General features: G+C 35.1%; 1 protein-coding gene across 3 annotated transcripts; it reads left to right on the top strand.

The window, feature by feature from the left end:
• Window positions 1-96,701: 96,701 nt before the first annotated feature.
• On the top strand, window positions 96,702-258,850 carry LOC149566238 (Nucleotide/sugar transporter family protein). 3 transcript variants are annotated; one of them, XM_089819656.1, is made up of 14 exons: window positions 96,840-97,218; window positions 99,271-100,252; window positions 120,731-120,927; window positions 165,422-165,507; window positions 165,658-165,707; window positions 207,498-207,565; window positions 208,822-208,922; window positions 209,259-209,271; window positions 209,552-209,736; window positions 210,000-210,086; window positions 220,663-220,757; window positions 257,600-257,746; window positions 257,902-257,990; window positions 258,201-258,850. In XM_089819656.1, exons 2-12 carry the CDS (start codon window positions 99,720-99,722, stop codon window positions 257,736-257,738), a joined length of 1,554 nt encoding a protein of 517 aa, XP_089675782.1. In that variant the 5' UTR covers window positions 96,840-97,218; window positions 99,271-99,719; the 3' UTR covers window positions 257,739-257,746; window positions 257,902-257,990; window positions 258,201-258,850. The 3 variants fall into 3 exon arrangements, with proteins under 3 accessions (XP_089675780.1, XP_089675781.1, XP_089675782.1); XM_089819654.1 differs by lacking the exon at window positions 209,259-209,271 and having other exon boundaries at window positions 96,702-97,218; window positions 208,822-208,938; XM_089819655.1 differs by lacking the exon at window positions 209,259-209,271 and having other exon boundaries at window positions 96,839-97,218; window positions 99,373-100,252; window positions 208,822-208,938.
• Window positions 258,851-288,358: the final 29,508 nt, after the last annotated feature.

Genomic DNA, 288,358 nt, shown 5'->3' with positions numbered 1-288,358 from the left:
CAAGTTACTAAAAATTCAACATGTAGGAATAAGACATGAAAGATCAACACATAACACAGTGATTTATGTGAAAACCCAATTTGGGAAAAACCACCACTAACATGCTACTCCTTTCTCACTCTTCTGAAGTGATGCCTTGTGAAAGGCATGCCTGTTAGAGGCTACAAAACACACTGTTAAATGTGACCTAGTTAAAGGATTTCCATCACCCTATTAGAATTGGGCCTGGTTAAAGGACTTTAGAACATTCACTTGGAATGTCACCCTATTAAAGGATTTACAAAATGGCTATTAAACCAACCTAAGTCCATAGGATTTTTCCTTAACTGATACAATTATTAGAGAGTAACAATAAGGGCTTTTGATCTAATATAACTCACAACATAACTTGTAGATTTTAGATCTCAATTCAACTCTCAAAATTTTCCTAGCCTTTAGTCTTTGCAACTCTAATAGCTTGTCCTCCTTTCAATCTTTGTCTCCTTGAGTCACCATGCTCATTGTGCCAGTGAAACCACCTTTGTGGTTACCTATCAAAGCAGAGTCTTTGTACTCTATTCCTCCCTCTTGATGCCTTCTCCTTGACACCACATACTCTAACCAACTAACAAATCTTACTTCTTGACTTGTAACTCCTTAAATAGAAGTCTGGAATACTTTTCTTGCTCTTATTTTTGGTTCAAATGGATTAAGTAAGATTCAATGAATCTACCCTTAACTTTTTTCTTCTAGAAACATCATGAAGAATCCACCTGTATTAGCCTAAAAATAGTTTACCTAAAATTTTGTGCCACCAGCTCATCATCCTTATCCTCTATCTGGTTCACAAAATTCAAGGTAACAAACTTATCATCTCAGAAATGGAAAATCTTTGACTTTTCAAATAATGTAGCGACTTGGCACTATTGACTTTTTGATGCTCAACACATACTGTGTTACTTAGCACCTACTATGGATTCAGTCAGCATCAATTAAGTTTTACTGATGCTCAACACCTATTACATTCTGTCTAGCTCGACACCTGAACTTGCTCCACACCTTTTGTTTCACTCAACACACACTAGATTTTGCATTTTCTCGACACTTGTTGATAATCTGCTCAGCGTGAACTAACTTGCTCAGCAACCACTAATGAATTTAGTCAAGTTTTGCAAACAATTTTGTTACAACTTATTCTTCTAGAGTTTCTACGTGTAGCCAACCTTTTATCTTCAAGTGTATTATCAATACATCATTTTACCATTGTCTTAACTGATCCTTGTACTTCATTACAAAACCATAACTCAACCTTTCCCTTAGGTGCTTTTGTTACATCTTATTGATTAAATCCTCTTCATCAATCAACTAAGTAATAATGCTTGGATCTTATAATAAATTGTCATTCCAGCAAATAGCATCTTTGACATCAGTGACAAAACAATGATTGAAAACATTCTTTATCAACAATATCCCTTCTTCTCAACAATCTCCCTCTTTAATAGTGATCTTTTCAATCAGATTTCAACATGTCAAACCTGCTACCTGCTAATGAGATAATTGATTTTTGGTTTGAAAGCTATCATTTAATTGACTAATGAAGAGGACTTGAAAAGAGGAGATAAATGCAGTAGTAAATTGTACAAATGTTCTATGGATCAAATAGCTACTCAAAGGTATGAAGGAGGAAATCACTGAACCTATGGTACTTTATTGGGATAATACAAGTGATATAAACATATCAAAGTGATGCACACAAAGACAAAGCACATTGCAATCAAGTATCATTATTTGAGATAGTTAGTTCAAGACAAAGAAGTGAGGATAGAATATGTGAATACAAAATAACAGATAGTTGATATATTCACAAAAGCTTTACCTAAGGATGCACATGAATATCTTAGAGGTAAACTAGGGATGATAGCCCTATTGAAAGCTACTTAAGAAGCATGAGTAGTGCCCTACATCAACTAGGTTGAATGTTGTATCTTACAACTTGATGTAGTGGATCTCACTTTAGGAGCTACCTAAAGTAATGAAGGAGCTAAATTAGAAGACGTGTAGTCACATGAAAGGTGAAAGAGGGAGAACCTAAATTGATTATATCTGCATGCAGAGATGACAAGTCTTTGGCATTGTTGTCAAAGAGGGAGATATAAGAAAGAGGGAGATAAGTACCTGAATATCAGAAAGAGGGAGATAGAGAAAGAGAAAAATAACCTATAAAAGGAGATATAAGAGAGATACATTGAAGGAGATTGATAAAATTCACATTACCCTATATAGAGGAAGGACATATACTGATAGAGGGAGAAATTTCAAGGATATTATTTTCTTTTTGGTATTGGTTTACCATTAATGCCGAAGAGGGAGATTGTTTTGAAGTGAATAACCTGTAATGGAACAATCATTATTTTTTCAATGATGTCAAACCTACTACCTAATGTTGAGACAATTACTTTTTGGTTTTAAAGCTATCATTTAGTTGATTGATGAAGAGGATTTGAAAAGAGGTGATTACAAGATAACCTAGAGAAAGGTTGAGTTATTTGGTATATAAAAGAATCACTAAGACCAAGTAAGACATTGATACTATAGTGTATTGTTTATCTAATTAAAGTTTGAAATGAAAGATTACCAAAGTTAAGACTCGAAGAAGATCAAGTAAGAAAAATGTCTACCAAGCCTTGTCGAGCAGTCAATGCAAGCTAAGTAGAAAATAGTAGAAGCTGAGTGAAAATCAAGAGTGTCAAGCAAAGATAAAAAATAGTGCAAGCTGAGTGAATGTTAGTATATGCCAAGTAAAGTTTAGTTGGTGTCCAGCATCAATAAAATTTAGTGTTTGTCGAGTGGACTAGTGTTGGTCAAGTGACAAAATAGTGTAGATGTCGAGTGACAACAAACAGTGTTAAATCAAAGATTTGACAAATCTAAGCTGACTAATTTGATTTCTTGAATTTTGTGAAGCATGTGGAAGATAACTATGATGATTTGGTGGCACAAAATTTAAGGTAAACTATTTTGAGGTGAATTCAAGGAAGATTATAGAGGAATTTTTTAGAGGAATCAAAATGAAAAAGTGGGTAGATTCATTGAATCCTACCTAACCCTAGAATGGACGATTGTGGTTAAGTAGAAAAAGATCTAAATTCTCTATATATAGAGATAGTTGGTTCGAAGCAAAGGTTTTCATGTGCGAGAACCTAAGGAAGACAAGGAGTCTAGGGTACTGCTTCATCTAGTGGCCAAATAGAAGAGACTATAGTTCACATACAAAGCAAGAAGGTTGAAGGGTGAACAACCTATCAAAGCTTAAGTGTATGAATGCCAAGTAGAATGGATGACTAAAACAAAGATCTATAATCTACAAGTGAGTTGTAATTTTTTATCAGATCAAGTCCTATTGTTACTTTCTAACAACTGTACCAATGTGGATAAAATTACAGTCATTTGTAAATCCTTTAACTGGGTGACATTCTAATGGAATGGTCTAAAGTCCTCTAACAAGGCTCACTCCTAATAGGGTGATTAAAATCCTTTAACCAAGTCACATTTAACAATGTGTATTGTTATCTTTAACAAGGTTGACCATTCATAGGGCATCACTTCAGAAGAGTGAGAATTAGTTGCATGTTACTAGTGGTTTTTCCCAAATTTAATTTCCATGTAAAATCCTTGTGTCAAATTGTGTGAATATTCTTATGATATTTCATGTATACATTTCTATAAAGTTGTTTTGGACTAAGATAGTAACCTAAATATTTAAAGTATTGTATAATCTAATGGATGCATGCATGTTAAGGTCTTATGGATGTAGATCTTATTAGTATTGAAAAAATTTATTCGTACATCTAGACCTTGGATAACTGATTCATGCCCCCCCCTTCCCCCCCTGTCAGTTATTCTAAAGAATTCTAACAATTGGTATCAAAGTTATAGTGCTTGAGAGGAAATAGTTTGAAGGTACTAAGAGCTAAAGATCAAGATGTATAAAAAGGAGGTGCTCAAACTAAACAAGGAAAACTTTTTTGAATGGCAAAGTTTGATGAAGCTACACCTAGGAGGTCTTGGTGACCATGCATAATCTACCATCACTACTGAGCATGTTGATCATGTTGGAGCCCTAACTATTGATAATCTAAAAAAGAAGAAAGAACATAATCAGGCAATGTTGGAGATTGTCTCTACCCTAAGTTACTCAGAGTTTGATGACATCAAGGATTGCAACACTACAAAGAAGATGTAGGATTCTATACAAACAATTTACAGAGGAGATACAAATATTTTGAGAGCCAAATTTGAAATTCTAAGAGGGAAGTTTGCTGACATGAGAATGCAAGAAGGTGAGAACATTATTCAATATTACACAAGAATTAAAGATGTTGTGAATTCTATTAGAGGAGCTAATGGTGTCATTGATGATGAGACTATAATCAGCAAAGTACTAAGAACACTACTACCTATCTATGTTATTAGAGTTTTTTCCATATAAGAACTAAGGTGTATACTTGGTAGTAATCTGGGCCCTGAAGGTTTGATGGCTAGACTTGTTGCCTTTGAACTTCTTAATTTTGATAATTTTAAAACTAAAAATGTTGAATCTACTTTCCAAGCTAAATTGTCATTAAAGGTACCTAAAGAGTAAAAGAAAAAGGTCAAATATGTTTCTAGCAACAGTGATATAGATGAGGAGGATGTAGAAAAGCTTGAAGCATTACTGCAAAGGAAATTTCACAGAGGCAAAGGGAAATTAAAAGGTAAGCTACCTATCATGTGCTTTAATTGTAATGAGGCTGGTCATATTGTTGCTAGATGTCTAGAGCAGAAGAACAATAGAGGTGGAGACAAATACAGAAGTAAAAAGTATGAGGACAACAAATATTATAAAGATAAAGGAAAGAAGTCTCGCTACATTTCTGAAGAGGAAACAAAAAATGAATCTGATGACCATGATGATGAAGTGGTGTGTGTTGTAATGAAAGTTGATTTTAATGAGGATGAGGCAACTACACTTGTATCTTATGTGGACAAGAGTGACAGATGGATCATTGATAGTGGGTGTTCACATAACATGACTAGAGATAAAAAAATAGTTCATTACCCTTGATTATTATAATGGAAATAGTGTAAGATTTGGTAATGATGCACTATGTCTAATAAAAGGAAAAGGATCAATCAAACTGATACAAAAGATCATGTGTGAGAATGCTTATTATGTAGAAGGACTTAACTATAACTTGTCGAGTGTGTCACAAATGAATAGTTTAGGTTGCAAAGTTGAGTTTGAGAACAAGAGAGAAAATATCTATGACACTGACGGGAAACTAATTGGAAAAGGTGATCAAACAAGAGTTAATCTATTTTATTTTGAAATGAATGATGTTACTTGTCTTGTTGTAGAATTTGATGATGTGTGGCTATGGTACAAGAGGCTATGTCATGTTAACATTGATAACTTAGTTAGTATCAGTAACATGAAAAGAGTCAAAGGTTTTCCTAAATCAAAGAAACCTAACAATATAATTTGCAAACAATGTTAGTTAGGTAAGATGACAAAATCTACTTTTAAAAGTAAGACTCGCACCTCTAAAGAAATTCTAGAATTAGTTCATGTTGATTTGTGTGGACCAATTGATGTGAAAAGCTACAAAGGTGACAAGTGTGTTATCCTATTTTTTGATGATTATTCTAGGATGATGACAGTTTTGTTTCTTAAACAAAAATTTGATGCTTTCCAAATGTTTAAGTGGTACTTAGCTATAGTTGAAAAGGAGATAGGAAAAAGCTTGAAATGTCTAAGATTTGACAGAGGTGGAGAATTTACATCAAATGAGTTTGAGATATTCTGTAATGATAGAGGAATCAAGAGACGGACTTCTGCACCTAGGACCCCTCCACAAAATTGGATTTTTGAAAGGAGGAACAAAACTATAATGGATTGTGCTAGAATACTCATAATGGAGAAGAAAGTTGCTTTGAAATACTAGAGAGAAGTTGTAAGTATAGTTGTCTATACCCTGAACCAAGTACAAGTCAAGAAGGTTACTCATTCAACACCTTTTGAACTATGGTATGGATACCCACCCAATGTAAAATATTTTAAGGTATTTAGAAGCAAGTGCTATATTCGTAAGGATTTCAAGAATGGTAAATTATATGCTAAAAGTGAATAAGGTATATTCCTTGGCTATTCCACAAGTAGTAAAGCTTATAAGTGTTTGAATACTAATACTAACAAAGTTGTGGAAAGTGAAAATATGAAGTTTGATGAATATACAGAGGTACATGAAGCTAAACCTATAAAGGAACCTGAAGAGTACAAATATTTTATATACTTTTATGAAGGTATGCTTGCTAATGAAGGTGTTATAAACCAAGTTGTAAATCAACATCAAGTTTCAGTGACTATTGAGTTACATACAATGAATGTTGAGTTATATTCAAGAATTGAGTTACAATTAGGAGTCGGGTTGTAGACAAAATTTGGGGTACATTCTAATTTTGAGATATGAAAGGAATGTTGATCTACCTGATAGAGAAGTACATAGTGATTCTAAAGTCGGAAGACCTATTGAAGAAAGAAGAGCAAAACCAAGATTGTCAAAGTATGTCAAAAGACATCACCCTGATGAAAAAACTATTGGAGATAAAGAAGCTAGATCAATGATAAGGAATACACTAAGAAGTGATACATGTTTGTTGAGCATGCATGAGCCTAAGATAGTGAAAGATGCCTTAAAGAATGAAGAATGGAGTAAAGCCATGAAAGAAGAGATTGATCAAATTGAGAGGAACAAAACATGGACTCTAGTACCTAGACCTAAGAACAAGAATGTGATTGGAACCAAGTGGGTGTATAGCAAAAAGTTAGATGAGAATGGTGAAGTCATAAGGAATAAGACAAGATTATTTTGCAAGGGGTATGCACGAATAAGGAATTAAGTATGGAGAAACATTTTCCCTAGTTGCAAGATTCGAAGGAGTAAGAACTCTAATTTCTTACTCTACATACAAAGGTTTCAAAGTTTATCAAATGTATGTAAAGTTAATAATTTTGAATGGTATATTAGAAGAAGAGGTTTACATAGAATACCCTGAAGGATTTGTTTATCCAAATAACAAGAACATGGTATGTAGAGTACACAAAGCTTTATATGGTTTAAAGAAATCCCCAAGAGCATGGTATGAAAGGCTTCACAATTATCTTGTGAAGATTGGTTTTGAGAAGACTGATGATAATAGCAATCTATACTTGAAGATAGAAGGAGGTAAAGATATTTTACTAGCTAAAATTTTTGTTGATGATATCATATTTGGAGGTCAAAATGAATTATGTAAGTCATTTGCAAATGAAATGAAGAAAGAACTTGAGATGTCTATGTTTGGAGAGGTCAAGTTCTTTGTTGGTTTGCAAGTATATCAGATGAAGTATGGTATATACATCACTTAGTCTAAGTATGTGAAGGAAATGTTGAAAATTTTTGGTTTGGAATATTCAAAACTAGTTAGCACTCCTATGGTGATAGGACAAAAGCTTTCAAATACTGATGATTATGCTTATGTGAATCAAGCATTGTATAGGTCTATGATTGGCAAGTTACAATATGTAGCATATAGCAAACTAGACATAACATTAGTTGTTAGAATTTTTGCAAGATTTTTTGCAAATCCTAAGGAGAGTCATTTGATGGTTGTTAAGAGAATTATGATATATCTAAAAGGAAGAGAAGATGGTGGTATATACTACAAGAAAAATGAAAAATTTGAGTTAAGAGCCTATACAAATGTTGATTGGGCTAGAAAAATTAATGACATAAAGAGCACAAGTAGTGGAGCATTTTTCTTAGGAAATAGACTGGTCACCTGGACCAGTAAAAAACAAAATTGTATATCCCAATCTACTATCGAGACTAAATATGTGGTTGTTGTAGTAAATTGTACAAATGTGCTATGGATCAAATAGCTACTCAAAGGTATGAAGGAGGAAATCACTGAACCTATGGTACTTTATTGTGATAATACAAGTGCTATAAACATATCAAAGTGATGCACACAAAGACAAAGCACATTGCAATCAACTATCATTACTTGAGACAATTAGTTCAAGACAAAGAAGTGAGGATGGAATATGTGAATACAAAATAATAGATAGTTGATATATTCACAAAAGCTTTGCCTAAGGATGCACATGAATATCTTAGAGGTAAACTAGGGGTGATACCCCTATCCAAAGCTACTTGAGAAGCATGAGTAGTGCCTTGCATTAACTGGGCTAAATGTTGTATCTTACAACTTGATGCAGTGGATCTCACTTTATGAGTTGCCTAAAGTAATTAAGGAGCTAAATTAGAAGACTTACAGTCACATGTAAGATGAAAGAGGGAGAATATGAATTGGTTATTCTTCATTTAGAGATGAGAAGTCTTTGGCATTGTTGTCAAAAAGGGAGATATAAGAAAGAGGGAGATAAGTACCTGAATATCAAAAAGAGGGAGATAGAGAAAGAGAAAAATAACATATAGAGGGAGATATAAGAGAGATACATTGAAGGAGATTGATAAAGTTCACATTACGCTATACAGAGGAAGGACATATATTGATAGAGGGAGAAATTTCAAAGATTTTTTTTTTTGGTATTGTTGTTGGTATTGGTTTGCCATTAATGCCAAAGAGGGAGATTGTTTTGAACTGAATAACCTGTAATGGAACAATCATTATTTTTTCAATGATATCAAACCTGCTACCTGCTAGTGAGACAATTGCTTTTTGGTGTAAAAGTTATCATTCAGTTGATTGATGAAGAGGATTTTAAAAGAGGAGATAACAAGATAACCTAGAAAAAGGTTGAGTTATTTGGTATATAAAAGAATCACTAAGACCAAGAAAGACATTGATACTATAGTATATTACTTATCTACTTAAAGTATGAAATGAAAGATTACTCAAGTTAAAATTGGAAGAAGATCAAGTAAGAAAAGTGTCTACCAAGTGTTGTCGAGTAGCCAATGCAAATCGAGTAGAAAACAGTAGAAGCCGAGTGAAAATCAAGAGTGTCGAGAAAAGATGAAAATTATTGCAAGCCAAGTGAATGTTAGTATATGCTAAGTAAAGTTTCATTGGTGTCGAGCATCAATAAACTTTAGTGTTTGCTGAGTAGACTAGTGTTGGTCGAGTGACAGAACAGTGTAGATGTCGAGTGACAACAAATAGTGTAAAATCAAAGATTTGATGAATTTGAGCTGACTAATTTGATTTCTTAAATTGTGTGAAGTGTATGGAAGATAACTATGATGAGCTGGTGGCACAAAATTCAAGGTAAACCATTTTGAGGTGAATTCAAGGAAGATTGTTAGAGGAACCAAAATGGAAAAATAGGTAGATTCATTAAATCCTACCTAACCCTAAAATGGACAATTATGGTTAAGTGTAAAAAGATCTAAATTCTCTATTTATAGAGATAGTTTGTTACAAGCAAAGGTTGGCATGTGTGAGAATCTAAGGAAAACAAGGATTCTAGAGTATTGCTTCATCCGAACAGAAGAGACTGCAGTTCGCATACAAAGCAAGAACGATGAAGGATATGAATGCTTAAAGGGTGAACAAGCTATCAGAGCTTAAGTGTATGAATGCTAAGAAGAATGGATGACTAAAATAGAGATCATCATTACAGCTTCCATAAGATCATCTGCCAGATCTTCCACTGTGACTTCTTCCACTATTATTTTTGTCAAACTTCTTGCTTAATTTCTCCTCAACTCTTACAGCAAATTGGTATACCTCCTCAATATTGTTCATTCGAACCAAACTCGGCTCATCCTAAATACTTGATCTTAACCCATTAATAATAGGCCACTTTCTTCTTATCAGCTTTTGCATGACTAGTTCTAATTAGAACTTGATGGAGCTCTTTAGTATACTCTTAAACTTATTTTTCCACTTGCTTCAATCCTTACATATTCTTCAACAGATCAAGCTCATGATCCATGGGAAGGAATTGTCTCTTCAGTCTAGCTATCATCTGATCCCATCTAGAGATTTTGTCCTTTCCCTTTCTATTTTGCTCCAACTAAGCCTCCTACCACCAAATCTTTGCATGTCCCTTCAGTTTTGCCTTCACAAACTTGACCCTATCAAGATCCTCAATATCTTCACACTCAAAGTACTCTAGTTCATTGATCCAATCGATCAACTCCTCTAGGTTAAGATTTTCCAAAAATGTGGAAACTTAAAACTTAGGTCTTTTTCCAATCTTGGAGATGGCCTTAAAAAGCCTATCTTCCTCTGGGTTTAGAACTACCTCTACTTTGGCATTTTCTTCTACTTCAGCCTCATCCTCAATTTCATCGCTTATGGTAAGATTTATTCCTCTGTGCATTTTTTCTTCCAATGCTTGTGTTTTTCTTTTGAGGGTTTGGAAACCCTCAAATGTAACACCTATAGCTCTTCTACCATGCTCTCTTTGTGGAGACATTTTTCATGCTTCCACTGAATCCCTAGTGCAAATTGCCTCAAAATTGGTTATCTGTCTACATGCTCAACCCAAACCATAGTCTTGGTATGAACTGCCTCATAGTCGGCAATCTATCCACACACTCAAGAACTCTAGCTCTAATACCACTTTATGAAGGTGTTCCCCTTAATACCATAAACACATAACAGAAACAAAGAAACAACAGCAAATGCTAGAACAAAATATGGACTTCTTATTTTCACCACAAATGCAAAATTACAGAATTCACAAGAACAATATGCTAACCCACATGGATGCCTTAAGACTAAGTTGGGAACTACCACCTAGAGATGTCCTAGCCAATGTTTGGGCCTTTCTTAAATAGGCAATTTTATGTTGTCTGAGAAAGTTCTAGATGCTCAAACTTAATACTTAGGGCCGACAGACCCTAACAATCTATATAAAGTTGGCTAAATACATCTTTGACAAATTATTGTAGAAATTTTAAGTAGCCTGACTTCAGAAGGCCATAACTCTTGAATCATTGCTCTAACTAGCTATTATAATCACGTTTTAGAAATATTAGCTCCTAATCTATAGGCTCAAAACTGCATCAACACCCTTCCATCAAGTTTTTAGACCTCATTCAAGCACTCTAAGGCCTCCAACAGTGAGCCTAAAGATCTTTCTCCTAAATTTTCCATCAAAAATCCACAATAACTTCTCTAATACTTATGCTGGAGGAATGAGATTTTTATAGTAGGCTTATAATTCTGCAATGAACCTTCATGTAGAAAATGAGAACATTCTGAGCTTGTATGAAAAACTTACTAAAAATAGCAAGCTCCCAGAAATAGTAACCACCCTGTCTACTAGTCCTTATTAAAATACAAAAGACTGAAAATAAAATATTTTTGGGTGATGCAAGATTGCTCTTACACCCAGGATGCTCTTGCATCAAACACCTGGGGTAATTTGAGAAGTGGCTCCATCATGTCTTAGGTGTTTAGAGGAAAACTAAAATGGTTAACCTCCTCCTTTGCTAGTCATGATGAATCCTCTATTGGTTTCCCTTTCCATTTGACTAGGTATTCCTCATAAGTTATGTTCCTTGTACTTTTGCCAACATGACTATCCAGTATCTCCTCAATTTCCTTTACATAGCCGAACTAGTTGTTGGAATACTCTACTGTGCTTCTACAACTTCATCTCCATCACCTCCTTCATAATACTCTATTAAATTTGAAATATTAAATACTAGTAAAATGGTCAATTCAGTAGGCAACAACACTTCATAAGCATTTCCAAAATCATGCCTTTTCACTATCTTGCATGGTCCAAACTTCTTCATCTTCAACTTATTACAGGTACCCATTGGAAAATGCTCTTTTCTCAAATGAACCATGACTTCATCTTCAATTTAAAATTTCTTATACCTCCTTTTCACATCTTCCTTAGCCTTATACTTTGTATTCATCTTTATAATGTGTTTCCTCACCTCCTCATGAATATTCTTCAAATGTTTAGCAAAATCTTTGGCTTCAGCACTACTTTTCTCTCATGTATCCAACTACCTCAAAATAGAAGTATTTCTAGAACTACTCCCATATAAAATTTAGAATGGTGATTTACCAGTACTTCTATTGAAAAAATCATTATATGTGAATTCTACCTGTGGTAAAATCATATCCCATCCTTTTGGCTTGCCCCCAACCAAACATCTCAGTAAATTTTCCAAACTCCTATTCACCACTTTTGTTTGTCCATCAGTCTGTGGATGATGTGATGAACTAAACTTCAAATCTATCTTTAACTTCTTCCATAATGTATGCCAAAAATACCCAAAAAATTTGGTATCTTGATCTAAAACTATACTCTTGGCATACCATGTAGTCTCATCACTTTTCTGAAAAACAACTCTATCACATGAACAATATCACTACTCTTCTTGCAAGGAATAAAATGTGTCATCTTTGAAAACCTATCAACCACCACAAAAATATAATCATGCCCACATTATGTCTTCAATAATCCAAGATCAAAATCCATGTTGACATCCTCCCATGGCTTCTCTGGTATAGGTAATGGTTGATACAACCCTGTATTTTGCTTCACTCCTTTCGCCATCTAACATACTCTGTGACTTTGCACAAACTTCTTCACATCTTGCTACAAATGTGGCCAGTAATAATTCTCAGCAACCAAATAAATGGTCTTATCTCTACCAAAATGTCTAGCCAATCCTCCACTATGCTTCTCCTTGATGAGATTCTCTCTCACTGAACTTCTGGGAATGCACAACTAGCTTCCTTTGAACAATATACTATCCTGGATCATGAAATCCAACCACTTTGTCCTATCAAGTGTAACAATTTTTGTACAAGCCTTCCATGCTTCACCAATTTTAGGATCATCTAGATACAAAGTACTGAGTTCCTTGAACCCAACCACCTCTATTTGCATTTCTATCAACAAAAGTTGTCTTCTACTAAGAGTATCTGCAACTGTGTTAGACTTCCCACTCCTATGTTTCAAAACAAATGTATAACTCTGCAAGAACTCAACCCATTTCAAATGCCTTTGGTTTAAATTTCCTTGACTATTCAAATATTTTAAATCTTGATGATCAATATACAAAACAAACTCCTTAGGAAGAAGATAGTGTCTCCACTTCTTCAATGCTTGAACTATAGCATAAAATTCCTGATCATGAACAGAATATTTTCTTTTTGCATCATTCAACTTCTCACTAAAATAAGAAATAGGTCTACCTTCTTGGCTCAAAATAACTCCTATTGCATTTAGAGGTTTGCATTGTCACGAAGGTTATTAAGGAAATTCTATGTTTTTAAAGTTTTTTAGCTTTAATTGTTTTGATTTTTAATTTTTGGTAGCTTTGCCATAGATGAATTCCTATTACTAGAAATAGCATGTTTTCATTTGGGTCAATTCAAGTTTTAACTAGGTTGGTTGGCTATTTACCCTAATCAATTATTCACTCTAAAAGTGAATAAGTATTGAAAGAGGAAATTAATTTCTCACTTCTCACTTTTGGAAATTGAGAATTTGAGAGCTTTTACCAAATCCTTTTCTGGAGGATTACATTTCTACTCATTGTGAAAGTTGTGGGCATGGGATCTTCATGAGGTTAGTTTCATTGAATCTATCTTGGGGAGACCTTATTATGTCATGATTTTTGGTAGCTTTAGTGGGTTATTTATTTTATTGTGTTGTTTCTTATTTTTGCCCCTTTTGTTATCAGGTAGGGCTCTCCCATTTTCATGTTTCAACTCAGTTTCTGGTTATGTTTCTGGTAGCTATTTTTTAGGAGGCTAAAAACTAGTGTTCCCCTCCATTTTTATTTATTGGTTCTCCCCAGTTGATCGGGTATGAATGTTTTCCCTATTTTGGGGATGAGGGTTTGGGGTTTTGCACCATTATACTGGCTTTTTTTGCATATGGACTCCAAACCCAAATTTTATTGGATTTTCATGGCTTTTGTGCCCTAAGACCAAATGAGTTTTACTTTCAAATTTTTCTAGTCTTGGGGTTTTTACCTCAATTTGAGTGTCACCCTATTTTCTAAAGTTTTCTTGGCATGTTGTTGATTGTGGACTTGCATTATCCGTAGGATGTCAGTCAGATCATTATTACACTTTTATGTTGTATTGGGATGTGTGTTTCATCCATTCTCCTAAGTCTATTTTTAGTTGAGTGTTATTCTGCATATTATTCACATCCAGCCCTTGTGTTTGATCTTCGTGATGGTGGTGCGCCATACACAAGTATGCTTGTGCATTTTTCAAGTGACTTGTGAGGCCCGATCTCTCATTTGTATTTTGGTAGAGTTATGTTCATTTGGGTTTGGGTTGGGAATATGCATGCCTATGGAAACTCATCATGTGATGAGCATTAGTATGTAGGGTAAGGCAGTGGAGGGGCTTCTCTCGTAACCTATGCAGTGATCCCGACATGGTGTATGTGTAGAAGTTTCTAATAAGTGATAACTTAATTAATTGATATAAAATTAAATAAAATAATAAACTTAAATTTGGCCTCCAAAGGCTGGTGTTGAGGGGAATAATCAGTGATTCATAGTCCTTGTGATTTAGTCAAGGACACAGCATGTTAGCCTCTTGAGGGTGTACTGAGGGGAAGGTTTGTTAGCAGGTTCACCAACTCTCCACCAAAGTCCCTACATAGTTCCCCATAGAGTAACTGACCAGGACCTATTGTACTTGCATTATCTCATGTTCTTGGTTTCAGTCATCATTACTGTCTAGCATGGGTGTTAGCCATGGATGTTTTCTTTTTATGTGTTTGTGGTTGGATCATTATCTCCATCGGCATGAGAGTAGTGGACCTATGGGTTCCATGTGGTTGGGATGTATAGCTACCTTCACCACTGCTAGGGACTGGTGTATAGAGATAGTCTATTATCCTAGTGCAACCGTTGCTATATATTTTCACTTTGTACTTCAGGTTCCAGAGTATGTTATCTTGCGATTTATGTTTTCCTTGGAATACTTGGATATCATGTTTAGATGATGTTAGTTTATTTGACGCATTCTAGTATTATTATGTTTAGCATGTGATTTGATGATGAGTTTGATTATTTGAAATATCTATTTCTTATTGTTGTAGTACGATTAGATGTTCTTATTCTTATGTTGTGATTATGTTTTAATAGTGACATCCTCGTAGGACAACTCTGACCATCTGGTCAGTAGTTTGGGATGTTATGCATAGGGGATGGCTAGGACCTTTGAGCTCTCATGATGATATTATGGTTGGGAGGAACCGCACACTTAGTTTTGTTGTTTCAACTCATTATGATGTTGTTTTTTGTACTTTTCCCTCACTGCTTTGGTTAGATGGTTAGATGTAGTTTATGTCTTTCAGATATTATAGTTCGAGTGTCTATGCCTCGATTATGGATTTGGTACTCCCTAGTGTGAAGGAACTATCTTTTCTTGCTTTATGTTTATTATTTTCTTGGTATGTTGTTATGGTTCCTCGTGCATGATTTTACTTCCTCGTACAAGATTGTGGAAGTTTCATGCGGTTCTCTCTGGTTCCTCACATGGCTCATTGCACTTCCTTGTGCGAACCTCAACAATAGTGCATTACTTTTTGGTTGTTGGAACCAGTTCTTCCTTGCACGAATGGGCATTTTCTTGTGTGGTTCAGTGTACTTTCTTGCATGAAGAGGTACTTCCTCTCGTGAGACTGTCAGTTGTAATTTCTCTCCCGTAAAAAATAGGGAGCATCTCCACTATTTTTTAGAGAATGCAATTTGGACTTTTGAGTACCCTTTTGGAATGCTAATGTTTCCTTGCTTTGATAGATCCAAGATTATTTGTTCTAATGTTGTCTTTGGTTTTCATTATTCTGTTTGGTTTTGTCAATTTGGTAGTGGCATTTGGAGATCTATTGGTGTTTGGATGTTGGGTTAAGTCTTCCATTGCAATCTTTGTGTTCCTTGTATGTTGAGTGTTGTATACATCCATACTTGTTTTTTTTTTTAAATTATCTTGGCTTATATTGATTCCTTGTTCCAAGGATCTTCAGGCGGGGCATTACAAGTTGACATTACCTTTGTGGTTTTATTCCTTGTAGAAGGTAGCAACTGAACATAGGATCAATGCTAGGTGCTGAAAATAAGATTGTTAGAGCATAAAAAATCAAGATTGTTAGAGCTATTGAAAAAAATATTGCTTGAGAAAAACACAAGCGTAGGATAGAACATGTGATGTACTTGAACCACCTAAAGTATCCACATCTAGGGCATGACCCTTTAAACTATTCAGCATTCTCTATAAAAATAGCACTTATGCATTTTATTTAATGACATAAATAAAAGAGCATACTATAAAAACCATTATTGAACTTTTTTTATAATTAAAAACTATTTTAATACTTACTTTATAAGTCTAAACTAGGTGCATCAACTCATCCTCTCATCTATATTTGAGGAGTATGAGGTCGACTTGATGCTAATCAAGTTAACTCTCTTAAAAGTGCATAAAGGACCTTTTGTAGTGCAACCCTAGAATAAATGGCTGAGACAAAATCAATAATGAATGGATCCTGCTCATCATGTAGCTCCTCGTGGACTACTTGTTCCTTTCTCTTTTCCTAATGAGTACTCTCTTGTGAGAACAATATTATTAGTGTTATAATTAAAATCAATCCAAATTTGTAGTGAAGAATAAAAAATAATAAATATGTATTAACATATTTCTTGTATCTAATTTGTACAACAACAATGAGTTTTACCTATCGGGAAGAAGTGCAATGAGAACTATCATCGTCATGTATATCGTGTGGTTGTTGATCCATACTATAGCCCTGTATTTCAAAAAAAAATCATTGAGACATGTTAAAACACATGTGTTATTATTCTAAGTTAGCAACAACAACAAAAAATAATCAATGTGTGTTGGATTCATTCGTTGGAGTTAATTTTAAATGTGCATAGTACATACCATCTCGCCCATGATAGTGACTGTTTGTATCTATGTGATTCAAATTTTAATCAATAAGAAGCTCTTTGTCTCCACGTATTGATTTTATCATGCATACAAATACACAATTTCCCTCGTGTGCCTCAAATATGCAATTGGGTCGCTTCTTAGTTGACTCAAGTCATGTACTATTTATAAAACCTGCAATAGTCCCTAATGCTTTTGGCCTTCCATCAATGTATATAGCTACTATTTTACTTTTTTCACTAACTTTTTTGTTGTATATAATTTTTTATGAGTGCATACCTACACATACTTTTTTTATATCTAACAATCTGCATCCAACTATTATAATCATAGCAAGGTCTAACATACTCCATCAATTCAACAACCTTGTTGTAAGAGACCTTTATTACATCCATGGAAAATAGTCCCAAAAAATTTAATGAGGATGGTTCTATTGAATCTATCCTCTCTCTAACATAAAAAATTAGTGTTTATTGGAGGAATTTCATCGGGGACACATTATTTTTGTAGATGTGTGTACCTCAAGGGCACATCAAAGTCACCTTCACTCTCATCATCATAAGAACATGAACCCCCTTGAGCAAGGAAAAAGTGCATGTGCTTATTGAATTTCTTTATGATATTTTGACCTCAAGTCGATCTCCTTGATTTAGACGTACTAAATCTCTCACTTTCATCTTCCATTCCTACATTTTCCTCACTCAAGGAAGAAAAATTTGACAAATACCTATTTCCTAGTACCTGTATTCCATGAAAAAGGAGAAATAGGTGGAAATGATAGAGATACTTTACAAATGGTAAAAGATATTAATCTCTATGGAGTGTACCGACTTATACCTGATGATCCATGAGATTGTGTGGGATGCTCGTGAAAGGGTTCCAAATTTTTGCAGATGTAAATCAATAGTCTTATGTTAGCTAAAAATTCATGATACATATACTCAAAATTACATCAAATATTAGAATTACATATAAATTATAAACATTAAAAGGTACATGAAAAGTTAATCAAATTAATTGTTGCTCTATCAAGAACTCAATATTGAATAGCATAGGCATTGATCACATAACTGTACATTTTATTCATGTCATTGATAATAAAACCCCCCTTCAATTTTATCTAATCAACCCCCCCTTTCATTAATATTATTATTCTTCATCCATCTCATCATCAGGATTGTCGTCATCATCGACATTATCACCACAACTATCATGGTCATCGTCATCGTCGTCATCGTCGTCATCGTCATCATCATCATCATAATCCTCATCATCATCATGATTAGTAGAAGCATCATCATTGTGATTAGTAGTAGCATCATTTGCATCAGGAGCGTCATCAACTAACTCTCAATCATGGTCCACTTCTTCCTCTTCCTTAGTATCTTCTTCTTCCATCACATTATACTTTATCGACCTTCCTCTTAGATCATGTCTAACAACAAATGAACAACCTAATTTACATATAATCTCTAAGTAAAATACATGCTCACATTGGCTTGGAAGAACATAGGGTTTATCCCCAACTGGCTCAAACAACCTTGTATTAATCATTGGAAATCCATTCTCATGCTCAATAATAGTTCTATCAAGATCCTTTTGATTGAGTCGTAGACTATACCATTTGACAATGAAGAGAACTTATTTGAAGGAATTAAAGCCACAATCAAGCATATCAACCAAAATGCCATAGTATTGATTTTGAGATTCTTGAGGACGTAAGTCATTTCTAGATGAAATATTGGTCACTTGGAAGACTGCACTTATCCCAGAACCACAAGTTCTCTTTGTGTCATCAAACTTTTTGATGCAAAATTTATAACCATTGTATAACATATCGTTGTGGTGTTTTACCTAAAATAATGTCAAAAATTTCTAAGTCATTATAACACAAGTTCAAAAGCATATGATTGATTAACAAACTTATAAGTACCTAGAGATCTCTTAAATCATATGTTAAATCTTTTTTTTTTTGTGTAACATTGGTATCTCCATTACAATGAGTTTGTATAAACAATGAAGATATAGATTCCCATTTTAATCTATGACCATAATATTGACATCATTCAATCTTGATTTTTTGCAATAAATAAATGTATTGCATCCCACTCTTTAGCAACTGTACAAAAGTAAATAGATGACTAACAACAAATTTATTTTGAAGATTAAGAATTAATTAACTACAATAACAACTCATAATTTATTACCTTTCACTTTCCTAAATCTACCATTCCCCACCAAGTACTCCCCTTTGAATTTTTTAACGGAGTCGAGGTCCCAAATGTATTCTATATGGGTCTTTGATGCAAGATTAGGAATATATTTAGTAACATAGACCATCATCTGGTATATTAGATATCCCTCAACCATAGAACCCTCAAGACGTGCTCTTTGTTAAACCAAACCCTTCAAAAATTTCAAGTGTCTCTCAACCATCCACATTGACCTAGGTTGTATAGATCCACATAATTCAATCTCCTCAAATTGGTGTATGAGGTAGTGTTCTTATGCATTGAAAAAAGTTGAAGGTAACGTAAATACTTTTGCATTTTAGATATTAGTTGATGAATTCTTTTCTTCCAATATTTTATATCTTATTTATGGATTTTTTTTAGATGACAACCACCTACAAAGGATTCAAGACACAAAAATATATAAATACAAGACTTTACAATATACGACTTGTTTGATATATTGTTTGATATATTGAACAAATATCATTGCTTACCTCATGTATTTTCCAAGATCATATATCACTTGTTTGATATTATTGTCGAAGTTGTTTGGGATCAATAGGGGTAGCATATACTACAATAATTTTCAATTGATCATTTCATTCTTTTCTAACGTAATGAAATGAAAATTGAAAGCAATTTCACAAATATATTGTAAATACAAAAGACTACGACTTACCTTGATGAAGGTATGTCAATCATGCATTTTCAGCCCTAGCCCAAATTCACTTTTCTTTGATATGAGATTGCTTATATTCGCAGCAAATCTTGTAGGAAATCAAATTTTTCATACGACTTCTTTTATGGCATTACTTTGTTTCTCTATTAATAACCAAGGAAGCGCACTTGTATTAATCTGGTCTCCATTGCTATTTGATCTAATGATATTTATCATAGCATGATTGGAATCACGAATGTCACTACAAATTTTGGCAAGTTTTTCTTTGTCTCTATGTTACATTCTTCCCAATATGCATGGTATCAAACAAATGCACAATTTGTAGATGCTCATAGTAGGGCAGCCTACTAAATTCTCTAAGATAACATTTTAGTCCCTTTGGAAGGTGGTCATGTTGGAAATATAAGAAGAGTAGTTGAGAGGGGAGGGGTGAATCAGTTACTACAAAAATAAATCTCAGATCCCTTAGATGTCTACAAATAAAAATATGAACTTTGATTAAATTATATTCTATTGTTACTCAACAAACATACATGCACTCAGTTTACACTAGCAAATGTTGTAACTCAGCAAATACTGAGAATCAACTTTAACTTGGTAATAACTAAATATTTTGATCTCAATGTGATTAACCTTAAATTTAAATTTTTTGCATACATATAAAAGAAACAGCATGAACACAAGTGACACCAAGATTTAACATGGAAACTCAATTTGGGAAAAACCACCAATTGCAACTAGTTACTAATTTTCACTCTTCTGAAGTGAGCCCTGTTAGGATCCAACCCTATTAAAGGTTACAAAAAATACCATTAGGTGTGATCCTATTAGAGGATTTTATCACCCTATTATGAGTGGCCTTGTTAATGGTCTTTAAGATAGTTCAAATAGAAATGCCACCTTGTTAGAGGATTTACAGATAGTTATTAAGCCAAATCTATTAAGAGATTTAGACACTGCTAAAATGGTTAGAAAGTAACAATGAGATGACCTAATTTCTGATGCAACTAAATTACTTATTATAGATCTCAATTCGGGCTTATATACTTGATCCTTCTTGATCAAATGTAGCTCAATAAGGATAATCTGCTTATCTTTCTAATTTGCTTCCTCTAAGCATCCTCAAATATTCTTGTATGTTCCACACTTTCAATTATCAACTTGACCTTAAATTTATATCTTACACATTGTCAAGTTAGCTTAAATACAACTTAGAATACTTAATATTCATTTCCTCAATTAGCTAGAACTAATAATTAAATCAATTTAACTCAATTGCCAAAACAAGAAAATCCTTTGCTAGTCGACCCTTTTCAGTAGATACTAACTTAGAAATGATTTTCGAATGTTAACCAAGTGAACTCGGTTAACATTGCATACTCACAAAGTTCCTTTGGTAATTGAGTAAGCTCGATTAACACTGGTTCCATCCAACATTTCCTTCATTAACCGAGTGAGCTCGGTTAACACTCAACTTCTAGAAACTTTGCTTTGATGCTCGAGTGAACTCGGTATGCATTGTCTTCTAAACTTGGAAAACTCTAGAATGCTCAGCAAACATAGAAAATTGTCTTCATCGCCTGAGTGAGCTTGGTATACACTATCTACCAATATATGACATTTTATGTAACATCAAAGACAATACACAATTAATCAGTTGTTTTCAATAGGTCAGTGATGCCTTAACAATCTTCACACTCATCAATTACATAATTAGCCAACAAAACACAATCAGCATATATAATTTCCAAACATAAACCATTAGGTGGAGCGATACTACCTCAAATTCTATTATATTCCAACTACCATAAGTGAGGTGTCATTCTTCGTGACTTTTATGTAGTCTCTTCTTTCCCATTGAAAAGATATTTTTCAGCACTTTGATACTTATGATTTCTGTGGAGGAAGTGCCTATACTCATCAAACACTTACTTTCTTAAACTTTTGGAATGATAAGATTCCATCTTTGGACCACACATTGGACATGCAAATTTTCACTTTGTTTGAAGACCTTCAAGATAACGATACAGTTGGATTAAATATGTTAATTTTTAGAATTAGTATTACCACTTACAACTAGATTTCAACATAACATACCACAGAAATGTGTCAACCCTAGGGCATCATGAATTGTCCACACAAGCATTGCATGGAATTGAAATTTTTTTTGTCCAGTTGGTCTAGAGATATCATATATAGTGAAACCATTCCGTAACACCAACAACTCGTCGATGAAAAGTGCAATATATACATTCATATCTTGCACTTGGTACTAACCTAGTTGAATGAACAACATCAGATAATTATTGTGGTCATTTCACTCCAAGACTTATAATTACATGTAGATAATAATAAAATAATAAAAATCTTGGAACAATAATTTCCAACATAATGTGCTCCCTCTTTATTGACATCCATGGAGGAAGGTTATTGTTGATAACAAAAATGAGCCACACTAAGTAAACAGATCTCATCTCTCCAAATGGATTGACACCATCTATTGCCAGAGAAAGCTTGAGATTTTGAGGTTCTTCTTTAAAGTGTGGCCATTTTTCCTCTATGTCCATAAATGTTGAACCATCTATAGGCATTCAAATAATGTCATTCAACTTCTATTACATGCATGGTAATCCATAAATTGTGCCAAGCTACTGCACCTAAATAATTGTTTAAGATGTGGAATAATGCGGATGTAACAAAGAACCTTGCAAGGCACCTTTTTTTGTCACTTTATCATCTTGATATCTGCTCAGATGACATTTGGGGCATTTTGTTGCATTTTTGTGTTCTTTATGATAAATAACATGATCTTCAGGATACACATCTATTTCTTGATACTCCATTCCAATATTTTTCATAGTGGCACATAATTCTCAGTATAAATGAGGGAGAAGATTTTATGGTGGTAAAAAAAATTCACCTATCAATCTACAGGAAAAAAATAATTCATTAGTATAAACAATCTTAATGGTACATGTTTCACCTTTTATAGACTATAATGACATATATGACAAACTTTAGCATACATGACATTGTTATGTGGGATAAACAATTCATAACCTTCAAATTCACCAACAATAATACAATAGAGAGAAGAGTTGATTGGGATCCTTCGTAAAGGGTCATGTTTGCCTTCTCAAGTAGAGGTATATCATGGATGCCCTCAATGTCATCCTCATCATAATCATCATCACTATTGGCAACAACAACACCAATACCAAATGTTTCATGTATCAATGCATTTGTACCATCATCTTCAAATGTGTTTTCTAGTGCATGATCATCATCTTTCATGGGATCATGATCTTCAACTTCATTGCTCACACCTCTATGTTCCTCCATATTCACACCTCCATGTTCCTCTAAGATGCAGTGGTCCATATCACGTACTACCTTAGGGAGATCAACCTATATAGAAAATGATGATAATCAAATCCCCTCCCATGGTTCATATGTATGTTAATTGTGAAAATAATATAATAAACTTACCAGTGGATGATAATCAAACCCCCCTTCAATGTGACCATTCTCCATACAATGTCTCTTAGTTTTTATGATTTTGATTCTTCTTATCTTTAATTTGTTACAACTCTTGTAAGGATAATAACATTTTTCATTGCCTCCTTTTTTAAAGTTAGACAAGAATCTAATGATTGTCTCCCTATTTTGATCAAATTCCCTTGTATTATATGACATGATCCTTCTTCATGGGAATAAATTTTTCTTGTACCCTTATTGAATTGGTTGTACTTGTTAGATCTATCATTGATAACCATTTCAACATACACACTGACATTAGAGAGAAAACCTTGAAAAAAAATTGGACATGTTGTTCATAATGTTTTTATCTGTACACATGGTTTTGAAAGAAAAAAATTGGTGTACTTAATGTGTATATCTGCAAAACGGGACATATTGTACTTAATGTTTATATATGCACATATGATTTTGAAAGAAAAAATTGGTGTAATGAACGTGTATATCTAAAAATTGGTGTAATGAATGTGTATATCTACAAAAATATTGGACATGTTGTACTTAATGTTTATATCTACGCATATGGTTTTGAAGATTGTAGAATTATTGAACAAGTTAGTCTTTTATAACCTACATTGCATATAGTAATTAAATTCGAACTGTCTAGATTTTATGATCTATCATTTGTGATTCAAATCCAAAAACCCATATGAAACTAATAGTTGTTTTGAGTTTAGCAAGACTTAAATATGGTGGTTGATTAAAGTCATAAGTGGTTGGAAACTCAAAATAATTTTGGGAAAATGCATTTCACCTCACCTCGTTCAAATTCACCATTATTACTTTTCAACATCCCACCTTTGCATTTCATCCCTATTCAGGTTAACTAAAATTTTGCATGCTAAAAGAACACAAACTTTTACAAAAATCATATGAAAAAATCAAGCCCCTTAGATTTTTTCCAAAATAGGAATCTTGTCAAAGATTTATCAATGAAAGGAGGAGATTGCTTAAGAACAAAGAATATATCTATATCAACAACAATGTTTGATTTAACAAAAGATAGAATTATCACGAATAATTTCCTAATGTCAAATATCATTAAATAGATTTAACATTAACAGAGCAGGGAATGAAGCAGTTGGGTCCATTAAGACACAAACATTAATGAACAATGCATCATGAAAACTAAACAATCAAAATTAAGAAATGTCCTCAAAATTTCTCCTATTTTAAAAAGGATCCTCGTATCTAATAGCTCAAAAATAAAATTGGAAGATGAAACTACCTATTATAACCCAATGGGATAAAATGTGAATTTAGAGATATAATATGCTTACCATTTGGGTTATAATTCCTTTTTTGATTACCTCAAAAGCAAGGAGGTCCAATCACCTGTCTAACCCTAGATGTCCTCTTTGAACTATTTGATCACATAGGTTTGCAAGCTTCTTATTATGTTGCTTCAAAATTGGAATTAATAAGATAAAAGGTAAAAGAAATAACAAAGATAAGACAACAATAATGCATTATTGTCTAACACAACTATCATTAAACACCTTACTTTGTAGCAACCCCATATCTTCCATATTAGATGCCTCTAAAATAGGCATATTATGCCATTTTTGGTTAAGTCAAACATCTTCAATACCTATTTGGAAAATATGATTTGTTCCTTGATCTTGTGATTTGTGAGAATGTGTGTTTGGGGCCATATTTAGATGTAAATCCTTTTATTTTTTATTCTTTTCATAAGAAATTTTTGTCAATTCTGATAAAGCTCTAATTTTAGAGGCTCCTTTCTCTGCATGAGAGCATAAAGTATCAAAAGCTTAGGTCCAAAAGAAGAGTGACTATAAGATCATGGCTTACAAATAATTATAGGGATGATCAATAACTAAATTTTCATCATTAAGACTGTGAAGATATTAGGTCTCTTCATACCAATATTTTATAAATCATCAAACTTCTATATAGAACTAAGAATTCTTGTCCCTACAACTAATCAAATTTCCGTATCAAACTTAGGATTCTTGTTGTTACAACTCACCAAGTTTCTATATCAAACTAAAAATTATTTTTGTTACAACTCATCAAATTTTCTATAGGAAAGCTTGACAAACAAACATTCTTTGCTCACAACACAAATTCTTGCAATGGATCTTATTTCTTCTACATTTTATTCTACTTTGAGCTTGGCCCTCAAATATGAGCCTTCCATGTCCATTAATGGTGCTCGACTATCTAGCAAAGCATTTCCATTGACACAGAGAAAAAGGTTGAATGCATATGTAAATCAGCCTTGACTGCCAAAGTTGAAATCTCATTTCTGGAGACTCACAATTATCACCTAAACTTGTGGGAGGATGATTTTTTGCAGTTCATTCCAAAGAATCTTCACAAAGCAAGCTAATTTCTCACTTTTTTGTTTATGTGATTTGTTTATTTTCAATAAATTTAGGAGTTGGTGCTATTTTTTATGTTAATGTGACAATATTTTAAGAGAATAATTATAATCAAGTTAGTGGTGACTGTAAGGCCTAAATTTGACAGTGGTATAGTTTTATTTTTCTTGTTGTTATGATATTGGTATTAGAATTCAATTGTGTATTTTTAAATCAAATTCACTAATCTATATTTCATAAATAGTTTTGTTTATCAAAATATTCATCTTTTATTACGATTATTTAAATTCAATTCAAATCAAATATTTCTACAATATTTTAGTACTAAACTAAATTGTTCTTGAAATTAAAACATCCTTCCAATGTTGAACATTTTGGGAGACTTATTAGCGAGATGAAAGACATGTTTTTTGTTGCTAAAAACAATGTTTCTCAACCCTAGTTGATAATATTGAATGCCTTGGAATAGATTGACATTTTCAAAAGGAAATAAAACAAGCCCTTGATTTGGTTTATAGGTTTTTTTCTATTTCTTCTCATAATAGCATGCCATCCATAAGATTATTATTACAAGTCAATAACATTTTATAATGCAATGCAATAGGCATTTGGGGTGAATACAAAACATATCTCAATACCATGACCTTGGGCTTTCAGATTCTCAGGCTCCATAGATACTTTGTTTCTTCAAGTATTTACTAAAAACAAATACCTATCTTTTTATGTTTATGTTTGATCTAAATAAATTTAAAAAATTTACTAATAACATGTGTTTTGAAATTATTTGTTTTACAGTTTGATTGGAGCATAATTAGCGTAGCATGGGCAGAGACGTCAAGATCAGACTAGGAAAGGTAGGGAAATTGTTCTTCTGATTTCCTATCATTGTTGCTTCCAATGAACAACATTAAACTTAGAATTTAGAAGAAAAATCATATTTCTTTCTATCTTATAGAAATCCCTTTAAATAGTATTAAGAATTCAACATAATGCACATAAAATGCCATTGATGGTGGCTTTATTTCCATCCTCCAAATATGACATACAAAAAAGAATAGTTTTTATTTTTTCTTGTATAAAATGTTGAAGCATGTGCACTTATGTCAGTGTCCACTCTTGAGAGTTTCGTTTGCAAAGCATGCCAAAGAAATTGTTTAACTATCATGCCATGATTTGCAATGAGGCTCAAGAATCTCAACATAATTTGGTCAGGACGAATAGGAATATCATTAATATTAAGAAACAATTAGTTCCAATACCTAGATTTCTTGCACATCACATGCTTAACTCAAGTCCCTAGTATCATAAGGGTTTCAAGCTGTAGATTATAAAGCTTGGTTATAGGGGAAAAAAATCTAAGTTTTCTTTATAAACTTCATTATACCATTTATCTTCATTACCAATATGCACTATGGAAATGGTATAGTCTGATAACTATGTGCAATAGTAAGTTAAATAATAACCTTTATGGTGAGTTATCAGCACATATCTTACTAATTTAATATGTGAGGCCTCGCCCTGACCCATCCTAGCATCGATGATACATTATTATTTTGATACTCATGACTTGATATGTCAGAACATTATTTGGTGCACTGAACATTATTATGCTATTTTATGTTGTGTGAAGCTTTACTTTAGTTATTTGATTTCATCATTTAATGCTTTATGAACATGTGTAATGATGAAGTAAATGAATGCAAAACTAACACTTTGATTATGCAAGTCTAATGGTTAGAAATATGAGTAGAATTAGATAAACAATTGATTATTAGAAAATGGATGCTTTAATTTATATGATTTTTCTAATACATAATTTACATAATGCATGTGATTTTTTGATCTACTGATGTGTGCAATGAGTGTGCAGGAAAAATTAGCCAAGAAAACTCAATGGAAAGATGGAACTAAACCACTTGTTAATTTTGTGCTATCTTTGTATTGTAATTCTTTAAAGGTTGTTATTTGGTCTTACTATTCTCCTAGCTTTTAATTGTTCCTATTAAGTCTTTAAGGCCTAAAAACATTAAATTTAAGTACCCTAGGGGTAAGGGTATGGGTGGAGAGTACTTTCCACCCCTTTATCCTCCTTGTTGACTTTTAGGGTCACTCAAAAATCCTACTTTTGGTTGATTGCGAAAATGGATTATCTCTTTACTTGAGTTGGTGACCCAAAACTCCATCTTGAGGTTACTTGAAGTCCAATTGAGTTAAGGATCATACTTAGAGGCATTTTGGAGGAGTTTTGGTGTTGTTACCCAATCTCTAGTTTTGGAGAAAGTTTGAAAATTGAAGGAAGAAAAGGAAAAGCTCTTCTCAAACCACCATTTTTGCAATAACTCTTTTGGTGAAGGTAGGAGTTCTTCACTTCTTTGAATTGTTTTCTTCATTTTTCATGCTTGAATCATGCATAAGGAATTGTGTTGTTTTTGTATTGCTTTCTTGTGTGTTGGGGTTGATTTGGAGGGATCTTAACTTTTTTTCTTTTGATGTTATTCTCATGCTTGCTTTGATGTTTTGTGTTTTGAGGGGATTTCATGGGGATTGTTTTGGCATCACTCACGCTTGGATAGGGAAGAAGTGACCATGTATGGGGGAAGGGCCTTAGTTGGACCTCAATAGTGTAGAGTTTCCTCTCATGGTGAGAGGAGGGAAAGAGGGTAGGGTGTATGGGCCCCTACTTGTCATCCCATACCTTGTATGAAAATTTGAATTCTTGAAGGGAAGGAATGAATACTCTTGTTATATTGTTCCCGAAAGGGCATTTGTAGAAGAACGAAAGTTCTTGAATTATTAGCCCCGAAAAGGCTATGTTATGGTATGGTGATTGACATCTCCTATTGAAAAAATCCACCTCCACCCTATCTTGGTTCAATGTTGAATATATTGTGCAAAATCGGGGTGGAAATGCATGCTTGAATTGTTCATCATTTTATGTTGTTTTACCTCCATGTTGGTTCTTGTCTCTCCATGGTTTCCCTTGGTGCATTGAAGGTATTGGAAAAGACCCCTTGTGAAGGACCTAGAAGATATTTCATTTGAATTGTAACCTTATGTAAAAATGTATTTTAAATTTTGATGTATTTTGGCAAAGACGTCAGGTTTTCTTACTGGTTCTTTCCCGATGGAGCCTTGAACCAGGTTAAATAATAGAGAAAAGAAAAGATTGTGAAAACCTCCTTGCATTGCTCTTATGTGTTTTCAAACTATGCATATGTATGTGAGAAAATAAATTAATTGATAATGTTATTGAATTATGAATTTCAAGTTTTCAAATATGTTAAGGATGAGTAAATTGGATATGTTGAAGTTTTCAATTCAATGTTATATGTATTAAGAGGAAATGAACAATCCTACATTGTGAACAACATATTCATTCCTCTCCTTGTTAAATTATATAATTGACAAAATCAAATTTGGTTAAGAATTATGCATCTCCTTGTATTCTAAATAAAAAGGAACATACACCTTGTTATATGATGATTGATAAAACATGAATGGTAGGAGAAAGGAAAGAAATAACCCTATTCAAATCCTTGTATTAGTATATTGTTCATAGGAAAATCTATGTTGTCATTGGGTTAGAATTCACTCTTAAGAAAAAAAAATTGTAGCAAGAAAATATATCCACACTTAGAAAATTGGCTTCAAAAACAAAATGTGCATCTCCAGGAATAAAAACCTCTCTAGAAAATGTATGGGGAAAATTTTAAATCCCCCAAGTTTACAGAGAATATTCTCTGAATTATTCTTTTGAATTTCAACCAAAAATCATTATTAAATCGTTTCAAAAAAGAATATAAATTAAACACATTTAAAACTAAAACATTTAAATGCATATCTTGTTGACATATCTCACCTATAAAACTTTTGCATTAAACTCCATGTTGCATTGAAGGGGGCGAGGTACTTAAGTCACTATATCTATTCATTTAATAAATCAAAAAAAATCAAAAGCCCACCCACTTAATTATTCTATCCCCCATTCTCTTACTTAATTTCTATCTTTCCATGACTAGGCGTGGGCATCCCAACCACCTACCAGCATGAGCTCCCATGTAACTTATGACATGTCATGTCAATGAAGGAAAGCAAGGTAATTTTTTTTTTAAAAACATAAGTTTTATTAGCTCTAGTAACCGCCCCCCCCCCCCCCCCCCCATATCTTATTTCCCCTAGGCACTGGAACTCACACATGATGTCTCACACACGCAAGGGATAAAGGGCAGGATTGCACTAACAGACCTGTGTCAGTGCAAGGACATTGGGGGCAACGTGAGTTAAGGGGTGGGGAAGCCAAGTGGTGGCTAGGCCACTTGGCTAGGTTGTTATATAGGTTAGTTTAGGTAGTATTATATTATAATTGTTACTTGATTTTTTATTTGTGAAGTGTAGTTGCTAGTTGGTAGGTAGAATAGGTTAGTATAGGATTTGATTGTTGTTATTAGATCATTTTATTAATAGTTGTTAAATGAGTTTAAGCATTAAATTGTTAATTAGATTAGTAAGTAGATTTCAATAAAGTCTTTTTGAAATTTAGTTTAGTATTATATGTTGCATAAGTGTAGTATATTAGTATGCAATCTAGGTAGTAAAGATGTTTAGTTAGTTTTAGATTGCTAATATTTTAAATTAAGAATGGCATTAATCTATAATTAGATTAGGAGTCTTGATAATATTAGAAAGTAATATAACATTTGTATGTTATTTTAGATGTTAGTATAAAATAGTGTCTTAGTTGTTAGATTATTTATTAGTTCTAATTTAAAAGTTTTCAAATTTGAAATTTGCATATTGTAATTAAAATAATTTTAGTGTTCTATTAACTAGTTTTATAATATTGTGAGTTAAATTAGATTAATCTCAATAATTGCATTTTAATGTTGAACCTACGTTTTATAATGGATTAGGATAAAGTTTAGATTTACTTAACAATTGAATTGAAATAAGTCTAGTCTTCAATCTTTATTATAAATGATAGTTCAATAAATTGGATTGATATAAGTATGTTAGAGAAGATTTTAAAGTTAGTTTAAACTTGGGAATTCAAGTTTAAAAACATAGTTAGCATGCGTGGAATAGTTAGATTTAAATTAATCTTCTAAAGTATCAAATTCTCTTAATGTTAAATGATTAAAATTGTAATGGCGTTCAAATTATCAAGTTAATAAAAGGGACTAGTTAATTAGTTCCATTTTAGTTATACATCTAAACCTTAGTCGACCACATTATCTTAAGTATTAGTTTATTTAAATAAAAAAATTGTGTGTGTTTTGCCCATATATTTTGGGCATGACATAATAGCATCATTGACTACATAGAGAGTTTGATATGCACAAAGAGTTTATTGGCAATGATATAGAAATTTAAGAGCAAAGTGTGCTTTATCTACAAGCAACAAACAATTCACAAGATTACATCATTACTCGAGATATGATAGGCCACAAGTATTTGTGAAAAGAAGAGCATTGTTTGTGCCTTTGTAAGGAGTGCCTATGAGTTGAAGTTATGAAGGTTAAATGGCATTGAGAATTATGAAAACCAGGAATTTCCCTCATATTGAAATAATGAATTCTGAGTTCTAGCCTGATATCCTATTGATCATCGTAATATGCATTTGGTTGAAGATTCATTCTTGTCTAAATAGGATCAATATCGATATTGTGTTTTGAGAACACCCAGCCCACAATAATACTAGTTTGGAGATAATACAATAACATGATAATGAGGATTCAAAATGAAACAATCAAAGAGGGAGAGAATGCATCCAAAATGCAAAAAGTTGGTGCAAGAATAGTATGTGTACCATTTGTAACCAGAATAATGCAAAACACCATTAATAATGCCCTAAGTAAACTATAACGCACTTCTTTGAGCATCACAATTTCTTGTAGCACATATGCATCTTCACAACACTAAGTTGTAGCACAAATGCATCATCTTGGCTCAAGTTTACCCTAGCTACACTTCACCCTAGCTTCTCTTATTGCGTAATTGCATTTGGGGATCATAAAATGATAAATGCAGAGAAAGGGCACAATGTAATGATATGGACATGGAAAACTTGGCATCTCTAGCTAGTACTAGCATCTTTCAACTCCCTCCAACTCTCCCTCTACACTCTTTCAAATCCTTTACAAGTGTCCACATGAGAATGATCAATGTCAACCAAATGGGGAATGTATTTTCTTTTTTCTTTTTGTTTATAATCATGCAAGCATCACAAGTACGACACCAAAGTTAGTATTACGATAGCATTAGGGGCACTTGCAAAAAAACATAAAAATCAAACACAAATAATATTGTCATCACAATAATTGTAGCATTCAGAACAAGAAAATTGAGGAAAAGGATATGGAAAACAAAGTGGAGGAAGTGAAGAGTAGAGTTTAGACCATGCAGGGAACTCTGCAGAGAATTGCTAAGAAAAGCTATAACACTCTTAAAGCACCTAATGACAATAGAAAGGTTCTCATAAAAAAAATTGAAGAACACAAGGTTAGTAAGGAGGATGACCAATCTCCCAATAGTGGCAAAGATAAGTCTCCTAAGGAGGGATCGAGGAAGAGAACCAGGTCCAACACAAAGAAAAAGGACATCCAAGAACCTGATAAAGATCTTTCAAACCTAAAAGAGGAGGCTAGAAGAATGTCTGAGCTAGAGATTCCAATTGCAAAAATCCTCAAAGAAATTGCCTGAGTTGTTCTCCTAGCTTTTGGGCCTTTCTTGGTTTTTTCTTGTACTTCCCTATTTTTTCTAGTTTTATCTTATTTTTCTATGGGGGGTTGTTGTTCAGGCTATGGATTTTATGTTTTTGATACTTTAAGCACTTTATCTATGTTAGTCTTTTAGTCTTGTAGGGTTTTAGGGCCCCATCAAAACCTATTTTCCTTAATCAAAATCATTGTCATCACAATTTGATCCAAAATATTGTAGTGAACAATCATTATAGAAGGCTTCTAACCATTACACACAATTTGAGCAATCATTGATGAATGAGAAGGAAATCAAGATGGGCTATTACTAAAGTTGACATTTTGAATACAAGTACAATAATCTGCAAAATACATTTTCTATAGGCATTTGAATCTCTACAACACAAAAACTCACAATTGGCAATCGAGTGGGGTTTGTTATAGTAGCATGGGTATCCTTTATTTGGCATCAAACTAAATTGATAAGAGATGAGTTATCAAAAATAAATCACCCTCAATCCAAAAATGGAAAATGGCATAGCAATTTGAAAGTGCAAATTTTTTTGTGATATCATCTAGATCTTTTAATAAAATGAAATATACTAAACCTCACCTTGTCAAACAAATTTAAAGTTCTCCAAACAATTGATGATGTTGACCAGAACATTAAAATCAAAAGACTTCTTCATCCCTCCATCTATAAAATTGCCCTAGCCCAAAAGGAAGTGGAAGACAATGCAATAAAGAAGCAAATTGATTTCTTTGCCAAAACAAGATATTCAAAGCAAGACTAGGGCAAAAATCCAAAGGATAATCCTCCAAGATCTCTAATTAGCTGAAATAAAATATAGGAATCATGTCACATAAACAATAAATTTAATGATCCTTGAATCTCCTAATCATTAACAATATACACAACAAAGAATGTTGGTTCGAGTGAGAGGACCGAGGTATTTTTGTGTTCTAGAATAAGCCTAAAATGAAGCATCCTAAACTTAAAAAATGGCTAGAAAGCTTTTGCAGGTAATAGGTAAGTATATCTTCCATGTCCGGTCATCTGGTGTATTTGTATTGTAGTAGTACAGATGTCAAAGACAAATTTCTTTCAAGTCCTCTTTGCTTTTATAAAGGGTTTAGTGTTAATTTTATAAAATGGTCCCCTAATTTTGATGAGGATTCTATCAAAAACTATAACATACCAACCTGGGTGTTAATTAAATGCATACCAATAGAACTACTAAAATTCCAAATTCTTAAACGTATAGGATCTGTAATAGGAGAATTATGTGGCGTTGATGCTGATTATAGAAAGGAAAATGATCTTAAGATTTTAGTTTATACTAAACTAGATCATCATGATTTTAAACCCATAAAAATAACTACTAACATATCCATGTATAACATTCAAATAATGAAATTTGAAGGTCATATACAAGACATAGTGCTAATAGAAAGGAATGACGATAATGCAAGATTCTAATATATTGACAAAACATAAAATAGTAAATTAGATCTCCCAAATCCTTCCAGGAAAAATTAGAATAAGATACACATATCCAAGGAAGTATGTAATTTTAGCCTTTAGATAATCCTACAATACCAAATCAGAATAACATACTCAAGAGAATATCAAGATTAGCAAATAAAACATGTCACCCAAAAGAAGTTCTTGAAGAAGGAGAAATAGTGGAAGAAATAGAGGAAGAGAACTATGATAACTTACTCAACCCTAATAATCTAAAGACCAAATCCCAAGAGATCTCAAAAATGTCACAACAACAAAAACAAAGGAAAATCCTAGTGAAAATGGATTTGAGAAAGATGGAATAATTGGTTTGGAAGAAAATATCCATAGACTTCAACAATGTGATCAATGCAAAAGTCAACAATTGTTTATTGAAGATATTAAAGGAAATCTAAACATTTATAAAAGCCTAACTAAGGAGTTAATTCTCAATCAAAATAGCTCTATGGGAGGAAGCACACAAAGAGCTTGTATTAGATCAAACCCATACAACATCCATGGAGGACGTGCCCATTCAAAGGAGATTGTCTAACAATAAACATTTTCAATCCATAGATAGATATAGTGGATAAAAATAGTTCAATAGTGTGATACTTCAAGATAAACACAACATAGTGTAATAGAGACCAAAGAATATAGTGTATCAATGTCAGATAAAAACATAGTCTTGGACATTCAATTAGGAGGAGGGGAAGATAAACATCTAGATATAATAACAATAATAAAATATATATTCTACCATTTCGAGAAAAATAAGAAAAATAGAGGGAGCTTGCAAATATATTCCTATTGAGGTAGAGATATTTTTAAGAGAATATGAATTGATAGATCAAGAAGAGTTTCTAGATAATTGGAATTTGGATGATCTACATGGGAATAAAGTAGGAAAAATCCAAAATTGTGAGAATTCTAGGATCCCAAAAAGTGAATTTTTTCAATAAGATAAAGAAAAATAAATGGAGTAATTAATCAAATTAAGAAAATATTAGGTAGAGATACAGACGAGGGTGATAGAGGAATCAATAACAAAATTATGAAAGAACTAGAAAAAGAGTTTTCATATAAAGAGGAAGATGAATTGATTGCTACAAGTGTGCAAAATGATATTAAAAATCTAGATAAACTTGGTATCTTAGAAAATTTGCAAGGCTTAGAACATCCAAAATGTAGAAAACAAAGCAAAAAAAAGAGGTAGGAAATCCTTAGATGAGCTTCAAGCAACTACAGGTCTGGTCGGTAATCAGAAAAAGATTAATGATCTTCTAAATGCAGGGAAGAGGAAGTTTCTTCGCATAGAGCCATGAAGCTAACAACATGGAATATTAGGAGCCAAAATACCCCTAACAAGAATCATATTTTAACATTATTTAAATTAGATATAGTATTATTACAAGAAGTAAAACTTGACAAAGAAGGAGGAGAAAAATTTAGAAAAAAATTAGGTTCTTGGAAAACGGAACTAGTTGATTCAGTAGGGGCCTTTAGCGATATTGGTATTATATGGGATCCAAGGAGGGTAAATTTCACTCTACTAGTATCCAATAATAATTGGATGGGAGGGAGAGTAAAAAATTTCAAAAGAAAAATTCAATTCCTACTTATTAATGGGTATGGACCAACTCCAACAACGAATAAGAAATAAATTTGGAATGAGATTAGCAATTATTTAGAGTTCAACACAAGTATATATTTTCATTAGGGGAAATTTTAATACAATTCTAGATTTGGGAGAAAAAGCAAGTGGATCCATGACCATAAACCATGTTATGTTAGATTTCAAAATATTGTTTGTAAAAGATAACCTCGTTAACATTCCAACATCTAACGAGGTCTTCACATGGAATAATAGACAAGTTGGCTTCCATAATATAGAAGAAAGATTGGACAAATTTATATTTAAAGGAAATTTAATATTGTTTAATCATCATTTCAATAAAATCATTCTTCTAAATGCAAGATCTAATCACTATCTAGTTAGACTAGAAATAGGTGAATTACAAAAAAAAATCAAGAAATTCATTTTTAAGTATGAAAAATATGGTATCTAGATAGATAATTTCTTGATAACATATATAAATGGTCACATGAAGAGGAATTTGAAGGATCAAGGATGTTTTGTTTCATAGACAAATTGATATCATTTAAAGTAAAAATAAACATATGGAATAAATATCATTTTAATAACATATTTTAAGAAAAAATAGAGAATGAAGAAGAATTTAAAAAATTAAATGAAGAAATCATTAGGGTAGGAATGGATAGTGAAAAATATATCAAAGAAAAAGAGCTCCTAGCTAAATAGGGAAATATCCTAGCCAAAGAAAACATATTCTAAAAACAAAAATCAAGAGAAACATGGTTGTTATAAGGTGATAGAAATACAATTGTTTACATATTAATACTATTAATACGAGAAATATTAATAGAATAACAAAAATCAAGGATAATTCAAGAAGGGTACTTGAAAACCCAAACAAAATAGCAAAAACCTTTGTTAATTATTATATAAATATCCTTAATAATTTTGAATCATCAAATTAATAAAGGACATTTTCCTTGAAAATACCTAGGAGTACCGATAAACAAAAACTCTAAAGATAACAAGACTTGAGAATCCATACTAAATAAATTGGATAAAATTATTAAAATTTGGAAAGGGAAATGACTTACAAAAGCTGGAAGAGTAACTAAAATCAAATCAATACTTTCGACCATTCTGACCTACCAAATGTCATGTTTGCCCTTACCAAAAGGGGTTAAACAAAAAATAGATCGCAAATCCAAAAACATTTTCTCGAATGGAACTGATGATAGTAAAAAGTAAGCACTCATTAAATGGAAAATATTTGTAGACCAAAATAATTGGGGGGTTTAGGCATCAAAAACCTCAAGGCACCAAATTAGTTTCGAGGATGTATACTAAGAAGGAAAGTAAATGAGCTTAACTTCTCTACCAAAACTATCTTAATTATCTAGATCCTCTTTCTCTCTTTAGAACTGTTAACCCCACACCTCCCCCACCCTTCAAATCTAGAACTTCATGATGCAATGTAGCCCTCTAATTCATAAAAATATTACTTGGGACACAGAGAATGAAAAGAAGCCCATTTTTGGGAAGACTTCTAGTAGGGACTACCTACTCCATATTCTAGTGATCCTCCCCTCAATATTAAAATTACACTTACAAACTTATGGGGTGAAAAGGTTATAGACTATAAACTAAATGTTCAGGATGAGTGGAAATCAAAATCAATAGAAGATACAAACCTCACAACTCAAGAAAATAAATTATATTCTAAATTTATAAATCAAAGACCATCCAAACATATTGATAGACAAGAAAAATTGATTTGGGGTGCATCTAAGATAGGGTGCTACAACGTAAAGAAAGGTTATGAATTAATTATTCATTCAAAAAATTGGGACAATATTTCTCTTCCATTAGATATTTTTTGGGATCCAATATTCCTACCAAAGGCAGGAATTTTTTATGGGTTGCCCTTGAGAAGAGAATTTTAATTGTAGATAGATTTACTAAAATGGGATTTGAAGGCCCAACTAGATGCCCCCTATGTAAAAAGTACTTGGAAACAACAAATCACTTATTGTTCTAATGTGACTTCACCAAGGAATGATGGCAATGGATAACTCATAAACTTAATGAGTTTTTGGCTTTTCCCAACAACTTGCGGGAAAATCTCCAATGCTAGCCTAGGAGAGACCAATCTAAAATATATGATGGACTATGGAAGATATCCCCTGCATTCCTCCTATGGGAGGTTTGGAAAGAGAGAAATAGAAGGATATTTAACAATGAATAAATGAATGTGAAATCTCTCTAAAACAAAATTGAAGAGAGCATTATAGAAGTAATAAATCGTCATCTTAGAAATGTGATCAAAGAAGGTTCTTTCTTAGACTAAATGTAGAAGAACTGGAAAAATCTTATAAATCCATCATTAACATATACAAAAGCTAGTAAGCAAGTGAGATCACTCTAAAAATGCAAACCTCCACCAGAGGGATGGGCAAAGCTTAATTTTGATGGGGCCTCCAGAGGTAATGCTAGTTAGTTTGGTACTAGATGTATTATTCATTTTGGCTTTGGATCCTGTATGGTATTAAGAGCTAAATGCATTGGAGTTAACTCTTACAATGGTGTAGAATTAGAAGCATTGATAGACTCTTTAAACCTAGGATTAGAGCTTAAAATTCCCAAACTTGTGATAGAAGGTGAATCTCAAATCATTCTTAATGCTATAAGAAAATGTTTAACACCAAATTGGAAGATTAATTCAATTTTATAACAAGCCCTACCTCTTATAGACAAATTTGAAGATATGAAAATCATGCATATATATAGAGAAGGAAACACTAAAGCAAACAAACTAGCGAATCTTGGTGTAGAAGGAAATGACATTAAAACCTTCAATATAGAGGATTGAAGATTCCTAGATTATTATCTATTTTCACAACCAGCATTAGAAAGGGGAAATAAAGATTGTTACGTGTCTTAAAATATAAAATATGGCTCCATTCCTAATAATTATTAACCCAAAATTCATCTCCCTCAACTCAAAAATTGGAAGATACATTATGATTAAAGTTTTGCAAATACACATATGTGAAGATCGCTCACACATTAAATCCATCAACCCTATAAATGGAAATAGTGTTGTAAATGCTAAACTGGATATAAAGAAAATAAGATAGAGATTAATTAAGCATAAACCTTCCCTAAGAAATTATTTTCAAAATAACTTCTAATATGGTTGCCATGCAAGATACTAATAATTAATGATCGATCTATATGAATTGTATCAAGGAATTAACTTATTCTAGATAAGGATAGATTGGTAAATAGAGGATTTCAATTTTTTCCACTATTGATTTATAACTATTAACAATTGAAGTTGAGTTGTGTTTAAGACAGGTTTGTTTCGACATCATTTTGATAAGCAAGACATGTTAAAATCATGGTTGAGAAGTTAGGAAGGCTCTCCTCAAAAAGAGGAGAATGTTTCAGTATGATTTTTTTTGAAGCAAATCAAAATTTTCACCATCTGATCAAAATAAATTCAGAATAAGGAAGATGTAAACTAGGGAATACCCCTTTTATATTGTAACTCATTTGATAGGACTACGGTCCTAGGCAAGACTAGAGGTTTTCTTGCTCTATTCTTTCCTACCAGTGCTCGTTTGAATGGAGACATTATAACATTTTTATTTTTAATTTAATATAATACAAGGGCTTAGGCCTTTTACCGAGAAAAAAAATGAATCATCAAATTTAATAGCTCAAAATAAGATGTTAGGATCTATTCCGCAAATAATAATTGTAGAATATAATAAAAATTTAAATAAGAAATTTACTGAAGAAGAAATTAAAGATACTCTTTTTCAACTTAATCATGATAAATCTCCTGGACCTTATGGCTTTTAAGCTTCTTTATTTCAAAAATGTTTTGGATATTATAGGAGATGGTCTTTGCAAAGCTATTGAGGCAACTAAGAATTATAGACCTCGTATAATTGAAATTAATAATACATTCCTAGTTGTAATTCCAACGAAAATTGAACACGCGGATCCGAGAGATTTTAGGTCCATAGCCTTATGTAATACAATCTACAAAATACTCTCAAAAGCACTAGCCAATATACTTAAAAGAATGCTACCAAAAGCTTATTTCAGAGATAGAGAGAGAAAATTCCTAATAGGTCAATTATCGATGGTATTATCAAAATTCAAGAATTAAATCATTTTATACAAATTAACATGGAATCCTATATGAAAATGAAGTTAGATATCCAAAAAGCCTATGATAAAGTGGATTGAAGATTCTTATGCAAAACACTCGAAGCTTTTGGATTCTCTCATCAATGGATCAACTTAATATATAATTACATTTCGACACCTAAAATATCCCTCCTCATAAATGGTACCCTTGAAGGTTTTTTAAGTATATCTAGAGGAATAAGACAAGGGGTTCATATATCGCCTTTTATCTTCATTATTATGGTTGAAGATTTTTGCAAAGATATAATAAAGGCACAAATTTAAAGGAAAATTAGAGGAATCATAATAACTTAGGAGGTCCCTAAAATAACACATCAACAATTTGCAAATGATACAATTCTACTAGGAGAAAGCACTTTGTAAGAAGATCATAATTTTAAGCAAATAATAAATAATTATATGGAAGCATCAGGTCGAAAAGTAAATGCTAACAAAATGAAGATTTTCTTTATGAATACCAAAGAAGGAGTGGAGAGAGAAATTTGTAGAATAATGGTATTCAGAAAATGAATCTTTCCATGCAAATACCTTGGTATTCAATAAGAAAGCGCATCAGAGAAAGTAAAGCTTGGGATAGAATTTTAGAAAAAATTGATTAAAAAATGGGAAGTTGGAAAGGGAAATAGTTGACTAAAGCTGGTAGAATGACTAAGCTCAAAGCAGTTATTTCAATCATCCCCACATATCATGTATCATGTCTTCCCCTACCCAAAGGTGTACAAAGAAAATTAAATTATAAACTTATAAAATTCTTCTATCAAGGTACTGGAGATAAGAAAAAACAAGTTTTGATAAAATGAGAAAAAAATATGTAGGCCTAAAGAATTTGGAGGACTAGGCATAAACAAATTGAGTTGGCAAAATGAGGCGCTAGGGGAAAAATTATTTGGAGAATGTTTTAAATAACATAATAGTAAATGGGCCAAAATTTTATTTCATATATTCAAACAATAATAACCCTATGTCTTTGTTTAGAACTAAAAATCCTCCAAAGACCTCAAGAAATTGGAACTTTATGTTGAACTGTCATCCATTAAGAGTTAATAACTTAACTTGGGATATCGGTTTAGGGTAGGATGCTTTATTTTGGGAAGATTCATGGGATGGGCTCCCTTCTCCAGATAGTATAAATCTACCTATCACTATGAAAAATACTCTTTTAGTTATGTGGGGTAAGAATGTGAGTGATTATAAAATTAAAATTAATGATAATCAATACGGAGGATGGCAATGGAAAAACCTAGATGAAACTCCACTTTCATCATGGGACAAGTATATTTTTAATCATTTTTTACAAAATTGACAGACAAATCATAAAGGTAAGAAAGATAAACTAGTTTGGTGAGCCTCGAAGGACGAAAATTATAAAGTCAAACTAGGGTATGAAAAGATAATAAATCCTCAAGAATGGGAGAAGATTGACATCCCTTTGAATCTATGTTGGGATACAGCTTGCCTTCTGAAAGTAGGTATCTTTCTTTGGGATGCTCTTTAAAAGAGAATTCTAACAATATATAAGTTTACCAAAATGGGTTTTGAAGGACCATCTAGATGCCCACTTTGTGAAAAAGAATCAGAAACTTATGAACACTAGTTTTATGATTGACCCTTTGCTAAGAATTTTTGGAATTGGCTATGTAAGAAATTAAATTGGCAAACTGCATTCCCTAATAGTCTATTAATTTTCTTGAAAAGTTGGTTGAAAATTATTGTTCTAAGATTTTGAGTAATTTATGGAAAATATCCCCTTCCATATTCCTATGGAAATTATGGAAAGAAAGGAATAAAAGATTTTTTTGTAATGAAGAGATGGATCTAGTATCCTTTTTAAATAAATTGGAGTCTTGTATTATTGGGGTAGCTAACAATAATCTATGAAACTCATATAAGGAGGAAGGTTCCTTTTCAGACTAGGATGAAAATATGTGTCAAAATTGGTTTTTAAACTAATTAACCCACCAATGATATACATAAAATCCAACAAAATTTCTAGGAAAGAATGTAAATTGGAACCTCCTTCTACATGATGGTCAAAGTTCAATTTTGAAGGGGCCTTTAGAGGTAACCCAGGACTAGTAGGCTTAGGATGTATTATTTATTCAGATAATAGATCATGGCTAACTAAATGTGCCAAACATTTAAGAGTGATGTCTAATAACCTAGCCAAATTAGAGGCCCAGATAGAAGGCTTAACTCTAAGTAGAGAGATAGGTATTAACAAATTAATTATCGAAGGAGACTCATAAATTATCCTAAATGTGTTAAGAAAAAGAGAAACCCTAAATTGGATCCTTGATTCTAAACTTGAATATGTCTTATCCATTGTTATCAATTTGAAGAAACAATCATAAAATATATTTATAAGGAAGGTTTAGAGAAGTAGATAATCTTGCTAACAAAGGAGTATATGGAGAAGAGATTCTAATAAGAAAAGTTAATATGATAAGTATAAGTTAGACATTTGTTCTTGGAGAAAAATTGGTTTAGACTTTTACTATCAAAATAAACATGTTAGTTTCTTTTGATAGGCTATGTGTGTCCATGAGCAAGTTGTATGATTAACCAGTTTAGTTGCTATCATGGAAGTTTAATGTTAATAAGAGACTTATTTTAGGATATTCAAAACTTTACCTTATATACTATTTCAATCTAAAATTAAAGATAAAAGGAGATAAGTTTCATTTTTTTTTATTATGAATCATACTTCAATTCATTATAACAACTTGATCATAGCCAAGTTTAATTTTCAGGTTATATTCACAAGGAATTATCAAGAGTAAAGCTATAAACTTGGAAATACAAAAATAGGTGTTACAATTGGTTAAATTACTTTGAAATATTTATGTAAGGGCTACACCAAGGATACCTATCCATCTCTAATATTTGGTGCCCAATTGAGATGGTTTTTAATCTAAACACAATCTAGGGCCTCATGGTTTCTTACCTATAAAAAATAAATATAAATAAAAAATAAAATTCATTATTTCAATTAGGCAAGAGTCTACAATATACTCGAGTTGAAGTAATAATCACAATAATTAATCAAATCTAATATAATAATTAACCTTGGCTTCAACCTCTTATTGATCAAAAATAAAATTATTTTTTTATTGTTTCAATAATTTTAAGGCATCTATTATGCCACTATGTCCACTTGTTTTATTTAACATATTCTTTATTCCAATTAAATATTTAAAAAGTATAAATTCTTATTATATTTAAATAAGAAGTTTGTATGAATTAGCTATTAAAAGGGAAGTTTGTATGAATTAGTTTGATTGTCAATTTTTTTTCTAAACATACGGTAGAATTATTTTAATGGATACAAGATCCCATCTCAAGAGTCAAATAGACATAATCCTAGTCAAAACATAACAATAAAAATAAGTTGTTAAGCAGTAAGAGCAAAAACAAGAAGATGGGGTGGAGGGTATTGGTTGAATTCAACTCCCCACATACATTACTAGGGTCTGAAATGATGTTAGAATATATAAATATTCACCAACTCTATCTTTTTCTTTTTCTTTGTCTTCAACACAAGCCAAAGAAATCACCAAGTCTACTCAAAGAAATTGCCTATTGGATTTGGGAGTAGGCTATCTAGAAGCACCATTAATCGACAATCTTTCCCCTCCCCCATCCCCACCTCACCCTCACCTACTCAAATCTAAACCTCCAAAAAGGCATCCCCAAGCAGTGGGAGGTGAGGAAAAGTGTCAGCAAATAAGCAATACTAAGCTTTTGTGACCTTTACTATGAAAAAAAGGCACTTGAACTAGGGACGCATTTAGCCAGAAACTATTATAAAAAAATTCCAGTGCTCTCCATGAGATTAATGACAAGGGTTTAATCACCTCTTATGTACTATAAATTTGAGTGGTTATATCGGGCATTGACAAATCAATCTTTTTGTGCAATGACAACCCTACTCTAACAAGTGGTATCAGAGTGCTATTATTTATCTGGACTGAATATTGATGCTTCCTATATGGGGAGTGTCTGTGATTGAGCAGAGTTATGAAGGACTCTTGGTAGTTGATATGAAACATTGTCTTTGGACACTAGATTTGGTTGAAGACATTGAGTTTCAGATTGACATAATTATACCTTTGTCGTTGATGGCAATAAAGGAGAAGTGATCATATGAAAAAATCTTTTGATATTATGGGCAAGATGTGTAATAATGGAGAAGCACGTTGAGGTATGTTAGTAGGGGAGAAGTGTGAATAATTGATACCATCCATGTAAGCATGAGGAAGCACTGATGAAAAGTTGTTCTTGAGAGTTTCAGATTTGATTGATGAAGAGGATTTGAAAAGATGAGAAATGGGAAAAGTATCACCAAACAAGCAATACTAAGCTATTGTGACCTCTACAATGAAAAAAAGGCACTTGAACTAGGGAAGCATTTAGCTAGTGAGTGCTAGAAATTTGTTCAATGCTCCCCTCGAAATTTGTGACAAGGGCTTAACCACCTCCTATGTAATATAAGTTGATTGGTTGTATCAGGCATTGGTAGATCAATCTTTTGGTACAATGACAAACCCACTCTAACAAGTTGTATCAGAGCAGTATTATTTATCTAGACTAAATTTTGATGCTTCATGTATGGGGGAGTATCCTAAGCATTACAGGAACATTTAAGAGATTGGCATGTTGTATTCATGATTGTGTTTGTCATTGATGTCAACATAGTATTGTTTCTATAAAGACTATGAGAATAGATAGAAAAATAGGTTTGTAATAGAAGCAACAAGAGCTATGATGTTTGAGAATGATGTATCAAAGACATTTTGGAGAGAAGAAATTAATAAAATAGTATATACAATGAAAAAATTATAGATCATAAAACGTATGAACAAGACACCATATAAATTATGGCTTGGATATGCACCATCAATGAAGTATTTCAAAAAAATTGGAAGTAAATGTTATATCAAGAGAGATGATGACTTTTGTAAGTTTGACGCAAGAAGCGATGAAGATATGTTCCTTGGTTATTCATTGAAAATAAAATATTATAGATGTTTTAATCAGAGGACTAAGACTATTTTTGAGAACCCAAATGTAAAAGTGGATGAGAAGTTTGGTGTTAAAGAAAGAATGCTTGACTATAATTCTAACAATGAAGAAGCTAATCCTCAACCTATCCAATAAAATATTGAGAATTTCTATGAGACTAACAATTATTTGTAGAATGACATTAAATTTGTGGAACAAAGAGAAGAACAAAAATGTGAACCTAGAGAAGAAGTAAGAATTGAGTCAATAAAACCTAAACCAAGCAAGAATTTGACAAAGAATCACCCTACTAATTAGATTATTGGAAGAAAAGATACATGATTAATGACAAGAAATAGAGTTCATGAAGAATTGTGTTTTACTTCTCAAGTTGAACCAAAGAGTACAAATCAAGAATGTAAGGATGATAATTGGATTCAAGCAATAAAGGAAGAACTAGATTAGATTGTGAAAAATGAGACACATGAATTGGTCCCTAGACCTAGAGATAAGAATGTTATAGGAACTAAGTGGGTTTTCAGAAACATGGTGAATGAAAAAGGTGAGGTTATAAGAAACAAGGAAAGATTGGTATGTAAAGGATATTTGTAGCAAGAAGTTATAGAGTATGAAGAGACATTTGCATCTATTGACAAAATTGAAGTAGTGAGGATATTCTTGGCTTATGCAGCACATAAGAAATTCAAAGTGTATTAGATAGATATAAAGTCAACATTTCTAAATGGAGAACTTAAATAAGAAGTATACACTAAGAGACCTAAAGGATTTCCTTTGACAAAATAAGGAGACATGGTATGTAAGTTGAAGAAACTAAAGCAAGAACCTAGAAACTGGTATGCGAGGTTACACGAGTATTTGGAAAAGTTGGGATTTTCTAAAGGTACTACATATAGTAACTTGTATTTAAAAGAAATTGAGAATGAATTGTTGATTATTGTGATATTTGTGGATGACATAATATTTGAAGGTAATGATGAAGCAAGTGACAAATTTGTTGATGAAATGAAGAATGAATTTGAGATCAGCATTTTTTAGGTGTACATATTGTGCAAAACAATGATGGTATTTTCCTATCACAGACTAATAATATGAAAGACTTGTTGAAAATATTTGGCTTGGAAAGTTGTAAGCCTATCAATACACCTATGGTAACTTGTCACAAGTTATCTAGCAAAGATGAGACACCTGTAGTTAAACAAAAGAAGTACAAATACATAATTGGAGGTTTGCAATATCTAACTCACACGAGACCAAATATTAAAAAAAATACATTTGGTATGGTAGCAATATTTAAAGTAGACGCTAAGGAATCATGTTATGCAATGGTAAAAAGAATATTTAGATATTGAAGAGTACACCTGATTTTGGGTTATGGTATGATAGATAAAATGACTTTACTCTATGTGCATATACTGATGTGGACTGGGAAAGTAGTATGGATGATAGAAAGAGTACAAGTGGTTGAGTATTTTTCCTTAGACAAATATTGGTCTGTTGGCTGAGAAAGAGACAATATTTTATTTCACAAAGTACAACAAAAGAAAAGTATGTAGTGGCATCAAACATTGCAATCTGATCATGTGGATCAAAAGGATGCTGAAGGATATTGGGATATATTTTTCAAAACTTGTTATTATACATTGTGATAACACAATTACAATGAGTATTTCTAAGAATCATGTGTTACATTCTAAGACTAAGCATATATCAATTGAGTATCATATTCTAAGAGAGAAAGTTGTAGAGAAAGAGAGCAAATTAGAGTATGTTAATACAAAAGAGTAGATTGCAGATATTTTTATGAAGTATTTTCCTAAGGATACATTTGATTATTTGTGAGGTATGCTTGGGGTTATGCCCCTGCCTATTTAAAAATAGATGATGCAGAGATTGCATCAGTCTAGTGGTACAGAGCACTATTGTTTATCTGGAACTAATGTTGATGCTTCCTATATGGGGGAGTATATGTGATTGAGTAGAGTCATTTCAAGACTCTTGATAGATAGTATGAAATAATTTCTTTGGAAACTTGATTCGGTTATGTAATGCCTCACCTGAAGATCCCTGGAACACATGGATAATTTTCTTAAGATAAGTTACTTAACAACAACATAAAATAACCAAGTGCAAGAATTAAACATCTACTCGAGAGAACAAAGTAGGGAAACATGACTAAACTCACATGTCCACCTACACTAGCAAAAGTCTTACAAACACTTCCAATCATCCCCAAGCACTAAGTCATAACTTATAATCCAAAATCACACTAATCAAGAGAATATACCAAAGAGATGTTCTTTTTAATCCCAAAGTAAAGTTCCTAGCATGGATAAACATACAAGTCTATTCCTAACTAACCATATCATAATCAAGAATTAAAAGCAAAGACCATCAAATGGTCATGCATTAAATGAGGGTTCAAGGTAATAACTACTCATCTACAGGACACCATGCTAAAAGACGAATGTTGAATCTTGAAATTTGGCTATGAAATCCTGAAGCCCTGGAATTTGACTAAGTCTAAAATCCTAAAGCCCTAAAATTTTCTAGAATCTTTATGTTAACTCTTAGAGGACTAGAACCTATCTCAAATGAATCGTCGCATACAGTAAAATATATCTTAAGTATACATCCTATAGCTGGTATATATTTTAATATGGGAAGATGCATGCCCCAAAATGGTAATCAAAACTATAATTCAATACTTCTCAAAGTGAGTGTAAACACCCACTATTTTCCATGCAAGAAAATAGACAAGATGCTCACACAAGTTAGGATTTACTCTTGCACAAGTATTACCAATGAGTCATGCGAGTTTCCCCATTAAACACATGCAAGACTTTGTCCTGTTGCATGAGGGAGTACATAGTTGTGAGAGATAATGCATGCTCACATGAGAGAATGCATACTTGCACGAGAGAATACATACTTGTGTGAGAGACTAATCTTCCCATGCGACAAAAGCTAACAACGCATCAAAAAGGAAAGATGAATATGCTAAAAAACATGAAACCTCCATACTAAGGAGTATCAGATTCATGAAAATTTAGGAAGGATCACTCAAGAGTATAAAATTAAATATAAGAACTTGAATAAATATAAAATACACATTTCAATAACATAAGTCCATCTAATCAACAACATAAATCTATAAAATGAACATAAAACAATCGCAATGGAAAAGGAAGAACACACATGTAAAATAATTGAATAAAATTAATTGTGCTTATTTTCTCCCTACCATAATGGCATCATGAGATCTCAAAGATCCTAACTACACCCCTAAGCATGAATCTCAATTTTCCAACAAGATTGTTGGAGTTGTCTTGTGAGATCTTTCTTACCAATAACCATCAATTAACATCATAATAACAAGTACATCCAACATGCTAATCTACCAATAGCATCACTAATCCAATCTACCAATAGCATGAAATACCATGACCAAAACAAATTCCATGAAATACCCAAGAAAATTGGGTGATACACAAAACAAGGCAATGTGAAAATTGCCCAAACAAATCCACATTGTAAAAATTTGACAAAAATAAAACCCATTATCCAAATGGTTTCCAAACTCCCAAAAACCAAATAAAATTGAGTTCTAAGTTCATATGAAAAAGTGACTAGCATAATGACATTAAACTTCAAATTAAAACCCCCAAAAATAATCAAATGATCATACATGCCAAACTGGGTAGAACTAGCATACCAAAATGAAGGGGAACACTAGTTCTAAACCTCCAATTAAATTAATATTAAAAAAAGGAACAGAAATGAAGCCAAAATAATTAAATGAGAAAGCCGTACCTTGTAGCCAAGTGGGAAAGATGGTAAAAGGTACATTAAAATAAATGAGTCACTGAACCGGACGAAATCATTCGAGAAGTGGAGCAATTCCAACACAAATCCAACAAGCCACTCCACATTCAAATCCACCAAATGGATCGATCATAATGAGCAAATGAAGGAATTTGTCCAAGAGGGTTTGGAGGAAATTCCTCATTTCTCAAAACATGAAAATAGAAAAGTGAGTATAAAAACTCCCTTTTGGCATAATATAAGCACTTTATCAAATGACTTATAAAATAGATTATTAATTTGCTTAATAATCTATTTGCCCCCTTTTCCCAAGTTAAATTAGGCAATTACAATTTAATTTAAATATATCTACGACAAATTAGCTGGGAAAATAATTTAAATAAAATCAAATAAATAAAATCCCTCTAAGCCATTAAAAAGCATTAATTTAATCTTTTCCGTGACAACTGTCGAATCCTAAATGCACAGGCACACTTACAAGTCAAATCACATAATGCATTATGAATCTGGATATACCAATTACCAAATGATTAAAATAATAATAAAAGATAAATCACCCATACAGGGATGATATTAACCCGACATGAAAGGTCTAATCACTAACTCCATGTGTTATTGCCAAGGATTAAGTCCTACACAATAAACAAACACAATCAAGTGTAGATGCACAATATATAATAATTGAAGCAACAATTGTGTGAAATCACATAATTAAAGCATCTAATTAATTTCATTTAAATATCCCATTTTGCATGAATTACTAAAAAGACAAGGTACTTATTCGTGGCACAATAAACCAATGAATCCAACATGTATAAATCATTTCTAATTATTTAATCATTTAATAATATAATTAATAACAGGTGTTCAACAACATAAAAGGCACTAAAAATATATAAGTCAACATGGTCAAACACATGAGTATACACTGCTACAAGAACCTAGTCAGGTGCAACAAGATGAATAATACATAGTGAACCATTATTCACATCTCTGGGTAATCACAGAATAACATCATGATACCACATCAATCCTGGTAACCACTGGCACAAACCTCATTGAAACCATCTAACACATCATATATATAGAAATCAAGTATAAGCACAAATCAATCCAATTGATACAATAACATAATCAAATCACCCCAAGGGCATGAACCACTTACAAGGTAATATCATGGATGACTTACATAAATCAAATGGGAGAGCCACTATAGGTTGAAGACATTGAGTTGTATATTGACACAATGGTACCTTTATCATTGATGTCATTGGGGGAGAAGTGATCACATGAAAAACATATTTTGATATTATGGAGGGGATGTGTAATAATGGAGAAGCACATCGAGGTATATTAATGAGGGAGAAGTGTGAACAATTTATGTCATCCATGTAAGCAACAACAGTAGAATTGGATTTGGTATTCTTGGAACTTAGATATTTTTCATCTATTTTTTCATTAATGAAGGGGGATTGTTAGCATGAATGCTAATGATATTCCTTTGGGGGAGTATCCTAAGCGTTGTTGGAACATTCATGAGATTGACATGTTGCATTCATGACTATGTTTGTCATTGATGTCAACAGAGTCTTATTTGTGTAAGACTGTGAGAGTAGAAGACAAATAACAAGGTCATACAGATTGTGTAATAATGGTGAGGTAAAGAAAAGTTGAGGATATGCTCAACAATATTCCTTGATGGTGTGGACAAGTGTGCATGTAGGAAATTGAAGACAACTTAAAGTTATTTGTGATTTACAAAAGACAATGTGCAAACAAAGCACCTAATAAGTAGTTTTTGGTGTTCGGATTCTATCTCCTAAAAGGGATAGAATCATGATGAGAGAAGTTAGATAAAGACATTAGATAGCTTGATGAAGATGTTAGCAAGTTCACAAGGTCTGAGGTAGTATGTGTGAAAAGTTGTAATTATTGTGAGCCGACAGTGTTTTATAATTGGGAAAAGATGTACAAAATTGTATTATCTTAATGAGGTCCTATTGTAATTAATTGTGAAATCCTCAAGGATGACTCAATGAATTATTTTGAGGACATGGTATAAAGTAAATTTATTTTCCTTGTGATGAAATAGGCAAGTGTATGAGTTGTAAGTGAACTTATATTGGATATGCAAAGTTGGTAAATGTAAGCGATCAAAGGGATGAATATGATGGGAAGTTGAAGATTTGGTTTTGAGATCTAAGAAGTATTTGGTGCAATATTGACATAGTAAGAGGACAAATAAAGAGTTCAAGTTGTTGAGATTAGTTTCATTTCAATTATTTTGAAAGGAATAATACAAAGGCCAGTTGGACAGTGATTTCGGTGGTCTTGCCTCTGAAGCTATTTGGACAATGGGTCCATCTACCTTCTACAACTCCTAAGAGGGTTGAAATATCCTAACAGAGATTCAAAGTCTCCTAATAGGAAATGATATGTACTAAATGTAATTCATTGGCTCCTAACAAAGTCCATCTTCTTACAAAGAACTTATATATTAGTACATCATTTTGTGGGTACCATCCCCACCAGGGTTTTCCCTCTGGTCAAGGATTTCCCTACTTAACATATCTAGTGTTATTGTTGTTAATCTCAAATTGGTTTTGACAAGGCAATGACAAAACACTTAGTCATTATCTATCAAAATTACAGTGCAAGCCTAGTGATCAAAGAGAGACTAGCAATTAGTGTGAGCCAAGTGATCAAAGCATGTCGAGCATTAGTGGTCAAACAATACATGCTGAGTGATATACCTAGGATGTGTTGAGTCACTCATGAGTTGAGCAGACTATACATGCTGAGTGATTCAAGAGCCAAGTAAACAATGTATGCTGAGTCATCTAGAAGTTGAGTTACAATATTGACAATGTAGAGATGGTTGAGCATCAGAGTCTTCAGGTGTTGAGTGAACAGTTTTGGACATAGTTATTTGTAATGGCACAAACTTCTATGTAAACCATTTTTGGGCTGACTTAATGATTGTTGCATGATTCTAGAAGATATGTATGTAGGTATATTATGAATCCCTATGCAGTACATACAACCAATCAAATTTATAGATGTTCTAAGTGGCAATATGGATCAACCTCAATCATTGATTCTCACTTATCCCTAGCCCACCTATATTTACTTAAGCAAGAAAACCCTAAAGAGTTTGTATGAATGAGTGAATGCACAGAAGGAAATGAATGCTAAGTGTAGAGAGAGCATTCATGGTAGCTATGGAGGTCGTGATAATGTTATGAATTACAAAATCAATTAGAGAGAACAGAGGAAAGTAGAGAGAGGATATAGCAGACAAATCTGATCAGAAGGATCAAGGATACATCAGGAAATAGAAGATCTGACATCTAGCAACAAAGTGCTCACTGAAGGATAATGGTGCTAAATAATTTTAACAGATGATGTAGAGTAAATCTCCTAATAGACTAGTTTTAACAAACTTGTGTAAATCTCTTAACCAAGTGCTTGCTTTATTGTAAGTTTAAGTCCTCTAACAAGGCACACTTTTAGCAAGGTGTTGAAATTCTTTAACAGGGTGAGACCTAATAGTCTTTGTAAGCCTTTGATAGGGTAGACCCCTCATAGGATAGATCATAGTTTATGGTCAAACTTTTTGTAACCATAATTAGCTACACTTTACAACTGTAGTAGTGAATATTTGTGGGTGTCATCCCCACCCCGATTTTACCTTCTCATTGGAGGGTTTCTGGGTAACAAATCTATTGTGTTATGTGTTATTTGTTTCATGTTATGGATGAATATTTGTAGATAAGCTATTTCATTTTACATGCTAAATCGTGAGATAAATGTGTGGTGAATGTTTTATGGTTAAAGTTTTGAAGTGTTGATTCTCCCCCCCCCCCCCCCCCCCCACCCCTCTTAGATTTTTCTTTCCAATTGGTATCAAAGCCTTGTTCTTGAGAAATGAAAGCTTTACATCTTTGAGGAAAGATCTTGAAGATGGAAGCGTACAAATTGGGAAATGTTATTGAGAACCAAAAGATTGAAGTACAACTTGCCCTACACCAACTCAATGAAGCAAGAGATGAACTCCAACTCTCATTGAAGAGAAGAAAGGAACTGGCTATTGAGCTAAATGACACTCATTACCAAGATGAAGACACTACTAAATTGTTTGAGAATGGAAACTCAAATGAGTTTGATGCAGTAGTTGCAGATCTGAGAAAAAGAACAATGCCTTAACTAAAGAGGTCTGAAATCTTAAGATAGCACAAGAATGTAATAACCCCAACCGATTATAACTTCATGAAACACCAAATCCTTCTCAAATTCAATTTTTTTGAACACTTTGCAAGCAAGCTCTGATACCACTATAATATCCCTTGTTAATTCGAACCTCAACTTGTTGATTTGTAGGTCAAGGAATATTGTCAAACACTTCCAATACAATCTATATGCTTCTTTTTTTGGGTTTTAGACTAATTATGCTTTATTAAAATGATATCAAAGGGAATCTTAAAACCTATAATTGATTACTACTATATCTAAGAAAAGAACTAAATGCATACACAATTCTCTTATGGTTTTTCAAATGCATATAAATGAATTCTAGATGAAAAATGTGCACTTACAGCCAATTGGTATTTTGTCAAACACTTGGCATGCATACTATTATGTCAATCATTAAAGATATAAATATGCACATTAAATCAATTATACAGACCTAAAACTTATCACTCCTTTAGTGAGATATTTTCTAATTCAATGCTTAACATAATATTCTAAGGCTCTTGGCTTTGCAACCCCAAAAAAAACTAAGTAGAAATGACATTATAAATCTGATATAAAATGTGCATCTATAGCTACTTATGACAACCATGTTTACAGTGCTAAATGACTAATTTAGACCTAAAACTTATAGCCAAAAATGTGCACATGTGAAAAATGTGCGCGTACAGCCAAAATGTATTTTGTCAAACACTTGGCATGCATACTATTATGTCAATCATTAAAGATATAAATATGCACATTAAATAAATTATATAGACCGAAAACTTATCACTCCTTTAGTGAGATATTTTCTAATTCAATGCTTAACATAATATTCTAAGGCTCTTGGCTTTGCAACCCCAAAAAAAACTAAGTAGAAATGACATTATAAATCTGATATAAAATGTGCATCTATAGCTACTTATGACAACCATGTTTACAGTGCCAAATGACTAATTTAAATGATGCAAATTAATTGTAGAACTTGATATACAAATCACCCAATGAAGGAGATGAAATTACAATCATAATCAAGCCAAGTACTGTAGCACAAGTACCGTTCATGATACTGTTCACAACACTGTAGCAACCAAAAATAAATATATTCTCCAATTTAAGCACAAATAGAACTCCAAAATGAAGCTCTCCTAAATGCCAAATTTAGTGGATATTTCACCACCTCAAATGGTTGCAATACTAAAGAATTGACGCTCTCCAATGGCTAACTAAAATCAAAAACCCTTAGTTTCTTCTCCCAAGTTCATAACAAATGCAATTGAAAATAATTGGATGCTTAACAATGAAGATCTCACCTCTATTTATTATTTTCCTTCACCCTTCTAGAAGGAAATAAAATATCATTTAATTGCACTCTCTAGAAGCTTCCCCCTTTCCGATACAATAATTAGTTGTGCTTCTAGAAAATGCACTCTCTAGGAGCTTCCCCCTTTCCCATACAATAATTAATTGTTCTTCTAGAAAATTAAATTAATTAAATATAAAATCACCTTTAGATTTATTTATTTATTGACTATAATTTAATTTATTTCTCCACTTAGTTTGGAGAATGAAAAGCTAAGAACTCCATTGAGGGTCTAAAAGATGGGGAACATTATAGTCCACCCTCCCTAAAATTGCTTGTCCTTAAGCAATCTAGCAACACAATGAACTCCAACCTCCACCTGGACCCCAAATGAAGTAGTATGTGACACCCTTGTTAACATTGAACCAACTGCTTACCACTAACATCATCAGGACCAACAACATAATCTGTAATATAGCAGTCAAAACCTATGCTAATAATGTAGGAGTTAGAATATCACCAAAAGAAAACCCCACAAGAAATATCTTCATCCTAGTTCCCACCCATGTAATATATACTAGACTAGAATCTTAATCAACAATCCCTTGAAGAGACATGGCTACAGGAGAACCATATGCACTCATGCCAATTGTATCAACAATAGGTGTAGCCTCGTCAAAATCTGTGGACACAAGAACGTTACCAACTGCCACAACACAAAACTAAATCTTTACAGATGGTGAAACTAAGCCCAACTCCACTCAAGTGAGTGATCAACATCAACCTCAAACATCAAATTGTCATAAGACAATTTTACATCCATGTCAAACATAGTATTGTCCATGAAGTGAACATCAACACTTTGTTGATTGATAGTATAACATGACTCTATCACTATAACACTCACCTCGTCAACAATAACAAGTGCACTATCACCAGAGCACACATCTACAATTGTATGTATACTGCTAAAATCCTTTTTGGATGGTTCAATTGACACAAAAGTGGCTATTGATATGATAGTATCCTCACATGCTCCTACTCCCACTATTGTTGTATCGCCATCAAATACATGATCTGAGGAACTCATGCCAACAATTGCATCATATGACTTGACCTGACATGAATTCTCATCACATTCCACCTCAATTGTGCCCAACTCATGTAGTGTTTCATAAGAAATGTCCTACAAATATAAAGTCGCAATTGTATCATCACATTTCACTCTTTGGAAAAGTGATATCATGCTCTGCTCAAATCTCATATTTGAAATCAATTGGGTTATCTATTTGTGATTTTGATTCATCTCATTCACTAGCACATCCAACTATTTCCCAATACCCTATATCTTAGAATCTCCATCCCTTGGTAGAGAAGTATTCCCTTTGTAGGTATAATGAATTCCAAGCCTTCTATCACTATCTATAATGCCGAAAACCAAGCCCTCTACCTATAGGTTGAAAGAAAAGTGATGAGCACTCCTCACGGTGTAATGTTGATAAAAACTACCAATCTTTGTCAAGGGCTCATCATCATCAAATTGGGAATTAGAAGATGGCTCTAATCTCTGAATCCAAACTATTGGTTGAGTAGGATCCTAGGCAACCCTCTCAGCAAACCTGACCACAAAATCCCAATTGGGAGGCATTATAGCCAAGCTCTCTACAGTCTTCCTCACTAAGTTTCATATAGTACGAGAGCCCCAAATGAGAGTACCCTTAAATATACTGTATGAAACCTCCTGTAAATCCAAGCTCTCAAGAAAATACTCCATGAATGACTCATTATAGTAGAAATTATATGTGGAAGCATCAATATGCTCCCCCACAATCTACAACTAATCTTTCTGAAAATGTGACAATGTTAATTGTCTAATGCTACTAGTTGTATGAAAAGAAGAAATAGATTCACTTCTAGTAGAAGGAAACAAATCACCATGATACCTTGTCTCCACTGATGCTCTAACCTCCTTTGTACATACTACACTCATATCTTAGAGGAATATGTTCACCACATCATCATGTCCCTCATCATCAATCGTAGAACAAAACTCACCACCAACCACAATATGTAACTAAATAGGGTCTAGGGTTAGTATTGATTGTATCCATTCTAACTCCATGGTAACCTTATCCAACTATGACTGTGACTCCTGAAGAGAGTCCACAGTCACCTCAAGCTCCTGGGTGATCTCAACCACCACCTCCTCTTTCCCTAAAAACATCTCATAGTAGGTGCTACCCCACTACAAAAGGTAATCTCTATCATCAACTAACTGAGAGTAACTATGCTTCAAGATCCTAATAACCTCTCAAAGCATATGAACCTCTGCTAAAGAAAGAGTACTATCACCATGCTCATCAAACATAGGAGCACCCCAACCAGATGTAGCTAGCATATGATGAATAACATCATAATGATCAAGAGATGAAGAAATGTCACTATCACTCATCTTTAGTTGATAAGTCACATGATGCCTTTGTAACCCCTACTCCTATGCAAGCTCTATGTCTCACTAACTATAATATGATAGAAAATTAAATTAGAACTCTCCACCACAAGATTACTCATATGTGTGTTATCTTCCTCACACAATTATGCATCTGACATAGAACTACCATGTACCTCAACCAACTCCTCATCTGAAGAAATGGAAGCCCTTGTTGTATCAATCTTCTTGCATGTCTCATCTTCTACCTCAATAGTAAGATTTTATAAGCATTGATCCTAGGACCCATCCAAAACCTCCTTGGAGAAATCAACTGATACCTGGCAAGGGATATCATACCTGGCGTAACTCATAGCATCATCAAATGTATCATTAGATGTGTCCATACTATATGTATCCACATCTCCCAATAAAGCCTCAACTGCTAACACCTGACTCTACACACATGACTTAATGTCAGGTTGTACATCAATAATGTTGGAGCATGAACCACCATCTACTAACTCCACAATAATGCCCAGAACACCAACGTCATAGTTAGGTAACTCCATACATGCATCAGTCTTATTTGAGGAATCAACTACCTCTTGTACTAGAGCAACACCATTAGATCTCACATATAAATCTCTAATAATAATCCTATCCTTGAGAGAGTCAAAAGTATTAGTAGTAACAACTACATCAACTGTCTCTATAGCAATAGCTTTAGGAGCCTGGAGTTGTTGAAGTTTGGTGTTGCTATCCTCTATTGCCACTAACACAACCACATGTCCCTATGAAATAAGTCCATTGTCAACACTGCAAATAGGACTAGCAAGTGGCATACTAAATATAGGTACATCTACATTAGGGACTCCTATTAGGGAAAACTCAAGCTTCCTTCCTTGCAACCTCGATGTCAGCCTTCTAAAGGAAAAAACCATATGCCTTGTTGCCCTTTCAATTGTCTCTAGATATGACAAGCTATCTGTCAATTTTTGTTGATGCAGCTTAAGTTTCTCCATACTTTCCTGCAAAGCATTCATCTTCACGCTAACTTCTTCATTACTCCACTGACTTCTAGAACTGTCAGTCCTCCTATGTTTTTCCATGGCTAGAAAATGCTAGAGTATTGGTCACTCCAAATGCAATAGAAAATTTGATAATAATTAATATTTTCCTACCCCATCGGATGGCAAGAAATAACTCTGATACCACTGTAATAAACCCAACTAGTTATAACTTCATGAAACACCAAATCTTTCTCAAATTCAATTGTTTGACATTTTGTCAAACACTTTGCAAGTAAGATTTGATACCACTATAATATCCCTTGTCAATTCGAACCTCAACTTGTTGATTTTTAGGTCAAGGAATATTGTCAAACACTTCCAATATGATCTATATGCTTATTGTTTCTAAGTTTCAGATTGACTATGATTGCTTGAAATGATATCAAAAGGAATCTTAAACCTTGTAATTGATTACTACTAAATCTAAGAAAAGAACTAAATGCATAAACAATTCTCTTTTGGCTTTTTAAATTCTTATAGATGAATCCTAAATGAAAAATGTGCACTTATAGCCAATTGGTATTTTGTCAAACACTTGGCATGCATACTACTATGTCAATCATGGAAGATATAAATATGCACATTAAATCAAATATATAGACCTACAACTTATCACTCCTTTAGTGAGATATTTTCTAATTCAATGCTTAACATAATATTCCAAGGTTCTTGGCTTTGCAACCCCAAAAAAAATTGAGTAGAAATGACATTATAAATCTGATATAAAATGTGCATCTATAACTATTTATGACAATCACCTTTACAATGCCAAATGACCAATTTAAATGATGCAAAATGATTGTAGAACCCGATACACAAATTGCTCAATGAAGGAGATGAAATTACAATTATAATCAAGCCAAGTACTATAGTGTGAGTACTATTCACAACACTATTCACGGCTCTATAGCATACAAAAATAAATATATTCTCCAATTTAAGCACAAATAGAACTCCAAAATGAAGCTCTCATAAATGCCAAATTTAGTGGATATTTCACCACCTCAAATGCTTGCAACACTAAAGAATTGACACTCTCCAATGGCTAAATGAAATAAAAAACCCTTAGTTTCTTCTCCCAACTTCATAAAAAATGCAATTGAAAGTAATTGGATGCTTAACAATGAAGCTCTCACCTCTCTTTTTTTTTTTTCCATCACCCTTCTAGAAGGAAATAAAATATTATTTAATTGCACTCGCTCCCCCTTTCCAATACAATAATTAGTTGTTCTTCTAGAAAATGAAATTAATTAAATATAAATTTACCTTTAGATTTATTTATTTATTGACTTTAATTTAATTTATTTCTGCTTATTTCACCAATTAGCCTTCAGAGAATGAAAAGCTAAGAATTCCATTGAGAGTCTAAAAGATGGGGAACATTACAAAGAAGTCCAATCAGTAGTACTATGTGAGGTGAATTAATAGAAAAAGAAATTTGAGGAAGACAAATTCATGATTGAAGATGACAAAAGAACACTGACCAACAAATTGGAAGAGAAGACATTAGATGTGCAAAAGCTTGCAAACATGCAACCAAATACAATGAATTAATTGATGATTATAAATCATGAATTGAATGGAAAGGACATTGAGATCACAACCCTAAAGTTATAGAATGATCAACTAAGGAATGAACTAAGAGCAGAAAAGGAATTTGCTGAAAGTTTCAACAAACCTAGTGAAGCCATCAAATACTTTGAGAAAATAATGAGATCTCCAAGATCTAACAATGATACTATTGGACTGGGGTACACTAGTACTGAGGAAGGAGAATCATCTGAAAGTGGTGAACAAAGAAACAACAAAGGTAAGAACTACAAACCCACTTGTCATACTTGTGGAAAGTTAGGTCATGCAGCTAATGTTTACGGAAGTAACAATTCAAATTAGAGCCCTAAGAAAAAATTCAAGGGTTACTATCATAAGTGCAACAAGCAAGGACATTAGGAACATGAACGCAGGACCAAACCATGAGCACTCAGAGATTTGAAGGATATTGCAACAATCATCATAAATATGGACATAAAGCATATGAATGCAGATCTAATGCCAAGTAGACAATGGTACAACAAAATAGAAAATCCTATGATTGGGATTACAATACAAGGTACAATTATCACTATTGTCAAGTGCATGGACATGTTCCTAACAATTTCATTAGAACACATTTTAGAGGCAACTACAATAGATGGTTGAGTGAGACTACATGCTTTAGTTGTCTCAAGACTAGTCATATTAGCAGAAACTATCCAATTTGATCACCAACGCTAAGTAATGGAAACAATAAAAGCAAAGAAAAGGTCAATGTTGAGAAGGTCAAAGTGCAGATGAACAAGACATGGAGGAAGAAGGAATATTGTAACACATCAAGTTCAAATGAGGTCACTTCATCCAATGGATCAGGTGATCACATCACCCCCAACTAGGTAATCAGGAGGTATGTGGGGGACTGATATTTCAAATGTTATACTATACATCAGTTCCAAGAATCTAAGATCTGAAAAGATTATATATGCATGAGTTAAGATGCAATGCATTTGTTAGAACTTGGAAGAAATCTTTAGTTTTGTTGTTTTCTATGTTGTTGTCGAGCATGGAAAGTTTCATAGTTATTGTCGAGTGATGGAATTGTGATTAATATTGTCTAAGCTTGCTATGTTAGCCAAGCATACTAGAAATCATATATAAGTTGAGTGAGTGGGAAGTCCTATGATAGCTAAGCTTACAACTGTGTAAGCGCTGAGCATTTATTATTGAATATGAAGGGTTATATAGTTGATTTCTAACTCATTTGCATTCATCAGCAATTGAAGAGAGAATGAAGAGCACAAAGGTGAATTGGAAAAGGAGATTCTAGCATTTACGAATTGGATTTGACTGCTACTCAACATAATTCATCAGATTGAAAGGTATTTAACTATTGTTGATTTACGTTGTTTGATTTTTTGTAAACCATAAGTAGTCAATATGGAAGCCAACTCTTCTGTGAATTTTAGAAAAGAGGGAAAGGAGGTATTTAATGTTCAACCAATTAGTAATGATGTAAGACAACCACCTTTCCAAGAAATACCTGAGATAGCATACGAAGGAGACCCATTTGGTGTGTTATCGATGATACCACCAAAAGTTCTAATGATTCAAGATGTTAGGTGTTGCCGCATGAGAAAGATAGGAGAAGTAGGTGACATGGAGATAAGAGATGAATACAATAAATTGTGTGATAATGGAGTCTTGAGGGAAGAATACAAAATTATATAACAAAAAGGATTAAACCATGTCCTAGGTTTTCCCAAAGTATTTAAGATAGAATAGATTAGAATTGTTTTGAGTTGCATACATGACAACTGCATCTAGTTGGAGAATGGACCGATTAAGCTCACTAAGAGGATCATAAACTAGGTATCAAGGTACCCTACCCTTGATATACCTAAGAGTATGAGAAGTGATGCAAAGGAGACCATTGAGAAGAATACATGTGTAGTGTGGAACAAATGAGGGATGTCAATTGACACAATCTCATATCCCCTAATTGCCTTTGCAGTGAGAATTATAGCTCACAAGTTCTTTTAGAACTGAATAGTGTTTCATGTATGGTTGTTGATTTGGGCTACAAGATAGTAAAGAGGGACCATACTTATGACCTTTTTGAGTTGCAACTAAAACAACTATTAGAAAACTTCGAGTTCATAAGGAAGCAAAGAGTGCATCATGAAAATTTGGCTCTTTACTAGTCTGCACATTCTCCTATGTGTAGAACACATTTCCTACCTTTGGTAGAGTTTCTTGGAAGACCAACACATCTATTGCAGTGTATATTTCAGAATTTATAGAGTAGCTAGGTGATAACTTTGATTCATTAATAACAAGTTACTTTGAGGATTTTAAGAAATCCATGAAATAAAGGTTAAGCATCCCTATATCCTTAGTGGAGAAACATTATGATGATGTATGTTTCTTAGTGGATGCCGACCACACATATGTCCAAGAAATTATACCTAGGGTCAGATGGCTAAAGCCCTTGCCATACAAGATAAATGAAGATAAGGCCTCTATAGCTATAACATCTCTATTAGTAGAAGATATTGACAAGAGTACCACCTCATTTGGAAACTATGAGGAAGCCAAATCAAGGATCACAATAGACTTGAAAACAACTATTGTTCTTAGGAAGAAGAAAAAACTTGTGGAAAAGTTGAAAGAAAGATTTGGTGAAGGAAATGAGGAATAAGAAGAAGAAGACATGATGAAGAGGAAGAACTAGGCCAAGCCCCATTAGCATTAACTCAAGGTCAAGGAGAGGATCAAGAAGAAGATGTAGTAGGTGTGAGAGAGAAGAAGCTGAGAAGCACCTCAACCAACTAAAAAGAAGAGAAAGGAAAAAGAACAAACATTGGAGTAACCTAAGAAGCCTATGAAGAAGCCACATCAGAAGCCTACAATACCTGCTACTAGGTCTAGCACAAGAGAAACCACTATTCAAGCAAAAGAAGTTGCAAAGCCTAAAGGAAAGAGGACATCTAGCATAGTAGAGTCGAGTGATCCTGTTAAGAAAACATACAAAAGATTGAAGAAGAAGTCAAAGCCTAAACCAAATTTATATGAGGAGAAAATATAGTCATATCACATGCACCAATTCAAAGTAGTAAGCCATAATCCCTCCTCTGACTTGGACAATTTGTGTGAAAATATTGTTACAGATGTAGATTTGTCTGGGTTCACACGTAAATTTTGATAAGTTAGGGAGTAAAGATAAAAATAAGGTTGAAGAAACCATATATGATATAATGGCTACATTCAAATTCACTCCACTAGAATTTTCCAACTCATTTCATAAAAGTCTATATGACCAAGTTGAGCAAAATTGATGATTTAGTTTGACCACAAAAAGACAAATAAGAGAGGCTCAACTAGCTCGAGTGATGCCTACTTTGAACAAGCAGATGTTGGCTAAAGCCATGAACAAATATAAGGGAAGATTTGCCCCCAAATATAGAGCTTTCAATATTTTGAAGAACAATGTAGAATAAGTGGTAACACAAAGAACATTGCTTTGGAAGACTATCTATGGGATACCTACCACGACAATTGAAAGGAAGGCAGATTGAGGAATCAAGGAACCTAGGGAAGGTGATGCATATAAAGATGTTCAGGATACTCAAGTTCCAGTCAAAGAGGCCAATGTGGAAGTGACTAAGGATTATGGAGAAGAGGCCACATCTAAGGATGAGTAGCAAGATGCACAAGTGTCAAGTAATAGTCTACGACATGTAGCACAAGAGAATCAACAAGATTCAATGATTATAATCAAGGATGTTGCTGATAATTTAGTGCAGAATATCAATCCTTTAACTAAGGAAGATTTGAAGAAGATATTGAAGGATTATGCCATGGAAACACAATTGTGTAATAATCCTATATTAGTGAGAACATATGAGATTAAGAAGGCGAAACTTGCATCTGCAGGGGAGAAACCTAAAGAGAAATCCAATTCCCCCCTCAATATACCAAAGACAAGGAAAAAGAAAATTAGGATCTACAAGCATATCAAAGTACACACCTTAGATAGACAACAGTTACAATAGAGACACAATCTGCAATGCCCACACTTACATTTCAGATCAAATAGGTTGAGGCTCAACAAGTAGATACACTAGTGCCTAGCCTACATAGTTTAGGTATGCCAACAATATTGACAATTGAGAAAGATGGAACTGAAGTTCATATACGTCAAGAAGCAAGTCTTGTACCTACTCCACAAACACAAGGTGAATCAAATCAAGAAGACAATAAAAATGATATCACTAAAGAGTTGAAGGTGACTACTACACTTGAGGAACAAATTTTCATACAGACCCTGGTTACCCTACCAACTTTTGTCACTCCTCCTAGTAGTCAGGCTCTTTAGAGGTTGAGCACACATGCTACACCTTTGCAAATATCAAGACCAAGTGCTAGCACATCAAGGAACACATATAATGCATCTTTTGTGGATGCAACTTTAGATGAGGTGATTGAATTTCCTAAGTTTGATCTGGAAACAATCACAATTGAAGAGACGAGCATTCTACAGGAAGCTTTGCAAAGAAAGAAGACACAAGAAATTATGAGAAGGGAGTATAAGAAAAAATAATTATTGCATGAGATAAAAGACATATTTACAATTGTTTCAGTCTCCCTGAGATGAATGAAGACAAGCTAATCATCAAACAACTTATCACCATTGTTGACAAAATAAAGGATGAAGACCTAGAAACAAATGTTAAACTTTTAGAATGGTCTGAAAGGAAATTTCACTCTAAGGTACTTGAGAAGATATCTAGTGCTCTTGCACTAAGATAATTTGATCTAACAACCAAAATGGAGAGTGTGGAGAAGGTGTTAGAGAATATTTTTTCTCTCTACATCAAGTTATGTGATGTGAATCTTTTCACATAGGATGTTCAAAGTGCTATTGACCAATTGCAAGGAGATAATTTACAAACTACATGTACCACTCTTAAGTTATCTCCTGGTCAAAGCCAAGCTCATTTGTAGAGATTACTGTCCACTCAAGGTACACTTGTCGAGCTAAAAGCACAAGATGCAAACATTCAAGCTACCTTGATCAGTATTCAATCCATGTTGACCTCACACATGGAAGTGTTACATAAGGAACTAGCCGATGCTAAGATATTGATGAAGAAAGATAATCAACTTTCAACTCATAATGGCTTAGTTGACCTTGTTACCCAACTAGATATTCGGTATCAATCTCTAGAGGTAGCATGCAACAATTGGGATGCAAACCTGAAGATTATACTGGAGATCCATAAATCATTCTTGGATAAACACACTATTAGTGTGCCACCCATGACATAAGTGTCAAAAAAGGTTGAAATAGATTATGAAGCTTTTTTTTGATAAAGGGATAGTGAAGTTTTGAGTCAGGGGGAGTAATAATGCATAAAAAAGGTACAACAAATCTACTCAATAGGAGTATCAGATTCAAATACATAAAGGAAATATTTACTTAGGGGAAGTAATGGAGAAATAAGGTATGATAGTTAGTCATCCATTTTGAAAAATTTTGAAGTTTTGAAATTTTGTATGAAGAGTCAAGTCATAGATATATATTGTTTGAGTTATGCTCATAATAAGGATTGTATATGCATGACAACGTGTTTTTTCCACTCATGTCAAAGGGGGAGATTGTTAATCTCATATTGGTTTTGACAAGGCAGTGAAAAAACACTTAGTCATTATCTATCAGTATTACAATGCAAGCCAAGTGATTAGAGTGAGTCAAGCAATCAGATCGAGTCGAGTAATCAAAACATGCCAAGCATTAGTGGTCAGATAATACATGCCGAGTGATATACCTAGTATGTGTCGAGTCACTCACAAGCTGAGTAGACTATATATGCCGACTAATTCAGGAGCCAAGTAAACAGTGTATTCCAAGTCTTTCAGAAGCTGAGTTACAACATTGAGAATGTAGTGATGGTTGAGCATCAGAGTCTTCAAATATGGAGTGAACAATTTTAGACATAGTTGTTTTTAATGACACAAACTTCTATGTAAACCATTTTTTAGGTCAGCTTAATGATTGTTTTATGATTCTAGAAGATATTTATGGAGGTATATTACAAATTCAATTGTAATACATGCAACCAATCAAATTTAGGGATGTTTTAAGTAGCAATATGGATCAACCTCAGTTGTTGATTCTTACCTAACCCTAGCCCACCTATGTTTACTTAAGGAGGAAAACCTTAAGGAGTTTGTATGAATGAGTGAATGCATGGAAGTAGACAAATGCTAAGTGTAGAGAGATCATTCATGATGGCTATGAAGGTTGCGATAATGTTATGAATTGCAGAATCAGTTAGAAAGAATAGAGGAAAGCAGAGAGAGGATAGAGGAGACATATCTGATCAGAAGAATCAAGGATACATCAGAAAATAGAAGATCCTACATCTAGAAACAAAGTGCTAATCGAAGGATCATGGCAATAAATTATTTTAACAAGTGATGTAGAGTAAATCTCCTAATAGAGTAGTCTTAACAAACTTGTGTAAATCTCTTAATCAATTGCTTGCTTTATTGTAAGTTTAAGTCCTCTAACACGACACACTTTTAGCAGGGTGTTGAAATTCTTTAACAAGGTGAGACCTAATAGTCTTTGTAAGCCTTTAACAGGGTAGATCCCTCACAGGATAGATCATAGATTATGGCCAAATATATTGTGACCATAATTGGCTACACTTTACAACTGTAGTAGTGAAGATTTGCGGGTGTCATCCCCACCCCAGTTTTTCCTTCTTATTGGAGGGTTTTTGGGTAACAAATTTATTGTGTTATGTGTTATTTGTTTCATGCAATGGATGAACATGTGTGGTTAAGCTATTTCAATTTACATGCTAAATTGTGAGATGGATGTGTGGTGAATGTTTTATGGTTAAAGTTTTGAAGTGTTGATTCACCACACCCCCCCCCCCTCCCCCCCTCTTAGAGTTTACTTTCCCATTGTTATTTCCAAAAATTGTGTATGTGTATCTTCTTATGATTTCAGATTATATTTCTCACATGTTTAAGGTTTAATAAGCGTGAGAAAAGCTATACTGATTTGATAACTTATTCACCCCCCCCCCCCCCCCCCCCCCCCTCTCCTCTTAATTATCTTGGTGGACTTTACTTTCTAACAAGTAGTATGAAAGCTTGGTTATAGGTTTGAATCCTCAGACCCTTGGGTATCGCTGAGGGGGAGATTTTTAGAAAAAAATTCAACACTCCCCTTGGGATTTGTGATAAGGGCTTAACCATCTCCTATATACTATAATTTGAGTGATTGTATTGGGCATTGACAGATCAATTTTTTGGTGTAACGAAAACTCCACTCTAAAAGTGACAACTTGAGTGACTATTCCCTCTATAGTATTTGTAAGTGGGTGAATAACCATAAGGGGAGGATGAATCCAGATCGACTCTCACAAAAGTGCAGGAGTCATTACCCAAATGGTTGAGAAAATTCTAAAAGGTGAGCTATCTCTAGGGCCACCTTACTTGGCTACATCTAAGTCTATAATAAAACATTTGGGTAAATGATAGTTTTATAGCAAAGTGGAACATTATGGTCCATATTATAATGAGTGAATGTAGTAGAGCTTATATCTTTTCAATATGCTAAAGTGAACCTCCACCCTTAACATGCCAAACTTGTTTATCCTTGGAGGGAATGCAAGGTCAATCCTAGAAAAGAGCCACATGCAAGGAAAAAGGCCCTCACCTAAAAGGAAGGAAGAAGTTTTGAATCACATTATATGTTTGTTGAGCTCTATAATAAAACTAGTGTTTGAAATTTTCCACCTACCCACAAAAAAGGTAGTAAGGGTGATATACATATAATCTATTGACGAATCCATACAAATGCCTCAGAAAAGAATACACCAAGCAAAGTGAGTGGACTCTGGATCTATAATAAATAAAATATTAACAAGCACTCACTTGATGCATGTAGGGAATCAATGGGTGCACATCCATAAGATCCCTACAATTTTAAGACCCTACCATTCACATATAGGCCCCCTTTATGTATGCATACACAATGAGGTAGATTAATTATGATGAAGCATCATTGATCAAGTAAGAATTCAAATCTATCACTCCTCCCCAACTCAAGATAGTTAGGAACTAATAGCCCCCATCATTGCATGTAGGGTAGGTGGTAATATAACACCCCACTCATTCCTACATAACCCCCTAGCTATCTCCACAAATGTAGGTAGAAACTATGGTTCTTCACCAAAAAGGATGAGTAAACAAATGCTCCCAAAACTATATTTTTTTACCTTTCAATAGTAGGGGTTCCTATTCATGATGGGTGGCAGACCCTTACTATTCTAAGGGTTGCAAAATTGTAATTACAGTGGTCAAGTCTTGACATTATCTTCCAATAAACCATATGATATGTACTTGACATCTCTTCCTCCCCTTGACATTTATGCCCTATGTACCTTATAATAGAAAGTGTCATCATATGCATTATTCAACATGCAATAATATAACCCCTCAAGTTTGTTGCCCCAATATAGGGTGGGTGGGAGGCCCCTACAATAATCTATCTCCTTTATACATGCATGTACAAAGAAGGTTTCTATTATATTGCCAGGGCTTCTCATGAACTATAGTGACCTAAAACTATCTACCTCTACATGTATGCATGAACAATAAAATAGAAGCCCACTAAATAAATAAATAAGAACCCTCATAAAAAATATACCATTCCTCTAAATAATAAAAACACCATCTTGAGGTTTTTCCTATTTAGATTTTTCCTTTTAAATTGTCAAGATGATTAAATTATATTGCTTGTGGGACAAGGGAGGAGGGTGGATAGGAAACTATAGTTCTACATGTAGGATGAGTGAACCTTACTATTCTAAGGGGACATGAGAGGGATTTTAGAGTAGGGATGGGATTAATTAGCGTTGGTTGGGGGGGAGGAGGAGAATTGAAGGTTCTTAGACCTAACACATGTTCCTAATTATGACCCCTCCGATTTGTTCGACTTGGAGAATGCAACAACTATGTCTAGTCAGGTCATTGTAATTTATCGCTCCTAATTCAAAAAGTAATAGGAGACCCTTAAATTACTTTGAAGTACACATATCATGCCATTTTAAAATAAAGTACTTACATATTCACATATAAACCTCTAGCCAAATTTATAATTTTATAAAGTATAATCAATATAATTATTGCGGCTCTCTTTAAATGCAAGTAATGATTTACAAATAGAAGATATTTTCTACAAAAAGTCAAATTGTAATATTACTTTTAGGATTGAACTATGTAGTTTTTTAGTCAAACTTAATTGACCTATGTTTCATGAGTAGTGGCTCATACGAAGCCATCTCTCATGAAAATGAGTGGAATACTTTGCTTAAGCATGCTTGAGAAGAAGGACGACATCTCAAGAAGTCTCAATACTTCACCTCAAGGTGAGTATCACCTAGATTTAATGAGTGCTAAGTGTTCCATTTATTCTCACGAGAGGTGGGTTTTTGTGAACCATTATTCATGAAACATGGGTTAATGAGTTTGACGAAAAAATTGCATATTTGAATCCTAATAGCAATATCACAATATTAAATTAATTAATTGACCATAATTGTGAAACTCAAGAGTGGACATATCTTCCTTGGACTCCTCTTAATTTCATATTTCTTTATAAAGAGGAGGTTCAAGTTTTATGAAACAAACTTTATGCCAATTGTTATAGAAGTTCTATAAATGGTATACTGTTACCCACTAAATATTTTTATTCCTCCTTTTTAAGAAAAAAATAATGCTCAATACAAGCATATGACCATCATATATAGACCTCTTGCTAAATTTATGATTATATAAATTACGATTAACATAACAATTGCACCTCCCCGTGATTAACTTATTGACATATAAGTAGAAGATATTTTCCACAAGAAGTCAAATTATGATATTGATTTTAGGATTCAATTGTATAGTTTTTAAGTCAAACTCATTGACCTACATTTCATGAGTAGTGGTTCATGAGAAGTCATCTCTTATGAGAAATAATGAGACACTTAGCTTAAGTGCACTTGAGAAGGAGGGTGACCTCTCTAGAAGTTGCAATGCTTCACCTTTGTGAACATCACCAAGATGTAATTAGTGGTAAGCATTCCATTCATTCTCACAAGCGATGGTTCTTGTGAACCACAACTTATAAAACATGAGTCAATAAGTTTGACTGAAAGATTACACAATTGAATCATGATAATAATATCACAATATTAACTTAATTAATTGATCATAACTAAAAAACTATAAAGTAAATAATATGCTCAAAATCCTCTTATTTTCATATTTCTTCATAGAGAGAAGGTTGAAGTTAAGCAAAAAATGTGCTAATTGTTATAGAACTTCTACAAATGTGTGATTTCTGTTAAACATTTATGCTTCTTACTGCCATGTGGCCATCAAATCCATTCCTCTACGATTCTATCAATATTGAAACCCCAAGGGATATTTAAAATAGAAAACTAGTGCCACATAGTGGCATGTATGTGCCGTAAATTATAATAGTTTAATTAGGTAGGGTAGTAAAGTTTAGAATTTGATAATATTTTAAAATCATTTTATAAATATTTTAATATTTAATTTATTTTTAATATTTTTAGATTGTACTTCTTTTTAGATTGGTAAGAGGCTGAAGCCAAGACTCATTATTATTATGTGATGCGATCAAATTATAGTTAATATTAAGCTTGTGTAGCGTCAAACACAAGACCTCTCAGATAAGAGACTCAAAATTTACCATTTGTGATGTAGGCACTTGCCTATTTTTAAATTGTACTTTTACATTAAAAAAAATAATTTTAAATTTTAAAAGATTAAAAAATCATCATTCTATTTCAAATATTTAAATATATAAAAATTAATGTTTTAAAATATAAAAGTAATAATTAATCAATCATATAATGTTATGCTACTATTATAGCTCACTATGTTATATCTTAGAACATTAATATTTTATTTAAATTAACATAAATATAATAGAGAATATTACTTATTAAAAAAGAGCATGATGGATACATTAAAATTTATAAATTTGGTCCTTCATATTCATAAAAAAATAATTATATGATATTTTAGTAATAAATTATTTTTAAAAAAATATATTATTCATATAATATTTTAAGTATTAAAATAAATTTAAAAAATTATTTCCACAAAGTTAAAATATAGAAATTTTGAGCTTTTGATAAATTTTATTATAATAACAACATATATATGCTTTCACATTATAAATATTAATAATTTTTTAAATTTATTTATTCAATAATTCAAAACTCAAGTAAAATAATTTCATGAATTTTATAAATAAAAAATCTCACAAATAAACACTATGATTTTGATAGAAAAGATTAATAATTAGTTAAGTAATATTGCCTACAAATACAATAAGAGACGCATTGCATCAAAGTTCCTGCCAATAGTTAGGAAAGAAGGAAATTAGAGAGTAAAATATATTAAGAGAGAGTTAAAAGAATATATTTGTCGTAATAGTTAGAAAAGAATGAAAATAGAGATTTATATATATGAAGACAGATTGAAAAGAGAGATAATGATTGTTGGAATTACAAATGGGAAACATATACTTCTGGGGGGGGTGAATCAGAAGTTCAAACTTCAACTACTAAAACTTTAACCAGTCATTAGATGCATGTAACATATGAACTAAAAATGACAAGTGAAGTAAAATGCATCAAACATGTAAGCACATACACACTTGACACTAGATATGATTACCCATAAACCCTCCAAATGAGAAGGTAAAACTAGGGTGGAAATGACACCCACAATTCTTTACTACTACAACAATAAAGTATCACCAATTACGATTACAATAAGTTTGACCATGAAACATGATCTACCCTGTTAAAGGCTTACAAGGATTGTTAGGTCCCTTGTAAGAGGATTTAAGCACCCTATTAGAAGTGTGCTTGTTTAAAGGACTTTAGAACATTCACTTGGAATGTCACCTTGTTAAAGGATTTGATACTGACTGTTAAATCAACCTTAGTCCAAAGGATTTACCCTAACTGATTACAATTGTTAGAGAGTAACAGTAGAGCTTTGATCTAATACAACTTACAACTTTATCTTGTTGATTTTCAAATCACCATTCTATCCTTCTTGATCCTCTTTGATATGATATATTAATGTTTTATCTTCGATCCTTTGTTCTGTAAATTGATTCTATAATTCTTTCACACTACTAAGTCACCTCGAATGCTTTTTTAACAATTCAGTCATTCAACCCTTTTATATCTCTGCTCTCTCAATCCTCTGTATATCTTAAAATGTTGGGGCATCATCTTCCTTATAAAGACTTTGTGGCTTAGGGTTAGGTATGGATCTATGACTGAGAGATTCATCCATTTTGTCGTTTAACTCTTCCTATTTTTTGATTGGCTGCATGTGATTGCATAGGGAATTCAAATAGATTCATCCTTATCTTCAAAGCTTCGAGATCTATCCATAAATTGGCATAAAAATGGTTTACGTAGTTTTTTGTGCCATCACAATCAACTATGTCCAATCTGTGTTACTCGACACTTGATGTTACTAATGTTCGACACATACTGTAATTCTTTTTTCTAGCTCAGCATCTGAACTTCTCGGCATCAACTATCTTGCTCGGCACCTGAATCACTTAGCATGGTCTATCTGCTTGGCACTTGAGTGACTCGACACTCATTGCAACTCGACATAGTCTATATTACATATTATACTCGACATGCATTGCTAGTTCAATATGAACTTAGTGAATGTCTCAAGTGTGTTGACACTCAATTGTCAAAACTAATCTGAGATCAACAATATCCCTTTTTGACATGAGTGTCAAAAACACACAACTATACATAACAAATCTAATCTTCTTGGATATAATATATTCACAACTCAACATATATATAGGACTTCAAAATTTTCAAAATTTTGCAATAGACTATATACCTCAAAATTTTGTAACTCCTCTTGAGTTAATGTGCTTATATTGTATCAAAAAAATTGTTCTCCATTCTGAGTAATTTTGTCTCTTATTGATACTCTTTGACTTCAAATATGTTGATATGCTCTATTTCTGCTCTTTTGCTCTGTATCTCCTATTTGCTCCCTCTGTATTTGCTCCCCCTTTGGTTTATCTCCCTCATTTCTTTATTTATATTTATCTTACCCTTGCTTATTATTTATCTTTATCTCCCCCTTGCTTATTTATCTCCCCCTTTTTGACACTTATGTCAAAGGGTCTATACACTAATTGTGTATTTGTCCAAAAAAAAATTGTGGACTTGCATTATTATTCTCAGAGCAACATCCTAATTGTCACATGCAACATCTAATGACTTTATTTGGATTGCTATCTCTGCTACAAGGAAAACTAGTCCATCTGATATAGAAAGATTAGGATCTTTCTTCAACAAAATTTCTACATATGCTAGTTATTTATGGAGTATCTCCATATGAGGGGTAAGGTAGGCTTGGATGTTAGTCAACTTGGCTCTTATATTAGCCTCTTCTGTTGTTAGCACAACCAGTTGACTCTATGAGTGAAGCAATATGTGGAAATGCTTCTCACTCTGAGCTGGGTTCTGAGGTAGTTGCATACCTAAGACTTTTAGATTTCTCTCTAGACTTAGAATTCTATGGCTTGTTTCTTGTGTGAAGAGTGTAGGATCAAATAGTTTGGTGTACAATGAGAATATTTTCTCAAGTACCTTCTTCACTTTCTCATTTTTGTAGCCAATTCAACTTGTGCTAGTCCTTTGTCACCATGATATATCTTCTCATTGACTTTCCCTTGAAATTTCCTTTCTCACCATTCCAAAAGTTTGGCATTAGTATCTTGGTCTTCATTGTTCACTTGTTCCACAATATCTAATAATTGTTTTAATAGTGGCTTGGATTCTTCAGATGTTAGCAAACTCAAAGCATCTAAAAATATATCTTTTATTTCTTGCAATGCTTGCCTCTGTCTATACTCCTTTCTGAGTATTTCCTGGTTTTTCTTCTTTTCCAAGGCTTGTTGCATTATGCCTATTTGTTATAATGTCATGGTTGCATAATCATACTGAGGTGTCACTATTTTTTCATCTAGAGTTACATCTCCATAGTGGATTACCTTTGCAACCTTGGATGAACTTGAGCCTGGTGCTGAGATCTGCAATGGTACAGCTTCAGCGCTTGGCCTCTGAAGGACATTTGTAGGAGAGCCAGATGTTGTTAATGTTACCAATGCTTGAATGGCCTCTTGCTTCTTCTCCTTTGGTGTGCCCTTGCTTTCTTCAAATCTACCTTGGTCAATCACAATTATTGGAATTGCACCTTGTGTTTGTGCATTAGGTACAGATGTATCTATCTGTCTTGTTTGTTCTTCTACAGTCTTCTCTTCTTCTGCTTGCTTTTGTTCAATTTTATCAATTGTGTCAACCTGCATAGATGTGTCTTCTGATGTTTGTACTAAAGGTTGAGCACTAGTAGTTGAAGGGATGATAGAAGGTGGTTCTTGTGTGTTCACCTTATCCCTTATAATGTCAGCTACTACCTTCTAAAGTTCATCAACATTGACCAACGCTGGATTTTCACTCAATCTAGCTTGTAGTGTGGATTGATCAAGGATATTCTTTAGGGCTTCTATAATTAAGCAGTCAATGTTCTGAGCTGAATTATCAAGAACATCCTTAACAATTATAATTTCTACAAGCATGCTTGTGTCATGTGGAGGGCTCATACTCGGCATTTGTGTGTCTTTCACACTTTGTTCTTCCTGTTGCTCTTTAGTTGTAGCCATTTCATCTATTTTCTTTTGTGTCTCCTCCACAGGTAATATTATCTTTTTCAATTTCTTCCTCATTTTCTTCTTCATCTCCATTGTTTCTTCCTTCAAATGGGTCTTCTTCTCCTTCTTTAACTATTGTCAATCCATAAATCAATTTCCATGTTTGAGTGGATTTCTTCACAACATCTTCAATGTTGTTTTGAAGAATGCTAAATGCCCTATATTTTGGTGCAAACTATCTACCATATTTCTTATTTGCGTTGACAATTTGTCCTTTTGTTAGCTTTGGCATCACCTGTGCTAGAGTGGATTCTCTTATTTTTTTCTCTAGGTTTAGATAATACTACCACTTATTTTGAACAATAGTGTACAGCTCCTTTGACATTGTATTATCTAATTCAAGTGGAGTATTCTTGAATTTTGCCATCATTGCATATATTGATTCTTCTACTTGGTTATGCTCTTCTCTACCAAGCTTTTCAAAGTTAATACTTTTCAAACCAATTAGATCTACATTATTCCTAACATTTTCACAAACATTTTTTAGATCAAATCTAGGTGTATGACTTACCACTCTAAATGAGTAGTAGCCCTTGTACTTACGTTGGTGGTTAGTGTTGTTGGCTTTGCTAGGCTGGGTTTTGCAATTTTCTTTTCCTTTGTTTTTGCCACAAGTTGTGCCTTGGCCTTTCTCTTCTTAGGTGTTGATGGCATTGGTGCTTCTTTGGTTTTCTCTTCCTCGACACCTTCTTCTTCTTCAATATCTTCACCCATGCCTTGGGTCAAAGCTAGAGGTTCTTGAGTTTGTACCTCTTCGTTCTCTTCATCATCTTCTCCTTCCTCATCTCCTGCACCTTCTCCAAATTTTGCCTTCAATTTCCTCACTAATTTGTCTTTCTTTTTCAATGTGGAAGTTGTCTTCAATTCCATTTCAACTTTAGATTTCATGACATTATAGTTTCCAAATATCTTGGCACTTTTATCAATTTCCTTTGCTAGGAGTGTAGTAATGGTAGTTGAGGCTTCATCAACATTGATTTCATAGCCTAAGGGTCTTAGCCATCTAATCCTAGGTACAATAGCCTGAATGTATGTGTAATGAATATCTACAAGAAAACATATGTCATTGTAGTATTGTTCAACTAATGAGACAGGTATCCTTAACCTCTGCTTCATAAACTTCTTAAAGTCTTCAAAATAACTTGTCATAACTGTTTCAAAATTCTCTCCCATCTACTCATTATACTCATTGATCTGTATAGCCACTGATCTATTTGTTCTCCATCTAACTTTACCTATAGATGGGAATTCATTTTGTACATAGAATAATATGCAAATTAGAATTGATCCAAATTTGCATTGGGCACTTTTGTCTTCCTAATTGCTCCAAGATTTTCCATTATTTGTTGTTGCTGAAGCTCTGCAAGATCATAAGTGTGATCTTTCTTGACAATTTTGTGTCCAACATCAATAGACATGCAAGGTTTACTATTTAACCTACTTGACTAATAAAACTTATGAGAAATAACCCTAATTCCAAAGTCAAGTAGTGGGTATGTTATGGTATCAATGGTCATTCCTGGCTTATTTCATTTTGCACCTGTATTCTTCTCAATTACTTCTTTTGAATCACTATGTAGGGTCTTTGGCTGATCTAGGATTGGAAAACTAGTCACCCTATGAATAATTCTTTTTGAAATCTTGATAGGTCCACCCTCTAACCACAAACATCCATCATGTATTCTGCTTAGTACTATCTTGATCCCTCTCTCTATAATCTTAAATTCTTCCTTAAAGACACCGTTTTCACACAACTTATCATAAGCTTGTCTAATTTCCATATCACCTATACCTCCTACTTTATAGTTGTACAAGCACCCAACATTAAATGCAAAGTTTTAAAGGGTATAAGGTCAATTTTCACGTATTTTTTGTCATTATGAATTCAAAGTGAGAACAAGCAGAGCGAAGAGGCGATTCACAATCCAGTTTGAAGCATTTGCAAAGATCCTAACAACGATCTAGCACCAGTTCATCAAATCTTCGAGGTATTCTTCATAAGCCAAGTTGTGCAGTTTAAATTTGTTAAACCCTAGTTTTGGCAAAAATGGCTTCTAGTTGAAAGAGTGTGAAGGAGAAAGAGGTTTTTGATGTACAGTTAGTTAGTAATGAGGTAAAACAACTATCGTTGATCTCAGATTGGTTTTGACAATTGAGTGTCAACAATGATAATAGAGATTTATAGATAGAAATGAAGGATACAAAGGATATGAAGAGATTTAAAAGAGAGAGAATGTCATGTTATTATAGGGACACTAAATAAAGATAGTTGGAAGAGAATTAAAAGAAAAAAGATTAAGGATTATGTTATTTTAAAAAATATTTAAATAATAATTATAAAATTGAGTTAAATTGATGAAGTATCCGTTTCTATCTTTTCCAATATAAATTCAAATATTAAATCTATAAAAAAAAATTGTTGACTACTTATCCAATCCAACAAAAGAGTTGGTAAGTTTGAAGAACAATAATAATTTTACAAATTTTAAAATGTAAAAAAGAATTAAAACAAGATTGAAAAAAATAGCTAGTTAAACATAGTGTAAAAAAAATTAGCATTTTACGATTGACAAAAGTAAGGGACAATGTAAAACTAATAAATATATTTAAAATAGAAAATATAAAACATTAAAAACTAAATTTAATTTTTTTTTGTAAAAAAATTTATAAATATTTTTAGTAAAAATTTATCAAATAATTATATTCTTAAAAATATTTTTTTGTTATTTATTAATTTAATTATAATTTAGAATAAAAATAATTTTAAATTATTGTGAAGAAAAAATTAAATAAATGTATTTTAAAATGATATGATAATTAGTTTTTAAGTAAGATTTTAAATAAACTTAAACTCACAAGATGTTAAAAATAATAGATTGATATATTTACAATCTTTGGTAAGAAAAATGATTTAGCTATTATTGTTGATTAAACATGCATTTATGTCCTAGGTAGTGAGGTGGAAGATAAAATAATTACTTTTTAGAAACTCTAATCAATTTGTCACAATTGTGAAAAATATAAAGCTATCATTAATGCATGACATCATTGTTGTTGGAAAAAATACGTGAATTTTTGTTAAGGAAAATTGATTTTTTTCCTTATAAAAAATAGTATGGACCAATAAAATGAGCACAAAATGTCATTTGTAAAATAAGGAAAAATGAAAAATAGATATACACATTGTAAGTTGCATATAAACTTTTAAATTCTTTGATTTGATTGGTCAAGTTAATGTCATATTAGCTCTAACATGAATGCATAAATATTCCTCGAGGAACTAACAATAATGCCCATTCAAACTCAAATGATGTTGAAAATAAGGTTTTTTTAAAATCTAACTTGATAAGAATATCTATTCATTAAAAAAAATTAAAGTATCATAATTTTTAAATTTTAGAAATTGGTATAATTTTTTAAAATATGATTTAAAATTCAAAACTAAATTAACATGTATGATATTAAAAATTATTTAACACAGATATTAGGTAAGAGCTTACAACACAACGATAAATTGTGAGCCTCTTATCAGAGAGGTCATGGGTTCAAATCTACCCACGCTCACGCTTAATATAAAAAAATTAATCACAACACATAATAATTAATCTTGGCTTCAGCCTCTTACTGATCAAAAATAAATAAAAATTAACACAAATATTAATAATTATTTAATATTTTTATGTATAATTTTTTAAAATATGATTTTAAATTCAAAACTAAATTAACATGTATGATATTAATAATTATTTAACATAAATATTAACAATTATTTAATATTATAATAATAGTAAATTGAAATGGTAGACAGAGCAAACAATTCACAAGATGCGAATTTTGCAAATTCACATAATGCAGGCAGGCAATTACCCAAAAGGTCCTTGAAAAGCAAAAAATTAGGGCTTGTCAAAATGAATCAATCACCATGGTACAATGCGAGCAGCCCTTTTATAAAAAAAAAAGATTTGAAACAAGAAATGGAGGGCAATTCAGGGATGAATTGTCAAATTCTTTCACTCCTCTAGCAAGCTTAAACATTGGGGCTACTAAGAGGTCTGCAAATCAATGACCCAAGCAGCATCCTTTAAGCCAGTCGGTGGTTTCTCAAAGTAAGCATGTATCAGGTATCCATACCTTAGAAAGCTTAGATAGGAAAATCTTCGTTTTCAATGCTACCAAATATGCAAACCAAAATTTGAACCTCTTTTTTCTAAGGCAAAAGGGTTTTGATTTTCATCCACTCGCTGCAACCCCTTTGCATCAACCAGCTTTAGCCAAGTTGCAAACACCTCCTATTTATATTATGTCGCATCGTAGAGAACACCCCACGAACCAGGGAAACCAAACCCCCTCTAAGAATCATCTACTCCACTCTGAAGATTGTGAAGAAAATGTTTTGATTATCAGTAATCAAGAGAGTGAGCAGTGCTAGCAAGATTACCAAGATTTCAATCTTTTCACCTACTAGAACGGCCCCAAAGCAGAACTTCAACATTTGATTAAATGGCTAGAGGATCTTTGTGGCTGCTAGGTAAGTATTTCACTATACTCTGATAGATTGTTTTTTATGCTTTGCAAGAATGGAGAAATTAAAAAAGAATTTTTGAAGATTTCAGACCGTTTGTTTAAGGGACATGCAATTAGTTACTTTGATTGGATACCTAACTGTAGAGAGGATAACTTAGATCTAATAACTCCTACATGATTTGAGCTTAAGTCTTTTCCACCAGAACTTAATCTCATAAGAATCATTAGAAGAATTGGTAGAGCAGTAGGTGAATTAATTGGATTGGATGCTACTTTTGATAGCTGCAACAATTTAAAACTTCTTATTAAATAGAAGGTTAATAATTTAAACCCCAATCATGTAAAGCTAATTACAAACAAATCTACATACAATCTAAAAATTCAAAGGTATGAGGGCAAAATTTTGAAAATCATCAGGTTGGATGATGATAGAAGTTCTTCATTCATATTTCTCCCAGGAACCACCAACTTAGAATACTATTTGGCTGAGGTTGGAGTAAGGCAACAATGCTTGGAATAGGTCAAGCAGAAGTCAGGAAAACCTGGGTCATCCAACACAATAGACGACTCTGCAAATCTAAGGGTAATTGACAAAGAGGATAAGCATGGCAAACAGAACCATAAGGCAGGAATACATGAAAAGGAAGATCAGCAAGTCAGGGGTTCCACTCTAGAAATAAACAAACAAGGGACTCCAAAGAAGGATACAGATAACTTGGCAGATGGAAATGAGACCAAGGATCTCCCCTTGGATCAGATAGATCAAAAGGATTTCTCAAATTCTATAAAAGAGTGTCATGTAGGATCAAATAGACAGAGACTACAGAGCATTATAGTGGATGAAATAAAGCTTAAGAAAAAAGAAAGGAAGTTGAAGAAGAAAAGGGAAATCAAAGGCACTATTAGAAAAGAAGAAATCCAAGCAGAAGGTAACATAAAGGATTATAAGGAGTTAGCAGTCTCTCCAAGGAGTTTAGAGAATAAGGAACAAGATCTATTATTTGATGTTAGAGTAGAGCATGATAGATAACTAAGAGAACAAACTTTAGTAAGTCAAAGGATAGAACCTTCTCAGGTAAAGGACTCTACTGGAATGGTACTTGTCAAAAGGTTGACCAAATTCTGGCAAACCCCATCTCCAAAGAAGGATCATTCAGACATACTCAAAGGTTTATCAAAGGAAACTTACGAAGACATTCCTATTCAAGATTTTCAGAAGTTTCTGAATCAAAAAGAGGACAAGAGAAAAGAAATAGAAACAAATCGGCTAAAAAAGGAGGAGTATAATTATATAGAACAACTGTTAGAAGAACTAAGTAGAGTGTTTGATTCTGATAATAAAGATAAGGACAACATGGCACAAAAAGAGGAGTTTTTGAAGAAAGTTCTACAGTTGGGAGGAGAAAATTATACATTTACAAATCTTAAAAGGGATTTGCAGGTATTTGATCAGGAGGACAAAATGGTTAGTCACTCAGAGATGGAATACATATTTGAAGAGCTTGAAGATATAGATACAGTATTTCAAAAAGATCTATCAGAACAATTACTACTACAACTTGATTCAGAGGCAATCATAGAAAAGAAAGAAAGTTCAAAAAAGGCAATAGTCAAGTGTGCACAAGAAAATATGGAGTAGCTGGGTATCTCAAAGTGCTTGGAAGGAAATAGATTTCCTAACTATGGGAAGACAGCAACAAAGAGAGGCAGGAAATCGCTCAAGGAGCTCAGAGAAGCAAATGCTAAAGCCCGAGAACAATAAAAAATCAGTCATCTATTTAATAAAGGGAAGGGGAAGAGCCTTCCCATGGAGTCATGAAGATCACAACATGGAATTTTAGGGGATTAAATGCCCCTAACAAAAAAAGAATTTTAAAACAAAACTTAAAAAAATTTGAATCTGACATTATCCTAGTATAAGAAACTAAACTAAATAAAATAGAAGGTATTAATTTAGGTAAAAAAATAGGTTTTTGGAGCAATAGCATGCATGAGTTTATAGGAGCATCAGGAGGATTAGGGTTTATATGGAACCATAGGAAAATTTCTTTAGAGATCTTAATGTCTAAAAATAACTGGATTTGTGGAATGGTAAGTAGTGTTAAATTTAATATTAAGTTTATTATGTTTAATATTTATGGTCTAGTTAGTATAGTAGAGAAAAAAATAGTTTGGACAGAGATTAGTTCTTATATGGAAATTTTTCAAAATATCCCAATTATTTTAGGAGGAGATTTTAATACTATTTTAAATCTGAATGAAAAAATTGGGGGAATTGCACGAATCTCTTAGCCCATGAAGGACTTCCGAGAATGGTGCTTAGATCATAATCTAACTAATATCCCTTGTTGTAACGAGATTTTCACATGGAACAATAGGAGGAAGGATTTTGCATATATCACAGAGAAACTAGATAGGTTCTTCATCAAAGGAGATCTAGATATCAACAATCTGAACATCTAGACTAAGATATTGCCTTTTGCAGGTTCCAATCATTTTCCTATCAGACTGGAATTGACCGAACCTCAAAAACCCATTAGAAGTGCATTTAAATGTGAAAAAATGTGGTTTTTGGATGCTAATTTTTTAGAAAACATCAAAGTATGGTGGTCTCAAGGTGACTTTGAGGGTTTAAAAATGTTTGTTTTTGTATCCAAATTGAAGATGTTTAAAGAATACATACTTAGAAGGAACGAAGATAATTTTAAGAACATCTTTAAAGAAAAATTAGAAATTGAAGATAAATTAAAGGAATTAAATATAGAAGTAATTAAATATGGTATGAATAATGAGTGTTATGAATTAGAAAAAGAATTGTTAGCAAAACAATAAGACATTCTGAAGACAAAAGTCCAGAGAAAGGTGGCTGGAAGAAGGAGATCGAAATACACAATATTTTCATAACTCAACTATATATAATAGAACAAAGAATACAATAACTAGGATTAGAGGTAAGGGAGGTTAATTAACTGATAACCCATATGAAATTGTTGAAACTCTCGTTAATCATTTTCAATAACTCTTAAACAACACAAAGGGATCAAATAGAGTAGAGCAAGACAAAATACTGAAAGTAATCGCCAAATTGATATCCCCAGAAGATAATAAAGCTTTAAACCAACCTATAACACCAGAAGAAGTAAGAAGTGTGGTATTTAGCTTGAATCCAAAGAAGTCTCCAGGACCAGATGGATTTTAGGTTTTCTTTTACCAAAAATGTTGGGAAATTCTCGGAAGAGATCTTTGGGAAGCATTAGAAGCCTCAAGGAAGGGTGGATCCCTTCTGTCAGAAATTAATCACTCATTTATCACCCTAATACCCAAAAAATTAGAGCCTAAAAATCCTAGTGATTTTAGGTCAATTGCGCTTTGCAACACTATCTATAAAATCTATTCCAAAATCTTAGCGAATAGACTAAAACTTATCCTACCTAAAATTATATCAGAAGAGCAAACAGGCTTGTACCAGACAGATCCATTTTGGATGGCATTATAATTATACAAGAAGTAATACATTCAACTATTAAGAATAAGAAAGCTTTTATGTTTATGAAATTAGACATACAGAAAGCTTATGACATGGTTGACTAGAGGTTTCTTTGCAAAACTTTAGAAGCCTTTGGTTTCTCCCGTCAATGGATCAATCTCATCTTTAGGTGTATCTCCACCACAAGGATCTGAGTCCTTATAAATGGGTCACCTAAAGGCTATTTCGAAGTCTCAAGGGGAATAAGACACGGGGATCCTTTATCCCCTTTCCTTTTTATTATTATGGCTAAGGCTTTTGGTAGAGCTATTAAAAAAACTTATATGAATAAAGACATCAAAGGGTAATGGTAACTAGGAACATGCCTAATATCACCTGTCAACAATATGTAGATGATACAATCCTTCCAAGAGAAAGTTCATAGAAGGGGGCAACTAATTACAAATTGATCATAGATAGTTACATGAAAGCATAAGGGCAAAAAGTTAATGAAGCTAAATCAGAATTTTTTTCCCTTAATATGGAGGGAAAAATGGAAAATCAAATTTGTCAAATAATGGTATACAAAAAGGCCTCTTTCCATGTAAGTATATTGGCATAGATTTGGAAAGAAGCTCAAAATTAGGGAAGGTATGGCGCAATACCTTGGGAAAAATGGAAGCAAGGATTGACAGTAGGAAAGATAAATGGCTTACAAAAGTAGGCAAGAGTGTTAAGATAAGATTAGTCTTATCAACTATTCTGACCTATCCCCTCTCTTGTCTTCCTCTTTTGAAACATCTGTTCCATAAGTTTGAAGCTAAATTGAGAGATTTTTATGGGAAGATGGTGAAGAATCCAAAAAACTGGCACTTATTAAATGGGATAAAGTATGTAAACCGAAGGAGCTTGGAGGTTTAGGTATCAAGAACCTTTTATGGAAAAATGAAGCTCTAGGAGCTAAATTGGTTTGGCATCTTTATTCTGATAAAGATCAGAAATGGGCTAAGATTCTGTACAATAAGTATCTTAATGCAGATGATCCAAGTTTGATTTTCAGAATGAAGTCTCTCTCAAAGGGTTCAGAAAGCTAGAATTTCATGAGCAAGTGTCAACACTTAATTAGAAAATTTCTAACCTAGGATGTCGAAAATGGAGAAGAAGCTCTTTTCTAGGAAGACTCATGAGATGGACATCCTCTAATAGATAGGGGTCTTAGCTCAGTCAATCTTAAACAAAAATTAATTAATCTTTGGGGAAGAAAAGTTAAAGATTACAAATCTAAGTCCATCATTTATAACAACTACATTGGGAGTTGGAAATCAGTGGATGGATTAGATTTGAATACTTAGGAGGTTCGGGCATATCAAGAGATCATCTCAACTAGGGCAATCAAACAAGTTGAAAGGAAGGACATTTTAATTTGGGCAACATCTAATTATGGCAATTATAATGTTAAGAATGGGTATAAGGCCCTTATTGATTCCAAAAGGTGGGAGGAAGTGGAGATTCCTACTCAGTTGTGTTGGGACCTAGCTTGCTTACCTAAAGCAGGCTTTTTCTTATGGCTTGCATCCCAGAATAGGATTTTGACGGCATATAGACTTAAGAAAATTGGCTTGGTAGGCTCATCTAGATGTTATCTTTGCAAAAGCATCTGTGAAGATGTCAATCATCTGCTCTACAATTTCTCCTTTTCTTATAGATGTTGGGAATGGCTCTTTCATAATTTAGGTTCGTTCGCTGTGCTTCATGAAAGTTTTAAAGATTTTCTCAAGGGTTCGCCAACTAATATTTGTAAGAGCTTATACAGTAAGCTCTAGAACATTAGTCTGTCCATCCTCATGTGGGAAATTTGGAAAGAAAGAAATAGGAGGATCTTTCGCAATGAATATGAATTCCTACCTTAGAAAATTCAGAATGTTAGAAGGCTCCTTTTCTGTTTGGGATGGTACTATTAAGAAGCAGTGGCCCAAATTAATTAATCCTCCATTGCTATACTCTAAGGCAGATAAGGAGGCTAGGAAAAATTGTAAGTGCCCCCCCCCCCCCCGAAGGGTTAGACCAAGCTCAATTTCGATGGTGTTGCTAGAGGCAATCTAGGGGTGGCTAGTATAGGATGCATTGTCAATAATGATTCAGGTAATTGGATAGCTAAAATAGCAAACCCATCAATCCGACCTCAAATAACTTAGCAGAATTCTCAACCTTGGAAGAAGGTTTGAATACTTGCCTTCAACTAGGTGTATGATGTAACCCCAATATCATTAAACAACAAACCTGAATTTGACACAAGATAAGTGTTTTAGAATAACCAAGCTCTTCATTAAAAAATATTCTCCAACTCTACTCTGCCTCTACAATGAAAAAAAATCTAGTTATTACAATTTCAAAAATTACCATATTTGGCAGATTTTCAAGAAAAATAAAAATTTCCATTTTTGGTAATTTTAAAAACTTATCCTATAAATCCTAATTTTTCCCAAGAAAAGCCCCCAACTAAGGCATGATGAATTGCCAACTAATCAACAAAATTAAAGATACGATTTCGGATTTATTACAAAAACAAAATTCTAGAAAAATTGGAAAAACATTAAAAGCTGATTTCAGAGGTCAAGATGAGTTTTCAGGATCCCAAAAAAATGTTGAAATGACCACCTATCGAGCTGAGCTCATTGACAATCCAAATAACTTCTTCTACTGCAACTACTTGTAAAATTTCAGCCAAAACCCACATCAGAGTCAAAAGTTATGACCCTCGAAAGTAAATCCTGATTGAAACCCACATTTGAGTCAACGGCCTTGACCCTTGGATGCCCCTGCATCAGCATCACTAAGTTAATTATTGAGGGCAATTCTCATATTGTTTTGAATGTTATAAGGAAGAGATCAACTCCAAATTGGATTCTTAACTCAAGACTACAAGAAGTCATCCTCTTGCTTGATAGATTCAAAGAGATTAGGATTTGCCATATCTGTAGAGAAGGTAATGTAAAGGTAGATTTATTAGCTAATATAGGGGCTGACAGTCTAGATCAGAGGCTCTTTCTAATTAGGTAATCCTTCATCTCTTAATTTTCATTACCAAATGAGAGTACTAAATTAATTCCTTATGTCTTACTAGTAATGTTTACTTCTATTAGAACTAAGGTTACCTTTCAATAAGGTGTTAAAGGTCCATTTTAATTATATGTTTAAGCATGGCATAAGGAATTTCATGCCTTAAGTTTCTTTCACAAGTTGTCTACTAAACCTGTGAACAAGGACAGAGCACTCATTAGCTAGAGTGATGTATTGCCTTAGTATATAATAGCCTGTTTTCATTATTAGGTAGTGATTTCCTTTATTTTGGCTTTGGGTAAATTCGAGAGACCTTGGTTCAAGATCTGGGTTTCTATTTCTTCGAATTGTCTACAGCAGGAAGGGTTTGCAACAAGAATATGGACACTAACATTTGCATATTTCATACATCCGAAGTGAGAACGATGGCTTTTATGGGGAATGTGAAGCCAGAACGCTGGAACAACATACTTAGATTGGTTGATGGCATGACAAGAATTGTTGTCAGCTGAGCAATAGGAGAAGGAGTGTTCAAGTATGACCATTCTTGGAGGACGAATAACAATTTCATTGGCACTTTTATAGGCTGCATAGCGAGGATTGGATTTAGAAAGTGGGCTATGATTCGTCTATGTCTAAACATATTTCAATCCACTTGGTGTAAAGGCATAGAGGAGGTGATAATGGGTCTTGATGAAAACTTGTGTCTTCTGCTCCTTGAAATGTATACAGAGCACTCTCTAGGGAGCCTGATCATAGCTAATATCCTGAGGCGTCCTACTTTAGTAATCAGAGATAGAGTAGATTTTGAATTGGCATGGCCCAAAATGGAACCTTGTTTCCATTTTCTAATGGGGTGGAGGAAGATAGCACCGGTGATAGGGCACATGTGGCTAGTAAATTACCTTAAAATTCACAAGGCATACATCACCCAAGGGTTTCATTTGAAGACCTTGACAAAGTAAACTTTTGCACTCCAAACATTGAGAAGACTAGTAGGGAGAAGTCCTCGTTCAAGTTCCCTCCATTTTTTGAGGCAAAAAATCCAAATGATGTGGTCGAAGTTATCATGATATATTGGAAAAAGTAACGGAGGCTCTTACAAGCTTAACCTTTTTGTTGTCTTTGTCCTAGTTGTTTAATGCAACTTAGATGGTTCGAGGGGCCTTTTGTTCTATGTAAATCTTAATAGGTATAGCCTGTGTAGCTTAATTCCAGGCTTATATTTATAGCACTTTAGCGCTTATGGTATATATTAGTATCAATCTCAATTGTAATTATAGTCCTCCTGGTAGTATCTTTCGTAAATAGATAGGATGGATAGGGTGCAGAAATTTTGACTATATACTTTGTATAACTCTCAGTATACTATAGGGTCAATTATTTGCAAAACAAGTATGTGGATTTAAAGCTAATATAAAACTGGTTAAATTATGATGTTTTTTATGGGCTCACTCTAGTTCACTTTTTAATGAACTGACAATGAGATGCGAATGATCGATTTGTTTCTCTTTTAGTAAGTAGTTTAGTAGGCTTTGAATCTTTCTGGTTTATATATAGTCTGGATGGAATTTGTGTTTGGTCCCTGATAGTCCATGGAGATTTAAAACTTCTAATGTTCGTTTATCAGCAGATTAGCCCTTCGTTCATATTTTAAATCTATGCTTATTATGGTAATGAAGATTAATTTGACTTCTCTATTTAGGTGTTTCAAGAATGATATTTTAAAGGGTGATTTCAATGCGATGGACATAATGTGTTTTATCGTTTATAGCTTTGGTCTATATCTACTTGCCACTATGGATTTTAATGTCGATTATTTTATCCCTTTGATTTCAAGGTGGCATGTGCCCTCATTTCCATGGAGTAGTAGCTTTGTTTTAATTTACATAGAGGATATCATAAGGTTTCAGTCTAAAAATTCCTTTTTTGGTAGTTTTATTATTGGTGCTAATTTGGGATTTTATCTCTATATTATTAGATGTATGTTCTTTTTATGCATACATTTTTAACTTAGGACCTTTTGGGGCGATGATCCCTATGCTAACAATTGGTTATTTCCTTATAACTTTGAGATCTCTAATGTTGTTAATTGATAAGTATAGTAGATGAAGTATGAATTTAGCATGAAAGGCTTGGACAACTCAAAGGTGGACTTGAGTAGGCATAAAAAAGATATTTTATTCAATATCGATGTAATATAGAGGGGTATGCCCCTATAATCTTTGTAATTTAATATTTGTAAAGATTCCATTGGGGTATGCCCCTTTTAAAATGTAATAATATAGGACTGGTGTCCCAAGCTAGACTAGAGGTTTTCTTCTCCATTCTTTCCTATCAGTGCCCATTTGAACGGAGGACAACTATTGTAATTTTATTTTAATTTAATAAAATTTATGAAGGCCTTGGCCATTTACCGATTTAAAAATAAAAAATAAAAAATTGTTTAATATTTTTTAAGAGATTGTGGAAAATTCAGCTTTTAATTGAGATTGAAGAAAATTCAGCTTTTAGCTGGTTATTCACTCCAGAGGAATTGTGACATAATTAAGAATAAAGCTGCACTAATGTCAATTACAGTTTTGTTCAACTACCTCGATAATTCAAACCAGTGCAATTTAAGGTGGCCACACTAAGGCTTTGTTTATGGAGTTTTCTTCTCTGCTGCAATCTGCCTATCATCTGGTAGTACTTTAGGCAAGAACAAATTATTCTTTTTACTTACAAGTTGGAAGTTTGCATTTCCTAAAGCAAATTGGTCGCTTTATTATTCCCTACTAGGGTTTCTTCGCCAAAAGAGTGAACAAAATAATTTTGGTTGAAATATTTATGGATGATTGACTCTGCAAGGGTTTTCTAGAGGGTGAAATTCAAAAGGTCCAAGAAAGTTTGTGCTTTTACAAACCAATTTCACTATATGTCATAGATTGAATTGATCAATAATCGATAAATCTCCAGAGACACAGATAGGAAAGTCCACAATTTTGTATGTTGAGCTCAAAGATCTGATGACGAGGTTGGTCGTTGGCAAAGAAAAGCACAACTCAAGCATAGATCAGATTTGTGCTCTGATTGCAATGGAAAAGTGAATGCAAAGGTTTGCAAAAATGGCAATCAGAGTAGACTTAAAATCACGATGCCCTAGCAAGGAAGCAAACAAGTATAGGAGACAATTTATTGACCCTTTGTTCCTCAAACTCGCACATTCTACAAATTTACGGTATGTAGTGAAGAAGACAAACCCCTTTTCGGCCCTAATTGAGCACAATGAACTGAAGCACCCTAATATACTGCAAGTGAATTACAAATATCAGATCATTAATAAAAAAAACTAGGTGCTACCATTTGAGAGATATCGATGAAATCAATAGAGAGGTTAGGGTTTCAGCTAGAGGTAAAATACAATGAGAATAACAGAGCCAGAGCTAAATTAGAAATGAATCAAGTCACTTCACTCTAAGTCTCCCTGGCTCATAAAAAAGCAAGTAAGCTTTTGTCAAATCGTCAAACCATTAAAATAGACGATTTCCCCAAATTAGTCTGCACTTCTACCCAGAAAGGCTTTTGACCTAGTATCATCTGCTCCACTTCAAGTTTAGACAAACAAATTCTCTTTTTTAACCATAATAAATATGTAGACCAAGATAGATTACCCTTATACTCTCAACATATAGGATTCCTATATGAACCCCCTGCAATTTCCCTCAATACTCGTAAAGCACATCTCTGGAAGAAGGAGAATTCAAACCTCAAACTACCTCATAACCTTCCTAACACATATATCCCCCCTCACCACATGAATATTATCCCCAAGCTTCCTATACATTCCTCCCTTCAACCTCCCACATCTACTCACCCCAATATTAAACTTTAAAAAAATTTGAGAAAAAGATCCTAATCATCAACAATCAGGACAGCGAAGATCGTTGGCAGGATTGTCAGAATGTCTATGTTTTCACATATTGGAATGGGCCAAAATAAGAGATGATCAATCTCATTAATTGGCTAAAGGAAATTTGTAAAAAATAGGTAACCATATCTCACCATTCTGATAGATTAGCATATATATATATTGAGAAAAAGATCCTAATCATCAACAATCAGGACATCAAAGATTGTTGGCAGGATTATCAAAATGTTTGTGTTTTCACATATTGGAATGGGCCAAAATAAGAGATGATCAATCTCATTAATTGGCTAAAGAAATTCTGTAAAAAATAGGTAAGCATATCTCACCATTCTGATAGATTAGCATATATATATATATATATATATATATATATATATATATATATATATATATATATATATATATATATATATATATATATATATATATATATATATATATATATTACAGCAATGAATATGTTAAAAAAGATTTCCTCTTTGTCTCTGATTGTTATTTTAAAAGTTATGTTGTTAAATTATTTGAATGGACTCTAGATTGTAAGGAAGAACAATTAAACTTCCCCATACCAACCTAGATTTCCATTCAATCTCTACCCCCTAAACTTATGCATGTAGAGATTCTCAGGGAAATAGGTTTTTAAATTGGAAATTTGATAGGAATAGACAGTTCTCATAAATACTACAATAATATTAAAATTATTGATCAACTTCAAAACTAAAAATCCGAAATTCAAACCTATTAAGTTAATAACAAATAGATCAATATATAACTTAAACTACTACATATTTGAAGGTAAAATCTTTGAAATAATCAAGGAAAGATTACATTTAAAACTTATCAATCAACATTGGATCTTAAAGATACCTTCCCTATGATGAATATAAGAAACGAAAAAGGAATATCATGAGTAGTTCTTAAATGAGAAAGATGTTTTGGAGCCTATTCATGATACATCAAGAAAAAAAAATTTGGAATTGGAGGATGGTGAAATAAGAAAAGAAAAAACAACATTTCTAACTTCAACTACAAAGATTAAAAATATTATCACACCAATCTCCAAGAAAGATTAGAAGAAAGAAATAGAGATACTACAAGCTGCAAGGAAAAAAGAAACCCAAAGCAAAGAAAAGGAAAAGTTTTCAATATTAGATAATAATAATAATAAAATTACCCAGTTGTCAAAAATGAAAGAATGTAAAGGCACTAGTTCACTGATGAAAATTGCTCTTATTCGTGAAGATCAAAATTCTAAAGAAAACACTAGGAAAGAAGAAGAATAGAACATAATATTCCTAGCATAAGGATGCAGAGTGTAGTCAACAACAGAAGAAGACTAAACAAGAAACAAAAGAAAGCACAAAAAGAAAATAAAATAAAAGAAGTAACTAGGAAAGAAAAAATGTCAAAGAAGGAATTCAGGTCTTAGGACAAAAAACTCTCGGTAAATAACAATAGTACTCTTGAAGAAATAAAAAACAAACTTTTTTTCTCTGATGAATCTCCAGAGCAAAAACGCTAAGTGTATAAAGGAAATAATAGAAACTCTACTGCAAAAGAAAGAAGAGTCTATGAAGGAGACCATAGAATCCAAAAGAGAGGCAATAAATATGTTCACCAAATTTTGGCAAACACCAACCATAATACAGGACTCCCCTATTAATAATCTTAGTGAATACAATGCAAGTGAGAAGGATCAAAGTAAGATGAAAGGAAATATAACATAAGATTTTCATGATTTTCTGAATAATCACCCAACAAAGAATGAAGATTTGGAAATGTTCAATTCAAATGAGGTAGAGAAAGATAACTTGGAACTATTAACTGATGAATTGATCCAAGTATTTAACTTTGACAATATCGATAAAAGCAGTGACTCATAGAAAGAGGAATTAATACAGCGAGTTCTAAAGCTAGGTGAAGATAACTACACCTTTGATGATTTAAGAAGAGATATGTTAATCATCGAGGAAGAAGATAAGATAAGTAAAGGTCTACAGACAATCGAATCAAGAATAGTAACAGGGCAAAAAGATGGTACAGATATGGACAGAGTATGGAGAATATTAGATTTAGCAGATAATATACAAACAAAAGCTCAAAGAATCCTTGCAGAACAAATCATGAAAGAATTAGAAAAAGAAGAAAAAGCTAAGAAAGAAGGAAAACTATCTGATAGTGCGATAAATGCAAAGGAGAACATAGAGCGATTGGGTATTTTGATGAATTAAGAAGGGATAAATACCCCTAAATATGGCAGACTGAAAGCTAAAAGAGGAAGGAAGTCTCTTAAAGAACTTAGAGAAGCAGATGGGTATGCAAAAGAACAACAAAAGATTAGTCAGTTACTCAAACCAGGGAAGGGGAATAACCTTCTCTAGGAAGCATGAAGATTACTACCTGAAATGCTAGGGGTTTAAATGCTTCTAGCAAGACACGCTTACTAAAGAAAAATTAAAAACAATTTGAATATGAAATTATTATATTACAAGAAACAAAACTAAATAAGGAGAGAAGGAATTAAGCTATAAAAGAAATTAGGTAGTTGGAACATTAACCTACAAGAATCTGGAGGAGCTTCAAGGGGATTAGGTATGATTTGGAATCCTAGGAAAGTACTTCTAAATGTATTAAAATCAAATAATTCATGGATGAGCAACAAAATTAAAAGTATAAAGATTAACTTACGAATAATTTTAATAAACATTTATGGACCTACCCATAACATAGACAAAAACTTTTATGGGAAGAAATAATTCTATTTATTAAAAATCATAGCAATGAACACATTCTAATAGGTGGAGATTTTAATACTATCATGAACATAGATGAAAAATTCAGAGGCATCTAGCGAATCTCCCAAGCATCTATGGACTTTTAAAATTGGATAGACCTTAACAACCTATTCGATTTTCCTATTAATAATGGTAAGTACACATGAAACAATAAAAGGAAAGATTTTTCATTTATCACTGAGAAACTGGATAGATTCTTTCTCAAAGGAGAACTAAGAGAATTAACTTTAGATATACAATCCTCAATTCTACCTATAGCAGGATCAAACCACTACTCTGTTAAAATTGAATTTATTGAACCTACAAAACCTTTCATAAATCTTTTTAAATGTGAAAAATGTGGTTCTTAGACAAATTTTTTATGGAGCTTATTAAATTATGGTGGACTCAAGGCAATATTAAAGGTTCCAAAATGTACATATTTGTCTCTAAGATGAAAATGATTAAAGAAAATATACTTAAATGGAATAGAGAACAATTCAACAATATACTTAAAGAAAAAATAGACAATGAAGCTTAAAAAAATCAAACATAGAAGTAATTAAAGAAGGAATGAATAGCGAGAAATTTTCTCTGGGAAAAGAACTACTCACCAAATAGGAAAATATTCTAGCAAAGGAAGAAGTCTTTTGGAGACAAAAATCAAGAGAAAAATGGCTAGAAGAAGGATATCAAAATACAAATTTTTTTTTCATAACAACACTGTATAATAGAGTTAAAAGAAAAATTATAAAAAACAAAGACTTGATAGGTACTGACATTGAAAATCCATATAACATAGCAAAGATTTTTGTAGGTCATTTCAATTATTTATTAAATAATTTTGGTAGTTTGAATATGATAGCTCAATAAAAAATGTTAGCTATCCCAAAAGTGGTTACTATAGAAGATAATAAAGTATTAAATACAGCCATATCTTTGGAAGAAGTCAGATCTGTGATATTCAACATGAACCCAGACAAATCTCCAGGTCTAGATAGATTCCAAGCTTTCTTCTACCAAAAATGTTGGGATATTATCGAAATTGATTTTAGGAAAGCCATTGAAGCATCAAGAAATGGTGGATCATTACTATAAAAAATCAATAATACCTTTCTTAACTTGATACCCAAAAAAGATGACCTTGAAAATCTAGGGGATTTTAGACCTATAGCTCTTTGCAACACCATTTATAAAATCATATCCAAAATTTTAGCTAACTGAATGAAATCAATTCTCCCTAAGCTCATCTCAAAAAAATAAATAGGTTTTGTACCAGGAAGATCGATTCTAGACGAGATTATTATTATTCAAGAAACATTGCATTAAGCCAATAAGAATAAAATGACAAGCATGTTCATGAAACTGGATATTTAGACAACACATGACATGGTCGATTGGAGGTTTCTATGCAAAACCTTAGAAGCCTTTAGATTCTCACACCAATGGACTAAGCTTATCTTTTCAATGCATCTCAACAACTAAAATATCAATTCTTATTAATGGTACTCCCGAAGGCTTCTTTGACACATCAAGAGGTATAAGACAAGGGGATCCTCTATCACCTTTCCTATACATTATCATGGTAGAAGCCTTTGGTAGAGCAATAACCAAAGCTTAGATTGAAGGCAAAATCAAATGAATTACTGTAACAAAAAATGTCTCTAATATTAATCACCAACAATATGCAGATGATACCATTCTACCAGGAGAAAGTACAATAGAAGAGGACCTAAACCTTAAGTCTATTATTCAACAATATATGGAAGCATCAGGATAAAGAGTGAATGTTGAAAAATCAGATTTTTTTTCATTAATACCAAACTTGAAATAGAAAAATAAATCTATAATATTATGGGATATAGAAGAGGCACATTCTCATGTAAATACTTAGGAATATAGCTAAAAAAATGTAGTAAAACAAACAAGGGATGACATAGCATCCTTGAAAGAATGGATTAAAAGATAAGAGGTTGGAAAGATAAATGGCTCACGAAAGCTGGTAAAGTCACAAAGATCAAAGTAGTCTTATTTGCTCTCCCAACCTATCCTCTTTCTTGCTTACCTCTAACTAAAACTATTAATAAGAAGCTAGAGCAAAAATCATAAGTTTCTTATGGAATGACATAGATGAACAGAAAAAACTGGCACTTATAAAATGGGAAAACATATGTAAACAAAAGGAATTAGGGGGTTTAGGTATCAAAAACTTAAGCTGGCAAAATGAAGCCCCAGGGGCCAAATTGACTTGGTAATTAATCCAGAAAGAGATAAAAATTGGTCAAAGTTTTTATATAACAAATACCTAAATGCAGTTGACCCTTACTCCTTGTTTAGAATGAGGGACCTACCTAAAGGATCTGAAAGCTATAATTTTATAGCAAAAAGCAGATCCCTGATTAGTAAATATTTCACCTAGGATGTTGGTAAAGGTGATGAAGCTCTCTTTTGGGAGGACTCCTGGGATAGCCACCCCCTAGTAGATAGCTTAAGTATCCCAGTAATCCTTAAAGATCAACTAGTCAAACTTTGGGGGCTTAAGGTCAACAATTATAAAATTAAGAAAGATATTCATGGCAACATAAGTTGGGAATGAATTTTTTTTGGATAATATTGACCTGGAACCAACAGTAAAAGAGGTTTATGAAAATATCATTCATAAGAGAAAAATAAAGCAATTAGTGAGAAAAGACAAACTTATACGACCATCATCAAAAGACGGTAGATATAACGGTAAAAAAGGATATAAAATAATCACTCAATCACAAAGGTGGGAATAAGTTATTCTTCCCCTTAAAATTTAATGAGACTCTTCTTGCCTGCCAAAAGCATGCTTCTTTCTGTGGACTGCCTCCCAAAAAAGGATTCTAACAACTTACAGACTCAGAAAGATAGGCATTGAGGGCCCATCAAGATGAGTGTTATGTAAGCATGATAGTGAAGATATTGATCATCTCTTATATAATTGCTCATATACAAAATATTGCTGGGAATGGCTCTAACAAATGCTGGGCTGGATTGCTCCTTTGCCAGAATATCTAGATGATCTTCTTAAGGGTTGGCCATCTAATAGTAATAGTTGCATCTATGGTAAACTCTAGAATATCTACCCATCTATCCTTAAATGATAGTATGGAAAGAAAGAAATATAAGAATATTTCATGATCATGACATGTTTGTATTTGAGCTTACTAACAAAATGGAAGCTTGTATTATTGAAACCTTAAATTCTCACCTTAGGAAAACCCCAAAAGAAGAAGGATCCTTCTCAGATTGGGATGGTCTAATGAAAAAGAGTTGGAAAAATCTAATTAATCCCCCACTTTTGTATAAAAAAAAGAATCAAGATGCTAGGGGCAAGTGTAGATGGATACCCCCCCCACCAAGTGGTTGGACAAAATTAAATTTTGATGGAGCTTTGAGAGGCAACACTAGGATTGCAGGAATATGATGCATCATTAATAATGATTCTAACAATTGGATCTTTAAAAGGGCCAAATCTATAGGCTCCACCAGAAACAACCTAGCAGAATTAGAAGCCCTCCAAGAAGGTCTCCAAATTCGCCTAAACCTAAGAATTTCAAAACTTATTATTGAAGGAGATTCATAGATTGCCGTAAATGCCATTAGAAAAAGGGAGACCCCAAACTGAGTTTTGAATTCTAAATTGGAAGAAGTTCTAAAACTTCTAGACCTCTTCGAAGAAATTCAGATTCAACATATTTTCTAGGAAGGTAACATAATAGCAAATTAGTTAGCAAATAAGGGAGCTGATGGTGAAAATATATTAATCTATAATAATAAGTAGACTAGTAGACTAGATTGATCAAGTGGAGGATGCTCCTGAGTAGGTTTTCCGCTCTTCTTTTCCCTCTTCTCTTTTATCCCCTTGTTAATTCTTAGTAGTGATTAGGAATCTTACTTATTAATGTTCAACACACTAACACTTAATAATGAGTGTGAGACTAAAGGATTGTAAGAATCCCACCTATAGAAGAGTTATTAAATTAAACTAGGCCTGAATAATAGTCATTTACTATAAGGCGTGTTATTAAGAGTTTTATGGATAATGGTTGGTATAAACTCTTCCTTCTTTTCCCTTTCACACGATCCAAATTACTAACCCCTTTTTGGAGGTTAGCAGTTTCTTTTGATGCAGATTCTCAAAAGAGTAATTTTCCCTGATTGGGCTTTAAGCACATATGGGTGGAACTTGCCCTTGCAAGTTCTCAGTGGATCTTTCTCTGCTATAAACAGATTCAATACTTTGTATATTTGATGATTTAGTTTTTATATTCATTGGGGAATGCCCCTTTTAAATATGTATATTATAGGACTATGGTTATGGACAAGACTAGAGGTTTTCTTTCTCTGTTCTTTCCTACCAGTGCCCGTTTGAACGAAACAATCTATAATTTCTTATTTCATATAATATAAATACAAGACTTCGACCGTTTACCAATAAAAAAGAAAAATAAAAAAATTTAATATTTTTATAAAGTATATTTTGATTAAGAAATATTTAGATCAAGCTTTATTATAGGCCATCAAATTAAATACATAACTATCATAAAGTAATATATTTTTTAAATATATAATTTATCATTTAAATTTTAACTATCCACTTAATTGCACAAAAGCATGCAACTCTAGTGCAAATACAATAATGCCCACGCTTGGAATTTGACGATCATCCCTGTCATCTTACTTTTTTATGACGATTTAGTATATTAATGCCTTTCATTTTAAGTTTTCAAATAAATATTGATTATCAAAAATCAATCTAATATACATATAAGTTGATAATATTTTAAAAAATCTCACATCTTAAATCTAAAAATTTATATAAAATTCTAGAAAGTAAAAATATTATCTATTATGAATTTTGACGAATTATTTATAAAGTTAAGTATCATGACATGTAAATCAATGCGGCCAATATGGCCATCAAATTCCAGGCCCGATAATGCCCATTCAAACTCAAAGCTGACCTGAATACCTGCCTTAAATTTTATTGGACATCCGTGCACCGTACATCATGCTGGCATAGAGAAAATAAAACTAATATTCTCTCTCTAAATTCATTTCCTCGAAAACTATCTCAGAAAACCCTTCTTTTCTCTCTCTACATCTGAAGCCATTTGACCCGAGGACGATTCGATCCGCTGACCGACCGGAGGTTGCACAGTCTAAATCTGAACCGAACTAATTTAGCGCCCAAGGAAAACCAGTATGATTTCAATCAAAGTCTAGATCTAGAACAGATTCTAAAACCCTCACAAATCCGGCCACTTGACTTACGATAGCCTCGGAACTGCCAAAACTAGCGGAGTCATCAATGGAAACGCGTCAAAGAAGCAAAACCTTGTATGAATTGTTCATAACCGTGCTTTGCCGATAAGTCCATGCTCTTCTTTTGTTAGTTATAACAGGGGGCGGAGCTGCTCAACCAGCGCATTGAATTTGGTATGTCAAAGGCTATACGAGACGTACTATATATTTATTTTTGGTTTTAGCAGGGGCCGAAATTTTGTATGATAAATTAGGGGTTGATTTAGAATTCTTAGATTGAATGAGAGAGGATAGCACACTGATAATTGGCGATTTGATTCACCTCAGCCTTTCTGATCGTGTTCTTGCATTGAAAGCATTTTCTTGGAGTTTAGATTCTTTGTGTTTGACTTGTAGCTTTTACATTGTGTGTTTGTTCTGTTGTAAAATTGAATTTGCTTGATGTCTGGCATTCTGACCGGCTTTACATTGTAAGAACTTCACTGCAGTTGAATTTGATTGATGTGTGACATTTTTATCGGCTTTACCCTTTAAGAACTTTTGCCGCAGTTCTAAAGCATCCCGTGTTATTTATCATCAGTTTTGCTTGGTGTTTCTTTCGCTTTTATAATTGAATTTTATTGATGTGTGGCATTTTGTTTGGTTTTGTGCTTTAAGAAATTTTGCTGGAGCACTTAAGCTGTCTAATCATTTCTGCATTGTGTTTTGTTGTATTAGATAATTCAATTCATTGATGTATGTGCTTTTGATATTTTTCCCTCTGGTTCTAATAATTTGTGTTTTTTTGGCATTGTTTCTCACAATATTATTTTGCCAATTTTGATTTTGATTGATGTATGGAGTTTTGATTGTTTTTTGCTGCAAGACAATCGCCTGAGCTGTAATGGATTGGGTTTTTCCATGTTTTGTTTGCATTGTGTATTTATTTTGTAATCGAATTTCATTTGTTGATTGCCATTTGATCATTTGTAAGAACTTTGGAGCTCAATATTTTGAACTTTGATGCTTTGTGTTCCCTTTTACGACAGTTTCTGTTTTGACATATGTAACTAAGTTCAAATTCATTTATTTCATTTTGGTTGTTTTTGCACATTAAAGCCTTTCTCGAAGCAATAATGTTTTGTGTTTTTCATTGCAAAGCACTGTTGAATCATGCAGTCAAGTCTTGCTTATTTTGGTTTTGAATATTCTTTCATGCTGAAAACTTTGTTGAAGCTCTAATGCTTTGTGTTCAGTGCAGTATTGTGTTTTCTTTTGCATCATGTAATTAGGTCTGATTCATTCATTTCTGTTTTATCCATTTTTCTTTGAAGATGTAGCACTTTTATGTGTTTCTTTGCGTTATGTACTATTCTATCAAATAATTTTGATTCCGTCATTGCTTTTTTCCTCATTTTTTGCACCACATGAATTTCCATGAAGCTTTATCTGTTGTTTTGTCATCATGGCTGTACTTTCTTTTGAACATTTCTTCACTATTATAATTTTCTTGGAGCTCCAATGCTTCGTGTTCGTGTCTTTGATTTTTTTTACATCCTTCGAGCTTGAATAATTTGTAGTTCTCCTTATTATTTTCCCTTTTTGGGTTTTTATTTCTATACTATAATTGAAGTTGATTTGTTTATTTCCTTTTGATCTTTTTCGTGCCACAGTAGCTTTCTTAGTGCAATGGTTTGTGTTCCCCAATTTTACTTCAGATTTTCTTGGAGCTCTCATGATTTGTGTTTTTCCCTTATATCATTTTTGCATTATACTTCTTGCTGTTATCTAATTGGCTACAGTTAGTTATCTGCAGTTAGTTCTATTGCCTTTTGATCACTTTTCACACTTAAAGAACATTCTTAGAGCTTTAATTGTATGTGTTCATTACTAATAAAATCTATATTTTAATTTGATCAGTTTATTACATTCTGAGCTGATAACTTTCTTTGAGTTTGATTTTTTTTGTATTTTATTTATCGCCCTTACTTTTGTATTCCTTTGTTTTGTCTACTTGAATTGATTCTTTCATCTCTTTTGATCAATTTTTCTTAAAATAACAGACCAATTTACTCTATCAATAACTAAGCCTAATCTCTGCTGTAGAAACTTTCTTAGAGCTTTAATGCTTTTTCCTTTACTTATCCCTCATGGAACTGTATTCTTTTTCCTTCTTAAATGATTCTTCTGAAAGAGGTCACTCTGGAGTTCATCATATGCTTATATAGCTTTGTTATTTTGTATCAGGAGCTGTATTTGATGTCAATAATGGTGTTTGCTTAAGCTTCATGAGATGAGATTGGAAGATGTGATCAATAAAGTTGTCCTTTATGCTAAATTGGTCTGCAGGGGCTATTAAAGTGTATATATAGAAAAAACAAAGAAGATTGATTTTATTTACAGCCATGAGGTGAAAATTCAAAATAGTGTATGGGATTACAAAGCAACAACTACATTCTGATGCAGGTTTATGAAAGGGAAAGCTACACAAAGAATTGTTCAAGGGCAGCTAGGTTAAATTTGAGACATTGCTACTTCTTTCTGAAGAGTGGATCTTCTATTGTTTTATCGAGTTAGAAAGTATCCAGCCTTATGCAAAGATGCAAGAGACAATGCATTGGTGTGCCTGTCAATGATGCTATATGGGCACTCAATTTTAAAGCAATTTTTCCATGCTTTGACTGTTTGTCTTGATTATGGACGGAGGTAGTGAAGAGAAACCTCAAATTCTGTCTTCAGAGAATGGGAATGCGATGCCTACACTGCGTAAGGAGCCTTCATTTTCAAGGTGGTGCTTTGACACCCCTTTGGAAGAGGTCATATTGAATTCACGTCAGTCAGTAGACTTAAATTATGGAGACTCTGGCTTCGAATTGCCCCTTTTGAGGCCCCAGGATGAGGACACTACTGCTGCATCTGAAGATGCCAGTAGGGAAACAGAGAATTTAAATGGTATGAGACAGAGAAGCCTTTCAATGACAGAGAGGGGAGATAATTGTGCAGGTTCTAGAGAGGATCTGAATAGGAGCAAGTCTGGCCCAGGTATTTTTAGCATTGAATCCAAAGAGAATGGGGTTGGATCAATCAAGCTGAGGGATTTTGATGAATTGGAAACAAAGGTTGGCGACATTCCATTGAAGGATTCAAATATTGGTTCTCTGCTATTTTCGATGATTCGGCCATTTGTCTATATTATATTGTGGTATACTTTCAGTACGTGCCTGACACTGTAAGTATAATTGTGGTCTCATGAGATTGGAATGGACAATTTTTTCTGTACTAGTGTGAAATAGCTGGAGCATATTTCTATTTTAAAAATTAGGTATATGTGTATTTTTATCACTGGTAGATTTTTAGTCAATGTTGCCAGCACTTCCACTAGGTTTACTTAGATATTTATAATTAACTTGGCTTTATTATCTTCAGGAATATGAATCTTTGTCTGGACCATGATTGAGTTTCAGACTCAGCTAGATGAAATAAGGTTGAAAAATGCAAAATCATTAAAATATTGGAAAATTGAAGAAATTTTATTTATTTATATTATGCCGAGAGGTGTAACCTACAGTGACAGCATAGGGTGAATGGTGTGAGCATGTTGACAAATAGATGTTAAATAAAACAATTAAATGGCAGACATATGAGGTAATAACCGTAATATCATAATCCTTCAAAACCAAAGAAGTAAAGCAAACAAATACATCACTAATAATACAATGCATATACATATATTGGGTAAAACTATTAGAGGAAAGCAAACAAAAGTAAAAAAAAAGTCATGAATTAATCAGCAGAATTTTCATGAATTATAAAGGAGTAAGCAATAAAAAATCAAAACCAAAGGTACAGATTTAAGACAAAGCACTGTAAAAATAAAGTCAAGATCAGTATTTTATCATTTTTTTATCAACTTGAATATTTTCTATCCACTAGCAAGTTTAAAAACAAAATTTAGTTTTTTTTACCTTTTTATTTTGTAACTCAAATATTTTCTAAAAAATGTATTTGAATTAAATAAGATATCCAAATAAAATTTTAATGATTTAATAAAATTATAAACAATACTCATAAAATGAACATAATATTTATAAAATAAAAATAATAAAAATATTATAAATGTCAATCTTAATAGCTTAAAATTATAAAACTTTTGTGATGTCCGCTTCCTAATTTTCCCTACTATCTATCGTAGAATCAATTGCAACAAATTAGGGTTATAGTTATGTTGTACCAAGTAAATAATCCCTTTAAATATTCTGATGCTGGATTTGATTCCTGCAATCATAACATAAACAAAATATACAAATATATATCTATATTTCTATCCAAGGATTAGGTTTAGAACTTTAGACTATGTTATTAGGTTCCCTCATTTGAGGCCAAGTTTTGTTTACAGTTGTAGTCAAGATGGGTTATGGTTTGTAGGAACTTGGCTGCCTGGACTGTATTTGGGCCGAACCCGGACACAAATGCGGGTGGGTGCCAAAAAATGGGCCCCCACATGCCTTAACAAACTATTTAGCACTAAAACTCCATTAGCAAATACATTTTGAGATACTTGCAAATTATGAATATGATACATGAGGTATTGTTGGGAGCTTGGTGCCTCTGTACTCTCTAGGTAAAGGTACTGTGTAGCATAGACTGATGGATTTGTGACATGTGCTTAATTGCCTCTCACGGATCCTCATCTCTAGTTGTTGTGACATTCATTGAAAGCTCGAGCTTTTAGTGTAACGACAACAGTGATTCCAACAAGTGGTATCAGAGCGTTGGGTTACGAGTTCAAATTTCTCAGGTCATGCTGAGGGGGGGATTGTTGGGAGGTTGGTGCCTCCGTTCCCTCTAGGTGAAGGTACCGTTCAGCATAGACCGATGGATTTGTGACATGTGCTTAACCGCATCCCATGGATCCTCGTCTCTGGTTGTTGTGATGTTCATTGAAAGCTCGAGCTTTTGGTGTAACGACAATGATGATTCCAACAAGTATTTCATAACTATTTTGGCAATTATGGATTTGTGGGTGTCACTCATCTAGCTTATTATTATGGTAACATGGGTATGACCACACTCCATTTATGATAGTGCCTGACATGGAGTGTGGTTCAAATGAAGTTAAACCAAATGCTGACCTTGATGCCAATGATCATGATGAAGATGAATATGAATATGAATATTAAATATAGAGAATGACTTGTTTGAATTTTCATTGTGGAATGACAGTTTGAGACTTTTGGAAATTATGAATATCATGAGGTATTTTATTTGTAATTTTAGAACCATGAACTTGTGTTAGAACCAGGATTGATAACTTAGGGTTTAGATTATATAGCATCATAATCATATACTATCAATAACATTATACAAGCATATTAAAGATTGGAGGAAGAAACATGATAGGTCCGCTTGAAGCCATTTCCACACTAAGCCCATGAGTAGATGTTTGCAAAGCTCTCCTCTTTGCTTGTTTAATGGTTTGATTGTACATACTTTCCCTAATCTCATCCTACCACACGTGTTACCTTGTAGAGTTGGATAGAGGTTGTAAGGTGGTTTCTCAATCCTATGCAAGTTCCCTCTTGGTCTCATTACATGACCTTTCGGTCCTATGTAAGTGCTCTCTTGGCCTTTTTTACTTGACTGTCTTTACTTGACCTTCTTTACCCTCCTCTTACACCTCAGACCTGTTGATGTGAGTTTTAGTCCAATACAACATGCAAAATTGAACACTCAATGTTTCAAAGGGAAATACCAAATATTTAACTCTCTCTAGGTATAAAGTCACTTCTTATACAATGCCTATAAAGTAAGATCACAAGGTGACTTCAAGTTTCTCTCTGTTGTGGACACTTGCTTAGTGGAAATGATGCTATTTGTTGGATCATTAAGGGGACTTACACTAGTTCATTCAATACTTGTCAACTTGACTCTAATAATTTGGCTTTATAATGTGCGTTGAAATTATGCTTTGATTTTCAACTCTTGGATTCAGACTTAGACTTAACTTCTGCTGCTACTTTTGCCTCTAACAATGAATGAAGGAAATATTGATGGACTTGGACACTACTAGATGTAATCTCACCAAAGACTCCACCCGCCTAGTGCAAGCTTCTATGGTAGGTACTAAAGATTTTTAAATCAATATTTCACATTTAGTCCCATTAAGTGAATGCAAATTAAAGATTCCATATCAATTGAAGTTATGGGTTTTGATCATCGAGTACCACACAAGATAATTCTTACAATCCATAAGAAGCTAGTGGCTCGGATTTGTTCGAGTCTAACAAGTGAACATCCACAATTTCTTCCATCCACACAAACTAAGGTACCTAAAGAAAAATCTACTCTTTCAACTTGAAGTGAAATCAAGTCTATGACTTGGAATGAAAATCTATTCTAAATGAGAGATGTAGATAACCATGCAATAATGCAAACTTGATCACAACAATTCACCGTGCAAGACACAATAATGAAAAGTATAGCAAATTTGGCATTACATTAGCAACAATTCTCAAACAATCTCATTTACAAATGAGAGGGGGTGGGGTTTACATAGGAGCCCCAATTACGATGAATGACCAAGATTGATTTAAAACTAAGGGCCTAGATTAACCCATTACAAATCCTAATTAGGGCAACCAAAAGTAGCTAATAGAAAAGAACCACCACAAAATAAGCTAATGCAATTTTTTGAAGGCTTGGGGACCAATAAGAAGCAAGGAAGCCGCCTAGTCATCATACAAGTCATCATCCAAGATGTAGACTCCCTTCCTCTTCTCCCTTCTAGCAAAATCAAGAAACTTATCAAGATTTTACTAAGTTCCTCCATGTCAATACTTTGAAGGTTGCCATGTTGCATCGCCATAACCTCCAATTGCTCCATGCACGCATCTAGTTTGTTATCCCAATTTGAAGAATGCGCCTATAGATCATTAATAGGGAACATGAGAGAGAGAACCATTCAAGTGACTCTCAAGAGATTCCATGCTTGTGAAATAAACTGATTTCAACTTCTCCATTAACTTTTCCAAATCTAACTCACTAGCAACATCAAAATCAAGATCAAGCAACTACTTGATTGCGATACAGCCCTTTGAATGTATCCCCAAGATATGATCCTCAATATCACTGCACTGTGTGCGAGCACGCTCATATGTAGTCTTCTTGGTAACCAATAAGAGATACCAATAACCAAAGTCATAGGTGCTTCCCTTATCAATGACTCCCTCCCACAGAGGATCGATGTGTGGATAGCTCTTAATGCCATGAGACGAGGAATGACTTTCTGCTTGATGAGCTCAAATTCCTTCCATATTTCTTCTAATCCTCGTGCCTTATCTATAATTATGGTGGTCCTTCCATGTGTTCGAACCATTTTGTAAGAAAAGTCTTTGTTTGCTCTCTAATATCTCTGGCCCATTTCTTTCCTATGTTGCAAGCACAATGAGAACCCTGGGAAGTGGGAACAGATAGGATAGGTGTTGTGTCCTCATGCCTTGTTGGATTCACATATTTTCTTATGATCTCTTTCAACATCAAGCTTTCTGTCTCCAGCTCGTCATTCTCTTTGATAGTTACACCACCCTGGGGATGAGGGGATGACGGAACAGGGGGACAAGTTTGTAGGACAGGGGGAGAGAGGGATCTTAATTTGGGGATGATAAGGGGATGGTGGAGGATAGGGGCAGAGGACCAGGGGGGTTGTATATATATACATATGGTACATAAAATGCTAGTTATGAAAAAATGTATTGCAATAGAAGATATAAAGATGTAAAAGATTAAATACTTGAACATTGCATTGAATTGGAACATTGAACATTGAACATTGAAAATAAGTAGTCAAATCAGCAAATAGTCAACATTGGGACTGTTACAAGATTCAAGAATTGGCAGATTAACGGATTTCCGGATGATTGATTGATTAACATAGGAACAAATGTGTTCCGTATAAAGAATTACAAGGACGTTGTTTCTGAAAGAAACAACGTAGACTGAAGACGGAATTAGAAACAAAACTAGAGATGGGATAGGAAACATTCCTATCTAGACTGAAAGACGGACTACAGACAAGTAGTTGACTATTATAGAAAGTATAAGATATTATCTTAATACCCTCCCTTAATGGTCAACGTACGGATAACATTCTGTGATAATTGAGACCCTCCCTGGATATACAGAATGCTGAAACCAAGAAGCTTTGCTAGAAGAGTGCTATGGCTCAAAATAAGTTGCATTTACAAAACTTCGTTTTTGTGGAAAAAACGGAAAAACCCAGAATCTCACGCAACCTTGCGTATTACAGACAACTTGAAATGATTTTTGAGGAGAAAATCAACAAACCCATTAAAAACAGAAACAAATTCAGAAGGCGAAAAATGCAGCTTCGCCTTGATCAGGACCCGGAGAAGTCGGACGCTACGTAACACCCAAAACAAGTTGATTAGTGTTTCGATATTCGAAGATTGCGATGATGCGCTACTTCCAGGTTCCATAATTGCGACCATTGAATTTGGAATTATGTTCGAGCAGAATATTTGTCAGAGATGCCATGGCACGTTTTTCAATGAAAACTGTGAAAATCTTTGAAGGCACGTTCTTCGAGGCAAAAATACGAAAGACCCAGAAGAATCAGAGAATGACCCAGAAGAGAGCTCGAAAAACCTAGAAGGAATTTGCTGTTGTTTTCTGGATCCGCTAGCTCGAAAATTGAGGCACAAAAATTGAGGCACCCAAAAAAAAACGAACGACAACCCAGTTGAGTTCTCGAAAAACCCACCAAGAATTTGCAAACAAAATATTTTTTCGACCCCAAAAATTAGGTTTTCGAGCGAAAATTCAGGCGGTGGCCGTGGAGGTCGAATCTCAAATAATGCAGATTCAGCAAGACCAGAGCCGTCAGCTAAGAACGTTTGCGATTTTTCAAGGAAACAAACGCCAAGGAATATCTGCGAGCTCCTTGCAGATACTTGAAAAAAGGACCACGATTTGTAGCAGAGAAAGCCAAAACGAATGTGGGCACGAGGTTGGACGCGATTTGCAAAGGAGTTCGGCCAAAAAATCGCGATTTGTACTAGTCACGAATCCGTAAAACCCTAGTTTGAGATTTTCAAATTTTCTTTAGGCAGAAAACCCTAGGCGGGTTTCAGAGAAATTAATTGAAATTTTTTTTTTGAAAAAATTTAAACAAATAATTTCAAGAAGAAATTATAAATTTTTCCAAAAAAATTTAATTGTTAGCTCTGATACCATGTTACAAGATTCAAGAAGAGTTGGCAGATTAATGGATTTCCGAATGATTGATTGATTAATAGAGGAACAAATGTGTTCCTTATAAAGAATTACAAGGACGTTGTTTCTAAAAGAAACAACGTAGACTGAAGACGGAATTAGAAACAAAACTAGAGATGGGATAGGAAACATTCCTATCTAGACTGAAAGACGGACTACAGACAAGTAGTTGACTATTATAGAAAGTATAAGATATTATCTTAATAGGGACAGCCCCCCATGCTTGACGAAAGTGGCAAAATTTGGTGGTGTTGTTGGGGACGAGGGAATGAAATCCCCAAGTTCCCAATGCATCTTTGTCTCCGGGATGTGGGTCAAAAGGGGGGGGGGGGTCATGTCCCTGTGCTACTATTGTTCTCTTTTGTCAGTTTACTTATTCTTTCTTCTGTAACATTTGTATCGCCCCTCGATTCCTCAAAATTTTGCTTTGTAGTTGCTGGTCCAACACTAGATAAGGAGGTATGGTAATCATTAGGAGTGATCTCATCCCCATTCTTGTCTCCTATGAATCTTCTTGGTTGTCTCAGGTTCCTTGTCTTTCCAATTTTGCTACAACAATGTGTCGATATCTTCAATAGGAGGAACCTCATTGGCCACCTCTTGAATGCTAAGACTATGCGGTCTCATGCCATCACCCAAATCCACTACCAATTGCATTGTAGTAGAGGATGGCAATATCTCCATATCTTGCTTAATTGAATGCGCGGATGAAGCTGCCTCCTGAATCCCCAAGGTAATATCTCTGTATCTCTGCCTTGTAATGAATCATCATACAAAACATGTGTCTCTATCTCTGTAGTTGATGAAGAACTACTAGGTATGGTGGGCTTATGCCTTTGGCTCCCAGATTCCATAGTGATGGTCTTGTCACTCAATGCTGTGATGCCTCCCCACCTTATCCTTTACCTTTTAAACTTGTCTTGCATCTTGAGTATGTAATCTTGAAGTGCTAACAATTCCCTCATTGCTTTTGGAAGAAGAGTCTTCCTTCTGCATCTTCGCATAGGTGAAGGTGCTATCCTGTCTCATCAACTTACGTACTTTCTTGTCTATCCTTGCCCTTGATTTATTAATTACTTCTCTCACTAGAATCCTCAGATCTGAGGGTTCATCCCGTTGTGACCAAATAGGTGGCTCAATTGCTTTACACTTCTAATATTCATAGCTAGGATGAAGTATGTTCCTATCATCTTTAACTTGACTTGGAATGGGCAATACCTCACATTTCCTCATGAAATCAACTGACATTCTAGACCACCTCTTTCTCCTCGCAACCTCTTTGTCCATAAGATTCACCCAGTAATCCTCTATGTCTACCTTGTGCTTTTACATCAAGCCTTTGTGGGTTTGGATCTTTTGGAATGGATCAAAATCCTTTCTTGCATGATATGTTCCCAACTGATAAAACTGTAGCTCTGCACTTGTTGTCCCTGCGATTTTTCCCAAAGTGATGGATGAAAGCACCCCCTGTTTGTGCTTTTCCTTCTGCATAAGATTGAATTCTGAAAGTTGCCTTACCACCTTCAACAAAACGATTTTGTTGGTAGGATACCTAGGGAGCTTGTATGGCTTGAAGGGAAATCCATGGATCTTGATATAAGTGAAGGTAGGGAATTGGATATACCAATTTCCATATTGCTGAATCAATTCGATTGCCTCCTTAGATAATCTCCTATGTGTTTCCCCTTGAAGTGTACTAGTGATGTTCACGCTGAAGATGCCATTTATCCTTCTGTTACTTGCTCCTCCATGTAACTGTAACTCAGGATGATAGTGATAGATCTTGAGCTGACCCTTTCCATTCCGAGCCTCGCCTCGATATATAAGGCCTGGGTACTTTATATTCTTTGCCGATAGGGAAACTATGTAAGAACTCATGTAGAACTGCCTGGTTTTCCTTAAGTCCTTCAATTGTGCATCTGTGTTGTCACTTATTATCCTCTCCCAATTTATTATTACTTCATCTGTGGCTATCTCCTCTATGAAGTAGAACATCCATCTATCAAAGAAAGCTCCCTGAGGTGATCCCATAATTCTGTTCAGCATGGACACTATGTCACTGTATTCATCTTTGAAGTCTTCACTCACTGACCTCTTTGGTAGGTGGATTGATGCTTCTTTGGTTCACTGACTCACTTCTTATTTATGATATCCTTGCAGGTATCTCTCCTTTCTTCAAATAGCCTCTTAGTCTCTTCCTTGGTCCCGATTTGCATCCCAGTGTGATAGGAGATTCCAAAAGTCTCCCTTATTGCCTCTTCACTCAGGAATGCAATCACCCTTCCTTGAGCCCCAATTGTCCTAGTGTTCGGATCATAGTTTTTCGCACATTCGACCATGAGCTCGCTGCATTGGATGGCTGGAGAAAATCCAGCTGCCTGGTAAAGCCCATTCTTCACTATATTTACTGTCAGCTGTGAAGGCAAGTCTTCTCTGTGTCTTTTCATTCTCTTTTTTAACTTCTTCAAATCAAGGTGTTCTGTGTTTGTGTCAGTGACATTTCCCCACTTGGATATCATTGAGGGCTCTGGATAGAAGCCTTTGGATAGCTTTTTGATTAGCACTGTCCTTGCTGCGAATCCTTTTGGTTCTGCCATTTCTGTATGAAGCTTAAGAAAATAGCGAGTTTTAGATCGTGAGAGTTTTTGCATTTATCCAAGGATTAAAGGATCAATTTTACACTTAGTCTTAATGAACTAACCCAATGAAAGGAAAAAGCAATGTGCTAGTTAGCAAGGATTGAAGACTAAAGAAAATAGCGAGTTTTAGATCGTGCGAGTTTTTGCATTTATCCAAGGATTAAATGATCAATTTTACACTTAGTTTTAATGAACTAACCCAATGAAAGGAAAAAGCAATGTGCTAGCAAGATCATGAAGACACCAAGGATCCTCAATACTTAGACAGAGCTACAATTTTTTAACCAGCCATGATACCATCATCTTCACATCAGTCCTAGTAACTTGTCAAATTAACTCCAAACCATCATATAGACCAGGAATCAGATTGCAAAGCCATCATGACAACAAACTTGCCCTATCATTCTGATGAAATTTAGACATCTGAAACTTGCCTTCTCTGGATGATATTGTTCTTCAAACCTGGTTTTCTTTGCACAAGTGACAAGAATGATCCACAAACACTCAGAAACAATCCTTATAGTGATCTAGCAAGTTGGTGAGTTATGAGGTTTTTTCTCAAAATTGCCCTTGTTCATGGATATTTCTGATTTGGTCTGTAACTTAGGTTTTCAGACCTCTAATGACCTTAGAATAAGCCTCAAATCACCCCAAAATGACCTGCAATGAATTTAAAAAATGCTTGGTATGCCCAAAAAAATCCATGATTTTTCAGAAAAGAATTGCACTGTATAGATGAATTTTCAGATTTGGGTCTGAAAAAACCCATCCAGTCTGTCCATTCAATGCATCAGATCAGTCCAAAAATACTCCCTTTTACGTTGCCAGCACAAAGTAATTCAATCTGGATCAGCTTAAGGGGGTTATTAATTTTCTAGGAATTTCTCAAAATTTACCCCTGTACGTGGATACCTCAGATTTGGTCTGATGGAAAAGGTGTTTCAGACATGCAGATGGCTTAGAATGTGCCACAAGATGTTACCAAAAGCCTGTAACAAGGTTAGGATCAGATTGCAAACAAAAACAAACCCAGATTTTTTGAAAGAAAATTAGAATTTCAGACCCAGTCCTTAGACTTTTGTCCATGGCAGCCTTACCACATCCTCTAATGGCTGAAAATGGTTGGAGATGATTGGTAACTGGCAAGTTAAGACTCAGCAAATGACCTTGGACAGATTCAGTGGTGTTGAGAAAGTAGGATCACTGCAAATGTGTACAAAATAACAATTCAATATTGATTTCGATGTATTTCATTGGGATTGGATCTGCATTATAAAGGATATGAATAGACATATTCCTGAGCCGACATGTCTCCCCAAGGTGGAGACATGCCTGTTCATGGGTACGTGTCAGGAAAAGGTGCCTCGTCATGTCCAATCTCTAATTGGGTTTCAACCCTTAACAACTACAAATGATTTCCTTAATAATAGTATTATATATATGTATGTATGCACATATATATTTATATACCTCACATAATATGTATGTATATATATATACCTCACATAATATATATATATATATATATATATATATATACATATATATATGTACATACATATATGTATGTATACACACACACACACACACACACACACACACACATATATATATACACATACATACATGTATGTATGTATGTATATATATACATACATACATATATGTATGTCTATATATATATATATATCTCACATAATATTTAATATATTATATATTAATCTTCAATATAGAATTTATCTGACTGAATCTACAAAGCATCAACACTCCCTCTTAGCTAGGGAGGATAAACAAATGATATGATATTAGCTCAGCGTAATATGAAGAATGACATGTTTAAGAATATCCTTGATTAGAAGATATTCACCATTAGATATTGTTGATGTTAGTTTTGTACCACTACATAACATATAGCAATTGAACACTTGATATGGGATATCAAACACTCAACCCTCTCTTGAAAAGTAATCACTCATGTAGAATATGAGGATACTCCAAGGTTCCTTACACCTATGGATACTAACTCGGTTTTAATGATGTGATTTTCTAGTTAATCACGTAGACGGGCTTATGTTATTCATTTGAAAATAACTTGGTGGTACTTTGCTTGCTTGACTTGTTCTTTTCTCCTTGATCACTTTCACTTTCAATTACTCCTACCAGTAAATGCTTATTGCTCTACTACTACTCCTATGGATGAAAAATTAGGAAATGGACGGGGATCTAACCAAATGAAAGCTTGCCAGTGACGCTACCTCCATTGGTGCGATGATTCTAAGGGATACTCTTAGGATTTTCACACTGACACCTATCTTCCAACCCAACTTGAAGTACAAGCGGAAAGATGATATGCAAGTAAAACTTAGGAGCGATTGGACTAGATTACCACACAAGGCTTCCTAACAAGCCGCTAGGATGCTAGTGGCCTAGTACATAGGTCCTTATCAATTATTCACTAACATCACCATGCAATTAGCCATCCACTTCTACTCTAACAACATGAAATGAAATCCTACTTTAATTTGAGAGATGAGAAGAACCATGCAATACGCTAAAATGATCATGTATATCCACCATGCAAGCCACAACAATGAATAGAGAACAATTTTGATAGTATTTTGGCAACAATTCTGCAACATAACTCCCTTACAAATGAGAACAAAATGGCCTTATATAGAGGCTCCAAATTACAATAAATGGCCGGGATTAAGAGGTAAAATCAAGGGCCAAGATTATATCTTACAAACCCTAATTAGGGTTACCATTATTCAACCAATTACATGAGGGCACCAACTTTGTGGGCCAATGAGAAAATTACAATAATTTGTCAACCAATGAGAACATAGGATACTTGGCATGTTTTGATTGCATGCACATGAAAGTGCCACCTCATCAACCTTATCTTATAGATTTATTCAATCCTTGAGATAAGGTGAAGCCTTGGATGCTTGAGCTTGTCCTTGGAAACTTTCTCATCACCACTCGAACTTGCTTGTACTTGATGTGCTGACCCTGAAAGGATGAGGTCTTCATGCACTTGGGGTAATCTTGCCTCGGCCTCGATGGCTTCCCTGTATGTGAACTTCTTTGGAACTCGAGAGCCTTGCTCTTTGCCACTACCTTGAAATCAAACTTAACCTCCCCCATTATCCTTGCCTTCCTTAGCCTTCCTCATCTTCCAACCTTCCCATTCGAATCCAACCAAGCTAGCTTGCACGAATAGCCAAGCCTTGCCTAGTCTCAAATATTTTCAAATCTCTTCTACTAATCCGCTCTTTCTTGAAATTGTGGGGCTTCTTGAATCTCAATCTTCAATCAAATTCGCCCTCCACCTAATTTCATTCTTCACCAAAGCTCGCACTTCAACCTTTGTCGGCTTGCAATCAAATAGAAGGGCTAGGACCCCATGTGGAATTGCTTCTAGTTTTGCACTACCCCAAGTTGTAATTCTAGATTTTCACTTATACTTCTAGCCCAATCAAAATTGTCCTTTCCATTTACAATTTCATTAAAGTAATACATCCAATTCTTGAATTGCATACCTTGTGAGACACCCATGACTTAGTTGAGCAGCACAATGAGGTCGCCATGCTCTGATTTGAAGTCTCATCGGGTGAACCTTGATGCCTTGGTCTATTTTAGGAGAGTGAAGTAGGCATCTTGATTATCCTGGCGAAACTTGGCAGCCTGATCCATCATTTGTCTCTTAACTGTATCATGTTTATAGTGCCACTGTTGGTGTCACAGACTTGCTTCAATTTCGAGAAGAAGGCGGTCTTTGACATCATGTCTTCCTTGTCTTTTTTGGTATACGTGCCTCTTGTGTTCTTGCTTGCACTAACATCTACCATCCTAAACACTTATTTCTGCCCCTTCGTTCTAAGTGATATGGACTACCTTTATCAATCTCCAACCTTCTTTCTATCGATGGATTCTAACTTATTTCTGCCTTGCCAAGTCCTATCACCACACTTATCAATCTCCAATCTTCAACCTAGGGGTGGGACTACCACTTATTTTTGCCTCTTCATGCCTTAGGATGGACTACACTTATGACTCCCTCTCCAATACCTAGGGTAGTCTAGCTTATTTCTGCCTCTCCAAATGATCTATCATGAAAATTACACCTATATCTCCCAACATCAACCTATCAATGGGATGATGAAGTGGTGGATGAAAAGTGCAAGCTAGAGAAGAGGAACGAAACCAAGCAAGAACAAGAGAGAGACAACCTTACCCTTAGAGCGGCCTCCAAACAAGGAATGAAGTTCGTCCTTCTACCAACAAAGAACACCTTCGGAAATTTGTCCGGCATGTGAAAATTTAGTCCTCCAAGCAAGAATGTGAAGTCATGGCAAGTGAAATAAGACCTTGGAATTCTGTCCACCTTATGCAAATACTGAAAATACTTATTAAAACTCCTTGTCTAAGGCACCAAAATGTGTGAAAATCTGCCCTTATGTTGTCCAAATTAGACTTGATCAAATTCTGGAAATTGTCTTTGAAATACTTGATCTAGGGCACAAAACAATGTCCTCAAATCTGCCTTAAATATTTAAAAAAAAAAGTTGCCAATAGTAGAAGAAGTCAATGAAAATTGCTAGAGTTTGGTTATGACCCAGCCAGGGCATGAAGTGCTGCAATAAAACTAGTCAAATCAGGCCCTCAAATTTGACATAAATGATATAAATCAGACCTCCCAAACACTATCCAAATTCTGTCCAAAATGCCCTAGAAGTTGCCACCACTAAACCCTAACATGCACATCCAAATTGCCCAAAATGAAGGTGCTCAAATGTGATGGGTTTTGCTGCCTTATGAAGACTGGAATTGACGCCAAAGAATCAGATCTGAAAATGAATCAAATGCTGCCCAAAACAGTCCACAAATGAGGCGCCAAAACCCTAGATGCTTGACCATGAACAGATCTGATATGCCCTTTCAAATGCTGCCACAAACCCTAATTTGCATGAAAAATCACCACTATGGAAGGCTGATAAAAAAATCGCAAGTATGGATGCCAAGAAAGTTGCCTTGAAACCCTAGTTTGCATGCAAAATTGCCAAGGTAGAAGTGCTGCCAAAAATCGCAAGTGCTGCCTTGGAGAAGTTCGCCAACTTTGGAGTGCAATTATGAGAGGAGAGAGGGGGGGGTCTCCTTTATAGGAACTTTTTGCCTCTCACCAAAGAGCCGACCTTCTGCATGACATTAAATAGGGGTTAAACACTCATTAAATGGACCATTTAAGCCTAAATTGTAATTAATTGTTCCATTAGTGGATGAACTTATTGAAAGAAATGGAAATTAAATTGCCTAAAATTGTAAATTGCAAAGGGAAATTGAAATAATTAGCCACTAAGAATTGAAATTTGCCTCTTGATGAATTTTGTAATTAAAATCCCTTTGAAACGAAATTTAGAAGCCTAAAACCACATTTCAATTTCAACTCAATTGTTCTCTAAAAAATTTCGCCAGTCATGTTAGACAATTTTAAATCATTCCAAACGAATTTTTTTTATCAAATCCAATTTTTTTTTTTTACTTGCAATTTCAATCCAAATTTTGCAAAAATAAATTCATCCAGGCAATTTAAAAAATTAAAATTGAAATTAAAATCGAAATCCATTTCATCCAAAAAAATTTGTTTTCACCAAAATTTTCAAGATTTTCAAAACAGTGATATCCAAATTTGATTTTGAAAACGTTTTAAGTTTTTCAATTTTACCAAATTTCCAAAATCCGTTAAGTCCCAAAATTCACAATTTCATCCTGCCAAAGTATCAAAATACAAATTGCCTTTTGGAATTCATTTGGCCTATGGAGGAAATTGCCAGTCCATGAAAATCGAAATTAAGTTGACACTAGGTGAAAACAAAACGAAAATGCCTAAGGGACCTAATGGCGAATTGCCATTCTACTGAATCCGGACAAGGCTAAAATTGTCAACATCACGCAAAAAATTGTCAAGGCAGAGGTCAAAAATGGGGGTCCCCAAAATTTTGGGGCGATGATGTGAAAACCTCACAATAGATATCATCTCATAATATCAAGAGTAATGGCCTTAGAATATCAAGTCACATGATATTCACCAAGTAGTCTGAGTAATGGCCTCTTGAACATCAAGATGCATGATATTCACTAAGTACTTTGAGAAATGGTCTCTTGAACATCAAGTCACATGATATTCACCAAGTACTTTGAGTAAGGGCCTCCTGAACATCAAGTTGCATGACATTCACCAAATACTCAAAATCTTAATAGGGTATGTACTCACATATCCTCAAAAATACTTACCATGGGAACATTCATGGTCTGTTTAAGGAACTTAATCCACCATGCAAGATATAATCTATCATGATCTGCTTAGACAACACAAGATATTCATAATACTAGAAGATTAAGTTGTTGTAAGATCGTTACCTTCCAGTAACTTTAACAATACAATTGAGAATCATGTGGAAGTCATCACTTCCTCATGATGTACACAGGGCCAAAAATAGTCATGAAATAACATTCATGATTCATAGTCCTCTGACTGTTACAACTTCTTGATCGTTGCAGAATCCATTTCACATGGTCTACCCCTCTGAATCAATATGACCAAGAGCATCAAAAGTTAGCTGAAATATATCCTCTATCTGGTCCCTCTCTTTTAAAGGTTGCCTCTAACATCTTTATATTAACAAGATATGAGGTTGAGGCTCTATTTATGAATTCTATAATGGTAGTGTTCATGGATTTTGATTTCCAAGTAATCAGTATGATGACCACGAACTATGATATCCACTCTACTATGAAATGAATGAGCCCCTATGTAATTTCCTTCAACCTTGTATGATGTGTCTAACCTTTTTAGATTATTATAATTTTCTGACATCAATTTGACTTGCTTATCTGCAGATATGTATAATTATGTGACGTCTTCATCTTTCTCTTAAAGTTTACCGTATTTGATGCTTGAACTATATATACAACTGAATTGGATGATATATTGTTATTTCATCGATACTTCTGAAGCCCCCAATTAGATCATTTTAATATTGGCGAAGTGCTTAGTATGGTTTACCCAATTGTAGATTATAGTGTATTATTCAATGAAGCCCATATATAATACGTCGATGGCATTATTTTCCTTAGGCGATCATTATATTTTTCAAAACTTATTATTCATTGATATGCTTCCGAGGTTGAGATCAGGATTTTCTCGCTCGGGTGTGTGTGCTAGATTGATGTCGATCAATCTTGCTCACCAATGGATGCCACCAATGCTCGTGTGCCCAATGTTCGATATCTTTTTGAGAAATGCAATTTAGTGCCGCAAGTCAGTAACTGTCAAATGTGATAAGTCAGATGACACTCAATGGTAGAACCCATGTGCTGGTTGGATCAGATCATTGACACAGATCTTATTAGAGTGTTGTGGAGATGGAGGCACAAAATAGCTTGTAACCCACATATAGGCAACAAGTTGGAAGGGCCCGAGTCAGATCTAAGATCTCAGTTGCTTGAAGATTACAGAGGATCGCAGAGATCAGAGCTCACACTAATCGGATTGTGAGTTGATCGGCTTGTTGTTGCTGGAAAATGGCAGTCTATGGATTCAATCACTGCAATTTGTAAGTATTTGATTTCTCTTTTAATTTTCTCCTTCATATTGTCGATGTTCTTCTCCACCTATGCTGAGAACACTTCTAAATTGCTTGCAGTGTCTTCCAATGATGAATAAAGTAAGTAATGTCTCCACATATATTCGTTCCTCTATATTCCTTTTGACTGGATAGTCAAATTATTCTCAGATTGGATGCTGCGTAACTCTAAGCACATTTGCAGCCTGGCTCTGATACCATGAACATCTACAAATGATTTCCATAATAATTGTATATAATATATATATATATCTCACAAAATATTAAATATCATATATATATATAAATAAAATAAATTAATTTTACTGAAGCTACAAAGCATCAACAAGTGTCAAGAGAACTTTTTATGAATTTTCCAAAAAATCGCTTGGTCATGGAGTTTTGCAAATTTGGGTCTAAAAATCTCCTTGTTTTGGTCCTCTAATGGCTCCACAATCCCAGAGAAAAGCCCCCTTTTGGTCTGCAATCACTAAGGAATGAACTTAGAAGAGGGAGTAGATACTTCAATTTTGGCGAGAAATTGCTTCCATGGAGTTTACCCCCAAATTTCAATCTGCAAGCATTTTCATGGCTTACTACAACATAGTCCTCATTTATACTTGTTTTTTTTGCCACTTATTGCCTCACCTATGCAATGTGGGATAAAAGAGAGTCTCCTCTCTAGAAGCTTCTATTTTTGACTTCATTAAGTTTTTCCCTTTATTTTCAATTAATTAAGAAAATAATGCTTTCATAGAAAAAACAATTCATATTGGGACTCTCAAATTTGTCCAAGTCCACAACTTGTATATGCCGAAAACCATGTCCAAACTTCATCCCCATCCATGCAAGGTGGAGAAAATCGAGCAGGCTTCATCATAATTCATCTTGTACTTTGAAAAAAATTGATCTCACTTTGCCATCACAAAGGGAAAATCGACCCTAGTATGGACAATCTTGGTACTTGGAAAAAATTCACAAAATAGCCCTTGGAGGGAAACACCTAGTCTGAACATTATTAACACTTAGAAAAAAATCCTCATTCCAAAATCCCCCTAAGGGAAAATTGACTCATGTTAGGACAAACATTTGGAAATTTTTGGAGTCCATACTCGCCATTTATGGAAAAATGACCCTAGTCTGGACAATTTTCAGACTTAGAAAAATTTTCACCTTGTCCTTTGGGGATAATCACCTCTTATCTGGATTTTTCAAACACTTAGAAAATTTTGAAGCCAAGATCATCCAAAGTGGTGGAAATTCATGGTAGCTTGGATTTTGACCTCCAACACTTGAAATTTTCTCTGAAAATGTGAAAATAAGAAGGGAAATTTAGCTGAGTCCAGATTTTGATCAAAATATGAAGGGAAACCATTTATAGTCCGGATTTTTTTGTATATTTATAAAGAAAAATTGATTTTCCTTAGGATTTTGGCTGTTTTGAATGCGAAAAATCATTCTTATAAGAATTTCGAGGCCCTTGTATATGAAATATGCCTTTATATTGAATTTTGGACTAATTGACTAGCCAAAGTTTAAATACATGTAGGATTTTACGTTCAAGCCATTATAACATGACCTCGACAAACTTCAATTTTAACATTCCCACTTAATAATCACAACCTTGCCTTTTGGTTTCTAAACTCTCCTCGGTCTTTCAAAGCTATATATTGTGCAGTGCAATGCCAAAATTTGCCAAACGTAACAACTATGAGGAAAAGAGGGATCCCCCATTTGTAATGGGGTGATGGTTTGAAAAGGTAACAACAAGACCGTTCCTACAAGATGGGCTGCAGACGGTCAAGCACATTCTATATTCGACTATGAGCATTCTTTGAAGCATCATCTAGTATTCATATGCACATGGATATGATTATACCACAATTACTTGTAAGAAGGAAAGATGCTGAAAATGGCAGATCTGATATAATATCAGATTGAAACTCTGCAGATTAATCCTTGGGTGTAAATGATGATCTCTCTCTATGAGTCAATCTTAGTCCCTTCGGTGCTTATGCTGTTTTGCTTTTATACTTCTTGATAATTGTATTTGTTGGTGCAATGGACTGTGGAATGTCTTTAATTGCTTGGATGATGCCTCTTTCCATTGCACTCCTCTCCATTTTATATCTTGTTTCCTTTTTGAGGTGAGGCGATCCTTGAGAGGAGACATGCCTTTTTCTTAATTGCAAATTAATTATTTGTTTCTTCCTTCTTTATTGCATCCCTCCACACATTTCAACAACCTAATTATTGTCTATTATTGTCTTGATCACTATAAATCTTGATGGCTGTTTGTTATGGCTTTAATTACAGATCGCTGCCTCTACAACCAGTTCATTTGTTATTTGCTGCTATTACTTGTTAACCCCTTTGTTGGCTATAGAAGTCTTCTCTCAACATGGGGGCATGACAATGTTTTCTGTTTAGAGTATTTAGACAGATCTGATCTGATGCCCTTTTCCTCAGGATGCTGATTTACGCTCTTTGGATGAGTGCTTATGCTTTTGATGAGTATATTTAATTGCTGATGAACATTCTGTTCTCTTACGAGGATCAATGTTATTTGGAGTGATTGCCTGATCTCTTCATGGCTTCCTCCAGGTCTTCTTGGCTCTATATCTTCATATGAGGGAGGGTAACATTTCCTCATTATGGTTGCAACCTTTCACAGTTACTACCATTTGAAAGGTCACAACCCTTTATCATTTGTGCCCTTTTTGAGAGTCACTTCATTATCTTCTTTCCATTCTTGCCTTTTCCCATTAAAGCTCTCTTAAATTCTTCTCTTCTTAAACTCTTTTCTCTATGGTTCCTTCCTTCCCCAGATCCTCACAAATGAAATCCTCTCCCTTTTTATATCTCATGCGTGAGGGAGTCACATCTCTTCATTGCATTGCTCTTGACTTTTTATTAATTTAATTAACTTTTAATCATATTATGTTTAATTTTCGTATTTATTCATCATTATTTTTAATAGATTGATTTTCATATTATTAGTTATTATTAAGTCATATTTCACAAAGGGGGCATCACAACTATTAAAATTCCATGTTTTAATTTTTAAGAGTAATGAAAAACTAGCATAGATATCTTACATACCTATATCAAAAGAGGCCAAGACATGTCAGTCTCCAGGCAAACATCTATTCTCAGAAAAAAAATTAAACACAGGCTCTCTAGAGTGATATCGTTCAGTGTATTTTAGATTGGTATATTTAAGATATCTATGCGAGTTTATAATTCGTCCCCAATAAATGCAAGCACAGAGAGGTCCAAATAATGGTGAGAAATGCAAATTGTTTGCCCTAAACAAGCGCCACTTGAGCCAATTGGACCAAACAAAGGGTTTTGATTAAGTTAGAAGTTTTCTTTTTATCATTTTGACATTGTCTGGATATAACTGAGTCTAGCTGGGACAACTTATTTGGATTACTTTGGGACCATTTGGGTCTTTAATGAATTTAGTTGGCTTGGATTGATTCCCTTAGAGTCATTTGGGACATTTGCAATGAAGTTTTCTGAATCTCAATCAGTTCTGCCTGGACATTCCCTGTTCTCTTATTAGTTATTTGACCTTCGAAAGACAACCTTATTGACCATAAGAAACAAAAGTCTTATATGCTAATGTCGATGAAAATTGAAAAGGAAAGAAATTGCTACTGGCACATTTAAATTGTGGGGAATATATTCTGTACATGTATAATCACTGTGACAAATGGTTTAATGTTTATATGTTAATTTACTAATTAAAAAATTTAGAGTTTAAAAAAATGTGAAGAATCTTCGTGCAGAAATCTCTGGTTCTAAAAAAGGAATGAATATTCAAGAAAATATATCCCATTCAGGTAAATTCAGTGTGAAAAGTGGTTTCATGCTTATCAAAAATTTGCTAATTAGCAAACTTAAAATTTGAAAAATTGGTACAGTCACCCTCTGGAAACCTTTGATTTAAAATATCACAAGAAATATTCTATCAGTTAAAAAAAAATCTGAAGAAGTTTTCTCCAACACTGAACATTTTTTCAGGTCATAAATCTTACATATGAAAAAATGGAAAAAATAATGAAAAAGCATGTGATATCTGCAATTCGTGTTGTATTGATTATTTTATTTCTTGCATTCTCAAAAGATGCATCTTTCTTATGACAGCTACAACAAACTTTTGGTAGGGGAGAAGATGGGAAATTTCAGTTTGCTGGGGGAGAAGATGGGAAAATTTCCCGCACCCTTACTCATGAATACGATTCACTTTTCAATGCAAGGTTTGGTGTCAACTATAGTTGTACGATTTTGTTATCCAGGATTGCGGCCTCAGTCCATGACATGGAAAGATTACTTTAGCCGAGGTGAGTTTATTTAAGTTGGGTTGATGAGAGTTTTAGGTTATGTACAGGTAGGATTGAGCCATATTATAGATTGATTTTACTTATCCATTATGTGCTTTACTCAGAGTTTGTAATTTTAGAATTCTCATGCTTTTGATTTGATGCATAGAATGTAGTGACTTTGAAATGAAAACACTTATTGGATGCATCTGTGATGGACATATACCCCATACTTTCTTCAAACTTTGTTATTTAAACTTTAAAGTTTTAACAAAATTATCTGGCTATGTCATTTCATTTAACTTTTTAACTGAATTGACAACTTGTTATATGATGATTTCAAATTGGCTGTTGATTTTGATAGTTTAGTCAGTGTGTGTAAACTGAGATTGAAGGAAAGCAAAGAACATGCTTGCATGCATTGTGCACTGTCAACTTTTTTCTGATCGATAAGAGGCAAATGCCCATTTTTTATTAATTTTAAAAATAAAAACCCCATTCAAGTGCAAGCACCGGGGGAAAAAGAACGGGGTTAAGAAAACCCTCGGTGTTGCTTGGGACCGAAGCCCCGAATAGGTACAGATGCCCAAACAGGGACTTGGAGAGGGTATATCCTCTTTTACAGAATTTTAGAGGGCATACCCTCCATTATGAAAGTGCAGAATAATTTTAAAGATTTGATTTATTACATTTCGATAAATTGTTTACAAGTACTTTCTCAGTGAGTCGAGTGACAATGAGAAAGGGAGAATCCCATCCCTTCAGTATGGAAGAATCTGGAGAGAGATCCTTAATCTGAAGAAGTTGCCTGCAAAAAGAATCCCCTGCCAAAAACATGCTAACAGAAATCCCAAAACAAACCTTTTCTCAACAAAGAGAAAATCTTCAAACCTCTCAATGTCCTTCTTGAGAAAGATTATTTTCTATTTAACCCTTAGTTTCCTTTTATGGAGCAGCTAGGAAGAGTCCTACTTGAAGTATACTTCTATAAAGTAGAGTCCTACCTGAAGTCTACTTCCATAAAGTAGAGTTCTACATGAACACTTCTTCTTAGGTGACTACTTTAATTAATTAGGTGGATAAAGTAGAGTTCTACTTGAACTCTAGTTCCTCAAAGTAAAGTCCTACTTGAACTCTACTTCTAACTTACCTTTATGAGCTACAATTATTCAACACTCCCTCTTAGTGAGAAAGGTATTCACCACCACTCCAAGTTTGTCTCAGAAGAATACAATCTTCCCTTTTACCAAGGGTTTGTTGAGTATATCTGCAACTTGTTCATCTGTCAAAATATACTGAAGCTTAATTGCTCCCTTCAAGACCTTGTCTTTGATGAAATGATATCTGATCTCAATGTGTGTTGACCTATCATGAAACACTGGATTCTCTTAGAGTTTTATGCAACTTTGATTGTCACAATTAATCACAATAGGCTCCAAATTCTGATCAAATATACTTGTAAGCAACTTACAAAGCCAAATTGCTTCAGAACTTGCCAAACTCACTGCCATGTACTCAACTTCAGCTGAATTGAGTGCTACTGAGGTTTGCTTCCTGCTGAACCAGGAAATCATGGCTGATCCTAAATTGAAACAACACCCTGAAGTACTCTTTCGATTTGTATCACTCCCTGCCCAGTCCGAATTAGAATACCCTTGCAACTTTACCCCATCTCCATGGAGGTATTGCAAACCATACTCCACTGTGCCCTGCAAATATTTGAGCACATGCTTTGCTGCGATCCAGTGAACCTGCCTTGGCTCTACCATATACTGACTTAAGGTGTTTACATTAAAACAAATGTCTAGTCGAGTGTTGATGAGATACATCAATGAGCCAATTAATTGCCTATATCGTCTAGAATCTACCAATTCTGACTTTGAAGAATCAACCTTCTTGAATTTGGTTACTGTTGGAGTAGCCATTGATCTACTGTTCTCCATCTTGAATCTCTTAAGGATCTACAGTGTATACTTTCCTTGTCCAAGAAAGATCTCTCTCGATCTTTGCCAAACCTCAAGTACTAGAAAGTAATGCATCAACCCAATGTCCTTCATCTCAAATTTTGTTACCAAATCTGACTTGAACTCAACGATCATTTTCTCCGCCCCTGTAAGAATTAAGTCATCCACATAGAGCACCAAGATGAGGATCTCAGATCCAACAAGTATGAAGTATAGGTTGGAATTTGACTCACTCTTGGTAAAATCCATGCTCTGCAAATAACTGTGGATCATGGAGTACCATGCCCTCGGAGCTTGTTTGAGTCCATACAAGGCTTTCTTAAGCTTGCATACCTGTGATTCTCTGTCATGTACCTCAAACCCTTGTGGCTGCTCTATATATACTTCTTCCTCAATGGAATGTTGTCTTCACATCCATCTGATGAATCCTCCACCCTAACTCTGAAGCAATGGGTATAACAGCTCAAATAGAAGAATATCTAGCAACAGGAGCAAAGGTCTCCTTGTAGTTTACTCCCTCTTTTTGAGAGAATCCTTCGGCCACAAATCTTGCTTTATACTTCTCCACATTGCCATCTGTTGGATGTTTGATTTTGAACAACCATCTAGAAGTCACTACTAACTTCCCCACTGGTCTTTGCACAAATTCCCAAACATCATTCTTCATGATGGAGTTATGCTCCTCCACCATGACATCTCTCCACACCTGTTGTCTAGCTGCTTCCTCAAAGCTGGAAGGCTTTGAGTCTATGATGTTGGTTATCAAGGCCATATACGTTGGAAACTTCTGTGGAGGCCTACTCTCCCTGAATGTGGTTCTGAGAGCCTCAACATGTTCCTGAGCATTTCTCAAGATCTGCTCAAACCATTTGGGCCTCCTAACTAATTTAGAAGGGGTTAATTGTCCTTCTCTTGAAATTTGCCCTTTGTATTAGAACTTTGTAAACTATTCTCACCTTTTGAATCCTCATGCAAAATATCCTTTGCAACTGTTGGTGGATCATGAGATCTCTTGGAGGCCAGGTTTTCTTCAAACTTGACATCCCTACTCACAATTGTCCTTCGTTGTCTTGGTATAAAGATCCTGTAGGCTTTTGAGTCTTCATTGTATACCACAAGAATGCCTTTCTCACCTGAGGGCTCCAACTTTGTCCTCTTCTCTATAGGCAGATGAAAATAGACTAGACAACCAAATATCCTAAGATGTCCTATCTTTGGATTAATCCCTATGAATGCCTCCTCTGGTGTCTTGTCCTCTAAAACCTTAAGGGCTCCTGCTTTGTAAATATATGGTTGTGTTGCATGCTTTTGCCCATAGAAACAATGACAAACTGTGATCGTGGATCATGGCCTTTACAGAACCGATGATAGATCTGTTCTTCCTCTCTACAACCCCATTTTGTTGCGGATTGTAGGCAACTGTCTTCTCCCTCTTGATTCCTACATTTTTGCAAAAATCTTCGAACTCATTTGAGGTATACTCACCCCCATTGTTTGATCTCAACACCTTGATCTTCTTCCCTACTAGATTCTCCACTTGAGTTTTGAACTCCTTAAATAGAGTGAAAGCCTCATCTTTGGTCTTCATGAAGTAGATCCATGTCTTCTTGGAGAAATCATCAATGAAGGTGACATAATAGGATGCACCATTCATTGATGCCATTGACATAGGCCCACAAACATCGGAATGTATTAGATCCAAAATCTCTTTGGATCGAGCTTCACTATTGGGAAATGAAGGTTTGACATTTTTGCCAAGAGCACAACCTTTACATACCCCTTCTAGCTCCAGAGTAAGGTCGGGAAGTCCAATGGCCATCTCTCTTAATATAGGTAGTGCTCTGTGATGCAAGTGCCCCATCCTCTTGTGCCACAACTCACACAAGCTCTCACTGTTATGCACCAGTGCTTGAATGGAGTTACCTTGTAGCCTATATAAGTTGCCTTCCCTAACTCCAATCCTCACAACTGTGTCTGGATTCGCTCCCTCTGGGCATATAAACACTTGCCCTTTTTGGAAGGTAATTGTCTAACCTTTGTCCTCCATAACTGAGATGGACAACAAGTTCTTCTTCAAACCAGGTACATACAACACTTCCCGAGCATCAGTTGATCCTCTTGACTCAAGCTGAAATTGTACGACTCCTTGTCCCTTAACTGCATACAAGGCATCATTGCCAAGCTCCACAGTGATCCTTGATTCATATTCAGAAAGTTGACTAAACAACTCTCGTGCTTCAGTCATGTGACGGGAGGCGCCACTATCCAAGTACCAAGCACTTCTAACTGTAGTGTTGGTAGAAAGGCAAGCTACAAGGGAAAAATCATTCTCAAATTTTGTTGCAAATTCACTCAATTGAGTTTGATGTTGCTGCTGTTGCTACTTGTTGCGTCTTTCGTGTGCCTTTCTTCTTCTCTGGACATTGAGAAGCATAGTGACCTTGCTTATGGCAAACAAAACGCTTGATCTTGCTTAAGTCTTTCTTCTTTTTGGGATGATGTTGTTCTCCATAATTGTTAAAGGTTTCCCTTTGCCTTTCTTAGTCTTAGTGATGGGGGCCAAGTTTTCATCAGCACCTGCTTACTTGTTGGATCTAATCTCCTCATGATTTTCCTCTTGAATACAATCATCCCATAGCCTCTGCCAACATGGAATGATTTCTCGAGCACAAATTTCCTTCACAAATTGTTCCCATGACTTGGTGAAACCATTTAGAGCTACATTCACCAGCTCTTCATCCAAGATCTTTTCTCCAATTGCTGCAAGCTGATCATGGACTTGTGTGATCCTCATAAGGAAACTGTTAACATTATAAGATTTGGTCATCTGACACTCTCAGAGCTTGTTCTTTAGAACCATCTTCCGGATCATATTGTCACTTTGAAAGAGACCAACTAAGGCATCAAACATGTCCTTGGCATTCGTCTTTTCTGCTATATGCGGAATCAGAATGACCCTTTGTCCTTTAGTGTCCTTATCCTGCGCTGCTTGAAGTGCAAGATCTGTTTGTAGTGGAAGAACCTTTTCTACATTTTCCCACAAGTCTTGCCCTTTGAGAAGTAGTATAACTCTTGGCCTTCCATGGCAAGAAGTTTGAAACTCCATCTAGCTTGTCCTCAAACCTTAGACTGCTGACTGCCATATCTGTCTTGTGCTTTTCTTTTAGAGCTTAAAGCTCTGATACCATGCTAATTTCTTAAATCTAGTATCTAGGTAAATAGATCAGATCTAGATTTACACTACTAGATTTATTTAATGAAATAAAGCAATGCAAAATAGAAAAGCAAAACACAGTTTACATGCTCTTCAATCAGTTCATCATTCAAAATAACTTCAGAACTTACACGAGCTCCTAGTACATGGGAAAACGGCTTTGAAACAAGTTACAAACAAAACAACAAACTTGGAATATACTTGGTATTGCTACCTTCTCCTTTTCTACTAACTATTGTAAACTTTATTCTTTCTGCCCTGCTGAAATCAGAAATGTCTTCTCTGATTTTCTCTCTCTCACTCTCTCAATGTCCTTGAGAAAGATTGTTTTCTATTTAACCCTAAGCTTCCTTTTATATAGCAATTGGGAAAAGTAGAGTCCTGCTTGAAGTATACTTCTATATAGTAGAGTCCTACTTGAAGTCTTCTTCTTAGTTGATTACTTTAATTATTTAGGTGGATAAAGTAGAGTTCTACTTGAACTCTACCTTCCTCAAAGTAGAAAGTAGAGTCCTACTTGAACTCTACTCTTCTAACTTATGAGCTACAATTATCAACACTCCCTCTTAGCGAGGAAGGTACTCACCACCACTCCAAATTTGTCTCGAAAGAATACAAACTTCCCTTTTACCAAGGGTTTGGTGAGTATGTCTACAACTTGTTCATCCGTCAAAATATATTGAAGCTTAATTGCTCCCTTCAAGACCTTGTCTCTGATGAAATGATATCAGATGTCAATGTGTTTTGACCTATCACGAAACACTGGATTCTCTTAGAGTTTTATGCAACTTTGATTGCAACAATGTGGCTCTAGATGAAATCTTTAGAGAAACCAAGAAGACAAGAAGCCATTCATGTTATGTTGCTAACACAAATGAGCCCACTAGGTCAGAACCTTCTGATGTTGAAGAAGCCCTAAAATCCCAAGCGTGGAAAGATGCTATGATTGAGGAATATCAATCTATAATAAAAAATGATGATTGGAATATTGTGCTGAGACCCAAAGACAAATCAGTTGTCTCTTCAAGATGGCTATTTAAAATCAAAAGGCACCTGATGGCAGTATTGAAAAACACAAAGCTAGATTTGTGACTAGAGGATTCTCATAGAAGGCAGGAATTGATTGTGGTGAAATGTTTGCTCCTATTGCTCATTACACATCTGTTAGAACCATAATTGCAATATCTGTATCCAAAGGTTGGAAGGTAGATTCCTGAGCAGAGTCATTGATGAAGAAGTATACTGGGAACAACCAGAAGGGTTTGTTATTCATGACAAGAAATCACATGTATGCAAATGTTAAAAAAGCTCTCTATGGTCTTAAACAAGCCCTCAAGGCATGGTATGAGAGAATGGATAGCTACCTTATCAAATTAGGGTACTGAAGAAATGAAGTAGATCCTAACATACACTTCAAGGAATCGGAGGGAGATATGCTAATACTAGTTCTCTATGTTGATGATCTTCTAATAAGAGGAGAAGACCACCTTATTGCTAAATGTAAATAAGACCTTAAATTTGAATTTGAAGTGAAAGATTTGGGTCTTCTACATTGCTTCTTAGGATTAGAAGTATGGCAAAAGGAAGACTATATTTTTCTAAACCAAGGAAAGTATACTCTTGACATATTGAATAGATTTGGCATGATGGACTACAAACCATTATCCACACCTATGGAGACAAATCTTCATAAACTCAAAACTGAAGCAACTGAGTCTGAAGCCATTGATCCTACATATTGCTGACAGATAATTGGATCCTTAATGTACTTGGTGAACGCCTGTCCTGATATTTGTTATGCTACAAATGCACTAAGTCAGCTTATATGTGAATCTAAGAAGATTCATCTCATGGCAGCAAAACACATTTTGAGGTACTTGTGAGGCACTATTGGACTTGGTCTAAAATATAACAAAGTTGAGTTACAGCTTGATGGACATTCAGACTCTGATTGGGCCAGATGTTCTACTGATCAGAAGAGCACTATAGAATGTTGTTTTATTCTTGGATTTGCAATGATATCCTAGTTTAGTAGGAAGCAATCTGCTGTTACTCAGAGTTCCACCAAAGCAGAGTACATAGCCAGATCGATAGGAGTTGGAGAACCAGTATGGTTAAGGAAGTTACTGGTTGGGTTGTTTGGGAAACCTCTAAGACCTATAGTTATACATTGTGATAACCAAAGCTGTATCAAACTCTTAGTGAATCCAGTCTTCCATAATAGATTCAAGCATATAGAGATACCCTTCCACTACGTCAGAGATATGGTGGATAGGGATGTCATCAAGTTGGTATAGCTGCAGAGCAGTTTGCCGACATATTCACCAAACCTCTTGCAAAGTTAATTGTGGAATACTTTAAAGGAAAACTTGGTATGACAAAATTGTAATTATAATTGTAACTCCTGAGACCAGAAATCTCACTTTTGTGTTTTATATATATATATATATGTTGTTTAAAGAGTTACTATTGTGCACGTGTTTGTTTATGAAAGGTGACGATCTTTCATTTTATGAAATGTGAGGTCTCTATTGTAAGGTGACGACCTGAACAATAGATTGTCCTGTTATTATAGACTTCATTAAGTGTTGTCCCGGAATGTGCGGGAAAGTATGATAATAAAAGTATCATTGTTGACTTCAATAAGTTGTCCCAGGTTGTGCCGGATACCATGATACTACTTGTCTTGTTATTTTTAAAAATCTTTTACTTCTTGTCATGTTAAGGCTACATTAAATTGTTGTCCCAGGATTATGCTGGAAACTATGACAATAAAAATCATGATAGACTATGTTAGTCCCAGAATGAGCTGGATATCATGATACTTATTGTGTTGTTTTGTGATCAAGGTTAATTGTCTGATAGACTATTTCATTGTCCTGGAATGTGCCAGAATTCAGATAATCATTAAGATACTCTTGTTGATGAGTACACTGTTGGTGCTAATCTCATTATTGGATTGATCAGTTCCTCCCTCACTAAGAGGGAGTGTTGAAATGTAGTATCAGTCGGATCTGATCAGGGAACATCAGTATGTGCATAGATCACATGCGCGCGTGCGCACACACATATATGTATATATGGATATGCACACACACACATATGTGTGTGTGTGTGTGTGTGTAATATATAATAATAATAATAATAATAATATGATGCAAATCCTGATGTATGAAATCAGACCCCATGAATCTACATAGTTATTCATTACATTGCCCAGATCCGGCATCTATCTCTGTGCTTAGTCTGATCAAAGACCTCGGACATTATGCAAGTCTGTAACATATTAATGGTGATTAAAGCACTTGTCATTATTGTGTATCAATATGTATATTGCTCTGAGATCGGGTCTGCGTATAGTGCGCCCAGAAAAATGGTCTCTAATGAAGTGTCGTAATGTCCTGAAGTTATTGGGCCTTAACTAATGGACATCTTGTGTTACCAAGAGTCATGTCCACATAGGGAGATGACCCTATGTGGCACATGCCATGTAGGGTCATGCCTTTATGTCGACATGACCTTCCTGACTCATATTTATATTGATACGGTTGGTTGAGAGTAAGCATCAATTCAATCCATGTTAGTATCTCAAGCAACTGCAATCTCAGTAATAAATATATTGCACTACAACACCTATCTTCTGCATATATAAACCAGTATTATAGACTGTGATCTTGCATAGATTCATAAACATTGTTGCAGTATTATAGAGTGCATTCTTGCACAGATCCATAATCTTGTTATTGTGATCATCCTCATACACCTGCTCACAGTATCATCTTGTGAAATAGCACTGACATCCTGCAGAATTATCACAGAGATAAATCAGTCACTATCTTGATTACTCAAGATATTAAATAAGGTCGGATTGTTATACAAATATCAGAGAATTAGTAAATCATAATACTATACCATAAGATCTCACATTCCTTTACAAAAAACACTGATGACAGACTATTAATTTTATAGAAGTAAACATATCAGAAATCCATAAACACCAGCATGGATTGCTTTATGTGATGCTTAATTGCTGAGTGTTACTTTTGATTGGCTCCAAAGTCATGAGATAGGATTGAGCATTGTTATGAGCAGCAAGTATATAAAGCTTAAATTATCTCATTTCATATACAATGATGCTACTGTCAGCTGTAAATAATAAATAGAAAATTGTTTTCCATGATGTTATTATCATTAAACATAATATTATTAACAAGGCATAAAATGTGTCATCCTGAATGGAAATCTGAAAGATTTATGTGTGTAATGAGGAGAGTTTTTTGATCAAAGATTCACAACATGTTGCTGTAAAATAAAATGATAAAACATTTATGGTTTAAATAATTTTCTCAGTACATGTTAGGTGAAAGTTGTTGAAATCTCACAAAAATTGGTCAGGGGAGTTTTCAGCAGATTCTAATTTAAATAATAGAATGAGAACGCAGGATATTCTGATTTTTCTTATTTGTGTTGATAATTTGGATTTAATGGGTAGTAAAAGTCACTTAATATTACAGATAATGGTTTGGAAACTTGCATTTTGGGAAATGAGTTTTCAGAAATTTTTGTCAGATCAATGTTTGAGCATTTTAGGAATCTAAATTTTAAACCTCTATCTGACAGAATGGTTTTAGATACTGTCCCATGATACTCCAGATAGGAAATTAAAACTTTATACTGTGTATAATTTCAAGGTTTATAATTGAACCTGGTGTTCCTCATTGGAACACAATTGAAAAATTTAGAATATAAATAAAACTTTGTTTATGGCACTGAATTTGTTAAACTGGAGATGGGAAATCTGCTATATGATATGCTTTCCTTCTTTATTCAGATGCATCAATGAAAAAGACATTACAACTGCTGTTTCATCTATTAAAGGTAAATGGTGGGTGATAACCAGCATAATATGTGATCCTTTTTGACTAAGGCTAGACCATTTGGCATGCAGTTGTAGCAAGTTTATAAGATGACATAGAATCTATATATTAGAAGAAACTAAAGATAGAGATTTGCATTAGATGGTTAGGTAAGTATATATGTGGTACTTTAAGGCAAGTATTTGTGAGGCGCCCTTTGTAATTAGGGGCCTACGCAGAAGTGGGTTAAATTCAAATTTAGAGACATGTGACCTTCGAAGGAGGATTTTAGTGTGCAAATTACTGTATTGTTGATTTCATACATTTAAATATTAAGCTGACACAATGAGTTCATATTAGAACATTGGAAAGGTGGCAAAGTAACTGGAAACTTTCATTTATTCAAACTAAATTTCAAGGCACAATACAGTTCATAGTTACTTAGGAACTTGGGTTTGAAGAGGAGATAGTACTGAAGCATTGCAAAAGCTGACAAACTTGTTGGAAACTTTCATCTATTCAAACTAAATTCCAAGGCAGAATACAGTTCATAGTTACTGAGAAAATTGGGTTTCATGATGTGTAATGTCCTGTCTTCTATCCAACAACCCAATTTATAGATTGGTGGTCGTACGGAGGGAAGTGGATGGCTGTATGGGGAGGAAGTGGTTGGTCATACGGGAGGAAGTGATTGGTTGTACGAGGAGGAAATGGCTGGCCGTACAGGGAGGAAGTGGAAGAGAGGTTGGCGTACCGATTGGAGGAGAGGTTGGCTTACGAACTGGAGGAGAGTTTGGCGTAAGGACTTGAAGTGTGTAGTTGACAGATAACAGATGGAAAGATGGTAGATGGCGGATGGCAGATGACAGATGGAAAGATGGCAAATGGTGGAAGACAGATGGTGGATAGCAAATGGAGGATGGCAGATGGAGGATGGTGGATGAAGGTAGTATGATGGATGGAGGAGTAGAGTGCACAAAATGGAGGGTGGGCTTCGTAATGTGAAACATAGAAATATTGTGCCGAAAAGTATTATCATTATAGAGTTCCCATCGCATCCAATGAACTTCCAATTCGACACAATGCAAATGTAGAGAAGATAGTAGCCAGGAATGCCAACGATGTTGACATAATAATGATAACAGTTCAGATTACGAAGCCTCGGACAAGATCCAAACAAATATAAATCATGGAAAATATAGATCAACCTTCAAATGAAGATGATTGATAGATTTGGCGCACAAATGAAATATCTGTATGATATTTCCCAATGGCAAAATAGGGTAGTGCTGAACCATCGAAACCGCATAGGCAGAACAGGGAGGATCTTCCACCTCCGAAACTACAAACAATCTTCCTCGGCCTTCAGCTTCTGGAAATACAAAGCGAAATCAAATCCAATCCATGATGATAACAATGCCATCCATCTCCTTATAAAGGCCTCATGGACGCATCTAGCAATTTTAAAGTACAGGCCGACAATATCAATAATCTCATTAATTTATGAATTTTGGGTCCCAAATTAATTAATTAATTAAAGGTCCTTAATTATTTAATTTAATTCTAGGGACCAATTAATTAATTAATAAATTATTACATTAAAATTGGGGATATCACAAGATGTAGGTCCCATCCACACATCTATTGGTAGCCACAAAAACCCCATACCCAATTTTGACTCAACCTTGGGTAGTTGGCAAAAAAGAGACGTTAAATTCTCTTCAAAAAAAATAAATTACATGCAAAATATGTTTTATATGCCAACTGAGTTTATGGAACACTGAAGAATTGTTTTCTATTAAAATTGAATAAATGGGTTTGATATAGCATTGCCATGGAAACATAAAACTGGATAAAAATATGGTCTGTATTCGAAAATCATATAAAAATTATAATTTCATACAAGTCACTATTTTCTGTACACATACTAGTTACGATCTGGGTCCTACATATTGTAGTTAGTTGTTACTCCACCCTCAAACTAGAAGTTAACGACTCTTAACACACCCATGACATCATTATCAATCATGACTTCTTCCAATCCAATTCCTCCTTCACGCTCCTTTGCTTGCCTCTCAAAATCACCAATCTTTCCTCCCATAAACATGAGGCTTCATCTACCGTAATCTAGTTGCTATATGGATTAGTGCCATCCAAGTCAATTGGCTTATGACTAGCTATGTCATCCATCTTTTTGGTATAGAGCAAAGGTTGTATTACATGAAGATAATGTCATTGAGGTGCTTTTGTGTCAACTTGTTATGCATCTTTGTGAATGACCTCGAACAAGCTTTAATTGCACTCACATTGAAGAGGATTGAAAAGTTGGGATAAAGTTTGGAAGATTAACTATTGAAATATAGAGGTTTTCTGCGTCCATCTTCTCACCAGTTGGCAAAGAAGACATTGATTTTAAACTTTGAAGTGAAAGCGAATTGAAGGTTGAGATTTTGTTACTTGGTCCTTGAGTGGTTCTCCCTTGGATATCTAGTGGTGCAAAGAAGAAGTTATCTTGAACATGTTTGTGTTTTGCAACTCTTCCATAATCAGGTCCATGGCCTCAATATTAGATGATATCCTTGTAATGCATGTTAGGGTTGAAGAAGTGCCAAGTTGCATGAATGTGCTGGTGATGTTGATTGTTCCACCTTCAATCAACAATATTCCAAATGGGTTCAAACTTTGTTACGTCTCACTTTTAATAGTTTCAAATAGATTTTGTGAAGTCAAGATAGTCACTTTCAATACCTTACCCCCTTACATGTGTCATGCTTCTTGGTTGACCTTGCTTGCTCTTAAAACTGTAAAGCCTCATAAATAAAATTCATCAGGGTTCGCTTCCCATCTGCTAAGTGCAAAACCCTAACTAAAGGCTCCAGCACCTACAACCAAATAAAAAGTTGCAACTAAAAATGAATTATCTTGTAATGAGTATGTAGAAAAGGTAAAATTAAAAGATGCAATTTAAAATTTAGAAGTTTGAAGTTACCTTGATGATTTTGTTAGCACACTTTGCAAAGAAACATTAAAATCAGTTTTTGTGATCCTCTTTTCAAGCACTTCTTTTGATTTAAATAAGCCCAGTCTCACAGGCATTTGATTCACAGATGTACTATATTAAAATTGCTTTACAAGCTGAATGAGCATGTTGCAAGCTGTTTTGCACCTGCTTGGACAACCTTTTTTCCCTAATTGCAATCTCCCATCAAACTTAACCATTTTTCTCTTATTGCAATCTCTCATCAAACTAAGTACCCAAGGGTGTTTGTTGTTTTACTTATTTGGTGATGTTCTTTGTGCCAATACTATTTCAATTTTCAACCATGCCCTTGCCCTCCAGCAAATTATAAGGGTAATGTGCAGCACATGGAATCCAAAAAGGTATTGGGTGCCTCTCCTCAAGCAGTCTCCCTCCTGCTTCATATGCCACTGCATTAATTGTTACAAATTGGTCTGCATTTCCTCTCTTGACCTTTAGCAGAATCTACTCCAACATTAGATTCCATTTCACTACACTTTTTAATTTGTTTGAGATGCCCTTGGACCCAAATAACTCTGTCGCAACATTTGAAGTGGCTATATAGTTGAAACTACAATTCCTTCAATTTGTCTACTTATTTGATAATATGATGGATCCATACTTGCACAACTATCACTTTCATTCTTCCACATCTGTCTTTACATTTCTTTCTGCTTTTGGATCAGTGACTCACTTATGTCATGTGTAGCATGCAACCTTGAATGCCTGCCTTGCAACTCTCAAGGATTGATTTCTCCCAATGTTGGCTTCTTACCATGAAAGCTTGTGAAACCAAAAAATTGCTTAAGCCACATTTGCTTCTTCAAAATTGCATAAACCACATAAGCTGTCGTTCAAGCAAAGGTTGCGATCTTGTTCTGTTAAGAGAGAACCTATGACTGGACTCAACTAGAGTGTGATGAGTTAAATGTGTTGCAAGTACATCGACCACAATTGGAGTATAAAATGTTTGTCTTGTCTACCTCTGTTTCCTGCATCATGTCAGGATTTATTACTTCTGATTTTTTTGTGGTTGTCCTCATCCTCTCCATGTTTTTTTGGCCATTTTCATTTCCTGTTTTATCTCTGACTTGGTGTTTGGTAATTATTTCATGTCATAAACTATGCATGCAATGTGGTATTTGATGAGATTGATGACTGCTCATTTTCAACTCAGTAGTTGCATTTGACCGTTTGTTATTTCATGTCATGACCAACAATTCATTCAAAGTGGTATTTTAGCTGATTAATGACAATTCACAATAGTTGAAAATGTCAGTCCCTGCAATTGGTCTTGGAATCAATAGCCTTTCTAACAATGGTTTGACTTTCACTTCTTGATGCCATTGGATGCAAGGTGCAAATCCTCATGCAGGGATTTAAGCACAAAAAACAGCGTTTATTTGAAACCAAATGCAATAAAACATGAATGAACAATGCTTAAATAAAAAAAGAAACAGTGCTTTATATACCCTACACTAATAAAAAAAACAGACTTCTTGTTGAAAATAAAAAAGAGCATTTATAATACATAAATACTAGTTTGAATTGACAATCATGGCTAAACATGTAAATGATGATTTTAGGAATGTTAAAGAATTCTGGAAATGCCTGGGAAAAAAATTTATAAAAGACACCTGAACTTAGAAAATTGCAGAAATATTCTTATGCCAATACCATATCTTGTATTTTGGTTATGTCTTGCAAGTTACATGAATGGCTTGGTGAGTAGTTACCACAAGTTGGCATGCTAAACTCACTGACTTAGTGTTGAGTTCGAGTGTAAGTTGCTTGGTGCAGGATTGATTTGCTAGGACCTGCAATGTTTTTAAATGTGGGTGGTAACGTAAAAATAATCTGCCCATCTTTCAAAACGATGATCGTATCCACTTTCCTGTATCTGTATGACATGTCTCTTTGTGGCTGATGTGTTTTTAGGCTTTAGGCTTTTTAACCCTTTGGAAACTTTGTACTCTACTACTGTGTATTGACACTTCATAAATTTATAAACCCTATTACTTTATGGATATTAACGCTTTTATGGTCTTTCTCTTGATTTATACTACTATTGTTTTGCATCTGTTCTAAATGATAGCATGAGGGACCACAATTACATAAATGGAACACATTTCTGTTGATGTGTAGCTAGGTCAAAGCCCTTCTAGGGCTGACCTAGTACACCTAATGAATAATTGGTCTGTTGGCCTTAGCCATGCTGCTAATGAACTTTATGATATCAATCCTTATTTGGGTTTGGCCCTATTTGGGCAATTCATGTAACTTACAATTGTAATGTCCTCAATTTAGTAGGTCCCAATAGCTTGTCAATGTTAGTTCATCATCAGGACCCTCATGAGCTAACGCCATGTTTTGAGGGTCTTAGTGGAGTGACTTTCTGTTTATAGTAAGTCAGTTCTGGCAGAGTTTCTATTCTTAGCAGTGCAGTTGAGGCACTTCGTGACTTGGCTTCTTCAGTGGTTGATTGGGCTTCATTGTTGAATAGCATATTGCAAGTTATTTTATTAAGTTAATGAATAATTTATAAGTCTTCATTATAATTTGATGGTGTGAAGTTGAAGACTCTTAAGTGAAAAGTGTAACCAGGAAACCAAATGGCATCTAGTGTATTTAAGAAGGACTTCATGAGGAAATTGATTCATTCCATGATTACTTTTTATTTTTTTTGAGTTTTCCCTCCAAGGGTTTGGATGTGGGTTTTGAGGAACTCCTTTGCACTTTGAGCTGGTAAGTTTTCTGCTGAAAGGTGCATAAGATCGATTGGTGCTGAAGTATACCAATCTAACGATTTTAGTCTGCAATTATTGTTCTGATATTGAAGGTATTTCTACTGTGTTTATTCCTTGAGATTACTGCAATTAAGAGCTGATTGGGGCAGCCCTTTGTACGGGAGTATACTTGCAAATTCTGGGCTGAAAACATCACTGAATTATTTGCTAGCTGTGTCATACTACTAGCAGCATTTTTCTGATAAGGAGGAGTACTTGCTATTTGGTGGCGTGGACTCTTATAAACTGCTGCAAATAAATTCCAATGCCTATCACATCTAGGTTCACTTAGATTCTGAATTGCTTATCTAAATTGTTTGGTATAACTGAAATTCATTATTATAATTATTGTGCTGGCATTCATAGTGATTTAATTTTTATGTCAATTGTATAAGCATTTTTTATATTTCAAAACAACACAAAAAAAACATATACATTCAAAACCAAAAAAATTGCAAAAACTTCTAAAATAAAAACAAATAAAAAATTCTTCAACATAGTTCTTGAGCGAGCCAGTGGGGCTCTTAGAGTGGTTTCCTGTGAGCTTGTAGGGAAACTGGGTTCATTATGACACAAAGGTTCATGCCTCACATGCATTATATCCGCAGGGGAAGGACTTCACCACCAGGTGAGGGAGAACATGAGATACAGTTTGGCACCATAGGTTATAGGGGTGCTGGTGGTTTTGGAGACTTTGGTGGTACAGTTTACAGGGATGTTGGTACAAATTCCAAGATTGACAAGGAGGCTAGGTAGACATTGAGAGACCTTGCACATGGTCAACACCATATTGCCGATGTATTGCATTACAGTAGCTATGTGAGAGCTTTGCAATCCATTTCTCTCCCTAGAGGATGGAGCAAAGATTGAGGTACCAGGAGCATTTCAATTAGCTCCCACAGGTCTAGAGATGAGGACAAGATTGACCATATAGGTACCTATGACAAGCCACATTGACCTACCTTTGTGAGACATGAGTTTGATGTGGTTAGTATTGAGATTGAGACTGTACCATTCGTTGACGATGTGGTGCCCCATTATGTTGAGTAAGATGCTCTACCACATGCTACTAAGCAAAATCTGAACTTGAATAGATTCTTGACACAGAAGTGGGAGCACACTAGAGGTGGGCCTGCACTCAAGAGACAAAGACCTAGATAGAGTGATCTGAAGCAAGCAACCAACAAGATGACCTTGACTCACTTTGATGGCAATGGAAAGGTTACAACAAGAGCTTGGGTGCATAAGCTTGACAACTATCTCTCTTTGCGTCCCATGATAAGGATGATGGCATTTGCTTTGTTGTGTTGCACTTGGACGGGCTAGTCCATGACTAGTGGTACCATGGGCTAGTTTCACAGCGTCATGATCAGATAGTATCCTACCAAGAGTTTGTTGACAGGTTAGTAGAGAGTTTCAGCATCGACCCTGATACTTACTTTCAAGAGCTGGCATAGTTCAGACAGACAAGGGGCCTTGAGCCATTTATCGATGAGTTTCAACATCTATCTATGATGGTGTACAACATTTCAGAGTGGAGACAAGTTATGGTACTCATAAATGGATTAGTTGAGCCTCTCAGAGGGTGGGTAAAGTCATTGGATCCACCTACTTTGCAGGAAGCCATGAAAAAAGCAAGGAACCTTGAGATGTGTACCCCACAAAGCAAGTTTGCTTCCAAACCATCTACTTCATCCTCTGAAAATAAGGCAACTCCTAAGAAAGATGATAGATGAGATTCTAAGAGACATATGGCAGCCCCTTTAGATTAGGAGACTTTTAATGATTTAAGGAGGAGACTATGTTTTTATTGTAGGAGTCCCAATGATGATAAACATGATCACCCTTTGAAACCTAAGGGTAAAAACATGATGATGGAGTGATTCTATGATAAGGACAAGAGTTCTGAGTTTTTAGAACAGCCGGCTGATAATGAAAAAAAGACACACAAGGCAGTAGGTAATGGTAACGAAATGATGGATGATTCTAACCTTAAGATGGTATACCTTTCTAGTTGATCATGACACAGTTGACTGGGCAATAGAGTGTAGGATGTTGGCTACATTTGATGTGACAGAAAAACCAGCCTGCCATCTAGATATACAACATCTTAGAACTAAACCCTCTAAAGTGTTTAGTGACCTACCTCTTGGCAGGCCACTTGATAGAGAGATTGAGCACATTATTGAGCTCGAGGAGGGCACTGAGCCCATTATGATCACTCCTTACTGGCACCCTAAGTGGCTAAAGGATAGAGAAGACGATTCAGGAGCTGCTCGCTTTGGGACATATTAGGTCGAGTAAGTCACCTTTTGCTTCATCAGTTTTTTTGATGAAGAAAAATGATAGTACACTCAAAATGTACCTAGATTTTTGGTTGCCGAACAAACAAACTATTAAGAATTGGTATCCTATTCCACACATTGATGAGTTGTACGGGGCATGTTGTTTCTTCAAGATTGATTTAAGATACAAGTATCATTAGATCAAAGTCAAAGAGCAGGATGTGGAAAAGATGACATTTAGGTGTCACTGTGTTCACTTCAAGTTCTTAGTCATGCCATTTGGCTTGACTAATGCCCCAACTACATTACAGTTTACTATGAATAGAGTCATCCATAGCCAATTGAGTAGATTTGTTCTTGTGTTTTTTGATGATATACTTGTACATAATAAGGCATGGGATGATCATGTGCACATTTGGATACAGTGCTGGATGTTCTTGATAAGATTTCTTTGTATGCCAAGGAGTCCAAATGTGTTATGCGCTCTATCTTGGGCACATTATCAATGCAGAGGGAGTTTGCATGGGTCATGACAAGGTCTGTGGTATACTGGATTGGCCTACAATGGAGAACCTAACACAACTCAGAGACTTCATTGGGTTGTATGCGTTCTACCGCAGATTTGCGGTAGGTTTCTCTCATCATGTAGTTGCCCTTATTTGATTTGTAAGTGTGCATTTGAGTGGAGTACTCAGGCACAAGAGTGCTTTGAAAAGTTTAAATAAATAATGACATCATGCCCAATATTAGCATTGCTAGACTTTTTGAGGCCGTTTGAGTTGCATTGTGATGCCTCAGGTGAGGGCAATGGTGTTGTTCTTTCCCAAATTCACCATCCCATTGCATTTGGGAGCAGGAAGCTCAAGTGTTTGAGAGATCATTTAGTGTTTATGATAAGGAGATGTTGGCTATAATACATGCTTTGGTCAAATTTAGGCAATACTTGGTAGCAAATTTTGCATTAAAACGGATCATGACAACCTGAAGCATTTCCTTGGACCACAAGATCTTAACAAGAGGCAGCAAAAGTGGGTTAACAAACTTCAATCCTATGATTTTGATATTTCCTATGTTAAGGATACGCAAAATGTAGTTTCTGATGCACTCTTAGGGAGACTCTACTTGTGTGTGATTATTGAGATATCTAAGGATCAAAGATACTTGGTCATTGTAGAGTATGCCATGCAATAGTGAGCAGTTGGTATTGTTGATGAGAACATTTAGGATAACATATATACCGTTGCAAATGAGTTGATCATTTACAAGTGGAGGATTTTATTAGTCCCAAGATCAGGTGTTACGCAGGTTGTATTGCGGGCGTTTCATGATTATCCATTCGTTGGAGATCCTGGGTCCTTTAAATCCTATAGACAAATTCAGGAGAGGTTCACATGGAAGGGCTTGAAGTTAGACGTGCAACAATTTGTCAGAGAGTGCTTTGTTTGTCAACATACCAAACAAGAGCATACCTATTGTTGGTATGATATTTCATAATTGCTTTTTCTTATTATTGCTAATAGGGTGTTTTCTGAGCTTTTAGTCTTTGTGGATGCTCCTTTTAGGTAGAACCCTAGTTGTAAATGGTTTTAGGTCAAAACCCTATGTGAAACTTAGAAAATTTCCTAAATCTTTTGTTTTCTCGTTATCTTTTGTATCACTTAAATGAGGGGTCTTTTCAAACGAGGGTCTTTTCCGTGTGTTATGTTCTAAACCCTAGGTGTAAATCAACTTAAGTCCTGACCCAACGACCCTTGTTTTATTGAGTGTAGGTTCTAAAATCATTAAATTAAGTGTTCATTTGTCCACTTGGCACCTTGTCATTTGTTACGACCATACTATCAAGATAGGTTGGCCCAGATCCCCTTTTCTTCTTAGCCGTTAGATTTTTGGCCGAATCAAGGGTCGTTGTTTTGTCGCTAAATTAAAATGCAAGTTCTTTATCTTTTGTGACAATGCGATAGTGTGATGTGTGTACCAAGTGGGCCATCAATGGTTTCAAAGAAAATGTTCATTCTGAGTCATTGGATCGTGAGAAGATCAAGGGTGGGCGCATTTTCGTACTTTGAAGTTGTAGGGTTGTTTACAAAAGTGAGAATGCGACTAGCTGACATGTTTTATGGTGATTTCAGAAGAAATAAAGGGGGAGAAGAAATAAAGGGGGTTATTGCTTTGCCAAGATCTGGACCGTCGGTTTTGAGTAAGATCAACGAATGTTCTGTTGCTGAACAAAAGTGTTAAGTTTTTTAACTTTTGCAACAATGCAATAACGCGCCACGTGTTTTAGGTGGGCCAGACAATGAGAAGTTTTTCTGTGGATTTAGAGCCATTGATCTGGAAGAGATCTGCGATTGTCATTTTGTCTCTATTAGAAGCAAAGTTTTTAAGTAATGTGACAATGCGACATGCCAACACGTGTCCATAGTGGGACCAAGTAAGGATAAGGTGGTAAATAATTAGCGCCATCTGATTTAAAAGGAATCAACGGATGTCGCGATTCCGTTATGAGAATATGCAAACTCTTCAAGGAATGTGACAATGCGACATCGTGTCACGTGTCCCAAGCGGGTCAGTTAATGAAGGGTTATCTTGTAAATCAGAAGCCATTGATTTAGTTGAATGTCTATGATTATCGCATTGTTGCCTTAAGGAGAAACATTATTTTTAAGTATTGTGACAACACGATGGAATTACATGTGTCCTTGGAGGGCCTGAGGGCCTACAAATATAATAAAGTTGGTTCTGATGCTGTTGATCTTGATCACGATCAACGATTGTCGCGTTATTGCTACAGAAAGAAGCACGGTTGTTATTCACTGTGACAACGTGACAATGTGACATGCGTCCTCGATGGGGCCAAAGTGTTTACAAAGCTTAGTGATTCTCGTTTGTGTTTAGATGCTTCCACATGGCAAGATCTTGTTGTGAGGTTTTCACACATCACCCCAAATCTTGGGGACCCCCCTCTTTTTAATCGCCTCGACAAATCTTTGGTTTGCCCAAAATTTTTTGAGTTTTGAAAATTTCACGCCTTGGCACCTTCAAGACAAATATGGGGAGGCTTAGCTTATTTTCACTCGGTTTCAACTTGATTTTCCAGAGCTATCAATTTTATCCCTAGGCCGAATAATTTTCTGATCTAATTTCAACTTGGCAGGATAAAGTTGTGAATTTTGTACTTAGACATTTTCTTTTGAAAATTTGGTTTAAACTGTGGAAATTTGGATAATTTTGAAAAGAGAAATTTTAATTAGACTTGAGTTTTGGAAATCTCAAATTTTTCTTTGGTGAAAATTTTAATTTTGTTGAAATGAGGAAAATTGCCAAAAATCGATTTTTGGTTCTAGATGCAATTTTATTTCATTTTTTTATTTAGCTTGGCAAAATTGATTTGGTGGAAAATTGCAAAAAATTGGCTTTAATTGGATTAAATTGCCTTGAAAGATTTTAGTTTTTAATGAATTTGGTAATTTAATATTGAAAAAATGGCTTTTGGTTAGCCAAAATCCAAATTTCATGACGTATTAATTACTAAACCTCATTAAATGGAAATATAACACCCTCAAGGCCATTTAATTTCGTTTTGCAATTTGGAGCTAGTTGGAAAATTTTAAAGTGCAATTTTCTTTTGGCAAAATTAAATTTTTTGAGCTAAGTATTTAATTGTGGGCCATGTTTTGGAGTTAATTTTGTTTTTTTTGTTTTGTTCTCCTAGACCAGGTCGGCCAGCTTTGAGGAGAAGGGAATTGGCTATAAAGGGAGTCTCCTCCCCATTTCATTTTCACAAATCATTTCTCTCCTCTCCATGTTGGGCGAATTTCTTGAGTAGATTTTTCCAGACTTAGGCGACTTTGTGGAAGGCAGTTTTTGCATGCTTGGGCGATTTTTTTTTGCTTGCATTTCTCCATTTTCATGCTTGGCAATTTATCAAGGGGCAGACCTTTTGCAGATTTTGGTGGTTTTCTCCTCCATTTGTGGGCTGCGATTTGTGCCCTAGGTGGCATTTTGGGCAGATTTCAGACTTCATGCTTGGGCGAATTTGAGACAAAGGCAAAATTTTCCATTCTTTGCATTTTATTGAGGCAGATCTGATTCTGATTTTTGGGCAATTCATGGTGAAGGTCTGATTTTTTTTTTCTATTTAGGATTGCATTTTTATACCAGATTTTGGCAATTTTGTTGGGAGGAGAGATACATATGAAGGTTTGATTTTTGCATAGAAGGCAAGTGTTGGATAGTTTTAAAAGTTTAAATTTCTATTTTGCAAAGGGATTTGAAATTCTTGAAAGTCATATCCTAGGTTTCGAAAAGTCGCTGTAAGATTATTGGTTAAGGTGAATTTTCATCATCTAGAGTTGCAAGGGGTGCTTAAGCTGACATCCATCTTTCGTTCTAGTCTAAGGATTGCTCCGCTTGGTTCTTCTTGCCTTTTGGTCCACCACTCTACCATCCCGTAATAGGGCGACGAGCATGGAGGATGATAGTGCAAGTAAGAATCCCAAGCGGGCGAACACTAAGAAAGACAAAGAGGATATGATGCCCAAAACTTCTTCTCGAAAATGAAGAGAATAACCGACACCAATATCGGTACAGTGGACATGATACGGATGAGGGACAGACTGAAGGAAGGACAATCCTTCTTGGCAAAAAGGATTTACAAGAGCGGAATTGTACACGCAGCGGCTTTTCCTCCCACATTGCCCTGTCCAGAATGGATTATGGAATGTGCATCCAGATTTGATCTAAACAGTAATTCCATCATTTTTGATGAAGGGAAGAGAGTGTTGGCCAGCATTGGCCAACAAGCAATCAAAGAAACATTCAACATTCCCTAGTACAAGGGCATGACGATTGTGATGATGGATTAAGCAACTAAATCATTTCAAGATAACCAAGAGGCCTATTACACGCATTTAAAGCAAAATTGGATACGCGAGGGAAGGAAAGGAGTTAACAGATCATCGAGGCTCACAATGGCAGATTTCAAACCAGAATATGGTGATCTCATTGTTCTACTCAGTCAAATCATGGGCCTAGCTCAAGGGATGAGATTTGAAAACTGGATGTACTTCTTCATTGATGAGATTGAGAGAGGGAAAAGAAGGTTTGATTGGGCCAAGATCATAAGCGAGAACTTAGAATTGCAACTCAGAACAGTGCAAAACCAAAGGCAATTCTACATGGGCTCCTATCTGTTCTACCTAATTGCTAGATTGTACAAGAGTTCGGGACTTAAGGCCTTAGGAGAAGTTGGTAGTGGACCGGGACAATATTTGGTACATGAATGCTATCCGCAGCTCCATTTGCACAATAACAAAGATTACAAGATATTTAGCGATGCCTTCGCCATGAAGACAGTAAGGGTATTACAAGGGACACTTGCTAAGAGACTTTCATCGAAAGCAGAAGCAAGAATTAAGAAGTTTGGGAGTTGGTTCATCCAATTTCCACAGTTTACATACATTAGAGTGGTAGGAAGTACAGTTTGTCCCAAGAGGCTTCCAAGGTACCCACCCGACAAGGTAGGTTTGTTAGAATTGGCTAGACAACTTGAGCACTATGATAGAATAATGAGAAACGAAGAGAAAACAGGCATTTCATTCTCAATCATAATTGGCAATGATAGTTGCCCAAATCGGGCCTCCTTTGAAGCTGCAGAAAAAGAATTGGAATGGTATCATCTAGGATGGTACAGACCAAGGCAAGGATTTGACCCTAATGGTCTTATCAAGGCATCTCATGGAAACGAATTTGAGCATGTTCCCACCATAGAAGACTTTTGGGCCAACACCAAAGATGACTTTCATGTGAGAAAGCTAGCTTTCTCAAGGCTGACGGTGAACATGATGAGGGCTATTAGATGGAGAGGCCTTGATATTCTGGATCAACTGGAGGATGATGGAAATGTGTTGAGAAAGGACTATGATACCATAGAAGGAATAGAATTGAATCCAGTGGATTGGGATGACCATCAGGATCCTTCCTTGGAAGCACTTACAAGGGTAGTGGATTTACATACCGAATCGTGGTATAATCAAGGACTAAGGAAGCTACAAAGGCAAAGGATTCCCCTTACCTATGAGATGATGAAGCCAAAAGAGAGACAAGCAGAATTAGTCGGACAAAGGACTAAAGGAAATAGCTTGCAACAGGAAATAATTAGAAATAGCAAGAAGAAAGTTTTGGAGGTAGAGAAGGGCAAAGAACATCCAGAGCCTCCAGCCAAGAGACAGCATGCAGTGCCATCAAGAGAGAGTATAGTTGAGGCTAGAAGCCAAGAGGTCAATTCAAATGATAAAGGGGTTGCGGTGGAGGTGAGCTCTGATTCGGAATCAAGTGGCTATAGTGAAAGCACTGAATACTCCCCTCTCTCGGAGAACCAACAAGGAAATGATATAGAAGAAACTAGTAGAGAAGAAGATGGAAATCGACATCGAGACAATAAGTCAGGAACTCAAGGCCGTTGGTGATGCTTTGTTAGTCGAACCAAATCCGGATTTAGGGAGATGCACTGCACCACTATGGTTAAGACAAATGCTTATGCCAAGAGGCGAGGTAGTAACGACCCATACTGCTGAGGACATCCAAGGGTTAATGGAAAAGGGTGATAGCGAGAGCCAAAAACAAATGGCAAGAACGGTGGCAAGGGTAATCAAGAGCGACAATGATGGTCATCAAAAGGTTCAGATTGCTATTCCAACAGTCAATAAGGCAGCAGATGAGATTGCAGCCCAGGAATACGAGATAGTAGAACATAACTTGGGAAGGAATACAGATGATATGGAGTGTGAGGAGGTCCAAGAAGGTATAGCATCAATCAGAGAGATGTTAAGGAAGGCAAATGAAAGGATAGTAAAATTGGAGGCCGAGAACAAACATTCGAGAGATAGCCAGCCCATCCAATAGTTGCACCAGGCAGCCCTTCCTCAAGACAGCGGGAGCAATTCAGGAGAGATATTAGCTCAGCTACATGAAGTCAGGGATTGGATCCATGATACAATCCAAGATGGGCGAAATTTCTTGCCTTCCTTTATCTCGACATTCCAATCATTAGTGGCCGTTAGAGACAAGTTCAAATTATTCAAAGAGGAGTGGAAAGGTTTCCTTCCCATCAAAGATTCGGCTATTCCTAGCTACAGGCGTTCATTGGGCTACCGGAGGCATATTTGCAAAGGGCCAGATTGGTTGATGAGAGAGGATTGAGTATATTTGAATCTTGGTTTGTTGCATTGACTACCAGATTTAGAACACTTGAGGAGATACATAATGAGATTGCATGACACAGTCCAAGCGTCGACACTTCTATTTCAACCATGATGAGCGACGTTGGGGTGGCACTTGATTTTGAGGATATCAGAGAAGAGGATGTCAATGAAACAGATTTTGGATCGAGGTTGGATGAGTTGGGGAAGGTTGCTATCAAGAAGAAGCATTTGGGCACCCTTTCCTCTCTCAGTGTTTTTATTGTATTTGCAAAGGAATATGAGAAGGATCACGAAAAGATACTACAAGCAGCGAACAACGTGGCGAAGTCAGTGGAACTCAAGGCAAAGCACACACCTTGTCCTCCTATGGAAGAAGTTAACAAAAGGCTAGCTAAGTTCATTGCCTTAGCTAAGAAAATGAAAGAAAAGGGAAGATTTATATTAGAAGATCATTTGATGTAAGCCCAAGTGGCAAATTTCCCCTTTCTTCTAGAATGGGACAAGTGTCTATTTCTGATTGGCCACCATTTTGGTGCCTTCTCATTGGTTGCCACTTTTTGCACTTTTTCCATTGGTCCATTGATGAGGTGGCGTCTTCTCATTGGCCAATGGGGTGCCAACCCTAATTAGGGTTTTTAGGATCCAATCTGGATCGTTGATCTTGTTTTGATCTCCACCATCCGTTGTATTTCTGGCCCCTATAAAAGGCCATTTGCTCTCATTTGTAAAGGGGTTGGAGAAATTGTTGTGAAGATAATACCAAATTGCTCTCTTTTTCATTGTTGCAATTTGCATGTTGATTAAGAAGATTGGGTATTATTGCATGTTTTCTACTCCCACTTAGTTAGATTTCCTTTCAAGTTGTTAAAGTTGGTTTCATTTCAAGTTGCTAAGTAGGAGTGAAGTAGATGGATAGTTGTATGGTAGCATTGGTAAATGTTTGATAGGGATCAATACTAGGCCACTAGCATCCTAGCGGCTGGTTGGGAAGCTTTGTGTGGTAAACTAGTTTATCATTCCTTTGAATCATTGCACCTGTGGAAGTGAGGCCGCTGGTCAGCTCTCATTAGGTTCAATCCCCGTCCATTTGCTAACCTTCCATTTATAGTAGGAGTAGAATAGTGAGTAGTTGGGTAGTCGAAGTTTAGAGAGAAGGAAGTTAGAAGGAGTAGGTCAAGCATTAAAACACATCCATTCACCTTCCACGACCATCGCTTTCCTATCAACATCATCATCGGCAAACACACCCTCCATCATCGCGACCATCAACATTATCTGCTTCCACACATTTCACAAATCGAGCCACGATCACCTTCATCCCATCAAAGTCCAAGTCATCCTCAACAATTTATGTAAGGCCGCCTACGTGATTATCAGCAAATCACATCGATAAAACTGAGCGAGTATCCAACGGTGTAAGGAACATTGGAGCTATTGCTTATGTCTTCATGAGTAATAACTTTTCAAGAGAGGAATTGTATGTTTGATACTCCGTATCAAATGTTCAATTGCTAATATGTTATGTAAGTGATACAAAACTCGCATCAACAGATCTTGGATGGTGTTTTTGTTTGAAAGATTGCGGATGGTGATCGGTTGCTAATCATTGGATCAAAAGGAAATTGATGGTTGGCGTTGTGTCATTATTAAAATATGCAGGGTTGTTATTCATTGTGACAATGGGCCTTTGTGTCATGCGTCTGTAGTGGGCCTACTACAAGGGAATCGCCTTAAGATCTGGGATCGTTGATCTTGGTAAGATCAATGATGGTCGTATTGTCGTTGAGTAGAAATTCACGAAGTTTACCCATCGCAACAAAGCGACCATGTGCCACGTGTCCTGGAGTTTCGAGCGACAGTAATAGGGCTTGCTCTGGAAGGATGAATTACAGTTGGCAAAATGTGATTGGTTTGACTGCCTTGTCATTTTGAAAAGGGATGATTGAGCTTGTGGGAAGTTTTGAAACTGTTGGATTACCTTTTTATCAATGATCCACGTTTGAAGTTTTCTACGGGATTTGCATACCCGCTGTCTGCAACAAATTAATGAGGAAATAGTTCATTCTTGTGCGGCTATAACTTGTAAAACTCTAGTACATATTAATTACATTTGTTGTAAAGGTAATTCTAAGCTGAAGGAGAATTGCAGATAGAGAGGGGATTTGTATTGAAGACAATTGAAGGAATTGCAGGTTTGAAATGGTAAGTACCCTCTCCTAGGCCTTTTGTTTTTATTTTTATATAGTGTAGAAGGGTAGGGATAGTTGTCTATGGTGGAATATTACTAATTCAGAAAAGATGCCTCCTAGAAGGGATTTCATCAGGAAAATCGATCATCAACAAAGGAATGTCTGTGACGACCTTTTAGAACAAGTAGGTGGTTCAACCAATGATGTGGCGCAAGGTAAAAAATTAGTCCCTGTCACATCTTGTTTGAGGATTGCTGAGGTTTTATATGACAGAGGAAATTATTCTTGGGATGCAAAGACCAACAAAAGTGGATGGCAGCTTTTTAAGAAATGGTTCTCATAGAGAGCTTTTTGTGCCACATGGAAATGTTTGGAATTTTGATCTTGGGAAATTGGTTGTACCCAGAGTCTTCATGGATTTAGACCTTTTAACTCTAATTTCTAGGATGTAGGATCCAATTGTCAGATGTGTGAGGGTTTAAATGGAGATTGTAAGGTTAATATAATGCACGAAGAAATCTATGAAGTTTTTGGGATGAATCCTCCTTCTGATTACCACAAGGTTATTGATTTCCAGAAATTGGAGAAAATAGATGAAGCTCAAAGGTTTTACATTAGACACAAACCTTTAAGGGAACATCTGGCAGCTATTGGAAGTACAACTTTGGTTACATCGTCAACTCCAGAGCCTTTTAAGAAGGAATTCTTCAATTTTTGTGCCGTAGATGTGTATATCTCCTTGTGTAGGGTTTTTGGAGAGGATGAACAGAGCTATATGCTTGTTAGGTTCATGTATATGATGGTTCAAATTTTATGTTTTGGAAGAAATTCACAATGGATTGATTGGAATTGGAAAAGGCAAAGTTGAGAAGTCTTTTGATTGGTACTCTATGCTGATGCACATGTTCTTTTTCAAAGGAGCTACTTATTTCAGAGAAGAAAAGCTACTGATAAGAGGCATGATGGAGATATTTTACCTATTTAGTTATGAAGCGTAGACATGTCTTAGAACATAGATGATGCCAGTTTTGTCAGGTTTGATAGGTATTTTGCATCAAGGTTGAGAACATTGTTGTCTCGTGATAATCTAAGGATTCCAAAGTTGTTAGAATTTATTAGGCCTAAGGATTTCACCACTGGATTGAAGGTTTACCAGAATTGGGGTGATGTTATTTCTTATCCAGTTTCTGCTGTTTTTAGAATAGATGGATTCCAAGTAACCCCTCATTTTTACCTTACCAAGTGCCTGTTAAGGTGGGTCTGGCAGAAATCTTATGGAAAATTGAAGGCTTGGAGGAGGCTGAACTAGCAAGGAGATCTAGAGGTAGTATTTTCCCTACATATGTTGTTGCCCATTAGTTTGTTATCACAAAAGTGGGATGGCTTTTCTTATATAAAATTTTAGACCCCTATAAGATGGCTACATCTCATGCTAGATTTTCTGATCCTGAGGGTTTTTATGAGATGTTTAAAAAGAGGACCAAGGCCAAACATCATGATCATAAATTTTACTACCCTAAAGATATCATAAAAAATGAGCTTTCCTTACAAGAGTAAGAGAAAAGAAGAAGATGGATGAATTGCACACAAAATATGAACAGGTTTTAGCAGCCTACAATGAAGAAAGAAGGGAAAGAATGAAAGTTGAAAATGAGCTTGCTATGTATAAGGGACAGCAAGTTAGACAGTTGGAGATAGGGGAATCTTCCCAAAAATTGATTGTATCATCGCCTGCTCTACTACCCCTTGCTAGCCCTGTTGTTGAGATTCCAGAGATTTCATTGCATCCAGAAGACTTTTCTAAAGAAGATATAGAGGAGGAGAATGCTAGGCTCAGGGTTGTGCAAGCAGAAGTATGGTAGAGGTGTGGAGAGAAGATAAGGAACACTATCTTGCACTTTGTTTTCGAAATTGATACTAGATTGCTTCACCATATGATAACAAAATTGATGATTATGGAAAAATCTTTTGGTGATAATGAAGAAAGGTTAAGGGGAATTGTGGATAAATTTGTTGGTAGAGAGAAAATGATGACCAACCTATGTTTCAATGTTATTGATAAGGCAAATGTTGATTATCAAATTGAAAAGACATATGGTCCGACAATTGGGTTGTTGGAATTCAATATAAACAGAGAGTTATTACAAATAAAGATGAGATTTTATATATCGAAGTGTGAAAACAACAGTCATACTCTTTTTCCTTTAGTTTTTACAAATGGCCATGAAATGTGGACACTCAGAGATTGGGATGAGGACATTTTTGCCATGTCAAATGATAAGGTGAGTACTATAATAAATAACGATGATAATGTAATGTTTATAGATGGCATAACATACCCGATAGAAGTGAGAAGGATTTACAAATCTTTCATATATGAGGTTAAGCAACTGAGGAACAAGTGGAGAGATATCACCTATAAAGAAAAGGTAGTTATTTAGTTTGAGTGGTCCACTGATACGGTTTATGATGAATTGTTGATAAAATATGGCCCAACAAACAGGCATTCACAATTGGAAGTAGAAGAGTACGAACAAGGTCAAGAAGAAGAATAGGTGGCCCCACAACCTGTAGAAGGGACAAAAGAAGAAAAGGCACTGGAGGTTGTTAGTGAGCCTGAACAAGAAAAGGGTAAAAAAGATTTTGGTTCACCATAACCCAAGGATAACTAGGATGCATATCAGCAAATGATTATCAGAGGAGAAGAAAGTAATTATTACAATAGGATACCTTACTTTTGTGGTTCATCCACTATGGGTATACCTACGTAACAAATGATGAAACTACTTTCAAATCATATAGAATATGCCGCATGTATTTAAGATCAACTGTCTCATGAGTTTACTGATGACTTTTTGTCTCGAGTGTAATTATGTTTTGTTAAAGCACATTTGTCTTCTTTTCTCTCTAAGCCCAAAGCTTGTTGCAACTTACCCTATATAAGAGAGTTCCCAAGGCTAGAGAAGAGGCCCAAGTTTTTAATTCTGAGTGAATGTATATTCTGATGTTTTGAGTCTGTCCATTGCTACATAGTTTTGTTGTTCCAAAAATGTCATGAATGAAAATATAAAGCTATATTGCTGAGTCTGTCTGAGTTTTCTCATAGAAATTGATATTGAATTGTATATTTTGAAAGAAGATAATACAAAGTGTTTACATGCTGGTTACTCAATCTGGATCTGGTCTCTTCTTCTGTTGGTGACAAAGTCTATTAAATTCCAGTTATTATTCATTGTGGATTATATCTTAGTTTATGTTTTGCTGATAATCTAATGGATTATATAAATGCTTGATATGAGTTAGGAGAATTGAGAGCTACCATATAAGAAGATAATGATAAGAATGAGAACTTAGATTGAGTACAAATTTCCTTTTCACAAAGTGATAGGATAGGTCAAATGTCATATATCAAGTTTCGTAAGTTTCTACCCAATGGATAAAAGCATTGATCACATTTTAAAATTGATGAACTCTGGAGGGATTGTATGGTGCAACATTAATCAATCAAATCTTTAAAAGATTGTTGTTATAGATCTGAAAAAGTAAGCTTGCTCTTGATTTAGGGAGTCTTAGGGTTTTGAAGAACTAGCTATTCTTTGTCCCTTTTACAGTCCTTAAAGTAGAAGTTTTATAGGTGATTAACTACTTAATTGGAATTCATACTACATAACTATTGTTAAGAAGCAAAAGGAGTGATTCCAAGGTATACCTGGCTGAATCTTGCAGAATTCAAAGGGAAGAATACTGACAGTCTTAATAGTTGGCCCTATTGATTTGTTATGAATACCCACTATGGTTTTTAGCTAACTCCTAGGTATTTCTTGCACTTCATAAGGTATTTTAAATCCTATCAAATCAGGAGCCAACACCTATCCATTTGGGTTGCTTCAGACACTTCCCATTCTCGAGAGGAAGTGAGAATGTTTATCTATGGATTTTATTGTGGGCTCCCCTATAGTCCAAGGAAAAGACTATATTTATGTAGTGGTGGACCACCTCACCAAATATGCACACTTCTTTCCCATCATTACTACATTTTCAGTGACACAAATATGTTATAGTTCTTTCGGGAGGTTTTTAGATTGCATAGATTGCATGGTTTATTGCAGAGCATTGTGACCGACCTTGATAGTCGTTATACGAGTTGCTTCTAACATGAGTATTTTAGATTGTGTGGGATAGAGTTGACTTTGAGCACATGTTATCGCTCTCAGACTAATGACTAGACTGAGATTGTGAATATATGGGTGGAGGGCTATCTTGGAAATTATGTGTCGGCACAACAGTGAGCTTGGGTGAAGTGGATATACTTATGTGAGTATTGTTATAATCTCACTCACCACATGTCTATTCTGATGTCCACTTTTAGACCTTGTATGAGCATGATCCCATGAGCTTCATGGATTTGCTAATCAGTGACGATAGGGTACCCCCTTGTAGGTGATTCACTACTGGACGCTTAGGATGTCATGAGGACTTTGAGAGACAACATTCAAAGGGAACAGAATCAATAGAAGCAGTATGTTGATTAGAGGAGGACTGGTTGTTCTTTTTAGGTGGGAGATATGGTATACTTGATGTTATAGCCTTATAGGTAGTCTTCCATCAGGAAGAGTGCAGTTGAGAAGCTCAAGCCTCGCTATTATGGTCCCTTTCATGTGGTTAGATGCATGGGCGAGGTAGACTATAAGCTTGATTCGCCAAAGGACAACAAAGTTTATAATGTGTTTCATGCATCGCGCCTTATGCAATGTCCCCATTTTTGCTAGCATTGGAGTTTAAGAGATTATCCTATTATTGTGATCCTTGTAGGCTAATTATTGTGAATAGAGGGTCTTTTGAGGTAGAGGCTTGGCTTGGGAGGGCCTTTTCTCCTCCACAATTCAGTAAGTTACAGGTTGGTCTTCGCTCGACTCAGATTAGACTTTGTTTTGGCTTAGTTTTGTTTACTTACTATATGTGATAAGTTGGGCGTTGCTTGTGATGGACACTTTCTATTTTTGGAAAGTGCATTTGGTCACATGGAGAAATAATAGGCGTGACTCCTGTTTCAGATGGTATATTTAAATGATGAGTATTTTGAGAGTTATTATATTTTTAGTGGCAAAATTATTATTAAATCTTTAAATGACTTATTTTTAAGTTATAATTTAACTTTATAATTTCACATAAGTTGAGGGTTGAGTCATCCTTGGAAGGGGCCATTTATTATATGCCTAAGCCAAATATTAAATATTTAAAGTGGCATTGTGTTGGAAAGTCTCAAGAGCTGAGTTCTTTTGGGAAGCTTCTGCATTTTTTGAAGTTGAGTTCTTTTGGAAACTTATATCAGCAAAGCATTATAAATATGAGCTTATTTCATTGAAAAAAGCACACTTTGATATTTATTTGCTTTTGGTGCCTTTGTGGCTTTTTCTGAGGTTTCTGAATTTTGATGCCCTGAGGTATAGGGGTTTTGATGCTGAGAAGTGGTTTGTAATTCACAACTGAGGTATTGTGAATTAGTTTTTGAAAATTGTTTTGAATCACTGCCGAAGTAGAGTGATTTAATTATATTTTGGGATATTGGTTGAATCTTCTTTACTGTGTTCTCTGTGGCTGAGAAGTGATCTACTAGCTGGAGAATTTAGTGATTGGGAGTTGTAACCATTTTCATTTGTTTGGTGTTTTATCTGGAGATTAGATTTGTGAATTTGTTACAGCCTCCTGATTGTTGTTCCTGTGATAAGAAGGCCATTAAATCCCTTCAGCTTGAAGTGTTCTATTCTATGCCATTCACACAAGAGTGTTTGATGTGTGATCCGTTGAAGAATTTGCCTCCCCTATAGACGTTGCTACTGTCTGTTTATTACCATCTGCTGGGCGATCATATTCTGCAAATCTGGGCAGCATTTGACATCATTGGAGGCCTGCTTTTGAAACCTAGAGACCTGTGAATTAGGAAGACCTGCGATTACTTTGAGGGGTCTGCGATCAGACATTTGGAACCTGCAATCAAGATAACAGGCTGCGTTTTGGTCTGGATACCCTGCGTGCATTTGTGAGAAGGCTGCGATTCAAATAGCAGAGTAATTCTGCTCAGTTATAGTGCATTTGTAGAGATGTTGAAAGCCACAGTGGGTTGGAGTTAGTGTGAATGCAATTACCTACAGCAGACCAACATCAAAATTGAATGTTAATCAGTTTCTCTTTGATAATTAATTTGTTTCATGTTATGTTGTTGATTACAATAATACTGTTGCATTATTAGAGAATTATTTCTTGGCATTGCTTGCATTTCCTTTATATCATTAGTTGTTTAGAGCATATGATCCAAAACACAAAAAACACTAATACATTCCAAAACATCACATACAGTTACAACATGAGTTGTGCGCCAAGATGTCAAATAGCTGATTATTGAAGAAAATTGGGGTTTATCAAGTTATAGCCAGTGGAGGGTTACTACACCTCAAGTAGGCATTGGGCAGGCATGTTGCCCCATATTCTACTTTATCCTCAGTGGATGATGAGGGGAGATTAGGGTTGATCCCTGAGGCTATGCTGGATACCAGGGAGAGGCACTTGTGCAGACGTATCATCAGAGAGTTTCTGGTGATGTGGCAGGCTCTTCCAAGTGAGGATGTCGCTTGGGAGCTTGAGGATATACTTTAGCACCCTAGACTGCAATTTTTTGCGTACAAGCAATCCTGGGAGGGAGGACTGTAATGTCCACGATTTAGCAGGTCTGAATAGCTTGGTGATGTCAATGCATCATTGCGACCCTCGTGAGCTAACATTATGTTTTGAGGGTCTTAGTGGAGTGACTTGTTATTTATATAAGCTAGTTCTAATAGAGTTCCTATTTTTAGAAGAACAATTGAGGCACTTGGTGACTTGGCTTCTTCTGTTGTTGATTGGGCTTGATTGTTGAATAGCATATTGCAAGGTTTTTTATTAAGTGAAAAGTGTAACCATGAAGCCAAATGGCATCTAGTGTATTGAAGAATATTTAGCTTTGCAAATATTATAAAAATGACTTCATGAGGAAATCTACTCATTCCATGATCGCTTTTTATTTTGTTTGAGTTTCCTGTTCAAGGGTTTGGACGTGGGTTTTGTAGAAATCTGAGCTCCTCCTTGGAATTGTGTTTGTTGCTGAAAGGTGTATGAGATCAATTGGTGCTGAGGTATACTAATCTAACGATTCTGGTATGCAATTATCATTCTGATATTGAAGGTATTTCTACTATGTTTATTTCTTGAGATTGCTGCAACTAAGAGCTAATTGGGACGACTCTGTGTTCGGGAGTATACTTGCGAATTTTGGGCTGAAAACAACACTGAGAGACGTCTGTGTGCTGCAGTTTCTTGTGTTAAAGCAGCATTTGATCTGGTATAGCTGCGTTTGAAAATTCAAGGGCATTTTATGAATTATTTGCTAGCTGCATCATACTATTAGCAGTGTTTTTGTGATGAGAAGTACTTGCTATTTGGTAGCGTGGATTCATATAAACTGCTGCAAGTAAATTCCAACGCCAATTACATCTAGGTTCACTTAAATTCTAAATTGCTCATCTAAACTGTTTGTAATAATTGCAAAACTTATAATTGCAATTCATTATTTTTGTGCTAGCATTCATAGTGATTTGATTTTCATGTGAATTGTATGAGCATTCTTATATTCAAAAAACACAAAAAAACCATATACATTCAAAACAAAAAAATTGTGAAAACTTCTAAAACAAAAACAAAACAAAAATTCTTCAGCATAGTTCTTGAGCGAGCCAGCAGGGCTTTTACAACAATTATGTAATTGGGCACGACCTATAGGAATATGAGTTGTAATTAATAGGTCTGATCCTATTCTTGGCACCAAAACTACAAGGCCGATTGGAGGTCTATTGGGAGGTGTTGATTCATATATATGCAAGGCCTTTCTTTCATCAATAGTAATGAATTTTGTGATGTGCAAAATATGTAATGTCCCATTTTTGCTAGCACCAAAGTTGGAGGGATTAGTCTATTATTATGATCCTTGTAGGCTAACTATTCTTGATAGAGGGTCTTCTGAGGCCGAGGCTCGGTTATGAGAGGGTCTTGTCTTCTTCACAATTTAGTATGTTCAAATTTAGTCTTTGTTTGACGCAGATTGGACTTTGTTTGGGTATTAGTTTCATGAACCTACTATTTATGGCAAGTTTGGTGATGGTTGAGAGGCACCCCTTCTCTTTTAGGAAAATGCATTTGGTCACATGGGGAAATAATAGGTGTGACTTCTGTTTCAGATGACATATTTGAAGGATAAGTATTTTGGGAGTTATTATTATTTTAGTGGCCAAATTATTATTAAATCATTAAATGACTTATTATAAAGTTATAATTTAACTTCATAATCTCACAAGAGGGTTGAGTCATCATTGGAAGGGGCCATTTATTTAATAAACTCATGGAAGCCTATGCCAAAGATTTAATTAAAATTTTGGAGTAAATGGTTATCATTTTATATTATTACAAATTCAAATATGCAACCAAAGACGAAGTTTGCATTTAAGTGAAAAGTGTATGGAAGAAGCCACTTGCCCTTGGTGTGTTGAAGAAGGTTTGGCTTGAATTGTTATAAAAGAAAGCCTCTAGATTTGGTTTATTCATCTTTTGTCTATAGCATTCTTTATGAATTTGGGACCTCTGGGTTTCAACGTTAGCTGTTGGAGAGGACTGATTCCTCAATTCATTTGGCACTTTGAGCTGTTGAAAATATACCGTGAATTATGCTCTAACTCTGAGAATAATTTCTGTATTTGGGGTTTGACGAATTGGTGTTGAAGTATACCAATTTGATCTCAAGATATGCTTATGATTTATATTAGAAGGGTTTACTTGTTAGACACCATTATTTTAGCCTTTATTCCTGTTGCAAGACTGTTGCTTGAAGGCGGCTTAAATTTGCAATTGTTTATTTACTTGGGTGGCTAGTTTGGTATGGTCATGTGAGGGTTTGTCGTAGCAGCATCTGCATTGCCAGAGCTGCATTTGGGTCCCTATGCCAACAATGTTGCATCTGTGAGCAACATTATTACCTTGCCTTCCATATACATGGTTGGCATGGAGTTTATTGAGACATGGCTGCAATATAATTAACACCAACAATAATTCCAGGTCCCTTGCTAGTTATTTATCAATAAGTTATTGTATATATAAAAATACAAATGTTATAACTGCAATTCATAGAATTGTTTTGGCATTATTAGTTGTTTCATTTCATGTTATGGCACAGAGACAGAGTGAGAGGCGGTTCTAGATTTAGAGCTAACTTAATATAGGCAGGCTACCAAGTTCCAAGAGCAGGGCCATTAATCCCATTCTAGTTGTAGTTCGAGATCCATAACTGGAATAAGTCTATGGTCGGTGCTACTCTTGGTTCACTAAGGTAGCAGGAGAGAAGGGAGCATTGCTCTTATCTCACCGATGAACATCTGACCATAGTAAGTTGACCGAGAAGGGTAGGCTATCACTTTGTCGATTCCCCACTCAACTTCCTATGCGCCTTTGATTATATATTTTTGAAAATACAAAAAAAAAGAGAAAAACTTAAAAAACAAAACATAATATTCTCCAACATTGCTATAGTGTGAGCCAACAGGGCTTTTACAAAATATGTAGCGTGCTCAGGGGTAATGATAAGAGCTTATCATCTATGGCTTGGAAGGCAACAAATTTGATGGTTTCTTGTGGTTAACGAGCAATACGATAAAGTCAACATGGTATCAAAGCTAGTTCAAAAAATTGGGAAAGGCCTATAGATTTCATTTCACTCAACGCTTTTCCTTACATTTGATCTAATTTCATTACTAAGCAAATTAGAAAAGAACGTTGGTGGAAGACTAACTTATAAAGAGATGAGCATTCTTTATGGTTGAATTATGTTCTTGAATTTTTCATGTTCTTATTAATTTATGCTATATCATTGGGATAGTGAATCATGTATGATTCAAGCATTGATATTTCTCTTCCAAATAGTCTTGGACTATTGTTAATCTTTGTGAAATGCTTTTAGGACAAACTTATTGGAGGGAGTTTGATAATTTATTAGAGGCAACCTTGATCAAGGAGGTCAGGAGGTTGATATCTGATTCAAAGGGAGTGTGACATATCATCAAAAGCAACCTTGGACAAAGAGGCTAGAAGTTTGATAACTGCTTCAAAGGGAATTGGTCATTTCAAAGGTTGATATTAGGTTCAAAGGGAGCAATGTTACCTTGCTAATGCATTCTTCTTTGGGAGAAGTTTGAGGTGCAAGCCCTAGATAATGCATTCTTCTCTGGGAGAAGTTTGAGGTGCAAGCCCTCGAAGATGCATTCTCCTTTGGGAGAAATTTGAGGTGAAAGCCCTTATTCCACCTGTTGGTTCCCAAAACCGCAGATTGGAATCCTACGAGCCTTGCTTGCTCGATGCTGGGATATCCAATTGGTTAAGGCCAACTTGACGAAACTGAACAACATGGTCCGAGTTCCCTGCACTTCCGGATTTGCAAGACCGAGGCGGGTGTACCTAATCCTGGACGAAATGCTTAGATCCAAGATGCTTAAAACAAATTGATTAGAACACAAATACAATAAAAGTTTCCCAAATGGCAAGAATTATAGGAAAACTTTAAACTTGCAATTTCTGAACTGAGAACAAAAGTAAATGATTGAAATAATGTTTAGATAAAAAATAAATATAGATTAATGCAATAGATGAATATATTAATTCCTCAAAGGGAAAGAAATGAAACAATTGCTAGCATATGGATTATGAATCAGGAGTAAAGGACCAGTGCCTAATTAAATGGGCAATCAGAGTCAACATTATAAGCTGAGACGTACAACTTTATAAAGTTCAATATATTAAACTATAAACAATTTTAATAATTCAAATGCGATGGATCAATTATATAAATGCAATTTTAAATAACTCTAAAATGCACTTTAACTCCTGTGGAGACAAATTACACATAAATATGGAAACAATAAAATATTTCACAATATTTACGTTTATCAAATTTAAAATGCAATAATGATCCAATCCACTTATCCGAATATTAAAATATTTATAGAAAATAAATTAAAAACATTTACAAAGGACACAACTTAATAATAATTTAAAACTCCGAAATTAAAATAAATAAATTTGCTGGAAATAAAATCACAATAAAGACACTCCTTACAGATGATCTATTTACTGCGAATTTATCCGAAATCGCATATGAATTTACTCCGTAATGCAACCCACGGGCTTAGTTCAAAAACTTCATTTCTCCACCAATAAAATAATATAATATATCATCGTGCATAGGCAGGCAAAAAATTTAAAATATGAATAATGAATAATGTCATAAGTCTCTCCAAGATCGATTTTACATATCATATTTATAAGAAAGAAAAAGGTTTCCATTGCTTGTCTAAGCGTCGCACCTTTCTATAACAAATAACTATCCAAAAATAACATAAAGTTAAAATATAAACTTTGGCAAAATAATCAGCGGTTTGACAACCATATTGCCCTTTATTTTCCATCGATGATTTAGGTTGGGTCTTAAAAGTTCAATTAAATATTTGAAGACGCTTGAATATCTTCATTCCAAATCTGCGTGGGTTGCTCTTCTTTGTTCTCTCTGCTTCCACGCTGATGCTCCAACATTAATCATTAACAATTTCAGCGCCATCCTTTCAATTCCGTCATGCATCTGAAGACCTGCAACAAAAATAGAATAAGGTTAGATATATATTTGTTATACACGACGCAGAGCTCCTACACTTGGGCATTTCTAGTGATGAACACTAGGACGCGGCTCAGGATCATTTGCATTCAGATTCCTCTTCACTCTCAGGTTATGCTTGCTGCACGAATTGCCTAGTTTTATAGTGAACATCCAAGCGAGTTATGAATGGTTATAATCCAAAGAGATTCATGCCCCTTTTGAATCTGGAGCCTCACGGCAAAAATAAGGAGAGGTAGATAATTTCTGAACGCACTCTCTCATCGGGCTTCAGTTACATAGCGATTCTGCTTAAATATTATACTGCTTGGTGGTTATCCTGTGACGAACATTAGACACTATAAGATATAACGAAAATGTTTGGTTATTGATAAACATCTGGTCAGAGGGCCCCTCCATATGTCTTTTCTGTTCTCCTGAATATGGTACAAAGGCAAAATGGCAATGCACTTTCTTCAGATCCATACAGTCGTGCAGTATTTCCAGGAGCATATATTCAAAGAGATATAGCCCGTAGCAAAACTTTCATTAGAAGCCTTCTATGATAAGGAACCAATGTTTCAGATTGCACTGCTTGTGCTACCTCAGAGACACTAGCATCAGTTAGAGGAGCTTTCCCCTTTCCGTGTAGCTGTATTTCTGCTGTAGCAAGCAACAAAGGGAAAACAACTCCTGCACTGCTTCGAGATCCTTGACTTTACCACTCATCTTTTTCTTCCTTGTCTCTTCACCTGTTCCACCTCCAGAGTTAAAAAATGGTCGATTAGCACACCCACCAACCTTATTGCATACAGATTTTGAGGCTCTTCCTCCAGGCACTGAAATGCTTTGTCTATGCTAGATTTACAAGAACATCAAGCAATCGGAATAGTGATAATGGAAGGTTTGGTGATATGTCACCTTTCCTAGCACTTTCTTCATTCTTCATTTTGCCACTCATAAAAATAGAGCCGAGTGATGATGAATGCTCACTTCTCCCTGAATTGGTTAAACCTGATTCTCCGATCTGATTTTACCAAGAGCTAGAAAGCGCCAATCCAAACTGTGCAAGAAAATGATATCCCTGGGCATATGTGCATACAGCTCTAAGTTGCAAACTGAAAGAAATACCCCATGTGTATCAGAAATTTTGTCAGAATTTCTAAATTTGCTTATGATGAGAAGGTACCATGGAAAGCCCTGGCGTTTCCTCAGGGACTCTGAAAACAGGTTTCTCTTTAAACAAAATCCAAGAAATACAATCTGCCCAAGAGGTAGATAGCTTGTATGAACATTCTTTATTGGAACATTTTCCACAAGAACTCAGATGTAAATTCTCTTCTGCAGTTGTTTCTTTGTTTTTTTTTTTTTTTTTAATCAAAAGAACCATGGCAGTTGAATAACAGCATATTATCAGTACTGCAGCCAAATTTATGAACACCACCCACTTCTTCCAAAATCGCAGAAGGCTTGCCCAATGCTTCTGGATCTGCCTCCATATTAACTACAGTTAAATCATGACTTTAAATGAAGCTTGTTGTTCAGCAATATATATAAATTCCTCTTTAAGCTGTCAATCAAACACTCTTCATCCTCATAATTATCTGGAACAACAAATTCTATGACTGGACAATCCTTATCTGTACTTTCACATCATCTGCTGCTGAACTAGCATGCTGGCCATTTCTATAGGACTCTGGAACCTGTTCCTAAACTCGTGCTTAGTTCCCAGAACACCTTCTCTTACAAAATCCAGCATGCAATAATACTCCATCAGGTTATTTTGCACAGATGAACCTGTCAATGCAATTCTGCGTTGGGTCTTCACTTGTTTTAATGCTTGAGTTATATCAGCTTTTGTATTCCTAATCATATGTGCATCATCATAGATGAGTATATCAGGTCCATTCTGTAAAGCTTCACAAATATCGTCATGCAACAGCCCTGTCCCTCACATATTTTGTCCCTCACATATTTCCCTAAAGATAAGCTCCGGAATGCTGCATAACCTCTTAAAAGAACTCCACCCTTTTGTTCTTTCTATAATTCTCCTTGAACCACTTATAACTGCCCTCCTCATGATTGAAGCATAATTCTCAAATACAAGTAGTGGATAAGATCAAAAAATCTTCTCATGCCTATGGTGCTTAGGATTCTAAAATTCTCCAAAATTTTATAAATTTTAGAGTTCCATCACCACCCTTTGTGAGTAGGCATGACAAAGATACATTCTTCTATCGAAGAAGTTTGAGGTGAAAGCCCTCGGTCCACCCAGTGCTAGTAGGTATTGTGGATCCACTCGTTATAGGTAAGCATGGTGGAGGTGTATTCTTTTCTATCAGAGGTCTGAGGTGAAAGCCCTTGTTGCACCCTTTGCGAGTAGGTATGGTGGATCCACCCTCTGCAAGTAGGATGGCGAATGTTATGGATGAAATTCCATGATGTAGCACTTTTGTTTATTCATCCAATGAGAGCGGCCATGATGAACGCCATCACATTTCTGTGATGAGCACTTGTGTTTCCATTCATGGAAGTAGCCATGATGGATCTGCCCTCTTGGAATAGCCATGGTGGTTTTGTTTACGGCCGTTTTCATGGGAGTAGCCATAATGGTTGATGTAACTCATATATTGAGAATGAATCCTCCCTAGCTAAGAGGGAGTGTTGATGTGTAGCTAGGTTGGATCCCCTCTAGGGCTGACCTAGTATACCTAATGACTAATTGCCATGTCAACCTTAGTAATGAATTTTGTCATTTCAATCCCTATTTTGGTCTTGCTCTATTTGGGCGATTCATGTAACTTGCAGTTATTTAATTTGGCAAGACCTATAAGAATGTAACTTGTAATTAATAGGTCTGACCCTATTCTTGGCGCCAAAATTACAAGGCCTATTGGAGCTCTATTAGGAGGCTCTGATTCATATTTAGGCAAGGCCTTTCTTGCATCAATAGTAATGAATTCTGTGATGTACAAAATATGTATTGATTGCCCTACCTACCATTAGATCTGTTGCCTTCCCAACCATAGATGATAAGCTGTTATCATCGCGATAGGTAGAGAGCCGAGTTTAACTATGTATAGCCAAGTTAAAATATATCAAAATGGCAATCCTCTTCTGTTCCCTGCCTCTGTGTTACATCTTTTGGCAACTGCTACGTGTTTTTAGGCTTGGACATGTTAACCTTATGAATACATTGTAGTTTACTACTTCTTTTCCTTTTTTCTTATTTTTTCTAAGGTAACTTGGAGAATCAAAAGCTCAGTGACCAAGGACACCTTTACAACCACGGGACGAAAGCAAGGGGTGGGGTAGCTACTGTAATTTTGGGCTGCCCCTGAAGAGGCTGCACACCTTGGCACAGCTTGTTAATTGGCTTTGAATGTGTGACCATTGTTTGTATCTTTCAATAGCTCAACCCCTGGGTTAATGCACTGGGGCTACTCTACTACTTTCTATTGACACTTTTATATGTTTATGAATTATGTTAGATTTATGGATATTGATTTTCTTATGGTAACTCTTATACTGCCATTTTTCTACATCTGATCTAAACGACAGTATTAGAGGCCATGACTATATGAACAACATGCATTCTAATGTCTTTTCTCATCTATGAGATTCAGAGGCTGACATGATCATCTTATTTCTTAGATGTGGGCTTGCAACTTTGGCCAAATTTGGTGAGACTTGCGAGTCCAACCTATTTTTTCACCAAAGCAGGTTAATTTGGTCTTGTTGGGACAAACTTTCTGAGTTGATACCTAGAATCAGTTGCTCACTTAAAGTATGAGAGAACCTCTCATTTCACTCGGTTCTCCCCATCCAATTTTTTGTAGGTTATTTTCTTAATCACAGGGAATGAATTTTAGGAGGGAAGTGTCAGAAAACTTATTTGGATGGAAGATATGAATTTTTATGGCGAAGGGTCTTTTTGGAAATGATTTTGAAGATTTCTACTCCCCATTCCTCAGTTTCCAGCAAGGATTTAGAGTCTACATTTCCAGTTGTGAAACATCTGAAATCAATTTTGCTATGCACTAATAGGTTCTTACAATATACCATCAAAATATGTTCAAAAGTTGACTGAACCATGATTGCTTGCTTCTATTTGACTATGCTCTATCTTGTGTTTTTGCCTTGATTGATTGTATTGAATTTCAGCTGTAATTCTTTGACTGTAATCCTATCCTCTATTTTTAGATGCCATTCCTATCTTGTAGAAATCCTGACTTGTTGAACAAGAGCTTAATTATATTTATTGTTTTCCTGATTCTGTACATTTTTCTATTGATAATCTCTTTTCTATGGTGTAGATTGAGAAGGATTCAGTTGATTTCGGAATTCAAATAATTTAGCTTATATCTTAATTTGCAAACTCATAGTGAGCTTTGGTTGGCATGAAATTATTGCAAGGTTTTGCTCAAGCCATTAAAATTGATTTATTACATAATTGCAAAATTTGTTGACCGGGTAATGTGTCATTGATATCATTGGATAATGCTTTTAGTTTCTTGGATGGCTGCATTTTAGTTTCAGCACGTCTTGTTCAATACTAAGTAATTTCTTGTTAAATAAATTTTTGCCTCCTTAGGGGTTTTTATTGCATTTGAAAATGCAATTATGTCTTTTCATCTTCATTTCCAAAATACTATGAGTTTTATTTTGTTGATGCTCCAGGTTCCGCACACATGTATGGAATCTATGGATCATGTCTTTTCCATGTTGTAGATTGTGAAAGCTAAGTTGATTTTAAAAATGAAAGAATTTATCTTATTGTTTATTTTGCAAACACTTAGTCATGGCGATCTCTTACTTGCATGAGATTGTTGGAAATTTTTGATTAAAGTAATTGAAATGGAGTAACACATAAATGTAGCATTGTTGATCGTATGGGTTAAAGTGTCACTTTGAACCATTGTAGGATTCTGTTTATTTGTTTGACTTCTTGTCCAATACTAACTGAAAATAGAAACATAATTTCTTGTTAAATGAAATATTGCTTCCTTGAAGGCATGTCAAATTTGAGTATGTGATAGTGTCTTTACTTCATGCATAATAAATCCTGCCAGATTTGGATAATTCCTTTTGGTTAAGATTTTTAGACACATTGAATCAGTCTGATTCAATCCAGATATTTTAACTTTTTTGTTCTTTTGAAGTTTATAACCATAGTTTGTCATTCTGGAATGCACAGAAAAATTTCTCCACAACAATGGAAATTTAATTTGATGCAATGTGATTTCCATGGCTAATAAGAGATTTTCTGGTCCTGTACCAGTTGTGCCAACAGCTGTGGCAACTGCACTTGACATAGATCTTAGCAATGTGGCTCTCATCTTCATTTCAGTGACCTTTTCAACAATGGTGCGCATATGTTTGAATTTCATGTGTTATTATGATTTAAGTACAACTTTATATAAGTATTTGATGTCACAATGCTTTCTAGATTTTATGTTACACTATTATTGACTAATCAGTATCCCTAAATAAAAATTGTTTGATGATCTTTGGCAGTGTAAATCCTCTGCTCCAGTTTTTCTACTCCTGTTTGCTTTTGCCTTCAAGTAGGTTCAATTTTTTGACATTTTTGCATTCACTTACATTTGTAATGTTCAGCATTTTCCTAAGTATATTGATATTCCCAGAGGAAATGGAACTTTGTAAAGCTGGAATTTGGGATTGCATTACTTTTATTTATTTTCTTGATCTGTATTCACATTCTATCTTGATGATGCATGCATTATCAATCATATTTAGGGCACATTTGATTAGGTTGGTGTTATTTCTGGTGAGTGTCTTTCTGCTAAATATACTTACTCTCTATTTCACAGTAGCAAATTTTTATCTATACGATACTTTGTAGTTTGCAGTAACTGATTGATTCTTACTTTTGAAAAATGTTATTTAAAGAAAGATTTTAATGAAAATGTTGGTTTAAATTTCATGAACCTTTGTAGTGGTGCATTGGGCTTGTTCAATTCCCTTTCATAGTTTGGTTTGAAATGGTGTAGAAAGTAGCTATAATGTTTCAATTTTGTTGACCTGTCAAATTTTTATCTTAGAAGAAAGGAATTAGACTATCATCTGAGACCTGATTGGTTAATGTCTCAATTATTAACCACACAAATTCTAAAATTTGTCATTATGTAGTGGCTACCTTCCATTGCATGTAAGTGAACATGTCTTATTGTCTTTGATTGAGAAACCAGTATACATTGACTTTTTTTAGCTTTTCAGTGATGCTGCTGCAGAATTTTGTCATTCCATTTTATGTAAATCAAGTTACCTAATATATCTGATTGGCAAACCAGCACAGCAAAGACTTTTGAGCCTTTGGCAGATGTTACTCCAAGAATTGACATTCCAATTTATGTAAATGAAAATAGCTTAATGTATCCTGGGCCATTGGCAAAGTAGTACAGAAAAGCCTTTTGAGCCTATGAGTGATATTAGTCCAATAATTAGCATTCAAATCACAGTGAAACTTGAAAATCCCATGTCATGACTCTACTTATTATATGTCATTGTGAGAAAAGGGCAACAGAAATAGAAAATGGTTTTCCTATCAAAAGCCCTTGGAAATCTTACGTCTAGATGGTATCCTTGGAGAGCAGAGCAGTTGGTTCTGAATGGATGGTTGTAACCTGAGGCTATGTTCCATGGTTTTCCTATAATGGTGATGGAAGTGGACAACGGAGGGAGGTTTAAAATATGACAAAATTGTGCTCAACATTTGGGGAAAGAAAGAGATAAAAGTTTGTGGGTCTACATTAATACATATATATCATGTGTGTGTGTTTATCGATCCATTGTTTAATGCTAGCATTCTACCAAAAAGCGTCTAGTTGGATTGTGTAACAAAACATTTTGACTGCTTCCTCAGAGTAAGTTGCATGAATTTTACATAGTAAGTTTAAACTTAAAGAAGACACTAATTTTGAAAAGAAAAATGCGGGCCTTTTGCATAATTATGCTAAGGCGTACTGCAGTGGCAAGTAGGAGTGCATTGTAATGACCAAAAGAACTTTTTAATGAAATTGGACAACCATTAATTAATTTTGCTTTTGAATTAGTGAGAGGGTAGAGGGCGACTATACATTTTGGGAGCAGAAAAAGATAAGAATCAGATAAAATAGGTTTCAGACACTTTTTAAAAGAGGGGTGCAATGATAAAATTGTATTAAAATGACTGCTATAATGTAAACTCTTTTAGGTCTAATCTTTCTATAGCCTTTATCTTCCAATTTGTTGTGTGAGTGAAGGCCATGATATCAGTGACCTTTCCTTTTTCAGAGGAGTCTTTCTTCTTCTGAAAGATTAACCTTTCCTTGTTGAATGACACATGATCTATTCTAGTGTGCTGTATAGAAGATTGAGTTTGATTCTTGGAGGGTGGGAGGCATCCTTACATTCATCACCAAGATATTTAGGTTTGAAGGGTATGCACTTGGGAGCTCCTTCTAATGGCAGCAAGTCAGTCAGACCTGCATTATTCAAGATAGAGGAACTCATCATAGGTTGTCCACTAAGCTATTGGGATATAGTGGTCAACTGAAGTAAGTTTGGTTTGACATAGTAGTGATGGAACTCAGCCCCTTGCCACTAGGTGGTATTCTTGCCCTACTAGTTTGAAGCACTGGATATCATCTGTAACAATGAATTGTAAAGTGACCATAATTGAAGCACCTTTGATATATAAGAGGATTTTTGACATAACCCAAGGATTTAGAGAGAAATCATTAAATTTTGTCTAGGGATACTGATTTGGAAGTTCTTATCTAGGTCCATTCGAATTTCAACCTAAGTCTCTGCAAAGGTAGTACAATAATGATTAATCATATCCATCACATTCAAGAACTTTCCTAATGAGTGACCACTCATAGACTAGTCATTGCAGAATTGGAGTGGAAGGTAGGAGAGGTGGACCCTGTAGGAATTGTTGCGAAGGAGTAATTCTTCGGGTGAAAGAGGGGTACCGAGGCTCTAAACAAGAAATGCTTATCCTAGAGTTAAGGCCCGAAGGTAATCACATTGCTTCAAGAGTCAAACAATAGATGAAGGAGAAACTTTTACACGAGGAAGAGGTTTAGTGTCTCCATTACTACTTTACCATTTATGTTGATCTTGTAAACTTGGTCAAAAACTGTGAAACTTTACGAAAATTGCTAGATGCTACAAATTATTTCCTGTTCTTGTGAACCTCCTCATTTGTGCCAAAGCTTGCCTTTTCAGACTAATTGACATTTTGATAAAAGATATAATCTAGTTTGAGATTTGTTAATGGAAAACCCTTGAGAATCTCTTCAGTTAGAGCCCATAGCTTTCTTGTGCTCCTCGAATCCTTGTTTTTTGTGCAACTGCTCATAGTAGACTGTTGAAAATTTATATGTGCCATCTTGTACTGTACGTGATATCTTTATCACATTATCAATAGAACCTCACATACTGTCGTACACAACCTTGAAAATTGTTGACAATGTGTTGGTCGCCTCTATACCCTTTTTGAAGGAATTGGAGAGCCCAAATCCAATATTGAAAGGTCATGGGTAGGACGAGACACAGGGAGTATTTACACCGGCTTTTGGAATTCAATGACTTGTACATGCTAACAAAGCATAATTCATAAGGTCTTTGATGTAGCTTCTCGAAAGGGAATCTTCATCTATTAAGGCTTTTGTAAGCATTATAAGACAGGGAACTTTTTTTTAGCACCATCATCTCTTAAATTAATTAACTATTGAAGATTTGAGAATAGATAAAATAAATTTATTAATGTCCAATAAAAGATCAACAAGTGGGTCCAAGGGACTACAACAACCTAGCAAAGGAAATGCCAAGAACATGACCACTAAATGACGTTCGAGGAAAGGAACCAAAACAACAACAAAAAGAACCAAACCGAGAAACCGAGATGAGAAACGCCCCTTTAACTACCTTGAAACTCTAATTCGTCATTGAGAACCTTTGGGGGAGGGTGTGGAGGAGGGGCACAACTGTAAGGAGGCTGTGCAAGGATACACAACTCGGGGGATCCTAGAAGGAGGATTGAGAGGCTGCTTGATTCCCACTTCGAGGAAACCACTGTAAAGAATGATGTGATGAGCTGATCTTGGTGCACTCCTATGTGAAAGTGCTGCTAGGAAGAGTGATCCCGGAGTCTTAGAGCCTCTTGAAGATAGAGGGCAAGGCACCTCTAGCTAGTGTAATGAAAGGAGGGGAGAGACTAAGTCCCTTTGAACAAACAATAAAACCTCCCTCTAAGCGCATAGTATATGGGGCAACAAAAAATGAAATGAGTCTTAGTCTCGACCACCCCCATATCACACATCTGGCAAATCCAATCCTCTCTCAATAAGTGATGGTTAGATTGAATATAGAGTATATGGGAACCAACCCTAAAGGACGGAAGTACGATCCAGAGTGCATGGGACTAGTGACAGAGATAGGAGGGATGAGCAATGATCTTGTCCTGAATCTCCAAGAAGTACTCTGCATAGAAAGCCATTCATGGAATCAAACCCCTGGGGGGTTGACCCAAGTGGTGAGAATGTACTAGCTTTAAATATCAATCTTGATATGTTTGTTTAGTTCTTGATGAGGCAACAGATGGGCTAGGGCATCCAAAGAGTACTAGTATGGAGGAAGGCAATCAATGTCAATATTGTCTGACCTCAGAAGAATTGAAGCCTGAGAAAACCAAAAATAAGATCTCCTTGCATGGTCCGACTGAGAAATATCCACGGAGGAAGAATAAGCAAGGTAGGTATAACTCTGGTGACGCCCCAAGGAATTTGTGAAACATCGCACACTACGAAGGAACTAGATTAGACCAAAGATAGTACCAAATTTGAACGAATAGACCCCAAACTCGGCTTGGACAATGCTACGCCATGTAGTTTGCCAAAAACAAATAATGCGCCAAAGAAAGAGCATTTGAACCCGCTCCATTGAGGCCTAATCAATCTCTAGCAAGGAGGGTCCGCTCATCACAGACCCATAGAGCACTGTCGCTCGAATCAAAGTTTCCATAAGAGCCAACTTGGGCGCTCTATCCTAAAAGTGATGTTTGAAACATTGTCTCTCAACAAGGGCCAAAGACCATACCCTTTGTTGATGTAGGGTGGAGCGTAGGTCTCATACTGAAACAAGGACCTGAAAACATGGTCCCCAATTATGTATACGTCAACGCAATTTCAATCTCAAAACCTTGGAAGAAGAAATGGAGGAGAGAAGTCTTGAGGCAATTGAAGACCATCACCTTGGTCTTCTCCAAGTTCATTGTGAGTTGCCGCAAGTCATAGAAAGAAGCTAGTCCATCAAGAAGTCTCTGTAAACCTTGTGGGGAGGAGGCCAAGAGGACCACATTATTCACAAAAACCAAAATATAGATCAAGACTTGATGTATGGATCAACTGTCAGTCGGAAGGCATTGTGCCTATAGGCAAGTCTCCAACACATCAATGTAAAGTCCAAAAAGACAATGCAAAAGACAAAGTAAATATTAAATATATAAAATAATTACTATTTTCATATTAATTAGTCTTGTTATTTTTGATTGGCGTCTTGCAAATTTTTATAATTTATGAATTCTAAGACATTTCTTTGGGTATGAAGCTAGATAGGGGATCAATGATTGGTTTTGCTATTATGGTGAATTTTCTAATTGGGTTTGGTTTGGTTGGGTTAGCCATACTATATATATAATATGAACTATTTATAAGTTTTTCATAATACCATTATAAATAACAAATCATAAGATATATTAACATTAAATATAATACGTAAATACAAAATCAGTTAATAATAAATATTTGGAAAAAGGTGGAGAATTGGTAGAGATTTAGGATTTCATGGAAGAGGGCAGAAAAGTAGCTGATAGTGGCGAAAAGAACACCGATAGGTTTGGAGATGGCTCTTAGCGTGGCACCCTCTTAGTATTGTACGTGAAGGTCAACAGAGGAGACCTAATTTTCCTGGCCGAGAGGGGTTTGTGCCCAAAAATGACTAGAGAAGAGAAATTGTTGGGGATACTCGAGAATCATTCAAAGTCATAACGATGTGTTTAAGAAAGTGGAAAACAAAGGATGGAGACCGAAGAATCCATTTCTTCCAACACAATTGACAAAGGGAAAACCAATCACGATGGATAATAGGCATCTCAGTTTACATTGAGTTAGATGGTTGGAAGGACTAAGTCAATTTGTATGAGGGACAAGCTTTCGTCATGAAATGGGGAAGAGGTTGGCCAACATATCCTCGCATACTAAACTAGTGTGATGAAAACTAGAGTAAGCATTTTTATCTGAAAACTATTTCAAATGGATTTTCCTTGTTTTAACTAGATGTACAAGAGAGAAAAATGGTTGATTTATAATGATTCATTTTCATTGGGGGGAGGGGGGTTGGGGTATTGGCCATTTTTATCAAAGATTGGTCTTTCAATTTTAACCCTAAACAAGCCTTGATATAGGAAGTGCTGATCTGAGTAAGATTGCACAATTTTCCCCACAAGTACTAGAATGTGGAAACCTTCAAAATTATAGGAAATAAACTTGAGAAGCTTTTGAAAGACAATGAAGCAATAGAGAAAAGGATTTCAATATGTATGCTAGAATCCATATAATGTTGAAATCTCACCCTCCCTTGACCCATGTACTGGAAATTTGGACTAGAGAAGCGATTTGGTGGCAAGAGATCAAGGTAGAGGAGATTATAAAGCATTGCAAGAAGTGGCATCAGACAGAGGAATGCTTGATTGACAAGAAGGGGAAAGAACAAGACCTTATGTAGACTAAACTAGTAGTAATGGAAGAGGTCCATAAAGGGGATTTGAAGAGAAGGCTTCTAATTAAGAAAGTGCAACGACTCCTAAGGAATAAAGAAATAAAGATCTCAATCAAACATTTTGAAGAGGGGATATTTCCTTAGCAGTTGAGTAAAGTTCACAAGATCCTCATATTGTTCCTCTTCAAAATGTCATAACTTTACCAGAGAAGAAGATATAGAATTAGACTATTGTTGATAGGGAACTTGGACAACAAGGGTTGGATTCTGGGTTTGAAAAGATGGGTGAGAGATTGGTAGTTGAAGTAGTTGGCTGATAAGGGTGCCCTAGGCTACTGTCAAGGATTTGAAGGGGTTTTGGAGAACCAAAGAGGAATTTTTTTGGGGCCAAATGCATTAGGGTTTTAGCTCTGGTGGGTGAAATAGAAGTCCATAAGGTTTGAGCTCAGAGGAACCTAAGCTCACTAGAAGGTGAGGAAAGTGGGCAAAATGCTTTGATTTCAAAAATATTCATATGTTTCCAATCATAGAAGAAAACCCCAAGATCGACGACAAGGAATATAAGGGAGATGGGTTGGCAAATCAGAATGAAGAAGACAATATTTTGGGAGTTATAGATGAAGAAGACATTTTGGAGAAGAGAACAATTAGTCAAAGTAAATAAAAAAATGCAAAAGATTAATACAGGGGTAAGAAAAACAAGAGGCATAAAATTAGTTCAGATGTTGCTAGAAACGACTGGCAATATGAAAGGCCAGAGCAAATTAAGATTCAAGAGAGACCTGTTCTACTATGGGCAATGAAATATCCCTAACTAGATATTTACTCATTTTTCCCTTTTCAATGTATTCAAAATTAAACACATGCAGGTATATTACGAACATAGTCTAAACTAGTAGAAATCTCCACAGATATTTGACTAGCTTCTTCTTGAATATAACATTCAAACTCAGATATAGGCAAATGGAATACAATACTATAATAAAACCAGAAGATTCTCCACAAGAATATAACATTTTATTTCACAATAACATTCAAGATGTCGAGCATATAACCATGTGTTACAAACTAGTAAGATTAAACCAACAAACTCTTATAACTCCTCAAAATAGGTTATTGCATTATACAACAGCAATACAATAACCAGCACTACGAATCCAATCCTTAAATATAGATTAACAGTCAGATTGGAATACTAGAATAAGAACCTGTAAGCGCATTTGAAACACTTGAACTGATCTCTCCTGGGACAACAGGTTTGCTTCCACTGTCTGCCAGCATGAGGGGCTACATCCTTAAACTAACTGAAAGTTGAAGCTTTTTGAAAACTCTCACAAGAGAGAAAACTGAACTGAATCATAAATCAAGCATATCCAACAATGTGCCTCTTTCCCATTTTAATACACAAAACTAAGACTCTTCAACTTCCTTTTGGCTTTCGTCTTATTCCTCCTTGACCTTTTGGCCCTCTTTATAACATTAAATTGACCTTTTAATAATTTGAGTCTACGTCTCAAAGTCAATTTTAACATTATATAAAATAAGACTTCAATGTTTATAATGTCCCAAAAAGGAGACATTACAAATCTTCCCTCCTTAAAAGTGCTTGTCCTCAAGCAATCAACAACATCCCACATGAGTCTGCAGGTAGCTTTGTAGTCTAAACTGAAAACAATTCCGACCATACAGCGAAGCAAGATGTCACTGTGCAATCTATCTCTCAACCGGATCCTTGGATCTTGTATAATTCTCTGAAAAAACTATGCACTTGTAAACTGAACAACTCTGATCATCACTGATATCACTGAGTCCAATCTCAAACTGAGAGGGATTACAACAAGAAGCCATAAATACACATAATCAACACTTGGATCCCAAATCCTGTTGTTATAACTAGCCGATTATGATAAGATATAAATGTATCAGTGAACTATGCATAACCCAGTAGATGATGACAACTCGACCTAAATAGCTGATGTAATAAACAAGTCGCTCAAAATCTGAGTGTAACACCCCTGGTGCAATAAATACCAAATTGTCATCTTCAATTTGGAGTATCTCCGAGTAAATAGGTACTATGAATAAGAATGAAATTGAAAGGGCATTCCCTATGATCAACACATAACTCTCCTCAAAACTATACCAAAAACTATCCAAAGGCTGATGTAAATAATCCAACCAATTCCTGTATGGTGTGAAATTAGGAACCCTTTGTGAACTGATCCAATGATGCCCAACCGTAGTCAAATCACCACTTCCAACCTGTGACCCATATTCATTGCTAGGAATTGTCCTAGGATTACATCTTCAGAAATCAGAATCATCTCCTTCATGATAATCAAAAGGAGAGTCCTTATTAATCTCAAAAAGAGGATTATTGAAAATCCAATCAGCATCTACTTCAAACACAGGGTTATCGATAAGTTGAATGTGTTTTGAAGTTTTGGAACTTGATAGCTTGGGGCAACTATCCAAAGCACATGTCTGCTGAATGCTATCAAGTTCATCAATTACCTCTAGGAAAAATTCTTTCCTCTCTTTATCCTCTTGTTCTAGAGAGTGATTCATGATCTTAATCTGATTTTCTGCTTCCTGAAGGGAAATCCGAGCATCATTTAATGCCTCCTGGGTTTCCTTAAGCTCTCTATTGAGCTCCTTAATCTCATTGCTTTCTTTATTCAGCTAATCAACATGAGTTTCAACAACCTTAAGAATGTTGTCACTGTTGGAAAGCAAATATAAATAATTTGATTTCATAGTTTCAAGAGTTGTTTTGATCTTTTGCAAATCAGAAACAAGCCCATCTTCTTTCACTCCCTTTTTAACCTTCCTGTAGATATCCTCAACCATCTTGTGAGTGTTGTCATAACGCACCAACGATGCCATAATCATGTCATAGCTAACCCTGTTTAACATCTTCTACATGATTACGGGATGGCTGCAAATCAAAGGTAGTTGACTGATCTTTTTTTCAGGATCCTTTATTCGATGATTTTGGTTTGCTGGAAATTCTTCATACACGCCTTTGTGCTGGTCTTTTGGAAGGAGATCCTGAACCACGTCCAATTACTTTCTTTTTACCACATCAGTTTTATTTTGCTGCTCCAGATGAAAATCCATGTAATCACTAAATGATAAATCATTCTTAATTTGGGTAGGAAGAGCATTATATTCTCTGTAAATATAAAGTATTTCTGCCCTTATATCAAGTTCAAAATTCTAGGCTAACTGTTCTTGAAGCTTCATAGTACCCTTCCTGATTTTATCCAAATCCTTTACTTACCAAATTAGCAAGATGGATGCTCTTTTAAAAAGGAGGAAATCGATGTGCAAAGATTTTCAACAAGACTACTGTGGTAATATGTTCAGCAACTATAAGAATTCCCACTTGGTTTGACAAGAGATTAAGTTATGACTAGAGGAAATTTTGACCAACAGTGGTGTACAACCCACATATAAGATTGTTGATGCTACTGTCATATTAACTCTTTGATTATTAGCAAAGACTAATTCACAATCCAGAACATAGAAAATGCAATATGCTTAGTTTCACGTTATGGCAGAATGCACAACCACTATTGGTATTTGGGTGCGAGTACAAGCTTTTCATATTATGCCAAATAACTTCATCTTTCTGAACTAACCGAGCAAGTTAAACATGAATGGAGAAGATGACTGCCTATGTGACTGGGACTAGTCACTTCTACGTCCAGACAGACTTTTCACAACCATGAGTATCTCCAGCAACCACTCGTCGACCCTAACAAGGATATCTGCCGAAGTCATGGATACTTATCAGCTTAGCTTGTTAACTGCATTGCGAATATCACGTTCACTGATCATTTCCACCACTCTAGATGTGATGCGTCTCATGCTCAAAATACCTTCTGACTGTTATTTTACTATCTTGGATTCTTCCTGCTGCTTTTTAAAACTCACATGACCATTTCAAACAATGCAATTGCAGCAAGAGCCTTTGCATTTGCAGTTACATGCCAAAGTGTTGTGTAGGGTACTATATGCAACTTATGTATTCACCTTCGTCGCGAAGACATGTTTCTTGCCCATGTAATGAATCTATAACCTCTTTTTCCTTATGGGTCCTATACAATAATAAAGTGATTTCCTCATTACATCCGCCTTGAATGATGCAACACGTAGAACACGCAAGAAATTAGTTCTATCGAATCACCAATGATATAAGTCCCAAATTTATTCTATTCACACGGAGAGGGAAACATCTTGTTGCCAGTTGAAGGATCTAGAAAAGCAATAAGGTTAACAAGATCTTTCAAATTCATATGTATTCCAATCTCCTCTTCAACCTGTAGACTTCACGTAATTGGCTAACACCTGCTCATGCGACCCCCAGAATTCCTATAGCATATACATGTCTGGAGAAAGGGTATTTGAAAGCTTATAATAAAGTTTCCTTCCAGAGATTACAAACACTGTTGTACCCTTTGTCTGCTGTAAAATATGTTGTCTAGTGAAGACTGCTGAAAATGATATTGAGCTAGATTCCTCCGCAAACCTCTGTGTTCAAATTCCTCAATTGGTTTGACCCCTGTGCGTTTTTAGTCTGACTGAAGCTCAACTCCTGTCTTCTTGGTTTGAAATGATAGTTGAGTTTGTGAGTAACGTCTTCTGCTAGGAACCCACACGTTACCTTGCACTCATATTCTACTCAAGTATTTGTAGTTAATAATTTGATATTGCCACGTACTTCATTTAAAACAAACCAATAGTTTCAAGGTTGGCTTAGTTTTTCGACTATGGACAAAATCACCTTATTAGAGGGCCTTCTTTTGGGAAATATTTAAGTCGAAAACTCCTTAATCAAATAATAGCTTGCTTGATGGGGCTCGATAATTTCCCAAGTGAATATTAAAACTTTCAATGTTTAAATTAATCCCCTTGTTCCCGGAAACATGAAGTCGTTATGAAAATGTTTGCTAGTTGCTATGTCCCTCTCTACTTCTTTAACCCGATAATGGAACCAATAGTTCCAGATGTTCTTGTCTCAACCAAATCATGCCAACTCATTCTCAGAATTCCAATATTCTTGGAAAAGATGCCATATATGTTACAAGAACCTTCCTGAATAGCAGGTCTAGACCTTTGGTGCAGCTTGTTTGAAGTTAAATCTTACACCTCAATTTAGTCCCTTCACAATGTTCCATGATACATCCACTTGTTACGACAATGACTTCCCTTAAACTTCGATTTCTGTCACCATAGAACAGGTCTCAGAATAGTTGTATAATGTCTAGGCCAACATACCATAGGATTTGCGAGTGTGTGTCTGTTTCTTTCACAACAACCGTGATCATCTCCATATACTAACAGTAAATAGTTTTCTCCAACCTCAGGAATGAAGAACGGATATCGACGGCAGAGTTTACTCTTAGAATATTGTCAAATCCAAGTATGAAGTTTGATAACAATATTAAAATGTTAGCCAAAACTCAGGTGGAGTTTTATAAAACAAAAATTGATATGGTCTCCCACTTTTCTTATTGGATCTAGGCCCTTAAAGTTCAGAGAGCGATATTCAATTTAAAATGTCAGACAATGAATATATTAATACTCGAACTTAGTAAGATTCTGTAAATGTTTATGAACCTCCCAGGCAACACACGATTTTCTAAAAATCTACCTCTGCTAAACTTTGGTATGCAAATATTTTTTGAGTAAATCTAACCCTTAAAGATGGTAGGATACATAGCTCCGATACCACTAAAATACCCCTAACTAGATGTTTACTCGTTTTTCCCTTTTCAATATATTTATAATTAAACACATGCAGGTGTATTACGAATACAATCCAAACCAGTAGAAATCCCCACAGATATTTGACTAGCTTCTTCTTGAATATAACATTCAAACTCAGATATAGGGAAATGGAATACAATACTATAATAAAACCATAAGATTTTCCACAAGAATGTAACCCGTTATTTCACAATAGCATTCAAGATGTTGAGCATATAACCATGTGTTACAAACTAGTAAGATTAAACCAAAAAACTCTTAACTCCTAAAAATACGTTATTGCTTTATACAACAACAAATAATAACCAATGCTACGAATCAAATCCTTAAATACAGATTAACAGTCCTATTGGAATACTAGAATAAGAAATTGTTGGTGCATGTGAAACACTTAAACTGATGCCTCCTGGGACAATGGGTTTGTGTCCATTGTCTGCCAGCACGAGGGGCTACGTCCTCAAACTAGTTGAAAGCTGAAGCTTTCTGAAAACTCTTACAAGAGAGAAAACTGAACTGAATCATAAATCAAGCATATCCAGCATTGAGCCTCTTTCCCCTTTTAATACACAAAACTAAGACTCTTCAACTTCCTTCTGGCTTTCATCTTATTCTTCCTTGACCTTTTGCCCTCTTTATAACATTAAATGGACCTTTTAATAATTTGAGTCTACGTCTCAGAGTCAATTTTAACATTATATAAAATAAGACTTCAATATTTCTAATGTCCCAAAAAGGGGACATTACAGGGAACAATGAAAATACTATCATGGAATGTCAAATTGTAATGCCCCTGACAAGTTTCATTTTATCAAACGGTGTTTTGATCAAACGAAACTTGATGTGATTTGTCTATAGGAAGCCAAACATAAACAAGAAGATATAGTGGATCTTTTAGGTGTTAGAAAATACTTGTCAGGTGTTTTTGTTAATTTGTCGAGGCTTCGAGTGGCTTAGGTGTCTTATGGAATCCAAGATATGTATAGGATTGGTATATCTCTCATGCAAGGAATTGGCAATTTGTTGAAGTTAACATTCTGCATTTTTAGAATAATATGTTCTTTTTTAATGTCTATGGACCGATAATTATAAAGGAGAAGAAAACACTGTGGAACGCCATATCTGAGGATTTGGGGAGTATGGATAAGGAGATTTTCATCCTTGGGGAGATTTCAATGCAACTTGGGGCTAGCTGAAAAGAAGGGAGGAAAGGGGTCATTGGGTAAAGTTCAAACAGACATTCAATTTTTTATTTTTTTATAGGGAATGGCTTGTGGCAAGTTAGAATATTTTGTTTATTTGGGCTAATAGAACGAAGGGTTTCTCCAATATTGTTGAAAAATTAGATCGTTTCTTTTGGGAAGGAGGATGGGATTCTCTGCCCTTGGTCCTTGAATCGTTTATTCTTCCATTCACTTGTTCAAATCATTTCCCAGTTGCATTGATGTTGCAGAAGGATTCAAATTTTTGAGATGCCCCTTCAAGTTTGAAAGGACGCAGTTCTATGAAGAAGGATTTATGGAGACGGTTGTAGAGTGGCAAGGCAATTCGCCTCCATGTTTATGAACCAAAAGCTTTCAATTTTTCAATAAACTTCTATTCATCAAGAGCATCTCGAAGGCTTGGAAGAAGATTCACTTCAAACACATTTTTGCTGAAAAAAGGATCATTGAAGATCATCTTTGAAGCTTTCTATAACAAAGTGATCTTTTGCAATATGGATCAAGTGGATTTTCTCATGGAAAAAGATTTCAATGCCCAATATGATGAGATTTTAGCAAAGGAGGAAACATATTGGTGTCAGAAGTCAATTGAAAAATTGTTGAAAGGAGGAGAGCGTAACATGACATTCTTTTATAGATCCCTTAAAGCAAGGTGGTCAGACAATAGAATTGCTTCTATTATGAATGGAGCTGGGTTGAGGTGCTTTGAGGTTGATGAGATTAACAAGGAGGCTATTACCTTTTTCTCCTCTTTATGGTACTTTGATGACTCTATTTCTGGTGAGGAATATGGCGATGTTCTTGTTGTTATTGCAAGGTTAGTCATAGATCAAGACAATGAAATGTTGATGGCCTTGGAATGGTTTAAGGAAGTCAAAGAACTACTCGCTTTAGAGTGTGATAAGTTGCCAGGGTCGGATGGTTTCCACGCTTTATTTTTTCAGGTGCATTGGGAGGTGGTCAAGAAAGATATGTGGGAAGTGATTGAAGAGTTTAGGCAAAAGGGTTTTGTCTTTAAGGATTTTAACAATACTTTGGTTGCATTAATTCCAAAGAAGGAAGCTATTAAGTCATTTAAGGGGTTCCATCCTATATCCCTTTGTAATCTGATCTATAAATTTATTGGAGTCGTTGATATTCGAGGAAAAAAGTGGATTCATCCCTAATAGATCCATAGTAGAAGGTATAATTATAGCTCATGAGGCGATCCACTCAAACAGATTGAATAATCAGCTGAAAATGCTTGTGAAATTGGGCATTAGGAAAGCTTATGATAGAGTGGATAGAGCAGGATATATAAAAATAGTTCTATATTAATAATAATTCCTTCCTTTTTTTCTATTCGATTTACATCTGCAGTTAGGCTTTGATACATGTCATTTTTATGAGGATCGCTTGCAGATGTAATATTAGTGCCATAATGTTTGTATCTGTTTTCGAAATGGCAGCAACCTCTTATTTATAATGAGAAAAGGCTAAGAAGAGACATGTCTCTTCACGGGACATGTCTATTTATTAATTTGACAATTATTATAATAATAAATAATATCATATCTATCTATCTATCTGTCTATCTGTCTGTGTGTTTATCTATCTATCTATCTATCGGTCTATCTGTGTATCTGTTTATCTATCTATCTATCTATCTATCTGTCTATCTGTTTGTCTATCTGTCTGTCTGTCTATCTATTTGTCTATTTGTCTGTCTGTCTGTCTCTCTATCTCCCTATCTGTCTGTCTATCTATCTATCTATCTGTCTATCTGTCTATCAATTTATCTCTGTCTGTCTATCTATCTATTTATCTATTTGTCTATCTATTTATCTATCTATCTGTCTATCTGTCTACTTGCCTACCTACCTATCTATCTGTCCACCTACCTACCTACCTACCCATCTATTTGTCTATCTGGCTATCTGTCTGTTTGTCTATCTCTCTGTCCACCTACCTACCTACCTACCTACCTATCTACCTGTCTATCTCTCTCTCTTTGTGTCTCTCTGTCTATCTTTTTGTACATCTCTTTGTTTGTCTCTCTATCTGTCTATTTGTCTGTCTGCCCCTCTATCTATCTATCTGTCTGTCTACCTACCTACCTACCTACCTACCTATCTTTCTATCAATCTATCAATCATAAACTTGTATCTTAGATGTAATTATATCTCATATATAATTATATATAGTCAGGTTTATCTGACTGAAGCTACCAAACATCAACACCATCAGTGCATCTTAATATACCGATATAGATTCTATATACTTAACACAAAGAAGTGTTACACTAATATTTATGGGACCTAATTGGTTTCAAGTTTGAATTAGCCACTGATATGATTTATTTTCAAGTTTCCTAACAAATGAAATATCGGATCTCTTAGACCGTGTTGCGAATATATAATTGTGTTGTCTCATTGAAGCAACTCATGCCTATCATGTACATTGATAGCTGGAGAGGAGACATTTTGAGAAATGGTGATTTAAAAGGGTACATACTCTGAATTAGTTTTAAATATGTTTAAACTTCTATGTAGAGAAGGGACTGAGCTTATATAGTGACAACATTGAGTTTTATAAAAGTAAAAAAAAATTACATGTGAAGATCTTCAGAATATCTTGGCTATTGAGAGCAATGTTTCTGGATTAGATTGTGTGAGTTTTTTTAGCATCAACGTTTCGGATCACACTACATGATCCATCATCAGGATGAGAGAATGCCATAATAGGAATAATTAGGATTTTGGCATTCTCTCATCCTGATGATGGATCATGTAGTGTGATCCGAAACGTTGATGCTAAAAAAACTGACACAATCTAATCCAAAAACATTGCTCTCAATTCTTAATGGATTGTGGAAATCTGATAATGTTAGATCTTGACTAATTGAAGACTCAAGAGATCTATCTCATGATAATTTACAATGAAATAAATGTAGACTGGTCAAGAATTGGAATATTTAGAATGGATTCTTAACTGTGCCAAGGTTGCAAACTTTGGAATGGTCAAGTTTGTTGGCAAAGATTGTGGTCTTTGAATTCTCTAAAATTTATGGGTTTGTAGGAATTGAGCCTGGGCAGTAATCATTTTCAGTTTTGTTGTTGCTAGCTATGGTGTTCATATTGTTTGAAAGTCTCAGTTCTGATACTTTTCCTATATCGTAATAACTGGATAAGTTTACCACAAAAGTTTGAATATAATGGTTAAAGATCTCAATCGATTCAGCTATGCCAAAATTGTAACAAAGAGAAGTGCTAGATCGAAAATTTTAAAATTTGTTCAAAGGCTGTGATTTATTTTGATGGAAGACTACAAGCACTAAAACAAGTAATGCTATAGAAGGCTGCAATCAGATTTAAGAGAAGAAATTATACAATGAGATTTGGTTGTTAAGTGCTGCGACTTATGTGAAATGTCGTAAAGAGAAAAAGTGCAACAGCACCGAAGTTGGTTGATTTATCCAATATTTTAGTCATTGGAGGCAATTTAGACTTGATTGCATTATTGAAGACCAAACTAGAGCTTGGAAGAAGACCAATACTCAAATAAGAAAGAAGCAGATTGCAAAGATGTTAATGAGCATCTTGTGATAAGTATTGTTGGTTATTTCCTCTTGAATACTAATTTTATTTGCATATCATTGTCAATCTCTTAACTATATCCATACATGTAATAAAAGAGTCATTTGCTTTATTATGCTCTTGTTCTTTCCCTTGATTCTCAAGGATGATTCTTTGCAAAGTAGAACAGAAAGAAGTTTTTCATACTTGAATATGATGCAAAATTGTTCAACAAAATAAGAGTGTGAACTTCACATTGTGGGGTGGGGGGGGGGGGAATAATAATCAATGTTCCATTCCCATTGTTTGACAAATGCTTTTAGGGAGGTATTTTATGACTTGATGGATATGGACCTTAATTAAAGCAACTTGTATCAAGGATGCACAGATAAGCATTCATTAGCTTTGAGTATTACATTTATCTACTCTCTGAACTCTCTTGTAATTGTATATGTATAACAAGAGTTATTTGCCTTGATCTTTCCTTTATGTGTAGGGATATTCTTGCAGGAAAAGAAGGTTAGTACTTGACACATACTACCAAATATTGTGCAAACTTAATCTTATGATAGTAGCTTCAAAGAAGCTGTGATCTAGAATTCATTAGTCATTTGATGATCAGGTTGGATAAAGTGAGGCTCTTGAAGTGAATATCTTTGATAATTGAGATTATGAGTATCCTTCTATATTAAGAGGGAGTCTAAAGATACATCTGTGTGACTACATGATTTTGATAAGCCTACCCCTGTGTACATCATGATCAAGCGATGACTTGTCAGTAGAAAGTCAAAAGATTGATATTAGATTTATAGGGAGTCTGCTGGTTTGTCTTAGGCATTCTTGGATAAAGAGGGCTTCAAGGGAGCATCTAGAGAATATCACTTCCCAAAATCTTTGTTTAGAGGGATAATTTCGAGGTGCAATTCCTTGTTAATGAGTTCTTTTGTAGGAAAGAAAAGTTTGAGGTGAAATTCATTGTAATGCATTCTTCTCTATAAGTTGTGAAAGCCCTTTGTTCCACCCTCTAGGAGTAGCCATGGTGGGTCCATCCTCTGACATGGTTAATGGTGGATGTCATGTGATTTTCTACATGATTCTGCTGGAAAACATTATGAGAGGTGATGATCTTTCATCGATGTTTGTGTTGTGAGGTCGCTATTTGTAAGGTGACGATCTTAACAATGGGTTGACCTGTTCTCATTATGGACTACATTAAGTTGTTGTCCTGGAATGTGCCAGAGATCATGATACTACATTTGTTGTGCTTGAGTTATCGATCTATTATCATGATAGACTTCATTAACTTGTTGTCCAGGATTGTGTCGGAGATCATGATAACTAACGTATAACAATAGACTACATTAAGTTGATGTCCCAGAGTGTGTCGAAGATCGTGATACTTGTCATAATGGAGACTACTTTGATGTCCCTATGATCAAGGTTGTTATCTGATAGACTACATTCAGTACTATCCCTGAGTGTGCTGGAAATCAGATAATTCATAACTTTCTAGGATATGATATTATTGTTGATAAGCATATTGGTGTTGATGCTAGTGCTCATATCACAAGAATGCGAGATTGGTAAGATTGCTCAGAATTAGATCACCATTTTGTTAGATGTTTGTGTTGTTTAGATCCTTCCTCACTAAGAGGGAGTGTTGATGAAATAGCATCACTTGCATTATATCTGATTTGATGGATATATGTTGATATCCCTAAATATGTTATTCTAAGAATATCATATTGAGATGATATCTCTCTATATGCTTGAGAGCATAATGTGATCTAAATGTGTTCTATAACAATCCTCCCTAGCTAAGAGGGAGTGTTAATGTTGTAGCTTCCGTCAGATTGAATTGATCTAGAGTTAATCTCCAAGGTTTATTGGTTAAACATTATTGCATTTAATTAATCATCAATTATATATATATTGCTGATAATAATGTCTAATGGTTATTAACTTACCACAACCAATATTGATTAACATAGAGACATGTCTGTTCTGCTCATATATATATGCATTTGGATCTGCACTTGGAACACACAAAAATAATGTGTAGTGTTATTACATTTGCAAAAAATGATCCTATAAAACTCAAGACTTCCGCCATCAATTAAATTTTTCATGTTTTGGGAACTTGGCATCATGAGTTATATTATGAATAATCTTGAAGTTGTCATCTATATTATCAAAGTAATGTTTTTTGAAAGATTTCTTAAGAAAGCTAATACAACATTTATGCTTAATTATTAAGAAAGACCATATGCCGGACAACATTTGAGTGATAACAGCTAGAGGAGGATCAAATAATCTTCAATTTGTTTGAAAGGATAGACTTACATTAGTTTGATTAAAATATTTCAGAAATAGTCCTCATGATATATTGAAATAGATGCAATATGGAGAAAAAATAGAAGATATTGACTCCTTGACCATAAACAGTATTAGAAAACAAAATAAAGGGATGAAAAATGAAAAAGTGGTTTTGGAAGCCTAACTTCTAAACAAGGAGACATACCTAGGTAAAAGAGAGCAAGAACTAGAGGATAAAAATTAAGACCAAGCAAAGAGGTCATAGAGATAGATATGGACTGAAAAAGGTCAAATTAATAGTCTTAGGAGGGAAAATCTTGTTCAAACAATGCAAGTGTAAATTTTTTATGTCATGTATGAACATATGGAACCTTTAATGCAATTCTAACACACATGGCACCACCGATGATCCAAGTCCTCGACAATGCAATATATACATAAAAGATATGTAGCTGAAAAAGTATGGTCTATTAGAAACAATCTTGAGTATGATATGCAATTTCCGTTAACCAATTTCTAGATTCCAAAGATCATGTGGCAATAGGAGGTGTTGATGTGAGTTTTGTTCCACTACAACATGCAGAATCGAATACTCAATGTTTTGAGATGAAACACCAAACATTTAATCCTCTCTTGATGTAAGTCATCCCTCATGCTAAGCTTGCAAAGTAAGATCATGAAATGACTTAAAGGTTCCTTCTTAATCATGGACTTCACTTTGTTTTATGATCTGATATGTTGGTTATCGCACGGGACTTACACTATTCATTCAATGGATATCAACTCTTGGACTTCTACAGATTTTGCTTTATAATGTGCAATAAAAATTTATAGCTTTGATCCGTAAACCTTTTCACTTAAACTTTAATTGGCTAACCTTTACTCCTAACTATGAATGCAAGGAATCATGGATGACTTGGACTCTCCTAGATGTAATCTCACCAGTGATTCCAACCACCTAGTGCAAGCTTCTAAATATGCTTAAATGATTTCAAAATTAATATACACCCTCTTGAATCCCATCAAATGGATATAAACTAAAGATTGGATATCAATTTAAGTGCATTCAATCATTGACATATTACTCAAGGCACTCCTAGCATTAGCAAGAGGCTAGAGGCATGGATTTGTCAAATCATTCAAGTGAACATCCACAACAACTTCCATTCAACTAACTACTTCAACATTAAAATAAATCTACTCCAAGTGAAAGTTTGAGGAAACCATGCAACACTCCAAAGCAATACTAGTAATGCTCTATGAAGAACCAACAATGAACTATCCAATTACTTTGAAAGCATCATAGCAACAATTTGATCAAGTCTCTCCCTTAGCTAGCCTACTCTACCCTAGCTCTCTAATCCCACCTCCTAAACTAATGAATTACAAATGAGAAGTCCTTGGCCTTTTATAGTTGCTCAAATACAATGAAGGGTCAAGATCGATTTAAGATCAAGCGTGTCGAGATTTAATCCTGCAAACCCTAATTAGGGTTGCCAAATTACATGAGAGTACTAGATCATGTGCCAATGAGGAAATAGAACACTTGTCATGAGTTGATTGACTATGTTTGAAATTGAAATTTTCTGATTAGTGGAGACAACCATTTCCACCTCATCGTCCTTATCTTGTAGATCAATTTAGTCTTTGATAGTTAACATAGTCCAACTTACTAGCTTTGATTAACTCTTCCAAAAATTGATTTCTTGAGGGTGATTGTGTTTTTTCATTTTCCAAATTGCTTCATCCTTTTCATCTTCTCCATCTCTTGGCAATTTTATCATGGCCATGGCCTTGATTTTGCACCTCCCTTCTTGGTAACTTGATCTCTGTCTTCGAATTTGTTTCTAATAACCTTGATGTTGAATCCTTCTCATTTGATTTTTTTGAAGCTCAAAGTCTTCCTATAACATCAACTTGGAGTCTCAAGCCTCCTGTTGCCATCAACCTTATCCTACCAAGTCTCTGGCTTTAGCTCTTGACTGTGTTTCCTCCTTTCGAAAATTCATTAGTCCTCAAGAATCAACAAATTTCGATTAGGATTTGAATTGAAAAGCTCGAGTTGTTCTCATCTTTATATTTTTAGTGAATCTTACCACTTTAGTTTTGAAAAGATCTTAATAAATTTTCTCAAGTTAAAGAAAACTTAAAAGGTTTTGATAATTTATTTTTAGTCTAAAATATATGTAAATTCCCCCTTTTAAATTAAAATCCACAAGCTTTTCAAACGTTCCAATAAAATTTTAATCGCCTTAAATCCTAACCAAAACCATTTCAGTTCAAACTTAATCTTCTTTGACGATATATCAAATATTAAAAAAAAAAAAGGAAATTAAGGTTAAAGGAAATAATTAAATCAAATCACACAACCCTATAGATCATCTTAGTTAAAGTCAAAGGGCCCTCCAAAAAATTAACTAATTCCCCTGTCAAACAAATTATCCTCAATCCCCTTTTAAATAAAATTTTCCAACCCAAACAAAATTTATCTTGCTTAAGTGGAAAAATATATCACCCAAATGAAAATTTTTTCCTTCAAATGAAAGTAAAAAATCACATTGCTAACCTTGGAATAAACTCACCCTGAAATCCTTGTTGCCAAGCCTTAAAATTTAACGAAGTTCACTTAAATATTAGGAAGGTTCGCATGCCATAGGTAGCGGTAATTTTTTTTTGATGGGAGTTAAAATAGGACTTTCCATACTCCTTATATAGGTGTGTAAAAAATTAAAATAAAATCCCTAGCTAGAGGCCAACTTGGGATCCAATTGACCAATAAAAAGAAATTTGATTTCAAATTTACTCGGGCCTGGTGATTTTGGTAGCTTCAGTCGGATAAACCTACGACTATATAATTATATATGAGATATAATTACATATGAGATATGCATTTATTATATGAGAGAAATATATATATAAAACTATGATTATATTTATTATTATATTAATTGTCAAATTAATGAATAGACATGACCCCTGAAGAAACATGTCTCTTCTTCTGGAATTTGGAAAACATATACCTCATAAGGCAGTGCTTAGTACATTTGCAGCAGATCCTCAGAAAAATAACATGGTATTAGAGCAGGATTGCAAATGTATTGGTTAAGAATTCAGATTATTTGGTGACCTATACATGAAGGTGGTTTGTCAGCATTATATTGAAACATTACAGACATGAAGCTTCTTCCAACTAGTGCAGAAAGATGTCGACTTGGGGGAGAGAACTAACAGAATATCTACCAATTAATTCAAAAACCACGTGGAATGTATAAATGAGAGAACAAGACAGGATATAGAAAAGAATTGGAGCACGTAAGAACCAACGAATGCATATAAATCTATTTTTCTATGTATCGCTGATAGCAGACAATATTATGTGGCTCCTACCAACCTTATTCGATGTTGCATAGCATACTAAATGAAATTAGTGATAGACAGTTGCCATTCAATAGACACAGACCAGTGAAGTGATTGTGAAGAACAAGCTCGAGACAATCATATCACATACCAAAGAGATATAGAGGGAGAATAAATAGTAGATGGACAAAATGTTTTGATGTATTAATAAATGTAGAGGAAGACCACAAAGCATTATGCTACACCTTATCATTCTCTTCCGCCCTACACCAAACGAGATGTTAATGTGGAATCCGTGAAACAAGTTTGACATGTTACTTCATTTTGTGATAACACATATCAAATCTTGAAGTTATATGATGAGAGATTGAATGGTTTGGTCCAAACCAGGATTATGGATCCCATAGATGAGTGAATCGTTGTGCATGTTTTCCTCTTCCCAAGAACCATCAATCCAATCTTAAACATTATTGATTTGCTTTGAACATTATTTGAGAGTGGTAACAAGGAGAATATTATTTGAATGTATTAAAAGGAATTACCAACATTGCCATAGTATGGGCAATCACATGTTTGGGATATTGAACTTTGTGTGGAGGGAATAGAGATGCCATCGTATGTAATAAAACTTGTTAGTGCCAAAGTTATATAGGAGGGAGATCCATTAGAAACGTGGGTCCCCGATCCCACCAAGGTTGGTTGGTGGTATTTTCACCTTGATATACATATATATTTTATGTGAAGTTCTTCTATATTATTAAGTCAATGAATATATAATATGCTTGCTTTTATTGAATATTGAGAATATATGTGACAAGTGTATATATATATATATATATATATATATATATATATATATATATATATATATATATATAAGTATGTAGATATGTATATGTATGTATTTATATATGTATAATTACATTTGATGACATTTAATAAATTGATACAATGATTGTGAGATCTTATGCAAGTATGAAAGATTACGTATTATGTGTGCTTACTTTTATTTAAATATTAAAATCATTTATGTTATTGTTAGTAATAGGCAGGAGTTAAATTGCTAGAATCCTAATTAAATTATTATTATATTTCTATACATCCCACCAAGAGCTATTTGCCTTGATCTTTTCCTCCGAGAATGTTATTGCAAGAAGAGGGAGATTGAGATTGAGAGGGAGCATGGCGTTTCATTAGAGACAACTTTGAAAGAGAGGGAGCAGATAGAGGATATGACTCAGTCAACCTTTGGTGATCTTGATCATATTGATTTAGAGGGAGTAAATCATGTTGAGATGGATTCTATAGTGATTAATAAAATGCTTAGTTGTTGATTCGTGACACGAATCCGATTCGGGCACGTGAATCAGATCCGTGGATTCGGGATTTTTTTTCCCCCAATTATGATTTGTGGAGGATTCCTGCATATATATGCATTATATATACTAAAAAATAAGAGAAATATACATAATTCTAAAATTAAATCATTTCATAGTATGAATCTATGAATCTAGTATTCTAGTATACTTGAGCAATGACATTGATAATTAATCTATTTTCATGATTATAAAGAAAATCAACACATTCACATTGAATTACTGAAAGTGAAAGTTTGTAACATTCAAAATATAGATCATTAAATTTAAGGTTTTTAACATGATTTACTCATAAAAGAGTCAAGAGTCAAGATTAAAGTTTTTGATTTAATCATCAAATGAATTTTCAAGAAAATCCGCATCAAAGGGGTACTGATGAGCTGCAAGTGCTGCATCTGTATCAGTAGAGGAACCCAAACCACTAGTAGTAGAGGGGATTGTTAACTCATAATCCTCCTCCTCATCATCCACATCAATCAAACTGGATCTAGGAAGATCTTGGATGGTCATATCTAAATCAGGAGTCTCGGTGCTACATCCCAAAGCTTTTCGGGCCCCTTCTTGTACTTAGGATCCTTCCGTGACAACAAGTGCAAATTGTTGTGAATGAACACAAGGTCGTCTAATTTTTTTGGAGCCAACTGGTTGCGTTTGATTGAGTGGATAAAGGAGTAAGTACTCTAATTCCACTCAGCTGTAGAAGAGCTGGCAACCTAAAGAGAAATTAAAAATTATCAATACAACAATCAAGATAAATAAATTAAATAATAAATTCAAGGAATTGAGAGTGTTAATCTTAAGCTTAATTTTACAAACTTACTTGGGATAGGACCTTTATGGCAAGAGGTTGGAGGTACATGAAGGCTTGCCCATGAAGGTACCACCATTTGATGGCACCCATCCTGTTTTGTTCTGCTATGGCAATAGGGTGGAAATCCTCACCTGAGTTGAAGGCAACAAATTCACTCCTCACAATTGCCCCAATCTCTGGATCTCAGAATATCTTAACTAGTGCTCTCTTGTACCCATCTGCAACCTCTGCATCTCTAAATGGTGGCACTCTACCTGGAAGGCGAAGTACATCTGCACTATATTACCTGGGGATAACAAAAGACAATTGAACACTATCAAATATCAATAGCACAAACATTGGATAAAATATGAACAAGCATTTGATAAGAACTATAGTACCTCGGGGATATGCAAGGAGGTGCAAAGGTGTGGTCATCTTGTTCTATCGATGATGAACAATTTTTTCCACCTTCTTGTAAAGGGTGTCCTCTAGATCATTCTCCCTCCTCTGTATGACCTAGGATATGAAATATGAATAATAATTATAATTAGTAAATATAGCAATTTAAACTTTAGAATCTAGATATCTCTCAAATAAAAAATTGTTGTAAAAGAGCGTAAAACTTAACCATTTTAATTTTTTCTAGCATACTATCCATGGAATCATAAATATCCCCAAAGCATGGCTCATCACTGTCTGCGAAGCGAAGCATTGCCATTATTAGATTGGTGACTTCCAACACATAACTCACAAGACACCACCAATCCACATCTAGTATCATTCTTCTCACATTTAAGGCCCTTGCTGTATTGGAATTCTTCCAAATGCCCCATTGGGGGCTAATGACCATATGTTTCAATGCTTCTTTTACCTTCACAAGTTGTCTCAAGACGATTGTGTGAGAGGCAAAGTGGGTTTCAGCAACCTAAGAACATGTTAAACTCAAGTTAGTAATACATTTAAAAATTAAAACATGTTAATGTAAACAACAACAAAAATTATGGAATCCAATAATATTCAGTTATATATTAAATATACAAATTTACCTTAAAGAACTCCAAGTCCGAGAAACTCCTAAAAATTGCTTGTGACATGTGGTGATTTGTCACAAACATTTGAATCTCTTCAACTTCCTCATATATCCTTTTCACCAAATCTATTTCAGTGCCAATTGCTTTCATCACTAAATTGAGAGAGTGGACAGTGCGTGGTGTCCAAAAGACATGATCATATCCAGACTCTACAATTATCCTTGCAGCCCTGCAAACTTTTGCACTGTCCGTGACCACTTGGACAACATTATCAGGACCCACTGACTCTATGGCATTAATGAGAATGTGTGAAATAAATTTTGCATCTTTCACTTGACCTTCACAATCAACTGCCTTCAAGAACATTGCCCCCTTAGGGCATACAACAAGAACATTGATCAATGGACGGTTTCTACAATCTTTCCACCCATCCGAAATAATAGACACACCCGATTAAACCCAAAAATCTTTTATTGGTTGAAGTTGAGCCTCTACATATTTCCTCTCATCATGTAATATGGTAGTTCGCAACTTCTCATAACCAGGCGGTTTGTAACCATGGGGTGCATCATTTATTGCTTCCACCATCTCCCTAAAATAAGGTGATCTCACAAAATTAAATGAAACACCATTTGCAATTAAACAACGTCCAATTTTGTGATCAGCAATGTCTCTCTTTTCATTTTGGAATGCCCTATCTAGTGGGCCTCTCTTGCGGGTGAGTGGAGATGGGTCTTCATCTTCATCATTTGTAGTTGGCATAGGCAAAAAAGGATGTGTTCTTGTGTTTGTTTAATCGAATGATGGTGTTGGTGTATTTGTTCTTTTGGAAGCGCCACGTTTTGCTTTTGCAATTGCTCTATCAACATCCTCTTGCTCTTTTGCTAACGTTGCTATTTGTGCAGCTGGTATTCCGTTCTTATCACTACCCTGACACATGTTAATTCCTTCACCTACAGGGCCCAATAAATGTAGTTTCACTCAGGAATAGGAGCTTCTATGTTGTATGTTGCAATAATTACATTTCCATATCTATGCCCCATCTCCAGGACATTATGCGACTCTTGTGTGTCTCCATAAAGGAGATACCACTTTTAAGAGTGGTGATGTTAACAACCCCTCCAACTACAAGACTATAATGATCAATCCCCTCTTTGCTAAACTTTTTGGCAGCATGATAGAAACTAGGATTAGCAAATGGGCAGAAGAAAACCATAAACGTGCTAAAGGGAAAGTTTGTTTTAGGCCAAAGCACTCGACAGTGGATCATTGTGTCATTCTGAGGCACATTATTGAAAAAGAGTGGGAGAAAAAAGAAGAGGTTTTTTGTTGCTTTGTTGACTTTAAAAAGGCTTTTGACACTGCTCCTAGAGACAAGCTTTGGCTCAGAATGGAAGAATTGGGGATTCCTATGCATCTTAGAGCTGTTGTTCATAGTATGTACGAAGAGGTGAAAGTCAAAATCAGAACTTCAGATGGCATTTTAGAATGTTTTAGGAGTGATATCGGGGTCAAGCAGGGTTGCCCTTTATCTCCTACTTTGTTTGGTTTATATATTGACAAGTTGGAAGAGTGGTTAAACATGTAAAAGGGTGATTGCATTCAGCTAGGTGAATTTGTTATAAAGTTGCTCCTATATGCGGACGATCTCATTTTGATTGCTAAATCTGCCTGTGGTTTGCAAGATCATCTATCTCCTCTTGAGAGCTTTTGCAGAATGGTGGGGATGCAGGTCAATATCAACAAGACTAAGGTTATGGTTTTCTCTAATAATAAAAAACAGCATCAACATGAGTTTTATTACAATGGAAGTGTTCTTGAAGAAGTTGCGGAGTATAAATACCTTGGCATCGATTTCAACAAAAAACTAAGCTGCTCTAGTTGCAGGCATAAAAGGACATTAGGTGGGTGGAAGGCTTTTTATGCTCTTCAGAATAGGTGCCGTAAAGTAGAGTTGTGGGATTGGAAAACTATTCAAACCTTGTTTGGTCTTCTTGTGTTGTTGGTTATTCTTTACAGGTGTGAATTATGGGTCAGCAACACTACTATAGCACAATGGAAACAAATCGAAGGAATCCAAAAGTGTTTGATCACAAGCAAGTTTAAAATAAAAAACACTATTCCATATGATATCATGCTAAGTGAAATGGGGGCTGCTCCTATCGAGGCACTTGCTATGATTCGCCTTTTAAGCTATCTAAAAAGAATCAAAAGAATGGAAGAGGATAGATGGCCTAAAGTTGTCTTTATTGATACACTATGTAAGCGAAAAAGGACATGGATGCAGCAAAACATCAAATGGATGAGTAAATGGAATATTCAATTCAATATGCGCCCCACAAATAATAAAGAAATAAAGGTCTTTGTTATGGAGAAATTCTTCAAGAGAAATTGGGGAAGTGAGATCGGGAGGAAGAAAATATATTATATAAATGAGTTCAACCCCACTTGTGATCAAATCCAAAAAGCGTACATAGGAGCCAACATTTCTTGGAGGGCTAAAATTCTTATCGCTCAGCTAAGAACCAACTCTCACCAACTTCGTTGTGAGACTGGGTGTTGGAAGAGGCCAAAGGAGGCTTGGGAAGAGAGAATTTGCAGATTCTGCAATTCTGGGAAAGTGGAAACTGAACAACACTTTATTTTAGAATGTGAGGCCTACAAGGACAACAGAGATAAATTTGCGGATACTATATGTGACAGTTCTTGGCATAACCTATTCAATGAAGAGTACATTGAGTAATTGGGTGGGCTCATCATCATCCTACACAAGAAACGAATGGAGCTACTTAAGTTTGCTTAAGTTCTCTTGCTGTCCCATAGGCTATTTTTAGCCTTGCGGACGTTAAAATTTTATATATCTATCTATTTATCCCTTATCAATTTTGAAGCTTGGTGATGCAGCCCCACCCCCACCCACTGAGCCTTGACTACTCATTGTTCTATTCTTGCAATCTAGAAAAAGAAAAAGAAAGAAAACCATGCTTCACACTTACACAAAACCTTGAAAATTTGGAACACTAAAAATAAATCAATAATCTATGAAAGAACTCAAGAATATGGTTGAAATGCATACCTTTAACACTTCTTGCAAGGTATTTGGAGCTCCACAACCAATCTCCTTCGAATCCAAACACTTTACTTCAAACTAGCAAGTATGAAAGAGCAAAATAGAGAGTAAATGAACTTGCATTGTGACTTAGAGGGTCATTTTTAGGGTTTAGGGAAAAAAAAACATAAAAAAATCAACTTGGGCCCTCTTTTTTTCATGTTTTATTGGGCCCTGCTACAGATTCATGCGGATCGGCGCTTGGATCCTTGAGGATCCGTGCAGGATTCGTAATCCTGCCTGTGGATCCGTTAGGATCTAGGGGCTGCGGATCTTGACGGATACACAGGCAATATTACAGATCTTGCCTGGATCCTCACGTATCCACGCGCGGGTCAGACCCGAATCCGGATTTGGGGGTATATGCACGAATTCGGTAACTTAGATAAAATGTAGTAGCAAAGAGGACTGTGATTCATGAATAGACCTTGTGACTGTGATTTTAATGGGCCTACCCCCTGTGTACATTATGAGGAAGTGACAACTTTCAAATGATGTCACTTGTATTTGCAAAAGTTATTGAAAGGTGACAATCTTACAATAACTTAAATTTCTATTATGATCGATATCTTATGATATCTATGTAGATCATGATAGATTATTCTTTGCATGTTGGATGTTTATATGGTAAGCATTATGAGAATACAAGTGCACATATCTTATAATCATTTTTTGAGTAGATGGTGAATGTTATGCATTTTGATATTTTGGAAGGCCATTACACATAGTACTTGGTGAATATCATGCATCTTTATGTCGTAGAAGACCATTACTCACAGAGTAATTGGTGAATATCACACAACTTGATGTTCTAGATGGCCATTACTCATAGTATTTGGTGAATATCTTGCATCTCAACATTTTGGAAGTGCATTACTCAAAGAGCATTTTACTATTTGGTGAATATCATTGATATTCTAGGAGTTCAATACTCATGATATCAGATGTGATATCAAACATTTTTGAGTAATTGGTGAATATCATATATTCTGGGAGACCAATACTAATGATATCAGATGTGATATTGAACCTTATTGAGTATTTGGTGAATATCGTATGTTGATATTCTGAGAGGCCAATACTCTTGATATCAAAATGAGGGATATCTTTTGATCAAAGATATCCTTAATCTTGCTAACTTGATATTATTTTGAGGTAATTCCTGTGTTCCACGGGGATACGTCCCCTATGCTTTTTGGCTTGTACTCGTCCCGGGAACGAAATGGGGATGTGGGGACCAATTTTTGCCGTTCCCAAAGTTGTCCCCCTTTTGCCAACTTCGAAAACATCCCCAAAACGACAAAAAAAAGTGGGTAGGAAACTTGGGGACGACTAGCAGTATCGGGGACGGCTTTGCCGTCAGTCGTCCCCTAGCTGTCCTCAAAACTTCTAGCTGTCCTCTTTTTTCTAGTTAGTCGGGTAAAGGTAAAACAATAAATTTTGCTTTTTTGTGTGGGTTTGTAATTGTCTTAAAGACATAATAAAAATGTGCAAACCATATTTGTCCATTAAAACACTAAAACACTAACTCTTCTACTCATTTTAAGATATGATGTACTTGCTAAGAGGGAAAAAACATAGAGCAACAGTAGTAGCAGTAGTGAGGAAAGATTGCATTTAGTATTTCTATTTACTACTTACTATATTAGTTGCACTTCTCTTTATTCCATTATGATTTCATGCATAATACTTGGAGACTTGGGCATTTTGATTTTATTACATATGTATGTGATATGTTATAATGCAGGTACTTGATATTTGTCATTTGATAATTTTCCATGTATTGATCTTCAAAAATGTCTATGGTGAATGATTTATCAATGTTATGATATGCATACTTGAATTTTGTCTCTCTATTAAAAAAAATCCCCTATGTTTTTAATCACCATCCGCTAAGGTCCCGTCCCCTCAATTTTGGCTTTGAAACACATCCCCTTCTCGGAAACTCCGTGGAGCATTGAGTAATACGTGTGTTTATCCTCCCTAGCTAAGAGTGAGTGTTGATGTTTGGTAGCTTTAGTCGGATAAACCTATGACTATATATAATTATATATGAGATATAATTACATATGAGATATAAGTTTATTATATGAGAGAAATTTATATATATATATATATATATATATATATATATATATATATATATATCAATCATAATAATAAATATAATCATAGTGTGTTATATATATATATATAACACTATGATTATATTTATTATTATATTAATTGTCAAATTAATGAATAGACATGTCCGTTGAAGAGACATGTCTCTTCTTAGCCTTTTCTCATTATAAATAAGAGACTGCTGCCATTTGGAAAACACATACCTAATAAGGCAGTTCTTAATACATTTGCAATAGATCCTTAGAAAAATAAGAGGGCCTCTACAGGTCAACAGGGCTGAGAGATTAATTTAATTCAACAAAGATTAACTTTCCCCAAAAGAATTGAAATTTATAAAGGGAGCAGAATATAAGTTGAGACGATTAAATCCTCAATGGAGAGTGGAATCTGCACTCCATAGAGGAATTTTTTATCTTAACTTTTAAAAAGAAATATCTCTCACACGTCACCCATGGCCCGCCTCGACTCATTATTCCCTAAGGGGACTTTATAATACAAAGGCATCATGAAACGCTGGGCGAAAGATACGTTGCCCAGAGGATAAAGACCTCTACCCATAGCGAAATTTGATGGGTGAGAGGTTAAAATCCTCTACCCACGGTGGGATCCGACATATGAGAAGATTTTCCAGTCTTTGAGAGTGCGGGAATTTGTAGTGCTGGAGGATTAAAAAAATTAAAACCCTTTGCCTGATCAGAATCCGATGGGCTGGGAGTATTTCTGGCACCTCATTAGCAGCCGACTGTGCAAAAAAGATAAATGGCAGGGCTCCCCATTTTAAATGGGGTGGTGGCGTGAAACTGCACAACAGGAGGCTCAAAGTGCAGATAAATCATGACAACGATTGTTGAGACAACTCCTAAATATGATAGCGATGATTGATCTAAAGCTCTATAAAATTCCTGCTGGCTGCTTTACAGGGTTTCAAAGATACATCAATTTGGGAAGATCAAGGGCAGAAGCCATAAGGATTTTCTTATACGAGTTATAGAAGAGAAGGAGGATGCTCTGTTTATATGCCTTCCACGAGGCTCTTAAATGCATTTTTTTGCATTGACATTTGGAGAGATGTTGAGTTAGATGAAGTTACACTCAATCTGGTTCTCAATAGAAACAGTTTTTTTGGGAGAATAGTTTGCAGTCTCCTTGGATAGCCTAAACTTATTGTTTTATTTGGAATACGGTGCTGTGAAATTCTAGCAATTAATACAAAGGTAACAAAAGAGGTTTCCAAACAATGAAGGGATTGAACAACTTGTAGCAACTTGTAGGAGTTGTGATTGCTCCTTTGCACGAACGAAGTGAGAAAACAATCATACCATTCACCTATTTTTGCAGCTAGAATAACATTCCATCCTTCTAGTCAGATTACTTCTAAGTTCTACCTATCGATTTTTAGCTTCATATTTCATCACATGAACAAGTTAGAAGTGCTTATTTAAGCATTTTGCCTACAAGGAATCAGCTTGAACTCAACAGACCAATAATATTCCTTTGTGGAAAAACTTTACAAAACTCGACAATATTTAAAAAATTCTAAGATTTCTTCAAAAAGCACAAAGTTTGTGAAAGATATAAAATACAAATGAGTCTATAAAACATTGGCAAAGTGTTTCAATAGAAAAAGGCATAGATTTTAGTATTCCTTTTGTTTTGTTGAGTTTGAGTATGCAGACTATGTTTTGGATAATAGACAAAATGTTCAAGGATTTATTGATCTCCTCTCACAACACAAACTAGGTTTAATGATTAAATTACTTATTTTGGAAGCAATAGACAAGTGCACCGTACTTTCATTGAAGATAGTCTCTAGAGTCTCTAGAGATTGGCATTTGGTTATAATATCATTAATATTAAATGGATTTTATCTTGCTTTTAAACTCTTAGGTACATAGTTTTGGTCAATACCCATTTTTTCAGTGTGAAAATTATGTTTTTCTCCCCATTTTTCTTGCATCTGGAGTGTATATTTGTTCAGGCTGAGTTTAACACTTGGACTTGCTGAGTACTTGCTTACTAGCCATGTAAAACTTGGTGCAAGAGAGTCACAGATTAAAACACTGAAAACTTGATGGTAAAAATTACATCCAGTACTTGGCAACTTGTCAAGTACTTGCGAATAGTTCATCTATGGTTTGAGGGAAAAAATGCATGATGGAGGAACTTGGAAAGACTTATTTACACTCACCAGTGTGAACTTGATGTCTTACATGGTTTGCTAGGATTAATCTTTCTTGGACAGCAATAATGGACGATAAGTGAGGTGGTCTTGTGTTTTGATTTGATACTTGCCCAATGGTTAGGATATTTTGGGACAAGATAAGCTTTACAGGTTTCCTCAATGTTAAAACTGAATGATACAATGCTGGTGTTGTAGACTTCTCACCATGGGCTTCTAAGGTTGACTGAAGATAAGGTATGAGAGATCTTGGTCAAGTGCACAAAACTCATCCTTGATGTTATGCAGGCCAAAACCTCATGTTGGGCATGATATTGCTAATGGGCTGAATGTAATATCCCCCTTCAATACTTAAAAAAAAATTGATATTCTGATTTGTAAAACATTCAATAAGTAATTTACTAAATAATTAAATGTTTCAATTAAATAAATTATTAGTTTATCAAATAATAAATTTATTACATAACTAAATTTCAGTAATGTAATTATATTACTAAATGAACATTTAATAAATAATTTACTAAATAATTAAATGATTCAATTATTGAATCCATAGTTGGAAAACTCGTCAAATGCAAAAACTTGCCAAGCCCCCCAAAAGTTTAATCGGGAAAAACTCGGCAATTTAAAAAAAAAAACTCGGGGAAAACTCGGAAACCTAAAAAACCGCTGGAATTTAATTAAAAATACATTTATTTTGCAAAATTTAATGAGAAGATGCATCTAATAAGTTAATTAAAGACAATACAAAAGAAAGAAAGAAAGTTTAGATATATATAAATGCATAATGCGTACAAAATTGCATTCTCATGCAGAATGCTCATGGTCGGAAGCGAAATAGTAAATTACTAAATAGTTTCAATTTGTCAAACTAGAAGTAAATAATACAAGTCTAAATACATCAATACAATGTGACAATGTCAATCACATCTTCCTCTTTCCACTTGCACTAGTAGGAAAGCGAGGGGGTCTAGTCCTAGAAGAAGTGCCCCGCACTGGGATAGGCGTGAGCTGCGTGATTGTGAACTCTGTGGCTGTGCCCCCTCGCTCGACGTCCCTACTGACTGGCTCGACGTCTTAGAAGAGGATGCATCTCCTCCTAATGGTAATGCCTGATCCTCGCCTGAATCATCATCATCCTCGTCCTCATCCTCAATGTCATCCATAGTGAACTGAAAATCAGTGTTAGCCTCCCCCTCCATGGCCTGCCTCTCCAAATCAGTGATCTCATCTGGTGTAAACAATGGACTTGGCTCCTGTGCTGTCCAATCAGAATAAGGATCTATCTCATCTAGATCAAGCGGACTAGGTAGTTCTAAGAGCTGTGCCTTTTTTAAACAAGGTCATTAAGCCGTTTTTGAGTCATTATGTTTCTTTTCTTTGTATGGATGGACTCAAATAAGCTCCAATTGCGCTCACAATGGGATGAGGTACAAGGTTGGGATAGGACTCTGAGAACAAATTTCCTTAAATTGGGGGTATTGCCACCCCAACTTGCCCACCAAGCATTTGCAAAACAAAATTAAAAAAGTTATAAAGCAATAAAAAATAAAATCAGAAGCACAACTTATCAATTAGCAAAAGTTTTAAAGTTTGACGCTTTACCTGGTGCTTGAGTAGATCTTGCTCTCTTTGCTAGCATAGAAGAGAACAAAGGACCCCTTGATTCCACATAGATTTGTTGTTCGGTCACAATAAGGTCTCTCTCCTCTTCACTTGATATCATTCTCTCAATGCATTTAGAGAGACCTTTCATGACCTCTCCATTAGGATCTGAGTAGGAATCATCAGCCCTAAAACAAATAGAAATTGATATCAAGTCTTACTACACAACCTTAAAAAGTAAATTAAAATAAAGACTTATTAAAATCCCAACTTCAAGGACAATCAATTATCATAGTACCTGAATTTGGGATTGAGGAAGTAGCCTGCTGCATGAATAGGTTGGTGGAGCATATTGTTCCACCTCCTATCAATTATTTCCCAAGTGGGGTCAAATCTGAGACTATCCCCGTGATAGCAACTTCTAACAGCCTCTTTCGCCCTATCCATGGCCTCATAAAGACCTCCCATTGGGGATTGCTGCCCATCACATGTGTGCAAGACTAGAACCAGGGGTAGAGACATCTACATTTGAAATTTGAAAAATACAAATTATTAATAACATAGTAAGTTATGAATTGATAATGAAATTTGAATAAACTAAAAATATAATGAAGTTACCTCCACAATCTCCTTAGCCTTTGCAAAAAAGCTATCATCAAAGACTATTCGTGCCACAGCCTCTCCTTCGGGCTTCTTTGAGTAAGGTGAAGCAACCCAATCAGCACACACAAACATTTGCTTCAAAGCCAATATGTGGTCAAGAATACTTTGCAACGTCAAGAAGACCGTTGCAAACCTTGTCATAGCAGGTCTCATCAAATCTTTGCCTTTAGTGGCTTTTCTCATCAAACTGAGAACCCATGGGTGATTATAGATATATTTCGTGACTCGCCTAGCATCTTCCACAACTGGACTCACCCAATCAAGTTTTCCTATGTCCTCCAAAAGAAGGTCAAAGACATGTGCTGCACAAGGTGACCAGAAAAGTATGGGATGCCTCTCTTGGAGGATTCTACCTAAAAGATTAGCAAAAAATCAATAATCAGTAACAAACTTTCCATATTTAGTATTTACAAATTACATCAAATCTAAATTGAATAATACCATAGCATTACATTCATGATTCATATTGATTCAAATATAAAAAATTAAATCTACCTGCTGCCACATATGCTGCTGCATTATCTGTGATTATTTGCACCACATTCTCTATTCCCACCTCCATGACAACATTCTCCAACATTAAAGCCAATGTGGCTGCATTTTTCACTTGTTGGAGGCATCGACAGATTTTGAAAACATCACATCGTCTTTGCAAGCAATGAAGAAGTTAATAATGGTTCTACTTCTTCCATCTGTCCACCCATCAGATAAAATGGTGCAGCCATACTTCTTCCACTCTTTCTTTTGGTCTTCTATCAACAATGTTGCCCTACCAACCGCTTTGTCAAGCAACCTACAAAATTTAGGTGTAATATTAAATAAAGTGTAAGTGTTAGTAAAAAATTAGGAAATAAGTTATAACAATTAAGATTTAAAATATAACAATGAACTAAAGTGAATCACAATTATTTACAATTACTAAATAGTAAAATACTAAACTTCCACTCATATCCTTTCGATTAGGCGGCTTGTACCCTTTGCCTAATATTGTCATTGCATTCACCATATTGACCCAATAGGGACTATCAGCGGCATTCATTGAGATATTGTTAAAAAACCAAAAATCAGCTGTTGCAATATCAGTTTGCTCATGCACCTCCTTAAACCATGCAGTGCCCTCTAATGATGGCTGTGCTCCAGGTGTGTTCCTGGGCACAAAATAACCACCTATCCCTGATGGGGATCCAGATGGTGATGATGAAGAAGTAGGAGATGTAGAAGAAGTGGAAACGGTAAAAGAGAAATTTTGTTTGCGGATCCGTGGGCCACGAAAAGATCCTGGTATGTTCTCAAGTGCTTCTTCTTCCTCTTGCATATCAAAAGGAGCTCCTTCAGATTCAGCTATGGCTGCCTTCATAGCTAATTTTGCCCTCTACCTATTCAATTTTTTCTCTTCAGCAGCTGCAAGTAGGGCATGGATGAATTTTTTTTCTTCATCAGTTACCTTGAGACAAGGATTTGAGTCATGTTTCTTTATGCTTGCAAGGTGGTATTTGAGGCGGTTTATGCCTCCAGAATAATTCTCTCACAAGGAATGCATATCACCTTCCCAATATCATTTGGACTTGGAGCTTCATAGGCATACCGCCATGCCTTATCTCTTGCATTTTTAGGCCGAGTGCCTATATATCCAGATGGGCATGGTGTTTGTGGCCACTCTTCTTGCGGGTTTGTCATTTTTTTAATGGTTGACCGCTGCCCTACACATAAATATATAGAAAAATGAATAAACAAAGTTAGAACTTAGAAGCTAGGGTTTCAAATGATTCAAAGTTTCAAACTTCAAGTTCAAACTTCAACCATATTCTTAGCAAACAACAAACTTCAACCATATCCTTAGAAGCTAGGGTTTCAAATGATTCAAAATGATTTTAAATGATTTGAAAACATTTACAAACAACAACAAAAACAAAAGAACATTTGTTATAAAACTATAAAAAGTTTTCAAACTATGATAAGATGAACATACTTGGAAAGAAATTTGTCTTCTAAAATCGGTTAGAATCCTCTACAATCCACTCAAATCCGTCTTGAATCACTTGCAATCAGCCAAGAATGCCTCCAAACCTTCTTCTCTTCACTCCTCAAGGCTCTAAACAATGCAAATACAAGAAAGAATGAGAAAAAACACATTCACTACTGCTTTAATCCGTCATAGGCCGCGGGCAAAAATCTCACCAGTAAATCGCGAGTTTTTATGAAAAACTCGCCGAGTTTTTTACGATTACTCGCCGAATACTCGGCGAGTTTTTACCAGACTACCGAGTTTTTAAGTCAGCGAGTTAACTGGTGAAAAACTCGCCGAGCTAGGAAACTCAGCAAGTTTTAAAAACTCGCCGAGTACTTGGCGAGTTTTCCATCTATGATTGAATCAATTAAATAAATTATTAGTTTATCAAATAATAAATTTATCACATAACTAAATATCAGTTATGTAATTATGTTACTAAATGATTATATATATATATATATATATATATATATATATATATATATATATATATATAATTAATAAATTTTAAACTAATGAAAAATAAACAAATATAAATTAATATGATAACCTAAGGGGGGCGGGCTTACGAACCGAACTCCACCCAAATAATGCATCACAAACATATATATATATATATATATATATATATATATGGTGCACATGGCATTACAGGGGGATCATTCAAAAAAATATTGAAAAGCATTATATAATACAAAAAGGGCTCAGATCCCACATTCTCGGTAAGGGAAAAATTATCAAAGGAAGAAATATATGAAAAGGGTGAATCCCACAGGTTTGACCCATTGTTTTTAAGCCATTTACACATGGCCTTCGCCATCGAAGGTGAAAGCAGATTAACTGTTTGAATTCAGATCAACTATTACTTATCCATAGACGCTCCCATGTGGACTCCACGGAAGGGGAAATAAGGCCAATCACACAGGATCGTACACGGGCCACCACTACCGCTTGGGCATTTATGTTAATTAAGGGTAAGATATAATGCATCAATATCTCACTTTAAATGTGAGGAAGTTTATAAAGCATATTTATAATGGGAAGATTATTAGACACCTTACCTAATATTAATATGAAAGGATAGTGAAAGTATATTCGTCGTATTGTTTGGTTTTGAAAATACAATTGCAAATATTACTACTAAGAAAGATAATAGAATTTAAGTATATATAATAATAATGAGATTAGTATTAGTTATCAGGTTAGCTCTCATATTGTTGTGAATAGATTTAACTCTCTATTACCATCACATATGATTATTAAATTATCTCCAATGTTACTATTATTTGATCTCTGGTAAAGTCTATGATGTTACTAAGGAGGAGCTAGTATAAACCTAATCTCTAGATCTATCCCAATAGAGGGTAGGGGTCAGCATTTTGTAAATCTTTGTGAAATGGGCTTGGACTTGTAAACTTTGAGGGGTTCTAGAGATGGTATCTAGGCAACTTGGATAACGTCTATACCCTCGAATCCATGGACCAATTAATAACACTTGGGTATATAATTACTTTTTACTCATAAACTTAAATTGTTGAGAAGCTTATAAATGTGAAATGATTTAATTGTGTGATTTTTATGTAAAACCGTAATAGGGGACACTACATTGAATTACTTTTTTAATGAAAAGGAATACTTATAATCAGAGCTGTACAATTTACTGGAGTCACCATGGTACATTTTGATGGGCATGATATTCAATTTGGTTTGTTTATTAAGTATGCAATGCTTAATGTTGTAGTATCTATCCATTTTTAAATATACAATCCATGATTAATATGGACATCTCATTACTTAATTCACGAACATTGATCTTGTTCATTTATAATATGCTATGGTTGAATATCTAGTTTTGATCAAAGGGCAAATAAGTTTTTTAGGGCTCCTAAATCCCAATTACCAAAAAAATGTCAGCAGAAAAGCAACTGACTAACAATAAACAATATATAGAAAAGGAAAACATCGCAGTTTTAGGCCATTTTGATGTTCCATTTGTTGATTTTATAATGAAAAATGCAAGAGACATAATGATTAACCAGTGTTACCCCTAGTTTCGGGCATGGGGATGACAGGGGCTTGGGGAACGAGTTTCCAAGAGGACAATCGTTTTTGCAAGGTTGGGGATGGCAAGGGGATGACAAAGGGGACGGCCATAGAAAATATAGGGAAATCTTAAAATATATGGGAAAATTTGCAAATATACATGACATTCATATGAAAATATAGATAAAGCATGCCATTTAAACACCATAGAATCTTAACATACAAGTTTACAATATTTCATTGTTTCAAAACGCTATATGCATTCAAAATTTGAAAATTGGATTCCAGTCTTCATTGTCAATATCATATATGCATGTGATGACAAAAAAATATATAAATAACTTTAATATATAAAACCAAAATGCCCAAAGGCTAAGTGAGGCCATATAGTTTCATGTTCAACATAAAAATCAAAATACATAAAAAAAAGGCACACTGCTGATGCTATTCTGATTCAGCCAATTCTGCATCAGAATTAGAGTTATCTAGAGGCAGACAGGGACAAAAGAACTTAAAATAGGCCTGGTTGAAGCAGCAAGTATTGAACGGGTAGGTTTGAAAAGAATCAATTCTGGCTCATGAGAGCCTACGATGACCAACATCTTGGTCTACTAATGTTTATGTGATTGCAAAGATGGGTCTATTATTGTATTAAGAGATTAATGTTGTGACTGTCATTTGTTTTAGCTTGTTTAAATTGATTATCATTTTAAATTCTTGTCCCATCTCCAAATCTACTATCATTGAATTCACATTTGTATTTGTATTTTAACCTTCTTGAGTTAATTTTAATCTCGCTGCTGCTGTCAATGCGAGAGTAGAAGTAAAACACTTGAAAATTCTATGCATGTATAACAAATGGAGAAATGAAAGTATAAGGCACATTTTTGGCTTTTTAGGGCATGTAAGAAGGTGGGGCCCACGAACCGATCCCCCGTAGGGAAAAACAAATTGGCATTTTTTTTGACTTTTTTGTGTGTAAAACATTGGGAACAGATGACCGTCCTTGGTATGGTTGGGGGACGGCTACAACGTCCCAAGACTTCCAGCCGCTCCCCTTTTTGGATGATTTCCCCAAGTTTCTGGGATGTCCCCACCAAATTTTAAAAAATCGATGGTGTGGGGATGTCCTCTAATCATCCCCAAATCCCAGAAATGTCTCTAGTACTAGGACATAGGAAATTAGATTGGGGACACATCCTTGGATAGCTTTGGTTATATTGGAATGATGTATAATATTAATAATACAAGAACTAATAAATTTTAATAGCAAATACTTGAACATAGCAAAATTGAAACATGAATATGAAAACTATAATAAGATGATTACCGTGAGTAGCATGATATCAAAACAAGTACAAAATCATATACATACATTCATAAATATGCATATGTAGTGTGTGTGCGTGTAGTAATGACCTTTACGGTAGCCAATAAACCCACTTTCTATCGCAAGTGCTGCTGCTGCAACTTTTTCTTGCAGAAAACCCCAGAGGTGAGATGGTGGTGCAAAGGTGGTGGTGGGGGGACTTGGGAACACCATGTCCCCCAACCGGGTGCATGTGGGTTTTGAAGGAGGGACGAGTCCTCGTCTTACTCCTCAGCTTACTCATCTCGCTATTTTAAATTTTGGGGAATGCAAGTGTGCATTATGACAGTTTGGTGAAAACTCAAACCTATCAGACCTAGCAACAGTGACTTTCTGAGCAAGCTAACTAGTGGATTACCATATTTTAGAAGTCATTTGACCAGGATAGCCATGTACAAGTTAATTCACCAACATTGTCCTTGCATTGGCGAGGATGATTTCATTGTCCATGTGAGGCAGGCTGACCTTTCTTGCTGATTTGGTTTAACTTGTATGCGATTCATAATTGTTGTTAATTTTTTTTTTTAACTGATCATGTTAATATGTTTATAGAATGCATAGTTTGCATTTGTATATTTCTTTAGGGACGTGTCATGCAATGGATGCACAAAGTTGGAGCTGAATATGTTACTACCAAATGCTTTGTCAACTCATTTTATTTCATGGTTCTCAAATAGATGAATTAACATATTTATGAGTCAAACATATTTTTTTGAGCATAGTGGAAATCTTTATTTACTTTTTAAGTTTTTAATCTAAGATTGGGGAATTCTTTCATGTTTTCTTTGGGCTTCAACAAATAACCCTTAATTATGAGCCGCAGACTGCCACGTTCTACTTTTTGGTTTGACATCAAGGGTTGTTACAAATTGCAACTCACTTGAATTTACTTTGTTCCTCACCTTTTATTTTACATATGAAAAGGTTGTACTATTGAATAAGCAATGCGGTATTTCAGAATTTTGTAATTAACGATAAATTTAGTCAGTAAGATCTTTTTCCAATGAATTATAATTTATATTCACAACTAGGTCTTCCTTGGCAGGTTGGAGACTCCAAGTTTTAAACTTCTAGGAATCATATTTGTCATATCATTTGGAGTTATGCTGACAGGTAATATTTTCTCTCTTAAAATGTTTGGTTGTATCATTTGAAATTTTCTTTTATCGTCAAACAGGTTTGCTTTTCAAATTAGGCTGGAGAATTTGAATGCACTAAATATTTGACTCAAGTAATGCTGTATCCTCATGAGCACCCATTTAGAGCTACAGTTTTCACTCCGAGAGGCTAAATTTGACTATTGTGGGCAACCACTAAAATATTCAGAGAAGAGTCTTGGCATTCCTTATACATACTCAATGTTGTTAGCATGAAATCTCAAATTTTAATATTAAGAAAGCTTGAAAATATTATAGTGTAGATTCTTAAGCACAAACATGGTTATTTGAAATAAATTTTGTAGAGATGATCAGGCTTTTGATGTAAATAAATTGCCTTTTTGAACTGAAGTTACTATTCTATTTTGGCTATTCAGCAAGGTTTTATACAATATTCTGAGAATATAAATGATAATGTTCTGCTTTGTACCGATCAAAAGACTTTTTCTCATGTCATCTGTCATGTATTTTAAGAATCCTTAGAAAGAAAATTTTGAACTAGTCAACAATCAGAGTAAATATGCTGACTTCATTTCAACATTAGTAATTCTCTTTTTCTCTGTGTGTTGATTGCATTATACACTCGATAGATTAGAAATATTTTCTCTAAACCTTGCAGTATAGATGCTGTAATCATCCCTTTGATGTTTCAAAAGAACAAAAAAAGAAATCTCAGTGCAGGTTAATGGCTTACACAGTTTGTGGTCCCCTTCCTCTATTCCTTCCCTCTGTCTGCAGATGTTTCTAGAATATAATTGCCAGCTAATTTCTTGAAATGAGTGGTTTCCCAAAAGCCATTTTTAGATCTTGGAACACATGAAGGTGTTTCTTGGAATTTGTTGGTATAGTTATTTTCTCACTTGAAAATGTTGGGAATGTGGTCTAGGTGCTAAGTGGCACAAAAACAACTTGAAAAAGAGCAAAACCCCAAATGGTTTGAAAATAAAAAAATGGAAACACAAAACAAAAATCTGAAAAAAATACAAAAAAGTTGAGGGGACACCCAGAATAAAAATCCTTTGATTTGGTAACCCTATTTTTTGACATTTTAAGCAACTTAGGAACTGCAAATGGATTCAGTTCTGGACAAATCCTGTACATAGTATATAAATAATGATATAGAGAAAAGTTAGCAGATTTGAGTATCATTTGTCAGTAGTTTGAGTAGCCAGATTGGACTTGGCTAATGGTCGTTGTGTTCTGAACTTGTAGTTGCAAAATCAACGGAATTTAATTTTTGGGGCTTCGCCTTTGTTATGCTTGCTGCTTTGATGTCAGGTTTCCGATGGACTGTCACACAAATTCTTTTGCAGGTATATATAAATACTTGTTTCCAAGTTCTTTGTTTTCTCAACTTTTGCATGTCTTTTCAGATTTGGTTTCTACTATTTTTTAACATTATGTTGCATGATTTTAAAATTATCCTTTGGTAGTTCAGGCATCATTGGTTGTTTTGCACTTCTTACTATCATTGCTATTGGTGTGTGTATCTAGAAGGCCACCTTTTACACTTACTTTTCATTTATCAATTCTGCATTTACCAATCGTGCTTGTAAGCATGCCTTGGTTTTCTGTATCTGGCAACTGATACATGCTGTGACACATTTTCCATGTGGCTATGTGGGACTTGACGTGCTTTCAAATGTAAGAAAGAAGAATATGGTGAGTGATTTTATCCAGAGCACCTTTTCTATGTATGAATATAAAATATAAAATTAAAGAATATTGTTAGAGCTATGTTCCTATTGCGAATTCCTCTCATAGTGTAAGAAAAGTAAAACTGTTATTTGTTTCTATCCTTTTGATTAAATTGGTAAATGCCTCTTCATGAGCTGATGATGTTACCTTATTCCTATATTTTGATAGGACTCATGTGTATTGCTTGTTTTTAAAACAAATCCAATAATAACTCTGATTCATGTTTCTTATTGTTATATTTCAGGCTTAACAAATCCCTTTGCTGTGATGAGTTACCTCACACCAGTTATGGCATTGATAACAGCTATTTTTTCTTTAATAACTGAACCTTGGTCAAGTCTTTCTAAGACTCGCTACTTCGATACTCATCATCATCTTTTTCAGAGTTCTTTACTCATGCTTCTTGGAGGATCACTTGCATTTTTTATGGTATGATAAATAGTATTCCAAGTTTTTATATCTTATGAATGGAGACGTAATATAGATTATGAATAGATAAGAAAATTCATTTCTATTGCTTTGGAAACTGGATAGAATTGGTAAATGGATTCATAGAGTAGGATTTTTCTTTCAGAATAAGGAATACTACATATCTTTCGCTTATTTTCTTCTCTTTCTTTTTTTCAGCTTTCATTTAGTTTTGATTTTAAGTTTTTGAAACATATTGTGGTCTTATTTGCAACTTTTTTCAGGTGTTAACCGAATATCTTCTTATATCAGCTACTAGTGCAGTGACATTTACTGTAGCAGGCATAGTCAAGGAAGTTGTCACTATTGTGGTAATTGCTTATACTTTTATCTCTATTCCATTTTTTTCTGAATGGATTATAGAACTTTCCTTCTATGACAATATTCTACTTATTATGCGTGTAAACAGCTGTAAACCTGTAAACAAGAAAAACCTAAAAACATTTTACTTCCCATGTGAGTGTCGATGATTCCCTGGTGAGCTTGGGAGGCTCCCTTCTCAAGCTCTGGGAGATTCATATGTCATCATAAAAGTTTCTCTAGACAAATGCATTCATGCCATTGATGAAGAGCCTTCCCAAATACTAATGATTTGCTGCGCTGGGACATGTGCCTCATAACAAAATCCATTTTAAGGATTTCTTTGTTGAACTCTTTTGATTTGAACTTTATTTATCAGAACTTCCTCTCATTGTTTTATTTCTTGTTTTTAACTATGTTATCATCCCTGAATCTGGCCAAATTTTCTTTTATTTGCATGAATTTGATTGATTTATGTACTGAGACAAGTAGACCTTTCCAATCTATGGACTCATCTTTACTTTTTTAAGCTCAACACCTATGCAGACAACAAAACTCTTCAATAGTTTAAGGTTCTTGCATCTAGCAATGCAGTTTGTGGTTCTTTTACTACCTACATGGTCAAAAAAACTCATTAGATGTTTTAAGATCCCTTGCACATGCCAAAGCAGTTTGTGATTCTTTTGTTTTGAGCTAAGTTACTGATGCTGGTCCTGATGCTGATGCAGGTGTGGGGTGCTAATGCGTGATTTTTTTTTTTTGATTTTTTATGTATTTAATTTATGTATGCAAAGAAATGCAAGAAATATACAAAAATAAACCATTCCATAGTGTGATACTTCACCATTGATAGTTCAAATTGAAATAAGAAGAGACCCCAGCTGCAAACAAAATCAGAAGAATGAGCAATGAATAGCGTCTTTTAGGGCTGTTTTAAGGTTAAGGAGCAAAAATAGAATTAAAAAAATCAATTAACACATGCTTTTTAAAGTCACTTAAGTGACTGGGCCTTGAAAAAGTCATGGGTGCTCTCCAGATGCGCCTGGGTGCTCTTGGAAGCATCCTAAGCACATCCACTGTTGCTGGACATGCTTCTTGGATGCACTAGTGCAACATCCAAAAGCACTAGCGCATCCTTACACACCAGCATTAGCACCCAAAGTTTTTGGGAGAGAATTAGTATCTAAGGTCTTAAATATCACTTATACAACACCTGTCTTGCTATTACTTACATTTCTATTTGTGTTTGAACATGTATTAATCTTGTGCTTAAAGAGGCTGAGTTTATGTGCCTTTTTCATTTAGACAGTTTTCTTGAGTTTCTTCCATTGATTCTGTGAATTTAGTTTTTTCGAACAAAGCCTTGGAGTGTGTTGGACGGTGAGGGCTTAAACTTGGGTGCTTAAAACAATAATGCCACCTCAATACCATAGCATTATGCAATGAACAAAAAAAATCTATGTGGTAATTTTGCCAAAGAGATTATAGAAGACATGGGGGTTGCCTTGCATCCACAAAATGGTCATAACCATGCCTCAAGCTGCCTCCTTGCCAAAACATAGCATCGAGCCTTGGTCCATGCATTACCATAAGTGCACTCTTTACCTCTAGGTGTCCTCATGGCCACTACAAGGTGTCCATGTTGGTGGGAATTGAGACTGGGTCTTGTGTTGACATTTCCACACATTGCCCCATTGCAAATGGGAATCCCCTTTTTTCGCCAAATAGGACAAGTCTTTTTGTAGTTAGTGTCATCTTTCAACCCTTGGAATACATTGATGATTTATGCTAAGTATGGAATCAAGGGTCATTCACCTTTAAGGTTTTTGTCTTGCAGATCCTAAGAAAGGAAGTTGTAATTGGAGGGATAGTGGAATTTAAGTTTGGAAAATGAAATAGATCTTTCAAAGTCTACCAATGAAATTTTAAGTGTCTTGATGAACTTGTTATTTTTCGTCATTTCCATTTCTAGTAGATTTTACCGTGTCCTTGATTGGCTTAATTTTTAGTTTGGAAGAACTTACTATTTTTAGCAGTATGTAGTTTTAATAAGTTTATTTTTGGTAATTTTCATTATGTCTCTAAGTGGCCTATTTTTGTGTTCAAACAAACTTAACATTAGGTCTATTTTTAGCAATAGATTAGCTAAAATTGAGATAGAAATAAAGAATATCTAGTTCTGAGCCCAAAGGAATGAAGTATGGACAGTTAAGGCAAATGATCAAAATTTGGCTAAGTGGAGAAAATCCTTCTTCATGTTTCATTTGCGGCCAAAAGCAAGAATTCCTAGAGGGCAAGGAATTTATTCAAAATGGAAAAATCCTTCTCCATGCTCCATATGCGCTTAAGAGGGGAAATTCCTAGAGTGCAAGGAATTTCTTCAAACTGGAAAAATCCTTCTCCATGCTCCATTTGTTCCCAAGAAGGGGAATTCCTAGAGTGCATGGAATTTTTCCAAAATTTTGGATTCCTCAATGTCTCCTTTACACTCAAGAAAGCATAAAAAAATTTCTTTACTCAAATGTGCCAAAAGTGAAAGAGCATGAACATTTAGAAAAAATGGGTTAAGTGTTGGAAAATTCCTCCACCATACCTCATTTGCGTCTAGGAGCGCAAATTCCTAGGTGCCAAGGAATCATCAAAATATGTAAAAAATCCATCTTGTAATGTCCCCATTTTTAACACATTCCTGTTGTTGGCTTGGTTAGTTCACCATCGTGACCCTCGTGAGCTGATAGTGGCACTTGAGGGTCTTAGTTGTGGGGTTATAGGCTTTCCAGTAGCCGACAGTGATTTTTGGTTTCATTTGAGGGACTTACTACGGCTGGTTCCGATGAGCTCGATTGGGTTAGAGGAGTTGAGTGATGCTCTCAATTTTTATTTTGAGCTTTTGGTTTGGGCTCCAAGAATCTTGGAGGAAGTGTCTATCTATAGTAAGTCACCCCGTTAGGTCAATTCATTGTCTTTCATTATCAAGATCACTCTAGTGTTGTCAGATTTCGATTTTGATGCTTCTTTAGTTGTATTTGCATGATGGTTAAATTGTTATTATTCTTCTAAATATGTTGAGGTTGCTATTTTTGTTGGTGTTGTATATTGGTCACCTCAGTATCATAGCTCGTTGGAACCAGGTTGAAAAGTTTTATACTGTAGGCACAAGAAACAGTGGCCTTGTGTGTCAAAATATTATGTTATGGTGGAAAAGGTCATTTTTGGGAGCCAAAAGGAATTTTTAAATTATATTATAATGATACTTTATTATATTTTAATGTTGTGGAGTTTATTTGGGAAACTTGTGCCATTTGGAGATTATAAATATGAGACCATTTGATGAGGAAAACATCAAATTAATTATTTGCTTTTGTTGCTTGTGAAGAGTTTTTGAGTTTGATGAATTTTGTGCCCTTGCTGAAGTATAACGGTTTGTTTCTGAGAAGTTCATAGTAATTCATAGCCGAGGTATTGCAAAATAAATATCTAGGAATTATTCTTCATCTCCATTGCTATATACACTGTAGTTGAGAGATACAATAGTGTTGGGAATCTAGATTTTCACGTCTTTTCATACTGTTATTTACTGTTGTTGAGAAGCGGTTGTGTGCTGGTTAATATGGAGTTGGTTGAGTGCCCATTTATATTTGCTGATAGGCGTTAGTTTCTATCTGCACTTTGGGAGGAGTGTTTTCCATATCTACACTTGCATTTGTTTGTTGAAGAATTCTTTTGCTACTGCTAGTCTTCATTTTAGAGGGTTTCATGGCACGCCTTACCTATAATTTCATGGATTGTAATTTCTATTTTTTCTGAGTATTGTTGATTTAGATAATAGAGGATATTTTATCAATTAGGTTGTTGGTATTTTGTGAATATACTCAGTATTTAAGATGATATTAAAATATGGAATTTTCAATTGTATATTCCTTATGTAATAACCAAATATTTGAGTTGAAATTGCTATTGCAATATCTTTTATTTTGCTGCTATATTGTTGTATAAAAAGCTGCAAAACCTCAAAAACAAAAAAGAAAATCAATTCTTGAGCACAAATTGTTTGAGAGCCACATGGCTCATTACACATCTTCATGGCTAAAATGCACTCAAGGGTGCTAATTCCCCATACTCAAGGAATTTTTCAAATCAATCCAAAATTTCTCCTACAGTGTTCAAATTTGCTCAAGGTGACATAACATTCAAAATTTGGCAATGACAAGGAAAAATCCTCTACCTCCAAAGTGCACCCAGGCATTTAATGACATGAAAAATAAAAAGAATTGGCTAAGTATGGATAAATTCTTCCTCTTCCTTTGATATGTTTTCAAGCTTTCAAAACATGGATCATGCTGAAACTTGTCTATAGCAATGAAGTGGAAATTCCTTCTTTAGATCTCAAATGTGCCCATGGAAGAGAATTGACTTGAGATATAAAATTGAAGTTCCTAAGGAAATGTTTTGGTAAAACATGACATTCTTGACAAGTCAGATAATGTTAAAACATCGAGGATTCATCCATCCAATCTAAAGACAGCATTGTGACATCAGGAAACATGGAAATCTAGGGGGAAAGACGTGCAAGTTCCAAACAATGCAGTTCAAGGCATTTAAGGTCCAAGACCCTAAAGATCAAAGTTCAAGTATGAATGTAGAATGAAGAATGCAACATCTTGAATTTCCCCTAGAAATCCAAGACCATAGCCTAAGAGTTTTGATCAATAAATTCCAAATTGACAAAATCTTTAAGGGAATTCAGTCCATTTTAAGAAGGTGAATTCGTTAGCAAGTGCATGGAAGGAAGGAAATGATCAAGGAGATGAGATAAGATAATGATATTAATGTCCAACAGAAGACCACAAAAAGGTCTATGGGACTGGAAAGATATTTTTACAAGAGTTTAGCGTAGAAGAACCTTGTTGATGAAATAATGCAGCCATAAAATATTTCTTGTGATTAGTTACCAAGTTGACATGGCACCCAACATGTTGACATAGCACCCAATCATCTTCATCTACTAATCAAAGGTCTTAAAGTTGATATGTCCAAATTCACTACATTCATAGAGAGGAATAAAGAACAAACTATTTTGAGGAATGAGTTATTGAATGCTTATTGGCATGCTGTTTCCTCATTGGTCTACTTGACTCCACTTTCTTGCCAGTGGACATGTTGTTTTCTCATTGGTCCACTTGGCTCCACTTATTTATGCCACAAAAGCTATTTTATAGTAGAACCATAATTAGGGTTCCATGTTGTAAATTTGGTGCTTGATTTCAAATCAGTCTTGGTCATTCATTTTTTGGAAGGTGCTCTATAAAAGGCCATGCCTTATCATTTGTAATAATAATAGGTAGCCCTTTAGAAGTAAAAAGCTCTTTCTCCTTAAAGTAGTAGGAAAGGAGAAGGAGAAGACATTGTTGTAAGACTTGGAGAAATAAAATTTGATTTTATTGAAGATATGGTTCATTCATGTTTGTCTCAAGTTGTTAAGTGATGTTTTTCTCATTTCTTGATTGTTAAATGAAGTTAGTCTAAGCCCTTTTACATGTGTTAGTGAACAATATTTCCCTTCGTTTGAAATAACTAATTTTGAAACTAGAATTTCTTAGAGGAAAGACAAATTCACAACAATTGAGTTCTTGGAAAGTGAACTTTGCATTTAAAGGTGTAGCTCCCTTCTTAAATGATTGTTCAATTAAAACCTTTATTAACAAAGAATAGCTATGCACATACTTTTAATTGGAAAGTATCAAAGGCATTAAAACATTCTTCCATAAATATAAAAAAAACGTTGTAGATTCTTCAAAATATCAATGCCAACACAAGCCTTAAGACTTACACTCAGCATAAATACAAGGGATTGATCAAAAAACTCGAATAAGGAAAAAGTTATATTAACTGCTCGTTTTGATAGCAAATTATGATCATTGCAAGCATAAGATTATATTCTACAAGAAATTCATCTGACACCAAAGAGAACCATAAGATTCATATGCAAAATAACCAGCCAAAAAACCTTAATATCTTTCTCTATTCAACATGAAAATATAATAGTAAAATATAGTAGATGCTTTCAAAGTAATTTCAAAACCAAAATAGAGTGTCTATATCACAAGAGCTGACCCCATCAAAGTTTTTCAAATATAAATAGCCACATAGGTCCCCAAAAGTAGTTTCGAAAACTAACTCTCCTAGGGACTTATTTGAATTGACTATAGTCTTTTTTTTAAAAACAAAAAGAGTAAGACTATTGGCTCGAGGCCCCTAAGCCTATCTAATTTCCAACTGAGTTGGCAACGTCTTGGTTTTGCACGTGGCTTGTAGGAAGCCCTCCTCCAACCTCTTTCCATTGCTTCTAAACAGCCATGAACTTGATCAATTCTTTCTACCAAGGCATGACCAACTGCTCCAGCCTTAATTGCCACATGGTTATAATCTTGTGAGCATGTTCCAATTTCCTATCCTGAGCTACCAAATGATCGTCATAGATGATCATCATGGAGTCTACTTGGGCTGTAGTTGTGAAATTCTTATCTGAGACCTCCTTGGCCTCTTTCATAGCCTTCAATTTGTCTCAGTAGGCTGATCCAATGTCTTTCAAGTCCTTATCTAGCCTGTCCTCATTCTCCATGATACCGATATTAATGCACTTGATGTCATTGCTCATAATTTGTTTTAGGCATTCCAATTCTTTCAACATCTTAGAGCATTCATCCAAACTTTGCTCGATCACTACGTTCCTCCATTCCAAGTTTTCTTTGGATATAAATAGGAAGTTAGTGTCTGTTTTGATGTTTGGTTTATCCATTAGACACTTATCTACCCTGTACTCTTGAATCTCAATGATATGGATGATAAATTCATCCCATTTCTCCTTCTCTACTTCCCAAACGTTTAGCTTCGACTCCAGATCAATCACCACCTTATTAGCCTTCATCTTCATTCCAATGAGACAAGAAATAAAGTTAACTTCACAAGAGATTATAGAATCAATCCATTCATCGAATGCACATTGGACTAATCTATCCCTTTTTACCTATTTGATTGAATTCTGATTGGTTGGAGAGGTAACGTCAACCACGGAGAGCTTTCGACAATGTTTCAGCGTCAGTATTCTATAGCGCGTGGATATATTTGACCATCGGTTGCATAGAATGTTTTGACTCTTTCTTATCCTTCCAATCTTTCCAGATCCTGTTTGCAACTCTTGCATTGCTGATATTGAAGATTTTCATGTCAGCGGCTTTGGGTGTAGGTCCAAGGATAGTCTTCTCCACAGTATAATCTTGAGGCATAATAGTAACAAGATCATTATCCATTGTGGGCTTATACACATTTGCTATCCAATGCCTTTTTTCTCATCCAACTCTAGCAGGGTCTCTATTTTAGGCTTCTTGCTCGTAGGCATTTTGCCTAGGCATTTGCTCATCATATCCTCTAATGAGACATTCACTAGAACTACGCTTCTTTTCTTACTGACTGATAAATCAAACCAGTTTGGTGTAGAGGAACCACTCTTAGGTGGAGTTTGAAAAATAGGGGAATTTCCAACAGCTAGTGAACTGAGAGTGCTAGCTTCATCTACAACCTATTGATTTCTTTGATCCATGGCTCCATTTGAACTTTCAACAGTTGTCTCAACTACAATTTCAACCTCAATTGGCTCCTTATCAGTGTTAACTGCGACAACTTGTTGAGCTTCCTTCCTTTGGGTGCGTGAACGAGTCCACCTAGTTGGAGGTGGATGTTAAACTGTACTTTGAACAATAAGTTCAACTTTAGGTTCAAGATTCAAATCACCTACCGAAGAACATGCGGCAACTCTATCAGTATGGCAAATAGGTAATGTTGAGCTAGAACTAGTAAAACCCTTTTGAAGTTTTGATTCAGTTGCCTCAACTTTGACTTCCTTTTATTTGCCAACCACTTTTTGGTTTTGTCAATAATGGGAAAAGTTCTAGTTTGTAAATCATCTTCTGGAGGTAAATCCCAGTCTAGCTTAGGTATGGGAAAAACTTAAATTTGTTTTGTGTAAAATGGATCCACCACTTCTTCGTTTTCATACTCTTCAATATCAGTAACATCTATTTGCAACTTGAACTCTTTAATTTGCTTCGGGGTGAACTTGGACCACCATCTCTTGCTCACTTCATAATCATCTTCACAATCAACTCAGAAATCCTCTATTTGTGCCACATGAGTGAAGGAGGGGTGCAACTCAAATTGAGACTATGCAAATCCTTTTCTATTGAATTTAGGCTGGGTAGAGTAGGATGTCAAGTTCTTCGTTTTCAACTCAGTGTCCAGAACAAGAGCATCCTGGATGCTCTTACATGGATAATGAAAAAGTTCAATTGGAAAGGTATAACAAGAACCTTTCTTGGCCTTACAGTTTTTGTCCACCTTTGCTACTTGCCTGCAAACTTCTGTCAGGACATAGCGATCCAAACAATATTTGGGTAACTTCAAGGGCTTACCTTCACAACTGTTGGCCCTTACATATGTGAATTTGGGGAATTGGGTAAAGAAGCTGCCATAAATGGTAATGAGTAGAGAGCTGCCTCCTCAGTTAACCTTATGTTTTCCTTACCTTGAAGTTCGAATACCAGCTTGGCAAGGAAGGTGTCCTGTACTCTCCTAAAGTCCTTTGGATTCTTTTCATTTTGTAATGAAGGAAAATATTCATAGATCAACATAGTATCAACCCATACCTGATGCGACAAGCCCTCCTATTCCCTACAACATGCTAGAATGTAGAACAGGTAAGATGACATATAAAAACCATAAATCTCAAAGACCTGTGAAAGCTATTCATGCAATCTGTTCGCTATGATTTCGGCCAAACAATGTATTTAAGCACGAAAATCCCCTTCTGAAAAGTAATAAGTTGCAAATTCCTCGTATCTCCAAAGAAAATAGGAACGTTTACCTCATATAATTATGGCAGAATGATCAAAAGGAGAAACTCTTAATTGTTTAAACTTGGAGATCATGTCGCGAACAGATAGGGAAAGTACTGATTTGACAAAGCGCCTGAATCATTAATGAGTGCCTCTTAACTTTGCACATACCAAATCTTACTCCGCCATCATTTGTAACAATTAGCATTAAATGTGCGACTTTTCGGCCTTTTTGTGAAAGAATTATCGAATTCCGTACTATCCCATTGCGTTGCCACGTGTTCATCGATGAGACAACTTTCAAACTCATGAACTTCGAACTCTTGAACTATGGATTATGATTCAAGGTTTGAGCTCAATAGTCTCACAAATATTGGGATACGATGCTCATAGACCGACTCAACATAATATTTAGATTTCCTCATACCGAACTTTGAACTTGAACCAAAATTGGTTCAAAGTTCAACTTAAAAGAAGAGCATTGAAATGTGACAGACATTACAGGCCCCGCCAGGGTTCTATAAAAATGCAGACTGAACTCTTGAAATATGAACCTTTGAACCAATTGGTTCAAGAGTTCGAGTTCAAGGTTCGGGTTCGAGATTGGGATCAATGGAAAGCTAAAACATGACCAAGACATTCTGACATGGGCGAAGTGTCTTTGAACCTTTGAACCTTGAACCTTGCGGTTCAAGTTCAAGGTTCAAAGTGTGACAAGGGCTTAATGAAAAACAGGCAAGGGCATTTAAAGGCTAAGTCTAAAACATGGGTAAAAATATGGATGCTTAATTTTGATCATTGGATGTGCATTGTTTGTTATGATGGTGTTCATTATCATATGAAAATTCTTTGCATAACCCTTGGAAGATTGCACCAATTCTTAGGGAGTTGTCGCTCAGATTAGCAACTCAGAACTTGGTTTATTTGGAACTCGTTCTTTAGAGCACTTTCCATTGATATCATTGCCCTTAGTAGTAGATTTAGATCCTTATGATCCCTTTCCCCTTTAATTTTAGTTCATTTCAGTTGTGTCCATTCAAAGGACAAGCATCAGAAGATTGCAATATCCAATGAAGAAGTTTCAGCCAGCATTGCAGAAGAAGTGAAGAATGATTCAAACGTAAGTCCGTTTGTGTTACCAGCATATGTCAAGCCAAACAAGCTCATATCCTACACAAAAGTCACATGTTTTCAGTGGGAACCTTGAAATCACCTCTATGACCACAACTTAGCTTACGAGGGGTCTTTGCACAAGAGAACATAAAGTGTCCTTTGACACTTTATTCTGTGTTGGTGTCGTCAGAAAACATGTATCAACAGGTCTGTAGTGTGAAAATCAACATTCAGCACCACTAGATCCAAACCTGTTGCACATTATGAAGTTATTTTTGATATTATATGTTTCTATTGTTTGATATGGCACCTTTGTATAGGTTTTAAATTTTTTGAATCTGTTTTCGGATTCATATTTCCACAGGTGCATAAATGATGTTAAATGGCAACAGATTACAGCAGCATAGGAATTTCTTATTGTTACTTAATTTGCATCCTCTTGTTGGACTATGATCTGCACGGCATTTTTTTTAATGAACTTATTCTCATTTGTGTTTGTGCTCCTTCAAGAACATTTTAATTGTCAGTGCTACAATCTCAATGCAATAGTTTTAATTGATGTTCTAGTGGGTTGTATCTTCAGGTTGCAGTTTTCTTCTTTCATGATCGCTTTACAATATTAAAGGGTATTGGACTTTCGGTTATTATTGTTGGAGTATGCTTGTTCAATTGGTACAAGTAAGTTTTCTATTATTCACTGACTTTGTTGAATCATAAAAACATTATGTCTTAGTGATTATAAGCTATAGCTTTGTATTATTCATTGACATTGTTGAAGCTTTGATGTCTTAGTATTCAATCCAATTTTCAACTGGAAGCATTTTCTTCAGATTATATTGTAAAACTAAAGCATTGAATGAAAGATATAAGAGAAGCACCATGAGACCAAGAGACAAGAAGAGACAAGTGGACTCCCAACAGGGAAAAACCACTGTGTAATGCTGCTAGGATCTACTGTCCTAATCCAGCCTCACAAATCTGATACCAATTACAACTTTAAGGGCCCCAACCTATGCAGTCTCCAAAGCCCCTAGCACCAACTTTCTTCAATAATCTAAGCCCCAACTCAGACTTTCAGAGTCACCAATTCTAAATCATGAACAATCAAACTGAGAAATAACTCAGAACATCAAAGCTTATTTGTCTTTTTACAAACTGATCACAGTGCAATTCTGATATAATAGGACAATCTTGACCATATCTCTGTGAAATATCTTCGGACAGACTTCAAACTATATAGTTTGGAATATTACATCTGCACATTGAGGTCAGACTGAAATGAATTGATCATAATCGTCTGTAAGCTATGAACATTAACAGAAAGAATGATTTTGAAGAATCTCTGTTATGAATCTGGTCTGAATGTAATCTGAGAAAGTATTTCTAAAAACACAACTTAATAATCTCTAATAATCTGAATTCTGAAACACAGCTGCCTGAAGAACAACTTCTATGTAAATATCAGACCTTATACAGAATTAGATACACCAAAACAGAATACACACTTCACAAACACACACACACACACACACACACTTACACTTGAGTCTTTCTATCAAGTATGCTGCCTTTCCAAAACCCATTTCCCCTTTAGCGTCTGTACACTCATTTACATTTTTAAACATGAGTTTTTGTACAAAAACTCAGCATTATTCAACACATTCAATCATTATTAACCAGAGTTACCGGAAACTCCTCTGTCTCTCCTTGGGCACTTGTATCCCCGTATCCAATTTGGAAACGTATTCGATACTACCCAGATACACATTGAATGTTGTACCTATGTCTGCCTAGAAAAACTTGATTTTCCAACTGGGCCAAATACTACGGATTTGATTTTTTAAGAGACTTGGCATAACTTTTCCCAAATTAAATTTTAAAAACTTTATTAAAGCAATTTTTAAAAAAAATAGTATAAACAAAACCTGCACCAAATAGAAAGACATAAAATGTTTTCCTATTTCAGCAACCTGTTTTTTGGGTTATTTTCTAATGCAACTCTACTATGTTTACATATTGTAAAGTGTTAAAGTAACTTATAAATATTTGTAGCATTTATGTATCAATATTGCTTTCGAAGTAATGAAAATCTTCTATATTAACTTAAAAAACTGTGTTAAACACATGTTTACGTGAATTTTATTAATGTTGTGTCCAGCCATATCCATATTGGGGGTCTTAATAAATGGGTGTATCTGTAGTATGTACCCAATACCGTATTTGTATTTGTATCCATATCCGTATCCATGGAACTTTTTAATTAAATTCAAAATTCATTTACATAATCATTTGTCTCCTCCAATATCTTCAATGTAAATTGATGTTACTCTATGTTAATTTATAAATTTGGAGTGACCCAGCGATGATTTGGAATTGTTTCCAACTACCTTCGGTCATCTTCCGTCGGGTATGTAACAACTCCTTTTTATTAGCAAATAAACATTAGTCAAGACAAACTATTTTCAGTTTGTCAGTAACTCCTGTCCTTTTATGTTTAACCTGACAACCATTACAATTAACCCAAAATTGAGTGAAGCCCAATAATTAATCACATATACATACACCCTAATAGTCATGCTTTGTATATTGTTGCCGACCCCTTGTTTGCCACATGAAGTTACCAAGGACAATAATAGAAGATGTGCTGAATTCTGACTAAGTAAATCTCATTCCTTTTGTCATTGTTAAAATATTCATTTCCAGATTTTAACCGTATCATTCCTATCTTTTGTATTTTTTTTATTAGCTGATAGGCTATTTATGTGGGGATTGCCCACCCAAATTTTAGGTCTAAGGCTGGAAAGATGGAAAAATTGGCAAAAGCATCATTGCCAATTTTGTCGGAAACAACAGAATGGCTTGGGGGAAGTCTGCAGTAATATCCGGTTGATTCGCAGCAGAGATCAAAGATCCTGCCAGAAGATGAAGAGTTTGCCTTGGAACTTTCTTCTCCGCAATGGAAGCAGTTGTGGCTTACGATTGTGCTGCCATTTTCTTCTGAGCTTCAGGGAAAGACAAATTTTGCCCATTCCTCCACCATACAGAGTATTAGCCAATCATAACAGTGCAAAGACATTAATGAAATAAGATTTTCGAATGCAAGTGTTCTCATTATTTCAAACAATAAAATCTAATAACACCAATATTATCCAGGCAATTTCAAACTGTCAAGTGGTGAACATCGTAACATTATTATTTTTCTTGTGTAGTAGATCACTATCATAATTAATAAGACCATGATTCCCGTAATCCATCTTGAAACATTTAATTTCAGATCATACTTCTGTCATCAAAATAATAAAGAAAAAAATAAATTATATAGTATACAGTTTGTAATTTACACAGAAAATTAAATGTTTTACAGAGATACTCTACTCATATCTGAAAAAAGCCAAAAACTAGCACCTTTTAACAATTTTTATACGATAGTTATGTCTCTGCATGAATTGAGCAATGTAAAACTGAGCGATGATTTCCATAAATAGTCTCGAGACTGGGTTTCCACTCAGAAAGCTTCTGCTGTTGCCTTCCCATTGTTGACAAGAAAAAAGAAGAGACCGTATTAGCATAAGAGAAAGGACCAGTGCTTGGCAAAAACCTCAGCTTGAGTGGTGCCTTCTTGTGGGCGTTAGAAATTGCTTGACACACTGCAAGAAAAAACCTGAAAGTCTCCTCATGAAACAGGCAAGTTGCTCAGTGGTAGAGCAGATCATCAGCAGGATCTGTCCAAAACTTTCAACAGACATGTCATTGGCACTATTGAATATGCTGCCAATTTAAGTTTCAAGATAATCGCTATTAGGAATCAAAATTGAAAATGGTAAAAATTCAGCAGTTACACAAATATAATTCCTGTTACTTCAAGAGTCCTATAGAAAATAAGATTTTCCAGACCTTATCGAATTCTGTGATTGAAGGATATTCACAAAATTGATCTGCTGAAAAAGCCTTGGAATATTTCAAGAAATCTTAATTGGCAGGTGTAAAGCTGAACTCTCCAATCTTTGCCAGCTTCCTAATAGCCTGTGCCAAATGAGGGCTATGGGATAAGATGAAGACATGATGAAGGGTGCTCCCCTTAATGCCATAAACACATTATATAAACAAAGAAATAACAACAATTTGCGAGAACAAAATATGGGTTTCTTATTATTGCCGAAAATGCGGAATTACAAAATTCAAAATTACGATATGCTAACCCACATGGATGCTTTCATTACAGTAATCTGCAAGACAAAGCTGCTAACTATCACCTAGAGTTGTCCTTGACAATCTACAAACATCTCTTAAGTAGGCAATTTTATGCCACTCGAGAAGGTTCTAGACACTCAAACTTAATACCTAGGGTTGATAGACCCTAACAATACATATAGAGTCGGCCAAATACACCTTTGACATTTATTTTGGAAGTTTTGGTCGACCCAACTTCAGAAGGCCATAACTTCAAAACCGTTGCTCCGATTTTCTATCATAACCCCTTTTCAGAATCCTCAACTTCTGATCTATAGGTTTAGACATGTTGAGGCCTTCAAAATTGAGCCCAAAGTTTTTGTACAAAAAAGTTATACCAAAAATCTACAATAACTTCACTAATACTTATGATATGTCATTGACCCTCAACTGGAAGACTGATATGATTGAGATAAACCTCCACCTCTGAAATTAGGACATTCCGAGCTCATATGAATGACTTACTGAGTAGCAAGCCTCCACATACAACAACTTTGCATTAAGACAACCCTTATTCAAACAACTGAAATGAAATATTTTTGGTTGACGCAAGATTGTTCTTACACCTAGGATGCTCCTGCATCAAGACATCCATCACAACATGAAGGATAGAGGAATTTCGTCAGAGGTTGTAGTTCATACTACTCTGCAAGACATTGTATGCAAAATGTGAAAGCATTGACAAGAAACGTGATCTATTTAGAAATTGAGTCAAAGAAGTATGGCCTCATGGAATGCCCCAATTGCAAGATATGGAGATTTTTTTTTTTTTCTGATAAGGCCTAAGAAATCTTCAAGCCAATGATTTAGTAGTTGTAAGCTAGCAGCCTTCAGTCTTTTCGTGTGCATCAAAATAAGATCTTTGGAAGAGGATATGGAGATCCATTAAAGCGTAATGGAAGGTGACTTTTGTTAGTATGCAGAATGATCATTTCACCAGCACAATACAAACAACATTCCAATTTCATGGGCTTAGGGCTTTAAAATACTAAGCTCATAATTTGCTTCCTTAAATGCCTATTCAAACTAACTGATCAACGGCAATGTGGGAATTAGGTTGGTACAACTACAGGCTCCACGAATTCAAAGGCCTCTACCGAGTTATCCACCACTGACTTCCTCCTTTAGAATATAACTAAAATATAAGTATTATTGCATTAGTTATCACCATCCTCCCTATTGTTACAACATTTGTAGATCAAACTTCTTGAGAAGTATACATGAACTTTTTATTTATACCCTTAACAAGCTTGCTGCAATAGCCATATCCATTTTTGCTTCTAACAATTCCTATAACAGATGTTAACAAAATAAATCATCTTCATAAGTTGCTTAGTAGTCAAAAGACCTCGTGAGATTACCATATGCGCAATATAAGGAAAAAATTAATTTATGAAATAGATGTCTAAGGAGCTTGACATGAATGGTTGTCAAATAGGTACATGTTCCTTCATCAAATCTAAAATTTGTAGTGTTTAAGAATTTGGATGGTTGTTTTCTAATTTTTTTTTTAATAGAAGTTTGTCTGTTATCAGCATACCAACTATTTTTATTAATAGATATATGTCCCTTCATAGAATCTAAGATTTGTAGTCTTCAAGAATGGTTTTTTTGTAAATTTTTTTTTTTTTAATAGAAGTTTGTCTTTTATCAGTATACCAAAGCATTACAACTACACAAAATTCTCCCTTCTACAAAAGTATATATGGATGGCCATACCTTGTAAAGCATCCTAAGCATCCCTGCCACCTCCCATCTTGTGTCTCCATGTCACACTAGATGATGAAATAAGATGACAAAAAATATTGCAAAGGCATTAAAACTAGAATGTCAATAATAACATTTTAAAGAAAGACTTGATATTTGAGTAATTAATATATAATTATTTTTTAGAATATATATTATTAAATTTAAATAATAATCATCATGAACATTCTTTATGATTAAGCATTATATTTTTCTTTACTCTTATTTGCATTCCATTTGAAATACAACAATACTTTCCATTGAGTAATTTTTGTTTAAGATTGTCATTTACTTTTATTTTTATTCATACGATTTGCATTTTAGGTAATGTAAATAGATTGATAAAAAGTAACTAATTTATGAAATTGCATAAATCTTACTAGATTTAATGAAGTTAATATTTAGATATACTTTAAACACAGATTTCTTTGTAAATAATTTACAACTTTATCCCAATTAAGAATAGAAGGTAAACAACAACTCTATTTATAATAGGTGGTCAAAGTACTCAATTGTCCTATTGCAACTCTAATGCAATAACTATTCTATCTTTCCATTTTTCAATGCATAAGCTACTTTGTCATAGATTTTGAGCCACCATTGAATTTGATATGCAATAGTTATTCAAATTATATATTACTATGAGCCTAACTATTGCACCTTTTTTTGGTGCAAGTGCTAATAATAGACAACTGCTGAGTTTCTTTGTCGTGGCATAAATATATCTTACTGTTATGTGTCTTTTATCTGTGGGAAATGATGGCTCCTGTCTATTTTTTAGCCATCATTGATACAAACAAAAAAACTTCCATATATCAAGCCCAATGGTCACACAAAATAATGTTTTTCTATATCCAATGCTCACTCTTATTGGGCTGACAAGAAGGCAAACAGCTGACTCAGATAAAGATAACAGAGCTGCTGTTTTGTCATTATTGCTATTTTGTCTGTATTTGACTTTTCTTTATGTCTCCTTTTATATTTCTTCTTTACGTGGAGGCTGCTAAGAACATAGGGATCTCCCATTAATATTTTTCTCGTACAGATCTCGACATCAAACGTATGATAGTTTATTGTGATCTGTTTGGCATGGTCATTAAACATTTACAGCGATATAAGGATTTATCTTCATTACACATCATTAAACATCTTCATGTTTGTTTGTGACATTAATGACATTTATCCCAACAATCTCCCTCTGTCATTGATGACAAAATACGCAACTCTGATCACCAGAAAAAAATATACCACTGGCTGATCTACAACATAAATAACCTGCATATGTACCTGCAAAAACATCTGGAAACAACATCATCTGAGAACACAACATAACATCTGAAGGACACAACATTTTCTCCACCTGTGACATCAATGAGAAGGGTGTTAAGTTTCTGAGGATCGCTGCATATGTAATAGCACTGTTATAATGTCTGGTATGTCTTTTCCAACTGCAACCTCCACATATATTTTTAAGAGCGTGAGAGAATAGACATGTCCCTTCATGGGACATATCTGTTCATTATCATTAATTTTCTCTCATATATGTATATATATATATATATATATATATATATAATATCTCTTAATATAATATTATATATATATCTCATACATATCTTGATGTGATTTTTCCAAGTAAAACTACAAAACATCAACACTCCCTCTTAGCTAAGGAGGATAAACACATGACCATATATTACCTCAATGTAATATAAGAATATCTTCGATCAGAATATATTCAACATTTTGATATCACATTAGATATCACGAGTATTGGTCTTCCAGAATATCAACATTCAGTATTCACCAATTACTCAAAAGGGTTTGATATCACATCTGATATCATGAATGTTGGTCTCTTAGAATACATGATATTCACCATTTACTCAAAAATGTTTGATATCACATGATATCATGAATATTGGTCTCCCAGAATATCAATGATATTCACCAAATACTCTTTGAGTAATGGCCTTCCAAAATGTTTAGATGCAGGATATTCACCAAGTACTGTGAGTAATGGCTTTCAAGAACATCAAGTTGGTGATATTCACCAAGTACTCTGAGTAATGGCTTTCTAGAACATCAAATTGCATGATATTCACCAAGTACTCTGTGTAATGACCTTCTGGAATATCTAGTCACATAACATTCATCATATACTCAAAAAATGTTTATAAAGTATGTACACACGCATTCTCATTTTGCTTACCATATAAACATACACCATGCAAAGTATAATCTATTATGATCTGCATAGACAACGCAAGATATTCATCATAATAGAAAATTAAGTTATTATAAGATCATCACCTTTCAATAACTTCTGCAAATACAAGTGACATCATTTGGAAATTGTCACTTCCTCGTGATGTACATAGGGGTAGGCCCATTAAAATACATGGTCACAAGGTAAATTCATAAATCATAGTCCTTTTGATTGCTACAAATTATTGATCACTTGAGAATCCATCATGACATGGTTTACTCCCTCTGAATCAATATGATTGAGATCACCGAGGGTTGACTGAATCATATCCTTTATCTACTCCCTCTCTTTCAAGGTTGCCGAAATGTCAGCCTGCTCTAAATCTCAGTCTCTAAACATGGGAATTTTAAATAATTTTTGGTTACACCTATCTTTGAACTGACAATCATAAGATAAAATATTAGAGAGGCTCAATAACCATACAAACATATTGTCGTGATAGCCATATCTCATGACAACACATTTGTTTAATGGAGTGAAGATGTCCTTGTTTGGTTGTCTGACAAACCTTGTATGCTTTCACCATTGTTCCTTGCACTTGTATTTTGCGGGTGTTTGAATGAAACAAAATAATTAGACATCTTATAGGTATAGATGGAGTCTTCATTAGAGCTTGATAGTGTTTTTTAGATGCTTCATAAAACTTTCGACTTATGGTACATTGGATATTGACTCCATAGGGAACTAATTATTTCAATGATAGATATATTTTCAAGGCTTAGATAGCATCTTCGTATAAATTTTATTGAACTTGAAAAAAATCTGTAATGTTCATTGTCGATGTGGATAGCCTTGCGTGTAGACAACTGCAGATTCATGTCGAAGGTTACATTCTGAGAGACCCGAGATGAGTAGATAAGAACCAACCTTCATCCTAATGTTCATATTGTTTAGTTAATGTTATTGCTCCTCTATATTGCAGATACAGAATGTAGACAAAGTTGGTGATGAGATAGAGGAAATTCTCATTCCATATACATCGCATCATCGTTGTTAAAATATAGAACTCCTTCCATACATGCAATGACATGTAATATTCCACTAATAAAGAGCAAAATTAGGAGGGAATTCTATCAACAAAGAGAAATGGAATGCCTAACATAATATAGAGTTTTCTATCTAAAGCCTAAACGCTTGTCAATGTTAAGGGAAGACTAAGACATAGGTTGTGGATGGTCTGCAAATAAACATATTCAATTAAGAGACCTGCAATTTTGCCAAAGTATTTTGTGTCTAGGCTCATTGGAGAAGAAGGGATATCAGTCTTTAACTAGGCATGCTTCAATATATGCTTTGTCATAGTTTTATATCTATACACAATTGAGATGCTTTTAAATAGTTCCGCAAGTCCCTGTGAAGCTCACAGAGAATTTGTACCGGCGGCTATAGCACTACAATAGAAATTTTCATGTGGTCATATTGACTGTTTGCAAAGAGGGCTTTGTTGAGCATAACAAGGGCATCCTAATTATTTTAGTTGTTGACTGTTTGCAAAGAGGGATTTGTTCAGCACAACAAGGGCATAACATTGACTATTTGCAAGGAGGGCTTTGTCGAACACAAGAAGAGCTACTTAAGAAGTTGCTTGTACAATGTATCTGCATCCTTGTGTCCGCCCTTCAATAGTGTATCCACTCTAGACTTGAGCATGCTACTAATTTTCTTCTACACATCCATTAACTTACTTTTCTCCACTCTTTCTGCATTTACTCAAGCTCTCTCTGTGAATATTCTAGTGCTTCAATGGAAGTATAAAGATGCAGAGGTGACTGATCGTACTTGCTATTACAATCTAAATAATAAATATGTGGTGAATAAGTCACATTTGGTTGAAGGTTGTGGTCTCAACTCGTTATGGATCCTATAGAAGCCAAATCAACTAGCTCCCATACATAGTTATATTATCGCAATTGACCCCTATAACCTTCAAATTATGCAATTTCCTTCATTGTTAAATCTAATAGGAAACTTGGCTCTAATACCATGTTAAGTTTCTAAGGATCGCTGCAATTGTAATAGCACTGCCATAATGTTTGGTATGTCTTTTCCAACTGCAGCCTCCTTGTATATTTATAAGAGAGTGAGAGAATAGACATGTCCCTTAATGGGACATGTCTATTCATTATCATTAATTAAACTCTTATATATATATATATATATATATATATATATGTATATATATGATCTTACATATCTTGATGTAAATTATTTGAGTAAAGCTACAAAACATCAACAAAGGGGACAAACTGCATAAATTAAAAACAACAAATACTCCCGCTAAGTTCGACGTTTGCAATAATATTCATGGATTATACTATATCATTTATTATTAAGATGAATGTTTCTAATTTTATATCTTTTACTATCTAATATTTCATTATTATTATTCTTTAATAATGATATTATATTGATTAGTTATGTATTTACAAGAAAAGCATGTTTTTTCAATCAGTCACATTTGCATTGTACCTATATCAATTACGGATCATGACAGCCCACCCCTCTTAAAATTGCCCTCAAGCAATTATTATCATAATTTTCTCTGTTGAGCTAAGATCAATTTAAAACTATTTCATAGTGGTGTCAAAAAAAGTTATCATTTACTAAAAATTGTTCTAGATCAATCAAAATTAAGGTCATACATGCATGAAAACACTAAGCATCCACTCAAATGCTCAAGACACATTATTATCATAATTTTCTCTATTGAGCTAAGATCAATTTAAAACTATTTCATAGTGGTGTCAATAAAAGTTATCATCTACTAAAAAATGTTCTAGATCAATCAAAATTAAGGTCTTACATGCATGAAAACACTAAGCATACACTTAAATGCTCAACACATATAGTGTACACAAAATACATATAATACAGATAGCCCTTCTTATTGAGCATAATACATTCATTGGTTCATCATATTACAAGTTAACTGTGGAGGTTCCAAGAGCTCTAGAATAAGAGAGAATCATTGTTCTTATATAAAGATCCATCTATTTGTTATCTCTTTTTCTTTTGATTGATTGCTCTTAAGATTTGCTTTATCATACCTTATTTTCTTGCTTAGGTTTCCTTCAATTTCTTTTCCAAGTGTTGCTTCTATTTTGTGGACTCTCTCCTTCCTTCTATTAAGATAATATCTTATACTTTCTATAATAGTCAACTACTTGTCTGTAGTCCGTCTTTCAGTCTAGATAGGAATGTTTCCTATCCTGTCTCTAGTTTTGTTTCTAATTCCGTCTTCAGTCTATGTTGTTTCTTTTTAGAAACAACGTCCTTATAATTCTTTATAAGGAACACATTTGTTCCTCTGTTAATCAATCAATCATCCGGAAATCCGTTAATCTGTCAACTCTTCTTGAATCTTGTAACATGGTATCAGAGCCATGATAAGAAATTTTTCGAAAAATTTATAATTTCTTTTGAAATTATTTGCTAAATTTTTTGAAATTATTTCTAGGGATTTCTCTATAGCCTGTCCAAGATTTCTACTTTTTTGAGAAATTTATTTGTGCCCATCGAAGTTTCAGCTAGGGTTTATGAATCTGAAAATCGTGTCCATGCAAAACAAAAGCCGTTTTTATCTGCTCACGACTGGTAAAATCGTGCTTAGCAAATCATGTCTGATATTATTTTGTTTGCGGCTTGGAGTTTTTGTTTGGTCTATAAGTCGTGTCCGCAATAGCTAGGGTTTTTTTTTGAGTTTTGCACACCACGACAGTCGTCTCTGCTCGCAGCCTCCTGGTCTGCAAAATCTGTGCTTGTATCCTTGGGAAAGCTCGCAAATTTTTTTTGCAAATAGCGTCCAAATCACACGCGTTTGAAGCAACTTGCGTCCATATATTTTCAAGCTCATTTGACAGCAAAATCGTGATTGTAGGGTCAAGGATTAGTTCATTTTGTCTGCATTCTTCATCGTTTGCGCTCTCCTTGAAAAAAATCCACCATTTTTATCAAGAAATCTGAAGTTTTTTCAAGCTTTTTTCAGCCAGGGCCTTTTTTTTCGAAACCCTAATTTTTGGGGTCAGAAAATTTTTTTGTTTGTAGATTCTTGGTGGGTTTTTCGAGACCTCATCTGGGTCTTCATCAAAAATTTTTGGGTACCTCTTTTTCCGTGCCTCAATTTTCGAGCTGGCGGATTTACATTGTGACTGTAGATTCCTTTTGGGTTTTCTGTCTACTCTTCTGGGCAGTTGTCTTTTTTTTGGGTCAGCCTCAGCATTGCCTCGAACTTCGTGCAAATGGCATCTTTGACTAATCTGATGTTGGAGGGCAGTCTACGATTCAATGGCCACAATTATAATCATTGGAAGCAGCGCATGTTGACAATCTTCGAATATCGTTGTTTGGATGAGCTTGTTTTGGGCACAAAGACTCGTCCGATCTCCGACCAAGCAGAACATGACAAGTTTGATGATCGCAATCGAGAAGCTGTTATGCTTTTTAAGCTCTCTGTTATTGATGATCAACTACCGCAAATTCCTTCCAACAAGTCAGCTGCAGAAATCTGGAAATATCTGAAGGAGCTACATGAAACATCTGACAAAAGTTGGGGATTCTTTCTAAAGAATCAGTTGTTCTCCATTATGATGGATGAACGTATGTCCTTACAAGAGCATCTGACAAAGATTAAGGACATCCGCGATCAGCTCAAAGCTATTGGTCGGAAAATGGAGGAAGAGGATATGGTAGTCACCACTCTGAAAAGTCTACCAACATCCTATGAGCACTTCATAGAAACACTCATTACGTCAACTAATGTCGATTTGAAGTTTCCAGAATTATGCACCAAACTTCTGTAGTAGGATCTTTGGAAACAACAATTTGGCAGCAGTGCTTCTACAGCCTCCTCAGAGCAGGCATTTGCTGCAAAATCCTTTCAACAGAACATTGGCAACCATCAGTCTTCTCAAGCTTCCCAATTTCAACAGAACATTGGCAACCATCAGTCTTCTTAGCCTTCCCAGCATCAACCTTCTGCTCAATCCTTGGATGGCTCTACGAAGCAAAATGTACAGTGTAATTACTGTCACAAGTTCGGCCATATGAAATTCGAGTGCCGAAAATGTTTGGCTGCCCAAGCAAGGCAAAATGCTTCCCAGCCAACAACACAAGTTGTCGAGCTTCCTGATCAAGGCGAAGTTGCATTTTTCGCCTTCTGAATCTGTTTTTGTTTTTTCTGGGTTTGTTGATTTTCTCCTCAAAAATCATTTCAAGTTGTCTGTAATACGCAAGGTTGCGTGAGATTTTTGGTTTTATCGTTTTTTCCACAAAAATGAAGTTTTGTAATTGCAACCTATTTGAGTCATAGCACTCTTTTGGCAAAGCTTCTTGGTTTCAGCATTCTGTAGATCTAGGGAGGGTCTTAGTTATCACAGAATGTTCCGACATCTGTACGTTGACCATTAAGGGAGGGTATTAAGATAATATCTTATACTTTCTATAATAGTCAACTACTTCTCTGTAGTCCGTCTTTCGGTCTAGATAGGAATGTTTCCTATCTTGTCTCTTTTGTCTTCAGTCCAGATAGGAATGTTTCCTATCCTATCTCTAGTTTTGTTTCTAATTCCGTCTTCAGTCTATGTTGTTTTTTTTAGAAACAACGTCGTTGTAATTCTTTATAAGGAACACATTTGTTCCTCTGTTAATCAATCAATCATCCGGAAATCCATTAATCTGTCAACTCTTCTTGAATCTTGTAACATCTTCCACCTCTATGCTCTGGTTCACATTTTTCTTTACATCTAAAACACCACTTTTTCTATCAGATTCTCTTTTGTGGAAAATTTTCCCTTGTGCCTAGAGTTCTTGGCATTTGAAGTATAAATTCTTTTTCTTAAGTTCATCTTTGAACATCAAAACCCTGTCATGCCTAGTTTTTGTATGTTTTTTTGCGACTTTGATATTTGTAGATGATGTTTCTAAACTTAAAGGCTATTTCAATAGCGTAGTTGGTTTAAAAGTAGTCACCATTCCCTCTATTGATTATTTTAGACCATCCACAAATATATAATTTTATTTCTCCTCATCTAGCCCTATGACTCATGCTGAGATTCTTTGCAACCTATGAACGTATCCACTCATCATCACTATTTTCTTTTGTAGAGTAAATTCTTTAAAATCCTTTTGGGGATGTTTACTATTACAATAATAGATAGTTTCTATTATCTCTATTTTTTATTTAATGGTCATCTATTGTAATCTCTTGTAAATATTAGAATGTTTCTAATATTTAGTTTTCTATTTCTAGAATAGAATGTTTCTATTCTTTACCATTGTTTCTTAAGGAAACATCGTTCAGTGTCTTGTATAAATTGATCTCTTGATCGTTGTTAATATCAAGCAAATATTTTCCAATTATTACGTAATATGGTATTAGAGCCACTTCTTTAAATTTTTTCGAAAATCATAATTTCTTTTCTAAAAATATCATATCCTATTTTTGAAATTATTTTCATGCATATTTGCTTCCAAAGCCTTTGGTTCGACTAGGGTTTTCCTCCAAAAATTTTTGTAGCATTTTGTCTGTAACTCCCACGATTTTTTTCTCTCTTCAAACTCGCGCCCTTCTATACGCAACTAGTGCAACTGAATCCTTTGAAAAGTGAGGGTTATTGTCTGCTGTTCACGTTGAGGTCTGTTGGGCGCATTTTTCTGTAGCTCACCCCCAAATTTTTATGCCACTCGCGTCCAAATTTCTCTGAAAATTATGCGTATGTTTTTTGGCCCGTTTTTCCACTTTTTAAAAAAAAGAGTGGTCATTTTTTGCCTATTTGGAGGTGTTTAGGGTTTTTACAAACCTTTGGTCTTGATTCATGCCCAAAATTTGCTATTTTTTCTGTTGAATCCACCATTTTTCTAGTCCAGTTCTGCAATTGTTTTGTCCAAATCCACCATTATTTGGAGTTTTGTTTGCAGCTGGCCAGGGTTTTGCTTGAAACTCTAATTTTCCGTACTGGATTCGAAACAATTTTACATATTCTTCGTGGGTTTTTCGAGAGCTCAACTGGGTTGTCAGATTTTTTTGGGTGCCTTGATTTTCATACCTCCATTTTCAAGCTAGTAGATACATAATCCGACAACATATTCTTTCTGGGTTTTTCGAGCTCTCTTCTGTGCACCTCTTCATTTTTTCTGGATCTTCCACTTTTTTGCCTCGAAGTACGTGCCTTCACATTTTTACACATTTTCATTGAAAAACGTGCTATGGAATCTTTGACTAATATTTTGCTCAAGGGAAATCAAAAGTTCAATGGTCGCAATTATGGCATGTGAAATAAGTAGATGCTAACCATCTTCGAATATTGATAAGGTGGTTCTGGGAATGGCAACTTGACCTACTCAACCTGGTTCTGATCTAAACAATCTAGTTCGCAACCCACAATGACAGTACAGAGCACGCTTGAGTAGACATAATCTGCCTTTTATGCCTTTTGACAACTTTGTGCTTTGGGTAGATTAACTATTAAGGGAGGGTATTACAATAATGGATAGTTTCTATTATCTTTGTTTAGTATCTAATGGTTATCTATCGTAACCTCTTGTAACCTCCTGTTAATATTAAAATGTTTCTAATATTTTGTTTTCTATTTCTAGGATAGAATGTTTCTATTTTTTACCATCCTTTCTTAAGGAAACATTGTTCGGTCTCTTGTATAAATTGATCTCTTGATCACTATTAATATCAAACAAATATTTTCCACTTACTTCATAATATTGTCAAACTATTTAATTAGTTTTTGTGAGAATTCTTCATAAGAGGTTATGTTTTTGTACCCTTGGGTGTGGACATCATGGTGCCACCAATCGTGGGCTGCGTCTTCCAAGTGTAGGATGGAAAATTGAATTACATTTTGTTCTGCCAGGGGATTGAGGGTCATGTAAGTGTTTAATTATTGCATTCCAAGTCCTTATTAGGTTGTTCCTTTTCTCTCCTAGGAGCTTTTGATCTCTTTGCTTCACAATATTCTCTGAAGGATACACTTCACCCTATTTCAGGATTTAATTTTGAGTAAGCGTCTGCTAATTCTTTTGTGCTGCTAGAGAGATGATTGTTCCCCTCTTCCTCTCTCAGTGTATTCCTTCATGGTAGGAAGGATGGGTTTTTTATTCTTGGTTTGGATGTCCTGTTATTTTTCGAATGATCTGTATTAATGTCCCTTCCACTAGGATGTGATCTAAGATCATTGATTGAAGCATTCATGTTTTTTAAGGCTTCCATGAGGAGTTGGGCTCTTTCATTTTGTTCCATTAATGACTTGGTTTTGATTTCCATGAATGAGCTTGTCTCTTCACTGATTAGTTCACCCATTGTTTTATTTGATTTTGGGTTAGATTTTGTTACTAATTTCCTCCTCTCTTTCTAATGCCCTTTGAGCTCTTTGGCATTAACTATTTTCCATAGGTTGGCAAGAAAGGTGGTCTAAAACCATTTGTATTGTCCCCTACTTGGAGGTTGTCAATTTACAATATGTAATGAACATTATTATGCATCTAGATATAATTTATGTTAAGAAACAATGAATAATTCACAACAAATTTAAGCCCAATTTTGTCTTCTCACTTAAACATACCAACCGTAAGGAGGATAGGAGTTTCCATGTCACAAGGCTCTTGACACCAGTCTACAAATAGGTTTCCTCAAGGCATTGGGACTGCATGTTCTTACCCATCTTGGGATTTCCTCAAGGCATTGGAAATGCATATCCTTACCCATCTTGGAATTATCCTATCTTGCAAGGATATACTCCACCTCTTGCAAATTGATGGAAACCCATTCTCTTAAGGGGTTATAGTAAGTGATTATGGAATAGGTTACAAATATTCTAATTCCTTTGTATTACAATTATATATTCGTAAACATACATCCATATAAATCTAATCGCTATTATTATGAGATATATATTTCTAGATTTGCGTACATTAATATCTCTCTCTGTAATATACTGAATTATATCTATATACATTTGCAATTCCAAGATTATGATCATATATATATATATAGTCTTCTATTGATTATAGCTTGAAAACCTACAAGGCATCACATCAAAATCATAGTTTGAAATGTCTAGACGATGATTCCAACCTCATACAATAGAATAAGATACAAGTATCAATATCCATAGTTACAAAAAGTTACAGGCTCAGTTAAACAACATTAGAAAGTGAAAGACCATCTCTTATTCGTGGATGGTGGCCTGCCAACCACTGGTGCTTTGAATATTTCTGTATTTGGATCCTCTGGTGGTAGAACATTAGGTATAATTTGGGGGAGATTGGGTCCTACAGGGTGCTCATATGTGAATCCAGCATAGGGGAGTGTGAATTGTTTAGTTGACCTTGATTGCCTTAGATGCCAATGGTTGTTAGAGATGCCAAGAGTAATCATGTGGGAAGAGGAAATTGAAGAGGTCTGGGAGTCGGTGGAATGGATTGCAGGGTTACCAATTTTGGCTTGCATATCTGATCTCTTTCCAATGGTGTAGCCATATGCAACCTCCTTTCTATCATTTCCACTTTTCCATCCCTCAACAATTTAAGAAACTTGTGTTCTTTCAATTTGAGGATGCTTGTGACTTGTATAGAAATGTTAGAATATACGAGCCTCCATAGAGACTAATTAGATTCCTCACCTTCCCATTAAAGACACCATCATTTCTAAATTTCTTGATATTGTAAATCAATAGAGTAGAAAACATAGACCAAAATGTATTACTAAATTTATTGTTACTCGTAATTGTTCTAGAGTTCACATGTTCAAAATGAAATTTGTTGTTTAAAACCTTGCCAGAAATACCTTAGTTCTCTCTGGCAAAATATATTAAAATAACACATGATGAATAGATTCAAAACATCTATGGATAGAGAAAATATTTGGTTTCCTATTAGGTTTCTTGAAAGGTATATGTCACATGTTATACAAATACTTGTTCCAGGAAGGTTGCTTGATGTTAACCTTCCACTTGGTATCAAGAAGATCAATGATTTCAAGTTTATGGGTGAGCAAAGTATTGGTTTTCTTAGCCAATTTAGTCCTCTTTTATTCTCACTAGGGCAATATGTTGTGCATTCATGTGTTTTAGGTTAGGAGATTTGGTATCAAGACCAAAGTCAGGTGTTTGTGCTTGGGGAGATCTTTGAGCTTTGAAAGGACAAAATTTCCAATGTGGGGAGGAGGAAAAGGGCGATCAAATCTGGACTTAAGAGCATCCAGAGAAGCTTTAATCTTATCTTAGTTCTCCAATTGCAAAGGAGGTAAGGGAGGGATGGGTAAACTATTCACAACAGCAAGGGAAGCTTTTTGTTCCAAAGACAGAGAAAGTTTGCCATGAGTGTTTGCAAAAGAATCTTTTGTTATGGGGACCACTGGGAGCCTTTTGTTCAACAAGGGACAACTTTTCCTTTTATGGCCATTCCTCCTACACAAGTAACACATGTTGATACCTCCAAGAAAGGTAATAGGACAGCGAATTGGATGGTCTTTGAAATCAAACCAGATATTTTCACCGAGCTCGAGGTCAGGGTTGATTGAGACTAAAACCCTTGCATTTGAATTAGGGGTAAGGGTGTTTGATTTATCAACCCTAAGGACTTTACCAATAGGGTCGAGTACTTGCAAAATCTAATATAAGATAAGATAAATTTATTAATTTTCAACAACAGACCACAAAGGGGGTCTAGTGAACTATAAGCATATAAACATGGGAAATGCCAACAACAGGAGCACCAAACGGTGTTCACAAAAAGAATAAGCAAGAAAATAAAAGAATTTTAGAGAAAAGACTAGAGGTGCTTCTTGGTCGAGAAGAAGTCTAGTGTGTTACATCCCAATTTTCGACCTAATCTAAAATGTTCACATAACCATTGAGGTTCACATGAAGTCAGTTGATAGTTAAATTTGTCATAATCTTGTGAAATGGTAAGATGGTTAGTTGTTATTATTTCATGTGAAGATAACATGCTAGTTGATTATTTATTACGAATTCATGGAATTGAAAAGGCAGTTAGCCGTTATGATTATTTATGATTAAATAACTTGTTATGGTAATATGATTTAATCGCGGAGAATTTCTTTGTAGGAAGCACGTTGAAGGGGTGGAAACATTGTCAGAAAGAATTGGGCACATGAGCATTATTACAATAATAGATAAGACGTCTATTATTAGTTAATGGTTATCTTGTAAATATCTTTAGCTTTAGTTTGCTTTCGTTTTTTGCTTTCTCTGGAATAGAATGTTTCTATTCTTTACAATCGTTTGCTAAGGAAACATCGTCTCTTCCTTTTGTATAAATTGACCTTTCGGTCTCTGTTATTAATAAGCAAGTATTTACCAATTACCTTGTAATATGGTATCAGAGCTAAATACTTAAATATTTTCGGAAAAATTTATAATTTCTTCTTGAAATTATTTGTTTAAATTTTTCCAAAATTATTTCAGCTAATTTCTCCAAAACCCATCTAGGGTTTTTCTGCTTGGAGAAATTCCCGAATTACGGGTCTGCAAATCGCGTGGAAATCGTGGCCATTTTTTAAAGACTCACGTTTTTGGGGTGAAAATCTGCATGTTTCTGTATCAAATCTTCATGCTCTTAGCCGTCTCAGTCTGTCATCGTGCTCTGGGAAGCAGATTCGACCGCTTTTCATCAAGAAATCTGAAGTTTTTTCAAGCTTTTTTCAGCTAGGGCCGTTTTTTTTCGAAACCCTAATTTTTGGGGTCGAAATTTTTTTTTGTTTGCAGATTCTTGGTGGGTTTTTCGAGAGCTCAACAGGGTTGTCCGTTTTTTCTAGGTGCCTCGATTTTTGTGCCTTGATTTTCGAGCCAGCGGATTCAGAAAACGACAGCAAATTCCTTTTGGGTTTTTCGAGCTCTCTTTTGGGTCATTCTCTGATTCTTCTGGGTCTTCCGTATTTTTGCCTCGAAGAACGTGCCTTCATAGATTTTCACAATTTTTCATTGAAAAACGTGCCATGGCATCTCTGACAAATATTCTGCTCGAGCATAATTCCAAATTCAATGGTCGCAATTATGGAACCTGGAAGCAGCGCATCATCGCAATCTTCGAATATCGAAACACCGATCAACTTGTTCTGGGTGTTAAGCAGCGTCCGACTTCTCCGGGTCCTGATCAAGATACATGGGATCTGAACAATCGAGAGGCCGAAATCTGGACACATCTAAAAGGTCTTCATGAGACTTCCGACAAGAGCAGAGCCTTCTTTCTGAAAAACACTCTGTTTTCTATTGTCATGGATGAGCGCATCTCGCTCCAGGCACACCTGAATCGGATTCAGGAAATCCGTGATTAGTTACTTGCCATCGGTCGCAAGATGGAGGAAGAGGATATTGTGGTAATCACTCTTCGGAGTTTACCAAATTCCTATGAGCATTTTATCGAGACTCTCAACATCACATCTACTGGTGTTGATCTAAAGTTCACTGATCTCTGCACCCTGCTACTTCAGCAAGATCAGTGGAAACAACAATTCGGTAGCAGCTCCAGTTCCACCTCCACTGAGCAAGCCTTTGCTGCGAAATCCTTTCAGAAGGATAAGGGCAAGTTTCAGCAACCATCTCAGCAGAAGTCTTCTGCTCCAGCATCCGATGGTACCAAAAAGAAGAACATTCAATGCAACTATTGCCACAAGTATGGTCACATGAAGGTTGCATGTCGGAAATGCTTAGCTGCCCAGTTTAAGCAATCAGGTTCGCAACCCAAAGCGAACAGTGTAGAGCACACTGAGCAGGTGGAATCTGCCTTTTATGCCTTCATGGCTAAAAGACCCGCAGATCATGTACAGTCATCTGCCTGGTACATTGATTCAGGTGCCTCTCGACATTTCACTCACCGCAAAGACTGGTTTACTGACTACCAGCCTTATTCAGATTCTGTTATCTTTCGTGGTGGAGAAGAGTACACGGTTGTTGGTAAAGGCAACATTCAAATTCAGTCTGTTGGGAGGAAGCTCATATTCCTTGATGTGTACTACGTTCCAGGGATGGAACTAAATCTACTCTCGGTCAGTCAGTTGCTGCGACATTCTCCACACTTGGCAGTCACCTTCAGTTCACATCAGTGCACCATCACTGATCGGGCGACTAAGTCTACTATTGCAGTTGGTCTTGAGGATCATGGTCTTTTCAGACTTACTGATTCTAGTGATTCTCAGGACTTAGCTATGGCTGCTCGGCGATCTTCCATCAGCTCACTTTGGCATCAGCGATATGAGCACTTAAATGTGCATTATCTCTCACAACTTGCTCGGGATGAGCTTGTTCTTGGTTTGCCAGAGATTCAAACCCAACACCTTGGAGTTTGTGACGCATGTCAGGCTGGGAAGCAACATCGCACACCTTTCCCCAGTGGCGATTCTTGGCGAGCTTCTCAAGTACTTCAGCTTGTTCATGCTGATATTTGCGGCCCTATGGCCACTCCTTCTGTTCTTGGGTACAAGTATTTTTTGTTGTTTGTAGATGATTTCAGTAGAAAAATGTGGGTGTATTTCCTTAAAAAGAAATCCGATGCATTTATTGTATTTCAGAAGTTTAAACCCTTAGTTGAAAAAGAGTCTGGGAAATCTATTATTACTCTGAGATCAGACAATGGGGGGGAATTTTGTTCTAATGTTTTCTCCAGCTTCTTGGATACACATGGCATCCAACGCCAGTTCACCACACCCCACATGCCACAACAGAACAGTGTAGTTGAACGTCGGAACAGGACAATCACCGAGATGGCTCGTTCCATGCTCGAACATAGACATGTTCCGAAGTGTTTTTGGGCAGAAGCAGTTAACACTGCAGTTTATCTGTTGAATCGGTCACCCACAGTGGCAGTCAAAAGTAAAACTCCGGAAGAGGCCTGGTCAGGTCGCAAGCCCAGAATCAGTCACCTGAAGGTTTTTGGCTCTCTTGCTTTTGTTTGGATCCCTGATGCTTCACGCACCAAGTTGGATGCCAAGAGTCAGAAACTGATGCTTGTTGGATATAGCAGTCTTCACAAAGCCTACCGCCTTATTGATGTTGAGACATCTCGTCTCATATACAACCGCGATGTAGTCTTTGATGAGCAGCGAGGACCATTCATGCCTGTTTCTCCTGTTCCTGATCCAACAGACCAGCCTATGCAGGTTCATGATTTGGGAGTTCGGCTTCCATTAGGTCCACCTGATGGGAGGGCTCCAGTAGCTCCTACAGCTCCAGTCCTGCCAGTGATACCTGTATAGCCACCTCCGGCTTCTCCTGCAGGATCACCTCGTTTTGAAGATGCTTCACCTGAGTTTGATCCAGATTCTTCTGATCAGGATCCTACTGATCAAGCATCTCCTAGTACTACTGTTGGTCATTCTCCTCTCCGGCCTAAGTGGTGGGCTAAGACACTTGTTGATCTTCATGATGATGAGCTCATTGATGGGAGAAGTACTCGGAAAAAGAGCAAAACTATAGATTCTGTTAACTTTGCTCTTATGGCCAACATTCACAGTGTGTTTGAACCTCAAACATATTCCGAGGCTAAAGGAATTCCAGAGTGGGAACAGGCCATGCAATCTGAACGCCAGAGCCTGCTGAAGAACAACACTTGGGTCCTTTCTGATCTTCCCCCAGGGAAGAAACCCATTAGCTGCAAATGGGTCTACAAAATCAAATACAAATCAGATGGTACTTTGGATAAGTACAAAGCTCGTTTAGTGGCAAAGGGCTTTTCTCAGCATCAGGGCATTGATTATGAGGAGACCTTTGCTCCTACTGCAAAGATGAGCACCATCAGATTAGTCTTAGCCATGGCAGCACAGTTTGGCTGGAAGGTCCATCAGATGGACGTAAAGAGTGCTTTCCTGAATGGTGATCTCCATGAAGAGGTCTACATGACGCAGCCTCCTGGTTTCAAGGTTGCTAGTAAAGACCATCAGGTTCTTAGATTGGTAAAAGCTCTCTATGGTTTGAAGCAGCCCCTCGGGCATGGTACATCAAGATTGATACGTACCTCAGTGATCAAGGCTTCAAGAGGAGTTCTTCAGACTCAAATCTGTACATCAAGACTACTGACAGTGACATCATCCTTCTGGTTATCTATGTGGATGATCTGATCATCACTGGCAGTTCGGCATCTTTGATTCAGGGAATCAACCAACACTTATGCCAGTCTTTTGATATGACTGACCTTGGGCTCATGCATTATTGCTTAGGTGTTGAAGTTTGGCAACAGTCTTCTGGTATATTCATCTCTCAGTCCAAATATGCCAGAGCCTTGTTAAACAAATTTCGAATGCAGGATTGCAAACCTGCATCTACACCTATGGAGAAAGGTCTCAAGTTATCAGCCAAGTCTGATTCTCCTTTCGTTGATGATACTACGTATAGGCAACTAGTAGGCAGCCTCATCTACCTATCTGCTACTAGGCCTGATATCAGCTTCGCAGTCAGCTATATTTCACGCTTTATGACAGCTCCTAAGGCTGATCATTGGATGGCAGCAAAGCGTGTGCTTCGTTATGTGAAGGGCACTTCTGATTATGGACTTCTGTATTCTCGGAGTTCTAATCCTAAACTCAGTGGGTTCACAGATTTAGATTGGGCAGGTTCTGTTGATGATAAAAAGTCAACATCTGGATATGTGTTCAGTTTGGGATCCGGTGCAGTCACATGGACCAGCAAGAAGCAGCAGGCAGTTTCTCTCTCTTCTACAGAGGCTGAATATAGAGGGACTGTTAAGGCAGGATGTGAAGCTGTCTGGCTTCGTCGGATGCTTGGGGATATGCAGATGTCACCAGCAGGACCGACTACTCTGTTTGTTGATAACGAAGGTGTTATCAAGTTAGCACGGAATCCAGTCTTCCATGAACGAACCAAGCATGTGGATGTTCATTGTCATTACATACGACAGCTAGTTGAAGACGGGACTATAGATCTGCAGTATGTTCCTAACTCAGATCAGACTGCAGACATTCTCACCAAGCCTCTTGGTCCTGATAAGTTTGTCAAATTCAAAGGACAGCTTGGTGTGTTAGATAGATTAACCATTAAGGGAGGGTATTACAATAATAGATAAGACGTCTATTATTAGTTAATGGTTATCTTGTAAATATCTTTAGCTTTAGTTTGCTTTCGTTTTTTGCTTTCTCTGGAATAGAATGTTTCTATTCTTTACGATCGTTTGCTAAGGAAACATTGTCTCTTCCTTTTGTATAAATTGACCTTTCGGTCTCTGTTATTGATAAGCAAGTATTTACCAATTACCTTGTAATAAGCATCACCATCACTGGGCAAATGGGTATGAATTGTGAATCACCATGGTTGAGGACCTAGCGACTTGAACATCAAGATACAATCGATGGAACTGCATGAGCTACTAAATAAACAGTTAAAATATTAATTATTTTAATTAAAAAATAATAAGTACCTTAAAGGTTTTTGATTGATATTTTCTCCATATTATTATAATATATACCTATGTACGTACACACAGATATAAGAATAAAGTGACACCATAATATTATTTTCTTTATAATAAAATGATGCCACATCATAAGTATATCTACGTGCATGTAAATAAGTATAAACCATAATTACTTTCAATTTTTAACTTTCAAATCTTTTTCCATCTTTTTATTCATTTTTTCTTACTTGAAACCGATCGAAATACTTGGCATTTTTATTTGGTGTTCAAGAGCCAAGATATTCTTTTTATGTTATGGCTTCTTGGAAGCCAAGGAGACACATTACCTTTTTATTTAAGAAGTCGAGAGAGAGGTAGAGGAGATATATCATTTTCCAAGCACTTGATTACTATATTTTCCAAGCATCCGACTTCTATCTACCATCCGATATCTTTGCAATACCATCTGATATATCTCTACGTCTATTGCCAATCTCTTTTCTGCTTTATATAAATCTTCCTGCTGAAAACGTGACATGTTTTGTACTGGTTTTCGACATCTGAAGATCATTTCAAGGAAGAGTCGAATCACAGAGTCTAACAAAACATCGTCTTTTCTTCCATATTATATCAGGGAATGTGGTAAACCGAAACCCAAGTATTGCTATATGTTTTCTTTATCAATTGATATTACATTTTAATTATTCAACAGTAAGCTATATAGTTTACAACATGACGCAAATCATTTTGCTTAACATCATAGGATTGACCTTCTCTATTTTAGTTCGTTTATCGCAAATAAAAGTCAAGAAACCATGTTATGAAATCAAGATATATTTATGCCGTTGGAATTAGAATCAATTGATATTTTCTACAACTTTTGAAGAACACATTCTTCAAATCATAAATTGTGATAAGCTAGAACATATATTAGACATGAAATAGTTGAGAATCAATAGAAAGAGTTGGTTGCTCTGAGATTCAAACACCTGAGACTCACCCGGCTGTATAGCCAAGGAAAAGGGTGAAGAGGTGAGAGAAAGGAATCTGCAATAACATGAAACAAAATCAGATGTGACATAACAATGTTTATTATTTTTGAAAAGGGATCATTTAATAGCTCATGCATGATCATGTTTATTGTTTTCTCCTATTGTCAAGTCGAGTGGTGTGATTAGAGACCGGGATGCTTAGTGGCTGACAAAGTGTTCCATGTCTATTTTGGGTAAGGGGGGCCTTTCTAGTTCAAGAAAGTGTGGGGATAAGTTTAAGGTCCGTGGTTGGGAGGTCAAGCTTCTAACAATGTTTCCCCTCTCCACAAGATGTCAGATGTGCATTAGATAAAGATAAGCTATGCATTCAAATGTTTGTTGGAAAAAGGTATTTTTACTTTTATGATGTATATTCAAGTAGAAGGTAAGATTAATTGAGTTGTATCATCGTTACAGTTATTTCTTTAAATGAAAGCAACTTTTATCGTCAATATAATTGGCAACCAGTTAGATTAGTTAATCTTCTAATTGAACGTGGAATATATTTATTTGCGAGAGATAGATTTTTCTAATGGATTGTTATTTCAGTCTTTCATTTATAAGAATAATGATTATGAGCATATCTTCTAATCTTATGTTATTGCCATAGCTAAGCAATCAGAAGGAAAGGAATGATATAGTGGTATTGATGCCCCAATGATACAGTGGTATCTGATGCCCTAAATGATCCAATGGTAATCGATGCCCTAAATGATATAGTGGTATCTGAAGCCCTAAATGATACAGTGGTATCTGAAGCCCTAAATGATCCAGTGGTAATTGATGCTCTAATCGATATAGTGGTATGTGGTGCCCTAAATGATATAGTGGTATTTAATGGTAATCGTCATTTGATATTGATATTTGTGGACTAATCTGGGTGATCACATAAGAATCTCTACATTGATTTTCGGTTCGAATTCCATGGTATATAGATTTTAATTTCCATAGTAAATTTATTGGTAGTGTTTTCAGATGTTAGTTATGAGTTTTCCGTTTAAGTAATTGTAACTATTAATCTCATTCACATGAACATAACTGATATAACTATCTTCCTATGAAAGTGAAGTGATAACTGTATTTCTTAGTTGTTAATTAAGACCGGGGAAAAGAGGATGTTACATAGTGGAAGTGTGGCACTGCTACCGAGCATACCCACAATGAGATCTCACAAACTTGGTGTGATTGGATGTAGAAGTGCTAAGTGGCTACTTCATGCCGTAGGCCTCAATCGTGGGTGGAAGAATGAAGTGATAAGCTAGTTAGAAGTTTGACTGAAAGGGAATGTGATCTGTAAAGTGTGATCATAGAGTTGTGTAGCCTCCTGGAGGTAGAGAGAAAGACACTGCTAGTCAATGTATCTAAAGAAAGCTGAAAGGGATCTACACTGTTTGAACAGACCATGGAACCTCCCCTTGACCTTGTAGTAGATTGGGTGACAAAAGATGAAATGGGTCTTCGATTCAACCTTTGCTAAGGCGCAAAGGCATCAAATCTGATCAGCTTTGTCAATCTGATGGTCAATTTGAATATGTAATGGTGGGAGTTGACCCTAAAGCACCTAGGGCATGATAAAGCCAAAACATCATTGTGAAGATCATTCATGGACAAAGGGATAGTGCGGAAATCACAAGAGCCGACCTTCCAAAATTGTCTGTCAACCACTTGTTTTTGGGACGTAGGGTTACAAAAAAAGATTGAAAAGAGCCTTTCGAACTTTGGATCTGGTTCGAACTTTGGTTTAGACAAGGTCCTCTTTTTTGCCAGCGGGTACGATTGGGTCTAAAACTAGTTGGAACCCGGGCGAACTAAGTTGGGAAAATCGAACCAAGTTCGAACCCATTGTTTATTGGGGCCTCACGGACGGCTAAAAACAGAATGTTTTTGCAAAATTTAATACTATTTTGGCATCTACAACCTAAAAGGTTGTTATAAATTGCTTTTGGTGGGCCTCTCATTGTCATTTTATGTTCCCAAAGAGTTTACTTTTCTTAAGGAAGAGCACATAAGCGGTTGGGCAAGAATCCGACTGTGCAAGGAGGGGTTCGAAGATTGATTTGTGGGTGTTCTTCAAGTGTTTGTGCCTCATTCCTACACATTTGCAAGCTTACAATGGTTGGAAGTGGTAAGTTCTTGTTCCATTTGCTTTTGCTTTTGTTTTGGTTTTTTTATTTTTTCATTTCTCTTTCATTCTTCATAAGATCTTTCCGTTTTTTTCAGAAATTTTCATTTTCTTGCATATAAATTATAAAATGAACATGTATCTAATTTCTTGCCATAGGAAAAGGAACCGAAATGACATCTATCTCTTCATTAGTAGGCAATACTGAATAAAGAATACAACCCCACTCCGATTCTCCTCTATTGAAGTATGTAGATATTATAAAACCCCTTCTAGGAGGTGGTGCATTTTGTTGGAGATGTCGGGGTTGTGGTGTAGAAAGAAATAGTTCTTATTATTGTATGATAGATCATTTTTGTGGATACATTATGTTGAAAATGGTAGCTGCGATAGAGATCTTTATCTCTGGAAATATGAACGTTATTATCGTTATTGTCATCTTTAGCTGAAAAGGATACTTAAAGTTTAATTTGTAATATTATAAATGTAAATGACATGTGTCATTCACATGCATTGAGGCATGAATATTTGAAGAGTCATATTTAATTATAGGAGTTATGAGAAACTCAAGAGATCTTCGGTTAGAATATGAAGTCTCTTCTATTGTTATATATTCGCATCAAGCGATAAGCATTGTACACTTGAACTTTTATTATCAATAAAGATATATTTTGTTGTGTGGCTGAGTTTTTCCGTTCATTCTCGAAGGGTTTTCCCAGGATTTTTTGGTGTTCTTTGCTTCAGTTTTCTCTTTCTTATTGCTGGTTATTATTTTCACTGATTTCTGGGCTTCAGTTTCAACACATTAGAGGAGTCAAGAAATGCCTTGGCAAAAAAGGTGCCCCGATACCAAATGAAACCGCGTTAAAATACATATTGAAGAGCACAAGGCAGTAGAAGAGAGAGAAGGATGTGGGGCAGTCGAATGCAATAGCAATAAAAGTAAGAAAAGAGCAAACAGAATGCAAGCCCCCCAGATGTTATGGTGCAAGACCACTCGTTTTTTAGTACCACAGTTGACACTAAGACTAAATCTGTTCCCCTTAGACACAAAAGAAAGGGACCACTAGAAATTGCTTTTCAAAATAAGAGTCGGGAAATTGTTGACATTAAGGTGGGAAGATGCTTGTATTAAAATGGGCTGTCATTTAATGTTGTTTGCTCACCGTTTTGGAAGCACATGTTGAGGACTGCTAATGAAGCTCCAAGAGGGTATTATGGCACCAAATTTGAGAAAGTATGCACCACCATGTTGGATCAAGAGGTCTAGCTGATTGAAGATCAATTAAAGCCCACAAAGGACTCATGGGTTGAGACAGGGGTGACAATTTGTTTAGATGGGTGGAAGGATTCTAAGAACTGTCCCTTGATCGATGTCCTTGCGGTGTCCAATAAAGGGGCAATTCTTATGAAAGTAGTGATTGTGAGACCCAAGTAAAAGATGGGCCTTTAATTGGTAATATCCTAATTGAGACCATTGAACAAGTGGGTGCTAGAAACGTTGTCCAAGTCATAATGGACAACACAAAGAGTTGTAGAGCTACTAGTTTGTTGGTTGAAGAGTGATATCAGCATATCTTTTGGACACCTTGAGTGGTCCATTCACTCAATCTTATGCTACAAAAGACTGGGAACCAAATTGAGTGGTTCAAAATAGTGTATGAAGTGGCTGAGGACATCTAGATGTTTGTCACAATCAACCATACGACTCAATCCCTTTTCAAAACCTACTCGAAATTGGAGCTACTGAAGGTAAATGAGCTTGAACTCAAGTTAGTAATTTAATTATTAATATTTGACAATTTCTGAGATGGGGACGACAGGGGAGAGCGAGATGGGTTTCTGGGATAGCAAATTTTTTTGCTGATTTTGGGGATGAGGGAGGGATGGCAAATGGGGACGACTATATAACAATAGAGAAAATAAGAATATATAGAGAAATTTAAAATATTTATATGAAAACATGGATAAAACATGTACTTATACATAATAGAACCTTAGAATATAAGAATTAGCAGAATTCATAAGCTAAATTTGTGTTACTATAGTCAAAGTCTAACTTGTTCTAGAAGTTAAAGTCAAAGTCTCCTAGGTGTCCCCAAGTTTGCAAGACATTTCTGAGATGGGGATAGCTGAAAATTTATTAGGGACGCGTTCCCGGGTAAAAGTGATATAATCGTCTTGAGAGGACTTGTGCAAGTGAAAGAGGCACTTCAAGGTATGGTAATCATCCACAATTGGATTGTATGGAAGCAAAAGAACACTGATAGGGAAAAGAAATAAAGTAAAGGTTATTAACTGACTAATGGTGGGAATGTGTGGAATATCTTCTTAAGTTGTCGAGCCCATTATGAGCATGCTTAGGTACACTGACATGGATAGGCCTTGCCTTGTAGAGATCTATGATGGCATAGAGTCAATGCTTGAGGAAATCAAGCAAATGATAAATGACAAGGAGCAAGATCCGCAAGAGACCTTCAAACAATTGCAAGCAACTATTGTCAAAAGATGGAACAAAATGACCAATCCACTACATTTGCTTGCTTGTGCCTTGAAGGCCAAATACTATAGCTCTCAATATTGTAATCTACCAGGAAGGTTGCCACCCTATAGAGATATAGAAGTGTCTAATGGGTACCAAGCATCATTTAGAAGACTCTTTCTTGATATATGAGATATGTAATCACGAATGAGTTCATATAGTTTGTGAATGCTAGAGCTCCAAGTAATGATGCTCTTCGTTATCGATTCAGGAAGGATGCTCATAGTTGGTGGTACCTCGATGGCCAAAGATTCCAAACATTGCAGCCCCTTGCAATCAAAGTTATATCACATGTAAGTTTTATTTAAAAATATTAGCTCACTTTATCTTCAAAAGAATCATGACTAGAAAGTAATTTTCAAATTTTTATAAGATTGAATTAATTTTTTTTTAATTGTTTACTGTGTGTTGTCTTCATAGGTTGCTAGTTCTTCTGCATCAGAAAGAAATTAGAGCACCTATTCTTTCATCTACTTGGTGAAGCGCAATAGGTTTCTATAAAAAAGAGCAAAGAACCTGGTATTTGTGCATTACAACTTGCGCCTTCTTCACACAAGAGTAATGAATACAAAATGGAGACAAAGAAGTGGGGGATGTAGGTGTAGAGGTTGCGGACTTGGATGCTTCCACTGCTCGGCTTACACTAGATGATTTTGATGACTTTGATGCCAATATCATTGTTGCTGCTGCTGCTGATCCAATTGGCCTTAGCTCAACTAATACCAGAGAAGAAGAAGAAGAAGAAGAAGATGAAGAAGATGAATATGAAGATTGAAGAACTTAAAATATTAATAGATTTTTATTTCATTAGTTAAATACTAATTGTGAAACAATTATACTTGAACTTTATGCTATGATTTGTTTTGAATCTTTTGAATCTTTGATGTTGAACTTGTTATTTGAACTATATGATGGTATGACCACTATGATTACAAGTTTATGGTGTTTTTGTTGTTTAAATGTGTTCATGCTATGTTGCATTCTAATTTTAACTCATGCTTCATAAATACATATCTATCTATCTATCTATCTATCTATAGAATTTTTACATGTTTTTGTACTAACAAACCCAATCCCCTTTCCAAAATTTTGACGAACTTGTGAACCGGTTCTCAAACTTGGAACTTGGAATCGAATTCGACTCAAACTAGTAACTTAGCCAAATCTTATCCAACCAATCAATGATAAAAAAATTCGAAAGGAATTTCAAAACATCTAGAGTAGCAAAAATATAGTGCTACCTCTAAGCCTAATTTTCTTGCTCTATTGCAAGGGGCATCTTCTTATTAGGTCTAACGACGAAATTAGGGGAAGACGATATCTTACCTCAACTGCTTACTTTGGTTGGACACTAGACCCTTCTACTTCGTAGCGGATGAATTTGGCTCATTTTGGGATTCCATGGCCCCCTTCCATAGCGTGTTTGAAGGATCTTGGTCCACTATTGCCCTTGTTTTGTCCATCGACATAATTGCTCTTTGATCCTTGAGACATTGGGTTTGTTTCATCAAGGGAGGAGCAAGCCACCTTTTGGAGAGAAGAGTTTTGTTGTGCTTTACCATCTTGCTTTGAATGCATATGACATTTATCCCTAGGCAACACCAACCCCATCGGCTTGTGAGAAGAAACAAATGCTGACAGGTAGGCTCTCATCATATTTATATTCCAAAATTGTTTAAATGATTGCATACATACATACATACATACATGCATGCATGCATGCATACATTCCTATATATATATATATATATATATATATATATATATAGAATTACCAGTCCAGATGTTAACTTATAAGCATATAAGACTAACCTTTAATCCACATATATTCGATGAACTTAAGACTCATACCTTACAGGTCAATGCTGACTGTAGTGTTTTATTAATGCTGATTATTACTTGTATGTTCTTCGTTCTTTTCTCCCTTCCAATTCATTTGTAAGTGAAAGAGACCCAGATACTTGTAAGACCGTCAATGTTGATCAATACTTCCTTTTATCCCATCCGCTACCACTTTCATGTGTTGGGAGGGTATTTCTTATACTCCTTTTCATTAAGAGCGTTAGTGCTGATCAAAACTTCCTTTTATCCTCCACTCTTATCAGATATTTCCACGAGGAGTTTGTGGAATGACTGGTAGAGAGGTTTGCTAGGAAAGATCCTGAGTCTTATTTTGGAGAGCTAGCACAGCTTAGACAGACTGGTAGTTTGGAGACTTTCGTTAGTGAGTTTCAATGCATTTCAGTGATGTTATATGACATTTTAGAGAGGATGTGTGTGATGCTCTCTGTTGAGGGATTGGCTGAGCCTCTTAGAGGTTGGGTTAAATCCCATCATCCTCCTATCTTGTAGGAAGCTATGAAGAAGGAAATGAATTTAGAAATGTCCACTCCACGGAATAGGTTTCCCTCTAAACCATCCACTTCAAATAAGGACAGCAAGACAACCCCAAAGAAAGTTGAAAATTCTGATTCAAAGAGACCTATGACAGCCCCTTTAGATCAAGAAACACTTAATGATCTAAGGAGGAAAAGACTTTTTGTTTATTGTAGAGGTCCATATGATGAAAATCATGGTTGCCCTTTGAAGCCTCAAGGTAAAAATAGGCTTATGGAATGGTTTTATGATGATGAGCCAAGTTCTGATTTTTTGGAACAGCCAGCTCAACATGAGCAAGAAACCCATGAAGGGGCTGTTAATAGTGAAGAGGTTGTTGATGATTCCAATCTTAAGGTAGTGTAGCTTTCTAGAATGAGAAAGGAAGGATCTTTCAGGTTGCGAGATCTCTTAGTAGGGCAGCGAGTTATTCCATTATTAGATACAAGTGCCACTCATAATTTTATTGATTAGCTATTGGTATCCAAGAAAGGCGTTCAGACTGAAGAGTTCGAAGGTATTAGAGTTAAGGTGGCTGATGGCTACACATGTAAGTGTAACAGGATGATTTCTGAGCTTTTCACGAGGCTAAATAATTATGAATTTAAGACAGTTTTTTATGTTGCTGATATTGGAGGTACTGATGTGGTTCTTAGGATGAGCATACTGTAAGGACTGCCTAACATACTGTTTGTCATCAAAACAAACATGTGCATACTTATCCAGCTAGTTTATTCCAGCCACTTCCCATTCTTGAGAGGAAGTGGGAATGTTTTTTAATGGACTTCATTGTGGGCTTGCCAATAGCGCAAGGCAAAGATTACATATTTGTAGTGGTGGATCGCATTACCAAATACAGGCATTTGTTTCCTATGACCACCACATTTTCAGCAGTACAGGTAGCTGAGTTGTTCTTCAGGGAGATTTTCAGACGGTATGGTTTACCCTAGAGTATTGTTAGTGGCTGAGATAGTCATTTCAAGAATTGCTTCTGACAGGAGTTGGTCAGATTGTGTGGGACGAAGTTAACTCCAAACACTTTTTAACACCCTTAGACTAATGGCCTGATTGAGATTGTTAATAAATGGGTGGAAGACTATCTACGAAATTATGTGTTAGTGCAATAACGAGCTCGAGTGAAGTGTATACATTTATGTGAGTATTGCTATAATTCCACTCGTCATATGTCTATTTAGGTGACTCCTTTCAGAGCCCTGCACGGGTATGATCCTGCGAGCTTAATGGATTTGTTGTTCAATGACAGTAGGGTGCCCAATGCAGGTGATATATTGTGGGATAGTCAGGATATCATGAGGACTCTGAAAGAAAATATTCAAAGGGAATCAATGAAGAATTGCTCACTTTTTTTCAGGTTGGTGATATGGTATATTTGATGTTGTAGCCTTATAGACAATCATCTATCGGGAAGAGTGGAGCTGAAAAGCTTAAGCCTCGTTGTTATGTTCCCTTCTATGTTAAATAGACGACTAGGTGAGGTTGCTTATGAGCTTGATTTACTAGTGGATAACAAAGTGCATAGTGTGTTCCATGTATCATGCCTCAAGAAGGTTTTAGGTAGTCATGTTTTCCCATCTCCTATTTTTCCACCCATGGATGAGGAGGGAAAGTTGGAGTTGTTTTTTTAGGCAGCAAGTCATTAAGGAGTTTTTAGTGAAGTGGCATGCTTTACCTGTTGAAGATGCCACTTGGGAGTCAAAGGATATTCTTCAACATCCAGGATTATGATTGCTCGAGGACAAACAATCTTGGGGAGGGAGGACTATGATGTCCCCTTTTTGGCAGGCTTCAAGAGCATAGTTATGCTAGCTCATCATTGCGACCCCTGTGAGCTAATGCTTTGATTTGAGGGTCTCAAGTAGTCGACTTACTATTTATAATAAGTTAGAAGGGCTAGTCTCCATTTTTAACAGTGCACTTGGGAGATGCTTTGGTCAGGCTATTTCTGCATTTGGAGGGATACATGACATTTTCTTGAGCTAGGAGAATAATGAAAGTTATTAATCAAGTCATACTTAATTAATTAACTTTAAGCCTAAGTCAAGTTTATTATTAAAAAGGTACATAAGTTTTTTATATTTCAAAATTGAAATGTGCAATCAAAAACAAAGTTTTTATTTAAGTGAAAAGTGTGTGGAAGAAGCTACTCGCCATTGGTGTAAAGGAGCTTTCTTGGCTCCATTTATTACAAAAGCAAGCCTTTAGACATGGATCGATTCATCTTATTGCATATGTATTTTGTGAGTTTGAAGGCTTTCAAGGGTTTAAGGAGTTGTTGCTGAAGGGATTGTGAATTCCTTTCAGATACTTTGCACTCTGAGTTGGTCATTTATGCCAATGAATTTTGTTATAGCTACAACTGTGATTAGCAAGGTTTGGTGGGATGTCTGTGCAAGAAAGTATTCTAAAAATGCTGCAATTGATCTGGTATATGGATGGCTAGAAGGACTGGTTTAAATTCTGCATTCTAGGGGCCGAGTTTTATGTTCTTACAACAGCCATGTTGGGAAGGAAACACCCTATCATAGACGTGCTGGGTTTTTGAAGGCTTGGTAAACTGATAGTAAGGCTGGGTGCAAAGTAGAGGGCTCAAACTCGATCGTTTCGGCCATGTGATTCATACCAGCAGCCACATCAACAACTGGTCTGCATTTGGGCTACAACAGACTATTCTGAAGATGTCAACACCATTATTTAGTATCACCAGGTTCCATAAAATTCTGAATTATTTGCGTTGCATTCAGAACTGTAAATATTTGCATATTTCTTTACATTGAATAAAGTTAATTTGCAAGTTGGAATTGCTTTCAATTTCTATGCATTGTTTCATTTCAAGTTCTGAAAAAGTAAAAAATCATATATTCCAAAAACCAATTTTTTTGGCAAAACAATCAATTTCAGAAAAAGCATATCAGAATTCTTCGGCATAAGAGTTAGGCTCTTTGCAGTCCACGACCCTGCAGCACTTCAAGCTAGTGGTTTCTGATTTTATTTCCATAAATGTGTAGTATACACCTACAAATGAGATGCTTATCACATCCTTCTCACTTACCTCATAGGAATTAACATTCAGATAGTGTAATCTAGTTACTGGTATAATGGGAGATCAGGAAAGCTTCTGACGCAATGCAGAACTAGAATGAACTTAAAGAAGGTTTTTCACTTTTCTGATGCCTGGTTTGTGGCATTTAATTGAATAGGTGAAGTCACATTTGCTCGAGCTACTATCGTATGTTGTCTTAAATTATTAACAATAACAGTTCAACAAGCTGGTAGTAACTTGAATTCTACCGATTGAATGAATAAATTGCTAACCAAAGAGTGGACATGGCGAGTCATTTTTTAGCATTTTTGTCACTGTTGTGCACGGTTTGGAAAGATTATACCTTTTTAAAATCCATTCAGTAACTATAATATACAACATCATGGTTTGTTCCCTTTACTACGTGCATGATTTCTTTTGAAGTCATCTCAGATGGAAACAACATGAAGATTGTTGATCATTTTCCCCCTCTTCTTGCTGTAGATCGAAACCAGTTTTTTTCTGTTAACCAAAGGTAGGTATATAAACTCTCAATATACTCTTCTTTTCTGGTGTAGTCTCTCATAAAATATAGCATCTATGGTTTTTTATTGTCAAGACTTTGTTGGACCTTTGACAATGGGCCATCAAGGGTTGATAGGTTCTTGTGCCTTCTGCCAAAAATAAGTAGACCCATTGCCAATGATAAAATTAAGGCATCTCATCATATTCAATGTTGCTATTATGTGGATGGTTCCTCCATCTCTCCCAGTCATTAGGTGCCTGGAAGTTCCAACCTCATTAAGTTATTGATCTGCTTCCAATAAGGGATCACTCTTTACAAATGAACATGCAAAATATTTTCAGACAAAGAAGCAGCTATAAAACTGCTCTACTCCTATAAATTGTCTGGGACATTGAATGGGTCACAACAAATTGCTATATTGTTTTTGATTTAGTCACCACCATTGAATAAGGTTCGACTTGCCAAATCTCTATGCATTATGTTAAGATATTCAGTCATTTACATTCCTACTAACATTATTTTTAGTACAATCCTTGTACGGAACACATTGTGGAATGTTTAAAACGTGAAATGAGCCCCAACTGTGGCAGCATTTGCATTTGATGGAAGTGCTATATATAATTTTGTTAGGAGCCGATGGCAAGTGAGTCCAAGTAAGAAAACCATTAGCAAATAGGTAAAAAAGGCATTATAGTCTCGGAACTATTGGAGGTTCAAATACTATGTCACCACCTGCCAAAGCACTTTCACATCACAATCCTGTGAATTTATGTTTCCTAATGACCACTTCTGGACCTACCTTCACATGTAGCTACCAGCCTAGGGTGTTTAGTCTTGCAATCCAACCGCATTCCTTTATAATTGTTCGTACAGTTTATGTTGGATTGGGAAAGGAGATTGACTATCAAAGACATGGGTCTCATGCCTTTGATTTCATTGATTTCTTCCTTTTACTCCTTGTACGGGTCCTACGAGTAGGGGGTGGTGAGAGCAGCCAGAAAAGATAAAGTTCAAACCCACTGTGAGTCGCAGAACAGTATTTTATCTACTTGAACCAACCTTCAGTCTGGAGGACACAGTTTCTACCATCCCACCAAATGAAGATGCAGATATTAAGACCTTTTACATGAATGCTGAAATTGTGATTACTAACCGGTTGCCTCCTAAGTAATTAAAAATTGCTACGAAATTGAATCTTAGTAATGTAATGAAGCTGTACTAAAATCCTGGCTATATAGCTGTTGACAACATGGTTTCATTATTCCAGGTATCAGAAATTGAAGAAAAATCCATTGAATGAAAGCAGCAGTTTTAATATGGATCAGAACAAAGCTCCTGCAAGATATGTAATTCTGGAAGATATGGATGATGATGACGGGACCGAATCTGAAGTTTTTCACGTGTGATTAATATGGTATTACTGCACATGGCAAATGTGCTTTTTCTTTGCATTTTAGAGTGGCTCATGTGTATCTAATATGTATGATGTCTGATATTTTTTTAATCTTGTTATTCTGGCATGCTCGGCTTTTTTATATGATTAATTTGAATGCCAATTTGCGTGATCAGTTCTTGAAGGACTCAAAACAGAAAATTTTGTGGCCACGCTGTTGATAGAATGGGTTCTTAAGCAGAGTACCTGATCTGTATATTAGTCGGTAAGTGGGTTTAATCTCTGGAGCTTTTTTTGGATTAAGCTGTGTATTCCTTTATTTACTTATGTTTCACGTCGAATCAAAGATTAGATTCGTCATTAGGAAAACAAAACGTAATACTTCGGAAGTCGAGCATTTCTTTATTTTTATAAACTTTTGCATTAGCAAGTAGGTACCGACCTTATATAATACGGCCTTCTGTTGTGTTGCCAGGACACTGTCATCTGTATTTATTGATAGATACACCTCGTATGGAATGCATTGAAATTGCAAAACTGCCAAATCACGAATAAAGTACCAAAAACTTAATGCCTTTTTCCGATTCCTGTAGCTATTACCTGAAGCGGCAAGCAAAGGTGGCAAATTTTAATTTTTTCCCCTTGAATTTGTGCATAATGGCATTGAAAGTGTCTTTTTTCTTGGTCATTGTTTTTCATCTAGATGACTTAGCCCAAATCCCACTCTGGAAAATCACATGTATTTCTGAAGCTTCTTTCGTCCAGTCACAATTCTGAGAAGTGAGACCAACAGATGCACAGATGCATCATAATGCATCAATGTTGGTTCAAGGGAAGAGGGGCCCATTTCCCTTCCCCATTTAGTTAATTATCAATGTAAATGTGTATTTCAAAACTGTTTAATACTAATTCCATAGCAGTTCAGTCTTCAGCAAGTGCACTTGCGGAAACACTGCATGTAAGATTTTTTCATACGAGTGGATGAGGATTTGAAGATCCATCTTTTTTTGAAATGCTAGCACGAGGAATGAAAATTCGAATTGTCAAATGAACTCGTGTGCTGTTAAATTTTTTTGCTGGAAATTGTAATGAAAGAACTGCAATATGATGCGCGTGCCTTTAAAATTGAAGAAGTATACGAATGCATTCTTGAGATATAATCGCTTCAGGCCACATCAGGAATTTTTCTACTATGATTTATGTTTAGTCCCAAATAAGAAGGAAGAATTTTAACAAAAATAAGTTTTCTATCATTTTAATAGGATTTTTTCATCTTCATCTCTGAATATTATTAATTTATTTCCAACAAGAAGAGAACATTTTCATCTTCTATCTCTGAATATTTCTAATAAGAAGAGAACATCCTCTGAGTGCTTGAAACATGTTTATTTAGCATCAAAATATAACTGGCAGTTCGGTAAATGTATGCTTTTATAATATTTTTAATGCACTTACATGTAAACATACCTAGCAGTCGTAGCCGTGGTTACCAAGTTCCGAAATCCAGACTAGTCTAGATTAGGGAATATTCTTTATGCGACTGCAGACAAAGTTTGAGAACTCCGAAAAAATTATATTCTGTGAACACTTCAGAAGATTTATCTTTGACGTTAAGGTAAGGAGGTGGCTAGAATGTGGATATGCACAGAACTCATAGTTTGTAAAGGATAATTTCTCTTTCCCGAATTCACTTATGAATTGATTTGGTAAATCAACAGAACTGTATGAATACATGGTTTGTGGACAAAATATAGGGTAATTATAGATGAATGTGTTTCACTAATTAAATCTTGGAACTAGTAATATCACAATTAAACTTATTGCGAAAAATTGTGAAAAATCAAACTATTGCAGTCACTGATTATTAATCTCCTATCACAAATGATTATTCAACTGCTGAAAATAAATTCTCAGCTAATATCGAAGAATAACACAACTGCAACTTCACTTATAAAATACGGAAAGAAATGCGCAACACAATGAACACAATATTTTCGGACAAATTGTCCCTGGAAAAACCCCTAAGGGAAAACCAGTTCTACAGATGAGAAATTATATTAAACTTCAGCAAATCAAGAGATACAAAATTCCTTGCCTCACACTGGCAGAACTCCGACAACCTCCTAATTTCTCCCGCTGATATTTCTCACTGCTATCCCTGCGCTAACACTGCGCCCTTGCTAACACTGCAAGACTGTTTGCTAACACTACAAACTGCTTCACAAAAGCTTCTTCTCTTTTTGCTCTCCAAATGCCCCCTAGACCTCTTTTTATACTACTCTCGTTGGTAAACCAACGACCGAGATTAAATCAAACCAACAGCTGAGATTAAGACAACTCGACAGCCAATAATAGAATTGGTTGCAAGGTGTCCAAAAGGGAATCTCTAAAATTAGTAAATAATAACCATTTACTAATTTTTGGCAAGTGGACAAACAGCTGTCCAAACCACCCATAAATACAACCGCTATTCATAGATAAGGATGAACAGCTGTCCAAGCTACCCATAAATAGTGCTGCTATTTCCGGGTCAAAAATAACAGCTGTCCAACTAACAATAATTAACACTCCCTCTTAGCGAGGAAGCTATTCTACATGACACCCATCTTATCTCTGAAGAAGATAAATTTGGCCTTTCCCAAAGCCTTCGTCAGAATGTCTGCTACCTGCTCATCTGTAGGTATGTATTGTAGTCGAACAACTCCCCTTTGTACACAATCTCTGATGAAGTGATATCTGATATCTATATGTTTAGACCTATCATGAAACATTGGATTTTCAGACAACTTGATGCAACTCTGATTGTCACAATGTATCACAGTAGTCTCAACCTTCTGACCAAACAAGGCTACGAACAACTTTCGAAGCCATATAGCTTCACATGTCGCCATGCTAGCTGCTATGTATTCTGCTTCTGCTGAACTTAGAGCCACAGACTTCTGCTTCCTGCTGAACCAAGATACAACTCCTGATCCCAAGTTGAAACAACACCCTGAAGTGCTCTTTTTGTCTGTTGTACTTCCTGCCCAATCTGCGTCAGTATAGCCTATCAACCTGATACCTTCACCTCGAACATATCTGATCCCATACTCGACTGTACCACACAAGTAACGTAACACATGCTTAGCCGCTATCCAATGCATTCTCTTTGGTTCAACCATGAACTGACTAAGAGAGTTTACTGCAAATGCTATATCTGGTCTAGTGTTGACCAAATACATAAGCGAACCAATCAACTGTCTATATAAAGTGGGATCTACATCTTTCTCCTTAGATGTATCTACCTTCCTCCAATTCGTGATCATGGGTGTAGACATGGCTTTGCAATCCTCCATTCCGAATTTTTTCAAGATTTCAATGCAATATTTCCCTTGACCAAGGAAAATCTCCCCATCTGTCTGCCACACTTCCATGCCTAGAAAGTAGTGCATAAGTCCTAAATCCTTCATCTCGAACTCTTCTGCAAGGTTCCTCTTGCAATCCACTATGAGCCCTAGTGAACCTGTAAGAAATAGGTCGTCCACATAAAGAACAAGAATGAGAATCTCACCCCTAACCATCAAGTAGTAGAGGTTAGCATCTGCTTCACTCTTCACAAAGCCCATTTTTTGCAAGTATGTATCAATGCGCTCATACCACGCTCTAGGAGCCTGCTTGAGTCCGTACAATGCTTTCTTCAATCTGCACATGTGGGTCTCTTTGCTGTGTGCTACAAAGCCTTCTGGTTGTTCTATGTATACCTCTTCCTTCAACTCACCATTGAGGAATGCTGTCTTGACATCCATTTGATGGATCTGCCATCCCATCTGTGCTGCAAGTGAGATTACAGCTCGTATAGAAGTATACCTGGCAACTGGAGCAAATGTCTCCTCATAGTCTATTCCCTCCTTCTGAGAGAACCCCTTTGCCACAAACCTAGCCTTGTATTTCTCGATGCTACCATCTGCACTGTGCTTTATCTTATAGATCCAGCGTGATCCAACTACAGCCCTATCTATTGGTCTAGGTACTACCTCTCACACATCATTCTGCATTATTGAAGAATATTCCTCAACCATAGCATCTCGCCATACCTGATGTTCTGCAGCTTCCTGATAGCTAGAAGGCTCACTATCTACCAACTGACTAACTAATGCCACATAGTCATTGAACTTGGCTGGTTGTCTTCGCTGTCTAGTACTCTTACTAGGAGCTCCCACAAACTCCTGAGTATCCCTTTGTGTATCTGGAACCACATGGTTCCTGCTGCCAACTGTAGAGGATGAAATGTCAACCTCTAAGTCTTCCAGATGCATTTCCTGTTGCACCTGTTGCTCCATACTCTGTGAATCTTCACTAACTGAGTCTACACTCGTACTGGTAACTGTACTTGAGCTTTGATGCCCTTGACTTGGTCTTGGAGCTTCTGTTGGCTGCTCACTCTGATCATCTGCTGGCAAATCTCTAGATCTCTTGAATGCCTTGTCCTCCATGAACTTGACATCCCGTCTGACAATAACTCTTTTAGTCCTCGGAATGAAAATCCTGTATGCCTTTGAGGTCTCACTGTACCCAACAAAGTACCCCCTCTCTGCAGTCTGATCTAACTTTGTACGTGTATCTTCAGGAATATGACAATATGCCAAACTCTCGAATATCCTGAAGTGACTAACATCTGGCTTCTTCCCTGTGAAAGCCTCCTTTGGTGTCATCTTCCCTAGCACCTTGTGTGGAACTCTATTCTGAATGTAGACTGCTGTATTACACGCCTCTGCCCATAAGTAACGGGGCAGGTCCTGGTCATGTAGCATAGCTCTTGTTGCCTCCGATATAGAACGGTTCTTCCTCTCAGCAACTCCATTCTGCTGTGGATTGTAAGGAATAGTCCATTCTCTCTTGATTCCTTCTCTGGTGCAGAACTCCTGGAAGACATTTCCTTTGTACTCGCCTCCATTGTCTGACCGAAGAACCTTTATCTTCTTTCCTGTCGAGTTCTCCACAAGAGCCTTGAACTCTTGGAATCGACTGAAAACCTCATCTTTAGTCTTCAAGAAGTATATCCAGGTCTTTTTAGAGAAGTCATCAATAAAAGTAACATAGTACTCATATCCTCTGAGAGATTTCGTTGACATTGGTCCACAAACATCTGAATGTACTAGATCAAGAACACCCTTAGATCTGGTGTCACTCCTTGGAAAAGATGCTTTCGCAAACTTTCCCAACACACATCCCTTACATACATCGTCATGCTCTGTGCTCACCTCTAGAACACCTGTCACAGTCTCACGAAGCAATCTAAGTGCTCCATGATGAATATGGCCCAACCTCCTATGCCATAGCTCTCCAAGATCTCTAGGATTATTGTTGCTCATAAGTGCCTTAGGAGTATCAAACTGCAATCTATAAAGGTGACCACTCCTAATTCCAATAGTTATGGGTGATTTCCAATCCTTGTGCTTAATCAACACGTGTCCCTCTAAAGAGTACATTATACCCCCTATCCTGAAGAACAGATACAGAAATCAAATTCATACCTAAGCCCGACACATATAACACATCATGAAGAAGAATTATCTTTCCATTCTCCCTCTGAAACTGAACAGTCCCTTTCCCAACAGGGTTGAGTTTGGACAAGTTTCCCATAGAAATCTGGATGTTGGTGTCCTCCTCCTTGTAACTGGAGAAGTACTCTCTAACTCCTGTCATATGAAATGACGCCCCACTATCTATATACCAAACACACTGTGAGGTTGAGCTAACCATACAAGCTATGAGTGCAAACTCATCTTCCATTCTGCTGGAGAGTTCTTCTGCACTTGCTGAAGCTGCCACCTGCTTCTTACCTTTTTTCCTCTCTGGGCAATCACTGACATAGTGGCCAAACTCGTGACATTCAAAGCACCTGACTTTAGAAAGGTCCTTCTTCTTCTTTTCACTTTGTGAATTTGATCCTTTGCTAGATCCCTTCTTTGCTTTCCCTTTACCCGCTAGGGCAACGTTCTCTTGTTCCACCTCATTTTTCTGACTCTTGTTGGCCCCATTGACAAGACTTAGTCTAAACTCCTCCTGAGTGAAATCAGTGCATAGTCGATCCCAACTCGGTAAAGTATCTCGTCCACTGACAACTTGAACAAAGACACTTCATTGTTTAGTAAACCCATTTAGGGCTATTTTCACTAGCTCATCATCACTAGGGCTATCTCCAACAGTTGCTAACTCATCCTTGACAAGTCTGAGTCTGGTGAGGTAATTTGTGACGTCTTCTCCCTGATTCATCCGGATATTCTTTAGCTTCTCTCTGAGAATCAACTTCCTGTTGGTGGTAGCATTCTGGTATAGATTTAGAATAGCGTCCCACATCTTCTTTGCTGTATCTAGCTCCGAGATATGTGGAACAATATGATCCTTGACACCATCAAGGATAATCCTCCTCGCTTTGGCATCGTCCTTCCTATATGCTGCAAGCTGTGTTGCATCCGTTGGTACAGGTACACCACTGGTAGCATAATCTTTGATACCATTCTCTTCCAACAATAAAGAAATTATGGCCTTCTAGACACCAAAATTTGAGGCACCATCCAATCTATCCTGATCTCTCAAACCAGCTGAAGCCATCTCAAGGGTTTAAAGCAATAATAAATCTAAAGAGATCAAAATTTCTTTCCTAGGGCAAAACTCTTCTACCCTTAACAATGCTCTGATACCATGTGAAAAATCAAACTATTGCAGTTACTGATTATTAATCTCCTATCACAAATGATTATTAAATTGCTGAAAATAAATTCCCAGCTAATATCGAAGAATAACACAACTGCAACTTCACTTATAAAATACGGAAAGAAATGCGCAACACAATGAACACAATATTTTCGGACAAATTGTCCCTGGAAAAACCCCTAAGGGAAAACCAGTTCTACAGATGAGAAATTATATTAAACTTCAGCAAATCAAGAGATACAAAATTTCTTGCCTCACACTGGCAGAACTCCGACAACTTCCTAATTTCTCCCACTGATATTTCTCACTGCTATCCCTGCGCTAACACAACGCCCTTGCTAACACTGCAAGACTGTTTGCTAACACTGCAAAACTGCTTCACAAAAGCTTCTTCTCTTTTTGCTCTCCAAATGCCCCCTAGACCCCTTTTTATACTACTCTCGTTGGTAAACCAACGATCGAGATTAAATCAAACCAACGGCTGAGATTAAGACAACTCGACAGCCAATAATAGAATTGGTTGCAAGGTGTCCAAAAGAGAATCTCTAAAATTAGTAAATAATAACCATTTACTAATTTTTGGCAAGTGGACAAACAGCTGTCCAAACCACCCATAAATACAACCGCTATTCATAGATAAGGACGAACAGCTGTCCAAGCTACCCATAAATAGTGCTGCTATTTCCGGGTTAGAAATAACAGCTGTCCAACTAACAATAATTAACAAAAATAAGTATAATAATTATTTACTTATTTTTTAATGATACAATCATAATATATAAAATATTCAATCAAGTGTTAAAACATGATATTATTATTTTTCTAATTAGTCTATTATTATTATTATTATATTAAGTTAACCATTTTACTATCTGTATTCGTGAAATGACTCTTATTTAAGAATTAGAAGTGCAGGCGGCAAAATCTACTAGTCTAGTGATATGAATCACCCTCTGAAAGTTCCGATAGAGTAGATTAATTCAAAGCACAGTTCTCATGATTATGAAGATGACATACAAATATAATCTCTTCTGGATAAAGGCTTTGCCATTACTTATTTATGATATTCTATGTAGCTTAATGGAGCTGTTTAGATCGAAACCTTGTTCCATGAGTTTAACTAAATGTGTGTTTCAGATTTTAACCATTGCTCATGTTTTGTAATGTTCTCACCAAATAAGTCATGCAGTTATTATTATTAGCATTATTATTATTGAGTATTGGAGCGGAGCACTCACTAAGTTGCACAAAGGTTTTGGAAGAATTGACTGATAAATAAATTCTTAAATCATTGATGCTTTTTAAAGGTAAATATTATTTTATTTATTTTAAACTTTTGTTTGTTAACAATCACACATAAATCAACGATGCTTTTTCAAAAGTAATATTATTTTATTTATTTAAAACATTTGTTTGTTAACAATCACAAAGTTTAGAGTCATTTTTCAAGTTTTTTAATGTTGAAGAGGGGATTTGAGCTGAAGAAAAAACCTCATATTTAAATAAATTCTTCCCTCAATGGTTGAAGTGGGTGTGAATGTTACAATGTTGGAGAACTAATAATTGGTTATTGATTAGGAAGAAGTATTTGTGAATGTATAATTGATTCAAAAATGTTTCTAAATATATATTTGATTAGGAATACAAATAGTATTCTAGTGTTGGTTTTTAGCGGACTTTATTTTATATTATCTAATATTAAATGTACTCACGATTTTACCTTTATATTAATACATATTTTCAATATTGACCATCTAAATATCTCGATAATTCATCCAAAAATATGCTTCACTTTGATCTTGAACCTAATGTAGAACTAACTTAAAAGGGATATGTTACATAAAATTTGTGCATTCCTTGACGATGTACAACTCCAAGAAAAAATTACTTAGACAATATTTTAAATCTAATTCAATAGAAAAGACAATATTTTAAATCTAATTCAATAGAAACTAAAATAAAGCTCTTCACATCGCTAAAGACTAATGCTTTTCATATTGAACCTTATGCGAGACTTGATTTTTTCTTTTTTTTGTCACAAGGAAAAAATATATTTGTCAAAACTTGCATAACATTTCATGTAAACTATGGTGGAGCTCTTCACAACATTGTAGGTCAAATCCACTCTACTTTTTACGATGGATAATAACCTTTGATACTTCCTTTTGTCACATTGTTTCATATAAAGTTGAAAGATATCTTTTCAAGCTATGTTTTTATTGGTATGAATTATTTTCAAATTTCTATTTTCTTAGGTTTCAATATATTTTTATTAAGCAAGTAGCCACTTTGAAGTAGATGGGAAATAAGTTATTTTTTGTAGTTTGTAGTTGCAGTTAGATTGATACATTGTTGATGGTAAATCATCATTTGAATATATATATATATATATATATATATATATATATATATATATATATATATATATATATATATATATATATATATATATATACACTAATGATGATTAATTATAGAGACATTTCTCATCACGTCGCCTCTCGTATTTATGAGTCTTCAAATATGCATTTTGAAGACATCAAATACATTGACAATGTTAGTACATTTGTAGAAAATGATCCATGTTACTCAACATGGTATCAGAGCAAGGCTGCAAATGTAAGAAAAGTCATCAAAGACATGAGAGATTTTTTTAAGTATAGATGTGTTCCAAATGCATGGGAGAGATATCTGAGATCGAAAGTCTCTTTCAATAGTGATGCAAAAGAGGACGTATAATATCCCTTGCAGATAGCATCGAATTATCACAATCGGACCAGAGTCAACAAATGAAGTATTTGGCATGGCCAATATCTATTTCATGAATTAAAACCTACATTAACATGGAGGCAAATATAGGAAGAACATGGAGGCGAATATATGAAGAACATGGAATTCAAAAATGGCAGTTGAATCTCGATTAGAGGGTTACAAATCTAATTCTCTGTAAATATGAAAATATAATATTATCAAGCATGGCGATCTCAGATATATATACACCCATACCATGGATAATCAAGGTGGAAGACATATTTTGACAAACTAGTTTGGTAGCGTCCAAGCACCATTAGGAGGTATATAGACTCATCACTGATGTGATTGAATAGTTAGCATATAGTAGAAGTAATCAACCTGTATTCACTTTACCAGAGTCACTAAGAAAGGCAACAAACCATTTTTTCAATCTGATATTGAATCTATAGTTGATATCGTCCAAAATTGTTAATTAGAAAGGAACACGTGTGCAAGGCAACTTGGTCCAACGTTTGGATGTATATTGACATAGATAGACTTTAAACATTAAACCCAAGCATGCAATAATGATACTCAACGAAAGAAAAATAAAAACAAAAAATCATTAACCACAAATGGTAAATTCCAAAGAAGCAATCAATCTTCACCAACCACAATACATAGTCAATCTTATACAAAATTTTCAAATATTTTCAAACCAAGACCTCAATAAATAATTTTATTGAGTAATATACATGTACAGAATAACTGATGATACAAGAATAGTCTTCAACACCATTTGTCAACCCACACATGGAGAATTCGCTAAGACAATAAGACCATATTAATCAATCGAGAAGGGCATCGGTTTGAACTGCTTCAAGAATAAGGATGAGGATCCATAGTCACAATTGCTATTCTCCGTGAATACGAAATAGGGATCATCAATTTCTCAACGAGAATGGTTATTCCATAAATGTGATCTGTTAAAGTCGCACATGCCATTCTAAAAGCAACATGATTATGTGTATACAACTATTCAAGAGACAACAATCGTAATCCATAACATCAGTGAAGAAATTCCTAAAATCGGGAAATATGAACCAAAGTGTGCAATGAAGAAGCAAGGACAAATGCTAAAACACTAGATTGTTTGAGAACAATGATATTATTAGTTAGCAGTTGCAACTAATTTTTTTATAAGGATATAAGTCAACGACAATATAAGGGTACAATTTCTTTTATGACTCAAATAAGAGAAGAGAAAGTAGTGATAAGTATGATTAATATTAACACCAAGAAGATTATGATTACTATAGCAAGGCCACAATAGTTACAAATATTTGGCTCAACTAAAAGTTTAATTTCTTTCTAACAGCTAAGACTCTTTCAAGAATCCATAGTGTAGGCAAGACAAGAAAGGACATAAAAGACGACGTAGATCAGAAGACATCAAAGTTAGCGTGCATAACTATATCCTTGTGGAACTATCGAGCAAGCACTCTCTAGATTTCTTAGTCCATTGCATAGGTAGAGACAATACAACACATGGGCTTTAAACTTAGAAATGTCACTAGCTCCTTCAGTATATGCTATTAATCCATGGTTCAAAAATTATAGACAGAGTAGTTTATCGTTGAAATTGGCATCCGTGGGAGCAATAAATCAAAATGAATAGTATTCAGAATAGCCAACAACCTGCAACAGTCACACATCAACCTCAGGGATTGGAATAGAAATATATCTAATAGAGAAATAATTAGACTTGTATGGATATGGGAATGTGTAAAGAAAATCAACAAATTCCATAATGCAATTGGGGAGTAGTGAATGCGACAATGCCTACCAGTATCTCTCACGTTCTTCAAATCCATCAGGATTTCTGTAAACCATCAACTCTTATGGAAATGCAACTTGTAATAGGTAATCACATGAGGCTGAGTGGGCAGGATTTTGAAAGTACTTTTAATCACAAACATGTATTTTTTCTTCACCCCCTTGATCATATTACTTTAAGGAAACATGCAACAAAGAATATAACCATTTTCACATAACCCAAAATAGATCTGAAATAAATATGCAATTAAAATCCACATGCAAGAGAATAGACAACATACCCACAACAATTGTGACACAAGATATACTTTGGGAAACCCTCATTGAAGGAAAAACCCAACCTCCAAAAGCATCCATCACCATGTATTATTCAACAAAAACACCATTGCAATACAACCATGGAAGCCTTCAAAGCCATGACCACAACTGAGCAATCCATGTGAACAAGTATGAATCCACACATCCCATGCCATGTGTCCAACCTTCACAAATGCTCCCTTGGCTAACATGTCAAGCCTTGTCACATTCGAATCTTGGCCTTTTGCCCTTCTATCTTCTTACTCCAACAACTACCCTTGTGGTTGCTTATATAGTAGCAAGTCCCACAAAACCACCAAGTGGTATTACATAAACCATGTGCTACCTAACCCCTTGACCCCACATTTAATATTGAAATTTGAATTCTTTTCCCCAATATTAAATAATTACATAAAATATTATCACAATGTTACAATACAACTCATCTAGTATATCCCATTAGAATCTTTACATATTTCATGCCCATCTAGGTGCTCTTAGATACAACATTACATAATAAAATAAAATATTACAATATAACAATATTATGCAATGTGTGCAACACCCATCATCTCAACAATCTCCCACTTGTTGTATACATTGCATAGGGTCAATTTGTAGCCACATAAATAAACAAGGGAACAATCCCTCCCACCACATCCACCATCATGGATCAAAGTACACCATGTGCTCCATCCTGATACCTGCAATAAAATCAAAGTATCCAAAATCTCAAACACGAATGATTTCACCTCCTATTATGCGACTACCATCGAACATACATAGAAGCCATCCAAAGAGAGAGCCACCCAACTTGTTGCAATAGAAGATCATAAAATCTTGTACCAATTGAAATGCCAAGCACAAAAATCTGATCCAAAGTTAATCACATGTATTCGTAGTTGTCCAAAATATTCATAGCTCAAATAACACCCACAACAAGTGCCAAACCCATCCAACTATGACGCAGGCAAGAGGGCAAATAACTAGGGCCAAAGGCTCACCCAACTATCCAAACCACCCTGCAAGAGTTAACACAACATAAACGAACACAAAGAACAACAACCAAAGGAGGAAGAAGAGTGAATTACTTTTATTGATTCATCAAGAATATCTTCATACATGCCCAACTGTGAGGCCTTCTGGGTTACGACCAATTACAAATACATTCACATTCAAAGATCCAACTGCAAATTCACACTTTTAGTTATGCTCTCTAATCTGCTCTCTCTGAAACTTTTCAAAAGCTTCTCCCAAAACTTATTTTCTTCTGAAACTTGCTTAACTCTAAGCCTAAACTCTCTATTTATATTTGCCAAAACGGCTTACAGAACATTCTAGAACATTGCATAAGAGGAAGGTCGACACAAGATCCTATCATTAAATTTATGATCGAAATTAAATACGCAAGTCGGCTCCCACTAAGAACCAAAAATAGACAACTCGACACCCACTGGATAACTCAACACCCACTAGGAAACTGGCACTCGGCATCAACTAAAAATTGGCACTCAGCATCAACTGGAAACTAGCACTCGGCATCAACTGGAAACTGGCAACTCGACATCACTAGAAACTGGCAACTCGGCATCACTCGGCATCAACTAGGTAACTCGGTACATGAATGAATGCTACAGTAACTTGGCACATGAATGAATGTTACAGTAACTCGGCACATGAAGGAATTGCTAGGCACATGAAGAAACTACTAGGTGAACAAAATGAGCAGGATAACAAGGCAACCCAGGATGCTCCTACATTAAATAATCGGGGTCGAAAGAAATGATTCTCCTAAATCATTGAAATGTCCCAACCTAAGTTGAATCCAACTCAAATTGAGAAATCCATGAAGCATCTTCAATAGGTCTGTTCTTCCACTTCACCAAATATTCATAGTAATCTTTTCCTCTTGTACTCTTGCCAACTCTTTGATCCAATATCTGTTCAACTTCCTCAATTTGTTTCTTAGGATAACCATTTGGTATAACAAATTCATCCTCTGACTCCTAATACTTATACAAATCAACAATATTAAATATAGGAGATATATCCATGTCATCAGGTAACTCAACTTCATAAGCATTACCACTGTCAAACTTCTTCAAGATCTTACAAGGTCCAAGTTTCTTCATCTTCAGCTTGCTATATGTTCCAACTGGGAATCTTCCTTTCTTTAGATGAACCATCACCTCATCACCAATTTGAAAATCATGGTGTCTTCTAGACTGATCAACATTCTCCTTATACTTTTGATTACTTTGTTCCAGCCTCAACTTCACTTCCTTATGCAAAGACTCCATAAAATCAACAAATTCTTCTCCTACAACGCTTTTCTTTTCTTCACCAGCAACATCTCTCAAATCTGATATACCTCTAGGATGCATTCCGGTAACAGTCTCAAAAGGTGTCTTCCCTGTACTCCTATTCATGAAATTATTATATGCAAATTCAACTTGTGCTAATACCATCTCCCAATTACTCGGCTTATTCCCAACAAAACATCTTAGCAAATTACCCAAGCTTCTATTCATAACCTCTGTCTGTCCATCTATTTTGGATGGAATGTAGAATTGAACTTCAGCTCAATACCATCTTTTTCCACAAAGTCTTCCAAAAATAACCAACAAACTTACTATCTCTGTTTGAAATAATGCTTCTTGGTAATCCATGCAATCTCACAATCTCTTTAAAGAAAAGTTTAGCAACATGCTTAGCATCTAATGTCTTCTTACATGGTATAAAATGAGCCATCTTAGAAAATATGTCCACTACAACAAATATGGAATCATACCCTTTCACTGTTTTAGGCAATCTAAGAACAAAATCCATACTGATATCAGTCCAAGGTTTCTCAGAAATAGTAATAGGTGTATACAAATCAGTATTTTGACTCACTCCTTTTGTAACTTGACAAACTCCACAACTCTTTACAAATTTTTGAACATCCTTATACATTTGTGGCTAACAATATTTCTCTTTCAGCAAACTCAATGTCTTATCAATTCCAAAATGTCCAGCTAATCCACCACTATGCTTTTCCTTAATCAAATTCAACCTCATAGGACTTGTAGGAATACACAATTGAATACCTTTGAACAACATACCTTCTTGAATGAAATACTCATCATACTTACTTATGTGATATGTCAGATTTGGTGCTCTGCACTCTCTCCACGCCTTAGAAAAATCAGGATCAACATCATATAACTCTTTCATCTCATCAAAACTAAAAAGTTCAACCTTCATTTCAGTCAACAAAGAATGTCTTCTACTCAATGCATCAACAACTTTGTTAGTAACTCCACTCTTATGCTTGATCACAAATGTAAAACTCTACAAATACTCAACCCATTTCATATGTCTTTGATTCAATTTATGTTGACTTCCCAAGTATTGTAAAGCTTTATGATTAGTATACAACACAAACTCGTTAGACATCAAATAATGTCTCAATTTTTTCAATGCTTGAACAATGGCATAAAATTCTTAATCATACACAGAATATTTCCTTTTAGCATAATTCAACTTTTCACTAAAGAAAGCAACAGGCTTACCTTCTTGACTTAATACAGCTCCTATTGCATTACCACTTGCATCACATTCAACTTGAAATACTTTGTTGAAATCAGGCAAAGCCAATACAGGTAATTCAACAACCTTTTGTTTCAGAGTCTCAAAACTCTTATCAGCTCCATCTGTCCACTTGAATTCCTTTTTATCTCCCCTCGTTGTTTCAGTCATAGCATTACAAACAACACTGAAATTCTTAATAAACTTTCTGTAAAAACTAGCAAAACCATGAAATGACCTTACCTCACTCACATTCTTAGGTGTAGGCCATTCCAAAATTGCTTTAACCTTCTCAAGATCCATCTTCAAACCATTAGCTGAAATCGCAAATCCCAAATACACAATCTCCTCTTGCATAAAAGAACACCTTTTCAGATTAATCAACAACTTTTCCTTTTTCAACCTCTGCAATACTTGTCTAATATGCTCAAGATGTTCTTCCTTAGTCTTGCTGAATATTAGAATATCATCCAAATAAACAATCACAAACTTACCCAAGAATCTTTTCAGAACTTCATTCATCAACCTCATGAAAGTACTAGGTGCATTAGTCAAACCAAAAGGCATAACCAACCATTCATACAAACCATCTTTTGTCTTGAAAGCAGTCTTTCATTCATCACCTTCTCTGATTCTGATATGATGATAGCCACTCTTCAAATCAATCTTGGTAAAATACTTTGCTCCACTCAAACAATTCATTATGTCATCCATCATTGGCATATGAAACTTATATTTCACTGTTATCTTGTTAATGGCTCTGGAATCAGTACACATTCCCCATTCCCCATTCTTTTTAGGTGCTAATACAACAGGTACAACACATGGACTCAAGCTTTCTTTGATCAAACCTTTCTGCAACAACTCATGCACTTCTCTGTTAAGTTCTTCATTCTCTGTAGGTGTCAATCTATATGGTGCTTCGTTTGGAAAAATAGCTCCAGGAATCAGATCCATACAATGACTTATAATTCTTACTGGAGGTAAACCATCAAGAATATCATCAACAATAATTTCTTTATACTCTTTCAACGATTCTGCAATTTCTTCTGGTACTCAATCAATATTGCCATTTGTCATTCAGTCACCATTGACTAGCACTCGGTTAACACTATTTTTTTGCACTCGGTCTCTATTGAGAAAACTCAGTTTTCTTAGAATTATAGCAAAATAGACTTGATTCTTTTTCATTTCCTTTTCAAATTGTTTCCCTTTAACCATGCAAATTTTTATAGCAGTACAATTAACCTCATCTGGACTTTCGATCAAAGGCAACAATGTTTGTTTCTTCCCATTTACCCAAAGAGTATATTGATTCAATCTTCCAGCATGTACAACATATCTATCATATTGCCAAGGTCTACCCAACAAAATATGACAACAATCCATGGGCATAATATCACACAAAACTTCATCAAAGTAATGTCCAATTTTGAACTTCACAAGGCATTGCTCACTTACCAATATCTTATGCTCATCTTTGATCTATGAAACATGATAAGGTTTGGGATGTTTCAGCCTTTGCAACTTCAACTTTGTAACCAGCTCTTTTAATGCCAGATTTGTAGAACTTCCACTGTCAATGATCACTTTACAACATTTTCCAGCCATCTTACATCTTGTCTTGAAAAGACTTCTCCTTAAAATAGGTTCCTCATCACCTCCCTTATTACATAAGCTTCTTCTCACCATCAAATTTTCTCTAGCCTCAAGTCCACTTGGTGAACCCTCATAATCTTCTTGAATCACAAGATTTCTGTTACCTTGTCTACTTCAGAGGAACTACATTCAAAAGATCTATGTCCCTCTTTACCACATCTAAAACAATTACCATGAAATCCACCTCTAGAATAGGAATTACCTCTTCCTCGATAAGAACTAGTGTCTCCTTGGTAAGAATTACCACTTTTTCATTCGGTCTTGCCTTTGTCATCATTCTTCCATTCAGATTTTCCTTTATCCTGCACAGAACTGTCAGATCTTCCACTTTCTCCATAAGATCTACTTCTGCCTCTGTAGAATCTACCACCTCTACCTCTCTGTCTTTGTTCATGCTTCTTTTTCAGGATCTCCTCAGCTTTCAAGGCATATTGATATGCTTCTTCTACACTTTCCAACTTCACAAAACTTATTTCATCTTATATTCCAGATCTCAATCCATTAATGTACCTTGCAATTTTCTCAACATCATCATCCACATGTCCAGATCTGATGTCCAGTCTATAGAATTCTTTAGTATATTCTTTTACAGTCATGTCTTTTTGCTTCAAATTTTGTATCTTTCTTAATAAACTAACTTGGTAATCAACAGGAAGGAATTTGTTCTTTACCTTGTTCACCATCTTTGGCCAAGTTCTGATCTTCTCCTTTCCTCTCCTTTGTCTATCAGTTTGCAAGTGCTCCCACCATAGTGATGCATGACCTTTCAACCTAGTGACTGCAATCTTCACCTTTCTATTATCAGCAGTGTTTTCATACTCAAAGAACTCCTCCTTATTAGAGATCCAATCTAGAACAACATTGGTATCCAATTTTCTATCATAAGGAACAACTTCTACACTAGGTTTTGAATTCACTCTAGACAATACTCTCAACAATCTTTCCTCATCTTGATCTTCTTCAGGTTCTGGATTATGGTTTGGTGCTACTGCTTCATCATCACTTACATCATCAAGATGTGGTCCTCTCCTCTGGGCTGTCTCCACAACATCTAATCTAGCTGCAATTTGTCTCAACTGATCCAATATAACATTATCAACATTATTTCCTCTACCACGAACCATTTTTACAAATCAAGTTCCTGCAAGATCGTAACCCTCTGCAAGTTATAGGTCAAATCTGTAGATCTGCCACCCTACAACCAAATCCAAATTAGGGTTCTACACGATCCAATCTCCAAAAGGACAAACCTCAAGCTCTGATACCAACTGATGGAGGCAAGAGGGTGAATAACTAGGGCCAAAGGCTCACCCAGCTATCCAAACCACCCTGCAAGAGTTAACACAACAAAAACAAACACAAAGAACAACAACCAAAGGAGGAAGAAGAGTGAATTACTTTTATTGATTCATCAAGAATATCTTCATACATGCCCAGCTGTGAGGCCTTCTGGGTTACGACCAATTACAAATACATTCACATTCAAAGATCCAACTGCAAATTCACACTTTTAGTTCTGCTCTGTCTGAAACTTTTCAAAAACTTCTCCCAAAAATTATTTTCTTCCGAAACTTGCCTAACTCTAAGCCTAAAATCTCTATTTATACTTACCAAAATGGCTTACAAAACATTCTAAAACATTGCATAAGAGGAAGGCCGACACAAGATCCTATCATTAAATTCACGATCGAAATTAAATACGCAAGTCGGTTCCCACTAAGAACGAAAAATAGACAACTCAGCACCCACTAGGAAACTGGTACTCGACATCACTCAGCATCCACTGGAAACTGACACTCAACATCAACTAAAAACTACCACTCGACATCACTCAGCATCAACTGGAAACTAGCACTCGACATCAACTGAAAATTGGCAACTCGACATCAATTGAAAATTGGCACTCGACATCAATTGGAAACTAGCAATTTGGCATCACTTGGCATCAATTGGAAACTGGCAACTCGGCATCAACTGGAAATTGGCACTCGACATCAACTGGAAACTGGCAACTCGACATCACTGGAAACTGGAAACTCGACATCACTTGGCATCAACTGGGTAACTCAGCACATGAAGGAATGCTATAGTAACTCGACACATAAAGGAATTGTTAGGCGCATGAAGGAACTACTAGGTGAACAAAATGAGCAGGATAACAAGGCAACCCAGGATGCTCCTGCATCAAACTATCCATACCTCCAAAGGTATACCAAGTGAATCTCATGTCACTGACATATCCAATCTGTAACCTTCAATCCCAAGCCTGAAGAGAAATACATGCCACATATATACTAGGAAGCTCCCACTGCAAAAGATAATGCCAAATCTATAACCAATCCACTCACAACATCTCAAAGAAGTGAATCCATGTAGTCTCAAGGACATCCACAACACATAAACCAATACCCTGCAAGAATAACTCTCATAAAAAAATCTCCAACAGTCTCCCAAGCTCTCCACAACCAATAGAGGAAAGAGATAAAGGAATAACCATGTCATCTCTCACATGACATACATGAGCACAGACTAGTGATCACAATCTCTGACCAATCTCAAATCCAATGTAAGTGAAACTAAACATCCAAGAAGATAACCAAAACCAGAGAGAAACCATGCAAATCATAACCTGTATCATGTCCTTCTAAACACACCTCTAGATACAAACTGTGAAACTATGATCTCCTTCATAAAACCCCAACCAAGAAGTCTCAACAACACCCAAACCATATCATATAACTAATCATGAATGTTAGTCTCTCACAAGAAGATCAAACTCATAAACTATTCCTAATCCAAGGAGTATGCCCCATATATAACCATATCATATAACTAATCATGAATGTAAGTCTCTCACAAGAAGATCAAACTCATAAACTCATAAAATCATAAACTATTCCTAATCCAAGGAATATGCCCCATATATAACCATCTCCCAAACTCAACCAACATAACAACATGTGCAAATGGAGATAGCCAATGCTAAACCATCTCTCAAATGAACCCTCCAAAACTAACTCATGTATCGTAGCTCAAGATCCATATCCATGAAAGACAAGCATAAACATAATACACTAAGGATAACATGTCAAATGAAAACATAAACCACACCTTTACCAAGAACCCTATGAGTCCTCAAGATGCAACCATCTCCACTCACTATGAAGAAAACCATCTCCACATACCATGAAGAACCATCTCCACACACCATGACGATAACCAAGAACCTCATGAGTCTTCAAGATTCAACCATCTTCACACATTGTGAAGATGACAAGTGCACCATGCAAATGTTAATGATGCTTATGTAGCAACAAGATCTAAGACAAACCTCCAACATCTACAAATACTCGATAAATATATCGATGCCAAAAGACTCTCATTCAACCATGATAGTAAGGCATCATAAAATTTGTCTCCTATATGAAGATCCTCTAGGTCTATACACACAACCAAAGTGTTAGTACCAAGCAAAACCAAGATCTCCAAACCAAGAAGATATAAACGAAATAAAGAACTAATCCTACATTGTCATCTCATCACTATCACAAGCTCCCACTAAACCATGTATTCAAGCTATCCATGACATCATGATGAAAAACCATCCTCTAACCATAAGAATCAACCAAGGCATCAAACCATAAAAGAAATCAAAGTGTACACCATGAGCTCCTCAAAAGAAACCAAATAACTATGATCCTCGATCAAGAATATATATCACCATAACCAAATCAGGAATCCAAACCAATGAACATCAAGGATGTACCTGTATATCCAATCATGTCATGCCAAAATCTATAAGACCATGATTAAATCCCTAAACCAAGCATCTGACTCTTAATGTGTCCAACTTGTCAGCATAAATAGTCAACTACAATCCTCCACTATGATTGTACCTAGTAACAACATCTCATTCCTTCTACATGAATAAAAATCAACAAATCATGTGACTTAGGGCATATATAACCCAAATCCAAGCCACCAATCTAAATATGCACCAATAATGAAAGATCAATGGGTAAAGATATCCCCTAACCAAGCTATAAATGCAACTTGTAAGTATAGAACGCTTACAACACTGCACAACTTGTAGACCCAACAAATCATCATACATATCCAAACCAAATACTGATAACCATATCATCATGAGACCAATCTGAAATATGAACTGAGTATACATTGACATCAAATCCAAATCTCCAAAATAGACCATGCCATAAACTCACAATGTTACCATAGTCAATATATATCATAAACTATTTAGATTTATATATCACCATATAAATCATGCCAAACCTGCACCAAATCTAAACCAATGTTTAGAGCTTTCCAAGAGTTTTTTGTTGACTACTCGAAGTCCAAAATCTGATTCCATATGCCCAAGTTATGCCCTAATCTATCCTCAAAATAAATAACATCGCACTTTCGAGATTTTAAGACCTAAAAAAGCTATCAAAATCATAGAAACAAATCTACACCACATTGTAGTGCTCTGAATTATCTTTCCAACGCTTGTAAGAAGTCTGAAATTCGATATTCTGAGAGAAAGTTATGGCCATTTTACTAAGGAATTCTTTTTACCATTTTCACTGCTATTTTTTTGTGACAAAAATTCTAACGAGATTAAATTTGACGGCCATCACGGGCTGAAACTAAAAAACTCTTTCATTTTCTCTGAACATGGTAAAACTAGGGCATATTGTACATCAAAATTTATGGAAACATCGACCTAGATGCAACAGTGAGGTTTGTTGTAACACAGTATGTCATTTCTACAAGCTCCTCTAAAACCCTCATTTAAATGAAACAACCAAAAAAACTCTTTTGTCCAACAATTTCATATGCCCAAAATCCACCAATAGCCCATCATAAAAACAAACCCAAAACCCTCAGATCTGCAATAAACAACTTATATATTTTGCCTTTTCTTTTATCCTCTCATGCATTCTCATGGATTAAATCTAGGGTTACAACACAACCATATTTATGATACAGTTGTGAGGTAACTTGCAACAAAAAATATAAACGTTTCCACATAACCCATAATAGATTTAAAATAAATATGAATTAAAATTCACATGCAAGAGAATAGACAACATACTCACAAAAATTGTGACACAAGATATACCTTAGGAAACCCTCATTGAAGGAAAAACCCAACCTCCAAAAGCATCTATCACCATGTATTATTCAACAAAAATACAATTTCAATACAATCATGGAAGTATTCAAAGCCATAGCCACAACCGAGCAATCCATGTGAACAAGCATGAATCCACACATCCCATGCCATACTTCCAACCTTACAAATGCTCCCTTGGGTAACCTGTCAAGCCTTGTCCCACTTGACTCTTGGCCTTTTCCCCTCCTATCTTCTCACTCCAACAACTACCCTTATGGCTCCTTATATAGTAGCAAGTCACACACAACCACCAAGTGGTATTACATAAACTATGTGCTACCTAACCCCTTGACCCCACATTTAATATTTTGAATTTTAATTATTTTTCTCAATATTAAATAATTACATGAAATATTATCACAATGTTGCAATACAACTCATCAAGTATATCCCATGGGAATTTCTACATATTGCACGTCCATCTACATGCTCCTAAATACAACATTACATAATAAAATAAGATAATACAATATAACAATGTTATGCAATGTGTGCAACACCCATTATCTCAACAATTACAATGAAGCAAACTGATGAGAAAACATCAGAGAAAGGAAACCAAAAAAATCATGGTATTCACATTGGCTAGTCAGAGAGTGGACACCGAAGAAATAATCGGCACATCACTCAAGTTGACTTATTTACATTTGATAAAATAAATATTTAATTTCTTGTGGCAAATGTCAGAAAGGTAATATTGATAACAAGCAAGTATCAGCAACTTGGACGAGCTCCATTACTCCATTGTATTTGAGACATTGGTGACAAAGCCACTTATTAAGGAGTGATTAGAATATCGAACAATGAGATTGGTAAGGCTAACAAGCCATATATTTCATATACATAGAAATACATAGACATGAAGTCTCTTGAATTGAATATATAAGTTTTGACCATCTATGTGATATGACTGAGATGAACTCAAGTTTATATCCTATGATATGATCTACCATTCATAGAGACTACATAGACTTGGTAAAGAGGAGTCAAGTATGAGTGATATTGACAACTATTAAAGACAATGCTATCTTGTTGAAGCTAAGGATATCCAAACCATATTGACTACAAGTCATTAAAAAATAAAATAAAATAAAATAGCATTGATCAGTGATAAGAATAAAAGATATCATGAGTTGAATCACATGAGATTGATTCCTCTACATTACAAAATAGAGGGCACATGTATTCTGAAGAATGAAACATATATGATCTCCTTAAAACTAAGGAAAACCCTACTACATATCAAAGTCAAAGGTGAGAAATATTCTGTAGAAGGAAACTACAATGACCCTTTGGAAATTGGGAAATAAGATAGAATCAAAGTAAATGTATAGAGGGAACATTACATACTCACACTAAGGAGATGATGATATGAGAAATAATAGCAATGATGGATCATTCATGGAAGCAAAAATTCAATACATTCCTCAAGATAAAAATTGCATAAAATGAAATTATTGCTCATGAGGACTAAGTATCACTAAATAAATACTATCACCAAAAAACGTTGATGGGGGGGGGGGGGGAAGATTATAACTAATGTTTCATTCTCATTGTTTGACAAATGTTTATATAGAGACATCGGACCTTCATTGGAGCAACTTGTATCAAGAACATTAATGTGCAGATAAGTATTTATTATCCTTGAGTATTATATTAACTTGCTTATTGTAGTTTTAATCTTATTTCTAATTCTAGAAATACTATAAGAGTTATTTGCCTTGATCTTTTCCTTTGTATCTAAAGTTGATCTTGTAGGAAAAGAAGAATGACACATTAGACAACTTATGACAATAGCTTAAAAGAAGTTTTGATCAAGCTGGATAAAATGAGGCTCCTAAAGCAAATATCTTTGATGATTGAGATTATGAGTTATGTTCATATGAAACTTCTTCGAAGGCAACACAAGAGCTTAGAAGATTGATACTCAGAGGGCGTCTAGAAACATGTGTGTGATTTTCATGGGCCTACTCTTGAGTGCATCATGAGGAAGTATTGACTATTACTAAAAAATTAGAAGATTGATATCATATTTAGAGTGAGTTTGAGAAGAATCCTTGGGGGAAGAGAGCCTCTTAAGGGAGTAACTATTGGACTTGACTTCCCAGGATCATTGTTCAAAGGGATAATTTTCAAGTGCAATGCTTTGTTAATGATATCTTCTCTATGAGAAGTTCTAAGTGAAATTCCTTGTAATGGATTCTTTTTGTAAGAGAGAATTGAGGTGAAAGCCTTTGTACCACCCTCTAACTTGGTTCATGTGGTTACTATTTCACATATGATATGTAATGAAAGATGTCGATCTTTCATTGACATAGTTAAACAAAAAGTAACCATTGTAAGGTGACGATCTTATAAATGGTAGACCTGTTATCATGACATGACTTCATTAAGTTATTGTCCCAAAGTGCTGAAAGTCATGATAACAAATGCATCTTTATCAGACTTCATTAGGTTGTTGTCTTGGAGTACCAGAGATCATGATACTTTTCATGATAGAAACCTTGACGTGGTGATTTCTTGTTATTCGATAAAGTATATTAATTTGTTGTCCTGGAGTGTCAAAAATAGGATAACTCATATTCTTCTAGGATATAACAATATTCTCTTGGTAGGCAACAATCATTTGATGCGAGTGCACATACCAAAAGAATATCGTATAATGAATTTCATATGATTTATATTTCTTGTTGAATCATACTTTGGATTATATTCAAAGACAACATCTAAGTTGATGGATTTATATTGATATCCTTAAATATGTCATCCCAAGAATATTGTACTGAGATTATATCTCTTCATATACTCAAGAGCATAATGTGTTCTATATCAATCCTCCCTGACTAAGAGGAAGTGTTAAGTTTGTAGTTGTAGTAAGATTGATAAATTGTTGATGGTAAATCATATATATATATATATATATATATATATATATATATATATATATATATATATATATATATATATATATATATATATATATATATATGTCTCTTCATGAGACATGTCTCCTCCTCTCATATTTCTGAGTCTACAAATCTACATTTGGAAGACACCAATTACATTGGCAATGTTAGTACATTTGTAGAAAATGATCCATGTTACTCAACATTTTTGATCTAAACAATTTGAAATACATACTAATGACTTCAAGATGTCCAAAAAAAGAAGGAATGCCAAGTGATGACAATAAAAATGGAGAACAAGATCAGAAATCAATTAGCTCCTACATCTTAGGATAGAACTATTAAATCAACACATGTAAATAAAATATTAGATAAAGAAATAAAGCACATCTGACCTTGATATGTTGCCCTCCTATCTATCAAGATCTTGTGTTTAATACTTTAGTACTATTAGAAACATAACACATAAGAAGCTATGGGGAATGAAGATTAAAAAGGTCAAATTAAATATGAACTTCAAATGGGAATGTTGAATGAAATAGACTAGATAGAGGGAGAGAGAGAAAGAGAGATCAAGAGTTAGTGAATTCGATAGGTAAGAGTTTAAGAGACTTAAAAATGTGAGGGTGATTAAATTTATAAATTTCCTCATAAGAAGTTCTATTGTAGGGATGAATGTGGGATAAAAGGAAAGTGAGATGGAAATAATTTGTTTATCCTACATTTGTTGAATGAATATGTTTGCTAGGGATAAAAGGTAATAAATGAATTGTTTGTGATACAATAAATATTAAGAATTAGAGTTACAATGAAACATAAATTTATATAGAGTATGAATCTATTAAATAGAAAAATTAACATATAGATTGATGTAATGAATTATATAGATAATTTGATGATTAAAATATTTTAAATTTACCAAATATAGTAATGAATCAATTAAATTGAAAATAATTCCTACTTATTTAATAGAGTAAATAAATTTATGTGTCTACGCCAAATAAAAACAATTATGCAACAAAGGTTAGATTCAACATCGAAAAAGTGTGAAGAGATTTGTTTGTAAAAAGGAGTTAGTGTAACATAGAAGTTTGAAATATCTTTGTTGTTTGGTATGGATTATAGTGTAGGATCTAATAATGGGATTTTGTATCCATGAACTTCACCAATATTAGTGTTTAAACATGTAGAAGAACAAATCAAACTCTTCAAGGTGTGGTTCTTTCCAATGCTAATGGTGTGGGGTCTTGTTGAGCTATCGTTTTGCACAATGCTTAACGACATGAATCCTTTCAAACTCCTCTCTTGAAAAGTTAATCTGGGATTAACTCCAACGTTTCGAGGGATCTTGCGACCTACTAGAATCCACTCAGTTCAAGATAAATGTGAGTGTTCATGAGGAGGCCTTTGCTAGTTCTTTAAACAATTCAGATAAGATGTAGAATCTGCTTGCTATTTCAAAATAACAATCACACAAAAATAAATATATTTTTCTATTTTTCTATTTTATGATGAATGCAATCTAACTATGCAACTATATGAATTCCTAATTTAACCAAGGGGTTAGTAAAGAAAATAATGAGGATAGGGTAACAAGAAATTTAAGCAAATGACATGAAAAGTAAAATCCTAATGGACATAAGCCATAGAAATAACGCATCTACGAGTTAAGCCTTCAAAAAGATTAGTGGGTAACCAATGAAAATAGGAGCAGCGCTTCCTTAATTCTACTGCTGCAATTGTTGATGGGAATTCAGTAACCGTAAGATGTTTCACTTTTCATCAAATTGCAAGGCCACAACAAGTGCACTCATGCAAGACAAAAAGCTATGCAAAAAAAAATTGGATGCTATCTTCTCAAACTAAGTATGTCAGTGGAATTTATAAACCCATAGCAAACACCAGAATTAAAAGATCGCACAACTAGAATAATGCAATAAAATTATTGGCTCAATTACATTCCATGAACATACATCCACAAAATATAACACACTTAGGTAAGAATCACTACACTCCAAATGCAAGCACCAATAACATATATTTTTTAATCAAAATAATGACAGCCTGGAATACATATTACATTCTTGAATTTATAAGAAAGCTTCTCCTTAATTTTTGTTGAGAGTGAGAGATATCTTTATGCAATCATATGCTTCTAAACTAATAAAACAAATCTATTTATGCACAAACTAACTCTCTAACTGGTGTTTAGTAGGACTGAATCCATATTTATATCATTAATTGGATGCATGAACATTTACATGTCTTAAAACAAAGAAAGCATGAGAAAATAAGAAGAAGAAGAAAATTAGATGATATAGAAGTGTTTGGAAGTGCCAAAAATAGAAGCTTCATTTTCACTAGGCATCTATAGGATTTAAATTGCTATCAGAATGCATTTTTGATGCATAAAAAGCTCTAAATTTATACCAAAGCTATGTCTGGGTATTTTCTCTTGAATTTCTCAATAATCTTGGTGACTTGAGCTACATCTGGCAAATCTAAGGCCTCATACTTGTCCTTTACTTTTTGTCTAGTTGCCCACCTCGATTCGAGTCTCTGCAACATCTCTGAGTTTCACATCCAACTCTAATAATGCTTCTTCCATTCTAAATGCTTGTTTAATGCCATCATCATAAGAAGCTTCTTCAAAAAATTTCTCAACTACTACCTCTAAAACTATCAATTTATCCCTTGCATCATCCTCAAAAATATCTAAACATGCATCACTATAATGTTTCTTCGCCTCCAAAATTTCTCTTGGGCTTGATCCTTGATCTTGTGAATCTCCACATGCAATGTTTCCATTACTTTACTGTCATCTACAATCTTTTCTATCCAATCATCAATTTTATCTAATTCCTCTTAATGGTCTGATTTTTCGCAGTGCAAAGAAGTTTCAAAAATATGTGTGAAAAATATGTAATCCTTGTGTCTTGCAGATTTGGGTTTCTTTTTTATAATTTCTCAAAATTTTGTGTTACCCTAGTCATGCCCTGATACGTATACTATTTGAATTTTATTAAATTCTCAAGGTTTGTCATCAACATAATCATTGAAATGCCTCAGGTGTGTTAAAACCCTAGGTTATCTTCAAATTTTTGAAAGGGTTTGCAAAATGCCTAAGTTCCTCTCTTTTACGATCTTATAGTGTTCGAGCTTCTCGTAAGAGCGAAGTGCTTTTTTGCTTCTATCTTTGTGGATACATTCTCCTGATTGGCATAGGGGCGTAAAGGAATTCATGATTTACAGGTATACAATTGTGTATCTCATAATAGCAGAGCGGTCCATTTTGAGCTTTTCTGTAAGGTTCTACAAATTTTGAGTCTTGAATTAAACTGATAATTCAATTTTGAGTTTGGCTAAGAACGATCTTCTTAATATTATCAATATTAAGTTATTGATTGCTAGAAGTGAGATTCTTATAGGAGCAGACTGTTGTGAATTGTGTGTCCTCTAATCTGCATCCACAACCTAATATATACCTTGCTAGAGGGTGTGTCCCTTAAGGGACATAACCCTTCACTTGATATTTAATTATACCTCTTCCTAAGTCAGTGATTTCAAGAGACTTAGTTTAGGATTTAATTAACTAAACATTAGTTTAACCAAACACAAAAAAAGACATCCCTAAGAAAGTCATCGACAACTATAGGATATGCAAGTAGAAATCTTAGATGCCAATCTTAAGATATATCAACACTAAGACAGGTACAATTTGTACTATTAGACCTATAAGATTATTTAGGTTAGAATCTTAACACTCCCTCTTAACCTAATAATCCTACAGAGAGATTTATATCTAGCTATCATCAATACAGATGAGTAAGCAAGTATTAATACTCTATATCTATCAATCTCTTATGTGGTATCATAGAACACATGATACAAAGTCATATTACTTAAAACCGTGATATGAAAAATCACTGATACTAGTGATATTATACAAGATAAATCTAAAGAGTAATCTCTTCATTTATCCAAGTTATGATTTCGTGGAAACTGGTATCATAACATGATCCTGAGTTTTAAGATCTACTAGAATACAGGATAAACCCAGAGAATACCAAGATTCTTTCTTTATCCAAATTGTGACCCATGAACATAACAATGTCAACATCACAATATGATCTTGAACTCATCTAGATCTTACAGTAGATCTCTACTATGTAGCACATTATCTAAGAGATCGTCACCTCTTAAAATAATGAATACAAGTGAATACAAATGGTGGAGTCCAAAATAGTCAATAGCCTGACAAAATAAAATTATTTTTATTAATAATCAAAGGAGTACAAATGGATTACAACTCAACCATACCAAGTCTCCTCTTGAAATGTTCTATCTTTACTCTAGATAGAGGTTTTCTGAGTATATCTGCTATTTGATATGCAGTACAAATGTATTCCAATTATACAAAATTCCTATCTACCATATCTCTCACATAATGGTAAGGAATTTCAATATGCTTGGATTTGTCATGGAAAACTGGATTCACTGTGAGCTTGATGGAACTCTTATTATCACAATGAATAATCATAGGATTCATGGCTTGCCCAAATAATCCCACAAGTAACTTCCTCAGCCATACCGCTTCTCAAGAGGCCATCGTTTTTGCAATGTATTCTGCTTCTGTGGAGCTCTGAGCTACTGAAAACTGCTTTCTACATGTCCATGAAATCATTGCTGATCCTAAATTGAAACAACATCCTGAATTGCTTTTCCTGTCTTTTACACTTCCACCCTAATCTATATCGGTGAATCCATACAAATCTAAAGCAACTTTCTCATATTTGAGTCCATAATTAAGAGTGCCTTGTAAGTATCTCATAATGTGTTTAACAACAACTGGGTGAATCTCCTTAGGTTCACACATAAAATGACTTAAGGCATGAACAACATAGCAAATATTAGGTCTTGTATTTACTAGGTACATCAGTGACCCAATCATCTATCGCTAGAGAGAAAAATCTATTAGAGGTGATTCTGCAACTACTTCTTTAAGTTTATGCAAATTGGTCTCCATTGGATAAGACATAGAATTGCAATTCCACATTCCAAATTTCTTCAAGACATCTGACGTGTACTTTCCTTGATTTAGTATGATTATCAAAATTCTATCGTACTTCCAATCCTAGGAAGTAATGGAGAAGCCCCAAATCTTTTATCTCAAATTCTCTGGTTAGATCTTTCTTGTACTGATCTATAAGATGATCATCACTTGTGATTAATAAATCATCAACATACAATATTGGTATTACCATACCATCTTTATCTCTTTTATAATATAAGTTTGGATCGACTTCATTCTTAGAGAATCCTAAGCTGGTGAGATATTTGTCAATCCTCTCATACCAAGCCCTGGGAGCCTGTTTAAGCCCATAAAGAGCTTTCTTGAGTCTGCAAACAAAGGCATTAGGATCATGGGTTTCAAATCCTTCTGGTTGCTCCAGATAGACTTCTTCTGAAATCTTTCCATTAAGAAATGTTGTCTTTACATCCATTTGATGTACCTTCCATCCCTTAGATGTGGCAATTACTAAGACAACTCGAACGATAGTATATCTAGAAACAAGAGCAAAGGTTTCTTCATAATCAATCCCTTCTTTCTGAGAAAAACCTCTAGCTACAAATCTAGCTTTATATTTCTCAATACTCCCATTAGTAGCATGCTTTATTTTGAATATCCATTTGGAAGAAACAACATATTTTCCTTTTGTCCTTGGAACTATTTCCCAAACATCATTTTTCATA

The sequence above is a fragment of the Cupressus sempervirens genome, chromosome 3 (assembly GCF_028749045.1).
Source record: "Cupressus sempervirens isolate cs-2001-9-10 chromosome 3, ASM2874904v1, whole genome shotgun sequence".
Classification (NCBI taxonomy): domain Eukaryota; kingdom Viridiplantae; phylum Streptophyta; class Pinopsida; order Cupressales; family Cupressaceae; genus Cupressus; species Cupressus sempervirens.
Note: the sequence above shows the minus strand (reverse complement) of the source record. Positions and strands in the feature narration are given on the sequence as shown.

Excerpts from the sequence above, each read along its gene's own strand:
- LOC149566238 (XM_089819654.1), top strand. The coding sequence starts at position 99,720 with ATGGACGGAGGTAGTGAAGAGAAACCTCAAATTCTGTCTTCAGAGAAT. Across the intron at positions 165,708-207,497 it reads CTGTTTGCTTTTGCCTTCAA|GTTGGAGACTCCAAGTTTTA; the intron begins GTAGGTTCAATT and ends CTTCCTTGGCAG. Across the intron at positions 220,758-257,599 it reads TGCTTGTTCAATTGGTACAA|GTATCAGAAATTGAAGAAAA; the intron begins GTAAGTTTTCTA and ends TCATTATTCCAG.